Source organism: Sorex fumeus, unplaced genomic scaffold (assembly GCF_029834395.1).
Source record: "Sorex fumeus unplaced genomic scaffold, SorFum_2.1 ptg000106l, whole genome shotgun sequence".
NCBI classification, from domain to species: domain Eukaryota; kingdom Metazoa; phylum Chordata; class Mammalia; order Eulipotyphla; family Soricidae; genus Sorex; species Sorex fumeus.
The window spans coordinates 2,036,417-2,308,481 of NW_026606163.1; the positions used below are offsets into that span (position 1 = coordinate 2,036,417).

The 272,065-nt window shown below is 44.8% G+C and overlaps 1 non-coding gene and 1 pseudogene across 1 annotated transcript; both read left to right on the forward strand.

Moving 5' to 3' along the window:
• The first annotated feature begins 28,460 nt into the window (after window positions 1-28,460).
• On the forward strand, window positions 28,461-147,947 carry LOC130042605 (NUT family member 2G-like; annotated as a pseudogene).
• Window positions 147,948-212,908: 64,961 nt separating this feature from the next.
• On the forward strand, window positions 212,909-213,015 carry LOC130042621 (U6 spliceosomal RNA). Its single transcript, XR_008795274.1, has one exon. It is a non-coding gene; the product is annotated as a U6 spliceosomal RNA (small nuclear RNA).
• The last annotated feature ends 59,050 nt before the right edge of the window (window positions 213,016-272,065 follow it).

A 272,065-nucleotide genomic window follows, 5' to 3' on the forward strand; every position in this document is an offset into this window, starting at 1 on the left:
TTGCGGCCGCGCGCTTCCAGGAGCTGGGTTTTATAGTCTCTGCATCTTGGCCGTTGATGGGACCAACCTGGTGCTGGCAGCAGCTGATGGGTATGACGCCTACCTACTGGAAGATGGGGGGTCTGGTTGGAGAAGGCCCAGTCCCAATCCAAGTAGGCTTGGAGACCTCAGCCCCAGGACCTGCATGCCTGGGTTCCTCTGCCAGTTCCTTCATGCATGAGGCTTGTCCGGACATGTGGAGAGTGGTCTCAGCATGGCTTTGGCTGGCTCCAGAGGTCCTCAGCTGCTGGGGCTCTGCTCAGGGAAGGGGGGCAGAGAGACTCAACTATCACCCCTCCAAGGGGCCCGGTGAGGACAGCCAGGCATGGGGGCTGGAGACTCTGTATGAAATACTACTGTTAAAAAATATTGTAAAATTATCAAACAGTGGCTAAAATGAAATTTAACACTAAATATTTAAAATTTTTTTAATATTCAAATTGCTGTCTCCAATAATTGGTCATTTTACAACATGCCAACTTAACTATACCTAGTATTATTCCTTGTACTGAAATCCACTGTATCTATTTCAGTTTTTTTAGGAGGGTGGTGTTGGGTCCACTCCCACCTTGCTTTACTCCTGGCTTTGTGCTCGGGAGCACTCTCCAGGGAGCATATGTGGTGCCTGGGAATAAATTGCAGCTGGTGACAAACCAGACAAATGTCTAAACAATTGTGTGCCTTCCCTGCCTCTCTTCAGGAATTTGAAACACAGTGTTTGCTTTTTCCACCCCAAGTGCAGAGCTGTTCAGTCTTTATGGTGCTGGGGACAACCAGGCCATACAGAGAGTGCTCTAGTGCTCTTGGGGTCTCCAGTATCTAACCTTGAGGTGGTCAGGGGACTCTTAAGTCTATTTAGCTCCCAGTGTTGAGGGAGGGGCGATGTAGTGCCCATATCAAAGTCAGGTTCAGCACCTGCGAAATATGCACCACTGACTAATGAGCTATCATTGATTAAAAACCTAAAAATAAGGGTCATGCTAATCCAGTCAAGACCTATTGAAAATTAGGGTACTAAATAAATAAGGCCTCTAATAAAGTGTTTTCTGTCCAGTCCCAATCCTCAGAAGCAGTGGCCACCAGTTCTGTGCTAGCAGCAGGGCTAATGCAACAGCCAAAGTCAGTGTCAGCTCACTGCACAGAGGTAACCGACTTCGACCTCTGGTCAACGCGGCATTCCTCAGCTTCTGCACTGCTGGCCAGATAGTTCCCAGGATGTGACTGGGGTAGTGCTAGATCTTTTCGGTCCCTGGAAATCCTCAGGAGTAGCTTTCTCAACCTGAGTGGTGAGTCTGCTGGGGTTCCTTGAAGTAAACCTACTAAAACATACTCACACACTTGGTGAATGCAAGCTCTAAATAAGACAAAAGAGAATGGCTGACACATTGCTTTCTCTTCTCCTCTGCTAGTAATTCACGAAATAATCCACAAAGTAATGGGTTACGTTTACTTCTGATAAGTAGTGCCACTTATTTTGCATCAACACATTAAGAAATACACAAATTCCTTTCATCTAAAATGTAAAGAGTTTCTTTGGACTCAGCGTAAAAGTTTAGAGCAGGGTGATTTTTTCTGGGGACATCCGGTCATATTCCCATACTAGAGACCTTCAGGTCGGTTTTGTTTAAGCTTTTCCTATCCTATAATGTCTTGTCAGTTGTTTTCTCTGGGTCAGAATCTGTCCCATGATTGTGCTCTTCACAAATTATATTACTTTGGCTTCAAGTGTTCAGAAACAAGAGTTCTCATGACAGACAACAAAGCAGTAGTAGACAGAGAATCAATTCAATAATAGAGAGAGAATCAACTAATAGTTATCTGGGAATAAAAATAACTGAGTCACTTGGGAAGAAAAATATCTCCACTTTCATCAGCCCCTGCCAGATCGAAAGTCCGCTTCTCTCGAAAAGGAGCATAACTTGAGACCCCCATAACCATGCCACTGGACTCTGCACCAGGCTGTTTCACACGGAGCACTTCAGAGGGGGGCAGGTGAGAGCCCTCCCTGCCCCAAGAGACCCAGCTCTGACAGCCAAAATCTCCACAACCCTACCACCCTACCACCATGACTCTGTGGGGTCATTCCCCATGTGCTCAAGCAGAGTCTCACACGTTAGTGAACATATTCCTGGAAACAGCATAAAACACCCCCTGCCCAATCTCCATAATTACCACACCACATTTGATGTGGTTCAGATAGTAGCAACAAATCATAGAGGGAAATATATATGCATATATATATTTCTTCACAGTTTCCTATATGAATAATTTTTGTAAGCATGTTCAGCAGTACTACATAACAGACAATATGAAATATACTATTTCGGTTGTGTTTGGGACAGGGATTGGGGCTTGGGATGGAAAGATCCTGAATTTGGTGGTGGTAAGATGTAATGGTGGTGGGATGGGTGTTTGAATATTCACGATCACAATCATCCTGTTGATCATAGATTGCCTTGAGCAGGCACCAGTAACTTCTCCTTCGTCCTAGCCCTGAGATTCGAAAAAGTGCCACATTCAAGGCTCTTTCAGGTTTAGGGGAATGAGACCCATCATTGTTACTGGCATTTGGCATATTGGGTATGCAATGGGGAGTTTGCGAGTTTGAATATTAAATGTAATCAAATATTGTGAACTAACTTATAAAATAAAAAAAAATCTGCACTTTCTTACTGAATACATTTAGCAAGGGCTAAATTATGTACCATTGCATTTCTAACATAAAAGTTCTGCTTTAATTTTTTAATTTTTTTATCTCTGTAAATTGTTTTATCAAGTATAAAACTACAAGTGCCATAAGAATTATCTTTGCAGATATTTGTAAGAATCTATTTTGGCTCTGTAAAAATACTTGATGTTGCTGATGTTTCTTGTGCTCTACACTACATAGATGTTCTGCACTAGAACTTTGTAGAAAAAAATTTATTTCTTGTGGGTGAGGAGGCCATCTCATGTGGAAGACAGGGTAGCAGAATGCTTGCCACAGGACAATGTTGTGTCCCGTTCTACTCATGCAGTGCAACTCCTTCCACATGAGCGCATGCAATGCTGTTATGAAATAACATGAAAACCTGGTCATGTTATGACCAGGCACTTTAAGGTCTCTCATGCCATTTACCATATATTTGCAACATAGTTCTAATAGTAAAATAGTAAAGGTATTTAGAAACCTGCTTTAAAAACAACCTTTTCTCAAATTCTAACACACGCACAGACAAGACAACATTGTGGTAAAGCAAAAGAGACAAAACCAGGTTTCCAATGTGACAAATCTTAAATCTGAAACAGAGGTACAATAAATTTTGCAAAGGATCAACGATTTTACTTACAATTAAATATCTTATGATACAGAGTAAACTAGGCAGAAAGTCTGCTCTGTATTGCAAATTAACCGGGATACACTCTCCAGCCTTCAGAATTTAATTTCTAGGAAGACAAATGTTAAAGGGTTTAATAAAGCATTCACTTAGATGATTATGAACAAGGAAGACTTTTGGGCCGGAGCTATAGTACAGCAGCAGGACATTTGCCTTGCATGTGGCTGCCCGGGTTGGATCTTTGGCATCCCATATGATCCCGTGAGCAATGCCAGGAGTAATTCCTGAGTGCAGAGTCAGGAGTAACCGTGAGCAATGCCAGGTGATCCAAAAAGCTAGGAAAAACAAAACCAAAAACACATAAAAAAAAAAAACACAAAAGAAAACAAAGTAAAAAACCAAGACTAGTTTTGGACATGGTAACAAAGCTGACACATAATAAAATCATCTTCATATATTGCACTTTCAGGTACTTTGCAAAATAATTAGCAATATCATTTAACACTGATTACAATAGTTTCCCACAGTTCTTGCTCAATTATTTTAAAAAAATTTTATATTTATAAAGTTGTTCGCAATACTTTATTACATACATTCACTATTTCAACACCAATCCCACCACCATTACACATTCCCACCATCATTATTTTGAATTTTCCCACCCCCACCCAAGCCTGCCCCAAAGGCAGAGGCTAAATAATTGATTTTGTATTACTTATTATAAATAATAGACTTAAAATTATCCAAAAAGACTTCCTTAGAAGAAAGTGTGTGAAATTTGTTGTATCTCACCAGCAGCCATTAAGCCCCTCTATAGGAAATGACTAACATGTTGTTACAGGTTGAGCCTTGTGTATATATATATATATATATATATATATATATATATATATATATACAGATCAGTTGCCTTCTACCTTACATCTCATCAAATGTAAATCTCTGACTTCTTTATTTATTATGACGATAACTGATGCTACTTGGCTCAGTGTTCGGGTAACTCCCAGCATTATTTGGGGAACCATGTGTTGCTAAGGACAGAACCGAGGGCTCACATATGTAAAACATGCACAACAGTCCTCTTAGCCATCTCCCTGATGATCCTTCCTTATATTTATGGGAGGTGACTTGCACTAAATTTTGAGAATGGGGTGAGGTTAAGGTAAGCTTCCGAGTTTAGTGGGTTTTTTTGAGTATTAGAAATGATGCTTTCTGAAATGCTCTCATTCTTTTTCTTCTTATAGTTTGTTGTGGGACTTCTCTTTGTCTTTATTCCCCCCATCCTATTCAATTTTGTTTTTATCCTTAGGACTTTTACTTTGCATGTGGGCCCTGGTCTGGGAAGGGATCTTTGGTAGGTCACTTTCGACTGTTCATGAGGCTAGACTAGACCAACTCTTTCGAGTCTTTCTAATCCAGCCTATTTCTTATGTCATCATGACATGGGTACACTTTTTCTAGTGCCAATAACTATTCTCAAATTGGCTGGTTGTATTTTTCATTAAAGTTTCTTTTTTGAAAGAGGTGGCAGACCCTATCAGATGCAGCCTTTTATTCTCCCTGGCTTCTCCTTTATTGAGACCTCTATTTACATGCAGGTTTTGTGGCCATTTGTGATTTGCTAGTATTCATTTGTAGTTTGTGATTACTTTTGTTATGAACTTTGCCCGAGTTTTCTTATTTCTCTAGTTCCTTTAGATAGAATAAATCTTTTCTCTGAATGCACAAGGATATTAAACTACAAAGGGCAAAATATCGTTGTGAAAGATATAGATAGGGCTGGTGATAACCAATTTCTATATGGGAACAGTCCCTGGCATTGCCCAGGTACCTAGTGGTACTCAAGCCCTGTGCTGGAGGCCCCTGTTGTCCCTGCAGTGTGTCTTGTCAGGAAGTGTTGGGAATGAGCCCAGGCCTCCCATGTGCAAGGCATGTTCTCTACTACTGGATCCATTTCTCCAACGCAAGAACCCATTTTTTTTATTTTACCTGTTAGTCAACATTTTTTTTGACAGGGGTTGGGGTGGTATTTAGGTTTGGGGTTCATATCCAGTATTGATTAAGGTTTATTACTACGATTTTTAAATTAAATCACCATGAGATACACCGTTAGAAAGCTGTTCATGGTCCAGTTTCAGTCATACAATGTTCTGACCCCCATCCCTCCACCAGTGTAGATTTCCCACCACCAGTGTCCTCCAGTTTCTTACTGCCACCCTCAACTCCCAGCCTACCTCTATTGTAGACAGTTTTCCTCTATCTCTCTCTCTCACACACACTATATTTTGCAATATAAATATTGAAAGGTAATCGTATTTGTTCCTTTACCTACTTTTAGCACTCAGTTATTATCCGAGTAATCATTTACAACTATCCTTGTCATAGTGCATTCTTCTCTATCCCAACTCTAAGTACTTTCCTAAAGGGATCACTCCTAGCAGTGCTCACGATGTTGTGCTTCCATATATGGTGCTAGAGATCAAACTGGGGTTGGTTGTGTTCAAGGCCACTTTTTTTTAATATTTCTTGACCCTCAGCTTTTTAATTAAATATTTTTTGAGAGAAGGTGGGATTGCCAAGAATATAAATCATTACTTCATACATTGCAAGCATGTATATCATGCATATATACACATGTATATCACTGAGTAACAAGTAGGCTGGTAGTACAATATGAGGACCTGAGATAATTCAGCCCTGTTTTGTGGACCATGTGGTATCAGGGATTGAACTGGGGTTGGGCACATATAAGGCATGCACCTTAACATCTACTGTCCATCTGTCCCCCATCTAATCTTTTAAATTGCAATAAAATACAGCTCTAAAAACTTGCAGAATATACCTATTTCTTATATAGTAATTAAAAAATACAAATTAGTCAAATTCATATCACCCATAGTTTCAGGAATCACATATATACCACTGATATCTATTTATATCTCTATCTATCTATCTATCTATCTATCTATCTATTACTCTTCTTACACATTTCATCCCATCTAACTTATTTCCAGACATCTTGGAAAATTTTAATTATCAATAATAAAGTATATTTTGAAAAAGTTGGAAGACTGACCAAAAGTTTAAACGCTTCTATTCATGCCAGTAGTCAAAGGTAAGACTTCCGGGTCTTCTCTTAGTTGAGGGATGTTTTTGGTTTCAGGGAACCAGGGGAAGAAACGTAAGTGAATTTTGGGTAAGTGGATATCAGGTTGACTATACGGATTCTCCTGGTAAGAGAAGCAGAGAACTCCTGGAACTGGAGGAAGCATTCAGGGAACTAGGACTAGACCCAGACTCTGCACCTTTTTGTGAACTCAGTCCACAGTAATGTGTTTATTTTCTTCTTAAACGGACTTAATCTTTCTTTCCTAGTGACTCAAATCTTTTCTTCCTGATATTTCTGCTTACCCTTTTAGGTTCCCTATTAGAGAGCCTGGCAAGCTACGGAGAGTATCCTGACCACATGGAAGAGCCTAGGAAAATCCCCGAAGTGTATTTGATAAGCCAAAAACAGTAACAATAAGCCTCACAATGGAGACATTACTGGCGCCTGCTTGAGAAAATTCTCTGCTTGGGAGGACAGTGCTACAATGCTGTAGTAGATCAGTAACATGTTGTTACAGGTTGAGCATTGTGTGCTAATATATATATATATATACATATAATTATTTTTTTATCAAGATCGGTTGCCTTCTACCTTACATCCGTCAAATGTGGTGTGCTACTCTTGGTATATCAGTGGCACACAGTATGAAATGCCCAGGAATTCTAAAATTTTAAATATGGCGCTAGAGCTGAAGTTAAATTTTTAACTGGATGGTGGTTTGCAGTTCGGAAGCATCTCTGTATCATGTTGGCTCTCTTCCAAAATTTATTTGTGAGTCTCTGGATCATGGTCATTAATGAGCTTTAAAAGGTCACTACTTTTTTTCTATTTTAAGGAGCAAACAATGAATTCCTAAGCTGGAGACTTCCTCCAGTCAGGAAGTGAGAGAAGTACAGAACAGAGCTACTTCTAAATTTACTCAATAACACTAAAATTTAAACCACAAGAAAATCTCAAAAATAAACTATTCCTAAGTGTAGTCTATTTTGGTGTATAACTTTGCCTTTCAACTAAGTGAAAATGACTGAAATTAGTTAACACATAACTTTATTTTACAGCTATATAAGTCTAAACTCTCCTTCCCGCCACCCCCCCCTACCATTTTTTAAATGACAATGCCTCCCATGAAACTCCAAACAGGCTTGAATTTATAAATAGCAAATTTCATGGATTGTGCTAGAAGCTCTTCTCAGACTGTCATCCCCTTTTATTTTCTTCGAATTCAAGTTTTTCTTTAGAGTTTAGTTCTGGGAAGCCCTGTTTTCCAAAAGTTACCACAAAATAATATTTACTTATGTATTTCAACAGAGAATTCCTCAGAGTATATATTTTTCTCCATTAGAACACTAAACATCAAAATTGAGTCTCAATCCAGTAAAGCTGGAATCATTAAAGTTTCGTCGATTCGTCGATTGCCTCGAGCAGGCCCCAGTAACGTCTCCTTCATCCTGGCCCTGAGGTTATATTCAAGGCTCTTTAGGAGAATGAGACCCATCATTGTTACTGGTATTTGGCATATCGGGTGCGCCACGGGGAGTTTGCCAGACTCTGCCGTGTGGGCAGTCTACATTCGGTAGCCTGCCAGTTTGTCAAAGTAGGAATGAGATGTCATAATAAGATGTCGAGCGGCCGCGAATGAGGTCGTGCGGTTCCGGGAGCTGGTTTTTATAGTCTCAGAGTCTTGGCCGCTGATGGGATTACATGGCGCCAGGGGGCCAGTTGGTGGGTGTGACCCCCGCTTACTGGAATTTGGAGGATCTGGGTGGAGGATGCTCGACTCCAATCCGAGTAGGTTTGGAGATCTCGGCCCCGGAACCCACGTGGCTTTGTCCCTCTGCCGGTGTGTGGAGAGTGGTCTCAGCATGGTGGTGGCTGGTCCTGGAGGTCTTCGGCTGCCGGGGCCCTGGCCAGGGCGGGGAGAAAAGCTCAACCCGTTCCCCTCGAAGGGGCTCCGGCGAGGAATAGCCAGGCGCGGGGGCAGGAGACTGCGCTCTTCTCCTCCGGGAGCTGGTTTTTATAGTCTCAGAGTCTGATGGGATTACACGGCGCCAGGGGGCCAGTTGCTGGGTGTTGGTTTAAGTTGCCAAAAAAGTTTAAGTTGCCAAAAACCTGACGTGATTCTAAATATTTTAAACATTTTGGTCTACTTTCCTTTCTTCAATCTAAATTAGAAGCTACTGATATTCATGACTTCACAGTCTGAGCTTTATTAATGATGCAGCTTTCCTTGAGGGCTTCTACTTCTGCTTTCAATCTCGCTCTAACTTTCAAGCCTTTACACACAGAAAATTGGACAAACTGACTGCACACATGTGCAAACTCACATACACACACATGCATACTCACAGTCTGTTGATTGAGTTTGCTGCTTCTCTGATCCCTCCCCACTCCAAATGGCCAGAAGACTTCAAGGTAGACCAAGAAAGATAGGGTGTTCCCCAGGGCAAGTGGAGCCCTATTGGCCTACTGAGACCATCCAGTGTCCCTTCAGACTCCCACCCCCCCACCACCTTCAAATGCCCCTCTGCCCTGTCTGTCTCTTAGGGAAACAGGTCATGAAAGAGCTCTCTTGGCATCAAGTTGGCAAAGATAAATCATGAACAAGTAATTACTAAACCAAGACAGTGGTACATAAGCATTCTCAGCTTTTCTAGTTCTGAGCGAGGCATTTTCTCAGCAAACCAGGAGTCTCAAGGTGGCGGTCTTTCTGCAGCTTAAGTTGCAAAGGTGGAGGGGCTGCAGCCTGCTGAAGAGGAAGGAGGGCGGTGGGCACCACCGACAATAGGGAGGCAGGGAGAAGGTGGGAAGGGGGAGTATACCAGGGATATTGGTGCTTGGAAATGTGCACTGGTGGAGGGATGGGTGTTTGATCATTGTGTGATTCTAACCCAAACATGAAAGCTTATACCTATCTCATGGTGATTCAATAAAATTTAAAAAAGGACACCTCTCTCTTTAGAGAGAGAAAACCAAAAAGTATTTCTCCTATCTCATGTCTCAGATTAGCTCATTTTTACCCTATTTCTTGGGTCTAAATCAGTGTTTCAAAAAAAACAAACTCAAAATCTCAAAAGCCCAAGTGTTGGAATTTTCTGTATTAGCCCTTTAAGTCCATATATTTTGAGAATAAGAAGTGTAAAGTAAGAATTTCTCAATGTTCCTTGGGCAGGGAGGGCTTTCATCCGCCCCCCCCCCCCTTGGGGTGCCTGGAGTGAAACAGCTTGGCTCAGAGTCTGGTGGCATGGCTATGTCAGGTGTCATGTTACTCCCTTCCAGGAGAAAAAGCTGGGACAAAGCCCTGGTAATTGAAAGCCTCCAACCCAACTACCACCATACTCAAGGCTGCTCCCCACATGCTCAGGCTGACTAGTGAACATATTCCTGGACCACGCGACACATCATAAGACACTCCATACCCATTCTCCATAAGTACCACACCACATTTGATGGGTGCCTACAAATAGTAGGCAAAAAATCATTTTGGGAAATATATATATGCGTATATACATATTTTCTGATATATAAACGAAAGCTCATATCACTGAACCTTTAATAACATGTTAGTGATATCCTAATGTATGTTTTAATGGCCCCTGCCAAAATAGAACAATCTTCACACTGTTTCCTCTTTGGAGACATTCTTGTAGCATTTTCAGTGGTTTTTCAAAACAGACAATACAAAACATATTATTTCAGTTGTGTTTTGGGCTGGAGCAATAGCAAAGCAGGTAGGGCATTTGCCTTGCATACAACTGGCCCGGCCAAGCAGGGTTCGATTCCTTCGCCCCTCTCGGAGAGGCTGGCAAGTTACTGAGAGTATCTCATCCACAAGGGTGAGATTGAATATAATATATATCCAATATGCCAGACACAGTCACAACAAGTCTCATGATGGAGACGTTACTGGGCCTGCCGCTTGAGCAAATCCATGAACAACTGGAGGACTGTGACCCTGTTTTGGGACAGGAACTGGGGCTTGGGATGGAAACATCCCAAATTGGGTGGTGGGAAGGTGTAATGGTGCTAGAATTGGTGTTTGAATATTATATATAATCATTTATTGTGAACTACCTTATAAAATTTTAAAAAGTGATTGTTTTTTGCTTTTATTTTTTTTTCTTTTTGGGTCACACCTGGCGATGCTCAGGGATTACTCCTGGCTCATGCACTCTGGAATTACTCCTGGAGGTGCTCGGGGGACTATATGGGATGCTGGGAATCGAACCCGGGTAGGCTATGTTGGCTGCATACAAGACAAACACACTACCCGCTGTGCTATCGCTCCAGGCCCAAACATTTAAAAAAAAAAGAATTTCTCAGCGTTCCGTGTAGGAACCTGTCAGCTAACAAGTTTCAGAGAAATGACTAAAGCAACTTGGATGATGCCAACAGAGAGGAGGAGTTCTGGTTCTCTTGCCACTAAAAAACAAACTGTCAGGGACCCCTTATGCTCTCTTCCACGGAAGCTATTAACCCCTTGCTTCCTGGGGAATGGAAATCTTGGTAAAATAACGGTGAGTTTCTGAGGATAGGAAAGAAAGACGAGTAACTCCAAAATATTTCCTCCCAGCCGTCTAAGAGAGAAAAGTTGCTCACTCCTCCACACGCAGAGTAATACGAAAAGAAAGTCCCAGGTCACCAGATGAAGTGGGGTAACAGGAAAGAGAAAAAGATGGTGAGCAGGGAAATGAATACCAGATCCTTGGGAATTCCCCAAAAGAAAAAGACAAACACTACACATGGGTGACTCATTAACCCTTCCCCACACTGAGTAGGTAGGTGATCAGTCTCTCCCAGGCCCCTGAGTGAGAACCATTGTGAAAGCAATGTTCAGAACAGGCAGCACTCTGTGGGCCGCTTGGGGCCAGTCCTGGCATCTGAGAATCAACTCCATCCAGAAGGGAAACTCACTCCCCACATACTGAAAAGGACTCAGAATCCAAACCCTCCCTGGGAGAGGAGCTAGGGGCTTTCCTGGAAGTCTGTCCAGGTAAGAAGCTGTTAGGGAAGGTACCTGTTGTCAGTGAATCCCATTGATCCCTCGCCCGCCTGGCCAAATTCTCCTGGAGTCTGTGGGCTGCTAAGGAAAGCTGGTACCCTCAGGCACCTTCTATAAGGACCCAGGTCTCCTTTCACCGACCAAGCCAGGAATTCCAAGTTGTCTTAGCATCATACCAGGGCCTCCAAATGTAACAGTTCGATTAGTCCATCACACCAAAACAAACTTTAGGACATTAAGCAACGAGAGTGAATTATTTCATGTCAAGTCTGACCGCAACCAGGCAATCTGCTGAAACTGTAGCCAGACAGGGGCACTGAGCACTTGACATAGGAACATTCCTGAAACCACTCACTGGGGGCAAAGAGAAGAGGAGCAAATAAATGGGGCTTCTCAACTGGTTGTGTTGTGACAATACACTAAGTTACACTGAAGCAGGAGGGGTCTTAGTTGTGGTTCCTGTTGCTGGAAATCTTTGTTATGGACACATTCTTTTAGGTACCATAGAGACATATATGAATTGACTAATTGTATCTGTGACCCTTCCCTACTTCTCCATCTGGGTAACAGGTGGGTGTGGGTCCTTATGCTCCATTCTGAACCAAGACTTATTACTGATGACCTATTCTTCTCTGCTAGGTTCCTAGAATGAGCCACTCAGAGTTCCTGCCTCTGGCTGTCTCCTGGTTCCCTTTGCTTAGCTCCCCTTCACATTTCTAACTTTGCTGTCACTATAGCAATACACCATGAGAAGGTATTTCTTAATTCAAGAGGTACAGCAGAAGTAGAGCAAAAGTACAATTTAACCCTTACAATATCAAAGTAGCCTGATACACCAATGGGAACAGTACATCACTGCTCAGACCACCTTGTACCCAGGGTTAAACCCAAAACTCACATGAAGCACTAGTAATAATGAAAAAAATTAAGAAATTTCACCATTCTTTGGACAGGGACAGAAGCCCAGAACACTTCTCAAGTGTTTCATAAATTCTGACACTGACTGACATGACCTAAAGCAACAAAATGCTCTTCATAACCACTGAACTACTAAAGCATCACAAGTGTCAATGAACATATAAAAAGACTGAGGGGAGAAACAATAAGTAATTGAACAGAAGAGGTAAAGAATACAATAGTAGTACTCAGCATTAGAATGGAAGAAGCCAAAATTGAATCAGTGACACACGTGGCGGGGGGTGGGGGGAGTATGATACAGCCAGAAGTTCAACCTGTTTCTTCAGGGTGAGCGCATCAGCAGCCTGCTGGTGTCTTCAATGCTGCTGTGCCTTTGGTCGGACCCCAACAACTTGGGTCCAAGTTTACCAGGAAAGTAAACCGACAAAAGTTACATATGTGGGAGCCACACAGACAAACCCCCGCTGGCTCAGCTATACAGGCTCATTTATTGGCCTTATTTTCAGAGACCCATAAATTTCGAAAGAGAACAAAAACCATAGTTACGGGCGGTGGTGCACTGTTGGGTTGCAGGCGTGCCCTGCATGGCATATGCCAGTTTCTCTGGAAAAGATGGAACCAAGGGCCATGATCCAGAGACACAAAAGAGTCTCGAACAGAGCAGCTCACTGCAGAGATGCCTCCAGAATTCAAGCCAGACCAACTTCACTGACATGCCCAGATTTGGGGGGGGGGTTTGGCAGGAATTGTCCCTCCACCTTCCCCCTAAACCCCACTTCCCTGGCGGGTGCCAACTTTCAGAACCCAGAGAGAAGTGCAGGTAAGCGGGTTCAGAGACAACAAACTCCTGGCATCAAGGGATAGGGGATGGGCCGGTCCCTCTCTTACCCCATCCCCATGGGACCCTGGATGTCCTGCCCACAAATTGCCTCTGGCTGCTACTTAAGCTTCTTAATGGCCATGATCCAGAGACACACAAAAGAATCTCGAATTGAGCAGCTTGCTGCAGAGATTTCTACACACCCTACTTATCTAGAATGTTAGAATTCCAAGAGCACGCTAAGGCACTTGTGACCACGAGACATCTTATGTGAATCATAGCAAGAAATTCAAAAGGGAGCATAGGGGAGATTGTCTGCCATAGAGGCAGGGGGAGGGGTGAGAAGGTGGGGATACTGGGGACATTGGTGGTGGAAGATGTGCATTGGTGGAGGGATGGGTGTTTGATCCTTGTATGACTGAAACACAAACAGGGAAGCTTTGTAACTGTCTCACAGTGATTCAATAATTTTTTTTAAAAAGACAGTACACATGTCCTCATCAATAAGCAAGAGATAGAGGCCAGAAAGATAGCAAACGAGGTAGGGCACTTACTTGCACATGACTGATCTGTTTGATCCCTTGTTCCCCATGTGGTCTGCTTAGCCAGCCAGGATTGTTCTCTGCATGCAGAGCCAGGGTAAGCCCAGAGCACCAGTGGATGTGGCCCACAAACAAATAAAAAAGAGGTCTAGAAAAGAAAAATTTTAAATAAATAATGTAAGCTATTTAACTGACAATAGAAGAGAAAAATCACTGAATTATAGAATTTCTGGAAGGACAGTAAAGAAACAAATGCAATAGTGTAGTGGGTAAGGTACTTTCTTGCATGAGGCTGACTTGGATCCAATATTCAGTATCACCAAGGATCCTCCAAGTCCCACCAGGAGTGACCTCTGTGTACAGAGCCAGAGCACTTAATAGCCGTGAGCACTGCTAGTGTAGACCCCAAACAAAAATTAAAATGAAAAAAATCAATAAAAAACCTCCCCAAGCAATAGTACAGATCCAAAATGGATTTATTAACACAGAAGCAAGCCAAATTAGATCTTCAGCACCCACATGTTTTCCCAAGGCCCCTGGGTGTCACTCACAATCACTGAACCAGCAGTAAGATCTGAGCTCCTCTGGGACTGATGCAAAAAAAACAATAACCTAGAAATCAAACTAATATTCACAACAAATGCAAAAAACTACATGAGTCTTATCAGTAATTTTACAAAGGAAAAGGAAAGGAATCCCGGAAATGGGAAAATACTACATGTTTATGGGTATGAAAAATTAACATTGCCCAAATGATAATGCACAAATTATACATATTTAATGCAGTTGTTCAAGATTCTGATGACATTCATCAACAATTTAGAAAAACTTTCAGTGAAATTAATACAGAATCATAAAACTCCCTGAGAACTAAAAGCAATTCTAAGAAAAAAGGAGGGAAGTATTGCTTTTCCTGACTTAATATTGTACTATAGTAAATTTTCTCGTTATAGGATGTATGGTTGTTAGTGAGACCCCAGAAATACCCAAAGGGGCCATGGGTGAATATTAGTTAACTGGAGGTGGTGGTGGTGGGGATAGGCTAAGACTATAGGGTTAACCAATAAGATAGGAAGATATAGGAAGAATCAAGATTGAAAGGGGGCACATTAAAGATAAGGTCAGAAGCAACGTTGCAAAATATAGTAATCAAAATTGTGATCTATTGAAAAAAAAGCGAACTCTCCGGCCATGGGGTAGAATTGACAGCACACAGATATAACTCGCATATTTATTGAAAAATCTACGACAAAGTTGCTTGGTACATAAAGTCGGGCAGGCAAGTCCTCTTCAACTAACATGTGGGGAAAACTGGAAAATAAAATGTAAAAAAAGAAAAAGAAATACATATCTCGTATCCACCCAAACTTAACTCAAAGTGGATTATAGACTTTGAAATTGGACCATAATCCATACAATACATTTTTGAAAGCATATACAGACCTGTCTAGGAAAGGAACCTCATAGGTGTGTGCAATGGTTTGATTTTACTGGTAAAAGAAATAAAAATACAAAGGGGATTAAAACAAATGTACAAGTGATTACAGAACAAATGAAACTTGAGATAAAATTTTAAAACTGCCCTACTGAGTGGGAGAAAATATTTTCAAACATATAAAAAATAAAGCACCAATATCAAGATGTGTAAAGCATGCAAAAGCTCAACAAAACGCAAATCATCACATCAAATAGGAGAGAAGTGAGAACCATCCACAAAGAAGACATACAAATGATCAATAAGTGTATGAAAACATGTTCAGTATCAACTATTACCAGGATATTGCAAATCAAAACAATGAGATATTATCACCCACCAGTGAAAATGTCATATGTCACAAAGAGTAGAAACAACCACTGTAGGCAGGAATGTAAAAAAGGTTCCCTCACCTTACTGGGAAACTGAACTCGTTCAACTTCTAGTTAAAACACGCCAGAGATTTCACCAAAACAATAAAAATATAATTTCCATATGTTTCAGAGATTTCACTTTTTGGCATTGACCCACTAAAAACAAAAAATATTAATTTGAAAAAATATATGTATACCTGTGTTCATCGAAGCACTAATTAGAATAGCCAGGATATGGAGACAACCCAAACATCAATGAAGGATGAATAAAGAAGTTCGGACACATGTGCACACATGCAGATGTCCACAATAGAATTTTACTAAGCTATTACAAAATAATGAAATCTCTGACTGGAGCTGGAATAAGTCAGAGGGATTAAGACAAAAGCCTTAATTTCAATAAGTAAGTTAGTTGAAATAAGTAAGAGAGATTAAGACAAAACTCATACAATATCTCTCATGTGTGATATTGGGAGTCAAAAAACAAGGAAATAGAGAGTGCCAAATATGGCAACCCCTTAACCTTGAATTCCCAGCCTGAGATTACCATGCACTTGGGGGAGGAGTGGGATAAAACAAGAGGTGAAGCTGGAAGTAGCACATGGAGAGTGGTGGAATGTCTTGGGCATTTTGGTGAGATGAAATGCAATGACTGTAATAATAAATACCGTTCCCCCAACAAAGCAGTGGTTAGAACAGTTGGTTATTAATTATTTGTTAACAGGGAAGGCACACATGACCTGCAAAGATTAACCTTAGACCTGTCACTCATCATCCTCATTTAGGAGGACTTGAAATGCTACCGACTGAAGTAGTGATGGTTTGCAATGAGAAAAATTCTCTCTAGCTTTCACATGACTCAAACTATGCACACAGGCTTATTATTTTAACCATCTTAGACATCCATCCTAGCCAATCAGGGCGTACAAACTCAATACATCAGGATCCTTCATGAGCTCTATTGCGCATTCACTACCAAGATCTCACCACTCTACAAAGAAGTAATCATCCATAGCAAGAGAGGGGTACGGCCGGGTGATACCATTTCACCAAAACTTCTCAGTGCCACCCTCGAGAACATCATGCGACGACTGGAATGGGACAGCATGGGAGTGAAGATAGATGGTCGGCAACTACACCACCTCCGCTTTGCTGATGACATCGTTCTAATAACAACAAACATCAGCCAAGCGGCACAAATGCTGAACGACTTTGACCGTGAATGTGGAAAGATCGGACTACAGCTGAATCTTACGAAGACAATGTTTATGAGAAACAGCCTTGTTCCTGACGCTCCATTCGCTCTCAACGGAACCACCATCTCCGAATGCAACAGTTATATATACCTAGGTCGAGAAATCAACATGATGAATGACCTGGCACCTGAGTTACGCAGGAGGAAGAGAGCGGCTTGGAATGCCTTCAAGAGCATTGAAGAAATAACTAAAAGGACAAAGAACCTCCAGCTACGAGCACATCTCTTTGATTCCACTGTTCTTCTTGAATTAACACATGCCTCAGAGACCTGAACCCTACAAAAACAGGATGAGAACGCTATTCGGGTCTCTCAAAGAGGAATCGAAGGAGCTATGCTTGGAATATCACGATTCACTCAAATGAGAGATAGAATCCGGAATTCTGATCTTCGTCAACGCTCAAGAATCAGGGACGCTGTCTCATTTGCCAAGACATCAAAAATCAGATGGGCTGGACACGTAATGAGGTTTACAGACAACCGCTGGACTAGAGCCATTACTGATTGGATTCCACGGGACATCAAAAGATCACGCGGACGCCCACCTACAAGATGGTCAGACTTCTTCGTCAAGACCCTGAATGATCGGTTTGAGGCTCTGCATATTCCTAGAACGAACAGATACCATTGGGCTACGCTAGCACGCAACCGGGATGAATGGAGACGTTACTGGCACCCGCTCGAGTAAAGCGATGAATTACGGGGATTAAGTGATTAAGTGATTAAGTGATTAAGACATCCATAAACTCCTTTGATGTTCAACCCACTTGGGAGCTAGATAGCAGTGGGTGCTGGTCTCCTGGTGTATTTAGGGCTCATTCAAGCCCGGAATGGGTGGAAGGGAACACAACAATCTATCTGGGGTCTCCACCTATAGAGTCGGAGTGCAAATAACCCAGAGCACAACCAACACAGCAGAGCCAGAGAATCAGAAATGAAATTCAAAGCAATGAAGGAAAAATATACAGGCATACTTATTTACTATACATATATAAAGCAATCAATGCATCACAATCTTCCTAAGTGCACATGGGATATTTGCTAGGACTGATCATTTGTTAGACCACAAAAAATTTCTTAGCAATTTCAAGAAGATCTAAAACATGCCAAGTAACGAATGTGAACACAATTGCAAGAAAGTAAAAATGAATCATAAAGAAAAATTAGAACTACATATATGCATGGAAAATAAAAAAAACTCTGAACAGCCAATGGTACGAGAATGAAAGTTAAGTGGAAATTAGAGGGGGAAAAATGAGACAAATAAAAAAGGAAACACATCTTTCTAAAACACGTGACATGCTGCAGCGTTAAGAGAAATTTCACAGCACTTAAGGCCTACGTCAAGCCCTGGCAGCCAAAAACCTCCAGATTTCAACCGCTGCCATGGTCACAGCTGCTCTTCACATGTTCAGGCAGAGCCTCACCCATGTCTGAACCTATTCCTCGACTGTGCGGCTGCATTTCATACCGGACACAACCCATCTTCCAAGAGTGGCACACCACATTTGATGAAGGCAACCAATTCTCGAGGGATATATATCTTTACATATATATATATGTATATCACTGTTACTGTCCTCCCATTGTTCATGGATTTGCTCCAGCAGCCCAGTAACGTCTCCATTTTGTGACTTGTTGTTACTTTCTTTGGCATATTGAAGAAATCGGGGGTAGCTTGCCAGGCTTTGCCTTGTGGGCGAGATACTATTAGTAGCTTGCAGGGCCTTTGAGAGGGACGAAGGAATTGAACCCGGGTTGGCCACATGCAAGCAAACGCCCTACCGCTTTGCTATCGCACCAGCCCAATATCTATTCAGAAAGGACTGAACCTTTAACAACATGCTCATAATCTCTTATAGAAGGGTTTAGTTGTTCCTGCGTGAAATACAACAATCTTCACACATTTTTCTCTAAAGAAACATTTTGGAGCATTTTAGCATTTTATTCATAACAAATTCGTAATGCCCGCCTGTCCTTCACCAACTACAAAACCAAGATGACTGCCCTCCGACATCATGATGGATCTATCACATCTTCCAGAAGGGCAATGGAGAAGATTATTCATGACTTCTACTCAGATCTCTTTAATAGCCACATCCACTTGCCCACATACCACATACCACATGATGGATATGTCGTTCCCAATGTTCTCCCTTCCGAAATCCAACATACCATCTCGTCGATAAAGAAACAAACAGCACCTGGCCCAGACAAGATCAGACCTGAACACCTGAAGAACTTACCATCAGTACTCATCAATACATTGGCTCGACTCTTCACATGCTACCTGTCTGAATGCAAGGTTCCATCCCAGTGGAAAACCAGCAGAACTGTACAGCTATACAAGAAAGGAGACATCCATGACATTGGCAACTATCGCCCAATCTGCCTATTATCTGTCATCTACAAACTATTCACTCGAGTCATCCTGAATAGGATTAGCAGAACACTAGATGAAGGACAACAATGTGAAAAAGCTGGATTCCGAAAAGGATTCAGTACCATCGACCATATCCACACAATAAACAAGCTCATTGAGGTATCTCGGGAGTTCAAGATGCCACTCTGTCTAACGTTCATTGATTTAAAAAAGCCCTTTGATTCTGTTGAGACGGAAGCGGTCATGGAAGCCCTAGCCAATCAGGGCGTACAAACTCAATACATCAGGATCCTTCGTGAGCTCTATTGCGGATTCACTACCAAGATCTCACCATTTTACAAAGAAGTAATCATCCACATCAAGAGAGGGGTTCGGCAGGGTGATACCATTTCACCAAAACTCTTCAGTGCCACCCTCGAGAACATCATGCGACGACTGGAATGGGACAGCATGGGAGTGAAGATAGATGGTCGGCAACTACACCACCTCCGCTTTGCTGATGACATCGTTCTAATAACAACAAACATCAGCCAAGTGGCACAAATGCTGAACGACTTTGACCGTGAATGTGGAAAGATCGGACTACAGCTGAATCTTACGAAGACAATGTTTATGAGAAACAGCCTTGTTCCTGACGCTCCATTCGCTCTCAATGGAACCACCATCTCCGAATGCAATAGTTATATATACCTAGGTCGAGAAATCAACATGATGAATGACCTGGCACCTGAGTTGTGCAGGAGGAAGAGAGCGGCTTGGAATGCCTTCAAGAGCATTGAAGAAATAACTAAAAGGACAAAGAACCTCCAGCTACGAGCACATCTCTTTGATTCCACTATTCTTCCTGCATTAACATATGCCTCAGAGACCTGGACCCTACGAAAACAGGATGAGAACGCTATTCGGGTCTCTCAAAGAGGAATTGAAAGAACTATGCTTGGAATATCACGATTCACTCAAATGAGAGATAGAATCCGGAGTTCTGATCTTCGTCAACGCTCAAGAATCAGGGACGCTGTCTCATTTGCCAAGACATCAAAAATCAGATGGGCTGGACACGTAATGAGGTTTACAGACAACCGCTGGACTAGAGCCATTACTGATTGGATTCCATGGGACATCAAAAGATCACGTGAATGCCCACCTATAAGATGGTCAGACTTCTTCGTCAAGATCCTAAATGATTGGTTTGAGGCTCTGCATGTTCCTAGAACGAACAGATACCATTGGGCTACGCTAGCACGCAACCGGGATGAATGGAGATGTTACTGGCACCCGCTCAAATAAAGCGATGAATAACGGGGATTAAGTGATTAAGTGATTAAGTGATTCATAACAAATAATGCAAAATAAATTATTTTGGTTCTGCTATGGGGCAGGGGTTGGGGTTTGGGGTGAAAACATCCGAAATATGGTAGTGGGAATGTGTAATGGTGTTGGAATTGGCGATCAAATATAAAATCTAATCAAATATTGTGAACTAATTTTTAAAAATAAAATTAAAAATAAGAAATAAGAAAATTCTCAAATGAAAGGAAAAATTAGCCAATTCACCAGGTGGTTCTGGAAGAATAAACAAAATTGACAAGAAAAAAATATCCAAAGATGAATAGCCTAAGATGCAGTGTGGGCAGGATACTCTCAGTAGATTATCGGACTCTCTGAAATATATAAATATATGTAATATTTATATATTTATTTATGGGCTGGAGCGATAGCACAGCAGTAGGGTATTTGCCTTGCACGCAGCCAACATGGCCGACCCGAGTCCGATTCCTCCAACCCTCTCAGAGAGCCCGGCAAGCTACCGAGAGTATCTCGCCTGAATGGCAGAGCCTGGGAAGCTACCTTGTATTTGATGTGCCAAACACAGTAACAACAAAGTGTCCAATGGAGACGTTACTGGGCCCGCTCAAGCAAATCGATGAACAATGGGAGGACAGTGATAAAATATTTATATATTTATATATAAATATATATTTCCTCTATCATTTGTTGCCTACTGTCTGAAACCCATCAAATATGGTGTGGTAATAATGGAAAATGAGTAGGGATGTGACCAGGAATATCTTCACTCGTATGTGAGGCTCGGCCCAAGCATGTGGAAAGCGGCCTGGAGTGTGGTGGCAGTTGGGTAGTGGAGCAAGAATATAGGTTCCAAAAGACCTAGTGATTTCACATTTGCATGTTCCTACCAAAACCCCTTAATAGAAAAGTCAAAATGATATATGCACTCCTATATTCACTGCCGTGCTAAGTACAATACTCAGAAAAACCCCAAATGGACACATAAACGGATAAAGTTGTAGTATAAACACAAACAACAGAACCCTACTCAGCTACAAGAAAAGGTAAAATCTTGCAGACTCCTGCAATTTGGATGGATGGAGGGCATCCTGACAAGCAAAAGAATTCAGAGAAAGGACAAATATTGTAGGATCTCAGTGCTATATAAACAAAAGAAAGTAATTAAAAACTCCTGAATGAAAAGATGTCTTTACTTTTGATTACAAAAGAAAACCTCAGTCAAGGAAGAAGCAGACTGAAAGTGATCTGAGGACAATGGTGGGGAAAGGCACCCGGGTCGGGATTTACTGATGACAACATGTATGACCTTAGTTGTGTGATGCACATATAACATGCAGAAAACCACATCCCATGACCGCTACACAGGTGCCTAAGTTTTCAAACACACCAACACTGGACCTTCACAACTCAGGTTGAAGAACACCCCTCATTCTGTGCCCTGGGAAAGAATCCATAAGAGTTTCCATGACTCGCTACTCCCAGGAGAGATTGGACACACTCAATAAGCTTCTGCCTTGTCTGCCGAGTTCACCATCATCCTTCCCTCTGGAATTTCTCAAGATTCTTTCCAATTGCTCTTTGCTCTCCCCTTTCTACAGCATATATTTCTCATCCTAACAAATTCTTCGTGGGATGAAGGAAACTGAATTAGTGTAGCCATGATACCAGAACCACCACCACCACCACAGGTTCCTCATATTTGATGGATCATCAAGCTCAGCTTGATCTGCAGGACCCAAAATTTCACTAGCTGCTTCCTGAAGTAAACAATCTGAAATCCCTGTCTCTGTCATCTGGCCATACTACTGCTTTCTTGGAACTGGTAATCACCATACTTAAACTCAAACAGATCTGGGATTGCAGCATTACACCCATGTACTTGTGAGCTGACAATGGCTGGACACCTCTCCCTGGTCTCTATAAATGAAGTGTCTGTGTCCAAAAATAATACAGATGATGAACACACATTTAAGAGGTTTTTAAGGCATTACAATATACAAAAACATAGTTTCACTGTCAGTTTTGTAAGCTCAACTGAACCTTACACACCTCTGTCGATATTTGCTTAATTCTTGCATCTCCTGCCAACCAGGCTACCAATTGCACAACAATTGGATGTCAGATTATGATTGTTTCAATATTTTAAGTCACGAAAACTGTTTCATTTATTGATGAGGGAATAGTGATGGAACCTAATTATTGGTTTCTAAAACGCTTTGGGAAACAAAGGTGAAGCTTTTCTATGTATGTATTTTCTATGTATGTCAGAGCTTCCCATTTTCCCCATTTAGGAGTGATCTGACTTTTTTCATGTTCAAGGGCTAAAGTTATCAATAAGGAAAAACTTTGTGTTTGCTTTTGCATCCTACACAAAAGTTCCACATGTAGGGCTTTGTTTGCTCTTGCTGTTTTATTACTGTTGTATTTTGGGATTCTTTTGTTTTGGTTTGAAGCCACACTGGCTGTGCTGAGGAATTCCTTTGCACTCAGGAATTACTCTGGCGGTACTCAGGGTACCATCTGGGATGAAGAGGATGGAAGCCAGGTTGGCCATATGCAAGGTAATGGCCCTCCCCCGCTGCACATTCGCTCCGACCCCAAGTAGCAGTCTGAATGGTCCCAGGAGTCCTTTACCACCCTAGCTCTCAGCGTCCAGATCGGGAACCGATCTGGCGCAGGTGTGCGGCACTGCCACAGCCTGGGGGATACGCGCCCCCGAGACAGCTGGACAGTGCCACATACCCCTCTGTTGAGCCCGACATAGGCGTGGGTGCGACTATCCCAAAGAGGAATCATTACTCCCATAGCTTGTAGGACGTTGGCAGTTGCAGACCCCGCGAGAGATGCAGGTGCGCGTGCGTGTCCGTTATCTCTAACTGCTTAGAACTGAGCCACGACAGCCCCAGTGCGCGCGCACCTACAGGCTGCAGTGGTGCAAATGTCGGCCAGTCATGCACGAGATTGGTGGCTTTTCAGGCATAACAAGGATTCAGTTAGGGACTGCAGAAGTTCATGCTGTGTGGATGGAGTCTCCTGAACAAGAGAGAAGCCGTTTGACCAATATAAAGAAATCACTACACATGCCAGCTGGTAGAACGTACATGTACTTTTAACCAGAGTGGAAATCAGTTATGAGTTCATAAAAAGGAGATCCTTAGGGTTTTCAGTTCATAGTACATGTCTAGAAATATGTTAACAACAGAAAACCAGTTTGGTGTGGGAGAGAACATTGTACTTACAAGGCGAAGTTGAAGGGAACACCCAGCCATGCATTAAAAACACATCATTGAGCCTCTGGCAAAACTTAGCTTTGAACCACTAAAGATATTCCTCGACTCAACATTATATTTAGGAGGCAAATCATCCATAAAATGTATTGCAAATGCAAAGAAGTAAGTTTGAGCTTCGTAGCTGTTTTAACATGAAACTTCATGGCTATTCCAGGAGGGATAAGAGATTCCAGTAGAAAGAAACATTGAAAAAGCTAGTCAAACATGTTAGACAATTCTACATTATTTTCATTCCTAGGGATTGGACCCTAATGAAGGATTAGCAAAACAAACAAACAAAAAAGCAAAACCCACTGTGTTTGCTTGGGAAAACTCCTTTTAGTTTTTGACCTCCATGGGTTCACAAGTCACAAATGACTGAATATTGCAAACACAGAGTAGACCCTGTTGAAGGAGGTCAACAGGAAGAGAGGAAGGAGAGAGATTTGAGGGGCACACAACTAGACTGGTGGATAAAGTATTGAGATACAGCGAAGACCAAGCCAACCTGTGTGCTGAGAATCGGGAAACTTTGTCTTAGTGGCTGGAAGAGGCCATGTGAGCTGCTCTGCCATTGAGCAGTTTGAAGGAAAGTTATGGTTCTGGCCGTCCAATCAGAGCCCTTCATGGAATGTTTCCCCAGCCAGGCCCTCCTGGCCCTCTCCTCCCCCACTGCAGAATGTCTTGGGCCCAAGATTCTGAGGTTTGAATTCAAACTTCACCCTCAACCACTCGGATCCTGAGCGTCTGCGTGAGCAGTTCACTCTCTGATCCTGGTCCTGATTTTTGCCGTTGTGAAGGCTGATAAACTGCAGTGGCCTCTGGCCACGTCTATGGCGATGGCGTCAGGAGGAGGTAAGCCTGTGAGGGTGTCTGTGTATGTGAGAAAGTCTCTGTCACCCTGAAATCCATTGGGTTCATAGTCACCCTGACTGGGAACACCATATTTTGAGTGGGTGAAAGAGGAGAAAGACCTGGGCTCCATAGATATCTCACCTGTACAGCAAAGGGAGCCCAGGAGAACCTGAGGGGTCTGGGAGGGCATCGTTGGAGGTGTGTCAAATTACCTGGGGGTAGGTCATTGGTATGGACAGAGGGAGGCAGCAGGCATATGGCTGCTTTATATTTGAGTGTCCTGCTGGTGGATGGGGGAACAGGGCCATTTGTCATGTGTCTGGAGGGACTGTTTTGTGGTGGCACAGGAAAGACTCAGGCATGCTGAGTCCATGTCTCCTCCTGTGCTCTAGAATAAGTTTAGAAGTAATTAGACTTGGGCTGAGTTCAACCTGATTTGGACAGCTCAGCACAGATGGTCCAGCCTGAGCCTTGTTGAGTGAGGCTGTCTGTGTGTACTTCTGCCATGATGCGTCCTCCCCAGAGCTGGGCTGCAAGTGACTAACTGCCACAGTCAGAGCCTGACACTTCTGCAGACTTAAACTCTCTGCTGGCTGAGCCCAGCAGCTGCCTTGGGTCAGCAGGTTGGGAGACAGCGTAGTTACGACTCAGATTCCTGAGTTATTCTGGATTGTTCTCATTTTGGTGAAGTTTGTTCTTCCATGATCTGGCATCTCATGGTGCAGCCCCAGCAAGCATTTCAGCTCTGAGGTGAAGATTGATTGAGAATTGGATACTTCCCTCACAGACAAGGAATAAATGGATGTGTGAGTCTATGTGTGAGTTTGTGAGAATGAGTGTGTGTTTCTGTGTGTGTGTGTGTGTGTGTGTGTGATATGTGGGGTTTTCCTGAGAAAAGTCTGTGAAGGTCTGTTCCTTGAGGAGAGGTGGAGTGTACTGAGGCAGAAAGAGCATCGTCAGAGCAGTTGGAGACATCAGGGCCTCTGTCCTGAGCATGATGCACACAGGCTCTGGGTCGTCTCTAGTGCGAGTCTCTGTGAGAATTCCACCTGAGTAACGATGGTGGCAGACAATTTTCTTTCCTGGCACCTGGTTTGTGCCTGATGTTAATTATCCTGTATCTGTCTCTGGGATAAAGTCTTAGATTATTTAGAAGATGTTACCAATTTTCAATCTAACATGATCAGCAGCTCCAGAACTCTGGAAACATCCCCAAGTGTCTGACTGGTGAAATCTCTGGCCATTTCCACACCTGCTGCCATCCCTGATGGAACTCTCCCAGAACACAAGAACCCTAGCCTTAGGATCTCCACGAAATATAACCCAGCTGGAGGGGAGGTATGGCCTGTGCCCGGGACTCAGGGCTGAGACAGGGCACACCACCTCATTCCTTTCAAAGGGCCTGATCTAGAGATGGTTGGGCCAGTGAGGCCTTGCTTCCCCCCACGCCGTCTCCCTCTCACTCCCCTCCCTCCTCTCCACAGTGTCTCCTGTGCTGCTCCCAGAGATGACCATGAACCTTGGGGTCTCCGGCTCTGCTTTCCGGGTCTTGCCCTTTCTCAATCCAGGGCTCCCCCAGCCACCACCCTGGGAGCCCATCCAGATGCCCCCTCTGGTGACCTCGGCCATTGCTCCTGGCAACCCTCTGGTACTGTCACCTTTCCCCATGATGCCTGTGGTGGCAGGAGCTGCCAGCCATGGTCCCCGCGTTCCTGAACCTTGCAAGGTCATCATCCAGGTCAGCCCTGAGGTGGGGCTTGTGGAATCAGCCCAGAACCAGCCTGTCATCCTGACACAGGCTTCACTCAACTGGGGGGGCCCAGAAGTTCCATCTGCCGTGAATGGGCATCCTGCCCCCGTCTACTTGGTGTCATCTGTGCCGGAGACCGTTATGCCTACCCCAGCTACTACTGTCACCCAGGCTGGGACAGGAGACCATCCTCCTCAGGCTCCACTGCCAGTGGCCCAGGTGGTTCCCATCATCCTCCCATCCAGTGGTGGACCACTGCCCCAGTGGGTTTGTGGTGAGAGTGGTCCCGCCAACACCCGGAACCAGGCATCACCTGAAACCTCCAGCAGGCCCATTAGCGTCTACGAGAACTTTCGGCGCTGGCAGAACTTCAAGGCCCTGACCCGGAGGTACCTTCCTCAGACTCCGGACACTGAGGCCGTTTCCTGCTTCCTCATGTAAGCCCCTCGGGTGTCCTAGACCTAATGGGAGCTTCACAGGAAGGGACTGGGGTGACCCCCAGGGTAGGGTCCATGACAGCATGACCTCAGGAATGCCACCCCGGGGTTTCGGCTCAAATCCAATACTGACCAGTCATGCCCTAAAGCTTCAACTCAGTCTGCTCATCAGGGTTGGTCCTGACCTGTGGTCTGTAGGACAGACATTCTGTTCCTAATACCAGACACAGCACAGATGCACCAGGGTTCAGACTGCTCGGCCTTGGCATCTCATGACGTATCCCCAGAGCTGAGGGATCACACCAGCATGGCCACTGAGCTGGGGAGTGGGAGGCAGAGTCAACTCTGCGCGGGGAGACCAGGCCGCCATCGGTGGTCTAGGCATGGGTGTAGGGCAGCGGGGGCTCCCGGCAGATACAGACCCTGACCGAGCCTCTCCTTGCAGCCCGGTTCTGCGCACCCTGGCCCGCCTGAAGCCCACCATGAGCCTGGAGGAAGGCCTGCGCCGGGCCCTGCGGGAATGGGAGGGTACGAGCAATTTTGACCGCATGATCTACTACGACATGGCTGCCAAGTAAGTCAGTCCTGGGCAGAGAGTGGGGGTTGGGGCTGGCTGCGGGACTGGCCTTCAGGGGCTGCTCCCAGATGGCCAAGGCGTCCTTGGCATCCCCGGGAGGCCCTTTCCCTGTGAAACCTTGTCCCTCCTGGGGCCGGGACACTTCTCCCCACCCCACTCTGGGGCTCCTGACCACAGTCTGAGGGTCACAGTCCCTTATTTTCTGTGACCCTCAAAACGCTCCTTTGGGGAATAAATGGGGGCGCTGGGGTCTGTGCCCACCCATTCTCCACCCTCCTGAGCTCTTGGCCGTGAGTGTTCCCTGTCCCTGCCTCATCCAGTGTGGTCCAGACCAGCCCAACTCAATGGGGTCTGTGCTCCCCATACCAGGTTCATGGAGTTTGAGGCTGAGGAAGAGATGGAAGCGCAGAAGCTGCTGTGGATGAACGGAGTACAGGGCCTGCCAACCCCTGCCCCACCCAGGCCTGAGCCTCAGGGGGCTCCAGGCCCACCACTAGGCCAGCAGCCAGGTACCGACCCTGTTCCCCAGCTAATTTTCATAGGTCCAGGAAGGTGCTAGGGTTCCTGCCCTGCCAGGGAGCCTTCACTCTCCCGGGGACACCCAGGCCTATGCTCAGCGGCCCTCTGTTCCTGGGTTTCTCCCTCTCCCTGAACACAGCACACTGCCTGAGGGCTTCAGACTCACCTTTGAAGTGGGTTTGGAGACCCTGGCGACACGGTTGACCCCTCCTCCCTTTGAGGGTCCCCTCATCCCCCACGCAGTTATGGGATTCTATTACACACAGATGTGGACACACACTTGACCTGACACTTCCCACAGGTATCCGTCCCCATTTCTGTGCTCAGTGCTGTGTGTCTAAGGGCAATGGACGCGGGGTCCCCTCACGTCCCACTCCCCTTCTTCCTCCTCAGCCTGTGTCCCTAAGAAATCCAGACCCCGGGCTCGGGCAGCCTGCCCCAAGATGCACAAATCACAGCGGGCCCCCAAAACCAAGACCCCCAAGGAGATCCCCCCTGAGACCATGCAGGAGAACATGGATATCATGGACGAGCAGCTGAAGGCCCCCGATACAGTCTGCGGGGCGCCCCTTGGCCGAAGGGCAGCGGGCATGAAGGAGCAGCAGGAGGAGGCCGGGACCTGCCCTGACCCGGGGCTCCTGAGCTATGTGTACGAGCTGTGCTCCCAGGAGGCCTTTGTCACCAAGGTGGGTTTTGGGCGGTGCTGTAGGGTTTGGAGGGCGCAGGGTTGCTTCTGTCCAGGGCTTGGTAGTGACATATTTCTACTTGTGTTTGTGTGTATGTGTGCACATGTGTTTCCCTGTGTACAAACAACATTGGGCCTAGTTTGTGAATTTCTGGGTTTGGTGGATGTGTGAACATCTGTGTGTTTCCATCTGTGTACTGTGTGGGCTCTGCGCAGAAACGTGTGGATACATGTACATGTGCCTAGAGGTGGAAGAGTGTGTGTCTTTGTGTCATGTGTGTACATGACAGAGACTATGTGCAACCGTCCAAGACCCTGCACTGTGCTGAGAACGGGTGTGTTTGTATCTTAATTCCTTCCTAGTCCATATGAGAACCCTCACACCCGCTTCCCCCTCCCAGGTCGAGGCAGTCATTCATCCCAGCTTCCTGGCGCACCTGCTCTCTCCAGAATCCCAGCTGGATCTCCTGGACCTGGCTGAGGAGCTCGAGGAGGAGGAAGGACTCACCCCCACACAGGTGAGGCACATAGGTCTCTGGGATCCATGCAGGACCCAGGGGAATAATGTGAGGGTTTCCTGTAAGGCAATGGGTAGCTGCCCATGGCAAACAGGAGGCATTTTGCATGTGATTGCTGGAAAAGAGTCTCTGCAGGGGACACAGGGGACAGGTCCCAGGGCACTCAGAGCAGCAGGTGGGTCATGAGTCAGGGAAGGGCGCCTAGCACTGGGGCCTAGTCACTTGGTGCCCTCCCTGCCCAGGCCATGGCCAGAGGCCACCCTTTGAGTCCTCAGGGAAGATGAGGACGTGAATATGGGGTTAGGGAAAGGTTGGTGGGGGTGAGGGCCCTTAGTGGGACAGAGATCTGGGTTTTCTACTCTGGGAGGAGTCGCGGTCACTCTCTGTCCCTCCCTGCACCCCCACATGCCCACACTCTCCTTCCTCCCTTCAGATTGTGGAAAAGCGTCTACGGACTGCGCTGGACAAGGAGGTCCAGAAGGCTTGTCTCCAACACCAGCTGACTCCAAAGGACTCAAGTCCATCTGAGAGTACCGCAGGTCACTGCAACCCAACTCCTACCTGGGGCCATAAGCCAGGGGCCAGCACTGAATCCTGCCCCCCTGAGACTGACTTTGGACACGCCTCAAGGCCTGTGCAGGCTGAGGCCACTGGGATGGCACCTCGAGCCTCTGTCCTCTCTTTGGGGAGCCTGGAATCCCCATCCCTTCAGGCAGAACAGGCCCCCTGTCCCCGCCTCGCTGCCCCTACTCTGGACAGCAGGGTCTCCCTCATTCTGGGAGAGGCCCCTCCTGGCCAGGGTCCACATGGCGCTGCAGAGGGCTCCAGTGAGGAGGAGGAGGAACTGCCCTGCCTGGCCTTCCTCCAGGCCTCTCAACACAGCCTCCTGCCCTGGGGCTTCCCCATGAGCCCTGGCTCAGACACTGGCCCCCGCTGCCCGAGGGCCTGGGGGGTTTCTCAGACCCAACCCACTCAAAGAAGGGCCTGCAATCCTGCTGCCCCTGCTACTGCCCCTTCCAGGAAGCGTCCTCTGTGTGGGAGCGCAGGACTGGGCACTAGTGAGAAGAACCCCTTCCCTGGGGAGCACCCCAGGCTGTCTGGGGACTCAGCCTTGACTGTAGAGCTGGTGGGCCCTTCCCTGCCCCCAAAGAGAAGGTTCCAGCCTGCTGTAGCCCAGAGGAGTACAGTACAGGATGGGTACAGCATCCAGTAGGAGACCAGGGGGCTCCCTCCTGAGCCTGGCTGCCCCTAGCAGCCTTGTCTTCCACCTGATCTTCATCCAGCTAGGACTTCTCTGTATAATTTGGTGGGCCCAGTGGTGGGGTTGTGCTGGAGCAACCCCTTTGTGTCATTGTGTAAATAGTTAATAAATTTCATTTCATTGAAAACACTCTTGGTATCTCCTGTCGCTCATGCTCCTTGGACAATCCTGAGATGAAAACAGGTAAGGGCGTTACAGGGTTTGGGTCCTGTGAGACATTGTGCTCCCTGGAGCAGGGAGGAGTCCTCCCTACCCATTGGGAGATGTGCTCAGTTTCACCAGACCCACCCAATTCTGTGGACATAGCCGTGGCTCACGTTTGCTGCCTTTTCCTTGGAGTGCATCAAAAAGCACATCAAAGATTGAGGGCAACACGCTGGGAAAAATCACAGCATGGGAGAGAGCAACACAAAGGAGCTCTCACAGATGTGGGAGACAGACTCTTTCTATTTCTTCTCTGAGTTCGTGGGTCACACCCAACAGTGACTGCACTACAGAGCTCCTTGCTCTAGGACTCACTCCTGGTATAGCTCAGGGGACAACGTGGTGCTAGACATCAGTAGAACGAGGGCTGTGCACATGCAACACAAGCACCTTAATGTGTATACAATTTTCCCAATTCTTAACATTCAATTTGATTTGTTTTAGTGTCACACAAAATGGTTCCTGGAGCTTACTCTGGCTCTGCCCAGGAAGTACTCCTTTCTGGCCTCAGGGGACCATATGGAGTGCCAGGAATCAAATCCAGGTTGGCCATGTTCAAAGCAACTGCCCCATCATCTGTACTCCTTCTTCAGCTCCAAAATACCTTTTAAAACAATTTCACCACACTTTAAAATAGAGCTCGTATCCTCAGAAGGTGTCCATAACCTCCTCCACTCAGCCATCACCCTTTCTCTCCCCATTGATCCTTGAGTCTTGAACCCCATATTCCTTTCTTCCTCTAGATTCCCAGAACCTGGCCATCTAGCGTTCTGTGGCCTCTTTCACTGAGAACAGCTTTCCTGGACCACCTACATCAGCTCATGTCCACAGTTCAAACGTTAACTACAGAATCATATTCCATGTGCAGAAGGGCTACATCTGGCAATTCCTTCAATGGTTGATGAACAATGAGCTTCTTTCTACTCCCTTGTACTAGCTAACAGCAGATACGCAGATTTTAAGTGAGGTTCTCAAAGAATTTTATTGAGAACGCAAGCCTGGAAAAAACCCTCTCACTGCTGGCAGAGAACCCCAAATTTGGGATTGTGGAATAGAGATTTTATGCACTGTGTAATGCAACCCAAGCACGAAGGTTCTGATAACTGTATTAGGGATGCAACAACTTGTGTTATCCAGAGAACATGTGTCCTCTCTTGGTGTTTTATTTACACTAAGACAAACAGCAAGGTCCTTAACCTTTCCTTGTCTGTCCTGTCTCGACTTCTGGAACTGAGCATGGTGTCCTGAACCTGCAGTTTTCTTTATCCCTGATAGTTCAGGATCTATATAGCCTTTGGTGCTCTGTTACTTTCTGCCTATTTGGAGAGAGTTCAAAATCACAGGTAGTTCCCGTCAGGAATGGGGTGGTTTTTTTTGGTACGCAAAATAATTTTTTAAATTTTATTTGGTACGCAAAATAATTTTTTAAATTTTATTTTCATAAAGTTATTCACAATAATGGATTACATTCAATATTTCAATCCCACCACCATTACACCATCCCAACACCGTTATTTCTAAGCTTACCACCACCACCTCTCAAGCCTGCCTAACAGACTGATACTTTATTTTGTATAGCTTATTATGAATAGCATGAGAAGTCAAATGGCCACAAAAGTGGCTGCACGCCCTGGAATTCTAAAATTTTAAATAGTGTCTGAAGAAATCTCTGCAGCTAGCTGCTCGATTCTGAGATTCATTTTGGAGTCTCTGGATAATGGCCATTTCTGAGTTAAAATGGCACAAGGAGGAAGGCAGTTCATGGGCATGACATAGAGACGAGGAGATGGGAAGGAGCAGCTGTCCCTGATCCCTTGAGGACTAGAGTTAGCAGTCACTGGTCTCACATACCTGGGTTTTCCATTGGGCTCTGGATTCATCAGGGGCAGGTGGAGGGACAACACCTGCCCCTGTCTGGGGCACCCCGGTGAAATCGGCCTGCTGCAAGATCAGGAAACATCCCTTCAGCAAGCTTCCTGGTTCCGAGATTCATTTCTTGATGGGAATGTTTTAGGGGAAACTTGAGGCTCCTCCACAGCACCAGTAGCTTCTGGTTTGAAGTGGCTCAACATGCCTGATCATGCATTTGGTCCCTAGAAGCAAGAACAGTTCCTGGGCACCACACCAGTTTTGTTCTACTCTCTCTAAAACTGTGATCAGTGTGGTAGAAATGAAGTATGTCCAGACTCTATGGCACAGCTGAAACAAGGTGGTCAGACCTTTCTACTGTTCCTGCATGCTCCTTTATGGGCACACAAAGTCCAGCATCCAGACTTCAGAGCAGATCAGCTGCCCTGCAGGGAACCCAGATACAGCAGCGGGGCCTGTGCTCATTCCCATAGACTAGCCCATAACCTCCAGGTTGTTCCTGTTGGCGAGCTCCTTGCCACCTGGCCCCACCCCAGCAAGCGTTGGGAGTTTAAGCAACAATGACCTGTCTGGAGAAAGCTCTGCTCTCCACTGCGGAGCACTGAGGAAGCCCTCCAGTCACAGTCAGGGAGCTGAGGGGTCCCTAGGCTCTTCCTCCTCCATGGAGCAGACCCTAGAGGGGCAGCTGGGCTGTGGAGCTGGGTTGGATGGAGGAGACTCTGAGGTGGGGGTGCTGATAAAGTACCTGAAAAGTTGGATCAAGCATCTGGAAAGCCCTGGGGACCTGGCTTTTACCTGTTAGAGCAGGGATGGCAGCTTGCTGAGACCAGCTCTTCATTCCTCTGAAGTGGGAGGGGAGTGAGGGTGGAAAAGGATCTATCTGGGGCTTGGGAGGTATTAACACAGTTTGCTCCCAAGAAAATGCATATCTCAAAATCCCTGGAGAGGGGACCATGTTTTATGTGACCAGGATAAAGATTGAGGGGTGCATTTTCATGGGATAGGTGGAAAACAAAGGTCTCATTATCAGGCCTTGAGGATCCTGGAGCACCAGAAGAGTCTCGCTGTTTGTGTCAAGTTCTTGGGATTGGGTTGTGTCAGACTAAAGCCATCCCAGAGCACATGCAGGTACACCTGTGGCCGTGCCTGGAAAACACTTGCAGGTGTTCCTTGAATTGTTGTTGCTTCGACAGTCTTTGGTGCCCAGTTTTCCCAGGGCCTGTGCTCTCTGTATGTGTTGTATCCAAAAGGGGCCACCTCGGATAGGCTCTGGAAATGGCAGCAGCCTCTGCAGTGGCCAAAGGGCCATGTTCCAAACCCCACAGTTGGAACAGCTCTGGTGAGGGTCCAAACTGCACATCCAGTTGTGGGCTAGGTAAGGGCTCATGCACTGGATCATGGAAGGGAAAACAAAACCCGCACCAGAGCTAGGTGAGAAGAGTTTCTGCAAACCTGTGTAGGCAGGTTCAAGCTGTGCAGGAGCTAGGGACTTACATGAGTAGATGGTCCACAACTCTGGGCCAGAGGGGTCAGGACAGGGATAGCACAGGGGCAGGTCCAAAGTCAAGGAGGGCTCATGAGAGAGCTGTGTCCAATGGGGAGGATGGGATTAGAGAGGTCATATTTTAGGGGTCAGAGATCACAGGGATGCAGCCAGTGCTGAAACCACTCTGGCCATGGGCATGGAGACTCGAAGCCCCTTCAGGAAGTCCCAGCCCGGCAGCCCTCGGCTCAGCAGGTGCTTGGGGCACCCGGGGCTCAGGTGAGCAGATGGGCTGTGGGCGGGGAACAGCTGGTTTGGACTGGCCCATCAGTCTCCTCTTTTTTCCTCTCTGTGTTCCCCAGTCTTCGAGCGGGCAGCCGGCCACGGCGTCCACACAGTTGAGGCACCCGGCCCACCCTGTCCAGGTCACATGGCCCACTGCCTCCCGGAGACAGTGGGAAGGTGGAGGCAGGACACTAGTACAGCCCCGCACACAAAGCTAGTGTCTGGGCCGGGGGTGGGGGTGGGGGGTGCTGAGGGCATGGGGTCTCCGGGATGCAGCTGTGACCACCTGTGGCCACCACATCCCTTCCGCGGCTTCCCACGGGGCTTGCTAACTGTGCGCTCTGCTGTCCACATTCCTGTTGCCCAGGCAGCAGACAGGGATATCAGACACCAAGCTGCCCTGTCACTCTGGGACTGGTTGACCCCTGCTTCTGCTTTCCCACTGAGAAGTGGTCAAGGGTCTACCTGAGAAGAAACGGGGACCTCCTGTTTACCACATGGCATTGGGATGGTCATCACAGTGTGCGGGAAGCCCAGGGGGTATGGATGATCTCTGGTGGCCACGAGGCCATGGAAGGCCAGTGGCCATGGCAGGCCAGCCTGCAGTACCAGAGCATTCATCCCTGTGGAGCTGTGCTCATTCATTCCCACTGGGTGTTCTCTACTGCCCACTGCTAAACAAAGTGAGTTGTTTCTCAGGTCCTAGCAGCCAGGCTGGCAGTGGGAGACGGTTAAAATATTAGAGCCCCTGCATCTTCAAGGCTGTGTACTGGGACAATCTGTGTCCTTCTAGTCCAAGTCTTTCTGCCTGTGACCTGTCCTCTCCTGTATTGTCCTCTCTCGTCACCTGATTTTGCTCATCTTCTATCCTCATCCCTGTGCCTTTCCCCTACACAGGTCTGCCCCCTAGATGGCAGTGTTCATCCTGCCTCCCAGGAGCAATGTCAGATGGCTCTGTGTCACCTCACACCACGGCTTCTCTCAATGTCCCTGCAATCCTGGTTGTCAGAGGGAGGCTGGAACCTGGGATGCAGTGGCAGATGCTGTTGTTCTGAACGTCTCTGGCCTGGGGTCTCTGCTCACCACATGTCTATTGGTCAGCTGCATGGACACTAGATATGGAGTCCCTAACCTTAAAGAAGAACAGAGCTGCTCTCTGTCCTGGGTCTGGTTGGGTGTTCCCAGTGCTTTGGGGGGGCAGTAACCAGGATCTGGATCTTTGGTACGTACAGAGGCCCACAAGCACCTGCTCTGTGCTGTTTACCACTGGAGACCCACTGTGGATAAGGTTGGCTTGACCCACCTCACTGTGTCTCCATTTAGTCAGAGAAGAAGTTCCCCCTGTGGGTGAGCAGGGCTGACACCATTGGAGTGGAGAACTCAGATGGGCAGGCTCCAGTGGGCATGGGTCAGTTTGTGGATGCGAGTGTTTGGTCACCAGCTGTGTGGGAAGGAATTTCCAGGTGAGTGAGTGGGAAGGTGGAATGTTTCGTCCCTCATGGTCAGAACACAGGACATCCTGCACGCATGGTCTCCTTTGACCAATGATTTTGTGCAGTTTCAGAACAGGTTAGTACCAAGAAGGAGTGAGAGAAAGGAGTGGTGCGAGAGCAGTTTGGTCATAAGGCGGGTCAAGAGCCAAGATGGAGCCAGGGCGCTCTGCATGTGCCCAAGGAAGGTCAGGATTGTCCAGCCCCATGGAAACTGCAGCCCTCCGTGATCCTTTCCAATAGTGGGTGTGTGCTGACTTGTGATTAAAACCGCCCTGATTGCTAGAGAGAAGGTCTGACAGAAAGGGAGAGTTCTGTGCGGTGGTGCAAACAAGGCAGTGCTGTGGGTCAGATGATGGTGGAGAGGCACAAGCTGCCATATGCAGAAGATGATGACTGTCACCTTCCCTCCTGCAGGAAGTCTCATGCCCCTGAGGATTACTGGGTGTGTTGGGGAAGTACCCAGCTCTACCAGGACACCCAGTAGGCCAGGAGGGTGGCTGTGAGCTGCATTATCATTCATCCAGACTTTTAGAAGCTCCACCGTTTTGCAGCGGTTTTACAACTGCACCAACCTGTGAACTTCAGCTCCTATATCATCCCTGTCTGCATTCCAACCGCTGTCATGGAGCTGCTTCTTGGCACATCTTGTTGGATAAGTGCCTGGGGAAAGCTTACTGAGGACAGTGAGTGGTTATGGTGTGGGTGTGAATGGGAATAGGATTCTAGCTCATCAAAATCTCTAGTTAGCGTAGAGGCCTATGGACCTTGTGCCTCTGTGTCTTATTTCCTGAGAACTGGACTCTTCTCATTCCTCTTGTGAAAAATGTATCCTTTTGAAAGGAGGACAAGTTACTTCAAGTTACTCAGGTCGAAGACACTGAAATTCTGGGTCCTTTGCTTTTGGGAGTCAGGAATCTGGAAATCAAAGTTTCTCTGTCTTGGGTGTAAAAACTTAACTAATAAGTAAATTGATGTAGGGTTTCTCAAAAATGCTGTTTAGGTGGCCTGTGAACTCCTCTCAGTGATGTATGGCCCACCTTCTCAGTTTGAGGATACAGTGTTGTTAGGTTCTGCAGTGACAGGGTTAACCAGGCCACATCAGTGATGCTGGGGAAACCTCTAGGCCACATCTGGTTGTGCTCAAGGGCCTGTAGGGCTTTACCTTGATGCTGAAGGAACATGTCATGCAAGAGATATAACTAGCAACGATTTTGGGAGAAGCATGTATTTCACACTTCCGTTCTCTTCTAGCCCCTTGGTTCTAGTATTTCAATTTGATGTAGATCAGACATGACTTTGTCAACTCAATTTGTCTGAGTGTTCCTCTTTCTACTGTGAAATACCTTAATTTTTCCATGGCCATAGAAGGAACATGTAAAAGTAAGAAAAAAGCTCTTGGAGAACCTCGGGGAAGAACGATGACGACCTAAAATCATTTCAGTTCCATCACCTAAGTTTTGTTCTTCTCCTTACCTGTGTCTCCTATCTGCATCTTGGATTTGTCAGGTGAATGGAGTAATAGGGTGAATACAGGGCAAAACTTTGTGGAGGTTTTCAGTAAAATGAGAAGAAGTATAAAAATTTGCATAAACATGAACTTGTTCAGAGAAGTGTGTTTATACTTTAGTGAAATATTGATGCATAATGATTAGGGAAAAGGAAATATTTATTTATCTTTTCAATTTTTTATATTTATAAAGTTGTTCACAATAATTTATTACATTAAATATTTCAACACCAATCCCACCACCATGTACCTTCCCGCCACCATTATTTTGAATTATATCTTTAACTTTATATTTTTATATCTTTATATCTTTATGGGCTGGAGCGATAGCACAGTGGGTAGGGCGTTTGCCTTGCACACAGCCAATATGGCCGACCCGAGTTCGATTCCTCTGCCCCTCTCAGAGAGCCCGTTAAGCTACCGAAAGTATCTTGCCCATATGGCAAAGCCTGGCAAGCTTCCTGTGATGTATTCGATATGCCAAACACAGTAACAAGTTTCACAATGAAGGTGTTACTGGGCCCGCTCGAGCAAATCGATGAACAACCGGAGGACCGTGGACCGTGATATCTTTATATTTATCTTTCTTTTTTTCTGTCTGTCTGTCTTTTTCTTTCTCGGTCTCACCCAGCAATGCTCAGGGGGTTGCTACTGGCTCAGCACTCAGGAATTATTTCTGGGGATGCTCAGGGGACCATATGGGATGCTGTGAATCAAACGTGGGTCGGATGCATGCAAGACAAACGCTTTACCTGCTGAGCTATTGCTCCAGCTCCCCAACTGCCTTTATTTCTAAAGTCATTATTTGGTACACTGCTTCTCTTCAAAGGTGCTACAGGCATTTCAGACAGACCATATCATCCGGAAATGGCGTACAAAAGCATTCCAGATTCTTGCCTAAATCAGTGGCAGGAACACTTCCTTCCTCGTAACCAGCCCCCAACTATACATGCACATGCACGCACACACACACACACACACACACACACACACACAAACACACACACATGCTCGCAGACACACTCATACTCTCACTCAGTCATAGAAGCTTATGCTGCGTTTGTCTTGAGGTCCAGGACCATGCCACAGACTTATCATTAGTCAGCCTATAGAATTTCAGACAATCAGCTTCTGACTTTTATGGGCTTAGCTGTGACCAGGTGGCCTCACCTCCAGTGCTCCCATGCCAGCCCGCCATCATAAACATCCTTCTGCCCATTACTTCCTCTGCCCTTCTCCTTTCTCTCTAGAAACTTCTTTGTTTTCACTGGGTCTGCAAGTTAGAGTTGTCATTTCTTCGTGATTGCTTGCCTTAGGAAATCACTTTTACATTTGAGCAAAATCTGTTAATTGTCTTTGGATAACTAATTAGTAGTGGTACTTTAGAATCATATGGAGTTTCTGTATTAATTTTTTAAGGACTGCATATCATTATCCCTAGCAACTACACTAATTTCATTCCCAGTACCAGAGCCCTTTTCTCCACATCCCTGCCAATAATCATTTCTTCTTGAACCATTTTCCCAACCATGAGCCATTTCCCTAGTTATAAGTAATTTTGAATTTTTTAATGTGTCTGTGCGCCATCTTTGAGGAAGTGTCTGTTTATGTCTTTTGAATAATTTTTACTGTATTTTTTCTGTTTTTTGGTTATATGAGTTAATATATTCTGGGTATTAATCCTTCCTTAGGCATGATGTTCAAAGAGCTTTTGCCTATTGCTCAGTTGCTTTTATTTGTTTGTTTGTTTATTTGTTTCCATTGTAGTTTCCTTTTCTTTATAAATGCGTTTAGTTTTATGTTGTCCCATTCTATTAGATAACATTGGGTGTCCTTGCTCCTCCTGCAGAGAGATTAGGTTTTTTGAGCTGCTCCCACAACAGTGCCCCTGAGGCATACCCAATTCCATCAAGCACCAATAATCCTATATTACTTTTCTCTTTCCTTCATGCCATTTGCAAGGATTATTTAGCAATGTCCATTTTATATAGACACAGAAAGACAGTTGATGTATATGCTTTGTAACATGGAGGTTAATTGGCTCCAAAATAGTATTTACTCCTGGTCATCCATATTTACTTGACTTAAGCCTCAGTTTCACTTGGTTCCTAGCTCTCCAAAAGCAGGATCCTGACGAAGGGACTGGATGGGCCCAGGGTAAGCTGAAAACTACCCTGTCATTGGAAAGGGACAAGCTAAGTGTATGAAGTATAATAAGTTAAGAGCATCATCAGGGAAAAGACTCTGTTATGACCCAAGAAGAAGTTACTGAATAAGGACCCTGCTGAGGTTAGGATCAACTAGCCTGGCCTGAGGACTGTGGTTTGGAATATATAGCAAGATGTCCCAGGAAGATCCAACATTTAAGCTTAATATAGTTCTTACTGTGTTCATACAAAACTGACTAGAAATTTTATAAGAAGTTACTATGGTTGTTTAAATGGATTACTTACTAGCTGAGGAAAGGAGAAAGCAATACACCCTAAATGCAATCCCGCCCTTGTACAGATCTCCTAGTAACTGGAGTGCTCCTAGTTATCTGGAGTGCTGAACCCTCAGATGAGATTTTGTCCTTGAGTTAATCTCCTAGAACTTCCCCTGAATGACTAGCTTTATCTCTGTTTGATGTTCTGATATTGTTCAACCCCTCCTATGTGTACCCCCATCCTTCATGATTTCCATATTACTATACTGTAAGGTGAAAGAAGGGTCTAGGAGGATGACAAGGAATCCAAGGACGATGACTGGATGTAGAGGACTTTGAGATCTATGAGGAGACTAGGATGACAGAACTATGATGACTGGGACTACGAGCAAATGTACAACGATGGTTTTGCAGTAAGGAAAGAGATCAGACTACACTGGGGAGGAGAGAGAAATAAACTGGCTACTGACAAGTCTGGGGCCCAGTTCCCCTCTTCCCGCAATTCTTTGTCCATCTCTTGCTGTCATCTAGCCTGAAAGGTGGCTCTCGGCCACCAAACACTTGAGTCCCACATATGTGCCCACTCCTTTATTTGGAAACTCACACCATTCATGTATTCTTGATTGCTTTTCCCTCCCCACTGGAGATGTGTCTGAATGTATTCCTAATATTGAAATCCCAGAATATACCCCCTAACTTTTCTTCTGTGTGTTTTATGATTTTATAGACAACATTTCTCTGTATGTGTTTCTCTGTGTGTTTGGGCCATTGCTCAAAATTTCAGGGAAATTTCTGACTCTGGGGGTGAGAGTGTCATTCCTTTAGCTTTAAGGGGACCTGCAGTGTCGGATAGTGACCTTTACTCCTGCATGCAGAACATATGCTCAGCACTTTGACCCAACAGTCTCTCTGACCCAAGATCCTTATGTCCAGGCAATATCTCCAGACAGTTCTCCCTGCCCCATGCTCTATATGATTTAGTGTCCACACAACTTTATGAGGGTTTGCTGGAAGACTTCAATGCATCATGGTATGAAAAGTTAGTGGATACAATTTCTATCTTCCTGATTCTATTGAGGTGTGTTTTGGGACCCAGCACATAGTCTATCTTGGAAAATGTTCCATGTGCACATTTGCAGAAAAGAATGTGTATTTACATTTTGGGGGATGGAAAGGCCTGCATACATCTATTAGCCCTCTCTCTTCCATTTCTTCCTTCAAAGCCTTTCTTCAAAGCCATTCTTCCTCCAAAGGCATTCTTTCATGCCTTCCTTCTGAGTTTTAATCTTGTTGATCTACCCAGAGGTGATAAGATGGTGTTGAATTCTCTAGCTACTATTGTTTTGCTACCAATATCCTCCTTAAAGTTCCCAAGAAGTTGTTTTAAGTGTTTTGGTGGTCCCTCATTGGATGTGTATATGTTTAGGAGCATGATTTTCTTCCTGCCGTACATATTCCTTGATTATTTAAAAAAATGGCCTTTCCTGTCCCCTAAAATCTTTTTCAGCCTAAAATCTTTGTTGTTGGATATTAGTATGGCCACCCTGGATTCTTTGAGGGAGTTGTTTGCTTGAAGGATTGTTTTCTATCTTTTGACTTTGAGTCTGTGTTTGCGCTGGCTGTTCAGATACGTTTCCTGTAGGTAGCAGAATGTTTGGTTCAGTTTCTTAATTCATTTTGCCACTCTGTGTCTCTTAGTTGACATTGAGAAAGATTATTGTATGGGGTTTTGTGCCATCTTTCTATAGAGGTCTTTTGTGCTTGTAGGGATTTGTCTTGTCTTACAGTAGCCCCTTTAGTCCTTCTTTTAAGATTGGTTTTGAGTCTACGAAGTTCCTGAGTTGTTGTTTATTCATGAAATAGTGCATTATTCCTTTGAGTATCATTTTCCTCCTTTCCTGAGGGGCTTGAATTTTGGTGTCAGCTAAATAAATTCTCCCTATAATTTCATCTCCCTACTGAATTTTCTTCACATTATTTTCTAGGTTTAGCTCTAAAATAATTCTTTTTATTTTACTTACCTTTTTATCTCTGAACTAAATATATTCTCCTGTATTTTTGTTGTCTAAAGGTATTAATGCGATGGCAGATGAGTACTGGAAGCCAGGTGGGAGGGTAACAGGGAAGATGGTGGGTCTGTCACTGGATGGTGGAAAGGGAAGATATATTGGCTGATCGGGGATTTCTATGAGAATGATGGGAGAATGGATGGATAGATGGACAAAGGTGAATGAATAACCAGGGGATAGGAGGGTGTGTGAGTGAATGTACACGGGGAGAGAGAGGCCAACGGAAGGGTGACTGCTGATCTGGAAGGACGGGAGAAAACTGACTCATGGAGAAAGAATGGATCTTGAAAGGGGAGTTGTGCTGGTGATTGGTTCTGCTCTGTGTGTTGCATGCATTGGTGGGGGAATTTGACATTTTTTTGTGTTTAATAATAGGGTTGGGTATTTGTTTATGGGAGAGAGATGAACAAAGTAAGATAAGTTAGGAGGCATAGGGAATCAGGAGGAGGATTTTCTTGCTGGTGGGTAGGGGGCTGAGGCAGTGCTGAGGCTCAGCTGGGCTGAGAAATCTTGTTCTTTGGGAGTGCTAGAGAGTGGCAGAGTGAGGTGGGGGTAACTGAAATGCCGAAAGCCTCCTCTGTCCTTTGAGAGCCGGAGACTGGTAGTGAGTTGGAGGCTACAAGGACTCCTGGTGGGATTTTTAGGGAAAAGGATGATTGTCACATTCCCACTCTCCAAGATTAGCCCAGCTCTCAGGCACCAGGGAAACTGTGACAGCTCACCTCAAAGTAGGTGACTAACATAGTGGAACTGTGTTATGATTTTTGGGTCACACCCAGCGATGAACAGGGGTTACTCCTGGCTCATGCACTCAGGAATTACTCCTGGCAGTGTTCAGGGGACCATATGGGATGTGGGAATCAAACCCGGATTGGCCACATGCCAGGCAAATGCCCTACCCGCTATACTATCGCTCCGGCCCCTGGAAATGCATTATGATTTTGCTGGAAGTGAAAGTCTGAAATCGAGGTGCAGCCTCTGGTTCCTTTGGATGGTGTATGGCACATGGTCGCCTTGGCTATTCCAGCTTCCAGATGCTGGACCCATTCCTGGCCAAGTACCCCTTCTGGCATACTCAGGGAACAAATCTGAGTCTTCCTCTGTCACCACATCTGTTCTCTCACCTAAATCTCCTGCCTCCTTCAGCTGAAAGACGCTTACAGAGTGGAGTATCCTGAGTGGCAAGGGAAGAGAAACTGGGGGAGAGGAACTGGCTGGGGAGAGGGGACTGGAGTCATGGCTGGGGTGGGCAATGGACCCTCTGTTGCTGGTGTGGTGGAGGGACACTGTGTCCATGGACCGCTACCACTGTAGCAGTGGGCAGTGCTGAAAGGAGGTAAAGGGATACGCATGATACCCTTTCAGTAACAGTATTGCAAACCATACTGCCTAAAAGGGAAATGAGACGGGGTGGGGGGAGACAGACAGACAGACAGACAGGTGCTCTGGTCTGGTGTGTAGGACACTGTGTCCATGGTCCCCTATCACTGTAGCAGTGGACAGTGAGCAGTGGGCAGTGTGTGGTCTGGTGCTGGTGTGTAGGACTCTGTGTCTATGGGCCCCTATCACTATAGCAGAGGGCAGTGGGCACTCTGGTGCTGGTGTGCTAGAGGGACATTTTGTCCATGGAACCCTATTGCAATAGCATTAGAAATCATGGAACCAAATGTTTTAGAAATATAAAGAATTGCTCATGGCGCCCCCAGATCTCCTGAGCATCATATGGGTAGTCTCCCCAATCCCAAGAGAGGAATCAGTCCAGTGGTTTCACATGCATACTGAGGGGCGCAAAGGCCATGTGATGCACATGCACAGTTCAGCACCACTGCCAGGGTGTGTCCTGTCCTCTTGCAGGCCCAGCAGCCAACATAGCCTTCCTTGGGAACATAGCCAAGGTGCCCCGGGCCTCTGCCCAGGCGCAGCACCCACAGAGGGGGCAGTCCTGTATGGGGCAGCAGACAGGCACCTTCTGAGGCAATAAGGCCCCAGGAGGCCCCAGATGTCTCCCAGGGTTTAGCAGCAATGTAGGGTAAACTCACAGGGTTGGTCCCCGGCACAGTGTACGTTCACTGGAGCATTCAAGAGTGACTCCTCAGTACAGAGCCAAGAGGAGCCCAAGCACTTCTGGGTGTGACTCAACTGCCCCCAAATTGTTTTAATATTTCTTTGTTTTAATATTGCTTTGGGGGAATATGTTATTCACTTCCATCTCCACTAATGTGTCCAAACACCAACCGCCACTGATTTTTGTCATGTCTAGTCTGTCCCTTTCCTCTCTACAATGTAATTTTATATAAAAATTTATATAAATTATAAATTAGCTGTTGATATTTTTTCATACATGATTATATTAGGATTCTTTATTTCCTCAGAAGGTCTTTGCTGTCTCCTTGCCGAGAGCCCTTCCTCACCTAAGCACCCACCTTTAAACACTGATGATTCAGCCTGCTGGAGCATGCCTAAAGGGAATTTCCCCCTGGAAGCAGCCCCATTACCTGCCTGATTTGGAACACAGTTTCTCAAGAGACCCCAGAAGCAGTGGCTCGAGCCAGGCCCCACCAAGAATGAAAGCCTTGCCTTGAGTGCAGATTCAGCTTCTCACATAAATGGAGATTTGTTATTGTTTGTTTTGTTTTGGAGTCACACTCAGTTGTGCTCAGAGCTTAGTCCTGGCTCAGAGATAACTCCTGACAGTGCTCAGGGAGCCACATAGGATACCTGAAGTGGAGCCTGGGTTCAACATGTGCACAGTAAGTGTCCTACGTGCTATACTATTTCTTCAGGCCCCCACTTAGGTATTTAAAATAAACAGTTCCTTCTGTTTTTACTCCAGACAGCATCCTAATGCCTGTTGGCTCTCGAAGAGAGATGTGTGTGTACACAGGACAGGAGACGTCGCAGGGCAAGAGACTCAGGAAGAGGGTGTCCATCAAAATCCTAGTTTCAAGGTATCTTATCCACACCAATAATTCGGCATTGATTACAGTCAGGTGATCTATGCTTATTTAACAGTCTGTATCCAAAGGGGTTTTGCTGAGGGGATTTAATGTTCCTTTTTTATACATGTTTTTATCCTCCATTGTCAGATATAAATCAAGGGGCTAACTCAGATCTGGCTATTTCATGCTGAAGAAGATCACAATGAAAGAAGTGTGAACAGAATTAATTGATCTGGTGAGGAAAATATCCCTTCAACTGTAAACTACATTCTATCTTCAGAATCCCTGCCATGAAATTCACCTTCAGTCCAAGACATATTTTGCTTTTGCTCTTTCATTTTTGAGGGGCCACACTGGTTGATGTTCAGGGCTTACTCCTGGTGAGACCAGATGGGGTTATGGCGACTGAACCCAGATCAGTCTTTCTGCTCTAACATCTCTCCAGAAACTCCAAGACACAGTGGCAAGTTTTTATTTCTCTACTGTCATATCTTTCAAAATTCTTGAGAAGCTCCATAACTCAAAGCTGTTTCATCCAATTATTTTAGAAAATCCTTTTAACAACCCATGCCAAAGGTTTAATCTAATCTTACCTAATAGTCTCAACTGAATAATCGCCACCTACTTAACTTCAATTTTCAACATTAAACATAGCCAAACCTATACCTTCACTATAACAGAACACTAGTCATAAGCCTAACCAAAGGCTTGACCTAACCTTATCTATTAGCCTTAAGCGGACAATCTCCCTATACTTAACTCTCATCAAGTAATTGTGGGTGGAGTGATAGCAGAGTAGATAGGGCGTTTACCTTACATGTGGCTGACCCAGGTTCGATTCCTCCGTCCCTCTCAAAGAGCCCAGCAAGCTACTGAGAGTATCCTACCTGCATGGCAGAGCTTGGCAAGCTACCCATGGCATATTCTATTTTCCCAAAACAGTAACAAGTCTCACAATGGAAATGTTACATATGCCCTCTCGGGCGATAAACAACTGGAGGATAGTGCTACAGTGCTTGTATTTGTACAAGTAGCCCAGTCTATATCCTTACTCTAACAGAACCCAAACCCTAATAACAGTAAACCAAAAACAGCAAAGCCTCATTCTTATAATCCCCAACCTAAAGCCTGGGCATAAACTTACCTATTAGCCTCAACTGAACATCTCCCTAGACTTTACTTAATTTTCAGTTTTAAAAGCAGTCAAACACTTATCAAACAAAACTTTAATCCAAACCCAAACCTGAATGCAATCCACATTCTTTTAGTAACCCACACCAAAGGCTCTGCCTAATTAGCCTCAAATGAACCAACACTCTTTCTCTAATAACCCCAACCACGTCCTAATTCACATTGCTATAATATCCCATACCAAATACTTGGCCTAAATTTACCTGTTGTCCTCAGATGAACAATTGCCCTATGTATTATTTTCTCTTTTCAACTTTAAACATAGTCAAACCAATACTTACTTTACAGAACCCTACCCTACGCTAATTCACATTGTTTTATTCTTTTTTTTATTGGATCACCATTAGATATAGGTACAAAGCTGTTTATGATTTGGTTTTAGTCATACAATGTTCCACACCCATCCCTTCACCAGTGCACATTTCCGACAACCAATGTCCCCAATTTCTCTCCTGTAGGAGAACATTGGTTTGCCTTTCCTTCCCAGCCACAGGGAGCTTGGGGTTGTTGATTGCTCCCTTAACCTGTTGATTACCTTTGCCTCCTGATCAGACTCTGCTGACTTGTAAATATTGTTTTTCTCTCTTAATGTCCTTTGCATAGTTAGCTACCTCAGAGCAATGGCTTTTTTTATGGACACAGGAAGACAGTTAAAAAGACATGCTTTTGTAACTTGGGAGTTGATTGACTCCAGATAATATTACCTCCTAGACATCTGCTCTCTCAACTTAAGCCTCAGTTGCCCTTACAGCCTAGATCCCCCAAATCAGGGCCCCAATGAGGGACTGGATGGACCCAGGGCAAGCGGTGAGTTACCCTGGCATCAAAGTGTGCCTGGCCAAAGTTGCCTAACACTAAACTATAAGTTAAGAATATGGTCATGGACAAATTCTGTCATGATCCAAAAGTAATAACTAGATTTGGGTCCTGCTGGGGTTAGGAATGATTGATCCAGCCGGACCACTGTAGTATGAGTCTGTGATGAGATGTCCCCAGGGGAGTTGTCCTACAAGCCTAATTGTGTCTATTACTGTGTCCTTACAGAATGGCAATGATTAGGAAGTTTGATTAAGATTTTAATTAACTTTCTTGTCTAAGGGGAGGAGAAACACACCTTAATTGCTGTTTTCCCCTGGTGGGCTGCAGTGGTCAGAAAGGCATGACGAACCTGTTAATTGTACCTGGGGTGGGGGGAGGCACGGTTTGGGAGGATTGGTTGGAGAAGAGGTGGTAAAAATGGTGGCTGCAGAGAGTTGGTGAAAAAAGAAAGAGAGGTAGAGTCGGAGAGAGGCAGAGTTGGAGATGTGGGCAGAGCAAGAGACAGAGTTAGGAGCAAGGGTTGGAGAGAGAATTGTGGAGTGTGTTACAGAGAGGCTGGAGAGAGTTGTGGGCAAATTCGGGAGAGTCATGGACAGAGTGGTGCATAGAGTTTGGGAGAGACAAGAGATGGAATAAGGCAACTGATTATCAACCAGCTTGGCCCTCGTTTCTCCTATGTCGGCCTCAGTCAAAGGTCATCACAGGTGGGGAAACGGTTCAAGAGCACTGAAAGGCGAGAGAGAGCCACCAGGAGAGCCCATGAACATCCGCTAATCTGTGATCATTTGTAGAGACACCCGGGTAAAAGGAGTTTCAACAGTCAAGGAAAGAAGCTTAGGGAGGAGCCCTGGAGAGGAGAGTACAGGGAGGAGTCCAGGGCAGGAGAGCACATTGGAGCCCTGAGTGACAGCAGGGCAGGCCGCCCACCAGGTGCGGGGTAGCCTGGGAAGCAACCCACTGCTCTCTGCCTGCCTGAGGACGGGCAGCGGGGTCCGCACCAGTAACAGGCGTCTGCAAGGTGACCGGGATGTGCACTGTGTCTGGAGTCTACACTGGGCGACCGGGTCTGCACCGGGAGACACGCGGCTGGAGCCGGACAGGAGGGAGCCGTGCTGGGACCCCTGAGTTCTACGCCGCACAGCCTCCTCACTCAGGGAAGCACCCTCGGCTCCCCTCCTGCGACCGCCCGCGTGCCTGGGTCTTGCAGAGACCCCCGCAGGATGTGCGGACACCAGAGGCCGGTCACACTCAGACGGGAGCGAACACAGCCGGAGGGACACAGCCCGGCTCGCCCTGCACCAGCAGCAGGACTGAACTTGGCGCTGAGGGCGCTGTACATGCACTGCGCATGCGCACTCGGAACATCGCGGTCAGCACGTCAAGCCCAACACATGATCCCCAAAGCACCACCAGGGGGCGCGGCGGAGCCAGGAGTAATCCAGACCTCCACCAGGGATTTCCCAAAATGTCACCAATTTCCACTCATATTAAATTGCCTGTATTGGGGGGCTGTGGTTGGGGGGCCCAATTTCCCTTCTAGCACTACATTCTAAAGTCAGAATGTATTTTAATGACTTTTGCCACTATCGTCTAAAGCAACAGGGTTCAGGACTGGACAGATAATTCAATGGGTAGGGATCTTCCCTTGCACATGCGGACCCGAGGTCCATGTGGACCTGAGATCCATGCCTGGAATCCCATATGGTCGCTGAGTCCACCAAGAGTAATCCCTGAGCAAAGCCAGGTGTGAACCAAAATCCAAACTATAAAGAGCAGGAGGTAGGATGCTTGCCTTCATGCTGCAGATCCAGTTCAGATCCACAGCACCACCTGTGTTCCATGAGAGCCAGAAAAATAGGAGCACTGTTGGACGTGGTCAAATTGACCCCCCACCCAAATACTATTGATTCAGGTGCAGCAGAAGAGGCGGCAGTGGGTTTCTATGTTCATTCGCAAATCCGGGTTCTTCAATATTTTCAAGAATGAAAATATTAAATACTAAAGATTCTCTGGCTAGAGTGATAGCACAGTGGTAGGGCGTTTGCCTTGCACGCAGCCAACATGGCCGACCCGAGTTCGATTTCTCCGACCCTCTCGAGAGCCCAGTAAGCTACCGAGAGTATCTCCCGGCATGGCAGAGCCTGGCATGCTAACGGTGGCATATTCTATATGCCAAACACAGTAACAACAAGTCTCATGATGGAGACGTTACTGGGCCCGCTAGAGCAAATCAATGAACAACGGGAGGACAATGACCATGAAAGATTGTCAGAGTTAGATAGTAGAAATTTTATTGATAAGTAGAAGAGAAAGGAATAGGAGAGTCCCAAAGTGGGAGGGAACTTAGTGTGGGCCTATGTCTCTTTTTGTGAGACTTTTACAGAAAAACCAGGTCTTTGTGTGACAGAGAATGCAGGGAATCTACAGGGTGGTCATGCTGGTTTATCTTTCGGGTCATCTGCCTCAGGTATTGTTCATTATCTTAGCCTTGTGACTCCTAATTCTAGGACAGGAGAATATGGTCCTCGGGAGCTCCAGGAATGTTTAAGATTTGACCTTGCAGATGAGGTGGAGTAGATCAATGGGGGAAATGGAACTGCTGGTGAGGGGAAACAGTGGACACGCCTCTTGTTGGCAAGGGGAAACTGAGGCTTCCTCTTTTACTATCAAATGATGACATATTCATGAAGGTGTTTCTTGGTTACATGAAACACGTTATTAAGTTTTTCAACTTTGTTTATATCTAAGTTACAGGATATATCAGTTTGGACTCATTAATGAGTGAGAAGCAGACTGTCTCTATGTATTTGGTGAATGAAAGCTCAAATGAGTCACTTAACACTCTTCTATTCTGCTAGATTTTATCAGTTTTTCCTTTAACGTTTTCTCGTTTATTGGTTATTATTTATCTATACAACCTCTGAAATGTAATTAATCAAAGAAACATTATGGTAGGGCTGGAGCAATAGTACAATGGGCTGAGCACTTTTCTTATATGCAACCGAACCAGGTTCGATCCCTGGCACTACATATGGTCCCTTCAACCTGGCCAAGACTGATATGTGAGTACAGATCTGAGAGTAATTTCTGAGTACTTCCAGGTGTGGCCCCTGAAACAAACCAAACAAAAAGAATTTTTATGGATCAGTAATATAATGGACTGAGTGCATGCAAGAGTCTCAAGTTTAATCCCCGAACAGATCCCAGGCCCCCCAAGCACTACCAGGAATAATGTTGAAAAACAAAACAAAATAATTCCATCAAACTCAAAATTATTTATTATGATGTGGATTCTGTCTTATCTGGAATGAGAGGCTATGTGTTAGATTACATCCAGGGGAACTTCCACTGGGTGCAGTTATCACTGCACCATAGTAGAGCTCTAGCCAGAGACAGTAGAGATTTGCTTAAACAAAGGATTATTTTGTAGACATATGAAACGGTGATATTTCTGAACAATTTCTCAGAGTGGAGCTTAATTTATCTGAGTTAGATGACCAGATACGTAAAATTTAACACAGATCAAGGTGAAACTTACCATCTCCTTTCCAAGTTCACTGCCTTAGCAGTGGTAGGTTGGTGTGTGGGTTTGAAGTAGAGCATTAATCACCTTTTCGGTTACGAATTGTTTTTTTCCGTCTTTAGTGTTTTGCCTTTCTGACCCTGGCTAATTTGAATTGTATTTACTAATGTGATTGTGTAGTTTCCCCATCTTAGGGGAACATTTGCTTTTGTTTCAATATCTCAGCTGTGCTCCTGTTCTTTCCTCCACCTAAACATTTTCTAAGAAGTGTAACTTCACCATTGGAATGAAGCGTTAGTTAACTCTCTCATCCTTCTAAAGGCTGTTCAATTTCTCTGACTCCTTGTAATCCATAAGTAACCCTTTGCAGTGCATCCACATAAGATATAGTTCTGAACTCTGGAGTACTGTTTGTGGCTGACTTTACAGCCATATAGTTCTGCGTCAGGTGAACTTGATCTGGCACCATTTAATAATATCTAAGCCATTTTGGGAGTTTGATGGTGGTGGAAGGAAGTACAGTAACGTTCTACATGCTAAAAGTGAACATTAATAATTATAAAAAGCAATAATCAAATAATAACATGCATATTCGGGGTGTGTGTGTGTGTGTGTGTGTGTGTGTGTGTGTGTGTGTGTATGCTGATGCCCAGGCATTGTTTTAGCAGAAGAGAAGTGTTTCATTTCTGGCTGCATTTTCTCCCAGTAGCCAGAGTGAAAGTGAACAAAAAGCGGGAGTACAACTTAGCTTTCAGGATGATATGTTCATGGTTTTACCCTGTTTTAACTGTTTTAAAATGAGTCTCACTCAGTATTGTGAAAAAATCAAGTTTCTCTGATGAACTCATTCTAAGGATATTTCTTGGGGATATGGGGGCATGTATGTTGCTACTACCTCCCAATTGGTGCTCTGAAGATCTGGGACCCTTCTTGGCATTTTCTGCACAGCTGGGCATGGAGTTCATTTCAGGATGCTGTTTGGGCCCTGAGAGTTTGGCCAGGCAACACTGTTGGTTGTCAAGGGCCTCCGAGACCAGAATTTATAGGTCCCAGGGATGAAGCTGGAGATGGTTGGGGAACTTTGTGATGTCAGGGATCAAACCAAGTTTGCTTTCATGCAAGTCTTGCACCTTAATCCATATACTGTATCCTAAACCCTAATCTAAGAATCCTTAGATTTATTTATGTGATTTAAATCATAGTTTTAATTATTTAAAGTACCCTTCCCCCCATAACTTCTGAAAGTCTTATGTACTGATTGGAAAAGCTAGAACATACTGAAAATTATATGAAGGACAAAAAAGATCTATAAATCACCTAGATAATTGCTGTTAATTCAACTTTTATTTCTAACTAGTCTTCCATATTTTTGCACTTTGTATCTATAAAGTGTTTAAAGAGAGATGCCTGCAGAAAAGTAGCACTGAGATTCAGTCTTTCCCTCATCACCGCTCACACTGCACTGATCTGGTCCCAAACCCAGCAACATGAAGAAACAATGCAAATCCCCACCACATGGGGAGGACAACAAAAAGAATGCAGAAGAATCTGTCGATACTGTTCACCTAAGGGACCTCTCAGACAAAGAATTCAGATACGAAGTCATGAAAATTTTCAATCAAACCAATCCGACAGTTAGACAGATATCCAGTAACATGAAAGAAAAGATTGACAAATTACGCGAGGAAATGAGAACAGAAATGTCACGAATAAAAGATTCCGTAGGTGAAATGAAAAACTCAGTCTCTTCTCTCAACAATAGAATGACCGCAGCTGAAGAGAGAACCAGTGAGCTGGAAGATCAGCTGCACCAAGCCAACAGGCAACAACACATAGTGGCAAGGCACCTCAAATTAGCTCTACAGAGAATCAGAGTCCTAGGACATGATTCCAAGAGGAACAACATTAGAATCATTGGACTACCAGAAGCTCAGGGAAACAATCCCAATGAAAAAAACACGGTGAAACAAATCATTGCTGAAGTATTCCCAGAGCTCCACTATGCAGCCATTCAGGTTCAAGGAGCCCGAAGGGTACCAGATAAAAGAGACCCTAACAAAAACACTCCAAGACATATCATAGTTAGAATGATTGATGCTCCTGATAGAGATACAATACTGCAAACAGCAAGGTCAAAGAAGAAAATCACATAGAAAGGAGTACCCCTTAGATTCACAGCAGATCCATCCGAGGAGACCCTCCAAGCCCTAAGGCAGTGGCAAGATATAGTGAAAAAAAAAACTCACTGAAATGAATGCTTCACCAAGAATACTCTATGCAGCTAAACTCTCACTCAAAATTCAAGGAGTGGTACAGTATTTTCTTGACAACAACAGCTCAGGAACTTCAGAGACTCAAAACCAAATGTAAAATAAGGGCTAAAGGGGCTACTATAAGACAAGACAAACCCTACATCCACAACATACCCTTACAGAAAGATGACACAAAACTCCATAACAATAATCTCTCTCAATGTCAACGGTCTAAATTCACCACTTAAGAGACACAGAGTGGCAAAATGGATTCAGAGACAGAACCCAACATTCTGCTGCCTACAAGAAAGTCATCTCAACAGCCAGAGCAAACACAGACTCAATGTCAAAGGATGGAGAATAATCCTGCAAGCAAACAGCTCCCTCAGAAAAGCTGGGGTGGCCATACTAGTATCTGATAGCAATAATTTTGCATTGAAAAAGATTAGAAGAGACAACGAAGGCTATTTTCTCTTCATCAAGGGACAAGGGCAACAGGAAGAAATCACACTCTTAAATGCATATGCACCTAATGAGGGAGCAGCTAAATATTTTAAACAACTGCTAACAGATTTTAAGGAGGACATTTCTAGCAACACAATAGTAGCTGGAATTTCAACATCATCTTATCACCTCTGGATAGATCAACAAGAACAAAACTCAGCAAGGAAACGTTGACTTTGAAAGAAGAAATAGAAGAGAGAGGGCGTACAGACCTGCACAGGGCTTTGCACTCAAAAAAGAAAGAATACACATTCTTCTCCAGTGTGCATGGAACGTTTTCCAAAATAGACCATCTGCTAGGCCACAAAACTTACCTAAATAGAATTAGGAAGATAGAAATAGCATCAACAATCTTTTCAGACCAGGATGCACTGAGAATAGGAATGAATCACACGCAGATACGGAGAACCAAATCAAACACCTGGAAATTAAAAAACTGAATGCTTAAAAATGAGTGGATTAGGAGGGAAGTCAAGGATGAAATCAAAAGATACTTAGAAACAAATGAGAATGAAGACACGAGCTACCAAACTTATGGGATGCAGCAAAAACCATTTTAAGGGGAAAATTAATAGCTCTGCAAGCAAATCTCAGGACAGAAGAAAGGATGCACATACATAACCTGACTTCACAGCTGAAGATCTTAGAAAAGGATCAACAGGAGGAGCGCAAATTGTGCGGAAGGAGAGAGACTATAAAACTTGGAGCAGAAAACGACGTGGAAACCAAAAAAAAAAAAAAAAACCAATTTGAAAGATCAATGAAACCAAGAGCTGGTTATTCGAGAAAATAAATAAGATAGATAAACCACTAGCAACACTCACAAAAAAAAAACAGAGAGAGAACCCTAATAAATAGAATCAGAAATAAGAATGGGGATATCACAACAGAAACCAAAGAAATTCAAAAGATCATCAGAGACTACTTTGAAAGTCTGTATGCTGCAAAACAAGAGAACGTAGAAGAAATGGATAAATTCTTGGATTCCTATTATCCCCCAAGGCTGAATCAAGAAGATACAGTGTACCAGAATAGACCTATTCACATCAAGGAAATTGAAACTGTAATCAAAAGTTTTCCCAAAAACAAAAGCCCAGATCTAGATGGACTCACTAGCCAATTTTTCCAAACATTTAAAGAGGACCTATTGCAGGTTCTTCTAAAGATTTTCCAGGAAATTGTAAAAAGAGAAACTCTCCCAAACAGTTTCTATGAAACCCATATCTCTCTAATACCAAAAGGAAACAAAGACACCACAAGAAAAAGAAAATTCAGGCCGATATTCCTGATGAACACGGATACGAAGATTCTCAACAAAATAGTAGCAAATCGAATTCAACAATTCATCAAAAAGATCATACACCATGACCAAGTGGGATTCATCCCAGTGATGCAAGGATGTTCAACATTCGGAAATCCGTCAACATAATCCATCAAATCAATAAAAGAAAAGATGAAAATCATATGATCATACCAATAGATGCAGAGAAAGCATTTGACAAGATCCAGCAGCCGTTGATGACGAAAACCCTCACCAAAATGGGGATAGAGGGGACTTTTGTCAATATAGTTAAAGCCATCTACCACAAACCTACAGGAAACATCATCGTCAATGGGGAAAAACTGAGAACCTTCCCCCTAAGATCAGGGATGAGACAAAGATGCCCACTCTCTCCACTACTGTTCAATATAGTACTGGAACTACTTGCAACATCTATTAATCAAGAAAAGATATTAAGGGCACCCAGGTAGGGAAGGAAGAAATCAAGCTCTCACTATTCGCAGATGATGATACTATACTTAGAGAATCCTAAAACCTCTACCAAGAAACTCCTTGAAACAATTGACTTCTATAGTAAAGTTTGAGGCTATAAAATCAATACACAAAAATTCATGGCTTTCCTATACGCAAATAGTGAAAGAGAAGAAAGTGATATAAAGAAAACAATCGCATTCACAATTGTACCCCAGAAAATCAAGTACCTAGGAATCAGGATACTAGGGAAGTAAAGGACCTGTACAAAGAAAACTATAAAATGCTTCTTCAGGAAATAAGAGTGGACATGAGGAAATGGAAAAATATCCTCTGCTCCTCTTTACAATAGCCAGAAACTGGAAGAAACCTGAGTGCCCAAGAACAGATGACTGGTTAAAGAAACTTTGGTACATCTACACAATGGAGTACTATGTAGCTGTTAGAAAAGATGAAGTCATGAAATTTACATACGTGGTACAACATGGAAAGTATCATGCTAAGCGAAATGAGTCAGAAAGAGAGGGATAGACATAGAAAGATTGCATTCATCTGGGGGATATAAAGTAACAAAATATGAGATTAATAGCCATGAAAAACTGAGATCAGCACCAGGAGGATTACTCCATAGCTTAGAGGCCAGCTAGGTATTCCAGGGGAAAGGGCAGCTCAGATAGAGAAGGAAGCACCAAATAAAGGGTGTTTGGAGGATCCTAGCAGGAGGGGAGATGCATGTTGATAGTAGACTATGGACTGAACATGTTTGCCACTCAATGCCTCTTTTGCAGAACACAACACCCAAAAGGAGAGAGAGAACAAAAGGGAATGCCCTGCCACAGAGGCAGGGTGGGATGGGGGGGGTGGGGGGGGAGGGATATTATCCATGGTGGTGGAAAATGGGCACTGGTGGAGGGATGGGTATTTGATCATTGTATAATCGAAACCCAAGCACAAAAATTTGTAAATCTACAACTGTACCTCATGGCGTTTCACTAATAAAAATTAAAACAAAAAAAAACATCCCCTGCTCATGGATGGGGAGAATTAACATTGTCAAAATGGCAATACTTCCCAAAGCACTGTAAAAATTCAATGCAATCCCTATGAGGATATCCACGATATTCTTCAAAAAATGGAGCAAACACTCCGGATATTTATATGGAACAATAAGGCCCCACAAATAGCTAAAGCAATTCTTGGGCAAAAAAAATATGGGAGGAATCAACATCCCTAACTTCAAACTCTACTACAAAGCAGTAATATTTAAAACAGCATGTCACTGGAACAAAGGCAGAGCTGTAGACAAATGCAACAAAGTTGAATAGACTGACATCTTCCCCCAAGCATATGATGATCTAATTTTTAATAAGGGGACAAGAAATGTGAAGTGGAGCAGGGAAATCCTCTTTAACAAATTGTGGTGGCAAAACTGGATGGCTACATGCAAAAAAGTTGGCTCAGAACTCTACCTAACGCCATACACAAAAATAAGAACAAAATGGATTAATGACCTCAACATCAGACCGGAATCAATAAAGTTCATTGAAGACAAAGTTGGCAAAACTCTCCATTATATGGAAGCTAATGGTATCTTTAAAGATGTCACACCACTGGCCAAGCAAGTGAAAGCAGAGCTAGACAAATGGGACTATCTTAAACTGAGAAGCTTCTGCACCTCAAAAGAAACAGTGACCAAAATACAAAGACAGTCTACAGAATGGGAAAGGATATTTGCCAAATACACATCCTTCAAGGGTTTGATAACAAGGATATACAAGATACTGATTGAACAACACAAGAAAAAAACACCCAACCCCATCAAAAAATGGGGCGAGGAAATGAACAGAAACTTTGGCAAAGAAGAAATCTGAATGGCTAAAAGGCACATGAGAAAATGCTCTACATCATTAATCATCAGGGAGATGCAGATCAAAACCACAATGAGATATCATTTCACACCACAGAGACTGGCCCACATCTAAAAGAACAAAAGCAACTGATGTTGGCTCAGATGTGGCTAGAAAGGGACCGTCCTTCATTGTTGGTGGGAATGCTGAATGGTTCATCCCTTTTGGAAAACTGTATGGACGATTCTTCAAAAATTAGATTGAGCTCCCATTTGACCTAGCAATATCATTCCTGGGCATATATCCCAAAGAGGACAAAAGTATAGTCGAAGTGATGTCTGCACTTGTTTGTTCCTTCCAGCTACTGTTTACAATACTGGAATCTAGAAAAAACCTGAGTGCTGGCGAACATGACTGGGTAAAGAAACTTTGGTACAACTACATATGGGATAACTATGTAGCTGGTAGGAAAGATGAAGTCATGAAATTTACAGGAGACAAAAACACAAGAATAGCCGAGATTAGTCCCAGGAGGTTCACTCCATGGCTTGGAGGCCAGACGCACATGCTAGAGGAAAAGGCAGCTCAGATAGAGAAGGGAGCACCAAGTAAAGGGTGTTGGGAGGATCCTCCCAGGATGGGAGATGCATGCTGAAAATAGATTATAGACCCAATATGATTTTCACTCAATGCCGCTTTTGCAAACCACAGCACCCAAAAGGAGAGACAGAAGAAAAGGGAATGCCCTGCCAGACGCTGGGTGGGATGGGGGTATGGTGGGTGTGGTGAATACTGCGATCAGTGGTGTTGGAAAATGAGCACTGGTGGAGGTTTGGGTACTCGAACATTGTATAACTGAAATCCAAGTACAAAATTTTCTAAGTCTACAAATGTACCTCATGGTGTTTCACTAACAAATTTTAAAAAAATTAAACAAAAAAGCTACTCCAGCCTTATGTTCCCAATAAAAATACTGAATGCACTGAACAAACACTATGACCTCAGTACATGTATTGCAAACCATAATGCACAAAAGGAGAGGGAGAGAGAGAAGAAAAGTGTCTGCCAGAGAGGGATGCTGGAGGGCTGGAGGGTGTATATATTGGCAGATAGTGGGAGGAAAACAGGGCATATTGGTAGTGGAAATGTACAATGGTAGAGGGATGGGTGTTATGTCATTGTATGACTAAAATCCAATCATGAACAGCTTTGTAATGTCTGTCTCACTAATATTAAACAAAAAACTGAAAAATAAAAATGAAGAAGATGAGACACTATGTGGGGGGATGTGTTGATATGTGTTAGAATTTTCTATGTATGAAACATTGCTGTTGAAAAATATTGTAAAATTATCAAACAGTGGCTAAAATAAAATTTATCACTAAATATTTTTAAAAATTTTTAATATTGAATTTGCTGTCTAAAATAATTGGTCATTTTACAACATGCCAACTTAACTATACCTAGTATTATTCCTCGTATTGAATTCCTCTGTATCTAGTTCAGTTTTTTTTAGGTGGGTGGAGTTGCGTCCACTGCCACCTTGCTTAGGTGGTACTCCTGGCTCTGTGCTTGGGAGCAATCTCCAGGGAGCACATGTGGTGCCTGGGAATCAACTGTAGCTGGTGACATGCCAGGGAAATGTCTAAACCCTTGTGTGACATTCCAGCCTGCCTTCAGGGATTTGAAACAGTGTTTGCTTTTTCCAAGTCCAAGTGCAGAGCTGTTCAGTCTTTATGGTGCTGGGGAACACGAGGCCACCCAGAGAGTGCTCTAGTGCTCTTGGGGCCTCCAGCATCTCACCTTGACGTGGCCAGGGGACTCTTAAGTCTATTTAGCTCCCAGTGTTGAGGGAGGGGCGATGTAGGGCCCACATCAAAGTCAGGTTCAGCACCTGCGAAATATGCACCACTGACCAATGAGCTAGCATTGATTAAGAACCTAAGAAATAAGGGTCATGCTAATCCAGTCAAAACCTATTGAAAATTAGGGTACCAGATAAATAAGGCCTCTAATAAAGCATTTTCTGTCCAGTCCCAATGCTCAGGAGCAGTGGCCACGAGCTCTTTGCTAGCAGCAGGGCTAATGCAACAGCCAAAGTCAGTGTCAGCTCACTGCACAGAGGTAACAGACTTCGAACCCTAGTCAACGCATTCCTCAGCTTCTGCACTGCTGGCCAGATAGTTCCTAGGATCTGACTGGGGTAGTACTCAATCTTTTCGGTCACCTGAAAATCCTCAGGAGTATCTTTCTCAACCTGAGTGGTGAGTCTGCTGGTTTCCTTGAAGTAAACCTACTAAGACGCACTCACACACTTGGTGAATGCAAGCTCTAAATATGACAAAAAGGGAAATGACTGAAACATTGTTTTCTCTTCTCCTCTGCTAGTAATTCACGAAATAATCCACAAAGTAATGGGTTAAGTTTACTTCTGATAAGTAGTGCCACTTATTTGCATCAACACATTAAGAAATACACAAATTCCTTTCATCTAAAACTAAGTTTCTTTGGACTCAGCGTAAAAGTTTAGAGCAGGGTGATTTATTCTGGGGACATCCTGTCATATTCCCGTACAAGAGACCTTCAGGACAGTTTCGTTTAAGCTTTTTCTGTTCCTTAAAGTCTTGTCATTTGTTTCCTTTGGGTCAGAATCTGTTCCATGATTGTGCTCTTGACAAATTATATTACTTCGGCAGACAAGTGTTCAGAAGACAAGAGTTCTCATGACAGACAATGAAGCAGTAGTAGAGAGAGAATCAAAGCAGTAGTAGAGAGAGAATCAACCATTAGTTATCTGGGAATAAAAATAACTGAGCCACTTCGAAGAAAAATATCTCCACTTTCATCAGTCACTGCCAGATGGAAAGGCTGCTTCTCCCGAAAAAGAGCATAACTTGAGACCCCCATAACCATGCCACTGGACTCCGCACCAGGCTGTTTCACACGGAGCATTTCAGAGGGGGGCAGGTGAGAGCCCTCCCCGCACCAAGAGACCCAGCTCTGATAGCCAAATCTCCACAACCCTATCACCCGACCGCCACGATGCTGTGGGGTCATTCCCCACGTGCTCAAGCAGAGTCTCACACATGAGTGAACATATTCCTTGAAACAGCATAGAACAACCCCTGCCCAGTCTCCATAATTACCACACCATATTTGATGGGGTTCAGATAGTAGCAACAAATCATAGAGGGAAATATATATGCATATATATATATTTCTTCACAGTTTCCTATATGAATTATTTTTGTGAGCATGTTCAGCAGTGCTACATAACAGACAATATGAAATATATTATTTCGGTTGTATTTGGGACAGGGATTGGGGCTTGGGATGGAAACATCCTGAATTTGGTGGTGGTAAGATGTAATGGTGGTGGGATGGGTGTTTGCATATTCACCATCACGATCATCCTGTTGTTTATAGATTGCCTCGAGTAGGCACCAGTAACTTCTCCTATGTCCTAGCCCTGAGATTCGAAAAAGTGCCACATTCGAGGCCCTTTCAGGTTTAGGGGAATGAGACCCATCATTGTTACTGGTATTTGGCATATTGGGTATGCCATGTGGAGTTTGCCAGTTTGAATATTAAATGTAATCAAATATTGTGAACTAACTTATAAAATAAAAAAAATATCTCCACTTTCTTACTGATCGGAGAGCCCGGCAAGCTACCGAGAATATTCGATATGCCAGACACAGTAACAACAATGTCTCCAATGGAGACGTTACTGGGCCCGCTCGAGCAAATCGATGATCAACGGGAGGGCCTTTACTTTACTTTACTTTTCTTACTGAACACATTTAGCAAGGGCTAAATTATGTACCATTGTATTTCTAACATAAAAAGCTCTGCTTTAGTTTTTTAATTTTTTATCTGTTTAAACTGTTTTATCAGGTATAAAACTACAAGTACCATAAGAATGATCTTTGCAGATATTTGTAAGAATCTCTTTTGGCTCTGTAAAAATACTTGCTGTTGCTAAGGTTTCTTGTGCTCTACACTACATAGATGTGCTACACTAGAACTTTGTAGAAAAAAATTTATTTCTTGTGGGTGAGTAGGCCATCTCATGTCGAAGACAGGGTAGCAGAATGCTTGCCACAGGACAATGTTGTGTCCCCTTCTACTCATGCAGTGCAACTCCTTCCACATGAGCGCATGCAATGCTGTTATGAAATAACATGAAAACCTGGTCACAAGGTCTCTCATGCAATTTACCATATATTTGCAACATAGTTCTAATAGTAAAATAGTAAAGGTATTTAGAAACCTGCTTTAAAAACCACCTTTTCTCAAATTCTCACACATGCACAGACAAGACAACATTGTGGTAAAGCAAAAGAGACAAAACCAGGTTTCCAGTGTGACAAAGCTTAAATCTGAAACACGGGTACAATAAATTTTGCAAAGGATCAACGATTTACTTACAATTAAATATCTTATGATACAGAGTAAACTAGGCAGAAAGTCTGCTCTGTACTGCAAATTAACCGGGATACACTCTCCAGCTTTCAAAAGTTAATTTCTAGGAAGACAAATATTAAAGGGTTTAAGTAATCATTCACTTAGATGATTATAAACAAGCAAGACTTTGGGGCCAGAGCTATAGTACAGCAGCAGGACATTTGCCTTGCATGTGGCTGCCCCGGGTTGGATCTTTGGCACCCCATGTGGTCCCCTGAGCAATGCCAGCAGTAATTCCTGAGTGTAGAGTCAGGAGTAACCCTGATCAATGCCAGGTGATCCAAAAAGCTAGGAAAAACAAAACCAAAAGCACATTTAAAAAAAACCACAAAAGAAAACAAAATAAAAAACTAAGACTAGTTTGGGACATGGTAACAAAGCTGACACATAATAAAATCATCTTCATATATTGCACTTTCAGGTACTTTGCAAAATAATTAGCACTATCATCTTTAACACTGATTACAATATGTTCCCACAGTTCTTGCTCAATTATTTTTAAAAATTTTTATATATATAAAGTTGTTCACAATACTTTATTACATACATTCACTATTTCAACACCAATCCCACCACAATTATACCTTCCCAGCATCATTATTTCGAATTTTCCTACCCCTACCCAAGCCTGCCCCAAAGGCAGAGGCCAAATAATTGATTTTGTATTGCTTATTATAAATAATAGACTTAAAATGATCCAAAAAGACTTCCTTAGAGGAAAGTGTGTGAAATTTGTTGTATCTCACCAGCAGCCATTAAGCCCCTGTATAGGAAATCACTAACATGTTGTTACAGGTTGAGCCTTGTATATATATATATATATGTATATATATATATACAGATCAGTTGCATTCTACCTTACATCCCATCAAATGTAAATCTCTGACTTCTTTATTTATTTGCTCGAGCGGGCCCAGTAACGTCTCCATTGGAGACTTTGTTGTTACTGTGTCTGGCATATCGAATACTCTCGGTAGCTTGCCGGGCTCTCCGAGAGGGGCGGAGGAATCGAACTCGGGTCGGCCATGTTGGCCGCTTGTAAGGCGAACAAGGCGAACGTTCGCCTTACAAGCGGCCAACATGGCCGACCCGAGTTCGATTCCTCCGCCCCTCTCGGAGAGCCCGGCAAGCTACCGAGAGTATTCGATATGCCAGACACAGTAACAACAAAGTCTCCAATGGAGACGTTACTGGGCCCGCTCGAGCAAATCGACGATCAACGGGAGGGCCTTTACCTTTACCTTTACCTTTATTTATTGTGACGATAACTGATGCTACTTGGCTCAGTGTTTGGGTAACTCCCAGCAGTGGTTGTGGAATCATGTGTTGCTAAGGACAGAACTGAGGGTTCACATATGTAAAACATGCACAACAGTCCTCTTAGCCATCTCCCTGATGTTCCTTCTTTATATTTATGGGAGTTGACTTGTACTAAATTTTGAGATTGGGGCGAGGTTTAGGTAGGCTTCCCAGTTTAGTGGGTATTTTGAGTATTAGAAATGATGCTTTCTGAAATGCTCTCATTCTTTTTCTTCATATAGTTTGTTGTGGGCCTTTTCTTTGTCTTTATTTCCCCCATGCTATTCAATTTTTTTTATCCCTAGCACTTTTACTTTGCATGTGGGCTCTGGTCTGGGAAGGGATCTTTGGTAGGTCACTTTTGACTCTTCATGAGCTAGACTAGACCAACTCTTTCGAGTCTTTCTAATCCTGCCTATTTCTTATGTCATCATGAGATGGGTATACTTGTTCCAGTGCCAATAACTATTCTCTAATTTGCTGGTTGTATTTTTCATTAAAGTTTCTTTTTTGAAAGGGGTCGCAGACCCTATCAGATGCAGCCTTTTATTCTCTCTGGATTCTCCTTTATTGAGACCTCTATTTACATGCAGGTTTTGTGGCCATTGGTGATTTGCTAGTATTCATTTGTAGTTTGTTTTCCTTTTGTTATGAACATTGCCCCAGTTTCCTTATTTCTCTAGTTCCTTTAGATAGAATAAATGCTTTAATTTAAATTCACAAGGAAATTAATCTACAAAAGGCAAAATAACTTTGTGAAAGATATAGGTAGGACTGGTGATAACCAGTTTCTTTATGGGGACTGTCCCTGGCATTGCCCAGGTACCTAGTGGTACTCAAGTCCTGTGCTGGAGACACCTGTTGGCCCTGCAGTGTGTGGTGTCAGGAGGTGTTGGAATGAGCCTAGGCCCACCACCTGCAAGGCAAGTTCTCTACTACTAGATCCATTTCTCCAATGCAAGAACTCATTTTTGTATTTAACCTGTTAGTCAACATTTTTTTTGACAGTGGTTGGGGTGGTATTTGGGTTTGGGGATCATATCCAGTATTGATTAAGATTTTCTACTATGATTTTTAAATTTAATCACCATGAGATACACAGTTATAAAGCGGTTCATGATCCAATTTCAGTCATACAATGTTCTGAACCCCATCCCTCCACCAGTGCACATTTCCACCACCAGTGTCCCCCAGTTTCTTCCCGCCACCCACAACTACCAGCCTACCTCTATTGTAGACAGTTTTACTCTCTCTCTCTCTCTCTCTCTCTCTCTCTCTCTCACACACACACACACACACACACACACATAGTGGTTTGCAGTATACATATTGAGAGGTTATCGAGTTTGTTCCTTTTCCTACTTTTAGCACTCAGTTCTTATCCGAGTAATCATTTAAAACTATTGCTGTCATAGTGGATCCTTCTCTATCCCAACTCTAGGTACTTTCCTCAAGGGATCACTCCTAGCAGTGTGCACAATGTTGTGCTTCCATATATGGTGCTAGGGATCAAACTGGGGTTGGTTGTGTTCAAGGCAAGTGCCCTAACACTTTTTTTTTAAATATGTCTGGCCCCTCAACTTTTTAATTAATTATTTTTTGAGAGAAGGTGGGATTGTCAGTGATAGAATTCCGTACCTCTACACTGCAAGCATGTATATCATGCATATATCCTCATGTATATCATTGAGTAACAAGTAGGCTGGTAGTACAATATGAGGACCTGAGATAATTCAGCCTTGCTTTGGGGACCGTGTGGTATCAGGGATCGAACGGGGGTTGGGCACATATAAGGCATGCACCTTAATGTCTACTGTCCCTCTGGCCCCCATCTAATCTTTTAAATAGCAATAAAATATAGCTTTACAAAATTCCAGCATATACCTATTTCTTATATAACATTTAAAAACTACGAATTAGTCAAAGGCATATCGTGTTTTGTGTTTTTTTTCTTTTTGGGTAACTCCCGGTGATGCTCAGGGATTACTCCTGGCTCATGAACTCAGGAATTACTCCTGGCGGTGCTCAGGGGACCATATGGATTGCTGGGAATCGAACCCGGGTAGGCCATGTTCACTGCATACAACGCAAATGCCCTACCCGCTGTGCTATCGCTCCAGGTTCAAACATTTTTAAAAAGGAAAAGAATTTCTCAGTGTTCCATGTAGAAACCTGTCAGTTAACAAGTTTCAGAGAAATGACCAAAGCAACTTGGATGACACCAACAGAGAGGAGGAGTTCTGTTTCTCTTGCCACTAAAAAACAAACTGTCAGGGACCCCTTATGCTTTCTTCCAGGGAAGCTATTAACCCCTTGCTTCCTGGGGAATGGAAATCTTGGTAAAATAACAGTGAGTTTCTGAGGATAGGAAAGAAAGACGAGTAACTCCAAAATATTTCCTCCCAGCTGTCTAAGACAGAAAAGTTGCTCACTCTTCCACATGCAGAATAATACGAAAAGAAAGTCTCAGCTCACCAGATGAAGTGGGGTAACAGGAAAGAGAAAAAGATGGTAAGCAGGAAAATGAATACCAGATCCTTGGGGCCAAGTTTACCTGGAAAGTAAACCGACAAAAGTTACATATGTGGGAGCCACACAGACAAACCACCGCTGGCTCAGCTATCACTTCACTTATCACTTAACTTCCTGTTAGTCGTTGATTTGCTCGAGCGGGCGCTAGTAACGTCTCCATTTGTCCCTGTCGCGTGCTAGTGTAGCCCAATGGCATCTCTTCGCTCCGGGAACATGGAGGGCCTCAAACCGATCGTTCATGATCTTGACAAAGAAGTCTGACCATCTGGTAGGTGGGCGGCCACGCGGTCTCTTGACATCCCGTGGAATCCAATCAGTAACAGCTCTAGTCCAACGGTCGTCTTTAAATCTCATTACGTGACCAGCCCATCTGATTTTCGACACCTTGGCATATGAGACAGCGTCCCTGATCCTTGATCGTCGACGGATGTCAGAACTCCGGATTCGTTCTCTCATTTGAGTGAAACGTGATATTCCAAGCATAGCTCTTTCTATTCTTCTTTGGGAGACCTGAATGGCGTTCTCATCTTGTTTGCGTAGGGCCCAGGTCTCTGAGGCATATGTTAATGCAGGAAGAACAGTGGAATCAAAGAGATGTGCCCGGAGCCGGAGGTTCTTCGTCCTCTTAGCTATTTCTTCGACGTCCTTGAAGGCGTTCCAAGCCGCTCTCTTCCTCTTGCGCAGCTCGGGTGCCAGGTCATTTCTCATGTTGACCTCTCGAACTAGGTACACATAGCTGTTGCATTCGGAGATGGTCGTTCCATTGAGAGCGAATGGGGCGTCAGGAACAAGGCTGTTTCTCATAAACATTGTCTTCGTAAGATTCAGCTGTAGTCCTACCTTTCCACACTCACGGTCAAAGTCGGCCAGCATTTGTGCCACTTGGCTGATGTTTGGTGTTATTAAAACAATGTCATCAGCAAAGCGGAGGTGGTGTAGTTGCCGACCATCTATCTTCACTCCCATTCCTTCCCATTCCAGTCGTCGCATGATGTTCTCGAGGGTGGCACTGAAGAGTTTCGGTGAAATGGTATCACCCTGCCGTACCCCTCTCTTGACATCAACGATCACTTCTTTGTAGAATGGTGAGATCCTGGTAGTGAATCCGCAATACAGCTCACGGAGGATCCTGATGTATTGGGCTTGAATGCCCTGATTGGCTAGGGCTTCAATGACCGCTTCCGTCTCAACAGAATCAAAGGCCTTCTTTAAATCAATGAACGTTAAGCAGAGCGGCATCTTGAACTCCTGAGAAACCTCAATGAGCTTGGTTACCGTGTGGATATGGTCGATGGTGCTGAATCCTTTGCGGAACCCTGCTTGCTCGCATGGTTGTCCTTCATCTAGTGTTCTGCCAATCCTATTCAGGATGACTCGAGTGAACAGCTTGTAGATGACAGACAATAGGCAGATCGGGTGATAGTTGCCAATGTCATGGATGTCTCCCTTCTTGAACAGTAGTATGGTCCTGCTGCTTTTCCATTGGGACGGAACCTTGCATTCAGACAGGTAGCGAGTGAAGAGCCGAGCCAGTGTATTGATGAGTACTGACGGCAGGTTCTTCAGGTGTTCAGGTCTGACCTTGTCTGGGCCGGGTGCTGTTTGCTTCTTTACCAACGAAATGGCGTGTCGGATTTCGGAAGGGAGAACTTTAGGAACGACATACCCATCCTGTGGAATTTGGTATGTCGGCAAGTGGACATGGCTATCGAAGAGATTTGAGTAGAAGTCATGGATAATCTTCTCCATTGCCGTTCTGGAGGATGTGATGGATCCATCAGGACGTCGGAGGGCAGTCATCTTGGTCTTATAGTTGGCGAAGGACAGGCGGGCGTTACGAATACTTTTCCCGGCTTCTGCCGCATCTACCAGTACTTCTGCTCTTCTCTCTTTGAGGTGGACGATTCCACAATGAAATAGACCACATCATATTCAATCGACGGTTTTGCCTGACTGATGTCGCTATTGTCCCAAAATTTCGAACGGGATCGGACCACCGTCTCCTTCGTGCAAAATTCTACTTCACAGAGAGGGGAGAAAGGGCTGCAAAGTTCAAAAAGAGAACTCCCAGAATGACCACCAACTGGGAACTCTTTGGTACTATTGCGGCAACATGGGAAGATGCCATTCTTGACAACATTGACGAGGAATACGATCGACTGGTTCAGCACCTCCATGAATGTGCGAGGAACGCCAAGAGAGAGATAGCCACAAAAAGTCGCCTATCTTCGAAAACTCTTGAGCTAATTCGCCAGCGTGGATTGGCGCATGCCTCAGGCAACCGCAAGCTAACGTCCAAGCTTGCAAAGCAGTGCAGAGATGCGATCAAGGAGGGCTCAGCTATAAAGACTCATTTATTGGCCTTATTTTCAGAGACCCATAAATTTTGAAAGAGAACAAAAGCTATAGTTAAGGCCAGTGGTGCACTGTGGGAGAGCAGGCTTGCCCTGCATGGCATAAGCCAATTTCTCTGGAAAAGATGGAAAGAAGGGCCATGATCCAGAGACACAAAAGAGTCTCGAACAGAGCAGCTCACTGCAGAGATGCCTCCAGAATTCAAGCAGACCAACTTCACTGACATGCCCAGATTTGGTGGGGGCGGAAGGCATTGTCCCTCCACCTGCCTCCTAACCCCCACCTCCCTGGAGGTTGCCAACTTTCAGAACCCAGAGAGAAGTGCAGGTAAGCGGGTTCAGAGACAACAAACTCCTTTCGTCAAGGGATAGGGGATGGTAGGGTCCCTCTCTTCCCCCATCCCCATAGGACCCTGGATGTCATGCCCACAAACTGCCTCTGGCTGCTACATAAGCTTCTTAATGGCCATGATCCAGACACACAAAAGAATCTCAAATCGAGTAGCTTGCTGCAGAGATTTTACACACCCGACTTATCTAGAATGTTAGAATTCCAAGAGCACGCTAAGGCTCTTGTGACCAGGAGACATCTTATGTGAATCACAACAAGGAATTTAAAAAGAAGCATAGGGGAGACTGTCTGCCATAGAGGCAGGGAGAGGGGTGGGACGGTAGGGATACTGGGGACATTGGTGGTGGAAGATGTGCATTGGTGGAGGGATGGGTGTTTGATCCTTGTATGACTGAAACTCAAACAGGGAAGCTTTGTAACTGTCTCACAGTGATTCAATAATTTTTTTAAAAAAGACAGTACACATGTCCTCATCAATAAGCAAGAGATAGAGGCCAGAAAGATAGCAAACTAGGTAGGGCACTTCCTTGCACATGACTGATCTGTTAGATCCCTTGTTCCCCATGTGGTCTGCTTAGTCAGCCAGGATTTTTCTCTGCATGCAGAGCCAGGATAAGCCCAGAGCACCAGTGGATGTGGCCCACAAACAAATAAAAAAGAGGTCTAGAAAAGAAAATTTTTAAATAAATAATGTAAGCTATTTAACAGACAACAGAAGAGAAAAATCACTGAATTATAGAATTTCTAGAAGGGCAGTAAAGAAACAAATGCAATAGTGTAGTGGGTAACGTACTTTCTTGCATGACGCTGACTTGGATCCAATATTCAATATCACCCAGAATCCTCCAAGTCCCACCAGGAGTGATCTCTGTGTACAGAGCCAGGAGTAAGCCCTGAGCACTGCTGGTGTAGACCCCAAAGAAAAATGAAAATGAAAAAAAAAATCAGTAAAAAACCTACCCAAGCAAAAGTACAGATCCAAAATGGATTCACTAACACACAGCCAAGCCAAATTAGATCCTCAGCACCCACATGTTTTCCCAAGCCCCCTGGGTGTCACTCATAATCACTGAGCCAGCAGTAAGACCTGAGCTCTTCTGGGAGTGATGCAGAAAAACAATAACCTAGAAATCAAGCTAATATTCACAACAAATGTAAAAAACTACATGAGTTTTATCAGTCATTTTACAAAGGAAAAGGAAAGGAACCCCAGAAATGGGAAAATACTACATGTTTATGGGCATGAAAAATTAACATTGCCCAAATGATAATACCCAAATTATCCATATTTAATGCAGTTGTTCAAGATTCTGATGACATTCATCAACAATTTAGAAAAACTTTTAGTGAAATTAATACAGAATCATAAAACTCCCTGAGAACTAAAAACAATTTTAAAAACAAGGGAGGGAAGTATTGCATTTCCTGGCTTAATATTGTACTATAGTAAATTTTCTCGTTATAGGATGTATGGTTGTCAGTGAGACCCCAGAAATACCCAAAAGGGCCATGGGTGAAAACTAGTTAACTGGCGGTGGTGGTGGTGGGGATAGGTTAAGACTATAGGGTTAACCAATAAGATAGGAAGACATTGGAAGAATCAAGATTGGAAGGGGGCACATTAAAGATAAGGTCAGAAGCAATGTTGCACAATATAGAAATCAAAATTATGATCTATTGAAAAAAAGCAAACTCTCAGGGCCATGGGGTAGAATTGACAGCACACAGATATAACTCACATATTTATTGAAAAATCTATGACAAAGTTGCTAGGTACATAAAGTGGGGCAGGCAAGTCCTCTTCAACTAACATATGGGGAAAACTGGAAAATAAAATGTAAAAAAAGAGAAGGAAATACGTTTCTCATATCCACCCAAAGTTAATTCAAAGTGGATTCTAGACTTTGATATTGGACCATAATCCATACAATACATTTTTGAAAGCATATACAGACCTGTCTAGGAAAGGAACCTCATAGGTGTGTGCAATGGTTTGATTTCACTGGTAAAAGAAATAAAAATACAAAGGGGATTAAAACAAATGTACAAGTGAGTACAGAACAAATGAAACTTGAGATAAAATTTTAAAACTGCCCTACTGCGTGGGAGAAAATATTTTCAAACATATAACAAATAAAGGACCAATATCAAGATGTATAAAGCATGCAAAAGCTCAACACAACCCAAATCATCACATCAAATAGGAGAGAAGTGAGACCCCTCCACAAAGAGGACATACAAATGATCAATAAGTGTATGAAAACATGTTCAGTATCAACTATTACGAGGATATTGCAAATCAAAACAATGAGATATTATCACCCACCAGTGAAAATGGCACATGTCACAAAGAATAGAAACAACTACTGTTGGCAGGAATGTAAAAAAGGAAACCTCACTGGGAAACTGAACTTGTTCAACTTCTAGGGAAAACACTCCAGAGATTTCACCAAAACAATAAAAATATAATTTCCATATGTTTCAGAGATTTCACTTGTTGGCATTGCCCCACTGAAAACAGAAAATATTAATTTGAAAAAATATATGAATACCTGTGTTCATCGAAGCACTAATTAGAATAGCCAGGATATGGAGACAACCAAACATCAATGATGGATGAATAAAGAAGTTAGGACACATGTGCACACATGCAGATGTACACAATGGAATTTTACTAAGCTATTACAAAATAATGAAATCTCTGACTGGAGCTGGAATAAGTCAGAGGGATTAAGACAAAAGCCTTAATTTCAATAAGTAAGTTAGTTGAAATAAGTAAGAGAGATTAAGACAAAACTCACACATTCTCTCTCGTGTGTGATATTGGGAGTCAGAAAACAAGGAAAGAGAGAGTGTCAAATATGGCAACCCCTTGGTCTTGAATTCCAAACCTGAGATTACCATGCACTTGGGGGAGGAGTGGGATAAAACAAGACGTGAAGCTGGAAGTAGCACATGGATAGTGGTGGAAAGTCTTGTGCATTTTGGTGGGATGAACTGCAATAACTGTAATAATAAATACTGTTCCCCCAACAAAGCAGTGGTTAGAACTGTTGGTTATTAATTCTAAGTTAACAGGGAAGGCACACATGACTTGCAAAGATTAACGTTAGACCTGTCACTCATCATCCTCATTTAGGAGGACTTGAAATGCTACCAACTGAAGTAGTGATGGTTTGCAATGAGAAAAATTCTCTCTTGCATTCACATGACTCAAACTATGCACACAGGTTTATTATTTTAACCATCTTTGACATCCATAAAACCCTTTGGTGTTCAACCCACTTGGGAACTAGATGGCAGTGGGTGCTGGTCTCCTGGTGTGTTTAGGGCTCATTCAAGCCCGGAATGGGTGGAAGGGAACACAACAATCTATCTGGGGTCTCCACCTATAGAGTCAGAGTGCAAACAACCCAGAGCACAACCAACACAGCAGAGTCAGAGAATCAGAAGTCAAATTTAAAGCAATGAAGGAAAAATATACATGCATACTTATTTACTATACATATATAAAGCAATAAATGCATCAACATCTTCCTAAGTGCACATGGGATATTTGCTAGGACTGATCATTTGTTAGACCACAAAAATTTTCTTAGAAATTTCAAGAAGATCTAAAACATGTCAAGTAACAAATGTGAACACAATTGCAAGAAAGTAAAAATGAATCATAACGAAAAATTAGAACTACATATACGCATGAAAATAAAAAAAAACTCTGAACAGCCAATGGTAGGAAAATGAAAGTTAAGTGGAAATTAGAGGGGGAAAAATGAGACAAATAAAAAAGGAAACACATCTTTCTAAAACACGTGACATGCTGCAGAGTTAAGAGAAATTTCACAGCACTGAAGGCCTACGTCAAGGCCTGGCAGCCAAAACCCTCCAGAATCCAACCACTGCCATGGTCACGGCTGCTCTTCACATGTTCAGGCAGAGCCTCACCCATGACTGAACCTATTTCTCGACTGTCCGACTGCATTTCATACCTGACACAACGCATCTTCCAATAGTGGCACACCACATTTGATGAAGGCAACCAATTCTCGAGGGAAATATATATTTACATATATATATACATATATATATATATGTATATCACTGTTAATGTCCTCCCATTGTTCATGGATTTGCTTGAGCAGCCCAGTAACGTCTCCATTTTGTGACTTGTTGTTACTTTCTTTGGCATATCCAGGAAATCACGGGTAGCTTGCCAGGCTTTGCCTTGCAGGCGAGATACTCTCAGTAGCTTGCAGGGTCTTTGAGAGGGACGAAGGAATTGAACTCGGGTCAGCCGCATGCAAGGGAAACGCCCTAGGGCTGTGCTATTGCTCCAGCCCAATATCTATGCACAAAGGAATGAACCTTTAACAACATGCTCATAATCTCTTATAGAAGGGTTTAGTGGTTAATGCGTGAAATACAACAATCTTCACACACTTTTCTCTAAAGAAACATTTTGGAGCATTTTTAGCATTTTATTCATAACAAATAATGCAAAATAAATTATTTTCATTCTACTACAGGGCAGGGGTTGGGGTTTGGGATGAAAACATCCGAAATATGGTAGTGGGAATGTGTAATGGTGTTGGGATTGGCGATCAAATATAAAATGTAATCAAATATTGTGAACTACTATATAAAAATAAAATTAAAACTAAGAAATAAGAAAATTCTCAAATGAAAGGAAAAATTAGCCAATTCAGCACTTAGTTCTGGAAGAATAAACAAAATTGACAAAAAAAAAAATATCCAAAGATGAATAGCCTAAGTTGGAGTGTGGGCAGGATACTCTCAGTAGATTACCAGACTCTCTGAATTATATAAATATAATACATATTGGTATAATATATAAATGTAATATATGTAATATTTATATATTTACTTGTGGGCTGGAGCGATAGCACAGCGGTAGGGTATTTGACTTGCAGGCAGCCAACATGGCCGACCCCAGTTCGATTCCTCCACCCCTCTCGGAGAGCCCGGCAAGCTACCGAGAGTATCTCGCCTGCACGGCAGAGCCTGGCAAGTTACCCAGGATGTATTCGATATGCCAAACACAGTAACAACAAAGTGTCCAATGGAGACCTTACTGGGCCCGCTCGAGCAAATCGATGATCAACGGGAGGGCCTTTACTTACTTTACTTATTATTTGTTGCCTACTGTCTGAAACCCATCAAATATGGTGTGGGAATGATGGAAAATGGGTAGGGAGGTGGCCAGGAATATGTTCAATCATATGTGAGGCTCGGCCCAAGTGTGTGGAAAGCAGCATGGAGTGTGGCGGCAGTTGGGTAGTGGAGCAAGAATATAGGTTCCAAAAGACCTAGTGATTTAACATTTGCATGTTCCCACCAAAACCCCTTAATAGAAAAATCAAAATGATATATGCACTCCTATATTCACTGCCATGCTAAGTACAATACTCAGGAAAACCCCAAATGGACACATAAACAGATAAAGTTGTAGTATAAACATGCACAACAGAACACTACTCAGCTACAAGAAAAGGTAAAATCTTGCAGACTCCTGCAAATTGGGTGGATGGAGGGCATCCTGACAAGCAAAAGAATTCAGAGAAAGGACAAATATTGTAGGATCTCAGCGTGCTATATAAACAAAGGAAAGTAATTAAAAACTCCTGAATGAAAAGATGTCTTGACTTTTGATTACAAAACAAAACCTCAGTCAAGGAAGAAGCAGACTGAAAGTGATCTGAGGACAATGGTGGGGAAAGGCACCCAGGTGGAGAGTTACTGATGACAACATATATGACCCATATAACATGCAGAAAAACACATCCCATGACCACTACACATGTGCCTAACTTTGCAAACACATCAACACTGGACCTTCACAACTCAGGTTGAAGAACACCCCTCATTCTGTTCCCTGGGAAAGAATCCATAAGAGCTTCCATGACTCGCTACTCCCAGGAGAGATTGGACACACTCAATAAGCTGCTGCCTTGTCTGCCCAGTACACCATCCTCCTTCGCTCTGGAATTTCTTAAGATTCTTTCCAATTGCTCTTTGCTCTCCCTTTTCTAAAGCAGATATTTCTCATCCTAACAAATTCTTCGTGGGATGAAGGAAACTGAATTAGTGTAACCATGATACCAGAATCACCACCACCACCACCACCACCACAGGTTCCTCATATTTAATGGGTCATCAAGCTCAGCTTGCTCTGCTGGGCCCAAAATTTCACTAGCTGCTTCCTGAAGTAAACAATCTGAAATCCCTGTCTCTGTTATCTGGCCATCCTACTGCTTTCTTGGAACTGGTAATCACCATGGTTAAACTCAAACAGATCTGGGATTGCAGCATTACACCCATGTACTTGTGAGCTGACAATGGCTGGACACATCTGCCTGGTCTCTATAAATGAAGTGTCTTGTCCTAAAATACTACAGATGATGAACACACATTTAAGAGATTTTTAAGGCATTACAATATACAAAAACATTGTTTCACTGTCAATTTTGTAAGCTCAACTGAACCTTACATATGTCTGTCGATATTTGCTTAATTCTTGCATCTCCTGCCAACCAGGCTACCAATTGCACAACAATTGGATGTCAGATGATGATTGTTTCAATATTTTAAGTCAAGAAAACTTTTATTTATTGACGAGGGAATAGTGATGGAACCTAATTGTTGGTTTCTAAAACACTTAGGGAAACAAAGGTGAAGCTTTTCTATGTATGTATTTTCTATGTATGTCAGAGCTTCCCATTTTTCCCATTTAGGAATGACCTGACTTTTTTCATGTTCAAGGGCTAAAGTTATCAATAAGGAAAAACTTTGTGTTTGCTTTTGCATCCTACACAAAAGGTTCACATGTTAGTAGGGCTTTGTTTGCTCCTGCTGTTTTATTGCTGTTGTATTTTGGGATTCTTTTGTTTTGGTTTGAAGCCACACTGGCTGTGCTGAGGAATTCCTTTGCACTCAGGAATTACTCTGGCGGTACTCAGGGTACCATCTGGGATGAAGAGCATGGAAGCCAGGTTGGCCATATGCAAGGCAAGGGCCCTCCCCCGCTGCACATTCACTCCGACCTCAAGTAGCAGTCTGAATGGTCCCAGGAGTCCTTTACCACCCTAGCTCTCAGCGTCCAGATCCGGAACCGATCTGGCGCAGGTGTGCGGCGCTGCCACAGCCTGGAGGAGACGCGCCCCCAGACAGCTGGAAAGTGCCACATACCCCTCTGTTGAGCCTGACATAGGCATGGGTGCGACTATCCCAAAGAGGAGTCATTACACCCATAGCTTGTAGGACGTTGGCAGTTGCAGACCCCGCGAGAGATGCAGGTGCGCGTGCGTGTCCGTTACCTCTAACTGCTTAGAACTGAGCCAGGACAGCCCCAATGCGCGCGCACCTACAGGCTGCAGTGGTGCAAATGTCGGCCAGTCATGCACGAGATTGGTGGCTTTTCAGGCATAAGAAGGATTCAGTTAGAGACTGCAGAAGTTCATGCTGTGTGGATGGAGTCTCCTGAACAAGAGAGAAGCCGTCTGACCAATATAAAAAAATCAATACACATGCCAGCTGGTAGAACGTACATGTATTTTAACCAGAGTGGAAATCAGTTATGAGTTCATAAAAATGAGATCCTTAGGGGTTTCAGTTCATAGTACATGTCTAGAAATATATTAACAACAGAAAACCAGTTTGGTGTGGGAGAGAGCATTGTATTACAAGTCGAAGTTGAAGGGAACACCCAGCCATGCATTAAAAACACATCATTGAGCCTCTGGCAAAAATTAGCTTTGAACCACTAAAGATATTCCTCAATTCAACATTATATTTAGGAGGCAAATCATCCATAAAATGTATTGCAAATGCAAAGAAGTAAGTTGGAGATTCGTAGCTGTTTTAACATGAAACTTCATGGCTATTCCAGGAAGGATAAGAGCTTCCAGTAGAAAGAAACTTTGAAAAAGCTAGTCAAACATGTTAGACAATTCTACATTACTTTCATTCCTAGGGATTGGACCCTAATGAAGGATCAGCAAAACAAACAAACAGAAAAGCAAAACCCACTGTGTTTGCTTGGGAAAACTCCTTTTAATTTTTGACCTACATGGGTTCACAAGTCACAACTGACTGAATATTGCAAAGAAAGCGTAGACTCTGTTGAAGGAGGTCCACAGGAAGAGAGGAAGGAGAGAGATTTGAGGGGCACACAACTAGACTGGTGGATAAAGTATTGAGATACAGCGAAGACCAAGCCAACCTGTGTGCTGAGAATCGGGAAATTTTGTCTAAGTGGCTGAAAGAGACCATGTGAGCTGCTCTGCCATTGAGCAGTTTGAAGGAAAGTTCTGGTTCTGGCCGTCCAATCAGAGCCCTTCATGGAATGTTTCCCCAGCCAGGCCCTCCTGGCCCTCCCCTCCCCCACTGCAGAATGTCTTGAGCCCAAGATTCTGAGGTTTGAATTCAAACTTCACCCTCACCCACTCGGATCCTGAGCGTCTGCGTGAGCAGTTCACTCTTTGATCCTGGTCCTGAATTTTGCCGTTGTGAAGGCTGATAAACTGCAGTGGCCTCTGGCCTCGTCTATGGCGATGGCGTCAGGAGGAGGTAAGCCTGTGAGGGTGTTTGTGTATGTGATAAAGTCTCTGTCACACTGAAATCATTTGGGTTCATATTTACCATGACTGGGAACACCATGTTTTGAGTGGGTGAAAGAGGAGAAAGACCTGGGCTCGATAGATCGCTCACCTGTACAGCAAAGGGAGCCCAGGAGAACCTGAGGGGTCTGGGAGGGCATCCTTGGAAGTGTGTCAAATTACCTGGGGGAAGGTCATTGGTATGGACAGAGGGAGGCAGCAGACATATGGCTGCTTTATATGTGAGTGTCCTGCTGGTGGATGGGGGAACAGGGCCATTTGTCATGTGTCTGGAGGGACTGTTTTGTGGTGGCACAGGAAAGACCCAGGCATGCTTAATCCATGTCTCCTCCTGTGCTCTAGAATAAGTTTAGAAGTAATTAGACTTGGCTGAGCTCAACCTGATGTGGACAGCTTAGCACAGATGGTCCAGCCTGAACCTTGTTGAGTGAGGCTGTCTGTGTGTAATTCTGCCATGATGAGTCCTCCCCAGAGCTGGGCTGCAAGTGACTAACTGCCACAGTCAGAGCCTGACACTTCTGCAGACTTTAACTCTCTGCTGGCTGAGCCCAGCAGTTGTCTTGGGTCAGCAGGTTGGGAGACAGGGGACTTCAGCGTAGTTACGACTCAGATTCCTGAGTTATTCTGGATTGCTCTCATTTTGGTGAAGTTTGTTCTTCCATGGTCTGGCATCTCATGGTGCAGCCCCAGCAAGCATTTCAGCTCTGAGGTGAAGATTGATTGAGAATTGGATACTTCTCTCACAGACAAGGAATAAATGGATGTGTGAGTCTATGTGTGAGTTTGTGAGAATGAGTGTGTGTTTCTGTGTCTGTGTGTGTGTGTGTGTGTGTGTGTGTGTGTGTGTGTGTGTGATATGTGGGGTTTTCCTGAGAAAAGTCTGTGAAGGTCTGTTCCTTGAGGAGAGGTGGAGTGTACTGAGGCAGAAAGAGCATCGTCAGAGCAGTTGGAGACATCAGGGCCTCTGTCCTGAGAATGATGCACACAGGCTCTGGGTCGTCTCTAGTGCGAGTCTCTGTGTGAATTCCACCTGAGTAACGATGGTGGCAGACAATTTTCTTTCCTGGCACCTGGTTTATGCCTGATGTTAATTATCCTGTATCTGTCTCTGGGATAAAGTCTTAGATTATTTAGAAGATGTTACCAATTTTCAATCTAACATGATCAGCAGCTCCAGAACTCTGGAAACATCCCCAAGTGTCTGACTGGTGAAATCTCTGGCCATTTCCACACCTGCTGTGATCCCTGATGAAACTCTCCCAGAACACAAGAACCCTAGCCTTAGGATCTCCAAGAAGTATAACCCAGCTTGAGGGGAGGGATGGCCTGTGCCCGGGACTCAGGGCTGAGACAGGGCACACCACCTCATTCCTTTCAAAGGGCCTGATCTAGAGATGGTTGGGCCTGTGAGGTCTTGCTCCCCCCCCACACCGTCTCCCTCTCACTCCCCTCCCTCCATTCCACAGTGTCTCCTGTGCTGCTCCCAGAGATGACCATGAACCTTGGGGTCTCCGGCTCTGCTTTCCGGGTCTTGCCCTTTCTCAATCCAGGGCTCCCCCAGCCACCACCCTGGGAGCCCATCCAGATACCCCCTCTGGTGACCTCGGCCATTGCTCCTGGCAACCCTCTGGTACTGTCACCTTTCCCCATGGTGCCTGTGATGACAGGAGCTGCCAGCCATGGTCCCCACGATCCTGAACCTTGCAAGGTCATCATCCAGGTCAGCCCTGAGTTGGGGCTTGTGGAATCAGCCCAGAACCAGCCTGTCATCCTGACACAGGCTTCACTCAACTGGGGGGGCCCAGAAGTTCCATCTGTCGTGAATGGGCATCCTGCACCCATCTACTTGGTGTCATCTGTGCCGGAGACCGTTATGCCGACCCCAGCTACTACTGTCACCCAGGCTGGGACAGGAGACCATCCTCCTCAGGCTCCACTGCCAGTGGCCCAGGTGGTTCCCATCATCCTCCCATCCAGTGGTGGATCACTGCCCCAGTGGGTTTGTGGGGAGAGTGGTCCCGCCAACACCCGGAACCAGGCATCACCGGAAACCTCCAGCAGGCCCAGTAGCGTCTACGAGAACTTTCGGCGCTGGCAGAAATTCAAGGCCCTGACCCGGAGGTACCTTCCTCAGACTCCAGACACTGAGGCCGTTTCCTGCTTCCTCATGTAAGTCCCTCGGGTGTCCTAGACCTAATGGAAGCTTCACAGGAAGGGACTGGGGTGAACCCCAGGGTAGGGTCCGTGACAGCATGACCTCAGGAATGCCACCCCGGGGTTTCGGCTCAAATCCAATACTGACCAGTCATGCCCTAAAGCTTCAATTCAGCCCCCTCATCAGGGTTGGTCCCGACCTGTGGTCTGTAGGACAGGCATTCTGTTCCTAAGACCAGACACAGCACAGATGCACCAGGGTTCAGACAGGTCATGACTGCTCGGCCTTGGCATCTCATGACGTATCCCCAGAGCTGAGGGATCACACCAGCATGGCCACTGAGCAGGGGTGTGGGAGGCAGAGTCAACTCTACACGGGGAGACCAGGACACCATCGGGAGTCTAGGCATGAGTATAGGGCAGCGGGGGCTCCCGGCAGATACAGACCCTGACCAAGCCTGTCCTTGCAGCCCGGTTCTACGCACCCTGGCCCGCCGGAAGCCCACCATGAGCCTGGAGGAAGGCCTGCGCATGGCCCTGCGGGAATGGGAGGGCACGAGCAATTTTGACCGCATGATCTATTACGACATGGCTGCCAAGTAAGTCAGTCCTGGGCACAGAGTGGGGGTTGGGACTGGCTGCGGGACCGGGCTTCTGGGGCTGCTCCCAGATGGCCAAGGCGTCCTTGGCATCCCCGGGAGGCCCTTCCCCTGTGGAAGCTTGTCCCTCCTGGGGCCGGGACACTTCTCCCCACCCCACTCTGGGGCTCCTGACCACAGTCTGAGGGTCACAGTCCCTTATTTTCTGTGACCCTCAAAAGGCTGATATGGGGAATCACTGGGGGCACTGGGGTCTGTGCCCACCCATTCTCCACCCTCCTGAGGTCTTGGCCGTGAGTGTTCCCTGTCCCTGCCTCATCCAGTGTAGTCCAGGCCAGCCCACCTCAATGGGATCTGTGCTCCCCATACCAGGTTCATGGAGTTTGAGGCTGAGGAAGAGATGGAAGCGCAGAAGCTGCAGTGGATGAACGGAGTACAGGGCCTGCCAACCACTGCCCCACCCAGGCCTGAGCCTCAGGGGGCTTCAGGCCCACTGCTAGGCCAGCAGCCAGGTACCGACCCTGTTCCCCAGCTAATTTTCATAGGCCCAGGAAGGTGCTAGGGTTCCTGCCCTGCCAGGGGGCCTTCACTCTCCCGGGGACACCCAGGCCTATGCTCAGCGGCCCCCTGTTCCTGGGTTTCTCCCTCTCCCTGAACACAGCACGCTGCCTGAGGGCGTCAGACTCACCTTGGAAGTGGGTTTGGAGACCCTGGGGACACGGTTGACCCCTCCTCCCTTTGAGGGTCCCCTCATCCCTCACACAGTTATGGGATTCTAGTACACACAGATGTAGACACACACCTGACCTGACCCATCCCACAATATCCGTCCCCATTTCTGTGCTCAGTGCTGTGTGTCTAAAGGCAATGGACGGGGGTTCCCCTCACGTCCCTCTCCCCTTCTTCCTCCTCAGCCTGTGTACCTAAGAAATCCAGACCCCGGGCTCGGGCAGCCTGCCCCAAGACGCACAAACCACAGCGGGCCCCCAAAACCAAGGCCCCCAAGGAGATCCCCCCTGAGACCGTGCAGGAGAACATGGATATCATGGACGAGCAGCTAAAGGCCCCCGATACAGTCTGTGGGGCGCCCCTTGGCCGAAGGGCAGCGGGCAGAAAGGAGCAGCAGGAGGAGGCCGGGACCTGCCCTGACCCAGGGCTCCTGAGCTATGTGTACGAGCTGTGCTCCCAGGAGGCCTTTGTCACTAAGGTGGGTTTTGGGCGGTGCTGTAGGGTTTGGAGGGCGCAGGGTTGCTTCTGTCCAGGGCTTAGTAGTGACATATTTCTACTTGTGTTTGTGTGTATGTGTGCACATGTGTCTCCCTGTGTACAAACATTGGCCCTAGTTTGTGAATTTCTGGGTTTGGTGGATGTGTGAACATCTGTGTGTTTCCATCTGTGTACTGTGTGGGCTCTGCGCAGAAACATGTGGATACATGTACATGTGCCTAGAGGTGGAAGAGTGTGTGTCTTTGTGTCATGTGTGTACATGACAGAGACTATGTGCAACCGTCAAGACCCTGCACTGTGCTGAGAACGGGTGTGTTTGGATCTTAATTCCTTCCTAGTCCCTATGAGAACCCTCACACCCGCTTCCCCCTCCCAGGTCGAGGCAGTCATTCACCCCAGCTTCCTGGCGCACCTGCTCTGCCCAGAATCCCAGCTGGATCTCCTGGACCTGGCTGAGGAGCTCGAGGAGGAGGAAGGACTCACCCCCACACAGGTGAGGCACATAGGTCTCTGGGATCCATGCAGGACCCAGGGGAATAATGTGAGGGTTTCCTGGAAGGCAATGGGTAGCGGCCCACGGCAAACAGGAGGCATTTCGCATGTGATTGCTGGAAAAGAGTCCCTGCAGGGGACACAGGGGACAGTGTCCCAGGGCACTCAGAGCAGCAGGTGGGTCATGAGTCAGGGAGTGGCGCCCAGCACTGGGGCCTAGTCACTTGGTGCCCTCCCTGCACATGCCATGGTCAGAGGCGACCCTTTCAGTCCTCAGGGAAGATGAGGACGTGAATATGGGGTGAGGGAAGGGTTGGCGGGGGTGAGGGCCCTTAGTGGGACAGAGATCTGGGTTTTCTACTCTGGGAAGAGTCGCGGTCACTCTCTGTCCCTCCCTGCACCCCCACATGCCCACACTCTCCTTCCTCCCTTCAGATTGTGGAAAAGCGTCTACGGACTGCGCTGGACAAGGAGGTCCAGAAGGCTTGTCCCCAACACCAGCTGACTCCAAAGGACTCAAGTCCATCTGAGAGTGCAGGAGGTCACTGCAACCCAACCCCTACCTGGAGCCATAAGCCAGGGGCCAGCGCTGAATCCTGCCCCCCTGAGACTGACTTTGGACACGCCTCAAGGCCTGTGCAGGCTGAGGCCACTGGGATGACACCTCGAGCCTCTGTCATCTCTTTGGGGAGCCTGGAATCCCCATCCCTTCAGGCAGAACAGATCTTCTGTCCCGGCCTCGCTGCCCCTACTCTGGACAGCAGGGTCTCCCTCATGCTGGGAGAGGCCCCTCCTGGCCAGGGGCCACATGGGGCTACAGAGGGCTCCAGTGAGGAGGAGGAGGAGGAGCTGCCCTCCCTGACCTTCCTCCAGGCCTCTCAACACAGCTTTCTGCCCTGGGGCATCCCCATGAGCCCTGGCTCAGACACGGGCCCCCGCTGCCCGAGGTCCTGGGGGGTTTCTTGGACCCAACCCACTCAAAGAAGGGCCTGCAATCCTGCTGCCCCTGCTACTGCCCCTTCCAGGAAGCGTCCTCTGTGTGGGAGCGCAGGACTGGGTACTACTAAGAAGACCCCCTTCCCTGGGGAGCACCCCAGGTTGTCTGGGGACTCAGCCTTGACTGTGGAGCTGGTGGGCCCTTCCCTGCCCCCAAAGAGAAGGTTCCAGCCTGCTGTAGCCCAGAGGAGTACAGTACAGGATGGGTACAGCATCCAGTAGGACACCGGGGGGCTCCCTCCTGAGCCTGGCTGCCCCTAGCAGCCTTGTCTTCCACCTGATCTTCATCCAGCTAGGACTTCTCTGTATAATTTGGCGGGCCCAGTGGTGGGGTTGTGCTGGAGCAGCCCCTTTGTGTCATTGTGTAAATAGTTAATAAATTTCATTTCATTGAAAATGCTCTTGGTATCTCCTGTCGCTCATGCTCCTTGGACAATCCTGAGATGAAAACAGGTAAGGGTGTTACAGGGTTTGGGTCCTGTGAGACAATGTGCTCCCTGGAGCAGGGAGGAGTCCTCCCCACCCATTGGGAGATGTGCTCAGTTTCACCAGACCCACCCAATTCTGTGGACATTGGCGTGGCTCACGTTTGCTGCCTTTTCCTTGGAATGCATCAAAAAGCACATCAAAGATTGAGGGCAACACGCTGGGGAAAATCACAGCATGGGAGAGAGCAACACAAAGGAGCTCTCACAGATGTGGGAGACAGACTGTTTCTATTTCTTCCCTGAGTTCGTGGGTCACACCCAACAGTGACTGCTCTACAGAGCTCCTTGTTCTAGGACTCACTCCTGGTATAGCTCAGGGGACAACGTGGTGCTAGACATCAGTAGAACGAGGGCTGTGCACATGCAACACAAGCACCTTAATGTGTATACAATTTTCCCAATTCTTAACATTCAATTTGATTTGTTTTAGTGTCACACAAAATGGTTCCTGGAGCTTACTCTGGCTCTGCCCAGGAAGTACTCCTTTCTGGGCTCAGGGGACCATTTGGAGTGCCAGGAATCAAATCCAGGTTGGCCATGTTCAAAGCAACTGCCCCATCAGCTGTACTACTTCTTCAGCTCCAAAATACCTTTTAAAACAATTTCACCACACTTTAAAATAGAGCTCGTATCCTCAGAAGGTGTGCATAACCTCCTCCACTCAGCCATCACCCTTTCTCTCCCCATTGATCCTTGAGTCTTGAACCTCATATTCTTTTCTTTCTCTAGATTCCCACACTCTGGCCATCTAGCGTTCTGTGGCCTCTTTCACTGAGAATAGCTTTTCCAGGTCCACCTACATCAGCACATGTCCAAAGTTCAAACGTTAACTACAGAATCATATTCCATGTGCAGAAGGGCTACATCTGGCAATTCCTTCAATGGTTGATGAACAATGAGCTTCTTTCAACTCCCTTGTACTAGCTAACAGCAGATACGCAGATTTTTAAGTGAGGTTCTCAAAGAATTTTATTGAGAACGCAAGCCTGGGAAAAACCCTCTCACTGCTGGCAGAGACCCCCAAATTTGGGATTGTGGAGTAGAGATTTTATGCACTGTGTAATGCAACCCAAGCACGAACGTTCTGATAACTGTATTAGGGATGCAACGATTTGTGTTATCCAGAGAACATGTGTCCTCTCTTGGTGTTTTCTTTACACTAAGACAAAAAGCAAGGTACTTAATCTTTCCTTGCCTGTCCTGTCTCGACTTCTGGAACTGAGCATGGTGTCCTGAACCTGCAGTTTTCTTTATCCCTGATAGTTCAGGATCTATATTGCCTTTGGTACTCTGTTACTTTCTGCCTATTTGGAGAGAGTTCAAAATCACAGGTAGTTCCTGTCAGGAATGCGGTGTTTTTTTTTGGTACGCAAAATAATTTTTTAAATTTTATTTTCATAAACTTATTCACAATAATGGATTACATTCAATATTTCAATCCCACCACCATTACACCATCCCAACAGCATTATTTCTAAGCTTACCACCACCACCACTCAAGCCTGCCTAACAGACTGATACTTTATTTTGTATAGCTTATTATGAATAGCATGAGAAGTCAAATGGCCACAAAAGTGGCTGCACGCCCTGGAATTCTAAAATTTTAAATAATTAGTGTCTGAAGAAATCTCTGCAGCTAGCTGCTTGATTCTGTGATTCAGTTTTGAGTCTCTGGATTATGGCCATTACTGAGCTTAAATGGCACAAGCAGGAAGGCAGTTCATGGGCGTGACATAGAGGCGAGAAGATGGGAAGGAGCAGCTGTCCCTGATCCCTTGAGGACTAGAGTTAGCAGTCACTGGTCTCACATACCTGGGTTTTCCATTGGGCTCTGGATTCGTCAGGGGCAGGTGGAGGGACAACACCTGCCCCTGTCTGAGGCACCCCGGTGTAATCGGCCTGCTGCAAGATCAGGTGACATCTCTTCAGCAAGCTTCCTGGTTCCGAGATTCATTTCTTGTTGGGAATGTTTTAGGGTAAACTTGAGGGTCCTCCACAGCACCAGTAGCTTCTGATTTGAAGTGGCTCAACATGCCTGATCATGCATTTGGTCCCTAGAAGCAAGAACAGTTCCTGGGCACCACACCAGTTTTGTTCTACTCTCTCTAAAACTGTGATCACTGTGGAAGAAATGAAGTGTGTCCAGACTCTATGGCACAGCTGAAACAAGGTGGTCAGATCTTTCTCCTGTATCTGCATGCTCCCTTATGGGCACACAAAGTCCAGCATCCAGACTTCAGAGCAGATCAGCTGCCCTGCAGGGGACCCAGATACAGCAGCGGGGCCTGTGCTCATTCCCATAGACTAGACCATAACCTCCAGGTTGTTCCTATTGGCGAGCTCCTTGCCACCTGGCCCCAACCCAGCAAGCGCTGGGAGTTTAAACAACACTGACCTGTCTGGAGAAAGCTCTGCTCTCCACTGGGGAGCACTGAGCAAGCCCTGCAGTCACAGTCAGGGAGCTGAGGGGTCCCTGGGCTCTTCCTCCTCCATGGAGCAGACCCTAGAGGGGCAGCCGGGCTGTGGAGCTGGGTTGGATGAAGGAGACTCTGAGGTGCTGGTGCTGATAAAGTACCTGAAAAGTTGCATCAAGCATCTGGAAAGCCCTGGGGACCTGGCTTTTACCTGTTAGAGCAGGGATGGCAGCTTGCTGAGACCAGCTCTTCATTCCTCTGAAGTGGGAGGGGAATGAGGGTGGAAAAGTGTCTATGTGGGGCTTGGGAGGTATTAACACAGTCTGCTCCCAAGAAAATGCACATCTCAAAATCCCTGGAGAGGGGGCCATGTTTTATGTGACCAGGATAAAGACTGAGGGGTGCATTTTCATGGGATAGGTGGAAAACAAAGGTCTCATTATCAGGCCTTAAGGATCCTGGAGCCGCAGAAGACTCTCGCTGTTTGTGTCAAGTTCTTGGGATTGGGTTGTGTCAGATAAAGCCATCCCAGAGCACATGCAGGTACGCCTGTGGCTGTGACTGGAAAACACTTGCAGGTGTTCCTTGCATTGTTGGTGCTTTGGCAGGCTTTGGTGCCCTCTTTGCACAGGTCCTGTGCTCTCTGTATGTGTTGTTTCCAAAAGGGGCCACCTGGGATAGGCTCTGGAAATGGCAGCAGCCTCTGCAGTGGCCAAAGGGCCATGTTCCACACCCCACAGTTGGAACAGCTCTGGTGAGGGTCCAAATTTCACATACAGTTGTGGGCTCGGTAAGGGCTCAGGCACTGGATCATGGAAGGGAAAACAAAACCCGCACCAGAGCTAGGTGAGAAGAGTTTCTGCAAACCTGTGTAGGCAGGTTCAAGCTGTGCATGGGCTAGGGACTTACATGAGTAGATGGTCCTCAACTCTGTGCCAGAGGCGAGCTCCTTGCAAACCCTTACTTGATGGGGCTGGATCAAACCCAGGTTCTAGTAGAAACTTGGTATGTGGATGACTCTAGTTATGGCCTGCCAGATGGAGGCCAGTGTTAATCCAGCCTTCTACAGAGGGGATTGGGTGTGGTCCCAAGAGGAGGTAATGTGTGCCCTCTGGCGGGACATGCACTATTGGCCTCCCTGCGAGTTGCCAGTCTGGGCTCTGCTGAGGGACCTGTGACTCAATGCTGCCCAGGAGACACAGGGCCTGGATACATGCCACCCGGTGGCTGCCTGCCAGGCTGCTGCATGCTGGCTCCAGAGCTCTATGGGCGGTAAATCGGGCTTGGTTTGATAGCTCCACCCTGGAGAAGGAAGTAGTGCTATGGGCCTCAAAGGTGTTTCCAACGATCAGACCCATTGACAGGGACAGCTCAAACGAAAATACACAAATGGGACTTCATAAAATTAAAAAGCTTCTGCCTAGCTAACAACATGTTCTACAGCGAAAGGACAGCAGACTGAATTGGAGATAATATTCATGTGCAACACATCAGGTAAATATGAATATCCAAGATCTATAAAGTACTCAAGAGGACTCACCTCCCTCCAAAATTCACAAACCCTATTTAAAAATTGTGAGAGGAAAGAAATAGACGCATCTTCAAAGTAGACTGATGGTCATGAAATAACACATGAAAAAGGGTTCATTATTACGTGTTGCTGGTCTTCACTGGGCTGGAGCAATAGCACAAGAGGTAGAGCGTTTCCCTTGTACGTGGCTCACCTGGGTTTGATTCCTATGTCCCTGTCAGAGAGCCCAGCAAGCTATTGAGAGTATCCCGCCATCTTGGCAGAGCCTGGCACTCTACCGTGGCATATTCGATATGCCAAAACAGTACTAACAAGTCTCACAATGTACACGTTACTGTTGCCCACTCAAGCAAATTGATGAACAACGGGAGGACAGTTTTACAGTGCTATCACTTACTCTCAGTGAAATCCAAATCAAGATGATAATAAAGTATCATATCACACAAAGGAGAATGACAACTGTCAGGGAAAAAAAAGTGGGCACAATCTGTGGTGTTGTTGGGATGTGGTGGAAAACTAATCCTTACCTGCTGTTGTTGGGAATGTTGTCTGACTTAGCTCCTGTGGAAAACAGTTTGGAGGTTTCTCAGAAAAGTAAGAACAGAGCTGCCATATGATCCAGCAATGCTGCATTTTGATATTACCCCCAAGACACAAAAACATTCATTCAAACGAACAAATGCACACCATTATTCATTGCAATACTCAACACTATAGCTAGACATGGAACCAACTTAGGTATCCAACATCGGATAAACAATTCATGACAGTATGGTATGCAAACACAGTTCAGCTATAACGGAAGGTGAAGTCATACAGTTTGCCACAACCTGAATGGAACTGAGTGAGTCAGAAGGAGGACAAATACCACAGACAAATGTCACTTGTCTGTGGTATATAGAGTAACAGGGTACGGAATGCAAGGTAACAAATGGGATACCTATATGACCCTTGACCCCTGATTACAGAAGTAAGGAATAAAGGGAAGGAAAGAAACTGAAGGGAGTGAGAAGAAAACGATGGAGGGTAACTGGGGTAGGGGGCATGCACAGTAGTAGAGGGGAGAGTTTTATCTGTATATTATGTCTGAATAATACAGCTAACAACAGTCTAAGAATAAGACTCAAACTACATCAGCCAAATAAAAAAAATGTGCTTGTCCAGGGGTATGGTGCTGCCATGAGTCAACCTGCATCTGTGGGGAGAGTGCATCAGCAGCCAGACTTTCTCAGTGTCTGGATGGGCTACCTGCCTCCACCTCCCTGTACTTGTGCAAGCCTCAGCAGTTACATCCACACCGCAAAGCTGCCACACAGTTAAAAAGCTACTCCAGCCTTACCGAGTCAATAAAAATACTGAATTCTCTGAACAAACTCCATGACCTCTTAGCACCTGTATTGTAAACCATTATGCACAAAAGGAAAAGGAGAGAGAGAATAAGAAGAAAAGTGCCTCCCATAGAGGGAGGCTAGGGATGAGGGATGGGGCATTGGGGGATGGTGGTAAGGAAACAGGGGACACTGGTGGTGGCAAATGTACACTGGTAGAGAGTAGTCATGTGCTGGATCATGATATGACTAAAACCCAACTATGAAGAGCTTTGTATTGGTCCATCTCATGGACATTCAATTAAAAAAATTTTAAAAAGTAATGTGGAGTTCATGCCAATTCAATCAGCTTATTCAATGGCTGAATAAACAACAGTACTCCTACATTAAATATAATGGTAATAACAAAATATACCTGTCAAGGAGACAGGCTGGGGGTGGGAGGAAGCTTTGGGAAACTGGTGGAGAGAGGTTAACACAAGGGGTGAGATTGTATTGGAACATTGTATACCTCAAAGTCAGCTATGAATAACTATGTAAGTAACAACTCCTTAATGCTTAACAAACTTTTTCTACATTCAAAAAGGAAAGAATAACTGTAACACTGAGAGGAGCAAAGAACAAATATGATTTCATCATCATGGGGAATGAGCAGCTACCGCCAAATATCACCCTTAAAGTAGGGCCAGAAGGGTCCATGATTCTCTCACCATACTCAGTGGTTCATCATCTGAGGATGCCTGAGGACCACATACCTGTTTTTATGAAGAGGAGGAGGGAGAGGCACATGGAGTTGATGGAGCCCCGTGAGTGGAGCCATAGCTGTCAGCTGACCTGACTGGAGAGGTAGAGCTTCATCCCCCACCGCTAGTAAACTTCACAGAGAAAGGGTAGGTTTGGGCTAACTATCAAGACTGGACATTGTACACAGCCCCTTGGCTCTGGACACTTGGCTGTGACAGGTGTGTTCTTTCCCCCACTGCCCTCCCCTCTTCCCTGGGGATTCAGAGTCTTAGGTCAGAGGGAAACCCAGATGCTGTACTCCGACACCATAGAGAGCGGATGGGATGGGGAGAACTGTAAACTCTGTGCTCAGGTTTGCCCTCCCTGCCCAGGGCTGTGGGTGGCTAAGGAAGTTGTCTCTGGCCTGCCTTTCCCTCCTCCAAAATGGACCCCAACGAAACTCAGAAGTAAGGTCACAGCATCAGCTGCTGGTATTGGAAGAAGAGGCGATTGAGAAATCACAAGCTCTAAGGCTTTAAGAGAATGAACCTGTGAGGAAGCACTCACATTCTTCTCAGTGCATGTGGAACGTTGTCCAGTTCAAATCAATCATAGACCTCTACAAAAGTATCAATAATCATATAAATATTTCAATGAAATTATGCATATTTTCCCACTACAAAGTGACGAAGGAAAAAAAATCAACCAAAGCAAACAGTAAGAATCACACTATACAGACGCAGAACAAGATTCTTCTGAAAAACTCTTAAAACAATGAGGAAATAAATAAGATATATGAATATTAACAAGAGACACAGCAAACAAAACTAGGGTATGAGGCAACAAAAGTGATAGGAATGAGGAAAGGTCAAAGAAATATAAGCCTACCTTTCAAAAAAGAAAAGAACAAGTAAGAAAGCCTCAAATAATCAATTTGAGCTCACATGTGAAGACTATGGAGATGGATAGATAAAAAAATTAGCAGAAGGAAATGATAAAAACGTGATCATAAATAAACAAAAATTTAAATGACATAGGAGCCCATATTATTTGAATCTCCTTCCTACAGAGCCTGGTGGATGTGATGGCAGAAAGGAATTATTATCTCATGCATGCTTCTTTTTCTAGAAACTCAAATGACAAAGTAAGGGCCTTTGATTGTAGATTTCTGAGATATTCTCTCTTTATTTTTTAAATTTTTTTTCATGTTCCTTTTTTTTTTTGGAACATACCCAAAGGTGCTCAGGGCCTACTCTGGGTTCAGAAGTCATCCCTGGCATTGCTCAGAGGACCATCAATGTTTACTGCATCAAAGCAGGATTTAGTCACATGCAAGCAAGTGCCTTTACCCCAGTACCTAGCTCTGGCCTTTCTTTCCTTTTTTCTTTTTTTTCTTTTGGGGTCATACCCAGCGATGCACAGGGTTTACTCCTGGTTTATACACTGAGGAATTACTCCTGGTGGAGCTCAGGGAACCATATGGGATTCTGGGAATAGCATCCGGGTCAGCCAGGTGTGATGCAAATGCCCTTGCCACTGTGCTATTGCTCCAGCCCCACTTCTTTGCATTTTAACATAGGTTCCGGCACAGAAGATGAAAGAAAGGGTCTTCAGCTGCCTCTGATCTCACCTGTAGATTCGTCTGACAGAAGAGACATTTCACAGCAGAGGGAAATGTGAATTTCATTTTCTTGTGTCTTGTTCAGTAGTGTGATAATGGGTCTCAGGGATCTGAGAGCTCAGATGGACACAGGGAGGACATGAAGTAAAGAACTGAAACATCACTGACCACTCACGACAAGGAAGAAGCTTTGCGACAGAAAATCAAGAACAAATTGGAAAACTCTCCAAATCAGCATATATATTATTGTAGATTTCAAAAGGGGAGGAAAAAATTACTAAAGTAAGCCAAGAAAAGCAGGAGAAAGAATCTGATTTCCAGACTTAGCAATTCATAAGAAATTTCCACCAATCCCAGACACATAAAGAGAAATACAAAATTGGTTTTGACAAAGGTGCAAAAGTAAAATTCTTAGCTATGATAGAAAACATAAAATTAATCGCTTAAAAATGAATAAACTGAACTTCATCAACATTTAAAACTCATATTTGGAGCAAGATGGTTTTCATGGCAAGTGATCACCACGCCACAGTTTTCCATCTTTACAACTTCGTCTTATTGAAAATTATATTATCCAAACGTGACTATACATGCTATGAAAATGAAATGTTATAGAAATGACTACTCACTAAATGACTAAGCAAAATGCACTTGACATGTAGTTAGAATAGAAACAATGTTTCTTATATTGGATTTTAGTATTTGATACAATGGATTCTACTATTTTCCCTGATGATTCACTCCCTGAGGATCTTTGAGATTATTTCCAACAAAAGTCATTACTGAAAAATTCCAAATTATACTGAAAATTTTGGAATTGTCCCTTCTAATGGGTGAATTTTATGACATGAAATATATCTCTGTAACAAGCTAAGAAGCGTATCCCTTATCTAGCAACGTTGCTTGCCCTTCCTGTGTTTAAGCATGCCCAGTACAATCCTGCCTTCCTGAGTCCCTCCTCTCTGCTGGCTCCTTGGGTCTCCCGTTCTGCTCCAAAGTTCTCATCTAAGGACGAATTCACTCCCCCAGCTCCAGCTGCTCCTTGGGCCCTTACTCAACTCTGATGTAGACCTCTCCAGCCCAAATCACTTCCAAAAGTCAAGTGGAGTTCCTAGGTCCCTCTCTTGAGTGAGTTGAAGCACTCAGCTGCTCTGGCCTGCTCCAACTCTCCAAGGCCTGACCAGGTCAGAGTGCAGCCAAGGTAGGGTGTGAGAGCTGAGGTCAGAGGGGGTTAGGGCGGGGTCAGGGAGGGGTCAGGACAGGGATAGCACAGGGGCAGGTCCAAAGTCAAGGAGGGCTCAGGAGAGAGCTGTGTCCAATGGGGAGGATGGGATTAGAGAGGTCATATTTTAGGGGTCAGAGGTCAGAGGGGTGCAGCCAGGGCTGAACCACTCTGGCCATGGGCATGAAGACTGGAAGCCCCTGGCAGGAAGTCCCAGCCCAGCAGCCTTCGGCTCAGCAGGTGCTTGGGGCGCCCTGGGCTCAGGTGAGCAGATGGGCTGTGGGCGGGAAACAGCCTGGGTGGACTGGCCCATCAGTCTCCTCTTTTTTCCTCTCTGTGTTCCCCAGTCTTCGAGCGGGCAGCCGGCCACAGCGTCCACACGGTTGGGGCACCCGGCCCACCCTGTCCAGGTCACATGGCCCATTGCCCCTCCCGGAGACAGCGGGGAGGTGGAGGCAGGACACTAGTACAGCCCCGCACACAAAGCTAGTGTCTGGGCCGGGGGTGGGGGTGGGGGGTGCTGCGGGCAAGGGGTCTCCTGGATGCAGCTGTGACCATCTGTGGCCACCACATGCCTTCCGCGACTTTCCACGGGGCTTGCTCACTGTGCGCTCTGCTGATCACGTTCCTGCTGCCCAGGCAGCAGACAGGGATATCAGACACCAAGCTGCCCTGTCACTCTGGGCGTGGTTGACCCCTGCTTCTGCTTTCCCACTGAGAATTGGTCAAGGGTCTACCAGAGAAGAAACGGGGACCTCCTGTTTACCACATGGCATCGGGCTGGTCATCACACTGTGAGGGAAACCCAGGGGGTATGGATGATCTCTGGTGGCCACGAGGCCGTGGAAGGCCAGTGGCCATGGCAGGCCAGCCTGCAGTACTAGAGCATTCATCCCTGTGCAGCTGTGCTCATTCATTCCCACTGGGTGTTCTCTACCGCCCACTGCTTTACAAAGGGAGTTGTTTCTCAGGTCCTAGCAGCCAGGCTGGCAGGGGGAGAGGGTTAAAAGATTAGAGCCTCTGCGTCCTCAAGGCTGTGTGCTGGGACAATCTGTGTCCTTCTAGTCCAAGTTTTTTTGCCTGTGACCTGTCCTCTCCTGTATTGTCCTCTCTTCTCACCTGATTTTGCTCATCTTCTATCCTCATGCCTGTGCCTTTCCCCTACACAGGTCTGCCCCCTAGATGGCAGTGTTCATCCTGTCTCCCAGGTGCAATGCCAGCTGGCTCTGTGTCACCTCACACCACAGCTTCTCTCAATGTCCCTGCAATCCTGGTTGTCACAGGGAGGCTGGAACCTGGGATGCAGTGGCAGATGCTGGTGTTCTGTACGTCTCTGGCCTGGGGTCTGCTCAACACATGTCTATTGGTCAGCTGCGTGGACACTAGATATGGAGTCCCTGACCTTGAAGAAGAAAAGAGCTGCTCTCTGTCCTGGGTCTGGTTGGGTGTTCCCAGTGGTTTGGGAGGGGCAGTAACCAGGAGTTGGATCTTTGGTACATACAGAGGACCACAAGCATCTGCTTTGTGCTGTGTCCCACTGGAGACCCACTGTGGAATAGGTTGGCTTGACCCACCTCACTGTGTCTCCATTTAATCAGAGGAGAAATTCCCCCGGTGGGTGAGCAGGGATGACAGCAGTGGAGTGGAGAACTCAGATGGGCAGGCTCCAGTGGGCATGGGTCAGTTTGTGGATGCGAGAGTTTGGTCACCGGCTGTGTGGGGAGGAATTTCCAGGTGAGTGAGTGGGAAGGTGGAATGTTTCGTCCCTCATGGTCAGAACACAGGACATCCTGCATGCATGGTCTCCTTTGACCAATGATTTTGTGCAGTTTCAGAACAGGTGAGTACCAAGGAGTGAGAGAAAGGAGTGGTGCGAGAGTAGTTTGGTCATAAGGCGGGTCAAGAGCCAAGATGGAGCCAGGGCGCTCTGCATGTGCCCAAAGAAGGTCAGGATTGTCCAGCCCCATGGTACCTGCAGCCCTCCGTGATCCTTTCCAATAGTGGGTGTGTCCTGACTTGTGATTAAAACCGCCCTGATTGCTAGAGAGACGGTCTGACAGAAAGGGAGAGTTCTGTGCGGTGGTGCAGACAAGGCAGTGCTGGGGGTCAGATTATGGTGGAGAGGCACAAGCTACCATATGCAGAAGATGATGACTGTCACCTTCCCTCCTGCAGGAAGTCTCATGCCCCCGAGTATTACTGGGTGTGTTGGGGAATTACCCAGCTCTACCAGGACACCCAATAGGCCAGGAGGGTGGCTGTGAGCTGCATTATCATCCATCCAGACTTTTAGAAGCTCCACCATTTTGCAGCGGTGTTACAACTGCACCAACCTGTGAACTTCAGCTCATATATCATCCGTGTCTGCCTTCCAATCCTTGGCATGGAGCTTCCCCTTGGTACTTTGTTGGATAACTGGCTGGGGAAAGCTGCTGAGGACAGTGAGTGGTTATGGTGTGGGTGTGGATGGGAGACAGGGACTAGGATTCTAGCTCATCAAAGTCTCTAGTTAGCGTGGAGGCCTATGGACCTTGTGCCTCTGTGCCTTATTTCCTGAGAAATGGACTCTTCTCGTTCCTCTTGTGAAATATGTTTCCTTCTGAAAGCTTCAAGTTATTCAGGTCAAAGACAATGAAATTCTGGGTCCTTTGCTTTTGGGAGTCAGGAATCTGGAAATCAAAGTTTTTCTGTCTTGGGTGCAAAAATTTAACTAATAAGTGAATTTATGTAGGGTTTCTCAAAAATGCTGTTTAGGTGGCCTGAGAACTCCTCTCAGTGATGTATGGCCCACCTTCTCAGTTTGAGGATGCAGTGTTATTAGGTTCTGCAGTGACAGGGTTAACCAGGCCACCTCAGTGATGCTGGGGAAACCTCTAGGCCACATCTGCTTGTGCCCAAGGGCTGGTAGGACTTTATCTTGATGCTCAAGGAACATGTCATGCCAGAGATATAACTAGCAACGATTTTGGGAGAAGCATGTATTTCACACTTCTGTTCTCTTCTAGCCCCTTGGTTAGAATATTTCAATTTGATGTAGATCAGTCATGACTTTTTCAACTCAATTTGTCTGAGTGTTTCTCTTTCTACTGTGAAATACCTTAATTTTTCCATGGCCAAAGAAGGAACATGTAAAAGTAAGAAAAAAGCTCTTGGAGAACCTCGGGGAAGAACGATGACGACCTAAAATCACCTCAGTTCCATCACCTAAGTTTTGTTCTTCTTCTAACCTGTGTCTCCTATCTGCCTCTTGGATTTGTCAGGTGAATAGAGTAATAGGGTGAATACAGGGCAAAACTTGCTGGAGGTTTTGAGTAAAATGAGGAGAAGTATAAACATTGAGTATAAACATGAACTTGTTCAGAGAAGTGTGTTTGTAATTTAGTGAGATATTGATGCAGAATGATTAGGGAAAAGGAAATATTTATTTCTCTTTTCAATTTTTTATATTTATAAAGTTGTTCACAATAATTTATTACATTAAATATTTCAACACCAATCCCACCACCATGTACCTTCCCGCCACCATTATTTTGAATTATATCTTTAACTTTATATTTTTATATCTTTATATCTTTATGGGCTGGAGCGATAGCACAGTGGGTAGGGCGTTTGCCTTGTACGCAGCCAATATGACCGACCCGAATTCGATTCCTCTGCCCCTCTTGGAGAGCCCGGCAAGCTACCGAGTGTATCTTGCCCACATGGCAAAGCCTGGCAAGCTTCCTGTGACATATTCGAAATGCCATACACAGTAACAAGTTTCACAATGAAGGCATTACTGGGCCCGCTCAAGCAAATCGATGAACAACCGGAGGCCCGTGGACTGTGATATCTTTATATTTCTCTTTCTTTTTTTCTGTCTGTCTGTCTGTCTTTTTCTCTTTCGGTCTCACCCAGCAATGCTCAGGGGGTTGCTACTGGCTCAGCACTCAGGAATTATTTCTGGGGATGCTCGGGGGACCATATGGGATTCTGGGAATCGAACGTGGGTCGGCCGCATGCAAGACAAAAGCCTTACCTGCTGTGCTATTGCTCCAGCTCCCCAACTGCCTTTCTTTGGTACACTGCTTCTCTTCAAAGGTGCTACATGCATTTCAGACAGACCATATCTTACGGAAATGGGGTAAAAAAGCATTCCAGATTCTTGCCTGAATCAGTGGCAGGAACACTTCCTTCCTCGTAACCAGCCCCCAACTATACATGTATATGCACACACACACACACACACACACACACACAAACACACACACATGATTGCAGACACACTAATACTCTCACTCAGTCATACAAGCTTATACTGGCGTTTGCATTGAGGTCCAGGACCATGACACAGACTTATCATTAGTCAGCCTATAGAATTTCAGACAATCAGTTTCTGACATTTTTGGGCTTAGCGGTGACCAGGTGGCCTCACTTCCAGTGCTCCCATGCCAGTCTGCCATCACAAACATCCTTCTGCCCATTACTTCCTCTCCCCTTCTCCTTTCTCTCTAGAAGCTTCTTTTTTTTCTCTGGGTCTGCAAGTTAGAGTTGTCATTTCTTCGTGATTGCTTGCCTTAGGAAATCATCTTCTACATTTGAGCAAAATCTGTTAATTGTCTTTGGATAACTAATTTGTAATGGTACTTTAGAATCATATGGAATTTCTGTATTAATTTTTTAAGGACTGCATAGCGTTATCCCTAGCAACTACACTAATTTCATTCCCAGTACCAGAGCCCTTTTCTCCACATCCTTGCCAACAATCATTTCTTCTTGAACCATTTTCCCAACCATGAGCCATTTCCCTAGTTATAAGTAATTTTGAATTTTTTAATGTGTCTGTGCGCCATCTTTGAGGAAGTGTCTGTTTATGTCTTTTGCATAATTTTTATTGTATTTTTTCCTGTTTTTTGGTTATATGAGTTAATATATTCTGGGTATTAATCCTTCGTTAGGCATGATGATCAAATAGCTTTTGCCTATTGCTCAGTTGCTTTTATTTGTTTGTTTGTTTATTTGTTTCCATTGTAGTTTCTTTTTCTTTGTAAATGCGTTTTAGTTTTATTTTGTGCCATTATATTGGATAACATTGGGTGTCCTTGCTCCTTCTGCAGAGAGCTTAGGTTTTTTGAGCTGCTCCCACAACAGTGCCCCTGAGGCATACCCAGTTCCATCAAGCACCAATAATCCTATATTACTTTTCTCTTTCCTTCATGTCATTTGCAAGGATTATTTAGCAATGTCCATTTTGTATAGACACAGAAAGACAGTTGATGGATATGCTTTGTAACAAGGAAGTTAATTGGCTCCAAAATAATATTTACTCCTGGTCATCCATATTTACTTGACTTAAGCCTCAGTTTCACTTGGTTCCTAGCTCTCCAAAAGCAGGATCCTGACGAAGGGACTGGATGGGCCCAGGGTAAGCTGAAAACTACCCTGGCATTGGAAAGAGACAAGCTAAGTGTATGAAGTATAATAAGTTAAGACCATCATCATGGAACAGACTCTGTCATGACCCAAGAAGAAGTTACTGAATAAGGACCCTGCTGAGATTAGGATCAACTAGCCTGGCCTGAGGACTGTGGTTTGGAACATATAGCAAGATGTCCCAGGAAGATCCAACCTTTAAGCTTAATATAGTTCTTACTGTGTTCATACAAAACTGACTAGAAATTTTATAAGAAGTTACTATGGTTGTTTAAATGGATTACTTACTAGCTGAGGAAAGGAGAAAGCAATACACCCTGAATGCAATCCCGCCCTTGTACAGATCTCCTAGTAATCTGGAGTGCTGAACCCTCAGATGAGATTTTGTCCTTGAGTTAATCTCCTAGAACTTCCCTTGAATGACTAGCTTTATCTCTGTTTGATGTTCTGATATTGTTCAACCCCACCTATGTGTACCCCCACCCTTCATGATTTCTATATTACTATACTGTAAGGGGAAAGAAGGGTCTAGGAGGATGACAAGGAATCCAAGGACGATGTCTGGAAGAATAGGACATTGAGATCTATGAGGAGACTAGGATGATGGAACTATGATGACTGGGACTATGAGCAAAAGTACAATGATGGCTTTGCAGTAAGGAGAGAGATCAGACTACATTGGGGAAGAGAGAGAAATGAACTGGCTACTGACATGTCTGGGGCCCAGTTCCCCTGTTCCCGCAATCCTTTGTCCATATCTTGCTGTCATCTAGCCTGAAAGGTGGCTCTCGGCCACCAAACACTTGAGTCCCACATGTGTGCCCACTCCTTTATTTGGAATCTCACACCATTCATGTATTCTTGATTGCTTTTCCCTCCCCATTGGAGATGTGTCTGAATGTATCCCTAATGTTGAAAACCCAGAATATAACCCTGACTTTTCTTCTGTGTGTTTTATGATTTTATAGACAACATTTCTCTGTATGTGTTTCTCTGTCTGTTTGGGCCATTTCTGACTCTGGGGATGAGAGTGTTATTCCTTTAGCTTTAAGGGGACCTGCAGTGTCGGATAGTGACCTTTACTCCTGCATGCAGAACACATGCTCAGCACTTTGACCAAACAATCTCTCTGACCCAAGATCCATATGAACAGGCAATATCTCCAGACAGTTCTCCCAGCCCCATGCTCTATATGATTTAGTGTCCACACAACTTTATGAGGGTTTGCTGTAAGATATCAATGCATCAGTCTGAAAAGTTAGTGGATACAATTTCTATCTTCCTGATTCTATTGAGATATGTTTTGTGACCCAGTACATAGTCTATCTTGAAAAATGTTCCATGTGCCCATTTGCAGAAAAGAATGTGTATTCACATTTTTGGGGATGGGAAGGCCTGTATACATCTATTAGCTCTCTCTCTCTCTTCCATTTCTTCCTTCAAAGCCATTCTTCAAAGCCATTGTTCCTCCAAAGGCATACTTCCATATCTTCCTTCTGAGTTTTAATCTTGTTGATCTATCCAGAGGTGATAAGATGGTGTTCAATTCTCTAACTACTATTGTTTTTCTACCAATATCCTCCTTAAAGTTTCTTAGAAGTTGTTTTAAGTGTTTTGGTGGTCCCTCATTGGATGCGTATATGTTTAGGAGCATGATTTTCTTCCTGCTGAACATATTCCTTGATTATTAAAAAAATGGCCTTTGTTGTCCCCTATAATCTTTTTCAACCTAAAATCTTTGTTGTTGGATATTAGTATGGCCACCCTGGCTTCTTTGAGGGAGTTGTTTGCTTGAAGGATTCTTTTCTAACTTTTGACTTTGAGTCTGTGTTTGCTCTGGCTGTTCAGATATGTTTCGTGTAGGTAGCAGAATGTTTGGTTCAGGTTTTTAATTCATTTTGCCACTCTGTGTCTCTTAATTGACATTGAGAGAGATTATCGTATAGGGTTTTGTGCCATCTTTCTGTAGAGGTTTGTTGTGCTTGTAGGGATTTTTCTTGTCTTACAGTAGCCCCTTTAGTCCTTCTTTTAAGATTGGTTTTGAGTCTACGAAGTTCCTGAGTTGTAGTTTATTCATGAAATAGTGCATTTTTTCTTTGAGTTTATCATTTTCCTCCTTTCCTGAGGGGTTTGAATTTTGGTGTCAGCTAAATATATTCTCCCTATAATTTCATCTCCCTACTGAATTTTCTTCACATTACTTTCTAGGTTTAGCACTAAAATAATTCTTTTTATTTTACTTACCTTTTTATATCTGAACTAAATATATTCTCCTGTATTTTTGCTGTCTAAAGGTATTAATTCGATGGCAGATGAGTACTGGAAGCCATGTGGGAGGGTAACAGGAAAGATGGCTGAGTCTGTCATTGGATGGTGGCAGATAAATGGAAAGGGAAGATATATTGGCTGATTGGGGATTTCTATGAGAATGATGGGAGAATTGATGGATAGATGGACAAAGGTGAATGGATATCCAAGGGATAGGAGGGTGTGTGAGTGAATGTACACGAGGAGAGAGAGGCCAAAGTAAGGGTGACTGCTGATCTGGAAGGACGGGAGAAAACTGACTCATGAAGAATGAATGGATCTTGAAAGGGGAGATGTGCTGGTGATTGGTTCTGCTCTGTGTGTTGCATGCATTGGTGGGGGAATTTGACATTTTTTGTGTTTAATAACAGGGTTGGATACTTATTTATGGGAGGGAGATGAACAAAGTAAGATAAGTTAGGAGGCATAGGGAAACAGGAGGAGGCTTTTCTTGCTGGTGGGTAGGGGGCTGAGGCAGTGCTGAGGCTCAGCTGGGCTGAGAAATCTTGTTCTTTGGGAGTGCTAGAGAGTGGCAGAGTGAAGTGGGGGTAACTGAAATGCTGAAACTCTCCTCTGTCCTTTGAGAGCCGGAGACTGGTAGTGAGTTGGAGGCTATAAGGACTCCTGGTGGGATTTTTAGGGAAAAGGATGATTGGCAAATTCCCACTCTCCAAGATTAGCCCAGCTCTCAGGCACCAGGGAAGCTGTGACAGCTCACCTCAAAGTAGGTGACTAACATAGTGGAACTGTGTTATGATTTTTGGGTCACACCCAGCGATGCACAGGGGTTACTCCTGGCTCATGCACTCAGGAATTACTCCTGGCAGTGTTCAGGGAACCATATGGGATGTGGGAATCAAACCCGGATTGGCCACATGCCAGGCAAATGCCCTACCCGCGATACTATCGCTCCATCCCCTAGAAATGCATTATGATGTCGCTGGAAGTGAAAGTCTGAAATCGAGGTACAGCCTCTAGTTCCTTTGGATGGTGTATGGTACATGGTCGCTTTGGCTATTCCAGCTTCCATATACTGCCCCCATTCCTGGCCCAGTATCCCTTCTGGCATACTCAGGGAACAAATCTGAGTCTTCCTCTGTCACCGCATCTGTTCTCTCACCTAAGTCTCCTACCTCCTTCAGCTGAAGGACCCTGTGATGATACAGGACCCACTGACATGATCCAGGAACATCTCCAATTTCCCGGTTCCTCAATTCCATCATGGAGTCCCTTTGCCATGGTAAGTATGTGTCCCTTGGTGCAGGGATGGCGATGCTTACATTGTCACATTGTTTGCACCATCTTATTCAGGTTGTGTGCTCCGTCAAGTCTGACGCCCAAGGAGAGTAGACACAAGGGCCTGGAAGGATTGCTTCACAGTTGGAAACCTGCCTTGTGAGCTGGGGGAGAAGGCAATTGGAATAGAGGAGGGATCAGTAGGTCAATGATGGTTGGAGAGGTCGACCGGGATGCTGAAAGTAGATAAAGGACCGAATGCGATAGCCTCTCAGTATTTATATTTTAAACCATAATGCCCAGAACTAGAGAGAGAGTATGGGGGAAATTGTTTGCCAAAGAGGCAGGGGAAGGCTGGGCTCAGGGAATAATGGGGACATTGGTAGTGGAAAATGTGCACTGCTGGATGGATGGGTGTTCAATCATTGTATGACTGACACTCAAATATGAATGTTTTGTAACGGTATCTGATGGTGATTCCATTTAGAAAAGAGGCACATCCACTTCCTCCTCTCCCTTTAATCTGGAGAGCTTGCTGCCTCTTCTTGAGAACACGGAGAAGTGGGATGGCAGTCACTGATGTTCATGTCCTCATCTCTGCTCCCCTCACCCCTGCATCTTCATCTCTCCACGCCTCTATAGTGCCCCACTGCTGTGGTCTGTTCTGGGTGATCAAAGGCTCTCCACCTAAGTCTTCACAACACTCTTTCCTTGCCAAGAGCAGATGCGCAGGTACAGTGTCTGGTCTGCTGCCTCCCTCTCTCTGTCTACCTTTTTTGGGTCTCCTCCTCCTCACCCTTTGTTTCTTCAATCCCCACACCCAGTTGTGTCTCCATTCTGCCCCCATCACCCTGTGGTCAGTTCCTCAACAGCTGTAATCTTGCCACTGATGAAGTTTACATAGGTGTGCATAGATCTATCCCTCATATGTGGCATATAAAGAGACATAATAAGGAGATAATAAATGCCAGACACTATAAAAACTAAGAACTGACTTACAGAGTGGAGTTTCCTGAGTGGCTGGGGAAGAGAATCTGGGGGAGAGGAACTGGTTGGGGAGAGGGGACTGGAGCCATGGCTGGGGTGGGCAGTGGGCCCTCTGATGCTGGTGTGGTGGAGGGACACTGTGTCCATGGACCGCTAACACTGTAGCAGTGGCAGTGCTGAAAGGAGGTAAAGGGATATGCATGAAACCCTTTAAGTAACAGTATTGCAAACCATACTGCCTAAAAGGGAAATGAGAGGGGGTGGGGGGAGACAGACAGACAGACAGACAGGTGCTCTGGTCTGGTGTGTAGGACACTGTGTCCATGGTCCCCTATCACTGTAGCAGTGGACAGTGAGCAGTGGGCAGTGTGTGGTCTGGTGCTGGTGTGTAGGACTCTGTGTCTATGGGCCCCTATCACTATAGCAGAGGGCAGTGGGCACTCTGGTGCTGGTGTGCTAGAGGGACACTTTGTCCATGAAATCCTATCGCAATAGCATTAGAAATCATGGTACCAAATGTTTTAGAAATATAAAGAATTACTCATGGCACCCCCCAGATCTCCTGAGCATCATATGGGTAGTCTCCCCAACCCCAAGAGAGGAATCAGTCCAGTGGTTGCACATGCATACTGAGGGGCGCAAAGGCCATGTGATGCACATGCACAGTCCAGCACCACTGCCAGGGTGTGTCCTGTCCTCTTGCAGGCCCAGCAGGCAACATAGCCTTCCTGGGGAACATAGCCGAGGTGCCCCGGGCCTCTGCCCAGGCGCAGCACCCGCAGAGGGCCAGTCCTGTATGGGGCAACAGACAGGCACCTTCTGAGGCAATAAGGCCCCAGGAGGCCCCAGATGTCTCCCAGGGTTTAGCAGCACTGTAGGGTAAACTCACAGGCTTGGTCCCCGGCGCAGTGTATGTTCACTTGAGCATTCAAGAGTGACTCCTCAGTACAGAGCCAAGAGGAGCCCAAGCACTTCTGGGTGTGACTCAACTGCCCCCAAATTGTTTTAATATTTCTGCTTTGGGGGTATATGTTATTCACTTCCATCTCCACTAAAGTGTCCAAAGACCACCGCCACTGATTTTTGTCATGTCTAGTCTGTCCCTTCCCTCTCTACAATGTAATTTTATATAAATTTAAATTCACTAAATATTTTAAGAAACACATTTTATGCTTAACTTTTCATAAATAGTAGCACTAATAACACTGTCCTCCCGTTGTTCATAGATTTGCTTGAGCAGGCACTAGTAATGTCTCACAACAAATTGTGAGGCTTGTTGTTACTGTTTTTGGCATATTGTATACGTCATGGGTAGGTTGCCAGGCTTTTCCATGCGGGCGAGATACTCTCGGTAGCTTGCCGGGTTCTCCTAGAGGGGCAGAGGAATCGAACCTGGGTCGGGCGCATGCAAGGCAAACACACTACCCGCTGTGCTATGGCTCCAGCCCTCATTAATATTAATAAGTGCAAATAATTAAAATGTTTAACACTGAAGAGTTGTTTTCCTACTGTTTCTCAATTATTAGAGTTGTCAGTAGTTTTGAAAAACTATGTAGTAGTCTAATTCCCTGAGAATCTATAAGATCCTGAGTTTCAAATATCTTGTCACTGAAAATAAAGAATGGCTTTCAGACACCGATTCTACAGGTACCAGGACCATCATGATCACGATCACCATCAGCCTGTTGTTTGTCGATTGCCTTGAGAAGGCACCAGTAATGTCTCCTTTCTAGCCCTGAGATTTTAAAAGAGCCATCCATATTCAGTGCTCTTTCAGGGGTAGGAGAATGATACCTATCATTTTTTATGGCATTTGGCATATTGAGTATGACAAGGGAAGTTTGCCAGACTCTACCATGCGAGCAGGACACCCTCAGTAGCCTGCCCGGTTCTCCAAAGTAAGAACGAGATAATAAGATTAGTGGCCATGCGCTTCCGGGAGCTGGGTTTTTATAGTCTCTGGGTCTTAGCCGTTGATGTTTTTTCATACATGATTATATTAGGATTCTTTATTTCCTCAGAAAGTCTTTGCTGTCTCCTTGCAGAGAGTCCTTCCTCACCAAGCACACACCTCTAAACACTGATGATTCAGCCTGCTGGAGCATGCCTACTCAGAGCTGTTAGGAAACTTCCCCCTGGAAGCAGCCCCATCACCTGCCTGATTTAGAACAGTTTCTCAAGAGACCTCAGAAGCAGTGGCTCAAGCCAGACCCCACACAGAATGAAAGCTTTGCCTTGAGTGCAGTTTCAGCTTCTCACATAAATGGGAATTTCTTATTGTTTGTTTTGTTTTGGAGTCACACTCAGTTGTGCTCAGAGCTTAGTCTTCGCTCAGAGGTCACTCCAGACAGTGCTCAGGGAGCCACGTGGGATACCTGGAGTGGATCCTGGGTTGACCATGTGCACGGTAAGTGTCCTATGTGCTATACTATTTCTCCAGGCCTCCACTTAGGTATTTAAAACAAACAGTTCCTTCTGCTGTTCTATACTCCAGACAGCATCCTAAATCCTGTTGGCTCTCGAAGAGAAATGTGTGTGCACACAGGACAGGAGATGTCGCAGGGCTAGAGACTCAGGAAGAGGGCGTCCATCAAAATCCTAGTTTCAAGGTATCTTATCCACACCAATAATTCTGCATTGATTACAGTCAGGTGATCTATGCTTATTTAACAGTCTGTACCCAAAGGGGTTTTGCGGAGGGGGTTTAATGATCCTTTGTATACATGCTTTATCCTCCATTGTCAGATATAAATTAAGGGGCCAGATCTGGCTATTTCATGCTGAAGATCACAATGAAAAAAAGTGTGAACAGAATTATTTGATCTGGTGAGGAAAATATCCCTTCAACTGTAAACTACATTCTATCTTCAGAATCCCTGCCGTGAAATTCACCTTCAGTCCAAGACATATTTTGCTTTTGCTCTTTCATTTTGGAGGAGCCAAACTGGTTGATGTTCAGGGCTTACTCCTGGTGAGACCAGATGGGGTTCTGGCGACTGAACCCAGTTCAGTCTTTCTGCTTTACCATCTCTCCAGACACTCCAAGACTTAGTGGCAAGTTTTTGTTTCTCTACTGTCATATCTTGGAAAATTCTTGATAAGTTCCATAACTCAAAGTTGTTTCGTCCAATTATTTTAGAAAATCCTTTTAATAATCCATACAAACGGTTTAATCTAATCTTATCTAATAGTCTCAACTGAACAATCGCCACATACTTAACTTTAATTTCCAACATTAAACATAGCCAAATGTATACCTTCACTATAACAGAACACTCGTCGTAAGCCTAACCAAAGGTTTGACTTAACCTTATCTATTAGTCTTAAGTGAACACAATCTCCCTATACTTTACTCCCATCAAGTACTTGTGGGTGGAGTGATAGCACAGTGGATAGGGCGTTTGCCTTGCACGTGGCTGACCTGGGTTCGATTCCTCCATCCCTCTCAAAGAGCCCAGCAAGCTACTGAGAGTATCCTGCCCGCATGGCAGAGCTTGGCAAGCTACCCGTGGCATATTTGATTTTCCCAAAACAGTAACAACAAGTCCCACAATGGAGACTTTACTGGTGCCCTCTCGAGTGATGAACAATGGGAGGACAGTGCTACAGTGCTTTTACTTGTACAAGTAGCCCAGTCTATATCCTTACTCAAACAGAACCCAAACCCTAATAACAGTAAACCAAAACCAGCAAAGCCACATTCTTATAATACCCAACCTAATGGCTGGGCATAAACTTACCTATTACCCTCAACTGAACAATCTCCCTATACTTTACTTCATTTTCAGTTTTAAAAGCAGTCAAACCCTTATCAAACCAAACTTTAATCCAAACCCAAACCTGAATACAATCCATATCCTTTTAGTAAACCACACCAAAGGCTCTGGCTAATTAGCCTCAAATGAACCAACACTCTTTCTCTAAAAACCCCAACCACTTCCTAATTCACATCGTTATAATATCCCATACCGAATACTTGGCTGAACTTACCTGTTGTCCTCAGATGAACAATTGCCCTATGTATTATTTTCTCTTTTCACCTTTAAACATAGTCATACCAATACTTACTTTACAGAACCCTACCCCTACGCCAATTCACATTGTTTTATTCTTTTTTTTTATTGTATCACCATTAGATACAGGTACAAAGCTGTTTATGACTTGGTTTCTGTCATACAATGTTCCACACCCATCCCTTCAACAGTGCACATTTTCGACAAGCAATGTCCCCAATTTCTCTCCTGTAGGAGAACATTGGTTTGCCTTTCCTTTTCAGCCATAGGGAGCTTGGGGTTGTTGATTGCTCCCCCAACCTGTCAATTACCTTTGCCTCCTGATCAGACTCTTGCTGGCTTGTAAATACTGTTTTTCTCTTCTTAATGTCCTTTGCATAGTTAGTTACCTCAGAGCAATGGCTTTTTGTATGGACACAGGAAGACAGTTAAAAAGACATGCTTTTGTAACTTGGGAGTTGATTGACTCCAGATAATATTACCTCCTAGACATCTGCTCTCTCAACTTATGCCTCAGTTGCCCTTACTGCCTACATCCCCCAAATCAGGGCCCCGACGAGGGACTGGATGGACCCAGGGCAAGCGGTGAGATACCCTGGCATCAAAATGGGCCTGGCCAAAGTTGCCTAATACTAAACTATAAGTTAAGAACATGGTCATGGACAAATTCTGTCATGATCCAAAAGTAATAACTAGATTTGGGTCTTGTTGGGGTTAGGAATGATTGATCCAGCCTGAACACTGTAGTCTGAGTCTGTGGTGAGATGTCCCCAGGAGACTTGTCCTACAAGCCTAATTGTGTCTATTCCTGTGTCCATGCAGAATGGCACTTATTAGGAAGTTGAATTAAGATGTTAATTAACTTTCTGGTCTAAGGAGAGGAGAAACATGTCTTAAGTGCTGTTTTGGCCTGGTGGGCTGCAGGTGGTCAGAAAGGCGTGAAGAACATGTTGATTGTACCTAGGTGGGGTGAGGCACGGTTTGGGAGGCTTGGTTGGAGAAGAGGTGGTAAAAATGGTGGCTGCAGAGAGTTGATGCAAAAAGAAAGAGAGGTAGAGTTGGAGAGAGGCAGAGTTGGAGATGTGGGCAGAGCAAGAGACAGAGTTAGCGAGCAAGGGTTGGAGAGAGAATTGTGGAGTATGTTAAAGAGAGGTTGGAGACAGTAGGGGGCAAATTGGGCAGAGACTCATGGCCAGAGGGGGGGAGAGAGTGGTGGATAGAGTTTGGGAGGAACTAGAGATGGAATAAGGCAACTGATTAACAACCAGCTTGGCCCTCGTTTCTCCTCTGTCGGCCTCAGTCAAAGGTCATCCCAGGTGGGGAAGCGGTTCAAGAGCACTGAACAGCCAGAGACAGCCACCAGGAGAGCCCATGAACATCCGCTAATCTGTGATCATTTCTAGAGACACCAGGGTAAAAGGAGTTTCAACAGTCAGGGAAAGGAGCTTAGGGAGGAGCCCAGGAGAGGAGAGCACAGGGAGGAGTCCAGGGCAGGTGAGCACATTGGAGCCCTGAGTGAGAGCAGGGCAGGCCGCCCAGCAGGTGCGGGGTAGCCTGGGAAGCAAACCAATGCTCACTGCCTGCCTGAGGAGAGGCAGCGGGTCTGCACCAGTAACCGGCGTCTGCATGGTGACCGGGATCTGCACCGTGACTGGAGTCTACACTGGGTGACCATGGTCTGCACCGGGTGACCCTGGTCTACACGGTGACCTGGGTCTACACCGGGAGTACCGTGGCTGGAGCCGGACAGGAGGGAGCCGCTCTGGAACCCCTGAGTTCGACCCGGCAGGGCCTCCTCACTCAGGGAAGCACCCTCGGCTCCCCTCCTGCGACCGCCCGCGTGCCTGGGGTCTTGCAGAGATCCCCGCAGGATGTGCGGACACCAGAGGCCGGTCACACTCAGATGGGAGCGACCGGAGCCGGAGCGACACAGCCCGGCTCGCCCTGCGCCAGCAGCAGGACTGGACTTGGCGCTGAGGGTGCTGTATGTGCACTGCGCATGCGTACTCGGAACTCCGCGCTCACTGCGTCAAGCCCAACACATGATCCCCCAAGCACCACCAGGGGGCGCTGCGGAGCCAGGAGTAATCCAGACCTCCACCAGGGATTTCCCAAAATGTCACATATTTCCACTCATATTAAATTGCCTGTATTAGGGGGCAGCGGTTGGGGGGCCGAATTTCCCTTCTAGCACTACATTCTAAAGTCAGAATGTATTTTAATTAAATTTGCCACTATCGTCTAAAGCAACAGGGTTCAGGACTGGACAGATAGTTCAATGGGTAGGGATCTTCCCTTGAACATGCAGACCTGAGATCCATGTGGACCCGAGATCCATGCCTGGAATCCCATATTGTCGCTGAGTCCACCAAGAGTAATCCCTGAGCAAAGCCAGATGTGAACCAAAATCCGAGCTGTAAAGAGCAGGAGGTAGGATGCTTGCCTTCATGCTGCAGATCCAGTTCAGATCCACAGCACCACATGTGTTCCATGAGAGCCAGAAAAATAGGAGCACTGTTGGACGTGGTCAAATTGACCCCTCACCCAAATACTATTGATGCAGGTGCAGCAGAAGTGGCGGCTGTGGGTTTCTATGTTCATTCGAGAATCCAGGTTCTTCAATATTTTCAAGAATGAAAATATTAAATACTAAAGATTCTCAGGCTGGAGTGATAGCACAGTGGATAGGGTGTTTGCTTTACCCACAGCTAACATGGCTCACCGGAGTTCAATTCCTCCGTCCCTCTCCAGAGTCCGGCAAGCTACTAAGAGTATCTCGCCCGCCCGGCAGAGCCTGGCAAGCTAACCGTAGCATATTCAAAATGCCAAACACAGTAACAACAAGTCTCATGATGGAGATGTTACTGGGCCCACTAGAGCAAATCAATGAACAACTGGAGGACCATGACCGTGAAAGATTGTCAGAGTTAGAAAGTAGAAAAGTTTATTGATAAGTAGAAGAGAAAGGAATAGGAGATTCCCAAAGTGGGAGGGAACTTAGTGTGGGCCTATGGCTCTTTTTGTGAGGCTTTTACAGGAAAACCAGGTTTTTGTGTGACAGAGAATGCAGGGAATCTACAGGGTGGTCATGCTGGTTTATCTTTCAGGTCATCTGCCTCAGGTATTGCTCCTTATCTTAGCCTTGTGACTCCTAATTCTAGGACAGGAGAATATGGTCCTGGGGAGCTCCAGGAATGTTTAAGCTTTGGCCTTGCAGATGAGGTGGAGTAGATCAATGGGATAAATGGAACTGCTGGTGAGGGGAAACAGTGGACACGCCTCTTGTTGGCAAGGGGAAACTGAGGATTCCTCTTTTACTATCAAATGATGACATATTCAGGAAGGTGTTTCTTGGTTACATGAAACACGTTATTAAGTTTTTCAACTTTGTTTATATCTAAGTTACAGGACATATCAGTTTGGACTCATTAGTGAGTGAAAAGCAGACTGTCACTATGTATTTGGTGAATGAAAGCTCAATTGAGTCACTTAACACTCTTCTATTCTACTAGATTTTATCAGTTTTTCCTTTAACATTTTCTTGTTTATTGGTTATTATTTATCTATACAACCTCTGAAATGTAATTAATGAAAGAAACATTATGGTAGGGCTGGAGCAATAGTACAATGGGTTGAGCACTTGTCTTATATGCAACCGAATCAGGTTCGATCCCTGGCAGAACATATGGTCCCATCAACCTGGCCAAGTCTGATATGTGAGCACATATCTGAGAGTAATTCCTGAGTACTCCCAGGTGTGGCCCCTGAAACAAACCAAACAAAAAGAATTTTTATGGATCAGTAATATAATGGACTGAGTGCATGCAAGAGTCTCAAGTTTAATCCCTGAACAGATCCCAGGCCCCCCAAGCACTACCAGGAATAATTGTTGAAAAACAAAACAAAAAAATTCCATTAAACTCAAAATTATTTATTATGATGTGGATTCTGTCTTATCTGGAATGAGAGACTATGTGTTAGATGACATCCTAGGGATCTTCCACTGGGTGGAGTTATCACTGCACCATAGTAGAGCTCTAGCCAGAGGCAGTAGAGACTTGCTTAGACAAAGGATTATTTTGTAGACATGTGAAACGGTGATATTTCTGAACAATTTCTCAGAGTGGAGCTTAATTTATCTGAGTTAGATGACCAGATACGTAAAATTTAACACAGAGCAAAGTGAAACTTACCATCTCCTTTACAAGTTCACTGCGTTACCAGTGGAAGGTTGGTGAGTGGGTTTGAAGTAGAGCATTAATCACCTTTTGGGTTACTAATTGTTTTTTTCCATCGTTAGTGTTTTGTCATTCTGGCCCCAGCTAATTTGAGTTGTATTTGCTAATGTGATTGTGTAGTTTCCCCATCTTAGGAGAACATTTGCTTTTGTTTAAATATCTCAGCTGTGCTCCTGTTCTTGTCTCCACCTAAACATTTTCTAAGAAGTGTAACTTCACCATTGGAATGAAGCGTTAGTTAACTCTCTCATCCTTCTAGAGGCTTTTCAATTTTTCTGACTCATTCTAATCCATAAGTACCCCTTTGCAGTGCATCCAAATAAGATATAGTTCTGAACTCTGGAGTACTGTTTGTGGCTGACTTTACAGCCATATAGCTCTGTGTCAGGTGAACTTGATCTGGCACCATTTAATAATTTCTAAGCCATTTTGGGGGTTTGATGGTGGTGGAAGGAAGTACAGTAACTTTATACACGCTAAACATGAACATTAACAATTATAAAAAGCAATAATCAAGTAACAATAACCATATTTGGGGTGTGTGTGTCTCTGTGTGTGTGTGTGTGTGTGTGTGTGTGTGTGTGTGTGTGTGTGTGTGTGCTGATGACCAGGCATTGTTTTAGCAGAAGAGAAGTGTTTCATTTCTGGCTGCATTTTCTCCCAGTAGCCAGAGTGAAAGTGAACAAAAAGTGGGAATACAACTTAGCGTTCAGGATGATATGTTCATGGTTTTATCCTGTTTTAACTGTTATAAAATGAGTCTCACTCAGTATTGTGAAAAAATCAAGTTTCTCTGAGGAACTCATTTTAAGAATATTTCTTGGAGATATGGGGGCACGTATGTTGCTACTACCTCCCAAATGGGGCTCTGAAGATCTGGGACACTTCTTGGCAATTCCTGGACAGCTGAGCATGAAGTTCATTTCAGGATGCTGCTTGGGCCCTGAGAGTTTGGCCAGGCAACTCTGTTGGTTGTCAAGGGCCTCTGAGACCAGAATTTACAGGTCCCAGGGATGAAGCTGGAGATGGGTGGGTGACTTTGTGATGTCAGGAATCAAACCAAGTTTGCTTTCATGCAAGGCTTGCACTTTGATGTATGTACGGTACCTTAAACCCTATTCTAAGAATCCTTAGATTTATTTATATGATTTAAATCATAGTTTTAATTATTCAAAGTACCCATCCCCCCCAACTTCTGAAAGTCTTATATACTGATTGGAAAAGCTACAACATATTGAAAAATTATATGAAAGAAAAAAAAGATCTATAAATCACCTAGATAATTGCTGTTAATTGAACTTTTATTTCTAACAAGTCTTCCATATTTTTGCACTTTGTAACTTTAAAGTGTTTAAAGAGAGACGCCTGCAGAAAAGTAGCTCTGAGACTCAGTCTTTCTCTCTTCACCGCTCACACTGCACTGATCTAGTCCCAAACCCAGCAACATGAAGAAACAACGCAAATCCCCACCACATGGGGAGGACAACAAAAAGAATGCAGAAGAATCTGTCAATACTGTTCACCTAATGGACCTCTCAGACAAAGAATTCAGATATGAAATCTTGAAAATGTTCAATTAGATACAGCCCAAGAGAAGGACCACATGGAGGGCGGGAACCACAGATCCCGGAGGAAAAAAAAAAAAACAGGTTCCAAAAAGAGCCGAGATCACCGGGAAGCCCCAGATGGGGTAGGTACCGCATCCCGCCTCCCCCAGATGGAACCCCGGTGACCAGAAGCCTCTACAAGCACAGCTCGAGTATGCGGGAACTGGGACTTTTTCTCAAATCTGCCGGGACTACAGCTCCCAGGTAACCTCTGATTCCGGAAGTCACGCCCACAGCCCGCCCCCCAGCGCCATCTTTACAACATACAGCCCAAGAGAAGGACCACATGAAGGGCGGGAACCACAGATCCCGGAGGAAAAAAAAAACAGGTTCCAAAAAGAGCCGAGATCACCGGGAAGTCCCAGATGGGGTAGGTATCGCATCCTGCCTCCCCCAGATGGAACCCCGGTGACCAGAAGCCTCTACAAGCACAGCTCTAGTATGCGGGAACTAGGACTTTTTCTCAAAACCACGCAGCCGCTTATGCAGCCGGGCGACATCTCTCTATATACAAAGTGATCAATGGGAAGTAAACCACCTAACCTTTCTCCCTGAAAATCAGAGTTAAGTTTGGAGCACGGCCACAGCCCCAGAAACACAAGGACTTAATGTAGAACCCAACAGCTTGGAGCAGAAAAGTGAACGGACTATGCGTTAATCCAGGCCATCATGTCTGCCCGGAGGGGAAAGGTTGTTGCCCCATTCGCCCTCTCTTCTCTGGAAAGAAGGATGGCGGCCGCATGGGAGCCTTGTGGACAGCAGGTATGAGCCGGGGGTGTGGGGGCGACTAAAACCTCATGGGAAGGGGGGTGTTCCGGTCCGTCCTTCACGCCCTACCGAGGTCACCAGTGGCCCCCCGCGAGCGGCTCTCCAGCACAGCCATAGCCCCAGAAGCACAAGGACTTAATGCAGAAGCCGGCAGCTTGGAGCAGAAAAGTGAAAGGACTATGCATTAATCCAGGCCATCATGTCTGTCCGGAGGGGAAAGGGTGTTGCCCCATTCGCCCTCTCCTCTCTGGAAAGAAAGATGGCGGCCGCATGGGAGCCTTGTGGACAGCAAGTATGAGCCGGGGGTGTGGGGGCGACTAAAACCTCATGGGAAGGGGGGCGTTTCGGTCCGTCCTTCACACCCTACCGAGGCCACCATTTGCCCCCCACGAGCGGCTCTCCAGCACGGCCCCGACTCCAGAACACAGAAACCAATTTCTTAACTATCTGACTTTCAGTAGAAATACTTCCAGGGTCAATAGGTAAAATAGCAGAAATCCAAAACCAACATTTAATTCTTGAACCCAGCTGTAGAAAGCAAATCACTTCACAATACTTTTTCAGCATGTCTGATTTGGGGGGGGAGGTAAAATCTAAATAATAGTGGTGAATCTTTTATTGAAACAATGAATCTAATCAAAGCAGATAGAGTGTTAACTAGAATTCATCCGCCTCACAGGGACTGGGAGGGGGGGTGGGGTTTTATTGGGGTTCTTCATGGTAAAAAATAAGTATTGGTATAGGGAAATGTGTTTGATATTTGCATGACTGAGACCTAAATCTGAAAGCTTTGTAACTTTTCCCACAGTGATTCAATAAATAAATAAATAAATAAACTATCCTTGCATTGCTGGGATTAGCTCAAAAAAAAAAAGAAAAACGAAAATGTTCAATCAACTCAACCAGACAGATATCCATTAACATGACAGAAAAAAATGACAAATTACGCTAGGAAACGAGAGCAGAAATGTCAGGAATAAAAGATTCTGTAGATGAAGTGAAAAACTCAGTCTCTTCTCTCAACAATAGAATGACCGCAGCTGAAGAGAGAATCAGTGAGCTGGAAGATCAGCTGCACCAAGCCAACAGGCAACAACACACAGTGGCAAGGCACCTCAAATTAGCTCTACAGAGAATCAGAGTCCTAGGAGATGATTCCAAGAGGAACAACATTAGAATCATTGGACTACCAGAAGCTCAGGGAAACAATCCCAATGAAAAAACACGGTGAAACAAATCATTGCTGAACTATTCCCAGAGCTCCACAATGCAGCCATTCAGGTTCAAGGAGCCCGAAGGGTACCAGCTAAAAGAGACCCTAACAAAAACACTCCTAGACATATCATAGTTAGAATGATTGATGCTCCTGATAGAGATACAAAACTGCAAACAGCAAGGTCAAAGAAGAAAATCACATACAAAGGAGAACCCCTTAGATTTACAGCAGATCCATCAGAGGAGACCCTCCAAGCCCTAAGGCAGTGGCAAGATATAGTGAAAAAAATAACTCACTGAAATGAATGCTTCACCAAGAATACTCTATCTAGCTAAACTCTCACTCAAAATTCAAGGAGTGGTACAGTATTTTCTTGACAAACAGCAGCTCAGGAACTTCATAGACTCAAAACCAAACCTAAAATAAGGGCTAAAGGGGCTACTATAAGACAAGACAAACCCTACAACCACAAAACACTCTTACAGAAAGATGACACAAAACTCCATAAAAATAATCTCTCTCAATGTCAACGGTCTAAATTCACCACTTAAGAGACACAGAGTGGCAAAATGGATTCAGAGACAAAACCCAACATTCTGCTGCCTACAAGAAACTCATCTCAACAGCCAGAGCAAACACAGACTCAATGTCAAAGGATGGAAAACAATCCTGCAAGCAAACAGCTCCCTCAGAAAAGCTGGGGTGGCCATACTAGTATCTGATAGCATTACTTTTGCATTGAAAAAGATTAGAAGAGACAATGGAGGCTATTTTCTCTTCATCAAGGGACAAAGACAACAGGAAGAAATCACACTCTTAAATGCATATGCACCTAATGAGGGAACAGCTAAATATTTTAAACAACTGCTAACAGATTTTAAGGAGGACATTTCTAGCAACACAATAGTAGCTGGAGATTTCAACATCATCTTATCAGCTCTGGATAGATCAACAAGAACAAAACTCAGCAAAGAAACGTTGGCTTTGAATGAAGAAATAGAAGAGAGAGGGCGTATAGACCTGCACAGGGATTTCTACCCAAAAAAGAAAGAATACACATTCTTCTCCAGTGCGCATGGAACATTTTCAAAATAGACCATGTCCTAGGCCACAAAACATACCTAAATAGAATCAGGAAGATAGAAATAGTATCAACAATCTTTTCAGACCACGATGCACTGAGAATAGGAGTGAATCACACACAGATACGAAGAACCAACTCAAACACCCAGAAACTAAAAAACTCAATGCTTCAAAACGAGTGGATCAGGAGGGAAGTCAAGGATGAAATCAAAAGATACTTGGAAACAAATGAGAATGAAGACACGAGCTACCAACACTTATGGGATGCAGCAAAAACCGTTTGAAGGGGAAAATTTATAGCTCTGCAAGCATATCTCAGGACAGAAGAAAAGATGCACATAAACAACATGACTTCACAGCTCAAGATCTTAGAAAAGTTTCAACAGAAGGAGTGTAAATTGTGCAGAAGGAAAGAGACTATAAAACTTGGAGCAGAAATCAACGGCGTGGAAACAAACAAAAAAAAAAACAATTCGAAAGATCAATGAAACCAAGAGCTGGTTATTCGAGAAAATAAATAAGATAGAAAAACCACTAGCTACACTCACAAAGAAACAGAGAGAGAACCCTAATAAATCGAATCAGAAATAAGAATGGGGATATCACAACAGAAACCAAAGAAATTCAAAAGATCATCAGAGATTACTTTTAAAGTCTGTATGCCACGAAACAAGAGAACCTAGAAGAAATGGATAAATTCCTGGATTACTATTATCCCCCAAGACTGAATCAAGAAAATACAGTGTACCGGAATAGACCTACTCACATAAGGAAATTGAAACTGTAATCAAAAGTCTTCCCAAAAACAAAAGCCCAGGTCCAGATGGATTCACTAGCCAATTTTTCCAAACATTTAAAGAGGACCTATTGTAGGTTCTTCTCAAGATTTTCCAGGAAATTGAAAAAACAGAAACTCTCTCAAACAGTTTCTATGAAGCCCATATCTCTCTAATACCAAAAGGAAACAAAGACACCACAAGAAAAAGAAAACTCAGGCCGATATTCCTGATGAACACGGATACGAAGATACTCAACAAAATAGTAGCAAATAGCATTCAACAATTCATCAAAAAGATCATACACCATGACCAAGTGGGATTCATCCCAGGGATGCAAGAATGGGTCAACATTCGGAAATCCGTCAACATAATCCATCATATCAATAAAAGAAAAGATGAAAATCATATGATCATATCAATAGATACAGAGAAAGCATTTTACAATATCCAGCAACCGTTTATGACGAAAACCCGCACCAAAATGGGGATAGCCGGGACTTTCCTCAATATAGTTAAAGCCATCTACCACAAACCTACAGGAAACATCATCCTCAATGGGGAAAAACTGAGAACCTTCCCCCTAAGATCAGGGACGAGACAAAGATGCCCACTCTCTCCACTACTGTTCAATATAGTACTGGAACTACTTGCAATATCAATTAATCAAGAAAAAGATATGAAGGGCATCCAGGTAGGGAAGGAAGAAATCAAGCTCTCACTATTCACAGCTGATATGATACTATACATAGAGAATCCTAAAACCTCTACCAAGAAACTCCTTGAAACAATAGACTTGTATAGTAAAATTGGAGGCTATAAAATCAATACACAAAATTTCATGCTTTCCTATACGCAAATAGTGAAAGAGAAGAAAGTGACATAAAGAAAACAATCCCATTCACAATTATACCCCAGAAAATCAAGTACCTAGGAATCAGGTTAACTAGGGAAGTAAAGGACCTGTACAAAGAAAACTACAAAATGCTTCTTCAGGAAATAAAAGAGGACATGAGGAAATGGAAAAATATCCGCTGCTCCTCTTTACAATAGCCGGAAACTGGAAGAAACCTGAGTGCTCAAGAACAGATGACTGGTTAAAGAAACTTTGGTACATCTACACAATGGAGTACTATGTAGCTGTTAGAAAAGATGAAGTCATGAAATTTACATACGTGGTACAACATGGAAAGTATCATGCTAAGCGAAATGAGTCAGAAAGAGAGGGATAGACATAGAAAGATTGCATTCATCTGGGGGATATAAAGTAACAAAATATGAGATTAATACCCATGAATAGCTGAGATCAGCACCAGGAGGATTGCTCCATAGCTTAGAGGCCAGCCAGGTATTCTAGGGGAAAGGGCTGTTCAGCTAGAGAAGGGAGCACCAAATAAAGGGCATTTGGAGGATCCTCCCAGGAGGGGAGATGTATGTTGAAAGTAGACTATGGACTGAACATGTTTGCCACTCAATGCCTCTTCTGCAGACCACAACACCCAAAAGGAGAGAGAGAACAAAAGGGAATGCCCTGCCACAGAGGCAGTGTGGGATGGGGGGGATGGGGGTGGGAGGGATATTATCCATGGTGGTGGAAAATGGGCACTGGTGGAGGGATGGGTATTTGATCATTGTATAATCGAAACCCAAGCACAAAAGTTTGTAAATCTACAACTGTACCTCATGGCGTTTCACTAATAAAAATTTTTTAAAAATCCCCTGCTCATGGATGGGGAGAAATATCATTGTCAAAATGGCAATACTTACCAAAGGACTGTAAAAATTCAATGCGATCCCTATAAGGATATCCATCACATTCTTCAAAAAAATGGAGCAAACAATCCTGATATTTATATGGAACAATAAGGCCCCACGAATAGCTAAAGCATTTCTTGGGAAAAAGAAAATGGGAGGAATCAACATCCCTAACTTCAAACTCTACTACAAAGCAGTAATAATTAAGACAGCATGGTACTGGAACAAAGGCAGAGCTGTAGACCAATGGAACAAAGTTGAATAGACTGACATCTTCCCCTGTGTAAACACACAAAAAATAAAAAGGCCAGCGGTCAGACCGTTTCCCCACTCGTGGGAGGTCGATGGCGATGGTCAGGGGAAGGAAGGAAACGAGGGACAGGCTGGGTGGTCTTAGCAACCGTTTATTACATGGAAGAGATATATGTCATGGAGGTCCCAGGATCTCTCAAGCACGTGCGCCTTAGTTCTCTCAGCTTCTGTCCTCAGCCCCATCTTCCCAGGTTCTCTGATGCAGTGTCCCCCAGAGAGCCCTGAAATCTCCCTTATATAGATCATAGTACCTCTAATTTTTAGTATATTTGCTGCCGATAGCACAGCAGGTAGGGCGTCTGCCTTGCATGCAGACAACATGGCCGACCCGAGTTCGATTCCTCCGCCCCTCTCAGAGAGCCCGGCAAGCTACCAAGAGTATTTGATATGCCAGACACAGGAACAACAAAGTCTCCAAATGGAGACATTACTGGGCCTGCTGGAGCTTGAGTACCTCTAAAGGGCAAAATAGAGTGATGTCATCAAAAGGAGTTAGAAAAAGAACATTGAGGTAGCAAAACATACATTGTTTCTTTACATCTGCAGGCCAGTAAACCTGGCCTCACCTTTTACAAGCTACAAGCACTGGTATTAGCACATCAAAGAGGATTCTGCTAGAGCTTGGAATCTACATCTCCAAAATCAGCCAGCCTGGAGCCAGGCATCTACATCCCAAAGATCAGGCCTAGCTTAGCACCTGGGATCTGCATACCTAAGGCCAGCTAGGTTCCTGTGAGATAAGAGAAACTGCCTCAATATACTGAAATCATTTACTGAAGGCAGTTTGAAGGGGAGAAAGTTCAGTCTCATCCAAAGCTAGTCAGAACACAAAGGAAAGCTGCTTCTAGGGCAGATTCTCATTTAGCAGATCAACTCCCCTAGAACAGATTTCCCTGGATGTGTTTCTCCTCTCCTTGTCCGACCAACATATAAGCATACATGATATAAATCATTTTGTATGGACACAGTAAGAAATACTTTGAGCATATAGAATTGCTCTCCTAGGACCATCTCAATCTCAGACTGCAGTGCTCAGGCCAGGTAGCTATCCTATTCCTAGCAGCAGGGTCCTAGTCTCGTTGTTACTTTTGGATCATGATAGCATTTGCCTGTGATCAAACTCATACGTTATAGTTAAGAATCGTGGCACCTTGGCCTGGCCCATCTCGATGCCAGGGTAACACATAACTTACCGCCTTGCCCTTGGTTCCATCCAGTCCCACGTCGGGACCCTGCCCTTGGAGTGCTAGGAAGTGAGGGCAACTGAGGCTTAAGTTGAGAAGGCAGATGCCCAGGAGTGAATAATATTCAAGGCCAATTATCTCCTAAGTTACAAAGCATAATATTAACGATCTTCCTGTATCTATACGAAAAGGACATTATATTAAAGTAAACTATTCAAAAGCCATAAGGAGAGGAGAAAGGCAATATTAACTTACGGTACAAGTTCAGTGTCCTAGAAGGATGAGACCTTAAAAAGTGCTTGGGGGAGAGAGCATAGAAGTGATTACAGACAGACAAAGTAATGGGAGTGACTCAGGAGCACTGTGATGGGTGCAACCTGATAAATCTAAGCTCCTTATACTCCAACATTCCCCCAAGCATATTATGATCTAATTTTAATAAAGGGACAAGGAATGTGAAGTGGAGCAGGGAAAGCCTCTTTAACAAATTGTGGTGGCAAAACTGGATGGCTACATGCAAAACAGTGGGCTCAAAACTTACCTAACGCCATACACAAAAATAAGCTCAAAATGGATTAATGACCTCAACATCAGACCGTAATCAATAAAGTTCATTGAACACAAAGTTGGCAAAACCCTCCATTATATGGAAGCTAATGGTATCTTCAAAGATGTCACACCACTGGCCAAGCAAGTGAAAACAGAGATAGACAAATGGGACTGTCTTAAACTAAGAAGCTTCTGCACCTCAAAAAAAAAAAAAAACGGTGACCAAAATACAAAGACAGTCTACAGAATGGGAAAGGATATTTGCCAAATACACATCCTTCAAGGGTTTGATATCAAGAATATACAAGGTACTGATTGAACAACACAAGAAAAAAACACCCAACCCCATCAAAAAATGGGGCGAGGAAATGAACAGAAACTTTCGCAAAGAAGAAATCTGAATGGTTAAAAGGCACATGAGAAAATGCTCTACATCATTAATCATCAGGGAGATGCAGATCAAAACTACAATGAGATATCATTTCACACCACAGAGACTGGCCCACATCTAAAAGAACAAAAGCAACTGATGTTGGCTCAGATGCGTCTAGAAAGGGACCATCCTTCATTGTTGGTGGGAATGCTGAATGGTTCATCCCTTTTGGAAAACTGTATGGACGATTCTCCAAAAATTAGATTGAGCTCCCATTTGACACAGCAATACCATTCCTGGGCATATATCCCAGAGAGGACAAAAGTATAGTCGAAGTGATGTCTGCACTTGTTTGTTCATTCCAGCTACTGTTTACAATACTAGAATCTGGAAAAAACTTGAGTGCTGGAGAATATGACTGGTTAAAGATACTTTGGTAAATCTACATATGGGAGTACTATGTAGCTGTTAGAAAAGATGAAGTCATGAAATTTACAGGAGACTAAAACACAAGAATAGCCGAGATTGGTACCAGGAGGTTCACTCCATGGCTTGGAGGCCAGCCGCACATGCTAGAGGAAAAGGCAGCTCAGATATAGAAGGGAGCACCAAGTAAATGGTGTTGGGAGGATCCTCCCAGGATGGGAGATGCATGCTGAAAAGAGATTATAGACCCAATATGATTTCCACTCAATGCCTCTTTTGTTGCAAACCACAGCACCCAAAGGAGGCCCTCCCGTTGATCGTCGATTTGCTCGAGCGGGCCCAGTAACGTCTCCATTGGAGACTTTGTTGTTACTGTGTCTGGCATATCGGATACTCTCGGTAGCTTGCCGGGCTCTCCAAGAGGGGCGGAGGAATTGAACTTGGGTCGGCCATGTTGGCCGCTTGTAAGGCGAATGCCCTACCCGCTGTGCTATCGCTCCAGCCCTACCCGAAAGATGGTGAACTATGCCTGGACAGGGCGAAGCCAGAGGAAACTCTGGTGGAGGTCCGTAGCGGTCCTGACGTGCCAATCGGTCGTCCGACCTGGGTATAGGGGCGAAAGACTAATCGAACCATCTAGTAGCTGGTTCCCTCCGAAGTTTCCCTCAGGATAGCTGGCGCTCTCGCACGACCACCCACGCACCCAAAGGAGAGATAGAACAAAAGGGAATGCCCTGCCAGAGGCTGGGCGGAATGGGGGGATGGTGGGTGGGAGGAATACTGGGATCAGTGATGGTGGAAAATGAGCACTGGTAGAGGGATGGGTACTCAAACATTGTATAACTGAAACCCAAGTACAAAAGTTTGTAAGTCTACAACTGTACCTCATGGTGTTTCACTAACAAATTTTTTAAAAATTAAATAAAAAAGTTACTCCAGCCTTACCTACCCAATAAAAATACCAAATGCGCTGAAAGAACACGATGACCTCAGTACATGTATTGCTAACCATAGTGCACAAAAGGAGAGGGAGAGAGAGAAGAAAAGTGTCTGCCATAGAGGGAGGCTGGAGGGCTGGAGGGGGTATATATTGGCAGATAGTGGGAGGAAAACAGGGCACATTGGCGGTGGAAATGTAAAATGGTAGAGGGATGGGTGTTATATCATTGTATGACTAAAATCCAATCATGAACAGCTTTGTAATGTCTGTCTCACTAATATTAAACAAAAAACTGAAAAAAAGAAATGAAGAAAATGAGACATTATGGGGGGGAATGTGTTGATATGGGTTAGAATTTTCTATGTATGAAACATTGTTGAAAAATATTGTAAAATTATCAAACAGTGGCTAAAATAAAATTTAACACTAAAGATTTTTAAAAAATTTTAATATTGAATTTGCTGTCTGAAATAATTGGCCATTTTACAACATGCCAACTTAACTATACCTAGTATTATTCCTTGTATTGAATTCCACTGTATCTAGTTCATTTTTTTTAGGGAGGTGGTGTTGGGTCCACTCCCACCTTGCTTAGGTGGTGCTCCTAGCTCTGTGCTTGGGAGCAATCTCCAGGGAGCATATGTGGTTCCTGGGAATCAACTGCAGCTGGTGACATGCCAGGGAAATGTCTAAAACCTTGTGTGACATTCCAGCCTGCCTTCAGGGATTTGAAACACAGTGTTCGCTTTTTCCACGTCCAAGTGAAGGATTGTTCAGTCTTTATGGTGCTGCGGACCACCAGGCCACCCAGAGAGTGCTCTAGTGCTCTTGGAGCCTCCAGCATCTCACCTTGAGGTGGCCAGGGGACTCTTAAGTCTATTTAGCTCCCAGTGTTGAGGGAGGGGCGATGTAGTGCCCACATCAAAGTCAGGTTCAGCACCTGCGAAATTTGCACCACTGAACAATGAGCTGGCATTGATTAAGAACCTAAGAAATAAGGGTCCAGCTAATCTAGTCAACACCTATTGAAAATTAGGGTACAAAATAAATAAGGCCTCTAATAAAAAATTTTCTGTCCAGTCCCAGTCCTCAGGAGCAGTGGCCACCAGCTCTGTGCTAGCTGCAGGGCTAATGCAACAGCCAAAGTCAGTGTCAGCTCACTGCACAGAGGTAACAGACTTCGACCTCTGGTCAACACGGCATTCCTCGGCTTCGGCACTGCTGGCCAGATAGTTCCCAGGATGTGACTGGGGTAACGCTAGATCTTTTCGGTCCCTGGAAATCCTCAGGAGTAGTTTTGTCAATCTGAGTGGTGAGTCTGCTGGTTTCCTTGAAGTAAACCTACTAAGACACACTCACACACTTGGTGAATGCAAGCTCTAAATATGACAAAAGGGGGAATTACTGAAACATTGTTTTCTCCTCGCCTCTACTAGTAATTCATGAAATAATTCACAAAGTAATGGGTTACCTTTACTTCTGATAAATACTGCCACTTATTTGCATCAACACATTAAGAAATACACAAATTCCTTTCATCTAAAACTTAGTTTCTTTGGACTCAGCGTAAAAGTTTAGAGCAGGGTGATTTTTCCCGGGACATCCAGTCATATTCCCATACAAGAGACCTTCAGGACCGTTTAACTTAAGCTTTTCCTGTCCCTTAAAGTCTTGTCACTTGTTTCCTTTGGGTCAGAATCTGTTCCATGATTGTGCTCTTGACAAATTATATTACTTCGGCAGACAAGTGTTCAGAAGACAAGAGTTCTCATGACAGACAACGAAGCAGTAGTAGAGGGAGAATCAACTATTAGTTATCTGGGTATAAAAATAACTGAGTCACTTGGGAAGAAAAATATCTCCACTTTCATCAGCCACTGCCAGATTGAAAGGCTGCTTCTCCCGAAAAGAGCATAACTTGAGACCCCCATAACCATGCCACTGGACTCCGCACCAGGCTGTCTCACACAGAGCACTTCAGAGGGGGGCAGGTGAGAGCCCTCCCCACCCCAAAAGACCCAGCTCTGACAGCCAAAATCTCCACAACCCTACCACCCTACCGCCACGACGCTGTGGGTTCATTCCCCACGTGCTCAAGCTGAGTCTCACACATGACTGAACATATTCCTGGAAATAGCATAAAACACCCCCTGCCCAGTCTCCATAATTACCACACCACATTTGATGGGGTTCAGATAGTAGCAACAAATCATCGAGGGAAATATATATGCATATATATATTTCTTCACAGTTTCCTATATGAATAATATTTGTAAGCATTTTCAGCAGTACTACGTAACAGACAATATGAAATATATTATTTCTGTTGTGTTTGGGACAGGGATTGGGGCATGGAATGGAAATATCCTTAATTTGGTGGTGGTAAGATGTAATGGTGGTGGGATGGGTGTTTGAATATTCACAATCACAATCATCCTGTCGTTCATAGATTGCCTCGAGCAGGCACCAGAAACTTCTCCTTTGTCCTAGCCCTGAGATTCGAAAAAGTGCCACATTCAAGGCCCTTTCAGGTTTAGGGGAATGAGACCCATCATTCTTACTGGTATTTGGCATATTCGGTATGCCACCTGGAATTTGCCAGTTTGAATATTAAATGTAATCAAATATTGTGAACTAACATATAAAATAAAAAAAAAATCTCCACTTTCTTACTGAACACATTTAGGAAGGGCTAAATTATGTACCATTGTATTTCTAACATAAAAAGCTCTGCTTTAGTTTTTTAATTTTTTATCTGTTTAAACTGTTTTATCAAGTATAAAACTACAAGTACCATAAGAATGATCTTTGCAGATATTTGTAAGAATCTCTTTTGGCTCTGTAAAAATACTTGCCGTTGCTAAGGTTTCTTGTGCTCTACACTACATAGATGTTCTACACTAGAACTTTGTAGAAAAAAATTTATTTCTTGTGGGTGAGTAGGCCATCTCATGTCGAAGACAGGGTAGCAGAATGCTTGCCACAGGACAATGTTGTGTCCCCTTCTACTCATGCAGTGCAACTCCTTCCACATGAGCGCATGCAATGCTGTTATGAAATAACATGAAAACCTGGTCATGTTATGACCAGGCACTTTAAGGTCTCTCATGCCATTTACCATATATTTGCAACATAGTTCTAATAGTAAAATAGTAAAGGTATTTAGAAACCTGCTTTAAAAACCACCTTTTCTCAAATTCTAACACATGCACAGACAAGACAACATTGTGGTAAAGCAAAAGAGACAAAACCAGGTTTCCAGTGTGACAAAGCTTAAATCTGAAACACAGATACAATAAATTTTGCAAAGGATCAACGATTTTACTTACAATTAAATATCTTATGATACAGAGTAAACTAGGCAGAAAGTCTGCTCTGTATTGCAAATTAACCGGGATACACTCTTCAGCCTTCAAAATTTAATTTCTAGGAAGACAAATGTTAAAGGGTTTAATAAAGCATTCACTTAGATGATTATGAACAAGCAAGACTTTTGGGCCGGAGCTATAGTACAGCAGCAGGACATTTGCCTTGCATGTGGCTGCCCGGGTTGGATCTTTGGCATCCCATATGGTCCCCTGAGCAATGCCAGGAGTAATTGTTGAGTGCAGAGTCAGGAGTAACCCTGAGCAATGCCAGGTGATCCAAAAAGCTAGGAAAAGCAAAACCAAAAACACATAAAAAAAAAAAAACCACAAAAGAAAACAAAATAAAAAACCAAGACTAGTTTTGGACATGGTAACAAAGCTGACACATAATAAAATCATCTTCATATATTGCACTTTTAGGTACTTTGCAAAATAATTAGTAATACCATTTAACACTGATTACAATAGTTTCCCACAGTTCTTGCTCAATTATTTAAAAAAAATTATATTTATAAAGTTATTATCTATCCCAAAACAATGTTTACGAAGACAATGTTTATGAGAAACAGCCTTGTTCCTGACGCCCCATTCGCTCTCAATGGAACGACCATCTCCGAATGCAACAGCTATGTGTACCTAGGTCGAGAGGTCAACATGACAAATGACCTGGCACCCGAGCTGCGCAGGAGGAAGAGAGCGGCTTGGAACGCCTTCAAGAACGTCGAAGAAATAGCTAAGAGGACGAAGAACCTCTGGCTCCGGGCACATCTCTTTGATTCCACTGTTCTTCCTGCATTAACATATGCCTCAGAGACCTGGGCCCTACGCAAACAAGATGAGAACGCCATTCAGGTCTCCCAAAGAAGAATAGAAAGAGCTATGCTTGGAATATCACGTTTCACTCAAATGAGAGAACGAATCCGGAGTTCTGACATCCGTCGACAATCAAGGATCAGGGACGCTGTCTCATTTGCCAAGGTGTCGAAAATCAGATGGGCTGGTCACGTAATGAGATTTAAAGACGACCGTTGGACTAGAGCTGTTACTGATTGGATTCCACGGGATGTCAAGAGACCTCGTGGCTGCCCACCTACCAGATGGTCAGACTTCTTTGTGAAGGTCATGAACGATCGGTTTGAGGCCCTCCATGTTCCCGGAGCGAAGAGATGCCATTGGGCTACACTAGCACGCGACAGGGACAAATGGAGACGTTACTGGCGCCAGCTCGAGCAAATCGACGACTAACGGGAAGTTAAGTGATTAAGTGAAAGTTATTCACAATACTTTATTACATACATTCACTATTTCAACACCAATCCCACCACCATTACACCTTCCCACCATCATTATTTCGAATTTTCCCAACCCCACCCAAGCCTGCCCCAAAGGCAGAGGCTAAATAATTGATTTTATATTGCTTATTATAAATAATAGACTTAAAATTATCCAAAAAGACTTCCTTAGAGGAAAGTGTGTAAAATTTGTTGTTGTATCTCACCAGCAGCTACTAAGCCCCTGTGTAGGAAATCACTAACATGTTGTTACAGGTTGAGCCCTGTATATATATATATATATATATATATATATATATATATATATACACACACACACACACACACATCAGTTGCCTTCTACCTTGCATCCCATCAAATGTAAATTTCTGACTTCTTTATTTATTGGGACGATAACTGATGCTACTTGGCTCAGTGTTTGGGTAACTCCCAGCAGTGGTTGTGAAATCGTGTGTTGCTAAGGACAGAACTGAGGGCTCACATATGTAAAACATGCACAACAGTCCTCTGAGCCATCTCCCTGATGCTCCTTCCTTATATTTATTGGAGGTGACTTGCACTAAATTTTGAGAATGGGGTGAGGTTTTAGGTAAGCTTCCCAGTTTAGTGGGTTTTTTTTAGTATTGGAAATGATGCTTTCTGAAATGCTCTCATTATTTTTCTTCATATAGTTTGTTGTGGGCCTTCTCTTTGTCTTTATTCCCCCCATCCTATTCAATTTTGTTTTTATCCTCAGGACTTTTACTTTGCATGTGGGCCCTGACCCTGGATCTTTGGTAGGTCACTTTCGACTGTTCATGAGGCTAGACAAGACCAACTCTTTCGAGTCTTTCTAATCCTGCCTATTTCTTATGTCATCATGAGATGGGTACACTTGTTCCAGTGCCAATAACTATTCTCTAATTTGCTGGTTGTATTTTTCATTAAAGTTCCTTTTTTGAAGGGGTGGCAGACCCTATCAGATGCAGCCTTTTATTCTCTCTGGCTTCTCCTTTATTGAGACCTCTATTTACATGCAGGTTTTGTGGCCATTGGTGATTTGCTAGTATTCATTTGTAGTTTGTGGTTCCTTTTGTTATGAACTTTGGCCCGTTTCCTTATTTTTCTAGTTCCTTTAGATAGAATAAATGCTTTTCTTTAAATGCACAAAGAAATTAAACTACAAAAGGCAAAATAACTTTGTGAAAGATATAGGTAGGGCTGGTGATAGCCAGTTTCTTTATGGGGACCATCCCCTGCATTGCCCAAGTACCTATTGGTAATCAAGCCCTGTGCTGGAGGTACCTGTTGGCCCTGCAGTGTGTGGTGTCAGGAGGTGTTGGGAATGAGCCCAGGCCTCCCACGTGCAAGGCATGTTCTCTACTACTGGATCCATTTCTCCAACGCAAGAACTCATTTTTGTATTTTACCTGTTAGTCAACATTTTTTTTGACAGTGGTTGGGGTGGTATTTGGGTTTTGGGATCATATCGAGTAGTGCTTAAGATTTACTACTATGATTTTTAAATTCAATCACCATGAGATACAAAGTTACAAAGCAGTTCATGATCCAGTTTCAGTCATACAATGTTCTGACCCCCATCCCTCCACCAGTGTAAATTTCCCACCACCAGTGTCCCCCAGTTTTTTTACCACACCATTAACTCCCAGCCTATTGTAGACAGTCTCTCCCTCTCTCCCTCCCTCTCTCTCTCTCTCTCTCTCTCTCTCTCTCTCTCTCTCACACACACACACACACACACACACACATTATGGTTTGCAATATAAATATTGAGAGGTTATCGTATTTGTTCCTTTTCCTACTTTTAGCACTCAGTTCTTATCTGAGTAATCATTTACAAATATCGTTGTCATAGTGGATCCTCCTCTATCCCAACTCTAGGTACTTTCCTCAAGGGATCACTCCTGGCAGTGCTCACGATGTTGTGCTTCCATATATGGTGTTAGGGATCAAACTGGGGTTGGTTGTGTTCAATGCAAATGCCCTATCTACTTTTTTTAATATGCCTGACCGGCCCCTCAACTTCTTAATTAATTATTTTTTGAGAGAAGCTGGGATTGCCAACGATAGAACTCAGTACCTCAAACATTGCAAGCATGTATATCATTCATATACACTCATGTATATCACTGAGTAACAAGTAGGCTGGTAGTACAATATGAGGACCTGAGATAATTCAGCCCTGTTTTGGGGACCATGTGGTATTGGGGTTCGAACTGGGGTTGGGCACATATAAGGCATGCACCTTAACGTCTACTGTCCATCTGTCCCCCGTCTAATCTTTTAAATTGCAATAAAATACAGATTTAAAAACTTGAAGAATATACCTATTTCTTATATAGTAATTAAAAAATACAAATTAGTCAAATTCATATCACCCATAGTTTCAGGAATCACATATATACCACTGATATCTATTTATATCTCTATCTATCTATCTATCTATCTATTTCTCTTCTTGCACATTTCTTCCCAGCTAACTGATTTCCAGACATCTTGGAAAATTTTAATTATCAATAACAAAGTATATTTTGAAAAAGTTGGAAGACTGACCAAAAGTTTAAACGCTTCTATTCATGTCAGTAGTCAAAGGTAAGACTTCCGGGTCTTCTCTTAGTTGAGGGATGTTTTTGGTTTCAGGGAACCAGGGGAAGAAGCGTAAATGAATTTTGGGTAAGTGGATATCAGGTTGACTATACGGATTCTCCTGGTAAGAAAAGCAGAGAAGTCCTGGAACTGGAGGAAGCATTCAGGGAACTAGGACTAGACCCAGACTCTGCACCTTTTAGTGAACTCAGTCCACAGTAATGTGTTTATTTTCTTCTTAAACTGACTTAATCTTTCTTTCCTAGTGACTCAAATCTTTTCTTCCTGATATTTCTGCTTACCTTTCTAGGTTCCCTATTAGAGAGCCTGGCAAGCTACCGAGATTATCCTGACCACATGGAAGAGCCTAGGAAACTCCGCGAGGTGTATTTGATAAGCCAAAAACAGTAACAATAAGTCTCACAATGGAGACATTACTGGCGCCCGCTTGAGAAAATTCTCTGCTTGGGAGGACAGTGCTACAATGCTGTAGTAGATCAGTAACATGTTGTTACAGGTTGAGCATTGTGTGCTAATATATATATATATAATTATTTTTTTATGAAGATCGATTGTCTTCTACCTGAAATTCATCAAATGTGGTGTCCTACTCTTGGTATATCAATGGCATACAGTATGAAATGTCCAGGAATTCTAAAATTTTAAATATGGCACTAGAGCTGAAGTTAAATTTTTAACTGGATGGTGGTTTGCAGTTCGGAAGCATCTCTGTATCATGTTGGCTCTCTTCCAAAATTTATTTGTGAGTCTCTGGATCCTGGTCATTAATGAGCTAAAAAGGTCACTACATTTTTTCTGTTTTAATTAGCAAACAATGAATTCCTGAGCTGGAGACTTCCTCCAGTCAGAAGGGGAGAGAAGTACAGAACAGAACTACTTCTAAATTTACTCAATAACACTAAAATTTAAACAACAAGAAAATCTCAAAAAGAAACTATTCCTAAGTGTGGTCAATTTTGGTGTATACATTTGCCTTTCAACTAAGTAAAACTGACTGAAATTAGTTAACACATAACTATATTTTATAGCTATATAATTCTAACCTCTCCCCCAAAAGGCAATGCCTCCCATGAAACTCCAAACAGGTCTGAATTTATAAATAGCAAATGTCATGTATTGTGCTAGAAAATCTTCTCAGACTCTCACCCCCTTTTATTTTCTTCCAATTCAAATTTTTCTTCAGAGTTTAGTTCTGGAAGCCCTGTTTTCCAAGTTACCACAAAATAATAACTACTTATTTATTTCAACACAGAAGTCCTCAGAGTATATATTTTTCTCCATTAGAACACTAAACATCAAAGTTGAGTCTTAATCCAGTAAAACTGGAATCATTAAAGTTTAAGTTGCCAAAAACCTGACGTGATTCTAAATATTTTAAACATTTTGGTCTACTTTCCTTTCTTCAATCTAAATTAGAAGCTACTGATACTCATGTCTTCACAGGCTGAGCTTTATTAATGATGCAGCTTTCCTTGAGGGCTTCTACTTCTGCTTTCAATCTCGCTCTAACTTTCAAGCCTTTTACAAACAGACAGTTGGACAAACTGACTGCAAACATGTGCAAACTAACATGCACACACATGCATACTCACAGTCCATTGAATGAGTTTGCGATTTCTCTGATCCCTCCTCCCCCCCATCCCCAAATGGCCAGAGGACTTCAGGGTAGACCAAGAAAGACAGGGTGTTCCCCAGGGCAAATGGAGCCCTATTGGCCTACTGAGATCATCTAGTGTCTCTTCAGACACCCTCCACCTACAAATGCCCCTCTGCCCTGTCTGTCTCTTAGAGAAACAGTTCAGAAAAGAGCTCTCTTGGCATCAAATTGGCAAAGATAAATTATGAATAAGTGACGATCACTACAGTGGTACATATGCATTCTCAGCTTTTCTAGTTCTGAGAGAGGCATTTTCTCAGCAAACAAGGAGACTCCAGGTGGCTGTCTTTCTGCAGCTTAAGTGCAAAGGTGGAGGGGCTGCAGCCTGCTGAAAAGGAAGGAGGGCGGTGGGCACCACCGACACCATGGAGGCAGGGAGAGGGTGGGAAGGGGTGTATACCAGGGATATTGGTGCTGGGAAATGTGCACTGGTGGAGGGATGGGTGTTTGATCATTGTGTGATTGTAATCCAAACATGAAAGCTTGTACCTATCTCATGGTGATTCAATAAAATTTAAGAAAAAAGGCACCTCTCTCTTCAGAGAGAGAAAGCCAAAAAGTAGTTCTCTTATCTCATGTCTCAGATTAGCTCATTTTTACCCTATTTCTTGGGTCTGTATCAGTCTTTTAAACAAAACAAACTCAAAAGCTCAAGTGTTGGAATCTTCTGTTTTAGCCCTTTATGTCCATATATTTTGAGAATAAGAAGTATAAAGTAAGAATTTCTCAATGTTCCTTGGGCAGGGAGGGCTTTCACCTGCCCCTCTTGGGGCGCCTGGAGTGAAGCAGTTTGGCGCAGAGTCTGGTGGCTTGGCTATGTCAGGCGTCATGTTACTCCCTTCCGGGAGAAAAAGCTGGAACCAAGCCCCGGCGACCGAAAGCCTCCAACCCAACTGCCACCACACTCAAGGCTGATCCCCACATGCTCAGGCCGACTAGTGAATGTATTCCTGGACTGAGCGATACATCATAAGACATTCCCTACCTGTTCTCCATAAGTACCACACCACATCTGATGGGGTACAAATAGGAAACAAAATCATAGAGGGAAATAGATATGCATATATACATATTTTCAGATATATAAACGAAAGCTCATATCACTGAACCTTTAATAACATGTTAGTGATATCCTAAAGCATGTTTTAATGGCCCCTGACAAAATAGAACAATCTTCACACTGTTTCCTCTTTGGAGACTTTTTTTTTGTAGCATTTTCAGTGGTTTTTCAAAACAGACAATACAAAATATATTATTTCAGTTGTGTTTTGGGCTGGAGAGATAGCACAGCAGGTAGGGCGTTTGCCTTGCACACAGCCGGCCCAGCCAAACAGGGTTCGATTTCTCTGCCCCTCTTGGAGAGGCTGGCAAGCTACCCAGAGTATCTTGCCCACAGGGGTGAGATTGAATATAATATATATTCAATATTTCAGACACAGTAACAATAACTCTCACGATGGAGACGTTACTGGGCCCTCCGCTTGAGCAAATCAATGAACAATGGGAGGACCGTGACCCTGTTTTGGGACAGGGACTGGGGCTTGGGATGGAAACATCCCAAATTGGGTGGCGGGAAGGTGTAACGGTGGTAGAATTGGTGTTTGAATATTAAATATAATCATTTATTGTGAACTACCTTACAAAATTAAAAATAATTGTTTGTTTTTTGGTTTTTTTTTCTTTTTGGGTCACACCTGGCAATGCTCAGGGATTACTCCTGGCTCATGCACTCAGGAATTACTCCTGACGGTGCTCGGGGGACCATATGGGATGCTGGGAATCGAACCCGGGTAGGCCATGTTGGCTGCGTACAAGGCAAATGCCCTACCCGCTGTGCTATCGCTCCAGGCCCAAACATTTTTAAAAAGGAAAAGAATTTCTCAGTGTTCCGTGTAGGAACCTGTCAGCTAACAAGTTTCAGAGAAATGACCAAAGCAACTTGGATGATGCCAACAGAGAGGAGGAGTTCTGGTTCTCTTGCCACTGAAAAACAAACTGTCAGGGACCCCTTATGCTCTCTTCCAGGGAAGCTATTAACCCCTTGCTTCCTGGGGAATGGAAATCTTGGTAAAATAACGGTGAGTTTCTGAGGATAGATAAGAAAGACGAGTAACTCCAAAATATTTCCTCCCAGCCGTCTAAGACAGAAAAGTTGCTCACTCCTCCACACGCAGAGTAATATGAAAAGAAAGTCTCAGCTCACCAGATGAAGAGGGGTAACAGGAAAGAGAAAAAGATGGTAAGCAGGAAAATGAATACCAGATCCTTGGGAATTCCCCAAAAGAAAAAGACAAACACTACACATGGGTGACTCATTAACCCTTCCCCACACTGAGTAGGTAGGTGATCAGTGTCTCCCAGGCCCCTGAGTGAGAACCATTGTGAAAGCACTGTTCAGAACAGGCAGCACTCTGTGGGCCGTTTCGGGCCAGTCCTGGCACCTGAGAATCAAACTCCATCCAGAAGGGAAACTCACTCCCCACATTCTGAAAAGGACTCAGAATCCAAACTCTCCCTGGGAGAGGAGCTAAGGGCTTTCCTGGAAGTCTGTCCAGGTAAGAAGGTGTTAGGGAAGGTAACTGTTGTCAGTGAATCTCATTGATCCCTTGCCCGCCTGGCCAACTTCTGGAGTCTGTCGGTTGCTAAGGAAGGCTGGTACCCTTAGAGACCTTCTATTAGGATCCAGGTCTCATTTCAGCCACAAAGCCAGGAATTCCGAGTTGTCTTAGTATCATACCAGGGCCTTCAAATGTAACAGTTCGATTAATCCATCACAGCAAAACAAACTTTAGGACATTAAGCAATGAGAGTGAATTATTTCATGTCAAAACTGACCGCAACCAGACAATCTGCTGGAACTGTAGCCAGACAGGAGCACTGAGCACTTGACATAGGAACATTCCTGAAACCACTCACTGGGGGCAAAGAGAAGAGGAGCAAATAAATGGGGCTTCTCAACTGGTTGTGTTGTGACAATACACTAAGTTACACTGAAGCAGGAGGGATCTTATTTGTGGTTCCTGTTGCTCGAAATCTTTGTTATGGACACATTGTTTTAGGTTCCATAGAGACATCTATTGATTGACTAATTGTTTCTGTGACCCTTCCCTACTTCTTCACCCAGGTAACAGGTGGGTTTGGGTCCTTCTGCTCCATTCTGAACCAAGACTTATTACTGATGACCTATTCTTCTCTGCTAGGTTCCTAGAATGAGCCTCTCAGAGTTCCTGCCTCTGGCTGTCTCCTGGTTGCCTTTGCTTAGCTCCCGCTCACATTTCTAACTTTGCTGTCACCATAGCAATACACCATGAGAAGGTATTTCTTAATTCAAGAGGTACAGCAGAAGTAGAGCAAAAGTATAATTTAACCCTCACATATCAAAGTAGCCTGATACACCAATGGGAACAGTACATCACTGCTCAGACCACCTTGAACCCAGGGTTAAACCCAAAACTCATATGAAGCGCTAGTAATAATGAAAAAATTAAGAAATTTCACCATTCTTTGGACAGAGACAGAAGCCCAGAACACTTCTCAAGTGCTTCATAAATTCTGACACTGACTGACATGACCTAAAGCAACAAAATGTTCTACATAACCACTGAACTACTAAAGCATCACAAGAGTCAATGAACCTACAATAAGACCGAGGGGAGAAACAATAAGTAATTGAACAGAAGAGGTAAAGAATATAATAGTAGGACTCAGCATTAGAATGGAACAAGCCAAAATTGAATCAGTGACACACTTGGCGGTGGGTGGGGGGAGTATGATTCTGACAGCAGGTCAACCTGTTCCTTCAGGGCGAGCACATCAGCAGCCTACTGGTGTCTTCAATGCTGCTGTGCCTTTGGTTGGACCCCAACGACTTGGGTCCAAGTTTACCAGGAAAGTAAACCGACAAAAGTTACATATGTGGGAGCCACACAGACAAACCACCGCTGGCTCAGCTATACAGGCTCATTTCTTGGCCTTATTTTAAGAGACTCATAAATTTCTAAAGAGAACAAAAGCCATAGTTAAGGCCAGTGGTGCACTGTGGGAGAGCAGGCGTGCCCTGCATGGCATATGCCAATTTCTCTGGAAAAGATGGAAACAAGGGCCATGATCTAGCGACACAAAAGAGTCTCGAGCAGAGCAGCTCACTGCAGAGATGCCTCCAGAATTCAAGCCAGACCAACTTCACCGAGATGCCCAGATTTTCGGGGCGGGGAAGGCATTGTCCCTCCACCTGCCCCCTAAACCCCACCTCCCTGGCGGTTGTCAACTTTCAAAACCCAGAGAGAAGTGCAGGTAAGCGGGTTCAGAGACAACAAACTCCTGGCATCAATGGATAGGGGATGGGATGGTGCCTCTCTTCCCCTATCCCCAAGGGACCCTGGATGTCACGCCCAGAAACTGCCTCTGGCTGCTACTTAAGCTCCATAATGGCCATGATCCAGAGACACACAAAAGAATTTCTGAATCGAGCAACTTGCTGCAGAGATTTCTACACACCCCCACTTATGTAGAATTTTAGAATTCCAGGAGCATGCTGCCGCTCCTTGACCACGCGACATCTTATTCGAATCATAACAAGCAATACAAAAGAGAGTATAGGGGAGATTGTCTGCCATAGAGGCAGGGGGAGGGGTGGGACGGTAGGGATACTGGGGACATTGGTGGTGGAAGATGTGCAATGGTGGAGGGATGGGTGTTTGATCCTTGTATGACTGAAACACAAATAGGGTAGTTTTGTAATTATCTCACAGTGATTCAATAATTTTTTTTAAAAAGACAGTACACATGTCCTCATCAATAAGCAAGAGATGGAGGCCAGAAAGCTAGCAAACCAGGTAGGGTACTTACTTGCACATGACTGATCTGTTTGATCCCTTGTTCCCCATGTGGTCTGCTTAGCCAGCCAGGATTGTTCTCTGCATGCAGATCCAGGGTAAGCCCAGAGCACCAGTGGATGTGACCCACAAACAAATAAAAAAGAGGTCTAGAAAAGAAAATTTTTAAATAAATAATGTAAGCTATTTAACTGACATTAGAAGAGAAAAATCACTGAATTATAGAATTGAGAGAAAGGCAGTAAAGAAACAAATGCAATAGTGTAGTGGGTAAGGTACTTTCTTGCATGAGGCTTACTTGGATCCAATATTCAATATCACCCAGAATCCTCCAACTCCTGCCAGGGTTGACCTCTGTGTACAGAGCCAGGAGTAAGCCCTGAGCACTGCTAGTGTAGACTCCCAAAAAAATTAAAATGAAAAAAAAAATCAGTAAAAAAACCTCCCCAAGCAAAAGTACAGATCCAAAATGGATTCACTAACACTCAGCCAATCCAAATTAGATCCTCAGCACTCCTATGTTTTCCCAAGCCCCGTGGGTGTCACTCACGATCACTGAGGCAGCAGTAAGACCTGAGCTCCTATGGGAGTGATGCAAAAAAAACATTAACCTAAAAATCAAACTAATATTCACAACAAATGTAAAAAATTACATGAGTATTGTCAGTCATTTTAAAAAGGAAAATAAAAGGACTCTGGAAATGGGAAAACACTACATGTTTGTGGATAAAAATAACATTTCCCAAATGATAATACCCAAATTATACATATTTCATGCAGTTGTTCAAGATTCTGATGACATTCATCAACAATTTAGAAATTTTTTTAGTGAAATTAATACAGAATCATAAAACTCCCTGATAACTAAAAGCAATTGCAAGAAAAAGGAGGGAAGGAATGCATTTCCTGACTTAATATTGTGCTATAATAAATTTTCCCTTATAAGGATGTATGGTTCTCAGTGAGACCCCAGAAACACTCAAAGGGGGCATGGGTGAAAATTAGTCAACTGGAGGTGGTGGTGGTGGTGGGCATAGCATGAGAGTATATGGTTAACCAATAAGATAGGGAGATATAGGAAGAATCAAGATTGGAAGGGGGCACATTAAAGAAACGGTCAAAAACACTGTTGCAAAACATAGTATTCAAAATTATGATCTATTGAAAGAAAAGCAAACTCTCAGGGCCATGGGGTAGAATTGACAGCACACAGATATAACACAGATATATACACAGATATTTATTGAAAGTCTATGACAGAGTTTCTGGGTACATAAAGTGGGGCAGGCAAGTCCTCTTCAACTAACATGTTGGGAAAACTGGAAAATAAAATGTAAAAAAAGAGAAATATGTATCTCATATCCCCCCAAATGTAATTTAAAGTGGATTATAGACATTGAACTTGGTCCATAATCCATACAATACATTTATGAAAGCATATGCAGACCTGTCTAGGAAAGGAACCTCATAGGTGTGTGCAATGGTTTGACTTCTCTGGTAAAAGAAATAAAAATATAAAGAGGATTAAAGCAAATGTACAAGTGTTTACAGAACAAAAGAAATTTGGGATAAAATTATCAAACTGCCCTACTTAGTGGGAGAAAATATTTTCAAACATATAACAAATAAAGGACCAATATCAAGATGTATAAAGCATGCAAAAGCTCAAAAAAACACCAATCATCACATCAAAACAGGAGAGAAGTGAGACCCATCCACAAAGAGGACATACAAATTACCAATAAGTGTATGAAAACATGTTTAGTATCAACTATTACCAGGTAATTGCAAATCAAAACAATGAGATATTATCACACACCAGTGAGAATGGCATATGTCACAAAGAGTAGAAACAACCACTATTGGCAGGAATGTTAAAAAAGTTCCCTCACGGGGAAAACGATCTGGTTCAACTTCTAGGGAAAACACTCCAGAGATTTCACCAAAACAATAAAAATATACTTTCCATATGATTCAGAGATTTCACTTTTTGGCATTGTCCCCCTAAAAACAAAAAAAATATGAATTTGAAAAAATATATGTATACCTGTGTTCATGGAAGCACTGATTAGAATAGCCAAGATATGGAGACAACGCAAACATCAACGATGGGTGAATAAAGAAGTTAGGACACACGTGCACACATGCAGATGTACACAATGGAATTTTACTAAGCTATTACAAAATAATGATATCTCTGACTGGAGCTGGAATAAGTCAGAGGGATTAAGACAAAAGCCTTAATTTCAATAAGTAAGTTAGTTGAAATAAGTAAGATGTATTAAGACAAAACTCACAGGATCTCGCTCATCTGTGATAATTGGGAGTCAGAAAACAAGGAAAGAGAGAGTGTCAAATATGGCAACCCCTTGGCTTGAATTGCAAACCTGAGATTACCATGCACTTGAGGGTGGAGTGGGACATAACAAGAGGTAGCACATGGATAGAGGTGGAAAATCTTGGGCACTTGAGTGGGGTGAACTGCAATGACTGTAATAATAAACACTGTTCCCCAAGAAAGCAATGGTTAGAACTGCTGGTTATTAATTCTATGCTAACAGGGAAGGCACACATGACCTGCAAAGATTTAAGTTAGACCAGTCACTCATCATCCTCATTTAGGAGGACTTGAAATGTTGTTGACTGAAGCAGTGATGGTTTCCAATGAGAAAAATTCTCTCTTGCTTTCACATGACTCAAACTTTGCACACAGCCTTATTATTTTAACCATCTTAGACATCCATAAACTCCTTTGGTGTTCAACCCACTTGGGAGCTAGATGGCAGTGGGTGCTGGTCTCCTGGTGTATTTAGGGCTCATTCAAGCCCGGAATGGGTGGAAGGGAACACAACAATCTATCTGGGGTCTCCACCTATAGAGTTGGAGTGCAAATAACCCAGAGCACTATCAACACAGCAGAGCCAGAGAATGAGAAATCAAATTCAAAGCAATGAAGGAAAAATATACATGCATACATATTTACTACATATATATATATAGCATTCAATGCATCACAATCTTTTCAAGTACACATGGTTACATTTGCGAGGACTGATCATTTGTTAGACTACAAAAATGTTCTTAGCAATATCAAGAAGATCTAAAACATGCCAAGTAACTAATGTGAACACAATGGCAAGAAAGTAGAAATTAATCATAAAGAAAACTTAGAACTACATATATGCATGGAAATAAAACAACTCTAAACAACCAGTGGTACGAGAAAGAAAGTTAACTGGAAATTAGAGGAGAAAAAAATGAGACAAATGAAAATGGAAACAACTTTCCAAAACATGTGACATGCTGCAGAGAAATTTCACAGCATTGAAGGCGTCATTCCCTGGCAGCCAAAATCCTCCAGAACTCAACTGCTGCCATGTTCACGGCCGTTCTTCACATGTTCAGGCCGAGGCTCACCTATGAGTGAACGTATTCCTGGACCATGTGGCTGCGTCTCATACCTGACACCACCCATCTTCAAAGAGTGGCACACCACATTTGAAGGGGTTTAAGGTAGAAGGCAACCAATCCTATGCCTCCTGTTCCTTGATATCGACTTCGTCGAGCAGGCCCAATAACGACTCCATTTTGAGAATTGTTTTTACTGTGTTTGGCATATTAAAACGTCACGGGTAGCTTGCCAGGCTTTTCAGTGCAGGCGAGATACTCTAGGTAGCTTGTCGGGCTCCCTGAGAGGGACAGAGGAATTGAACCCAGGTTGGCCTTGTCGGCCACATGCAAGGCAAACGCCCTACCGCTGTGCTATCACTCCAGCCCAATATACATGCACACAAGGTTCAACCTTTTACAATATGCTCATAATCTCTTATAGAAGGGCTTAGTGGGTCCTGCGTGAAATGCAACAATCTTCACACACTTTTCTCTAAGGAAACATTTTCGAGCATTTTCATCATTTTATTCAGAGCAAACAATACAAAAGAAATCATTTTGGTTCTGCTTTGGGGCAGGGGTTGGGGTTTGGGGTGAAAATATCTGAAATATGGTAGTGGGAAGGTATTGGGATTGGTGATCAAATATTAAATGTAATCAAATATTGTGAACTACTTTATAAAAATAAAATTTAAAAAAAGAAATAAGAAAATTCTCAAATGAAAGGGAAAATTAGCAAATCCAACAATTGATTCTGGTATAGTAAATAAAATTGACAAAAAATTAAGTAGCCTACAATGCTACAACTTGAAAAGTAAACATTTAATCCAACATTAAAATACAAAGAAGAATACAGCTACTGTGAACAATGGTACACCAACAAATCTAAACAAGGTTGACACAGGATAAAAATACATAAAATAAAACCAGAAATAAACAAATGGGCCTACATCTGAAAGCTTATGCATGGCAAAAAAAATCAGACTTTTTAAAAATCCAAATCAGACTTTCTTAAAATTGAAACACTTCCTACGAACTGGGAGAAAACATTTGCAAACCATGCTTTTGGTAAAGGCTTAAATATTACATATGCATAAAGCTTTATAAAGCTCAACCAGAAAAACTCAACAATTACATAAAATTGGAGATGAGCATCCATTTTCCGAAAATGGCTAAGTAAAGCCAGCAGACATCTGAAAAGATATTACTAGTCACTTGTTATCTAAGAAATGCAAAACAAAAATTAAAAAGCAATGAATTTCAAGTCAGAAGAGTCAGAAAGATATATATATATATATATATCTTAGCTATATATATCTAAAAATAACTGATATATATACATATATGTGTGTGAGTGTATATATATATACGTATATGTATGTATATATATATATATATGTAACTGGAAACAACCAGTACTGAGAAGGGGTGGTGTAAAAGGGGTGCTATTTCATTCACAGTCTGTGGGAACAACATTTGGCTGAACCACTGTGGAAAAGTTTGGAAATTTCTCTAAAAGCAAGAATCACTCTATCACTGTCATCTTGTTGTTCAACAATTTATTTGATGAGCTCAATGAACTCAGGTGCCAGTAATGTCTCCGTTCATAACAGCCCTGAGATTTTAGCAGCCTTTCCTTACTCGTCTTTCCCAATGATTGGAAGCTCTTTCAGGGTCAGGGAAATAAGACTCATTATTTTAATAATTTTGGCATATCGAATACACCATGAGTAGTTTGCCAGGCTCTCCAGTGTGGGCAGAATACTCTCGGTAGATTGCTGGACTGTCTGATATATATATTTCCTCTATGATTTGTTACCTATTGTCTGAAACTATATTTTATAAATATATATATTATATATATATATATTTCCTCTATGATTTGTTACCTACTGTCTGAAACCCATCATGTTAGTGCTGTAATTATGGAAAATGGGTAGGGATGTGGCCAGGAATATGTTCACTCAGATGTGAGGCTCGGCCCAAGCGTGTGGAAAGCGGCCTGGAGTTTGGTAGTGGAGCAAGAATATAGGTTTCAAAAGACCTAGTGATTTCACATTTGCATGTTCCCACCAAAACCCCTTAATAGAAAACTCAAAATGATATATGCACTCCTGTATTCACTGCAGTGCTAAGTACAATACTCAGAAAAACCCCAAATGGACACATAAACGGATAAAGTTGCAGTATAAACACAAACAACAGAGCCCTACTCAGCTGCAAGAAAAGGTAAAATCTTGCAGACTCCTGCAATTTGGATGGATGGAGGGCATCCTGACGAGCAAAATAATTCAGAGCAAGGACAAATACTGTATGATCTCAGCGTGCTATTTAAACAAAAGAAGGTAATTTAAAAATCCTGAAAGAAGAGAAAGTCTTGACTTTTGATTACACTAAGAAATCCTCAGTCAAGGAAGAAGCAGACTGAAGGTGATCTGAGGACAATGGTGGGGAAAGGCACCCACGTCGAGAGTTACTGATGACAACATATATGACCTTAGTTGTGCGATGCACGTATAACATGCTGAAAACCACATGCCATGACCACTACATATGTGCCTATCTTTGCAAACACACCAACACTTGACCTTCACTCCTCAGGTACACAAAGCAACTTAAACTTCCGAAGCTGCTCATGGGGAAAATGAAGGACACCCCTCATTCTGTGTCCTTGGGAAAGAATTCATAAGAGCTTCCATGACTGGCTACTCCCAGGACAGAGTGGAAACACTCAGTGAGCTGCTGCCTTGTCTGCCCAGTACACCGTCTTCCTTCCCTCTGGGATTTCTCAAGATTCTTTCCATTTGCATTTGCCCTTTCTCCAGCAGATATTTATCATCCTAACAAATTCTTTGTGGGATGAAGGAAACTGAATTAGTGTTGCCGTAATACCAGAACCACCACCACCACAGGTTCCTCATATTTAATGGGTCACCAAGCCCAGCTTGCTCTGCTGGGCCCCAAATTTCCCTGACTGCTTACTGAAGTAAACAACCTGAAATCCATGTCTCTGCCATTTGGCCATCTGCTGGTTTCTTGGAACTGGTTATCAGGATGCTTCAACTCAAACAGATCTGGGATTGCAGCATTACACCCATGTACTTGTGAGCTGACAATGGCTGGAACACTTCTACCTGTTCTCTATAAATGAAATGTCTGTGTCCAAAAGTACTACAGATAATGAACACACATTTTAAATATTTTAAGGCATTAAAATGTACAAAAATATAGTTTCACTGTCAATTTTGTAAGCTAAACTGAACCTTACCTATCTTTGTTGATATTTGCTTAGTTCTTGCATCTCCTGCTAACCTGGCTATCAACTGCACAGCAATTGGGCACCATATTAATATTGATCCATTATTTTAAGTCAAGAAAAATGTTTGATTTATTAATGAGGGTACAGTGATGGAAACTAATTGCTCGTTCCTAAAACGTTTTGGGAAACAAAGGTGAAGCTATTCTATGTATGTATTTTCTATGTATGGTAGAGATTTTCCCCATTTTCGACTGACCTGACTTTCATCAAGTTCAAGGGATAATGTTTTCAATAAGGAAAAACTTTATGTTTGCTTTTGTATCATATAAAAAAGGTTCACAAAGTAATAGGGTTAGTTTGTTCCTGCTGTTTTATTGCTGTTGTGTTTTGGCATTCTTTTGTTTGGTTTTAAGCTACACTGGCTGTGCTCAGTAATTGCTCTGCACTCAGGAATCACTCTGGCAGTACTCAGGGTACCATCTGGGATTACGGGGATGGAAGCCATGTTGGTCATATGCAAGACAATGGCCCTACCCACTGCACTACCTCTCCAGCCCCAAGTAGCAGTTTGAATGGTCCCAGGAGTCCTTTACCTCCCTCGCGCTCAGCATCCAGATCCGGAAACGACATGGCGCAGGTGTGCGGTGGTGCCCATAGCCTGGGGGAGACGCGCCCCTGCAGACAGCTGGACAGGGCCACACACCTCTCTGTTGAATCTGATAGAGGCATGGGTGCAAATATCCCAAAGGGGAATCATTACACCCATAGCCTGTAGGACGTTGGCAGCTGCAGACCCCGCACGAGATGTAGGTGCGCGTGCGTGTCCGTTACCTCTAACTGCTTAGAACTGACCCAGGACAGCCCCAGTGCGCGCGCACCTACGGGCCGTGGTGGGTGCAAACGTCCGCCAGTCATGCACGAGAGCCTTCATAATTATTGGTGGCTTTTCAGAACACAGCAAGGAAGCAAACATAAATTCTTGCTTAATGCCTCAGGAAAAATTTCAATCTCAAAATCCATTTTATGAGAAATCCCTGGCTTAAAATCAAGCTTCTTTATGACCCAAGTAGAAATCCCAAGAAATGTCTCGAGTTCTCGTTTCCAGTGTCCAACATTGTTTGGGGAAGGATGTTCTTGATTTTGATAGAATTCTTATGAACTGGATATCGCTGTTGAACCAATGTAGAGTGACAGAGCAGCTGCTGGGTAACGTCCAGAGATTGATATCTGCAAAGGCAGCTTGCGCGCTGCAGAGAATGGAATGATCTGACGGCTATTGACTGAGCAGGTCATTCCCTCGATAGAGTCCAAACAGTGCAATGAATGTTTTATATAAATGCATACTCCCAAATCCTTTCAGACTGAGAGTTTGTGTAGATCTTATAAATAGTTCCAAAATTAGACTGTATTTTTTTCCTAATAAACACTGGAGAAAAGAATGTAAAGGAAAGCTAAATGAGGGTTTTCCAACAATGGATAAAAATATGCAGAAAGTAACTTTGTTGCTGATCTGAATAGTGAAGTCAGTGGCGCATCCATTCTGCTCCACTTTCTAATTTAGACCTCCCTATTCCATTGGACACTGAATTGCCAGGCATTGTAAGGATTCAGTTAGGGACTGCAGAATTTCATGCTGTGGGGATGGAGCCTCCTGAACAAGAGAGAAGCCATGTGACCGATATAAAGAAATCACTACACATGCCAGCTGGTAGAACATACATGTACTTTTAACCAGAGTAGAAATCAATTATGAGTTCATAAAAATGAGATCCTTAAGGGTTTCAGTTCATAGTACATGTCTAGAAATATGTTAACAACAGAAAACCAGTTTAGTGTGGGAGAGAGTATTGTACTGACCAGGGAAATGTGAAGGGAACACACAGCCCTGCATTAAGCATACATCATTGAGCCTTTGGCAAAACTTAGCTTTGAACCAATTAAGATATTCCTCGATTCAACATTATATTTAGGAGGCAAATCATCCATAAAATGTATTGCAAATGCAAAGAAGTAAGTTTGAAATTTGTAGCTGTTCCAACTTGAGGCTACATTGCTATTCCAGGAAGGATAAGAGCTTCCATTAGAAAGAAACTTTGAAAAAAAGCTAGTCAAACATGTTAGACAAATCTACATTACTTTCAGTCCTAGGGACTGGACCCTAATGAAGGATCAGCACAACAAACAAAAAAGCAAAACCCACTGCATTTGCTGGGGAAAACTCCTCTCAAATTGTGAGCTCCATGGATTCACAAGTCAATAATGACTGAATTTTGCAAAGAAAGAGTAGACTCTGTTGAAGGAGGTCAATAGGAAGAGAGGAAGGAGAGAGATTTGAGGGGCACACAACTAGACTGGTGGATAAAGTATTGAGATACAGCGAAGACCAAGCCAACCTGTGTGCTGAGAACTGGGAAACTTTGTCTAAGTGGCTGGAAGAGGCCATGTGAGCTGCTCTGCCACTGAGCAGTTTGAAGGAAATTTCTGGTTCTGGCCGTCCAATCAGAGCCCTTCACAGAATGTTTCCCCAGCCAGGCCCTCCTGGCCCACCCCCCCACCCCCCACTGTGGAATATCTTCGGCCCAAGATTCTGAAGTTTGAATTCAAACTCGGATCCTGAGCATCTGCGTGAGCAGTTCACTCTCTGATCCTGGTCCTGATTTTTGCCCTTGTGAAGGCTGGTAAACTGCAGTGGCCTCTGGCCTCGTCTATGAGGATGGCATCAGGAGGAGGTAAGCCTGTGAGGGTGTCTGTGTATGTGAGAAAGTCTCTGCCACCCTGAAATCCTTTGGGTTCAGAGTCACCCTGACTAGGAACACCATGTTTTGAGTGGGTGAAAGAGGAGAAAGACCTGGGCTCCATAGATAGCTCACCTGTACAGCAAAGAGAGCCCAGGAGAACCTGACGAGTCTGGGAGGGCATCCTTGGAGGTGTGTCAAATTACCTGGGGGAAGGTCATTGGTATGGACAGAGGGAGGCAGCAGGCATATGACTGTTTTGTGTGTGAGTGTCCCTGCTTGTGGATGGGAGAACAGGGCCATTTGTCATATGTCTGGAGGGACTGTTTTGTGGTGGCACAGGGAAGACCCAGGCATTCTGAGTCCATGTCTCCTCCTGTGCTCTAGAATAAGTTTAGAAGTAATTAGACTTGGGCTGAGCTCAACCTGATGTGGACAGCTCAGCACAGATGGTCCAGCCTGAACCTTGTTGAGTGAGGCTGTCTGTGTGTAATTCTGCCATGATGAGTCCTCCCCAGAGCTGGGCTGCAAGTGACTAACTGCCACAGTCAGAGTCTGACACTTCTGCAGACTTAAACTCTCTGCTGGCTGAGCCCAGCAGCTGTCTTGGGTCAGCAGGTTGGGAGACAGGTGACTTCAGCGTAGTTACGACTCAGCTTCCTGAGTTGTTCTGGATTGTTCTCCTTTTGGTGAAGTTTGTTCTTCCATGGTCTGGCATCTCATGGTGCAGCCCCAGCAAGGTTTTCAGCTCTGAGGTGAAGATTGATTGAGAATTGGATACTTCCCTCACAGACAAGGGATAAATGGATGTGTGAGTCTATGTGTGAGTTTGTGAGAATGAGTGTGTGTTTCTGTGTGTGTTTCTGTGTGTGTGTGTGTGTGTGTGTGTGTGTGTGTGATATGTGGGGTTTTCCTGAGAAAAGTCTGTGAAGGTCTGTTCCTTGAGGAGAGGTGGAGTGTACTGAGGCAGAAAGAGCATCGTCAGAGCAGTTGGAGACATCAGGGCCTCTGTCGTGAGCATGATGCGCACAGGCTCTGGGACGTCTCTAGGGCGAGTCTCTGCGTGAATTCCACCTGAGTAACGATGGTGGCAGACAATTTTCTTTCCTGGCACCTGGTTTATGCCTGATGTTAATTATCCTGTATCTGTCTCTGGAATAAAGTCTTATATTATTTAGAAGATGTTACCTATTTTCAATCTAACATGATCAGCAGCTCCAGAACTCTGGAAACATCCCCAAGTGTCTGACTGGTGAAATCTCTGGCCATTTCCACATCTGCTGCCATCCCTGATGGAACTCTCCCAGAACACAAGAACCCTAGCCTTAGGATCTCCAGGAAGTATAACCCAGCTGGAGGGGAGGGATGGACTGTGCCAGGGACTCAGGGATGAGACAGGGCACACCACCTCATTCCTTTCAAAGGGCCTGATCTAGAGATGCTTGAGTGAGGCCTTGCTCCCCCCCCCCACACACACACACCATCTCCCTCTCACTCCCCTCCCTCCTCTCCACAGTGTCTCCTGTGCTGCTCCCAGAGATGACCATGAACCTTGGGGTCTCCGGCTCTGCTTTCCGGGTCTTGCCCTTTCTCAATCCAGGGCTCCCCCAGCCACCACCCTGGGAGCCGATCCAGATATCCCCTCTGGTGACCTCGGCCATTGCTCCTGGCAACCCTCTGGTGCTGTCACCTTTCCCCATGATGCCTGTGGTGGCAGGAGCTGCTAGCCATGGTCCCCGAGTGCCTGAACCTTGCAAGGTCATCATCCAGGTTAGCCCTGAGGTGGGGCTTGTGGAATCAGCCCAGAACCAGCCTGTCATCCTGACACAGGCTTCACTCAACTGGGGGGGCCCAGAAGTTCCATCTGCCATGAATGGGCATCCTGCACCAGTCTACTTGGTGTCATCTGTGCCGGAGACCGTTATGCCTACCCCAGCTACTACTGTCACCCAGGCTGGGACAGGAGACCATCCTCCTCAGGCTCCACTGCCAGTGGCACAGGTGGTTCCCATCATCCTCCCATCGAGTGGTGGACCACTGCCCCAGTGGGTTTGTGGGGAGAGTGGTCCCGCCAACACCCGGAACCAGGCATCACCTGAAACCTCCAGCAGGCCCAGTAGGGTCTACGAGAACTTTCGGCGCTGGCAGCGCTTCAAGGCCCTGACCCGGAGGTACCTTCCTCAGACTCCGGACACTGAGGCCGTTTCCTGCTTCCTCATGTAAGTCCCTCGGGTGTCCTAGATCTAATGGGAGCTTCACAGGAAGGGACTGGGGTGACCCCCCAGGATAGGGTCCATGAACAGCATGACTTCAGGAATGCCATCCCGGGGTTCCGGCTCAAATCCCATAGTGACCAGTCTTACCCTAAAGCCTCACCTAAGTTCCCTCATCAGGGTTGGTCTCGACCTGTGGTCTTAAGGACAGACATTCTGTTCCTAAGACTAGACACAGCACAGATGCACCAGGGTTCAGACAGGCCATGACTGCTCGTCCTTGGCATCTCCTGACCTATTCCCAGAGCTGAGGGTTCACACCAGCATGGACATTGAGCTGGGGTGTGGGAGGCAGAGTCAACTGTGGGCGGAGACCAGGCCGACATCGGGGGTCTAGGCACGGGTGTAGGGCAGTGGGGGCTCCCGGCAGACACAGACCCTGACCGAGCCTGTCCTTGCAGCCCGGTGCTGCGCACCCTGGCCTGCCTGAAGCCCACCATGAGCCTGGAGGAAGGCCTGCGCCGGGCCCTGCGGGAATGGGAGGGCATGAGCAATTTTGAGCGCATGATCTACTACGACATGGCTGCCAAGTAAGTCAGTCCTGGGCAGAGAGTCGGGGTTGTGCTGGCTGCGGCACCGGGCTTCAGGGGCTGCTCCCAGATGGCCAAGGGGTCCTTGGTATCCCCGGGAGGTCTTTCCCCTGAGGATGCTTGTCCCTCCTGGGGCCGGGACACTTCTCCCCACCCTACTCTGGGGCTCCTGACCACAGTCTGAGGGTCACAGTCCCTTATTTTCTGTGACCCTCAAAAGGCTGATATGGGGAATCATTGGGGGCACTGGAGTCTATGCCCACCCATTCTCCACCCTCCTGAGTGCTTGCCATGAGTGTCCCCTGTCCCTGCCTCATCCTGTGTGGTCCCAGCCAACCCGACTCAGTAAGGCCTGTGCTCCCTACACCAGGTTCATGGAGTTTGAGGCCGAGGAAGAGATGGAGACACAGAAGCTACAGTGGAAGAATGGAGTACAGGGCCTGCCACCCCCTGCCCCCCCCAGGCCTGAACCTCAGGGGGCTCCAGGCCCACCACTAGGCCAGCAACCAGGTACAAACCCTGTTCCCCAGCTAATTTTCATAGGCCCAGGAAGGCGCTAGGATTCCTGCCCTGTCAGGGAGCCTCCATTCTCCCGGGGACACCCAGGCCTATGCTCAGCGGCCCCCTGTTCCTGGGTTTCTCCCTCTCCCTGAACACACCACGCTGCCTGAGGGCGTCAGACTCACCTTTGAAGTGGGGTTGGAGACGCTGGGGACATGGTGGGCCCCTCCTCCCGTTGAGGGCCTCCTCATTCCTCACCCAGTTACGGGATTCTAGTACACACAGATGTAGACACATACCTGACCTGACCCAACCCACAGGTATCCATCCCCGTTTCTGTTCACAGTGCTGATTGTCTGAGGGCAATGGACGTGAGGTCCCCTCACGTTCCTCTCTTCTTCTTCCTCCTCAGCCTGTGTCCCTAAGAAGTCCAGACCCCGGGCTTGGGCAGCCTGCCCCAAGACGCACAAACCACAGCGCGCCCCCCAAACCAAGGCCCCCAAGGAGATCCCCCCTGAGGCCATGCAGGAGTACATGGACATCATGAGCTGCTAAAGGCCCCCGACACAGTCTGTGGGGCGCACCTCGGCCAAAGGGCAGCGGGCAGGAAGGAGCAGCAGGAGGAGGCCGGGACCTTCCCTGAGCCGGGGCTCCTGAGCTACGTGGACGAGCTGTACTCCCAGGAGGCCTTTGTCACCAAGGTGGGTTTTTTGCGCTGCTGTGGGTGGGGAGGGTGCAGAGTTGCTTCTGTCCAGGGCTTGGTAGTGACATATTTCTACTTGTGTTTGTGTGCATGTGTGCACATGTGCCTCTCTGTGTACAAACATTGGCCCTAGTTTGTGAATTTCTGGGTTTGGTCGATGTGTGAACATCTTTGTGTGTCTCCATCTGTGTGTACTCTGTGGGCTCTGCGCAGAAATGTGTGGATACATGTACATGTGCCTAGAGGTGGAAGAGTGTGTGTCTTTGTGTCATGTGTACATGCATCCATGTGTGTTCACATGTGCTTCTCCGTGAGAGTAGGTGAATAGTTCGTGTGCTTTGTGGGTGCGGGTGAGTCTGCGTCTGTGTGTATGTGTGTGAGTGTGAGCACTCTCGGCGTGGGTCTATGTGAGACCAGACCCAGAACTGTGCTGAGAACGGGTGTGTTTGCGTCTTCATTCCTTCCTAGTCCCTTCGAGAACCCTCAGACCCGCTTCCTTCTTCCAGGTTGAGGCGGTCATTCACCCCAGCTTCCTGGCACACCTGCTCTCCCCAGAATCCCAGCTGGAACTCCTGGCCCTGGCTGAGAAGCTGGAGGAGGAAGAAGGACTCACCCCCACACAGGTGAGGCAGATGGGTGTCTGGGGTCCACGCAGGGCCCAGGGGAATAATGTGAGGGTTTCCTTTAAGGCAGTGGGTAGCGACCCAGGGGAAAAAGGAGACATTTTGCATGTGATTCATGGGAAAGAGTCCCTGCAGGGGACACAGGGGACAGGTCCCAGGGCATTCAGAGCAGCAGGTGGGTCCTGAGTCAGGGAGGGGCGCCCAGCACTGGGGCCTAGTCACTTGGTGCCCTCCCTGCCCAGGCCATGGCCAGGGGCCTCCCTCTGAGTCCTCAGTGGAGATGAGGACATGAATATGGGGTGAGGGAAGGGTTGGCGGGGGTGAGGGCCCTTAGTGGGTCAGAGATCTGGGTTTTCTACTCTGGGAGGAGTAGGGGACACTCTCTGTCCCACCCTGCACCCCCACATGCCCACACTGTCCTTCCTCCCTTCAGATTGTGGAAAAGCGTCTGCGAACTGCACAGGACAAGGAGGTCATGAAGGCTTGTCCCCAACACCAGCTGATTCCAAAGGACTCAAGTCCATCTGAGAGTGCAGCAGGTCACTGCAACCCAACACCTAACTGGGGCCATAAGCCAGGGGCCAGCACTGAATCCTGCCCCCCTGAGACTGACTTTGGACACGCCTCAAGGCCTGAGCAGGCTGAGGCCAATGTGATGGCACCTGGAGCCCCTGTCCTTTCTTTGGGGAGCCTGGAGTACCCATCCCTGCAGGCGGAACAGGACCCCTGTCCTGGTCTCACTGCCCCCCCTCTGGACAGCACGGTCCCCCGCATGTTAGAAGAGGCACCTCCTGGCCGGGGGCCACATGGGGCAGCAGAGGGCTCCAGTGAGGAGGAGGAAGAGCTGCCCAGTCTGGCCTTCCTCCAGGCTTCTCACCACAGCCTGCTGCCCTGGAGCTTCCCCGAAAGCCCTGGCTCAGACACTGGTCCCCGCTGCCCGAAGGCCTTGGGTGCTTCTCGGCCCCCACCCACTCAAAGAAGGGCCTGCAAGCCTGCTGCCCCTGCCACTAACCCTTCCAGGAAGCGTCCTCTATGTGGGGGCCCAGGGCTGGTCATTGCAGAGAAAGCTTCCTTCCCCTGGGGGCACCCTAGGGTGTCTGGGAGCTCACCCTTGACTGTGGAGCTGGTGGGCCCCTCCCTTCCCCCAAAACGAAGGTTCCAGCCTGCTGTGGCCAAGAGGAGAAGAGCAGGGCACAGCATCCAGTAGGACACCGGAGGGTTTCCTCCTGAGCCTGGCTGCCCCCAGCAGCTTTGTCTTCCCCCTGATCCTCATCCAGCTAGGACTGCTCTCGAACGGGGGGCGGGCCCTGTGGTGGAGTTGGGCTGGAGCAGCCCCTTTGTTTAATTGTGTAAATAGTCAATAAAGTTCATTTCATTGAAAATACTCTCGGTATCTCATGTCTCTCATGCTCCTTGGGCAATCCTGAGATGAAGACCGGTAAGGGTGTTACAGGGGTTGGGTCCTGTGAGACATTGTGCTCCCTGGAGCAGGGAGGAGTCCTCCCCACCCATAGAGAGATGTGCTCAGTTTCAGCAGACCCACCCAATTCTGTGGACATAGGCGAGGCTTACATTTGCTGCCTTTTCCTTGGAATGCATCAAAAAGCACATCAAAGATTGAGGGCATCACGCTGGGAAAAATCACAGCATGGGAGAGAGCAACACAAAGGAGCTCTCACAGATGTGGGAGACAGACTCTTTCTATTTCTTCCCTGAGTTCGTGGGTCACACCCAACAGTGCCTGCTCTACAGAGCTCCTTGTTCTAGGACTCACTCCTGGTATAGCTCAGGGGACACCGTGGTGCTGGAGATCAGTAGAACGAGGGCTGTGCACATGCAACACAAACACCTTAATGTGTATACAATTTTCCCAATTCTCAACATTCAATTTCATTTGTTGTAGGGTCACACAAAGTGGTTCCTGGAGCTGACTCTGGCTCTGCCCAGGAGTACTCCTTTCTGGGGTCAGGGGGTCATATGGAGTGCCAGGAATAAAATCCACGTTGGCCATGTTCAAGGCAACTGTCCCATCAGTTGTACTACCTCTTCAGCTCCAAAATACATTTTAAAACATTTTCACCACACTTTAAAATAGAGCTTGTATCCTCAGAAGGTTTCCATAACCTCCTGCCCTCAGCCATCACCCTTTGTCTCCTTATTGATCCTTGAGTCTTGAACCCCCCCCATTCCTCTTTCTTTCTCTAGATTCCCACACTCTGGCCATCTGCGGCCTTGTAGCTATCTGTGGCCTCTTTCACTGAGAACAGCTTTTACTAATCCACCTACATCAGTTTATATCAACAGCTCAAACTTTCACTACAGAATCATATTCCATGTGCAGAAGGGCTACATCTGGCAATTCCTTCAATGGTTGATGAGCACTGAGCTTCTTTCTACTCCCTGGTACTAGCTAACAGCAGATACGCAGGTGTTAAGTGAGGTTCTCAAATAACTTTTTTGAGAATGCAAGCCTGGGAAAAACCCTCTCACTACTGGCAGAGAACCCCAAATTTGGGATTCTGGAGTAGAGATTTTATGCACTGTGTAATGCAACCCGAGCATGAAGGTTCTGAAAACTGTATTAGGGATGCAAGGAGTTGTGTTATCCAGAGAACATGTGTCCTGTCTTGGTGTTTTATTTACACTAAGATAAACAGCAAGGTCCTTAATCTTTCCTTGTCTGTCCCGTCTCATCTTCTGTAACTGAGCATGGGTGTCCTCAACCTGCAGTTTTCTTTATCCCTGATAGTTGAGAATCTACAGTGCCTTTGGTGGTCCCTTATTTTCTGCCTATTTGAAAAGAGTTCAAAATCACAAGCAGTTCCTGTCAGGAATGAGTTTTATTTTGGTACCCAAAATTATTTTTTAAATCTTATTCATAAAGTTGTTCACAATAATGGATTACATTCACTATTTCAATCCCACCACTATTACTATCCCACCACCATTATTTCTAAGCTTACAACCAACACCACTCAAGCCTGCCTAACAGACAGATACTTTATTTTGTATAGCTTATTATGAATAGCATGAGAAGTCACATGGCCACAAAAGTGGCTGCATGCTCCTTGAATTCTAAAATTTTAAATAATTAGTTTCCAAAGAAATATATGCAGCTTGCTGTTCGATTCTGAGATTCATTTTTGAGTCTCTGGATCATGGCCATTACTGAGCTTACATGGCACCTGGAGGAAGGCAGTTTATGATTGTGACATAGAGGCGAGGAGATGGGAAAGAGCAGCTGTCCCTGATCCCTTGAGGTCTAGAGTTAGCAGTCATTGGTCTCACATACCTGGGTTTTCCATTGGGCTCTGGAATTCATAAGGGGCAGGTGGAGGGACAACACATGCCCCTGTCTGAGGCACCCCGATGAAATCGGCCTGGTGTGAGATCAGGAGACTTCTCTTCAGCGAAATTCCTGGTTCCGAGATTCATTTTTTGTTGGGAATGTTTTAGGGTAACCTTGAGGCTCTTCCCCAGTACCAGTAGCTTCTGGTGTGAAGTGGCTCAACATGCCTGATCATGTATTTCTTCCCTAGAAGCAAGAGCAGTGCCCTGGGCACCATACCAGCTTTGTTCTACTCTCTCTACGACTGTGATCAGTGTGGTAGAAATGAAGTATGTCCACACTCTATGTCACAATTGAAATAAGGCGGTCAGACCTTTCTACTGCTCCTGCATGCTCCCTTATGGGCACACAAAGTCCAGCATCCAGACTTCAGAGCAGACCAGCTGCCCTGCAGAGGACCCAGACACAGGAGCGGGGCCTCTGCTCATTCCCATATACTAGCCCATAACCTCCGGGTTGTTCCTTTTGGCGAGTCTCCTTGTCACCTGACCCCACCCCAGCAAGCGCTGGGAGTTTAAACAACACTGGCCTGTCTGGAGATAGCTCTACTCTCCACTGGGGAGCACTGAGGAAGCCCTGCAGTCACAGTCAGGGAGCTGAGGGATCCCTGGGCTCTTCCTCCTCCATGGAGCAGACCCTAGAGGAACAGCCAGGCTGTGGAGCTGGGTTGGATGGAGGAGACTCTGAGGTGGTGGTGCTGATAAAGGACCTGAAAAGTTGGATCAAGCATCTGGAAAGCTCTGGGGGCCTGGCTTTTACCTGTTAGAGCAGGGATGGCAGCTTGCTGAGACCAGCTCTTCATTCCTTTGAAGAGGGAGGGGAGTGAGGGTAGAAAAGGGTCTATCTGGGGCTTGGGAGGTATTAACACAGTCTGCTCCCAAGAAAATGCCCATCTCAAAATCCCTGGAGAGGGAGCAATGTTTTATGTGACCAGGATAAAGATTGAGGGGTGCATTTTCATGAGATAGGTAGAAAATAAAGGTCTCATTATCAGGCCTTGAGGATCCTGGAGCCACAGAGGGGTCTCACTGTTTGTGTCAAGTTCTTGGGATTGGGTTGTGTCAGACTAAAGCCATCCCAGAGCACATGCAGGCACACCTGTGGCCGTGCCTGGAAAACACTTGCAGGTGTTTCTTGCATTGTTGATGCTTCGGCAGGGTTTGGTGCCCAGTTTGCCCAGGTCCTGTGCTCTCTGTATGTGTTGTCTCCAAAAGGGGCAACCTGGGATAGGCCCCGGAAATGGCAACAGAATCTGCAGAGGCCATAGGGCCATGTTCCACACCACACAGTTGGAACAGCTCTGATGAGGGTCCAAACTGCATGTCCAGTTGTGGGCTGGGTAAGGGCTCCGCACTAGATCATGGAAGGGAAAACAAAACCCGCACCAGAGCTAGGAGAGAAGAGTTTCTGCAAACCTGTGTAGGCAGGTTCAAGCTGTGCAGGGGTTAGGGACTTACATGAGTAGATGGTCCTCAACTCTGTGCCAGAGGCGAGCTCCTTGCGAACCCTTACTTGATGGGGCTGGATCAAACCCAGGTTCTAGTAGAAACTTGGTATGTGGATGACTCTAGTTATGACCAGCCAGATGGAGGCCAGTGTTAATCCAGCCTTCTACAGAGGGGATTTGGTGTGATCCCAAGAGGAGGTAATGCGTGCCCTCTGGCGGGACATGCACTCTTGGCCTCCCTGCGAGTTGCCAGGCTGGGCTCTGCTGAGGGACCTGTGACTCAATGCTGCCCAGGAGACACAGGGACTGGATACGTGCCACCTGGTGGCTGCCTGCCAGGGTGCTGCATGCTGGCTCCAGAGCTCTATGGGTGGTTAATCGGGCTTGGTTTTACACCTCCACCCTGGAGAAGGAAGTAGTGCTATGGGCCTCAAAGGTGTTTCCAACGATCAGACCCATTGACAAGGACAGCTCAAACAAAAATACACAAATGGGACTTCATAAAATTAAAAAGCTTCTGCCTAGCTAACAACATGGTCTACAACTAAAGGATACCAGACTGAATCGGAGATAATATTCATGTGCAACACAGCAGGTAAATATGAATATCCAAGATCTATAAAGTACTGAAGAGGACTCACCCCTCCCCCAAATTCACAAACCCTATTTAAAAATTGTGAGAGGAAAGAAATAGACGCATCTTCAATGTAGACTGATGGCCATGAAATAACACATGGAAAAGGGTTCATTATCACGTGTTGCTGGCCTCTACTGAGCTAGAGTGATCGCACAAGAGGTAGGGTGCTTGCCTTGCACGTGACTGACCCGGGTTTGATTCCTCTGTCCCTCTCAGAGAGCCTGGCAAGCTATTGAGAGTATCCCGCCCTCATGGCAGAGCCTGGCAAGCTACCCATGGCATATTCGATAGGCCAAAAATAGTAATAACAAGTCTCACAATGGAACCGTTACTGGTGCCCACTCGATCAAATTGATGAACAATGGGAGGACAGTTTTACTGTGCTATCACTTACTCTCAGTGAAATCCAAATCAAGATGATAATGAAATATCATATCATACAAAGGAGAATGGCACCTGTCAGGGAAAAAAAAAACTGGGCACATTCTGTGGTGCTGTTGGGATGTGGTGGAAAAGGAGTCCTTACTTGCTGTTGTTGGGAATGTTGTCTGGCTTAGCTCCTGTGGAAAACAGTTTGGAGGTTTCTCAGTAAAGTAAGAACAGAGCTGCCATATGATCCAGCAATGCTGCATTTTGATATTACACCCAAGACACAAAAACATTCATTCAACGAACAAATGCACACCATTATTCATTGCAATACTCAACACAATAGCTAGACATGGAATCAACTTAGGTATCTAACACCAGATAAACAATTCATGAGAGTACGATATGCAAACACAGTGCAGCTGTAACGGAAGGTGAAGTCATACAGTTTGCCACAACTTGAATGGAACTGAGTGAGTCAGAAGGAGGAAAAATGCCACAGACAAATATCACATGTCTGTGGTATATAGAAGAACAGGGTAAGGAATGCAAGGTAACAAAGGGGATACCTAGATGACCCTTGACCCCTGATTACAAAAATAAGGAATAAAGGGAAGGAAAGAAACTGAGGGGAGTCAGAAGAAAAGGATGGGGGGTAACAGGGGTAGGGGTCATGCACAGTAGTTTGGAGGTCAGGTTTATTTGTATATTGTATCTGAATAATACAGCTGTATATAACAACACTCTAAGCATAAGACTCACACTACAACAGCCAAGTTAAAAAAATAAGCCTGTCCAGGGGTATGGTGCTGCCATCAGTCAACCTGCATCTGCGGGAAGAGTGCATCAGCAGCCTGATGATGACTTTAGGTTTTCTGATACCCCCAAGTTGCCACTGTGCCTTTGGCTGGACCCCAAATATTTGGGACCAAGTTTACCAAAAAATTAAACGACCAAAAGTTAGTTATGTGGGAGCCATGCCCACAAACCACCTCCAGCTCAGCTATCAAGCTCATTAGCCTTACTTCAGAGCCCCATAAATAAATCTCGAAAGAGATCAAAAGCCACAATTCATCTCAGACCCACTCATGGATGAACAGATGGGGGTAAATCATGTCAGCCTGAAGCATGACCAAGCAGAGCCCCCAGCACCTGCTTGCCTGAAAGTCAAAATCACCACCATACCCCTAACCTGACTTCACCATCTCAGGATGGACCTCACAAAGATCAAATCTGCTGAAAATTCTGGTATGTGGGTTTTCTGATGGAAATCTCTAGACTTTCCCAGAGTTGGGATGGGTTACCTTCCCCCATTTCCCAATATACATGGAAGCACTAGCAGTCACCCTCATGAACCAACTCCAGTGCCACCGTGTCAGCTCTACTACAGACTTTGCTTAAGTGACCCATAAATACATCTCGAAAGAGATCAAAATCTGCAGTTAATCCTGTTGCTGAACAGACCAGGGTAAATCAGAGGGAGGCGGGTAATCCTGGTATCTACCCAAGCAGAACCCCTCGAAGGTACTTGCTTGCACAATCCAAAATCGCCACCATACCCCTGACTTGAATAAAATATCTCAAGATGGCTTACCAAGACAGAATCTGCTGAAAATTTTTGGGTTTTGTAACTGAAATTATCAGACGTTCTCTGTGTCTGGATGGGCTATCTGCCTCCACCTCCCTGTAATTCTGTAAGGAAGTACACAGCACTCACATCCACACCCCAAAGCTGTCACACAGTTAAAAAGCTACTCCAACCTTACCGAGTCAATAAAAATGCTGAATTCCCTGAAGAAACACCATGACCTCTTAGCACCTGTATTGCAAAGCATTACGCACAAAAGGAAAAGGAGAGAGCGAACAAGAAGAAAAGTGCCTCCCATAGAGAGTTGGGGCATTGGGAGATGGTGAGAAGGAAGCAGGGGACACTGGTGGTGGGAAATGTACACTGGTAGAGAATAGTCATGTGCTGGATCATTATATGACTGAAACCAAATTATGTACAGCTCTGTAATAGTCTATCTCATGGACATTCAATTAAAAAATTTTTAAAAGAAAGTAATGTGGATTTCATGCCAATTCAATCAGCTTAATCAATAGTTGAATAAATAACAGGACTCCTACATTAAAAAATAATGATAATAATTAAATGTACCTGTCTAGAAGACAGGCTGGGGGGGTGTGGGAGGAATCTTAGGGAAACAGGTGGAGGGAAGTCAACACCAGTGGTGAGATTGTATTGGAACATTGTATACCTCAAAGTCAGCTATGAATAACTATGTAGGTAACAACTCCTTAATGCTGAACAAACTTTTTCTAAATTTAAAAAGGAAAGAATAACTGTAACACTGAGAGGATCAAAGAACAAATATGATTTCATCATCATGGGGAATGAGCAGCTACCGTCAAATATCACCCTTAAAGTAGTGCTAGAGGAGTCCACAATTCTCTCACCACACTCAATGGTTCATCATCTGAGGATGCCTGAGGACCACATACCTGTTTTTCTGAAGGGGAGGAGGGAGAGGCACATGGAGTTGATGGAGCCCCGTGAGTGGAGTCATAGCTGTCAGCTGACCTGGCTGGGGAAGGTAGAGCTTCACCCCCCCCCCCCACCCCAGGTGAACACAGAGAAAGGGTAGGTTTGTGCCAACTATAAAGACTGGCTATTGGACACAGACACTTGGCTCTGGACACTTGGCTGTGACAGGTGTGTTCTTTCCCCCACTGCCCTCCCCTCTTCCCTGGGATTCAGAGTCTGAGGTCAGAGGGAAACCCAAATGCTGTCCACCAACACCATAGACAGGGGCTGAGATTGGGAGAACTGTGAACTCTGTGCTCAGGTTTGCCCTGCCTGCCCAGGGCTGTGGGTGGCTAAGGGAAGTTGTCTCTGGCTTGCCTTTCCCCTCCTCCAAAAAGGACCCAAAAGAAACTCAGAAGTAAGGTCACAGTGTCACTTTCTGGTATTGGAAGAAGAGGAGAATTAGAAATCACAAGCTCGCAAGACTTCAAGAGAATGAACCGATGAGGAAGCACTCACTTTCTTCTCAGTGCATGTGGAATGTTGTCCAGTTCAAATCAATCATACATCTCTATAAAAGTATCAATAATCATATAAGTATTGAAATAAAATTAAGCATCTTTTCCCATTACAAAGCTATGAATTTAAAAAAATCAACCCAAAAGCAAACATCAAGAATCACATTATACAGAAGTAGAACAAGATTATTCTGAATAACTCTGAATAATAAACAATGAGGAAATAAATAAGATATATGAATATTAACAAGAGACAAAGTAAAATAAATTAGGGCATGCAGCAAAGAATGTGATGGGAATGAGGGAAGAACAAAGCAATAAAGGCCTACCTTTAAAAAAGGAAAAGAAAAACTAAGAAAGTCTGAAATAATCAATTTGAGCTCACGTGTGAAGAATATAGAGATGGAAAGAACAAAAAATTAGCAGAAGAAAATGATAAGAACTTGATCATAAATAAACAAAAATTGTAATGACATAGGAGCCCAAATTATTTGAATCTCATTCCTAAAGAGTCTGGTGGATGTCATGGCAGAAAGAAATTTTATCTCATGCATGCTTCTTTTTCTAGAAACTCATGAATGACAAAGTAAGGGCCTTTGATTGTAGATTTCTGAGATATTCTCTCTTTATTTTATTCATTATTTTTTCTTTTCCCTTTTGGTTTTTGGAACACACCCAATGGTGCTCAGGGCCTACACTGGATTCTATGTTCAGAAGTCATTCCTGGCAGTGCTCAGAGGACTATAAATGTTTTCTGTATCAAAGCAGGCTTTAGTCACATGCAAGCAAGTGCCTTTACTCCTGTCCCTAGCTCTGGCCCGTCTTTGCTTTTTTATTTTTTTTCTTTTGGGGTCACACCCAGCGATGCACAGGGTTTACTCCTGGCTCATGCACTAAGGAATTCCTCCTGGTGGTTTACAGGGAACCATGTGGGATGCTGGGAATAGAACCAAGGTCAGACACGTGTAAGGCAAATACCCTAGCTGCTGTGCTCAAGCCCCACTTCTTTGAGTTTTAACATAAGTTTCAGCACAGAAGATGAAAGACAGGGTCTTTCTGATATCAGCTGCCTCTGATCTCGCCTGTAGATTCATCTGACAGAACAGACATTTCACAGCAGTGGAAAATGTGAATTTCATTTTTTTGTGTCTTGTCCACTAGTGTTATAATGGGTCTCAGGGAGCTGAGAGTTCAGATGGACACAGGGAGGACACAAAGTAAAGAACAGAAATATCACTGGCCACACACAAGGAATAAGCTTTGCGACAGAAAATCAACAACAAATTGGAAAACTCTCCAAATCAGCATATATATTATTGTAGATTTCAAAAGGGGAGGATAAAAGTACTACAGTAAGCCAAGAAAAGCAGGAGGAAGAATCTAATTTCCAGACTTAGCAATTTATAAGAAATTTCCACCAATCCCAGACACATAAACAGAAAAACAAAATTGGTTTTGACAAAGGTGCAAAAGCAAAATTCTTAGCGATGATAGAAAACACAAAATTAATCAGCTTAAAAATGAATAAACTGAACTTCATCAAAATTTAAAACTCATATTTGGATCAAGATGGTTTTCATGGCAAGTGATCACCATGCCATAGTTTTCCATCTTTACAATTTCGTCTTATTGAGAATGATATTATCCAAATGGGACCATACATGCTATGAAAATGAAATGTTATAGAAATGACTACTCACTAAATGGCTAAGCAAAATCCACTTAACATTCAGTTATAGAATCAATGTTTCTTACATTGGATTTTAGTATTTGATACAATGGATTCTACTATTTTCCCTGATGATTCACTCCCTGAGGATCTTTCAGATTATTTCCAATGAAAGTCGTTACTGAAACATTCCAAATTATACTGAAAATTATGGAATTGTCCCTTCTAATGGGTGAATTTCATGACATGAATTATATCTCTGTAACAAGCTAAGAAGCGTATCCCTTATCTAGCGGCGTGGCTTGCCCTTCCTGGGTTTAAGCATGCCCCGTACAATCCTGCCTTCCTGGGTCCCTCCTCTCTGCTGGCTCCTTGGGTATCCCGTTCTGTTCCAACGTTCTCATCTAAGGACTAATCCACTCCCCCAGCTCCAGCTGCGCCTTCGGCCCTTCCTTAACTCTGATGTAGACCTCTCCAGCCCAAATCTCTTCCCAAAGACAAGTGGAGTTCCTAGGTCCCTCCCTTGAGTGAGTAGAAGGACTCAGCTGCTCTGTGGACCCTGCTCCAACTCTCCAAGGCCTGACCAGGTCAGAGTGAGGCCAAGGTGGGGTGTGAGAGCTGGGGTCAGAGGGGGTTAGGGCGGGGTCAGGGAGGGGTCAGGACAGGGATAGCACAGGGGCAGGTCCAAAGTCAAGGAGGGCTCAGGAGAGAGCTGTGTCCAATGGGGAGGATGGGATTAGAGAGGTCATGTCTTAGGGGTCAGAGGTCAGAGGGATGCGGCCAGGGCTGAAGCCACTCTGGCCCTGGGCAAGGAGAATGGAAGCCCCTGGCAGGAAGTCCCAGCCCCACAGCCCTTGGCCCAGCTGGTGATTGGGGCGCCTTGGGCTCAGGTGAGCAGATGGGCTGTGGGCGGGGAACAGCCAGGGGTGGACTGGCCCATCAGTCTCCTCTTTTTTCCTCTCGGTGTTCCCCAGTTTTCGAGCAGGCAGCCGGCCACGGCGTCAACGCGGTTGGGGCACCTGTCCCACCCTGTCCAGGCCACATGGCCCACCGCCCCTTCCGGAGACAGCAGGGAGGTGGAGGCGGGACACTAATACAGCCCCACACACAAGGCTCCTGTCTGGGCAGGGGGTGGGGGTGGGAGGCGCCGCAGGCATGAGGTTGCCGGGATGCAGCTGTGACCAGCTGTGGCCACCACATCCTTTCCGCGTCTTCCCACGGGGCTTGCTCAGAGTGTGCTCTGCTGTCCAGGTTTCTGCTGCCCAGGCAGCAGACAGAGATATTAGACACCAAGCTGCCCTTTTACTCTGGGCTGGTTGGCCCCTGCTCCTGACTTTCCCAGGAGAAGTGGTCAAGGGTCTACCGGAGAGGAAACGGGAACCTCCTCTTTACCACATGGCATTGGGCTGGTCTTCACAGTGTGCGGGAAGCCCAGGGGTGTAGGGATGATCTCTGGTGGCCAGGAGGCTGTGGAAGGCCAGTGGCCATGGCAGGCCAGCCTGCAGTACCAGAGCATTTATCTCTGTGGAGCTGTGCTCATTCATTTCCACTGGGTGTTCTGTACGGCCCACTGCTTTACAAAGTGAGTTGTTTCTCAGGTCCTAGCAGCCGGGCTGACAGGGGGAGAGGGTTAAAAGATTAGAGCCTCTGCGTCCTCAAGGCTGTGTGCTGGGACAATCTGTGTCCTTCTAGTCCAAGTCTTTCTGCCTGTGACCTGTCCTCTCCTGTATTGTCCTCTCTCCTCACCTGACTTTGCTCATCTTCCATCCTCATCCCTGTGCCTTTCCCCGACACAGGTATGCCACCGAGATGGCAGTGTTCATCCTGCCTCCCAGGTGCAATGTCAGCTGGCTCTGTGTCACCTCACAGCAGGGCTTTTCTCAATGTCCCTGCAATCCTGGTTGTCAGAGAGAGGTTGGAACCTGGGGTGCAGGGGCAGATGCTGGTGTTCTGCACATCTCAGGCCTGGGGTCTCTGCTCACCACATGTCTATTGGTCAGCTGCATGGACACTAAATATGGAGTCGCTAGAGAGAAGGGCTGACAGAAAGGGAGAGTTCTGTGCGGTGGTGCAGACAAGGCAGTGCTGGGGGTCAGATTATGGTGGAGAGGCACAAGCTGCCATATGCAGAAGATGATGACTGTCACCTTCCCTCCTGCAGGAAGTCTCATGCCCCTGAGGATTATTGGGTGTATTGGGGAATTACCAGCTCTACCAGGACACAAATAGGCCAGGAGGGTGACTGTGAGCTGCATTATCATCCATCCAGACTTTTAGAAGCTCCACCATTTTGCAGCGGTGTTACAACTGCACCAACCTGTGAACTTCAGCTCATATATCATCCGTGTCTGCCTTCCAATCCTTGGCATGGAGCTTCCCCTTGGTACTTTGTTGGATAACTGGCTGGGGAAAGCTGCTGAGGACAGTGAGTGGATATGGTGTGGGTGTAGATGGGAGACAGGGAATAGGATTCTAGCTCATCAAAGTCTCTAGTTAGCGTGGAGGCCTGTGGACCTTGTACCTCTGTGCCTTATTTCCTGAGAACTGGACTCTTCTCGTTCCTCTTGTGAAAAATGTGTCCTTCTAAAAGCTTCAAGTTACTCAAGTCGAAGACACTGAAATTCTGGGGTCCTTTGATTTGGGGAGTAAAGAATCTGGAAATCAAAGTTTCTCTGGCTTGGGTGTAAAAATTTAACTAATAAGTGAATTGATGTAGGGTTTCTCAAAAATGCCGTTTAGGTGGCCTGAGAACTCCTCTCAGTAATGTATGGCCCACCTGCTCAGTTTGAAGATGCAGTGTTGTTAGGTCCTGCATAAACAGGGTTAACCAGACCACCCCAGTGAAGCTGGGGAAACCTTTAGAACACATCTGGTTTGCTCAAGGGCTTTATCTTGATGCTCATGGAACATGTCATGCCAGACATATAACTGGCAACGATTTTGTGAGAAACATATATTTCACACTTCTGTTCTCTTCTAGCCCCTTGGTCCTAATATTTCAATTTGATGTAGATCAAACATGACTTTGTCAACTCAATTTGCCTGAGTGTTCCTCTTTCTACTGTGAAATACCTTAATTTTTCCATGGCCATAGAAGGAACATGTAAAAGTAAGAAAAAAGCTCTTGGAGAACCTTGGGGAAGAACGATCATGGCCTGAAATTATCTCAGCTCCATCACCTAAGTTTTGTTCTTCTCCTAACCTGTGTCTCCTATCTGCCTCTTGGATTTGTCAGGTGAATGGAGTAATACGGTGAGTACAGGACAAAACTTTGTGCAAGTTTTCAGTAAAATGAGGAGAAGTATAAACATTGAGTATAAACATGAACTTGTTCAGAGAAGTGTGTTTAGACTTTAGTGAAATATTGATGGTATAATGATTAGGGAAAAGGAAATATTTATTTGCCTTTTAAATTTTTATTTTATTAACTATATTTTTATAAAGTTGTTCACAATAATTTATTACATTAAATAGTCCAACACCCATCCCACCACCATACACCTTCCCGCCACCATTATTTTGAATTTTATCTTTAACTTTATATTTTTATATCTTTATAAATTTATATTTATCTTTCTTTCTTTCTGTCTGTCTGTATGTCTGTCTGTCTTTTTCTCTTTAGGACTCACCCAGTAATGCCCAGGGGGTTGCTCCTGATCTGCATTCAGGAATTATTTCTGGCGATGCTTGTGGGACCATATGGGTTGCTGGGAATCGAACATGGGTCAGCCGCATGCAAGACAAATGCCTTACCTGCTGTGCTACTGCTCCAGGTCCCCAACTGCCTTTATTTTTAAGGTCATTATTTGGTACACTGCTTCTCTTTAAAGGTGCTACAGGCATTTCAGACAGACCATATCATCTGGAAATGGAGTAGAACAGCATTCCAGATTCTTGCCTGACTCAGTGGCAGGAACACTTCCTTCCTCATAACAAGCCCCCAAATATACATGCACATGCACATACACACACACACACAAACACACACACACACACGCGTGCGCATGCAGACACACTCATACTCTCACTCAGTCATACAAGCTTATACTGCGTTTGTCTTGAGGTCCAGGAGCATGCCACAGACTTATCATTAGTCAGTCTATAGAATTTCAGACAATCACCTTCTGACTTTTATGGGCTTAGCTGTGACCAGGTGGCCTCACCTCCAGTGCTCTCATGCCAGCCTGCCATCACAGAAATCCTTCTGCCCATTACTTCCTCTCCCCTTCTCCTTTCTGTCTAGAAGCTTCTTTGTTTTCACTGAGTCTGCAAGTTAGTGTTGTCATTTCTTGGTGATTGCTTGCCTTTGTAAATCATCTTCTACATTTGAGCAAAATCTGTTAATTGTCTTTGGATAACTAATTAGTAGTGCTACTTTAGAATCATATGGAATTTCCATATTAATTTTTAAGGACTGCATATCATTATCCCTAGCAACTACAATAACTTCATTCCCAGTACCAGAGCCCTTTTCTCCATATCCTTGCCAACACTCATTTCTTCTTGAATCATTTTCCCAACTATGAGCTATTTCCCTAGTTATATGTAATTTTGAATTTTTTAATGTGTCTGTGCGCCATCTTTGAGGAAGTGTCTGTTTATATCTTTTGAATAATTTTTATTGTTTTTTTTTTGTTTTTTGGTTATATGAGTTAATATATTCTGGGTATTATTCCTTCGTTAGGTATGATGATCAAACAGCTTTTGCCTATTGCTCAGTTGCTTTTATTTGTTTGTTTGTTTGTTTCCATTGTAGTTTCCTTTTCTTTGTAAATGTGTTTTAGTTTTATGTTGTCCCATTCTATTGGATAACATTGGGTGTCCTTGTTCCTCCTGCAGAGAGCTTAGGTTTTTTGAGCTCCTCCCACAACAGTGCCCCTGAGGCACACCCAATTCCATCAAGCACCAATAATCCTATATTACTTTTCTCTTTCCTTCATGCCATTTGCAAGGATTATTTAGCAATGTCCATTTTGTAAAGACACAGAAAGACAGTTGATGGCTATGCTTTGTAACATGGAAGTTAATTGGCTCCAAAATAATATTTACTCCTGGCCATCCATATTTACTTGATTTCAGCCTCAGTTTCGCTTGGTTCCTAGCTCTCCAAAAGCAGGATCCTGACGAAGGGACTGGATGGGCCCAGGGTAAGCTGAAAAGTACCGTGGCATTGGAAAGGGACAAGCTAAGTGTATGAAGTATAACAAGTTAAGAGCATCATCGTGGAACAGACTCTGTCATGACCCAAGAAGAAGTTACTGAATAAGGACCCTGCTGAGGTTAGGGTCAACTAACCTGGCCTGAGAACTTTGGTTTGGAATATATAGCAAGGTGTCCCAGGAAAAGCCAACCTTTAAGCTTAATATACATCTTACTGTGTTCATAGAAAAATCACTAGAAATTTAATAAGAAGTAAGTTACTGTGATTGTTTAAAAGGACTAATAGCTGAGGAAAGGAGAAAGCAATACACAGTTGATGCAATCCCACCCTTGAATGGATCTTCTAGTAATCTGGAGTGCTGAACCCTCAAATGAGATTTTGTGTTTGAGTTAATCTCCTAGAAGTTCCCCTGAATGACTAGCTTTATCTCTGTTTGTTGTTCTGATAATGTTCAACCCCACCTATGTGTACCCCTACCCTTGATGATTTCTATATTACTATACTGTAAGGAGAAAGAGGGGACTAGGAGGATGACAAGGAATCCAAGGACGATGACTGGAAGTAGAGGACTTTGAGATCTATGAGGAGAATAGGATGATTGAACTATGATGACCTGGACTACGACCAAAAGTACAACTACGGTTGTGCAGTAAGGAGAAAGATCTGACCATGTTGGGGAGGAGAGACAAATAAACCGACTACCGAGAAGTCTGGGGCCCAGTTCCCCTGTTCCCCCGATCTTTTGTTCATCTCTTTCTGTCGTCTAGTCTGGCAAGTGGCTCCAGGCCACAAAACACTTGAGTCCCATATGTGTGCCCATTCTTTTATTTGGAAACTCACACCATTCATGTATTCTTGATTACTTTTCCCTGCCCATTGGAGTTGAGTCTGAATGTATCCCTAATGTTGAAATCCCAGAATATACCCCCTAAGTTTTCTTCCGTGTGTTTTATGATTTTATAGACCACCATTTCTCTGTATGTGTTTCTCTGTGTGTTTGGGCCACACCAAGTGGTGTTTAGGGAAGCTTCTGACTGTGGGGGTGAGGATGTCAATCCTTCAGCACTAAGGGAAAATGCAGTGTTGGATAGTGACCTTTTACTTTTGCATGCAGACCATGTGCTCAGCTCTTTGTCCCAACAATCTCTCTGACCCAAGATCCTTATGTCCAGGCAATATCTCCAGACAGTTCTCCCAGCCCCATGCTGTGTATGATTTAGTGTCCACACAACTTTCTGAGGGTTTGCTGTAAGACTTCAGTGCATCGAGGTGTGAAAAGATAGTGGATACAATTTCTATCTTCCTGATTCTATTGACGTATGTTTTGTGACCCAGCACCTGGTCTATCTTGGAAAATGTTCCATGTGCACTGGAAAACAATGTGTATTCACATTTTGGGGGATGGAAAGGCCTGTATACATCTATTAGCCCTCTCTCTTCCATTTCTTCCTTCAAAGTCATTCTTCCTTCAAAGCCATTCTTCCATTTCTTCCTTCTGAGTTTTAATCTTGTTGAACAGAGGTGATAAGATGGTGTTGAAGTCTCTAACTACTATTGAGTTGCTACCAATATCCTCCTTGAAGTTTCTTAGAGTTGTCTTAATTTTAAGTGTTTTGGTGGTCCCTCATTAGGTATGTATATGTTTAGGATTGTGATTTCTTCCTGCTGTACATATGCCTAAATTATTTTTTTTAAAAGGGCCATTGTTGTCCCCCAAGATATTTTTCCGATTGAAATCTATGTTGTCAGATATGAGTATGGCCACCCTGGCTTTTTTGAGGGAGTTATTTGCTTGAAGGATTGTTTTCCATGATTTGACTCTGAGTTTGTGTTTTCTCTGGTTGTTCAGATATGTTTCCTGTAGGCATCAGAAATTTGAGTTCAGTTTTTTATATTCATTTTATCACTCTGTCTCTTAATTGACATTGAGAGAGATTATTGTATTGGGTTTTGTGCCATCTTTCTGTAGAGGTTTTTTGTGCATGTAGGGATATGTCTTGTCTTACAGTAGCCACTTTAATCCTTCTTTTAAGATTGGTTTTTTTTTTTTTTTGAAGTAAATAGATTTTATTTGGAGGATTTTTAGGTATGGAGGGAGGGAGAGAGAGTGAGAGAGTAAAGTTAGACACGAAAGCATGAAAGTACACATCTCAAGAGGGGAGATGCGGGCGACACATGTGCTCGGGAACCATATGTGCTTGGCCACGTGGGCGCAAGCAGCACATGGGCTCAGCAGCATATGCACGCCCTTCCTTTGTTCAAGGTGGCCTTTATAGGGTTTCTCCAACCTGCCCCCACGTGGGGCTTCTTCCCAGGTAAATGTCCGTTGCTAAGGAGGTTGCCAGGGAGGATGGGTGTGGTGATGGTCTTCTTTGAAATTCCTTTCCTGGCCTTTTGTTCCTGCAGGAGCTTCTTTGGGTCTGTTGCTGGAGCCAGGTGAAGGTCTTATCAAGCCTTAGTTCCTGTTTTCCCATTTTCTGCAGGGCTGGCTTTTGTCGTTGCCTCGGGAGGGGGCCCTCCCTGTCTACCTGCCTACATCATATCCCCCCTAGAGATTTCACCACCTTAATTCTTTAAGCGGAAATTGGTTGGTGGTCTATCTTCTGAAGCTGCTTCATGCTGACAAGGGGCGCAGACCCTGCCTGTGAAAGGGGGGAAATCTCAAACTACCTTAGTTTATAATGGGCCCCAGGTAATGAATTGGTTGGGTTCCTAAAGTTATCTGAAAGAAAAGATCAGATGGATTAGACTGAGGGATATCACTTTGAAATGGTTAGACACTGGAGGATTAGAAGTTCCTTTCTGACCCAGTGAGGACAATGTTGTTTGCTGTCTTAAAAAACAAGAGTTAAAGCAACAGAAACCAAAGCAACATAAAGCCATACCCATCTCTATCATTAAAACAATGAAAAGGATTAACTCTACAAACAGATTTGGTTGATTGAAAAATGACTTCCTGTGTCCAGATTTTTCTACTGGACACAGAAACACCAAGCCATTCTCTGGCGTTCTCAGTACAGATTGGAAAAACTTCTGCCCATACACTGAAGCTATATCAATAAGAACTAACAGATATTTATACCTTGAACATATGAGCATTTGATCATTTGCATGAGGTCAAGCTGCCGATCCACCTATAAGTTCCTTGATGCTGAACAGGTGTTAGGAGGAGGATCAAGATTTCCTCTAGGTTCATTAATGGCACAGAAAGCACAGTTCCGAGTTACTTCTACCTTACTTGCTATTCGGTCCCTTCCCATGGAAGATGGTTTTCACTAGTGTTAAAGCATGACCCTTTAATAATATTCCACTGCATTGGTCCAGGAGTTAGCAATCACCTCTGTAGAATTAGAATCTGATTCTTACAAAAAGCAAGTTACCGAAACAGGGTTTTCTCTCTGTTGGGATCGGGAGTTCCCTAGCCCTGGGAGGCGCGGAGAGACCAAATAGACACAATTCCTGCAGGAGTAAAAACGGGGTTTATTTAGACCAGCATGCTGGGGCTCCGCAGCATACCCCAAAATCGGGCAGTGGCTGAGAGCCCCGAGCTTCTTCAAAGGGGGTCTTATATAGGCTCTCATCAACCGTTACAACAAAACCTGCGCATTCCAAGGATCATAGATTCAAAAGTCAGTAGTTACATACATCAATTGTCAGTGGTGCAAGCAAGGTTATAGCCGGAATCATTAAGCCTTTAGTGAGACAATACGTTCCAGGAATGGGCAATTTTCCCCAACCACCCGCATCCTGCATCCTGAGCTATCCTTTACCCAAGTCTGCGGGGTGCTTTAGTGAGACAATCCATTCCAGGATCGGGCAACTTCCCCCAACCACCGGCATCCTGAGTTGTCCTTTACCCAAGTCTGCAGGGTGCTTTAGTGAGACAATACATTCCAGGAACAGTAAATACACCTGAATCCTGTCAGAGAGGAGCCAAGCAGTTTTACAGAAAACAATGTTACAAGTTAGCTGAAGCACAAGCAGTTTTACAGAAAGCAATGTTGCAAGTTAGCTGAAGCACAAGCAGTTTTGCAGAAAGCAATGTTGCAAGTTAGCTGAAGCACACAAAAATTTGATGCCCTAGCATGGATTCTTTCATTCCCCACTTCTTTCAATGAGCATCTCTAATCCTAGAGATTGAGGGGAGTTTGGGGCCTTATTCAAGGACCTATGGTTGAGAGTGGCTTTCCTCAGTGGGTGACAGAGCTTGATACTGCTGCCTCAGAACCAGGAGGTGAACAGAATTGATGCGTTCTCTAACAAAATTCACCAGCCGATTCAAGATGTAGGGCCCCAGGGTCATCATGATTAAAAGGATCAGGAGGGGGCCAGCCAAGGCCGAGAGGAGAGTGGCTAGCCATGGGGACTGATTGAACCATGACTCAAACCAGCCTTCCCTAGCTTCCCTTTCCCTTCTACGCTGTTGGAGGCCTTCACGAAGTTTTGCCATGGAGTCCCTAACCACCCCCGTGTGGTCTGCGTAAAAACAACATTCTTCCCCCAGGGCCGCACAGAGCCCACCATTCTTGAGGAGTAACAAATCTAGCCCTCTCAGGTTTTGGAGAACTACCTCTGACAAAGAGGTTAGGGATTTCTCTAGGTGGCTAATAGATTTTTCTATGCGATCTAGGTCCTCATCTATGGCTGCTCTGAGGGAGGAGAGACCCGAGTGCTGGGTGGCCAGGGAGGCAATTCCCGTGCCAGCCCCTGCCAGACCTACCCCGACCAGGGTGGCGATAGTAAAGGTGGAGATAGGCTCCCTTCGAGTCCGGAGTGGTCTTTCAGGTGGGCTGAACCAATAATCAATGGGGGTCTCAGCGGTGTGGTATATGATCCTGGGTACCACAATTACCATGAGGCAGAATTATAGGGCAGCATTGAAAACTGATCCTGCCAGGTGTGGGGTGAGCCCGGAAAGAGAACACGCCCACCAGGCCCCGGTGACTGGCGATATCCACACAGAGCTATTCCATCCCGGGCTGGCTATGATCTGAGCACACAGCATCTGTTTTCCTCGTGGGACTGTGCCTACACAAGTCCCTTGACCGCTGATCTGGGTTATAGTTAAACCTTGGCGGGCGCGGGGAACCCAGCCAGAAGGTGCTGTGCAGCTGATGTTGTATGAGGCATTAACACCAATAGCCTCATAAAAGGGTGGGGCAGGGCTGTAACAGAGCCAGCAGGCCTCGGTCAGGTTAGGGGCTGTGGTATTTAAGGCCCGATAAGCGGCTAGTATGAGATCTCTGAGAGGGTTATGGGATGGACTGGGGGTATAGGTAGGCGGAACCTGAGTTTGGGGAGGACTGGGGACAGCTGCATGAGGTGAAATAGCAGGGGCTCCGTAGTCTACTGCGGGCTGGCGGGTCTCGAGGGCCCGGTTAGGCCCGATTGTTTCTTGTACAGGCTCTATCCTAAGGAGGATTTGGAGGATGATGCCGTGCCACGGTCTAGTATATAGCATCAAACCCCAATTAAGGCCATTTACCCAGCGCCCCTCTCTTTTCCCTTGGTCGGTAAAAGAAATCTTGACCTGGATCATATTATTATGATATTGGGCACCCTGCGGAGTGTAGCGCACGGGCACTGCAAGGTAAAGGTAAAGGCCCTCCCGTTGATCGTCAATTTGCTCGAGCGGGCCCAGTAACGTCTCCATTGGAGACTTTGTTGTTACTGTGTTTGGCATATCGAATACTCTCGGTAGCTTGCTGGGCTCTCGGTAGCTTGCTGGGCTCTCCGAGAGGGGCGGAGGAATCGAACTCGGGTCGGCCATGTTGGCCGCTTGTAAGGCGAACGCCCTACCCGCTGTGCTATCGCTCCAGCAACACTGCAAAATGGACCTTAATGAGGTCAGGAGTCACCGCCCACTTCCAGGAGCCATCATTAGAGTCTACACAATCCCAGCTAGCACAGTAATAAGATTCTGGCCCACCACATGTGTTCCTCCATTCCCTGGGTCTGAACCCTGGGCATGTAAAGAACCCGTTGCACCTTATAGAGACTCTAGCCTGTGGTTTGTTTCTCGCATCCTTAAAATACGGCAACACATCTTCTAATGAGAAATACAGATCAGGAAAACATTGATTAAGGGGCGTAGCATTACAGACCGTGGTGTTCCAAATTTCATAGTTTTCTCCGCTTCGGATGACCCAAGTCTGCTTGAACGGTTGGTGAGGGTTGTCCGCGGGCTGTGCCTGGGGGGTGATGGCGAGCAGGATCATCAGGAACTGGAGGAATGATTGAGTGCGCCGCTCCCGTGTCCAGAAGCACCTCGCGCCAACCAGAGCTTGAGGGGATCCGAAGGGTGACGCCGCACGATCCATTGGTCAGCGGGACTTGGATGGGCTGAAGATCTGGCATCAAGGGCAGGGGCAGGCTTGAGATGGCTGCTGTGGATCCACGTAGAAATCCCGTCAACCTTGACTGCGGTAGGGGTGGTGACGAGGACAAGATAGGGTCCTTTCCACCTGGGTTCAAGATTCCGGGCTTGATGCCTTCTCACGTACACCCAATCACCTACAGAATAGGGGTGGGGGGAGACAGAGCCTGGGCGATACTGATCAGAAAGTCCCTTCCATATGTGGCGCTGAATAGCCTCTAGCGCTTTAAGCCTGGCATTAGCTGAGCCGAGGTTTCAGTTAACACTCCCAGTCCGTGCTCAGTCATGGTTTTAAGAGGTGGGGGCCCCCCGTAGAGTATCTCATAAGGGGTGAGATTGTTACGAGAAAGGGAAGGTGTATTTCGAGCGCGGAAGAGAGCGTAGGGTAAGAGCATCGTCCAATCTTTAACGCCAGTCTCTAATGCTAATTTTGTTAAGGTCTCCTTAATTGTTCTATTCATTCTCTCTACCTGTCCTGAGCTCTGGGGCCTATAGGCACAATGTAATTTCCAATCAAACCCCAAAGTCCTGGCCAGTCCCTGACTTACCTGGGCCACGAAAGCGGGACCGTTGTCGGAACCTATTACCTTAGGAAGTCCGAAGCGGGGAAAGATTTCTTCGAGGAGCTTTTTGGCCACCACCAGGGCGGTTTCCTTCTTCGTGGGGAAGGCTTCAGGCCACCCTGAAAAGGTATCTATGAAAACTAGCAGATACTTATTTCCATACCTGGCAGGAGATACTTCAGTAAAGTCCACTTCCCAGTATGTGCCAGGGCGGTCTCCTCGCAGACTTTCGCCCTGCGTTCCCTCAGTCCTTCGGGCATTCACCAACGCACAGGCTTCACAGGAAGCGACAATGTCTCGAGCTAGTTCTTTTGCCCGCCCTGGGGCAAGGGTGGGTAGCTCTTGATCCTTTAATAGTTCCAGTAGCACTCTGGTTCCTAAGTGGGTCAGGCGATGGGTGAATAGAAGGAACTCAGTTACCTTACTTTCGGCCTCATCATGTTCTCCAGCTTGCGGCAGGGTAGTTGTCAGGATATCTGCTGCTGGGATCTCCTGGAGAGCGGCCGCCCGCGCTTCTTCATCTGCCAGCCGGGTCCCGACCGCTATGGGATCGTCCCCCTTCTGGTGTCCAGGACAGTGTATGAGAGCCAGGGCCCGCGGTAAATGGACAGCTTCAAGGAGATTAAGGATCTCGGCTTTGTTCTTGATGTCCTTGCCGGCGGAGGTCAGAAGGCCTCGCTGCCGGTAGATGGCGCCATGCACATGGGCCGTAGCAAAAGCATAGCGACTGTCCGTGTAAATGTTCACCCTTTTACCTTTCGCGAGCTCCAGTGCCTTGGTCAGGGCTATGAGTTCTGCTTTTTGCGCTGATGTTCCTGGTGGGAGAGGTGCTGTCCAGATCTTCCCTGTGGTTCCCACCACGGCTGCCCCGGCTCTCCTCTCCCCTTGCTGGAGAAAACTGCTGCCATCGGTAAAGAAAGTGTAATCCGCCTGCGGCAGGGGCGAGTCTTTTAGGTCAGACCGGACCCCAGTCTCCTCAGCCAAGATTTCTTGGCATGAGTGAAGAACATCTTGCCCATCCTCCACGGGGAGTAGAGTGGCAGGGTTAAGAGTAGCCGGATTGCCGAAGAAGACCCGTTCCTTATCTAGCAGGAGGCTTTGATAGTGAGTGATGCGAGCATTAGAGAGCCATCGGTCAGGGGGCTGCCTAATCACACTCTCGAGGGTGTGTGGAGCAACCAGAGTCACTTTTTGCCCTAGCGTGAGCTTGTCAGCATCTTTGAGCAGGAGAGCCGCCGCGGCAATAACCTTGAGGCATCGTGGCCATCCCGCGGCTACCGCATCTAGTCTCTTAGATAGATAGGCAACAGGGCGTTTCCATGGTCCCAAGGTTTGGGTCAGCACTCCTCTTGCCACTCCGCCTTTCTCTTCTATATACAGAGTAAAGGGCTTGCTAACATCAGGTAAGGCGAGCGCCGGAGCAGTGAGAAGGGCCTGCTTGAGTTTATCAAAGGCCTCTTGTTGTTCTCTCCCCCACTCATAAGGAGTGTCTTTTTTAGTCAGGGGATATAGGGGAGCTGCCAAGTTGGCAAAGCCGGGGATCCAGAGACGACAGAACCCGGCCGTTCCCAGGAACTCCCTCAATTCCTTCCGTGTTTGTGGCGGGGGTATCTGGGTCACAGTCCTTTTCCGGGCCTCCGTGAGCCAACGCTTCCTGCCCTTAATCTTGTAGCCCAGGAATATTACCTCATTCCTGCAGAGCTGCGCTTTCTTTGCTGAGGCTCAGTATCCCAGGGAGGCAAGGGTCTTCAGGAGGGCCTTGGTTCCTTTTTCGCACTCGCCTTGGGTTTCAGCTGCTAGTAAAAGATCATCCACATACTGGAGCAATGTTAAAGTCTTATGAGTGGCACGGAAAGACTGTAGGTCCTTGTGCAGGGCCTCATCAAACAGTGTAGGGGAGTTCCGGAAGCCCTGTGGAAGCCTGGTCCAAGTCAGCTGCCCCGAGATTCCCATATCAGGGTCGCTCCATTCAAAGGCAAACAGGGGCTGGCTATCTGGGTGTAGTCGTAGACAAAAGAAGGCATCCTTAAGGTCCAATACAGAATACCAAGTCCTGGTGGGGCTGAGGGTGCTTAGTAAATTATAGGGGTTGGGCACCGTGGGATGAACAATCTCTACTCGGGCATTTACTTCCCGCAGGTCTTGGACTGGGCGATAGTCATTGGTGCCAGGTTTCCGAACAGGAAGCAGTGGCGTGTTCCATGGGGACCTACAAGGCTTCAACACCCCTAGTTGCAGTAATTTGATTATGTGGGGCTTTATGCCTTCCTTGGCTTCTAAGCTCATAGGATACTGTTTAACCTGAACAGGCGTGGCCGAAGTTTTTAATGAGACTACTATGGGTGGTTGGGCTGTGGCCAGCCCTAACCCCGCTGTTTCTGCCCAGGCCTCCGGAAACTCTTGTATCCAGTCCTCGACACCTTGGGTCTTTTCTAAAGGTTCCTCAAAAAGTTTATATTCGTCATCTAAGCTTAGAGTCAGGGTCTTTAGTACCGGTGGGGTGGTTCCTTCTGCAGCCCTCACAATTGGATTGAGGAACTCGACCAGAGGGCCTGATTCAGTAAAGGTAATTCTTGCCCGTAATTTAGTTAACAGGTCCCGTCCCAATAGTGGGGCAGGACAGTCGGGTAAGACCAAGAATGAATGGTGGACCCTTCCATTTCCCAAGTCCACTGTTCTCTGAGTAGTCCATGGTCGGAATCGGCTCCCGTTTGCTCCCCTCACTAGGGCGCGCTTGTGTGAAAGAGGTCCCAGTGGTTGTTGGAGAACAGAATGGACCGCGCCAGTGTCTATCTCAAAGTTTATAGGAGTCCCCTCCACCTTAAAGTTTACCCTGAGCTCGGGGAGAGGGTCCGAGCCCCGTCCCCCCTAGTCCTCATCCAGTGCCAGCACCTCAGTGGGAAGAGGGCCCAGGCGCGTACCTCTGTTCTTCTTCTTCTTGGGGCAATCCTTGGCCCAGTGACCTCTCTCTCTACAAAAGGCGCATTGGTCGGAGGCCAGTTTAGGCTTATTTCCCGTGCGCGGGCCCAGGTTTCCTCTACTATCTCCCTGAAATGCCCTATCCTGTACTACCACAGCGGCCAGGACCTTAGTCATTTCCCTGCTCCTTCTTCTGTCTCGTTCTTTCTCCTCTTCCTCTCTCTCTCTCTCTCTCTCTCTTCTTTCCTCCTTCTCCTCTTGCGTTTCCCTTTTATTAAAGACCTTGTTAGCCTCTGTCACTAAGTCCCGAAGAGACATATCCTGTAATCCCTCCATTCTTTGCAACTTTCTTCTGATATCAGTAGCAGACTGACCTATAAAGGCCATGGCTACTGAGGCCTGATGCTCCTCTGACGTAGGGTCAAAGGGATTATACTGTCGGTAAGCTTCAAACAGCCTTTCTAGAAATAAGGAGGGGCTCTCGTCTGGTCCCTGTATCACTCCTCTTACCTTGGCCAAATTGGTAGGCTTTCGCCCTGCTTCCCGGAGACCCGCAGCTAGAGTCTGGCGATAAATTTGGAGATGTCTCCTACCTTCCGGTGAATTAGGGTTCCACTCAGGTCGTTTCAAGGGGGAGTATTCGTCAATGAGGTTCTGCAGTATGGTGGGTTGCCCGTCGGGTCCCGGCACATGTTTGCGAAGGACGGCTTCCTTCTCTGCTGTAGTTAGCAGAGCAGTGAGGAGCTGCTGACAATCGTCCCAAGTGGGGCTATGTGAATTCATGACAGAGATGATGAGGTCAGTCAATCGGGTGGGGTCTTCCGAAAAAGGAGGGTTAAAGTTCTTCCAATTAAAGAGATCGGAAGTGGAGAAAGGCCAATACTGAAGGTAAGGCATCCGACCTCCCTGCCCATCGGGGATTTCTGTGCCGTAGGCTCGTAAGGGGAGGATAACTGCCTCGGCCTCAGTGGGGGGCCCTTCTCCCGCCCGGGCCTCCCGCCTTCTGGTTCTGAATGCTGGCCCGGGGGAGGCATTAGAGAACTCAGGGTTCAGGGGCGGAGCAGAGGTGTCAGGGGAACTTAGAGTGGGAGGCAGAGGTATAGGGGGAAGAGAAGACTGAGTAGCAGGTGCTGGCAATTGCAGGTAGGGCGGCGGTTCATCAAAAAGAAGGAGGTCCTGGGACTCTGGGAGGAGAGGTTTAGAGTTGTCAACATGGGCCGGAAGGGTGAGAGCTGGGGGTGGAGTGGTAGGGAGAGGGGTCAGTGCCGCCAGAGGAACCTAAAAGGACTTGACCCAGGGAGGGGGATGTTCGCATAGATCTTGCCAGACCAAAATGTAAGGCTCCTGGTCCGGGTGTCCTCGAGGGGCTGGCTGGTAGATGGCTCCCTTGACCTGGAGAACTGTTGGTAGGTGAAAGGATCCCTCAGAGGGCCAGCCAACCTGGAATGTTGGCCACTCTGCGGAACAAAAGGTCTGCCATTTGGCCTTTTTAATAATCAGAGAAAGATTCCGAGCACGAGAGTGGACCTCTGACCAGTGGAAGAGGGTGAGTGAGAGGGGAGTAGACGGAGATTGTCCCATGGTTCCAAAGACGGTGTCTCGGTAGAGAAAAAGGACAAGCGTGATCCAACCTACGAAAAAGAATGACGCAAGCGCAAGGCCTTTTGGAGAGGAAAGAAGAATAGAGAAGTAATAGAGCGGCCGATGATTTCTTCTTTGGCACACCAGATGCAGCCTCTCTGGGGCTACCACAAAAGAGGCCTCCAGGCGTCCCTGGCCCTCATCCACCTCCGGGGCGTCCCCCAGGGCTGCGGCCCGTGTCTATTCCCGACACGTCTGTCAGACACAAGGCTCGCACACACAACAGTGTGCTGCACACCACTGTCACTGTGCTGCACACCACTGTGCTTGTGCCACCGATCGGTTAAAATGGTACCGGAGAAACAAAGAGAAAGAAAGAGGCGCCTTAACTTACCCCGCAGCTCAATCCGGCGTCCCTGGGGCAGGGTCCTCGGTGATCTCGGTGGAACCTCCAAATGTTGGGATCAGGAGTTCCCTAGCCCTGGGAGGCGCGGAGAGACCAGATAGACACAATTCCTGCAGGAGTAAAAACGGGGTTTATTTAGACCAGCATGCTGGGGCTCCGCAGCATACCCCAAAATCGGGCAGTGGCTGAGAGCCCCGAGCTTCTTCAAAGGGGGTCTTATATAGGCTCTCATCAACCATTACAACAAAACCTGCGCATTCCAAGGATCATAGATTCAAAAGTCAGTAGTTACATACATTGATTGTCAGTGGCGCAAGCAAGGTTATAGCCGGAATCATTAAGCCTTTAGTGAGAATTGCCAGGAATGGGCAATTTCCCCCAACCACCCGCATCCTGAGCTATCCTTTACCCAAGTCTGCGGGGTGCTTTAGTGAGACAATCCATTCCAGGAACAGTAAATACACCTGAATCCTGTCACAAGAGTAGCCAAGCAGTTTTACAGAAAACAATGTTGCAAGTTAGCTGAAGCACAAGCAGGTTTAGAGAAAGCAATGTTGCAAGTTAGCTGAAGCACAAGCAGTTTTACAGAAAGCAATGTTGCAAGTTAGCTGAGGCACACAAAAATTTGATGCCCTAGCATGGATTCTTTCAATAGGAATCCAGGAATTTATCCATTTCTTCTAGGTTCTCTTGTTTCGTGGCATACAGACTTTCAAAGTAGTCTCTGATGATCTTTTGAATTTCTTTGGTTCTTTGTTTGTGATATCCCCATACTTATTTCTGATTCGATTTATTAGGGTTCTCTCTCTGTTTCTTTGTGAGTGTTGCTAGTGGTTTATCTATCTTATTTATTTTCTCGAATAACCAGCTCTTGGTTTCATTGATCTTTCGAATTGGTATTTTTTTTGGGGGGGGTTTCCACGTCTTTGATTTCTGCTCCAAGTTTTATAGTCTCTTTCCTTCTACACAATTTGTGCTCCTTCTGTTGACCCTTTCTAAGATCTTGAGCTGTGAAGTCAGGTTGTTTAAGTGCATCCTTTCTTCTATCCTGAGATATGCTTACAGAGCTATAAATTTTCCCCTTCAAACGGTTTTTGCTGCATCCCATAATTTTTGGTAGCTCGTGTCTTCATTCTCATTTGTTTCCAAGTATCTTTTGATTTCATCCTTGACTTCCCTCCTGATCCACTCGTTTTTAAGCATTGAGTTTTTTAATTTCCAGGTGTTTGATTTGTTTCTCCATATCTGTGTGTGATTCACTCCTATTCTCAGAGCATCTTGGTCTGAAAAGATTGTTGATACTATTTCTATCTTCCTGATTCTATTTAGGTATGTTTTGTGGCCTAGGACATGGTCTATTTTGGAAAATGTTCCATGCGCACTGGAGAAGAATGAGTATTTCTCTTATTTGGGTGGAAAGCTCTGTGCAGGTCTATACACCCTCTCTCTTCTATTTCTTCTTTCAAAGCCAAAGTTTCCTTGCTGAGTTTTGTTCTTGTTGATCTATCCAGAGGTGATAAGATGATGTTGAAATTCCAGCTACTATTGTGTTGCTAGAAATGTCCTCCTTAAAATCTGTTAGCAGTTGTTTTAAATATTTAGCTGTTCCCTCATTAGGTGCATATACATTTAAGAGTGTGATTTCTTCCTATTGTCCGTGTCCCTTCATGAAGAGAAAATAACCTTCATTGTCTCTTCTAATCTTTTTCAATGCAAAATTAATGCTATTGGATACTAGTATGGCCACCCCAGCTTTTCTGAGGTAGCTGTTTGCTTGTAGGATTGTTTTCCATCCTTTGACTTTGAGTCTGTGTTTGCTCTTGCTGTTGAGATGAGTTTCTTGTAGGCAGCAGAATGTTGGGTTCTGTCTCTGAATCCATTTTGCCACTCTGTGTCTCTTAAGTGGTGAATTTAGACCGTTGACATTGAGAGAGATTATTGTTATGGACTTTTGTGTCATCTTTCTGTAAGGGTGTGTTGTGGTTGTAGGGTTTGTTTTGTATTATAGTACCCCCTTTAGCCCTTATTTTAGGTTTGGTTTTGAGTCTATGAAGATCCTGAGCTGCTGTTTGTCTAGAATATACTGTACCACTCCTTGAATTTTGAGTGAGAGTTTAGCTGGATAGAGTATTCTTGGTGAAGCATTCATTTCAGTGAGTTATTTTTTTCACTATATCTTGCCACTGCCTTAGGGCTTGGGGGGTTTCCTCTTATGGATCTGCTGTGAATCTAAGGGGTACTCCATTGTATGTGATTTTCTTCTTTGACCTTGCTGTTTGCAGTATTGTATCTCTATCAGGAGCATCAATCATTCTAACTATGATGTGTCTTGGAGTGTTTTTGTTAGGGTCTCTTTTAGCTGGTACTCTTTGGGCTCCTTGAACCTGAATGGCTGCATTGTGGAGCTCTGGGAATAGTTCAGCAATGATTTGTTTCACCGTGTTTTTTTCATTGGGATTGTTTCTCTGAGCTTCTGGTAGTCCAATGATTCTAATGTTGTTCCTCTTGGAATCATGTCCTAGGACTCTGATTCTCTGTAGAGCTAATTTGAGGTGCCTTGCAACTATGTGTTGTTGCCTGTTGGCTTGGTGCAGCTGATCTTCCAGCTCACTGATTCTCTCTTCAGCTGCGGTCATTCTATTGTTGAGAGAAGAGACTGAGTTTTTCATTTCATCTACAGAATCTTTTATTCGTGACATTTCTGCTCTCATTTCCTCGCGTAATTTGTCAATTTTTTCTGTCATGTTACTGGATATCTGTATAACTGTCTGATTGAGTTGATTGAACATTTTCATGACTTCGTATCTGAAATTTTTGTCTGAGAGGTCCATTAGGTAAACAGTATCAACAGATTCTTCTGCATTCTTTTTGTTGTCCTCCCCATGTGGTGGGGATTTGCGTTGTTTCTTCATGTTGCTGGGTTTGGGACCAGATCAGTGCTGTGTGAGTGGTGAATAGGGAAAGACTGAGTCTCAGAGCTACTTTCCTGCAGGCGTCTCTCTTTAAACACTTTAAAGATACAAAGTGCAAAAATATGGAAGACTAGTTAGAAATAAAAGTTCCGTTAACAGCAATTATCTAGGTGATTTATAGATCTTTTTTGTCTTTCATATAATTTTCAATATGTTCTAGCTTTACCAATCAGTATATAAGACTTTCAGAAGTTAGGGGGGAAGGGTACTTTGAATAATTAAAACTATGATTTAAATCATATAAATAAATCTAAGGATTCTTAGAATAGGGTTTAGGGTACAGTACCTGGATTAAGGTGCAAGCCTGCATGAAAGCAAACTTGGTTTGATCCCTGACATCACAAAGTCTCCCAACCATTTCCAGCTTCATCCCTGGGACCTGTAAATTCTGGTCTCGAGGCCCTTGACAACCAACAGAGTTGCCTGGCCAAACTCTCAGGGCCCAAGCAGCATCCTGAAATGAACTTCATGTCCAGCTGTCCAGGAAATGCCAAGAAGGGTCTCAGAACTTCAGAGCACCATTTGGGATGTAGTAGCAACATACATGCCCCCATATCCCCAAGAAATATCCTTAGAATGAGTTCAACAGAGAAACTTGGATTTTTTCACAATACTGAGTGAGACTCATTTTAAAACAATTAAAACAGGATAAAACCATGAACATATCATCCTGAAAGCTAAGTTGTACTCCCACATTTGTTTACTTTCACTCTGGCTACTGGGAGAAAATGCAGCCAGAAATGAAACACTTCTCTTCTGCTAAAACAATGCCTGGGCATCAGCATACACACACACACCAAATATGGGTATTATTATTTGATTATTGCTTTTTATAATTGTTAATGTTCATGTTTAGCATGTATAAAGTTACTGTACTTCCTTCCACCACCATCAAACCCCCAAAATGGCTTAGAAATTATTAAATGGTGCCAGATCAAGTTCACCTGACACAGAGCTACATGGCTGTAAAGTCAGCCACAAACAGTACTCCAGAGTTCAGAACTATATCTTATGTGGATGCACTGCAAAGGGGTACTTATGGATTACAAGGAGTCAAAGAAATTGAAAAGCCTCTAGAAGGATGAGAGAGTTAACTAACGCTTCATTCCTATGGTGAAGTTACACTTCTTAGAAAATGTATAGATGGAGGAAAGAATAGGAGCACAGCTGAGATATTGAAACAAAAGCAAATGTTCCCCTAAGATGGGGAAACTACACAATCACATTAGTAAATACAACTCAAATTAGCCAGGGTCAGAAAGGCAAAACACTAAAGATGGAAAAAAACAATTGGTAACCCAAAAGGTGATTAATGCTCTACTTCAAACCCACACACCAACCTACCACTGCTAAGGCAGTGAACTTGAAAAGGAGATGGTAAGTTTCACCTTGCTCTGTGTTAAATTTTACGTATCTGGTCATATAACTCAGATAAATTAAGCTCCACTCTGAGAAATTGTTCAGAAATATCACCGTTTCACATGTCTACAAAATAATCCTTTGTTTAAACTCTCCTGTCACTGGCTAGAGCTCTACTATGGTGCAGTGATTACTCCACCCAGTGGGAGATCCCTAGGATATCATCTAGGGATATAGCCTCTCATTCCAGATAAGACAGAATCCACATCATATTAAATAATTCTGAGTTCCATGAGGTTTTTTGGTTTTGTTTTTCAACATTATTCCTGGTAGTGCTTGTGGGGCATGGGATCTGTTCAGGGATTAAACTTGAGACTCTTGCATGCACTCAGTCCATTATATTACTGATCCATAAAAGTACTTTTTGCTTGGTTTGTTTTGGGGGCCACATCTGGGAGTACTCAGGAATTAATCTCAGATCTGTGCTCACAAATCAGTCTTGGCCAGGTTGAAGGGACCATATGTTCTGCCAGGGATTGAACATGATTCGGTTGCATATAAGACAAGTGCTCAACCCATTGTACTATTGCTCCAGCCCTCCCATAATGTTTCTTTCATTAATTACATTACAGAGGTTGTATAGATAAATAATAACCAATAAACGAGAAAATGTTAAAGGAAAAACTGATAAAATCTAGTAGAATAGAAGAATGTTAAGTGACTCAATTGAGCTTTCATTCACCAAATACATAGTGAGAATCTGCTTCTCACTCACTCACTCATGAGTCCAAACGATATGTCCTGTAACTTAGGTAAAGGTAAAAAGGTAAAGGCCCTCCCGTTGATCGTCGATTTGCTCTAGCGGGCCCAGTAACGTCTCCTTTGGAGACTTTGTTGTTACTGTGTCTGGCATATGGAATACTCTCGGTAGCTTGCCGGGCTTTCCGAGAGGGGCGGAGGAATCGAACTCGGGTCGACCATGTTGGCCGCTTGTAAGGCAAACGCCCTACCCACTGTGCTATTGCTCCAGACCTTATTAAAACACAGATATAAACAAAATTGATAAACTTAATAAAGTGTTTTATGTAACCAAGTAACACCTTCAGGAATATACCATCATTTGATAGTGAAAGAGGAAACCTCAGTTTCCCCTCTCCAACAAGAGGGGTGTCCACTCTTCCCCCTCACAAGCAGTTCCATTTTCCCCATTGATCTACTACAACTCATGTTCAAGGCCAAATCTTAAACATTCCCGAAGTTCCCCAGGACCATATTCTCCTGTCCTAGAATTGGGAGTCACAAGGCTAAGATAATGAACAATACCTGAGGCAGACGACCAGAAAGATAAACCAGCATGACCACCCTGTAGATTCCCTGCATTCTCTGTCACACAAAGACCTGGTTTTCCTGTCAAAGTCTCGCAAAAAGAGCCATAGGCCCACACTAAGTTCCTTCCCATTTTGGGAATCTCCTATTTTTTCTCTTCTACTTATCAGTAAACTTTTCTACTTTCTAACTCTGAGAATCTTTATTAATTAATATTTTCATTCTTGAAAATATTGAAGAGCCTGGGATTCGCGATTGAACATAGAAACCCTCTGCCCCCACTTCTCCTGCACCTGCATCAATAGTATTCGGGGGGCGGGGTCCAATTTGACCACGTCCAGCGGTGCTCTGATTTTTCTGCCTCTCATGGAACACATGTGGTGTTGTGGACCTGAACTGGACCTGCAGCATGAAGGCAAGCCTCCTACTTCCTGCTCTTTATATTTTGGATTTTGGTTCACACCTCGCTTTGCTCAAGGATTACTCTTGGTGGACTCAAGCGACCATATGGGATTCCAGGCATGGATCTCCGATCCCTATGTGCAAGGGAAGCGCCCTACCCATTGAACTATCTGTCCAGTACTAAATCCTGTTGCTTTAGAGGATAGTGGCAAAAGTAATTAAAATACATTCTCTGACTTTAGAATGTAGTGCTGGAAGGGAAATTCTGGCCCCCAACCGCCGCCACCCAATACAGGCAACTTTAATATGAGTTGAAATAAGTGACTTTCGGGGTCATCCCTGGTGGATGTCTCGGTTACTCCTGGCTCAGCACCGCCACCTGGTGGTATTTGGGGGGATCGTGTGTTTTGCTTGACGCGCTGAGGGCGATTTTCCGAGTGCGCAGGCGCAGTGCAGGTACCGCCCCCTCAACGCATCTTCCTGTCCTGCAGCTGGTGCAGGGCAAGCCGGGCTCTGTCGCTCTGGCTACACTCGCTCCCGACTGAGTGTGACCGGCCTCCGGTGTCCGCACATCCTGCGGGGATCTCCGCGAGACCCCAGGCACGCGGGCGCTCGCAGGAGGGGAGCCGAGGGTGCGCCCCTGAGTGAGGAGGCGGTGCCTAGAGCGAACTCCAGGGTCCGAGCGCGGCTCCCTCCTGTCTGGCTCCAGCCGCGGGTCTCCCTGTGCAGACCCCGGTCACCCAGTGTAGACTCCAGTCACGGTGCAGATCCCAGTCACCGTCCAGACCCCCGTCACTGGTGCAGACCCCGCTGTCCATCCTCCGGCAGGCAGTGCGCGCCTGGTGGGCGGCCTGCCCTGCTGTCACTCAGGGCTCCAATATGCTCTCCTGCCCTGGACTCCTCCCTGGGCTCTCCTGGGCTCCTCTCTGTGCTCTCCTCTCCCTGGCTCCTCCCTAAGCTCCTTTCCCTGACTGTAAAAACTCCTTTTACCCAGGTGTCGCTAGGAATGATCACAGATTAACGGATGTTCATGGGCTCTCCTCGTGGCTCTCTCTCACTGTTCAGTGCTCTTGAACCCTTCCCCACCTGGGATGACCATTGCCTGAGGCCGACAGAGGAGAAACTAGGGCCAAGCTGGTTGATAATCAGTTGCCTTATTCCATCTCTTGTCTCTCCCAAACTCTATCCACCACTCTCTCCCCCTCTAGTCATGACTCCCCAATGTGCCCCCAACTCTCTCCAACTCTCTCCAACTCTCTCCAACCTCTCTTTAACACACTCCACAATTCTCTCTCCAACCCTCACTCGCTAACTCTGTCTCTTGCTCTGCCCACATCTCCAACTCTGCCTCTCTCCAACTCTACCTTTCTTTTTTCACCAACTCTCTGCAGCCACCTTTTTTACCCTCTCTTCTCCAACGAAGCCTCCCAAACCGTGCCTCCCCCCACCCCAGGTACAATAAACAAGTTCTTCACGCCTTTCTGACCACCTGCAGCCCACCAGGGCAAAACAGCACTTAAGGTGTGTTTCTCCCCTCCTTAGACCAGAAAGTTAATTAACATCTTAATTCAACTTCCTAATAATTGCCATTCTGTATGGACACAGGAATAGACACAATTAGACTTGTAGGACAACTCTCCTGGGGACATCTCACCACAGACTCAGACTACAGTGCTCAGGCCGGATCGATCATTCCTAACCACAGTAGGGCTCAAATGTAGTTATTACTTTGGGTCATGACGGAATATATCCACGACCTTGCTCTTAACTTAAAGTTCAGTATTAGGGGACTTTGGCCAGGCCCATTTTGATGCCAGGGTAGTTCACCGCTTGCCCTGGGTCTATCCAGTCCATCATCAGGGCCCTGATTTGGGGGATGTAGGCAGTAAGGGCAACTGAGGCTTAATTTGAGAGAGCAGATGTCTAGGAGGTAATATTATCTGGAGTCAATCATCTCCCAAGTTACAAAAGCATGTCTTTTTAACTGTCTTCCTGTGTCCATACAAAAAGCAATTGCTCTGAGGTAGCTAATTATGCAAAGGACAGTAAGAAGAGAAAAACAATATTTACAAGCCAGCAAGAGTCTGATCAGGAGGCAAAGGTAATTGACAGGTTGGGGGACAAATCAACAAACCCAAGCTCCCTGTGGCTGGCAAGGAAAAGCAAACCAATGTTCTCCTACAGGAGAGAAATTGGGGACATTGGTTGTCGAAATGTGCACTGGGGAAGGGATGGGTGTGGAACATTGTATGACTGAAACCAAATCATGAACAGCTTTGTACCTAGATCTAATGGTGATCCAATAAAAAAAAATAATAAAACAATGTGAATTGGGGTAGGGTCCGGTTCTGTAAAGTAAGTATTGATTTGACTATGTTTAAAGTTGAAAAGAGAAAATAATACATAGGGCAATTGTTCATCTGAGGACAACAGGTAAGTTTAGGCCAAGTATTTGGTATAGGATATCATAACAATGTGAATTAGGACGTGGTTGGGGTTATTAGAGAAAGAGTGTTGGTTCATTTGAGGCTAATTAGGCAGAGCCTTTGGTGTGGGTTACTAAAAGAATGTGAATTGCATTCAGGTTTGGGTTTGGATTAAAGTTTTGTTTGATAAGGGTTTGACTGCTTTTAAAACTGAAAATGAAGGAAAGTCTAGGGAGATTGTTTGGTTGAGGCTAATAGGTAAGTTTATGCCCAGTCTTTAGGTTGGGGATTATAAGAATGTGGCTTTGCTGTTTTTGGTTTACTGTTATTAGGGTTTGGGTTCTGTTAGAGTAAGGATATAGACTGGGCTACTTGTACAAGTACAAGCACTGTAGCACTATCCTCCAGTTGTTCATCGCTTGAGAGGACACCAGTAACGTCTCCATTATGAGACTTGTTACTGTTTTGGGAAAATCGAATATGCCATGGGTAGCTTGCCAAGCTCTTCCATGCGGGCAGGATACTCTCGGTACTTGCTGGGCTCTCCTAGAGGGACGGAGGAATCGAACCCAGGTCAGCCACGTGCAAGGCAAATGCCCTACCCACTGTGCTATCACTCCACCCACAAGTACAAGATGCAAGTAAAGTATAGGGAGATTGTTCGCTAAAGGCTAATAGATAAGGTTAGGTCAAGCCTTCGGTTAGGGTTACTCAAGGATAATTTTTGCTTAGGACTAGTGTTCTGTTATAGTAAAGGTATAGTTTGGGCTATGTTTAAAGGTAAAGGTAAAGGTAAAGTCCCTCCCGTTGTTCATTGATTTGCTCGAGCAGGCCCAGTAACGTCTCCATTGGAGATTTTGTTGTTACTGTGTTTGGCATATCGAACACATCACGGGTGGCTTGCCAGGCTCTGCTGTGCAGGCGAGATACTCTCGGTAGCTTGCCGGGCTCTCCGAGAGGGGTGGAGGAATCGAACTCGGGTCAGCCATGTTGGCTGCGTGCAAGGCAAATGCCCTACCGCTGTGCTATCACTATGTTTAATGTTGAAAATTAAAGTGAAGTATGTGGTGATTGTTCAGTTGAGACTATCAAGTAAGATTAGACTAAACCTTTGGCATGGGTTGTTAAAAGGATTTTCTAAAATAATTGAACAAAACAACTTTTGAGTTATGGAGCTTCTCAAGAATATTCAAAGATATGACTGTAGAGATTCAAAAACTTGCCACCCCAAATTATGTCTTGGAGTGTCTGGAGAGTTGGTAGAGCAGAAAGACTGATCTGGGTTGAGTCCCCAGAACCTTATCTGGTCTCACAAGGAGTAAGCCCTGAACATAAACCAGTGTGGCCCCTCCAAAATGAAAAAGCAAAAGCAAAATATGTCTTGGACTGAAGGTGAACTTCATGGCAGGGATATGAAGATACAATGTAGTTTACAGCTGAAGGGATATTTTCCTCACCAGATCAAATAATTCTGTTCACACTTCTTTCATGGTGATCTTCAGCATGAAATAAGCCAGATCTAAGTCAGCGCCTTAATTCATATCTGACAATGGAGGACAAAAACATGCATAAAAAAAGAAATATTAAAAACCCCCACCCCAGCAAAACTCCTATGGATGCAGACTGTTAAATAAGCATAGATCACCTGACTGCAATGAATGCAGAATTATTGGTGTGGATAACATACCTTGAAACTAGGATTTTGATGGACGCCCTCTTCCTGAGTCTCTAGCCCTGCGGCGTCTCCTGTGCTGTGGGCACACACATTTCTCTTCGAGAGCCAACAGGCATTAGGATGCTGTCTGGAGTATAAAACAGCAGAAGGAACTGTTTATTTTTAATACCTAAGTGGGGGCCTGAAGAAATAGTATAGCACGTAGGACACTTACCGTGCACATGGTCAACCCAGGCTCCACTCTAGGTATCCCATGTGGCTCCCTGAGCACTGTCAGGAGTGACCTCTGAGCCAGGACTAAGCTCTGAGCACAACTGAGTGTGACTCCAAAACAAAACAACCAGTAACATATCTCCATTTCTGTGAGAAGCTGAAACTGCACTAAAGGCAAGTCTTTCAATCTTGGTGGGGCCTGGCTTGAGCCAGTTCTTCTGGGGTCTCTTGAGAAACTGTGTTCTAAATCAGGCAGGTGATGGGGCTGCTTCCAGGGGGAAATTCCCTAACAGCCCTGAGTAGGCATGCTCCAGCAGGCTGAATCATCAGTGTTTAAAGGTGTGTGCTTGGTGAGGAAGGGCTCCCTGCAAGGAGGCAGCAAAGACCTTCTGAGGAAATAAAGAATCCTAATATAATCATGTATGAAAAAACATCAACGGCTAAGACCCAGAGACTATAAAAACCCAGCTCCTGGAAGCAGGTGACACTAGTCTTATTATCTCGTTCTTACTTTGGAGAACCCGGCAGGCTACTGAGGGTGTCCTGCTCGCATGGCAGAGTCTGGCAAACTTCCCGTGTCATATTCAATATGCCAAATATCAGTAACAATGATAGGTCTCATTCTCCTAACACTAAAAGAGCATTGAATATGGCTCTTTTAAAATCTCAGGGCAAGAAAGAAGGAGACATTACTGGTGCCTGCTTGAGGCAATCGACGAACAACAGGTAGATCATTATCATGATCGTGATGGTCCTGGTACCTGTAGAACCGGTGTCTGAAAGCCATTCTTTATTTTCAGTGACAAGATATTTGAAACTCAGGATCTTATAGATTCTCAGGGAATTAGACTACTACATCACTGTATCACTATCCTCCTGTTGTTCATCGATTTGCTCAAGCGGGCCCAGTAACGTCTCCATTGGAGACTTTGTTGTTACTGTGTTTGGCATATCAGTACGTCACGGGTAGCTTGCCAGGCTCTGCGTGCGGGCGAGATGCACTCGGTAGCTTGCCGGGCTCTCGGAGAGGGGCAGAGGAATCGAACTCGGGTCGGCCATGTTGGCTGCGTGCAAGGCAAATGCCCTACCGCTGTGCTATCGCTCCAGCCCAGACTACTACATAGTTTTTCAAAACTACTTACAACTCTAATAATTGAGAAACAGTAGGAAAACAACTCTTCAGTGTTAAACATTTTAATTATTTGCATTTATTACTATTAATGAGGGCTGGAGTGATAGCACAGCGGGTAGGGTGTTTGCCTTTCATGTGGCCGACCCAGGTTTGATTGCTCTGCCCCTCTAGGAGAGCCCAACAAGCCACCGAGTATATCTCGCCCTCACAGCAAAGCCTCTAAAGCTGCCCGTGATGTATTCAATATGCCAAAAACAGTAACAACAAGCCTCACAATTTGTTACGAGACATTACTGGTGCCCACTCGAGCAAATCAATGAACAACGGGAGGACAGTGCTATAGTGCTACTATTTATGAAAAGTTAAGCATAAAATGTGTTTCTTAAAATATTTAGTGAATTTAAATTTATCTAAAATTACATTGCAGAGAGGGAAGGGACAGATGAGACAGGACAAAAATCAGTGGCGGAGGTGTTTGGACACATTAGTGGAGATGCAAGTGAATAACATATACCCCTAAAGCAGAAATATTAAAACAATTTGGGGGCAGTTGAGTCACACCCAGAAGTGCTTGGGCTCCTCATGGCTCTGTACTGAGGAGTTACTCTTGACTGCTCCAGTGAATGTACACTGTGCCGGGGACCAAGCCTGTGAGTTTACCCTACACTGCTGCTAAACCCTGGGAGACATCTGAAGCCTCCTGTCGCCTTATTGCCTCAGAAAGTGCCTGTCTGCTGCCCGATACAGGACTGCCCCTCTGTGGGTGCTGCACCTGGGCAGAGGCCCGGGGCACCTCGACTATGTTCCCCAGGAAGGCTATGTTGGCTGCTGGGCCTGCAAGAGGACAGGACACCCCCTGGCAGTGGTGCTGGGCTGGGCGTGTGTCTGGCAGCACATGGCCTTTGCGCCCCTCAGTACGCATGTGCGACCACTGGGCTGGTTCCAGGGTCTCTCTTGAGGTTGGGGAGACTCCCCCATGGGATGTTCAGGAGATCTTGGGGCGCCATGAGTGATTCTTTATATTTCTAAAACATTTGGTACCATGATTTCTAATGCTATTACGATAGGTTTCCATGGACAGAATGTCCCTCTAGCACACCAGCACCAGAGTATCCACTGCCCTCTGCTGTAGTGATAGGGGCCCATAGACACAGAGTCCTACACACCAGTACCAGGGCACCCACTTCCCACAACTCACTGTCCACTGCTACAGTGATAGGGGACCATGGACACAGTGTCCTACACATCAGACCAGAGCACCTGTATGTCTGTCTGTCTGTCTGTCTATCTGTCTACCCCACCCCCTCTCATTTCTCTTGTAGGTAGTGTTCTTTGCAATACTGTTACTGAAAGGGTATCATACGTATCCCTTTACCTCCTTTCAGCACTGCCCACTGCTACAGTGGTAGCGGTCCATGGACACAGTGTCCCTCCACCACACCAGCACCAGAGGGCCCACTGCCCACCCCAGCCATGGCTCCAGTACCCTCTCCCCAGCCAGTTCCTCTCCCCCATATTCTCTTCCCCTGCCACCCAGGAAACTCCACTCTGTAGGTCAGTTCTTACTTTTTATAGTGTCTGGCATTTATTATTTCCTTATTATGTCTATTTATATGTCACATTAAAACAATGTCATCAGCAAAGCGGAGGTGGTGTAGTTCCCGACCATCTATCTTCACTCCCATTCCTTCCCATTCCAGTCGTCGCATGATGTTCTCGAGGGTGACACTGAAGAGTTTCGGTGAAATGGTATCACCCTGCCGCACCCCTCTCTTGACATCAACGATCACTTCTTTGTAGAATGGTGAGATCCTGGTAGTGAATCCGCAATACAGCTCATGGAGGATCCTGATGTATTGGGTTTGAATGCCCTGATTGGCTAGGGCTTCAATGACCGCTTCCATCTCAACAGAATCAAAGGCCTTCTTTAAATCAATGAACGTTAAGCAGAGCGGCATCTTGAACTCCCGAGAAACCTCAATGAGCTTGGTTATCGTGTGGATATGTTCGATGGTGCTGAATCCTTTGCGGAACCCTGCTTGCTCGCATGGTTGTCCTTCATCTAGTGTTCTGCCAATCCTATTCAGGATGACTCGAGTGAACAACTTGTAGATGACAGACAATAGGCAGATCGGGTGATAGTTGCCAATGTCATGGATGTCTCCCTTCTTGAACAGTAGTACGGTCCTGCTGGTTTTCCATTGGGACGGAACCTTGCATTCAGACAGGTAGCGAGTGAAGAGCGGAGCCAGTGTACTGATGAGTACTGACGGCAGGTTCTTCAGGTGTTCAGGTCTGACCTTATCTGGGCCGGGTGCTGTTTGTTTCTTTACCGACGAAATGGCGTGTCGAATTTCGGAAGGGAGAACGTTGGGAACGACATACCCATCCTGTGGAATTTGGTATGTTGGCAAGTGGACATGGCTATCGAAGAGATTTGAGTAGAAGTCATGGATAATCTTCTCCATTGCCGTTCTGGAAGATGTGATGGATCCATCAGGATGTCGGAGGGCAGTCATCTTGGTCTTATAGTTGGCGAAGGACAGGCGGGCGTTACGAATACTTTTCCCGGCTTCTGCGGCATCTACCAGTACTTCTGCTCTTCTCTCTTTGAGGTCTTCCTTGATCGCATCTCTGCACTGCTTTGCAAGCTCGGATGTTAGCTTGCGGTTGCCTGAGGCATGCGCCAAACCACGCTGGCGAATTAGCTCAAGAGTTTTCGAAGATAGGCGACTTTTTGTGGCTATCTCTCTCTTGGCATTCCTCGCACATTCATGGAGGTGCTGAACCAGTCGATCGTATTCCTCGTCAATGTTGTCAACAATGGCATCTTCCCATGTTGCCGCAATAGTACCAAAGAGTTCCCAGTTGGTGGTCATTCTGGGAGTTCTCTTTTTGAACTTTGCAGCCCTTTCTCCCCGCTCTGTGAAGTAGAATTTTGCACGAAGGAGAGGGTGGTCCAATCCTGTTCGAAATTTTGGGACAACAGCGACATCAGTCAGGCAAAACCATCGATTGAATATGATGTGGTCTATTTCGTTGTGGAATCGTCCACCGGGAGACTCCCATGTCCATTGTTTAGATTCTGCCTTCTGGAACTGTGAGTTACCATGAATGGTCTTGGTCGACATGATGAACTCAGACAGTCTCTCACCCTGTTCGTTCCATTCTAGGCCATGGGTCCCGATATGAAGTTCTTCAGCTGATCTTCTCGGTCCTATCTTGGCATTAAAATCACCCACAATGATCTTGTAGAAGGTGTGATCTTCTTTATAGAACTTCTCTAGCTCCATGTAGAACTTCTCAATTTCTCTTTCATCATAATGAGATGTTGGTGCGTAGACAACGAAGATAGAAACTGCAGGCAGTGAGCCACATCTATTCAAATGTAAACGTCCGATTCGGGTTGTTAGGAATTCCAATGAATCAATGCTCTTGGCCAAGTTTGTATTGACAAGGACACCGACGCCTCCAACACCTCTTTTATCACATGTTCCGAGGAACAATTCTTCTCCAGTGTCGAAAACGGCATGGTGAGATTCGTGCCTTCTTGTCTCGGTCAGACCAATGAAGTCGTACTTGATCATTCGCGCTTGTACCATCAGGTCCTCGATGGATGCATCTGATGCTAGCGTACGTGCATTGAAAGTACAGATGATCATTTTTGTCTTCCTTCATTGTGGCAGCCTAGGTCGGCCTTGAGATTTTGTCGGCCTCTCCTTTCTCATCCTTCTCAGTGCTGCCATGTCGGTGAAGCCTTCAGGGTCAGGTGAATGAGACCAGTTGTAGTTACTGGTTTTGTCATATCGAATACACAGCGGATAGCTTGCCAGGCTCTTCCGTGCGGGCGGAATACTCTCGGTAGCTTGCCAGACATTCCGAGAGGGATAGAGGCTTTTGGGGTGACCTCTAATCACCCTTGTAGGTGCTACCATATTTGAACCCTATCAAATATGGTACGACAATTCCAGAAGATGGGTATTTGGTGTATTATGATGTGTCTTATGACCCGCAAAGTGGCCGCAAATCAGCCAAGCGGCACAAATGCTGGCCGACTTTGACCGTGAGTGTGGAAAGGTAGGACTACAGCTGAATCTTACGAAGACAATGTTTATGAGAAACAGCCTTGTTCCTGATGCCCCATTCGCTCTCAATGGAACGACCATCTCCGAATGTAACAGCTATGTGTACCTAGGTCGAGAGGTCAACATGACAAATGACCTGGCACCCGAGCTGCGCAGGAGGAAGAGAGCGGCTTGGAACGCCTTCAAGAACGTCGAAGCAATAGTTAAGAGGACGAACATCCTCCGGCTCCGGCCACATCTCTTTGATTCCACTGTTCTTCCTGCATTAACATATGCCTCAGAGACCTGGGCCCTACGTAAACAAAATGAGAATGCCATTCAGGTCTCCCAAAGAAGAATAGAAAGAGCTATGCTTGGAATATCACGTTTCACTCAAATGAGAGAACGAGTCCGGAGTTCTGATATCCGTCAACGATCAAGGATCAGGGACGCTGTCTCATTTGCCAAGGTGTCGAAAATCAGATGGGCTGGTCATTTAATGAGATTTAAAGACGACCGTTGGACTAGAGCTGTTACTGATTGGATTCCACGGGATGTCAAGAGACCGCATGGCCGCCCACCTACCAGATGGTCAGACTTCTTCGTCAAGATCATGAACGATCGGTTTGAGGCTCTTCATGATCCCAGAGCGAACAGATGCCATTGGGCTACACTAGCACGCGACAGGGACAAATGGAGACGTCACTGGCGCCCGCTCGAGCAAATTGACGACTAACGGGAAGTTAAGTGATTAAGTGATATGTCACATAGGAGGGATAGATCTATGCACACCTATGTAAACTTCATCAGTGGCAAGATTACAGCTGTCGAGGAACCGACCACAGGGTGATGGGGGCAGAATGGAGACACAATTGGGTGTGGGGATCGAAGAAACAACAGGTGAGGAGGAGGAGACCTAAAAAAGGTAGACAGAGAGAAGGCGGCAGCAGACCAGACACTGTACCTGTGCATCTGCTCTTGGCAAGGAAAGAGTGTAGTGAAGACTGAGGTGGAGAGCCTTTGTGCACCCAGATCAGAACACAACAATGGGGCACTGTAGGGCCGTGGAGAGATGAAGATGCAGGGGTGAGGGGAGTGGAGATGAGGACATGAACATCAGTGACTGCCATCCCACTGCTCTGTGTTCTCAAGAAGAGGCAGCGAGCTCTCCAGATGAAAGGGAGAGGAGGAAGTGGATGTGCCTCTTTTCTAAATGGAATCATCATGAGATACAGTTACAAAACTTTCATGTTTGAGTTTCAGTCATACAATGATTGAACAACCATCCCTCCAGCAGTGCACATTTTCCTCCACCAATGTCCCCATTATTCCCCGAGCCAAGCCTCCCCCTGCCTCTTTGGCAGACAATTTCCCCCATACTCTCTCTCTAGTTTTGGGCATTATGGTTTAAAATATAAATACTGAGAGGCTATCACATTCGGTCCTTTATCTACTTTCAGCATCCCGGTCGACCTCTCCACCCATCATTGACCTACTGATCCCTCCTCTATTCCAATTGCCTTCTCCCCCAGCTCACAAGGCAGGTTTCCAACTGTGGAGCAATCCTTACTGGCCCTTGTGTCTACTATCCTTGGGTGTCAGTCTTGACGGAGCACAGAACCTGAATAAGATGGTGCAAACAATGTGACAAATTAAGCATCCCCATCCCTGCAACAAGGGACACATACTTATCATGGCAAAGGGACTCCATGATGGAATTGAGGACCGGGAATTTGGAGATGTTCCTGGATCATGTCAGTGGGTCCTATGTCATCAGAGGGTCCTTCAACTGGAAGGAGGCTGGGGACTTAGGTGAGAGAACAGATGTGGTGAGAGGAAGACTCAGATATGTTCCCTGAGTGTGCCAGAAGGGGTACTGGGACAGGAATGGGGGCAGCATCTGGAAGCTGGAATAACCAAAGCGACCATGTGCCATACACCATCCAAAGGAAGCAGAGGGTGCACCTCGATTTCAGACTTTCACTTCCAGCGACATCATAATGCATTTTCAGGGGCTGGAGCGAGAGTACAGCAGGTAGGGATTTTGCTTTGCATGTGGCCAATCCGGATTCGATTCCCCACATCCCATATGGTCCCCTGAACACTGCCAGGAGTAATTCCTGAGTGCATGAGCCAAGAGTTTCCCCAGTGCATCACTGGGTGTGACCCAAAAAACATAATGAATTTCCACTATGTTAGTCACCTTATTTGAGGTGAGCTGTCACAGCTTCCCAGGTGCCTGAGTGTTGGGCTAATCTTGGAGAGTGGGAATGTGCCAATCATCCTTTTCCCTAAAAATCCCACCAGGAGTCCTTGTAACCTCCAACTCACTACCAGTGTCCGGCTCTCAAAGGACAGAGGAGGTTTTTGGCATTTCAGTTACCCCCCACCTCACTCTGCCACTCTCTAGCACTCCCAAAGAACAAAGTTTTTCAGCCCAGCTGAGCCTCAGCACTGCCTCAGCCCCCTACCCACCAGCAAGAAAAGCTTCCTCCTATTTCCCTATGCCTCCTAACTTATCTTACTTTGTCTATCTCTCTCCCATAAATAAATATTCAACCCTCTTATTACACACACAAAAAGGCAAATTCCCCCACCAACGCATTCAACTCACAGGGCAGAACCACTCACCAGCAGATATCCCCTTTCAGGATCCATTCATTCTCCAAGAGTCAGTTTTCTCCCATTCTTCCAGATCAGCAGTCACCCTTCCATTGGCCTCTCTCTCCTCGTGTACATTCACTCACACACCCTCCTATCCCTTGGTTATCCATTCACCTTTGTCCATCTATCCATCCATTCTCCCATCATTCTCATAGAAATCCCCGATCAGCCAATATATCTTCCCGTTCCACCATCCAATGACAGACCCACCATCTTTCCTGTTACCCTCCCACCTGGCTTCCAGTACTCATCTGCCATCGCATTAATACATTTAGACAACAAAAATTCAGGAGAATATTTTTAGTTCAGAGATAAAAACGTAAGTAAAATAAAAAGAATTATTTTAGAGCTAGACCTTGTAAGTAATGTGAAGAAAACTCAGTAGGGAGATGCAATTATAGGGGGAATATATTTAGCTGATATGAAAATTCAAGCTTCTTAGGAAAGGAGGAAAAGGACAAACTCGAAGGAATGATGCACTATTTCTTGAATAAACAACAACTCAGGAACTTCGTAGACTCAAAACCAATCTTAAAAGGACTAAAGGGGCTACTGTAAGACAAGACAAATCCCTACAAGCACAACAAACCTCTACAGAAAGATGGCACAAAACCCCATACGATAATCTCTCTCAATGTCAATTAAGAGACACAGAGTGGCAAAATGAATTAAAAACCTGAACCAAACATTCTGCTACCTACAGGAAACATATCTGAACAACCAGAGGAAACACAGACTCAAAGTCTAAAGATAGAAAAGAATCCTTCAAGCAAACAAATCCCTCAAAGAAGCCAGGGTGGCCATAATAATATCCAACAACAAATATTTTAGGCTGAAAAAGATTATAGGGGCCAACAAAGGACATTTTTTAAATAATCAAGGGATATGTACAGCAGGAAGAAAATCACACTCCTAAACATATACGCACCCAATGAGGGACCACCAAAACACTTAAAACAAATTTTAAGAAACTTTGAGGAGTATATTGGTAGCAAAACAATAGTAGTTAGAGAATTCAACACCATCTTATCACCTCTGGATAGATCAACAAGATTAAAACTTAGAAGGAAGTCATCGAATAATTCCTTTGGAGGAAGAATGGCTTTGAAGAATGGCTTTGAAGGAAGAAATGGAAGAGAGAGAACTAATAGATGTATAAAGGAGCACTCCAGATTACTAGGAGATCTGTACAAGGGTGGGATTGCATCTAGGGTGTATTGCTTTCTCCTTTCCTTAGCTAGTAAGTAATCCATTTGAACAATCATAGTAACTTCTTATACAATTTCTAGTCATTTTTGTATGAACACAGTAAGAACTATATTAAGCTTAAAGCCTCAGGCCAGGCTAGTTGATCCTAACCTCAGCAGGGTCCTTATTCAGTAACTTCTTCTTGGGTCATGACAGAGTCTGTTCCATGATGATGCTCTTAACTTCTTATACTTCATACACTTAGCTTGTCCCTTTCCAATACTAGGGTAGTTTTCAGCTTACCCTGGGCCCATCCAGTCCCTTCGTCAGGATCCTGCTTTTGCAGAGCTAGGAACCAAGCGAAACTGAGGCTTAAGTCAAGTAAATATGGATGGCCAGGAGTAAATATTATTTTGGAGCCAATTAACTTCCATGTTACAAAGCATAGCCATCAACTGTCTTTCTGTGTCTATACAAAATGGACATTGCTAAATAATCCTTGCAAATGGCATGAAGGAAAGAGAAAAGTAATATAGGATTATTGGTGCTTGATGGAATTGGGTGTGCCTCAGGGGCACTGTTGTGGGAGCAGCTCAAAAAACCTAAGCTCTCTGCGGGAAGAGCAAGGACACCCAATGTTATCCAATAGAATGGGACAACATAAAACTAAAACGCATTTACAAAGAAAAGGAAACCACCATGGAAGCAAACAAACAAACGCAACTGAGTAACAGGCAAAAGCAATTTGATCATCATTCAAAACGAAGGATTAATATCCAGAATATATTAACTCATAAAACAAAAAAAGAAAAAACAACACAATAAAAATTATTCAAAAGACATAAAAAGACACTTCCTCAAAGATGGCGCACAGACACATTAAAAAAGTCAAAATTACTTATAATTAGGGAAATGGCTCATAGTTGGGAAAATGGTTCAAGAAGAAATGAGTGTTGGCAAGGATGTGGAGAAAAGGGCTCTGTTACTGGGAATGAAATTAGTGTAGTTGCTAGGGATAATGATATGCAGTCCTTAAAAAATTTTACGGAAATTCCGTATGATTCAAAAGTACCACTACTAATTAGTTATCCAAAGACAATTAACAAATTTTGCTCAGATGTACGAGATGATTTATTAAGGCAAGCAATCACCAAGAAATGACAACACTAACTTGTAGACCCAGTGAAAACAAGGAAGCTTCTAGAGAGAAAGGAGAAGGGGAGAGGAAGTAATGGGCAGAAGGATGTTTGTGGAGGCAAGCTGGCATGGGAGCACTGGTCACATTTAAGCCCATAAAAGTCAGAAGATGATTGTCTGAAATTCTATAGGGTGACTAATGATAAGTCTGCTCCTGGACCTCAAGACAAACACAGTATAAGCTTGTATGAATGAGAGTATGAGTGTGTCTGTGCGTGTGTGTTTGTGTGTGTGTATGTGTGCATGTGCATGTATAGTTGGGGGCTGGTTATGAGGAAGGTAGTGTTCCTGCCACTGAGTCAGGCAAGAATATGGAATGCTGCTGTACCCCATTTCCAGAAGATATGGTGTCTCTGAAATGCCTGTAGCACCTTTGAAGAGAAACAGTGTACCAAATAATGACCTTAGAAATAAAGGCAATTGGGGCGCTGGAGCAATAGCACAGCAGGTAAGGCGTTTGTCTTCCATGTGGCCAACCCACGTTCGATTCCCAGCATTCCATATGGTCCCCCGAGCATCGCCAGGAATAATTCCTGAGTGCAGAGCCAGGAGCAGCCCCCTGAGAATTGCTGGGTGTGACTCAAAAAGCAAAAACCAAAAAAAGTAAGAAAGTAAGAGAAAAAGACAGAAAGACAGGAAGGAAGGAAGGAAGGAAGGAAGGAAGGAAGGAAGGAAGGAAGGGGGGAAAATTCAAAATAATGGTAGTGGAAAGGTTTATGGTGGTGGGATTGGTGTTGGAATCACTATCACTATCACCCTGTTGTTCATCGATTCGCTCGAGTGGGCCCAGTAACATCTCCGTTTGTCCCTGCCACGTGCTAGTGTAGCCCGATGACATATTGGGGACTCTTTCCAGATCAGGGGAATGAGGACAATTCATTGTTACTGTTTTTGACATATTGAGTACACCACAGTTAGCTTGTCAGGCTCTGCCGTGCGGGCGGGATACTCTCAGTAGCTTGCCGGGCTCTCCAAGAGGGTGGAAGCTTTGGGGGCAGCCTCTAATCACTTTTACAGGTGTTCCTAGTCAGGCATATAGGCAGGTATGATATTCTCAGTAGCCTGCCGGGTTCTCTGAGAGTGAGAACTAGAGAATAAGAGGTCGTGCAGCTGGGAGCTTGGTTTGAGAGTCTCTGGATCCTGGCCATTGATGGGGTTACATGGCAGTTGGTGGCTGTCAACTGTCTAGCTACTGGAAGGTGGGGGAGCTGGGTGTAGGAAGCCCAGTTCCGAACTGAGCAGGCTTGGAGATCTCAGCCCCGGGTCCCGCATACCTGGGTTTCTCTGCCGGTTCCTCATCCAAGCATGTGGAGAGTGGTCTCAGCATGGCTTTGGCTGGGTCCCGGAGGTCTTCAGCTGTCGGGACTCTGCTCAGGGTGGAGAGAAAAACACAATCTGCCACCCTCCAAGGGGCCCCGGTGAGGACGGTCAGGCACGGGGGCAGGAGACTCAAGTGTTGGAATACTTAATGTAATAAATTATTGTGAACAACTTTATAAAAATAAAAAAAAGTAAAGGAAAATAAATACTTTCTTTTCCCTAATCATTATGCCATCAACATTTCACTAAAGTATAAACACACTTCTCTGAACAAGTTCATGTTTATACTCAATGTTTATACTTCTCCTCATTTTACTGAAAACATCCACCAAGTTTTGCCCTGTATTCACCCTATTACTCCATTCACTTAACAAATCCAAGAGGTAGATAGGAGATACAGGTTAGGAGAAAAACAAAACTTAGGTGATGGAGCTGAGATCATTTCAGGCCATGATTGTTCTTCCCCAGGGTTCTCCAAGAGCGTTTTTCTTTCTTTTACATGTTCCTTCTATGGCCATGGAAAAATCAAGGTATTTCAAAGTAGAAAGAGAAACACTCAGACGAATTGAGTTGACAAAGTCATGTCTCATCTGCATCAAATTGAAATATTAGAACCAAGGGGCTAGAAGAGAACAGAAGTGTGAAATACATGCTTCTCACAAAATTGTTGCCAGTTATATCTCTGGCATGACATGTTCCCTGAGCATCAAGATAAAGACCTACAGGCCCTTGAGCACAACCAGATGTGGCCTAGAGGTTTCCCCAGCATCACTGGGGTGGCATGGTCAACCCTGTCACTGCAGGACCTAACACTGTATCCTCAAACTGAGCAGGTGAGCCATACTTCACTGAGAGGAGTTCTCAGGCCACCTAAACAGCATTTTTGAGAAACCCTATATCAATTCACTTATTAGTTAAATTTTTACACCCAAGACAGAGAAACTTTGAGATCCAGATTCCTGACTCCAAAAAGCAAACGACCCCAGAATTTCAGTGTCTTTGACTTGAGTTACTTTGAAGCTTTCAGAAGGACACATTTTTTCACAAGAGAAACTAGAAGAGTCCAGTTCTCTGGAAATAAGGCACAGAGGCACAAGGTCCATAGGCCTCCACGCTAATTAGAGATTTTGATGAGCTAGAATCCCATTCCCCGTCTCCCACCCACACCCACACCATAGCCACTCGCTGTCCTCAATGAGCTTTCGCCAGCCAGTTATCCAACAAGATGTGCCAAGGGGAAGCTCCATGCCAGGGGTTGGAAAGTAGATAGGGATGATATAGGAGCTGAAGTTCACAGGTTGGTGCAGTTGTAACACCGCTGCAAAACGGTGGAGCTTCTTAAAGTCTGGATGGATGATAATGCAGCTCACAGCCACCCTCCTGGCCTATTGGGTGTCCTGGTAGAGCTGGGTACTTCCCCCAAACACCCAGTAATCCTCAGGGGCATGAGACTTCCTGCAGGAGGGAAGGTGACAGTCATCATCCATCTTCTGCATATGGCAGCTTGCACCTCTCCACCATCATCTGACCCCCAGCACTGCCTTGTCTGCACCACCGCACAGAACTCTCCCTTTCTGTCATCCCTTCTCTCTGGAGACCAGGGGCAGTTTTAGTCACAGCTCAGCACACACCCACTATTAAAGGAAAGGATCACGGAGGGCTGGAGGCCCCTTGGGGCTGGACAATCCTGACCCTACTTCGGCACATGCAGAGAGCTCTGGCTCCATCTTTGCTCTTGACAAGCCTTATGACCAAACTGCTCTCGCACCACTCCTTTCTCTCACTCCTTCTTGGTACTCACCTGTTCTAAAACTGCACAAAATCATTGGTCAAAAGAGACCATGCGGGCAAAATGTCCTGTGTTCTGACCATGAGGGATGAAACATCCCACTTTCCCACTCACTCACCTGGAAATTCCTCCCCACACAGCTGGTGACCAAAATCTTGCTTTCACAAGCTGACCCATGCCCATGGGAGCCTGCCCATCTGACTTCCCCAATCCAATGGTGTCAGCCCTGCTCACCCACAGGGGAAACTTCTGCTCTGACTTAATGGAGACACAGTGAGGTGGGTCAAGCCAACCTAATCTACAGTGGGTCTCCAGTGGGACACAGCACAGAGCAGGTGCTTGTGGTCCTCTGTATGTACCAAAGATCCAGCTCCTGGTTACTGCCCCCAAAAACCTCTCGGAACACTCAACCAGACCCAGGAGAGTGAGCAGCTATGTTCTTCTTCAAGGTCAGGGACTCCATATCTAGTGTCCATGCAGCTGACCAATAGACATGTGGTGAGCAGAGACCCCAGGCCAGAGATGTGCAGAACACCAGCATCTGCCACTGCATCCCAGGTTCCAGCCTCTCTCTGACAACCAGGATTTCAGGGACATTGAGAGAATCCCTGGTGTGTGGTGACACAGAACCAGCTGACATTGCACCTGGGAGGCAGGATGAACACTGCCATCTCGGGTGCATACCTGTGTCTGGGAAATGCATAGGGATGAGGATGGAAGATGAGCAAAATCAGGTGAGGAGAGAGGACAATACAGGAGAGGACAGGTCACAGGCAGAAAGACCTGGACTAGAAGGACACAGATTGTCCCAGCACACAGCCCTGAGGACGCAGGGGCTCTAATCTTTTAACCCTCTCCCCCTGCCAGCCCAGCTGCTAGGACCTGAGAAACAACTCACTTTGTAAAGCAGTGGGCGGTAGAGAGCACCCAGTGGGAATGAATGAGCACAGCTCCACAGGGATGAATGCTCTGGTTCTGCAGGCTGGCTTGCCATGGCCACTGGCCTTCCATGGCCTCCTGGCCCCCAGAGATCATCCCTACGCCCCTGGGCTTCCCGCACACTGTGATGACCAGCCCGATGCCATGTGGTAAACAGGAGATCCCCGTTTCCTCTCCGGTAGACCCTGGAGCACTTCTCAGTGGAAAAGCAGAAGCAGGGGTCAACCAGTCCCAGAGTGACAGGGCAGCTTGGTGTCTGATGTCCCTGTCTGCTGCCGAGGCAGCAAGAACCTGGACAGCAGAGAGAATGTGAGCAAGACCCGTGGGGTGACGTGGAAGTGATATGATTGCCACAGTTGGTCACAGCTGCATCCCGGCAACCCCATGACCGCAGCGCGCCCCACCACCACCCCTGGCCCAGAAACCAGCTTTGTGTGCAGGGCTGTACTATTATCCTGTCTCCACCTCCCCTCTGTCTCCAGGAGGGGCGGTAGGTCATGTGGCCTGGACAGGGTGGGCCAGGTGCCCCAACTGTGTGTGTGGACGCTGTGACCCTGTGACCGGCTGCCAGCATGAATACTGGGGAACACAGAGAGGAAATAAGGGAAGATGGCTGGGCCAGTCCACTCCAGGCTGTTCCCCGCCCACACCCCATCTGCTCCTCTGTGCCTAGGATGCCCCAGGCACCTGCTGGGCACGAGGGCTCCGGGGGCGGGATTTCCTGCCAGGGGCTCTCAGGCTCATTGGCCAGGGCCAGAGTGTTATCAGCCCTGGCCCCGCCCCTCTGACCTCTGACCCCACCCTGTCACTGCCCCCTGACCCTAATACATGACCTCTCTAATCCCATCCTCCCCATGGGACACAGCTCTCTCCTGAGCCCTCCTTGACCTAGGGCCTGCCCCTGTGCTGTGCCTGCCCTGACCCTGCCCTGACCCTGCACTGACCCCCTCTGACCCCAGCTCTCATACACCACGTTGGCCACACTCTGACCTGGTCAGGCCTTGGAGAGTTGGAGCAGGGTCCACAGAGCAGCTGAGTGCTTCTACTCACTCAAGGGAGGGACCTAGGAACTCCACTTGGCTTTTGGAAGAGATTTGGGCTGGAGAGGTCTACATCAGAGTTAAGTAAGGGCCGAAGGCGCAGCTGGAGCTGGGGGAGTGGATCTGTCCTTAGATGAGAACGTTGGAGCAGAACGGGAGACCCAGGAGTCAGCCGAGAGGAGGGACCCAGGGAGGCAGGATAGTACCGGGGATGCTTAAACCCAGAGGCCTTACCCAGTTTAGGGAAGACAGATTGTAGAGTTGGTATATCTGCAGTGGCTCCTTGCAGCTCTGTCTTATTTCATTTCATTTCATTTATTTTGAGTTTGGGGTCACATGGTAGGGCTCAGGAACTACTCCCAGGGATCCATATGGTGCCATGATCAATCAGATCCTCACGGATGCAAAACTGAAGTATGAGCACCAGCGCTGTGAGCCAACTCCAATCTCCTGTAGCCCTCTTTTATGGGGGAGCAGGTGTTCTATCAAGTGCTACTGAAGAGGCCCTCGTGGTCCTCTTGGCAATTCTCCACCAACCATGCAGGACATCCAATGTAAGGGACCGTGGATGTGGTGCTTGCTGCTGGCTAGGGTGTGGGATGACCTAGGCCCCTGCACTTGCACTTGGGCCCTCCAGAGCTCCACGTCGAGAGTCTCGGGGCCACTTGGTGCCTGGGATCAAGCTGGGATCAACTATCTAAACCCTATACTAGATCTTTGACTTCTACTGCCCTGTTTTAAAATGATTCCAGTTATATTACTCGTCACATCTCCCAGGTACTACGGAAAGGTAGGGGGATATCTGTACAAGCAAAGGAAATCCCTTCACTAGCGCTGAACAAAGCCAAACACAAGTTGTCATTTCTTTTGTGTTTCTTTGGTTTTGGAGCTCTTCCTGGGGTACTCCTTGAAGTAAGCTCAGGGGTTGCTCCTGGTGGTTCTGAGGATCAAACTGGGGTCAGCCCTTGTGAGGAAAGAGTCTTATTATCTTCTCTGGCTAGCTGACATTTCTTTCAATGTTCATATTATAGACACACATATGTATATATATGGTCATTTCCTGAAGCTGCCTGGTCCCCAGGGAAAGGATAATTTTTATTTCTAGATTTCATGGTCGTTACTCCTGTCTCCAATATACTCTTACCCACAGTTAACTGACTGAAACAACTGAGGAGCATGAGATGAACTTTAGAGTCAGGAGTAAACCCTGAGCACTTCCAGGTGTGGTGAGAAAGAGAAAGTAGAGAGAGCAAAAGGAGAGATGATGCTAACTCAAGAATAGAGAGAAGAGAAGGGTGTGAGTGAGAGAGGAATAGGGAGGGAGAGAGAGGAGGGAGGAAGAGGGAAAGAAAAGAAAGAGGATGGGGGAGAGACTGTGAGAGCGAGAGAGAAGTATAAAAGGTTAACTCCATGTGAAAGTGCTTCCACCTCTGCTTGACTCACCTTGGTCACCAGTGCTCATGGAAATGCCTGGTCTAGGTCAGGTCAGTTCTATTATCAGCATGGAAGTTCTGGGTCCATCACTTTTCTCTCACAGAAAAGAATTTCATGAGGAGGTGAAATGTGAAGCATGATAGTTTTTATTGAAACTTATCTAGAAAGATGTGAGGATAAAGATAGAGAGAAGAACATGCTCTAAAGAAAATGGGCTTCTCCAGAGTGGAAATAAACAGAGACAACTTAGTCAGGTATGTGCTCTAGGGCTTGAAGTATAAGCTCCCGTTGACTTTTAAACTTTTAAGTTTGTTCCCTTAAATGCCACCATTAGTGCTCTCCCATCTCCTAAGCACTCCCATATTGTTTGCACATTATTTACAGTAGACAAGATAAGAAAACAACTGTGTCTATAACAGAGGAATGACTTTTGAACAATATAGATGAAGATCTAGGGTCTCATGTGAGGTAAAATAAGCCAGATAGAAAGAGACAAATACTGTTTGATGCCACTTACAAATGGAATCAGAAACAGTCAATCTCATAGAAATGGAACCTACAATGGTGGTTTCTAAGGGGTTGAAAATTGGGGAGACTTTTTTAGGGGTACACACTCACTTGCAACTCATAGCTAAGTTTATTCTAGAGATCTAGTGCATAGTTTAGTGATTAAAGACAATATTGTTTTATAAAGATCAAAGTTATGAAGAGTTAATAGTTCTCAACACAAAAATGATACTTTTGTAGAGGGATAGAGCTATGTTGGCAGTCACATTAATAATATTTCAATGTATTAAGCCAGGGTGCTGTAAACCTAAATGTACACAGTCTTACATGTCAAGCACATTAAATTTTGTTTGTTTGTTTTTGAACCACACCAGACTTGTGATGAGGGATCACTCTTGGTGAGATCAGGGGACCATATGTCGTGCTGGCGATCAAACTCGGGTTGGCTGCCTGCAAGATAAGCACCCTGCCCACTCTACAGTCTCTCTAGCTCCACAATTTTTGTAAAGTCAATTTTAATAAAAACACTGTGATTTGCAAGGTTATCCATTATACCAAGTCCTGTTCCTTTGTCACTCTGCTTGCTGATGGCAGGGAATTTCTTGGACCTTGAGCACTTGATAAAGAAACAAAGAGAACTGAGGAGGAAACCGTCGTGTTCCTCTTCTAGAAGCTGTGGGGGTGCATCTCCAGGGCAGGCGTGGCATTTCTGCTTCGCCTGGCATAGAAGGCGAGCTGGAGGAGGTGGGTACAGAGGACAGGCAATGCACTGTGCCTCAGAAGAGCCTTCACTCAACTGTTTTCAGGTGCAGCATAAGGATGTGATGTGGGGTAAAAGTGAAGTGGAGTATGAAAGTGCCCGTGTCACCTGAAGTGACACACACTGCAACTTGAGCTTCACCCAGTGTTGATAAAGACATGCTGATCGAAAAAAGCCAAAACCTAACTCTAGTGCATTTGCAAAAAAAAGCCAAGTGAGAGCCATGAATTAAACTGATCTTTCCTTCTCTCTTCACCAACCTCAGGTTAGAAGTATCCATAGAAAGGATTATAGCAGCAGAAACTTTTTCCTTTTTGTTGTAGGCAGACTGGTAAGAGAATTTGGGAATGTTTTTTGGGCAAATAATACATTTTAAAATGAAAAGATTATCTAGCCCTGAAGGAACCCAAGGACAGGAAGACCTCTTTGAAATACAAACCCTGAGCTTTTTGAAGAGGAGAAACTGAGACACTATAGGAGATGGAGAAATCCAAGGTTCCATCCAGAGAAGGGTGGAGCCCTCAGAAAAGGGGCAGCTGCAGAGGAATCTGTGAGATTAAAAAGACACTGTCAGCAGTTCAAAGGCCGCAATTTCCAGATGATTAACAGTGCAAGGCTTTTCTGTGACAGCACTGAGGTTGGCCGCCTGCAAGATAAGCAACCTACTCATTGTATTATTGCTCTAGCTCCAAAATTTTTTAAAAATAAATTTTTATTAAATGCACCGTGATCTACAAAGTTGTTCATTATACAGTTGTTTCAAATATTTAGTGTTTCATCACCACCAGTGTGATCTTCCTCCACAAATATCCGTAGTTTCTCTCCCAATCTTTCCCCTTAGGCAAATAACTAATTCACATTATGTTGTTTATTCCAAATAAAAAAACTTAAGAGATGACAAATAGAATGATCAGAAAATAAAACAGTAAGAGCTAACTTGTGATTACTGTATGAATTTGTCCTATGTAAATACAAGAATTAAAACCATTTAATACAATGTAATAAAATGCCTATTCTCATTTCCATGTGTCTGTTTCCAACTATGGAATCTACAGTATCACTGTATCACTATAGTACTGTCCTCCCGTTGTTTATTGATTTGCTCAAGCAGGTGCCAGTAATGTCTCCATTCGTCTCTGACATGTGCTAGTGTAGCCCGATGGCATACTGGGGCTCTTTCAGGGTCAGGGGTATGAGGACCATCATTGCTACTGTTTTTGTCATATGGAGTATGCCACGGGTAGCTTGCCAGTCTCTGCCATGGGGGTAGGATACTCTCAGTAGCTTGCCGGGCTCTCTGAGAGGGATGGAGACTTTTGGGGTAGCCTCTAATCACCTTTACAAGTGTTCCCAGTCAGGCATGTATGTGGGAAGGATACTTTCAGTAGCTCACTGGGTTCTCTGAGAGCGAAAACTAAACAATAAAAGGTCTAGCATCCGTGGCTGCACGCATCTGGGAGCTTGGTTTTATAGTCTCTGGATCTTGGCCGTTGGTGGGATTACACGGCAGTTGGTGGGCACAACTGTCTAGCTACTGGAAGATGGGGGATCTCGGTGGACGAGGCCCAGTTCTGATCTGAGCAGGCTTGGAGATTGCAGCCCCGGGTCCTATACACCTGGGTTCCTCTGCCAGTTCCTTCATCCATGAGGCTCAACCGAGCATGTGGAGAGTGGTCTCAGCATGGCTGTGGCTTGGCCCTGGAGGTCTTCAGTTGCCAGGGCTGTGCTCGGGCCGGTAGGGAAACTCAACCCGCCCCACTCCAAAGGGCCCCGGTGATGATAGCCAGGTGCGGGGGCAGGAGAGTCTGCATTGTTCTCTTCCAGAAGCTTGGTTTTATAGTCTCTGGATCTTAACCGTTGGTGGGATTACAGGGCAGTTGGTGAGCGCAACTGTCTAGCTACTGGAATCTAAAGTATATTACATTAAATTTTACTTTTTACATGGATCTCACTATGGTAATAATCATCTCTCACCTGTCATTAATAAAACCTTTCATGTAATTCTGTGTTAATATATTTTGGAGTTCGCATGGAATATGTAAAGCCTACATATGTAAATTTTCCCCTACACTTTATGTAAACACTGTAGTTTACAAAGTTGTTCATGTTGGTTCGTTACAGGCATTGAACATTCCAACACAATACCATCACCATTATACTTTTCCTCCACCACTGTCTCCAATTTTCCCAACCACCCCTTAAGCCTGTCCCCATAGCAGGCCCTCAACGATTTATTTTATATTGCTTTTTATCAATAATTTGCTAACAATGATAACAAATATTTCTTTAGCAGAAAATTAGTATAAATTGTTGTATCTTACCATGGAGACATTAAGTCCTTGTATGAGAGATTATTAAGATGTTATTTCAGCTTAAGTCTTTTATGTTTATGTTTTATTAATTGAGATTGATTGCCTTCTATGTTACATCCCATCCAATCTGGTGGGCTACTACTGGTTAATCTGTGTTGTGGAGTTTGAGATGTCATTTGCATTCAAGGCTGTTCACTCCAGGAAGTTCGGAATTTTTAATAGGGTGGTGCGACTGGAGTTAAATTTTTAACTGGGTGGTGGCTTTAGGGTGTGTAAGTGACTTCTGGGGCTTATGGAAGTACAGGAAGCGGGGCAGAAGTAGCCCATCCCTACTCTGAGAAAGCCTGGAAGATCTCAGTCACAAAACCTGCAGGCCTGAGTTTTTCAGCAGATTAATTTCTCTATGAGGTTGAGTCCCAAGACAATGGAGTCCCGTAGGGAGCAATGTGGCTATTTTGAAGTGTGGGAGCAAGCGCGGGCTAGGGTTTTGTTTGGGTGGGTCAGCCCAGGACCCACCCCCCCTTCCAGGGTACCACGGATATCTCAATCATGTGTGAGTGTCTGGAAAAAATATCTTTTGTGTCTTGTTGTTCTCTTGAGATTTACTTATGAATCTCTGGAGCATGGTCTTACACGAGCTTACCTCTTGTTTTAGCTAATTGTTTTACCTACTTATTTTAGTTTTACCATTTACATTTACATTTGTCACATAGGTAAGCTATGATTATTGTTTGAATTTATTGCTTTCAAAATATGCACCCAGAATAATATGCGTGGAATCTGTTACAAATTTTAATGTTACTGAGAATTAATTGGACACACTTGTGTGATTTCCTTTAAATAAAGCTGAGTTGTATAACTTAGAAATGCTGTGTGGTCCAAATATTCTCTGTTAAAAAGTCTGTGAAATTATACAGCTTATTAGGGGTTGAAAGGTACTTGAGAGCACAAATGTTATCTCTCAGTTTCTTAAGTTTCTGACCAGTTTTTTTTTTTTTAATTGAATCACTGTGAGCTACAGTTACAAAGCTTTCACGTTTGAGTTCCGGTCATACAATGATCAAATACCCATCTCTCCACAAGTGCACATTTTCCACCACCAATGTCCCCTGTATCCCCCACGTGCCTCTATGGCAATTTCTCCCACACTCCCTACTTTTCAGCATTATGGTTTTCTTGAATTTTTCCACCACCATTAAAGCCTGCCTGCCAGCGGCAGATGCTAGATACTTTATTTTCTATTGCTTATTATGAATAACATGAGCGGTCACATGACCACAAAAGCAACCACACACTTCTGGAATTCTAAAATTGTAAATGGTTGGGTCCAGAGACATCTCTGTAGGGAGCTAATACATTTTGAGTTTCATTTGGGAGTCTCTGAATCAAGACTGTCGATGCACTGAGATGGCACCTGGAGGCAGATCGTGGGCATGACAGCCAGGATCCCAAGCAGGCAGAGAGACTGGGAGGGACAGCCCATCTCAGCTACTGCCATGTGGCCTGGAGTCTTAGTCCTGGAATCCGCATACCTGGGTTTTGATTCTGGAAACTCGTGGCCGTAGGGGTTTCATCTGGAGCGGGCAGAGAGGGCAAGTCTGTTCTGTCTGAAGTGCCCCAGTAGAATTGGCTCAATAAGAGGTCCGGAAAGATCTCCGGTGACCTGTTGCCTGACCAGTTCTTTCTGTAGTCTAGGAGACCATGTCATGTAAAGAAGTAGGGTTTGGTCAGTCCAGGCTAGGGACCTATAAAAGGAAATAGATATCTCTTAAAAGAAAAATACAGAGAAATTAGAAGTATAGAAACAAAACAAAAATTAAGCTGACAAAGGTATAAAAAGAATTAAGAATAATAAGAGAAATATAGGAGATCTAAATATCACAGTCAAATACTATTTTCCTTTGGAAGCATCAAGATTACACAAAAATACTGTAGGCTATATATCTCAGCACACAAGTCTCAACCTTTAACAACATGCTACTAATCTCTAATAGAAGGGCTTAATGGCTCCTGGGTGAAATACAAAAATCTTCACACATTTTTCTCTAAGAAAACTTTTTTGGATCATTTTTAGTGGATTATTCATAACAAGAAATACAAAATAAATTACTTAGGTTCTTCTTTGGGGGCAGGGTTTGGGGTTTGGGATGGAAACACTTGAAATATGGCTATGGGAAGGTGTAATGGTGGTGAAATTCATGTTCAAATATTATATTCACAGTATATATATCACGGTACTCCTGTTGTTCATCAATTTTGCTCGAGCGGGCCCAGTAACATCTCCATCATGAGACTTGTTGTTACTGTGTTTGGCATATCGAGTACGTCACGGGTAGCTTGCCAGGCTCTGCCGTGCACGGTTCAAATATTAAATGTAATCAATTATTGTGAACAACTTTATAAAAATAAAATTAAAAATACTGTAGGACCTCAATATATGGATTACGTTTTTATGCTAATAATTTTCTTAGGTAATTAATTTTAAGTAAAATAGTAAATATAGAGAATAAGGTTCAGGATACTGTCATTTATTATTTTTTTGTTTTTGTCTTTTGTTCTTATCTTTTCCATTCACATTTTAACTCATTTACAACACCAATATAATAATATAGAGTTCCTAAGTTTAAAAATTACAAAGACAATAGTGGAAAAGAAAAATTACATCTCGTTCCTTTGAATTTACATTTCAAACCATCTCTATATAAATCAAGACAAAGTGAATCTTCTAGCAAAGTGAAGTTTCTGTCTGCACAGTTCATTTTGACAAGTCAGTTTTATGTTCACAGTTTCTATGCAGAAAGACCATTCAACATAGTAATATCCATTCACTAAACAAACTTAGCAGTTTACAAAGAAACAATCTTTAATCTGATAAGCAACTATAAAAAGCAGTGAGACAGTATCATGAAAATAATATTCAGTGATATAATTTGAGGAAAAGGGTACCAATGTAAAGTCAAAATGTCCACCATTCAGGAAAAAAATCTGTACTCAGAAGCTAATATAATGTACAAAATAATCTAGTACAAGTAAGTAATTCAACTAGATATGGGGCCCAAGAACTCAATATAGTAATTACTTTTTAAATTATTCTAATATTGTTGCTATATTTAAACTTGTAATCATATGCTTTCTATGTATTCTAGCCTCTGACTTAACAGTTTGCGTAGACAAATGTATTCACCCATGTCTGTTTGTGAATATAGAACAGATTTCTTTTAGCTTGCATCAGACAGAAATGTTTATCTCAGAGGACTGAACTCACCTTGCTGGTGAAATCGGCCAGGTCCGCATTCAGACTCCTTCACCAGACAACTGAACGGCAGCTGTCGTTTGAGAAAATTATGGTTTTCTCAAATATTCAAATTTAGTGGGGTGACACAAAAGCAGACTTCTGAGTAGCTGGTTACTATTTTTTACTGTTTTTGGACCATTCCTGGTGGTAGTTTATGATAACAGTAATGAATTCATCAGGAATGTCTTCTTACCGTTCAATCTTTTCTAATTTTCTTTCTTTTCTATTTGGAGATATTCAATCCTGTATTATCTATTATATGTGCCATAAATACATATTTATGCATTTTACTTTTGTCTTTAATAATTTTATTCATCCCTGGATTCACATGTTTTTCTACACAGAATAAGCCAATTAGTCCTCCACTCCGCCTCTTTATTTTGTCTCCGGAAGAGATCCCTGCAGAATTTAATTCCTTTTCACTAGATCACTGATCTACTTCCCAAGCTTTAAAAAGGTTTGTATTGTGACATATATAAAAGATAAAATTGACATCTTCAGGGGCTGGAGCGATAGCACAGTGGGTACAGCATTTGCCTTGCACGCAACCGACCCGGGTTGAATTCCCAGCATCCCATATGGTCCCCTGGAGCACCACCAGGAGTAATTCCTGAGTGTAAATCCAGGAATAACCCCTGAGTATCACCAGATGTGATCCAAAAAACCGAAAAAAAAAATTGGCATCTTTGTGTGCAGCAATGTTAACTACAGTGATGATGTCGTGCAACCAACTGCCTTTCATCTTCCTCTCCCCTTCCTTCTGCAGGGTAGAGACTGCTCTGTAAATAATGCACATGCTTTTCCCCCTTCTCTCCAGGAACCTGCAACCACAACTCTGTTCTGTTTCTAAGATTCCAGCTACTTATTAGAGTTCCTGTCTAAGCTGATTCAATATGTGTTTCTCTGTTTCTCACTGATTTGTTCACTTAGCAGCATGTCTTTAGTGTTCACCATGTGTCAGATTTTTCTGAGAAGCTCAGTAGTGATCTGTTTTATGTCTATACAGCATTCTGCTACTTCCTCTTCTACCACTAGACACTTTTGCGTTGCTTCTTCTATGCTTGTGCTATTGTGAATAATGCTGTGTGTTTGGTTGTAATATCTCTTTTTGACTCTTTTCAGTCTTTTGGGCATCTACCCTGAAGTCAAACAGCTGTACTATATGGGAATCTTATTCTAATTTTTGTATTTAGAATTTTATTTTAAATTACTACTACTATTATTATTATCATCATTATTTTCTATTTGGGGAGATATGGGTCCTGGAAGTAAGCCAGACCAAAAGGGTCCGTATTTAGAGAAGATGCTGAAACACTGACAGATATGGTTTCAGAGTATGTAGCCGGTCTGGTATGTTTTCTACGGAATAAACCTTCCTTACGTGGGAGTCAACAGGGTCAGTGCTTAATGGTGTATCTGGACATCAAGTCCTGGACATGTGTCAGGAAGGAGGTGCCTGCAATTCTCTGTCACGCCGTGACCTGGAAGTACTCTGTCACCTGCTCCCAGGCTGCTGTCTTTCCCATCGGCTTCGTGAGGGTCCAGCTCTGACTCCAGGCTTTCTGTTTGTTCCCATTTGACTTACTTGTGCTTTATTGAATTCTCCACCTAGGAGCCCTTGGGTCTAATATTTTTCCCTCTCTCTTTGTTTATGAGCACTGAGGCTAGTATGTGTATGGATTTGGGTTTTATACATAATTAGGTGGTGATGGCAGGAGTGGAAAGGGGGGTTGGACTACACCCGGTGGTGCTTAGGGCTTACTGCTGGCTCTGTGCTCAAGGATCACTCCAGGAAGTATTCTGGGGGACCATATGTGAAGCTGGAGAACAAACTGGGGTCAGCTACACAGTCTTATCCAGGTTCTGTTTCTCTGATCGTTCAAAATTAGGTTTAAGATAACTGCTATTTAGTCATTGTATGACCATTAACAAACGAACTTTTCTTGGGTCCATTTATTTAAAACTGTAAATTATTTCTTAAGAGGTAAGTAAAAGGGATGCTGCTGGAACATAGTGTGTGTGTGTGTGTGTGTGTGTGTGTGTGTGTGTGTGTGTGTGTGTGTTTTATGATTAAAATCAGTTCTTTTATTGAGGGAGAGAAGTTATTCCAGTGTTCCCTGGTGGAGAGAAAGGGGGAAAGTGGGAAGTCAAGTTTGCTGGTGAGAACTTAAGAGTCTGCCAACATTGTCAGAATCCAGGCTTTTCCGGATCTTTCCATGCCTTGTGTCTACGGATCGGCAAAGGGTTCCGGAGAACCAATTGAGAGGCTTCTTTCAGCTGTCAACCAAGAGGCTTTAGGTCTTCTCTCAGCCAAGGCATCCAGTGAAAATACAATTTATTTTTCAGAATCCTCTGGGGAATTAAACAGTCTCTTTCGCATCGCATTATCATGCTCCCTGCTCTTGATCCTCTTTTCCGTGCACTCTTTCTTCAAGCATTTTTCTCATCTCTCAATCAAGATCATTGCAATGACCAAACATTTCAGAGAGCCGTGATTTTTGTGACATTCCTCAAGCAAGTGTATCAAGATGTTGCACTCTTCAGTTGTGCAAGTGCGGAGATAAATCGGGATGCATCCTTAGGAGGAGGTGACGGACCCCAGCAGAACAACCGGGACAGCGGCCCGCCCAGGAGCCTGCAGCAGAGTCTGGGCGACCCGCCGAGCCCGGCCGAGACGAGGCTCAGGGCGCATGCGCGGGCGTGCCCAAGTACGGCGGCCGCGAGGGCCCGCGGCGGCTCCGCTGGAACATAGTTTTGAGAAAATTAAATGTGGGGAACGTTAGCCAATTAAAATTATTATGATAATTAAGGTTATATGCTTATAATACTGTAAATAGCATTTATGTTTTTAATGGATAGTCAGAACAGTTCCCTGAAAGCCATTGCCAGTCCCCACCTCATATGATACGTCTAGTCTGTCACTTCATTCCCCTCTACATCCCTTGCTTGGTGATTGCAGTATAATACTTATAAACATGTATATGTATATGCGTATATGTATATGTATATGTATATGTATATGTATATGTATATGTATATGTATATGTATATGTATATTCCACGATTGTTAAGTAGATTGAGTAGATGATAGAACTTTGTAGACCAGCATTACTCAACAAGGGATCAAATAACTCCTAGGGGCCCACCAGGTTGTTACAAGGGGAACACAGGTTAAAATCAAATAAATGGGTGATTTTTACCTCTAGTCTTGTGACAAGGTTGGAATACCAACTAATAGAACAGGGTGCCACAAGAAGAAACAAGGCCCAAAGGGAGTTGTAGTCATTGAAAGGGTGAGAAACAACGGTTTGGGCCACTAGTTTTGTTCACTGGTTCTGGAGATTATAAGGTGATTCAAGTGTCAGCTCTGGATATCAAAGCATTTTTCTCTTCCATAAAATTTTACTCATGATTTGCTCACTTCGGCAGCACATATACTAAAATTGGAACGATACAGAGAAGATTAGCATGGCCCCTGCGCAAGGATGACACGCAAATTCGTGAAGCGTTCCATAAAAAAAAAAATTTACTCATGTTGAGATAATATATTTGTGGTTATATATATACATATGTATATATATGTTGCATTTTGGTGATCAGTGCTTTGTGATAATTAATGGTTTTCTCTCACCTTGGTGATTCTTCTTATTCTGAAGTTCATCCTAGTAGCATTCTAAAGTTCATCCTAGTAGCATTCTAACTAATTTAGATTTCATTTTTGGGGGGTCACACATGGAGATGCACAGGGGTTATTCCTGTCTCTGCACTCAGGAATTTCTCCTCGCAGTGCTTGGGGTACCATATGGGATTCTGTGACTCGAACCCAGGTTGGCAGGGTAGGGACTGTAGATGAAATAAGACAGAGCTGCAAGAAGCCACTGCAGATATACCAAATCTACAGTCTGTCTTCCCTAAACTGGGTAAGGCCTCTGGCCACCAACATTCCAAGAAGAAACAAGAGCAAGAATATCCTCTTTGAAAGGACTGATAAAAAGTGAACTTTAATCTACTTTTACCTCTTGACCATGCTGAGGCTTTCACCTGATCAGCATATCATTTATGACCTCATCTTTCTCTTTCCCTTATAAAAACTCACTTTTGTGCCTTCTGCAGACTCTCTCTGAATATGAGCTTTACAACTCTTTCATTTATTTATTTTTGTTTTGAGGTCACACCCAGGGGTGCTCCAGGTTTACTCTTGGCTTTGCACTCAGGAATCACTCCTGGCGGTGCTTGGGGGACCATATAGGGACCATATAGGATGTGGGGATCCAAGTTGGGTCAGTTACATGCAAGGCAAATTCCCTACCCGCTATATTATCACTCCTGCCCCTCTACAACTCTTTTTTTCTTATTTTTAATTTTTATAAGGTTGTTTGCAATAATTTATTGTATTCAATATTCTAACACCAAACCAATTCCACCACCATTACACCTTATCATCACCATTATTTTCAATTTTACCACTACTACCCAAGCCTGCCCCAAAGGCAGATCCTCAATAATTTATTTTTATTGTTTGTTAAGAGTAATTCACTAAAAATGATCCAAAGAGGGCTTTTTAGAGGAAAATGTATGAAGATTGTTGTATCTCATCTTGGAGCTGTTAAGCCTTGTATAAGAAATTACTGACATGTTGTTACATGTTGAGCCTTGTGAACACATATATATGTGTACATATGTATGTATGTATATATATATGTATATAGATAGATAGATCAAGATCAGTTGCCTTCTACTTTGTGTGCTACTGTTGGTACACCAGTGGCATAGAGTATGAGATGTAACTCCAGAAATTCCAAAATTTTAAATAGAATGATACAGCTTGAGTTAAATGCATCTCTGCCACTTGTTGCTCTTTTTCGAGATTTTTTGTGAGTCTCTGGATCAGGGTCGTTAATGAGTTCATATGGTGCCCTTTTAATGCCCAAATAAACACTCTGATTGTCTCCCAATTCGACTTTTTATTCGGTTGTTAAGGGTCATCAATTTTAATTTTTGGAGGGGTTTTTGTTTTGCTTTGTTTGGGGCCACACACCCACCTGTGCTCAGGGATTACTCCTGGGCAGTGTCTGGGGCCTATATGTGGTGCCAAGATCAAATCCAGATGGGCTATGTGCAAGGAAAGTACCTGAAGTGCTGTGCTATCTTTCTGGTCTCAATTTTAGACTTTTGAGAATGGTAGATAGTCAAGAGAATTTTGTTTTGATTTTACTTTAGGCACAGTGGTTTACTATGCTGTTAATAGTAGCATTTCGTGCACGACACGGTTTAGCACCAAACCCCTCACCTGAATATCTACTTTTCTGATCATTGTCCCAGTGTCTCTCCTCTTCACTCCCCAAGGTAGCTTACTACTAAGACCAGTTCTCAATTTCTGTGACCTTTGGGTATTTGCATGTCTTTATATTCCATCATGTCTACTACATGTCTTTATATTCCATCAGGTGAGAGATCATTCTGTGTGTGTCTCTCTCTCTGTGAGTGAGGGCACTCACCACTTGCGTTTGGTGGTCAAGAGTCGCCTCCCCATCCCAATCAGCCTCTGCATACCAACACATGAGGGAGGAAACAGGACCGCCAAAATGGTTGGTGATTAATTGCCATATATTACAGTCTATGTTCCTCCATGCATTCCATTCTCCCTATGTGTCTATTCCAGTCTCGCCCCATGCCCCATTCCAGTTTCACCCTGTCCCTCATTCCAGTCTCACTCTGCCCTCATTCCCATTCCCTCATGCCCCATCTCACAGACTTCATTATTCACCCAGCCCCCCAGAGTTGGGGGTAGCAATACACCTTGTAGTGATTGCACACTCAATATATGTAAGGCCCTTCCCTCAGGTGAACCTTCTTCTAGGACAAAATCTCATCTTGCAAGAAGATACACCCAAGGGCAGAAAACCATCTAGGGGCATATTTCTCCTTTCCTTGGTCTATTTCCATTTGAATGGACATCTTAAATTTACTTCTTAATATTTCTAGTCATTTTGTATGAACACCGTAGCACTGTAGCACTGTACTCCTGTTGTTCATCTGTTTGCTCAAGTGGGCACCAGTAATGTCTCACTACAAATTGTGAGACATGTTGTTACTATTTTTGGCATATTGAATACGTTATGGGTAGCTTCCCAGGCTTTGCCATGCAGGCGAGATACTCTCAGTAGTTTTCCCGGCTCTCCGAGAGGGGCGGAGGAATAGAACCCGGGTCAGCCATGTCGGCCGCATGCAAGGCAAACGCCTTACCCACTGTGCTATCACTATTAAGGTTTGTATTATTGGAAAATTGCTATGTTGATCAAAGGGATGGTTCTTCCTATTCCCATTTTGTTTTATACAGAATTTTCTTAATGATAAACTTATATCCTATAATTTGATTAATTAAATATTTCTGAATTGAAAGAAAGAGAAACTTAACACCGTAAGATATATTAAGTTTAAAGGATGGGGTGGCTCTCCTGGAGACATCTCTCTTATATCCCAGACTACAGTCCTCAGCCCAAGTTAGTCTTCCTAACCTTAGCAGGGTCCTTATTCAGATCCTTCTTTTTGGGTGATGACAAAGTTTGTCCATGACCATACTCATAACTTACTATATTTTAAGGTGGTTGGCCTGTCCCTTTTAGATCCCAGGATAACTTATGGCCTGTCCCTTTTAGATCCCAGGATAACTTATGGCTTGTCCCTTTTCAATGCTTGGGTAGCTTACGGCTTGCCCTGAGTCCATCCAAGACCCTCACTGGAACCCTCCTTTTGGGGTGCTAGGAACTAAGGACAACTGAGGCTTAAGTCAAGTAAATATGACAGATGCCCAGGAATAAATATTGTTCTGAGTCAATTAACTCCCAGAAGCACAGCATTCACTATTTTCCTGTGTCGATACAAAAAGGACACTGCTCTAGAGTAAACTGTGAAAAGGACATAAGGGAAAGAAAAAAGCAAATATTTCAGTTGCATATACAAAATACAGAGTCCTGAGAAGAATCTGATTTTACAAATCACAGAGTCTGATTTTGGGATATAGTGATTAACAGAGAGGGGAAGCAGAACAAAGAATAAGTTAAAGATTAATAAAGAGGAATGGGAGTGCCACTGGGGCTGTGTGATGAGGGTAACTCAATAACCTAAACTCCCCGAGGCAAGGGAGGAAGGACAAACCAATCCAACATCTCTCCTAATTTCACTCAGCATGATACTCTCCAGATCCTGCCAGGTAGCAGCTAATTGTATGATTTATCATTTTTTACAGTAGAGTAGTATTCTATGTGTGTATGTACCACAGCTTCTTTATCCTGCCATCTATTCAGTCAAGACATGTTATAAATAACATAAAATATCACTCATTCATGAATAAAAAAAAGTATTTTACAGAATGAAAGTTTAGGGCTGTGGAAGAGAAAGATGCTAACAGAAATCTGCTTCACTGATGGGGACCCCATCCCTGAGAGCAAATTGGGGTTTATATACTCTGCAGTGGACCATTCTCAAGGAAGGAAAAACTTACATTGAAATAATAGTTAAAAGGAGACAAAGTATGAGTTTTTAACTGCCCTATGGTAATTTCCAACATCCTCACTGAGTAAGAGATAATAAATGCATTTTGAATTTTGAAAAGATACCTTACCTTACACAGGAGCCATTTAACATATAAAAGTTAATGCAAATCAAGAGATTCCAATCTCTTATTATAAATTTCTTATTTTGGTTAGGTGAAAAAGGAACTCTCATCCACTGGTGGTAGGAATGTTCAACCAATGTGGAAAGTATGAAGAATTCTCAGTAAATTGAGCTGCAATATGACCCAGCTATTTCACTTTTGGGAATCTACCATCAGGACACACAAACATTCATCTAAGATGACATCATCACACCATTATTCATTGCAGCACCTAAAACAAATAGCTATAATATGGAATCAACTTAGGCGTCCAATAAAAATGAATGTATTATGAAGATGTGGTACATATACACAATGGAACGCTATACACAATGGAATATTATGCAGCTATAAAGAATGAAGCAATCATTCAATTTGCTGCAACCTCAATGGAACTGGATTATATCATGTGAGTGAAGTAAGCCAGAAAAAGAAAGAAAATCATAGGATGATCTCACTTATCTGTGATATATAAATTAACTGGAAGAATAAGGAATGAAATATGGTAAAGAGTGGATATCTAGATTGCCCTTGATTATAGAGTACAGGGAAGAGAACAGAGAAGGTAAGAAAGAGAGGTGGGGGTGGGGGGAAGAGAGAAAGAAGATGAAGACAGGAAGTAATGGGTAAGCAGGGGTCAATGGCCTGAGATACATCAGTAATATGGAGGGGTGGGTAGCTACAGACACAAAACAGAGTAAACAACACTAAAAACATGAGACACAAATGACAACAACCAAACATTCTGATGTGCCTGTAAGGTGGCAGCTTGTGGGGGTGGGAGGGAACTTGGGGTCACTGGTGATGAGAAATTGATGCTAGAACATTAGACGTTTCAATAACTTTGTAAATCACGGTTCTTTAATGAAATAAAAATTGTTTTTTAAAAAGATATTTTGGTCTGATGACTGTTTGACCTGGTCTTTCTTACATCTCGTTTCAGCAGGAGGCTGGCGTGGAGATATGAGATATGGTGCAGGGCTTCTACACACACTGACTACAAAGGCCTCTGTAGAAGTTACCTTTGCCCTGGTCTAGCCATAACTGACCTGTAACTTTAGCCAAGTGACCTTAGCTGCCAGCCATGACTTCTTTGTCAGTACCTGACAGAGGAAAGCTAAAGTCTTGCCACCATATTGGGAAAAAACAAAGTCACTGCAGTGGTAACCTAAATGTTCATTAAAGACCCTGGGTTAGCCTTCTTGTTTTCCAGGATAGATAGGAAAATAAATTCGGGTAACACTGGAGGTTGAAAGTGTTATTTCTTCACTCGACTTAGTTTTAGGGCTATTTCCCGTCCTCGGCCTAGCAATTCTCAATGGACTGTGTTGAGGAGAAAATCAGAAGACCTAGGCAATCAAAGGCAAAGCTTGGAGCATGCCAGCCTATCTCCCCCCAGGAATGTGAAGGGGGGCTTCAACTATAATAATTCACATGTAGTTATGGTGCTGTTTTCTAGCACATGGGTATATTAAAGGTATGTCCCTTCCCCTTCAGTGATACCAAACAGCCACAGTACATGTAAGAGGAATAGGGAAGCATATTTAGGGCAATAGAAACTTGACCTCAAGTGCTGACACTAGATACTGATTGAAAATCCTACCGTTAAAGATTATTGTTAGAGAAAATTTAGCTTGATTTTAAAATGCTGTCTTTAGTCCTGGAACCCAAGAAGGAGGAACTATAAATTGTAAGTTACAAATTTTATAAATTTGGTAGCTACATCTGTAATGAAACATGGTTATCCCTAGAACATGGGCCTGATAGTATCTAATAAATGGGAGAAAGGACCAGGAACTAACATTGGGTTAGAACCGCTGCCCATGTTTGCTGAGTTTGCCTACTTGGCAACCACCCAATCTTGAAAGACCATAATCAATAGTTGACAAACTACTCTAGGCACCATATAATCTCATCAATGGCCAAGATCCAGAGACTATGAAATAAAGCTCTCAGGAGAGTGCAACATAGAACATCCTGATCCTGCTCCAGGCTGTCTTCACCCTGGCCACTCGAGGGGGACAGGCTGAGTTTCCCTCCCCACCCCTGCAGAGTCCAGGCAGTCAGAAACCTCCTGAATCCAACCATATCCATGCTCAAGGCCTCTCTGCACAGGTTCGGAAGAGCCTCAACTATGAGGGAACTTGCAGAAAAATCCAGTATTCTGGACCCGTGACTGATATCTCCAAGCCTGCTTGGAACGGGTCTGGGCCTCCTCCCCCCAGCTCCCCAGTTTTCCAGTGTCTTGGTAGTCACACAACAAACTGCCTCTGGTGCCATATAATCTCATCAATGGTCAAAACCCAGAGATTATGAAATAAAGCTCATGGAAGAGTGTGACATAGAACAACCTGGAGCATGAGGCCGAATTCACGGCTGCAGGACCTCTTATGCTCTAGCCCACTGATGTACCAAAAAGTAGCACACATTTGTTTGGGTATAACTGTACATGCTTGCAATCTTTTATACAAGGACTTACTTAAATGGATTCAGGATGAAATATAACAATCTTCACAAACTTTCCTCTTATGGTGGTGAGAAGGTGCACAATGTTGGGATTGGTGTTTGAATATTAATTGTAGTCTGTTAGGGTCCGAGCTCAGGACAGCCTCACCTGTCAAGGAAAACTCTGAGAGACCAAGTCCATGCAAAAGCAAGAGGTTTATTCAAGCATGCTCGGGCTCACAGTATGACCACAAACCGTCAGTGACTGAGAGCCCCGAGCCTCTTCAAAGGGGCCTTTTTATAGGGCATCTTCCCGAGCATTTCAGAAAAGCCCGCGCACAAGTCACCCAATACATTTGAATTATCACATTAGATGCTGCATGCAGGCAGCCAGTCATTTTGCAACAAGCCATCAGCACCAGCCACTCTCTTCTGTACCTGTCACCAGGCCCTCCCAACGGGCAGTCAATTAGGCCTTTTCATTAGGCCTTCTCCAACCTTGTGGCCTTATCTGGCAAATTCCAGGTGCAAGGAGGAGATGGGAGTACTTGGTGTTGGGCCTTGTTAGGCCGATTCCAGGACAAAGAGATGCCTCATTAGGCCTTCTCAGGCCTTGTGGCCTTATCTGGCGAATTCCAGGTGCAAGGAGGAGTTGGGGGTACTTGGTGTTGCTAGCCTGCTGCAGCTGCAGGATGGGATATGGGCTGGGACTTGCTTTGCTAGGGCCCAATTGTCATGGGGCTATCTTTCATAGTCAACTATTGTTGAACAGCTTTTTTAAAATAAAATAAAAATAAAAACAAATTGAAAAAAATCAATAGTTGCTATTAAAGCCTCCTTTTTCTCCTGTCTTTGAGGCTCTAAATCTATGCATTTTAGACAGGCGGGATATTTCTCACAGTACATGCTGGATATCAACTGGAATGCCCACCTCGAGGCAAAACGCTTGGTTACATAAAAAAACACAATGGCATGAGCACGCTTCATAAATATTCATACCCAGGGGCTGCAGCGATAGCACATCCGTGTAGGGCATTTGCCTTGCACGTGACCATCCTGGGTTAGATTCCCAGCATCCTATATGGTCCCCCAAGCACCGCCATGAGTAATTCCTGAGTTCATAAGCCAGGAATAACCCCTGTGCAATGCTGGGTGTGACCCAAAAAGAAAGAAAAAGAAAAAATAAATATTCATATCCAGCTATAAGGGGACAGGAAGCCTGGCAATGGGAGAGGTGGGGCGGGGCGAGTGGGAGGCGGGGCGAGCGGGAGGCGGGGCGAGTGGGGGGCGGGGCGAGCGGGAGGCGGGGCGGGGGCAGCGAACAGGAGGCGGGGCTAAGGGGCGGGACGAGCGGGAGGCGGGGCGAGAGGGGGCGGGGCGAGCGGGAGGCGGGGCGGGGCGAGCGGGAGGCGGGGCGAAGGGGCGGGGCGAGCGGGAGGCGGGGCGAGCGGGAGGCGGGGCGGCGGGCCGGAAGCCGGCGGCTGGAGCGAGCCGGGCGACTTGACGACCCCGAGCGCGCTGCTGGTGATGGCCGTGAGCGGCTCCGGGAAGTACGTCCGGGCGGCGGGCACACGGGAGGAGGACAGGCCGCGGGGACGCGGGGCCCCTGGGGAGTCCCCTTCCCCTTCGCGGGGATGGGAGCGGGGCGACGCGAGCCGGAGCGGCCGGAGCGCGTTCCCGGCGCGGGCGGGCGGCGCGGGCCAGTCCGGGCGGGCCACAGCAGCGGCAGCTCGGGGGTCCTGGCATCCCCGCTTCGGGGCCCCTGCGCGCCGCCCGCACCTCCTCCTGCACCTGCGCCAGTCAGTCCCGGCGAGCGCTTGCACCTCCCGGTCTCGAGAAGTGAACTTGGCCTTCCGTTGTTTTTTTTTTTCCCGTCCTTAAATGACGAGTTATTAGCGTAAACGGCAGTGGTCGTGTTCACTTGAACCGTATTTTCTTTTTTTTTAGTTGGGAGGCTATGTGACAGGCAGCATAAAGCATCTCACAATCTTGATTGCCCACACCAAGACCTTTGTTCCCTGATAAGAGCCAACTATTAACTCTACCCAGTTACTGGTAGTTTCTGGTAAAACAGTTACTGAAGCAAAAAAGAAAAAAAATCCAGAACTAAACTATCCGGGGGGTGGGGCTTCCTCCTGGCCGGAGCTCAGGCATCACTCTTGGTGGTGCTCAGGGAACTTTATGGGGCACTGGAGGTCGAGCACAGACCGGCTGCGTGCAAGACCAGCACCCTGCCCACTGTGCTAAAGTATCTTGACCTTCAGATGCTCTAGACTCTCCTTAGTCAGGAACCACCCATGTGGGTTGTACCCATTTAAAAAGCTTGCATCGGGTAAATAGATATATCTTTAGAAGAATTGGGGGGGGGGGGGCGGGCATGTTTACCCTCAAAGACAGGGAATCTGGGATGACATTAAAAGTCAGCACCTGCAGTTTCCTAGCTACCTGCTTTAAAAGTGGTGTCCTGAGGCTGGAGTGATAGCTCAGCGGGTAGGGTGTTTGCCTTGCACGCGGCGGACCCAGGTTCGATTCCCAGCATCCCATATGGTCCACTGAGCACCGCCAGGAGTAATTCCTGAGTGCATGAGCCAGGAGTAACCCCTGTGCATTGCCGGGTGTGACCCAAAAAGGAAAAAAAAAAAGTGTAAAACTGCTCCTGTGCTTGGTGTAAGGGACTTAGTAACCGCAGGACTTGGTTCCACCATGGCCTGCTGAGCTAGCTTGAGCAGTTAGTCACATTTCCATCAGGTGAGAGGGAAGATATCCTATACAATTCAGATGGTTAGTTTCATGCATTCAGAAAAATATTGGACTCAGTCATTCATGGTTGTCACTGATAATGGGACAAAAATCCCTACCTTCAGGGAGTTTATATGCCACTATGGGGGATGGCAGTGAATACATACACATCAACCAAAAGTGCAGGTGGTGGCCACCTCCAGGTGAGAGACTGGGGAGGAAGTGGGCAGAGCACCAGGCAGGAGGGTCAAGGAATGACCCTCTGAAGAAATGTGGGAGTTAGGAGAGAGGAGGGGACAAGCCTGGAGAACAGTGGGAAAGCATTATGGCAGAGGGACTAGAACATGTCAAGGCCCTGAGGCCTGACTGCCTTATGGATTATCAGGGAACCCCAGCAAGGCAAGACGGGTGGTCTGAAGTTAGAGATTCGGTTATGGAATATAAATAAGAGAGTTGTGGATGGACTACGAATGAGAAGTAAAGAGGGGTTTTAAGACTTGCACCTGGGCAGCTTGGAGAAGGGAGAAGTAGACCAGTGTTTCCCAAAGAAGAAGATGCCGCTCCAGGATTTCTGGAAGAATCCAGAAATGCAGTATTAGCCTCTGATGAAATTAGGGGTTGTTGAGTAATGTCATGGTTTGTTTGGGGTCATACCAAGCACTCCTTGAGGGCCTCTTTTGGTAGTGCACAGGGGACCATGTGGCAGGAATTCAGCTGGGATGAGCCACGAACAAGGCAAGCCTCAAAACTCGTGGACTACCTCTCCAGCCTGGAGTAATAATTTTTCTGAATAGGGAATCTCAGGACAAAGAAATTCGGGAACCTCTGTTATAGGCTGACATGGAGAAGCAGGAGACACATGTGGAAGGAAAATATCTGGAGCTCAGTGTGGGACTGAGTCTATTTCAAATAAATTTGTCAAATGGGGGATTGATTTTCCAAGTCAGAAGTTTGCAGATGTACTACCTCTGTGACCCCCAAATTTTTTAAAAAATATATTTGATTTCAGAAAGTGAAGCAGTCATATAAATATATCAAGTAGGGGCTAGAGCAGTAGCACAGTGGGTAAGGGTGTTTGTCTTGCACGTGGCTGACATGGGATCCATTCCTGGCACCTCATGTGGTCCCCTGAGCCCCAGCAGAAATAATACCTGAATGTAGAGCCAGGAGTAAGTCCTGATCACTGTCAGCTGTGGACCCCGAGAAACAAGTAAACACTTTGGAATTGGTAAATGTTTACCAACAAATTGGACTTTGATTACAAAGTTGAGGTCACCAGATGGAAAGGGGAGGGGTTGAGGAATGAGGAAAAAGAGAGACTAGAAGCGACATAAGGGCAGTGGTGGAGAGATTTTGGTACTGGCGGTACAATAACTTTATATACCAAAAGTATAATTGTAACCATGTTATCTTAAACACAGTTTGTAAAAATTGTGGAGTTGGTATATAAAGGGCTGGAGCAATAGCATAGCGGTAGGGTGTTTCTCTTACAAGGGCCAACATGGCCGACCCGAGTTCGATTCCTCCACTCCTCTTGGAGAGCCCGGAAAGCTACCGGGAGTATCTCACCCGCACGGCAAAGCCTGGCAAGCTCCCTGTGACATGTTCTATATGCCAAACACAGTAACAAGTCTCACAATGTTACTGGGCCCGCTTGAGCAAATCGATGAACAATGGGAGGACTGTGACTGTGACTGTGACTGGTATATAAAATTTGGGAGACCAGGTCTGATAAATAGTAAGCGGATATGTAAATTGTGATGGTGGTAAATGGTATTTGTGCAACACCTTAGAAATTGAAAGCAAGAAAGGATTTCATTTCTCATTGGCTGCCTTCTCTGTCCATCTTCCGTGGCACAGACCAAGCCTCTGGCGGCCAGCTGGTAGCTCAGTCAGTGCTGGCTAAATGAAATGAGCGGATGGAGAACTGTGGCTCAGTTCTCTCATTTTGCTGGTGAGAAAATAGTTTCACCTTACACTGGAGCCTAGTACTGTAATGACAGAATAGAGAACCTGCCAGATGTCAGATTCAGAGCCCCGAGGCCTTCCCACCACCTGCACTGCCTTTTAGGGGGAACAGATCCTTATCAGATACTCGGAGCAGAGATCCCTGGACATCCAGTCTGAAGGGCTGGCCTGTCTCTTGTATCCATTAAGAGTGCGTCTCATCTATTTACTTCTTCATTTTTGTCTTGGGAGGCCCCCCCAACTGTGCCTAGAGCTTACTCCTGGCTCTGTGCTCAGGGATCACTCCTGGCAGGAACCAGATGGGTTGCTGGGGGTTGAACCTGCAGGGCCTTACTGTTGTCCTGTCTCTCTGCTCAAGCATGTCGCCCTGAGCCCTGAGGCAGTGATGTGATTTGCACCTTGTAGGAATTAGAGGAGGTTAATCCCCTTCACATCCCTCCTAGCATCCTCAGGAGAGTTTTGAGCACTTCAGGAATTCAGTTTTTTTTTCCCTTAGAAAATAAACACCTAGGGGCTGGAGCTGGGACAGTAGTCAGGGTGCATGCCCAGTACTCTGTACTGCAGTGCCTCGTGGTCTCCTGTGCACCATCTGGTGCAGCCCTGGAGGTTTCTGAGCAACTCTGTGGCCTGGGTGAGCCCAAGTTTGGCAGGGCTGAGCAGTACCACAGTCTCAGGCTTTTGCACAAGACCCCTGGCCATGTGGGCCAAGAACCACCAGAAGGGCTCTCAGGTCTTCTGAGCACCACTTGGGAGGCATCTATTAAGCAGGGGCCAAAACACTTAAGGAGTTTAATGAGATTTGATGGTATGTTTCGGGGAAGAGGTTAGCGGCACGTGGTTAATGATGTCTTTCTTTAAACTCCTGGAGAAAACTAAAACCATACTCTAGATTCCATGATCAAGAGCATCACTTTTGGGGTAGGAGCAATAATGCCGTGGGCTGAAGTACATGCCTTGCATGCCGGAAACCTAGGGTCAGGCTCCTGAACCCCATGGTTTCCCAAGCATCTGCTGGGAGCAGCCCCTGAGCACAGAGCCAGGAGTGACCTTAGAGCACCTCCGGGAAACACCCAAAACCCAAAACCAACAAGGCATCACAACCACTTGCAGAGTGTCATCAGTATACTTTGATCTGAGTTCTGGGGGCACCCTCAGATGGGCTGGTTGGGAGGGCGTGGTCATTTGAACATCTGCAGCCTCTCAACAGATCAAGCGTGGGTGCCCTGCTGGCATCCGAGTAACCCGCCTTTCTGTCCCTCAGTCGCACACCCTACTGGTCTCCTACTGTTCTCTCCCTTCCCCGACCCGAAGGCAGGCTGATCTGTAAGCACAAACAAGTACAGAGTGCCACTCACTGCTGCAGTTTGGTTTCCCATCGGGTGATTACAGATAATGATGGGTGAGCCCCACAGCACACTGCTGAGCTTCAAACCCCTTTTCTTTCCTGTGGGCGGTTGGGGGGGGGGGCGGCCGGGGATGCTCTTCTGCAACTCGGGGGAAGCACGGAGCTGCTGTGTGGGCCCTCGTGGCGGCAGTCGCCTGAGACGCCCTGCCCGCTACATACTCCTTTCGTTTTGTTTCCAAGCTAGGGTGGAAATTCTATGATGCAGATGACTATCACCCGGAGGGAAATCGAGTGAAGATGAGCAGCGGGATCCCCGTGATTGACCAGGTAATGGCTGCTGTCTGTTTCCAGCCCACGCCTTGCCCTCACAGACACCCCTGCAGCATCCCTTGGACAGAGTTCCTGGGTCCCCGAAGTGATTCGGAGGAAGGTGCTCCCAAAGCCAGCTCAGTTCCCAAGAGCTCCTCTACATTCATTGGCAGTGGCCCTCGCCTTTTCTCCAAAACCATGACCCCCACGTGGGCAGAGGCAGAAGCTCCTGTGCCTTGTGTGTGAGCGAGTTTGCCTCCTCTTCTTGGTCCCTTCCTCCTGCCACCACCACACTGTAGCACCCACCGCAAAGCCAGGAAGAGATTTGAGGGGCTGGAGAGGCAGCACAGTGAGAAGGCACTTGCCTTGCATACAGCCAGCCCAGGTTTGATCGCCAGCTCCCTTTATGGTCCCTTGAGCCCACCAGGTGTGAGCCCTGATGACTGAGCCAGAGACAGCTAGGTGTAGCCCAAAGGCAGAAACAAGCACAACAAAACAAAACAAGAAAGATCTTTGAAATTCAAGTATGGAACCCCATATAGTTCTGCAAGTCCCACCAGGAATGATTCTTGTGTGCAAGAGCCAGGAGAAAGCTCAGAGCACAGCCAACTGTGCAGCCCCCCTCAAAAAAATAGCCCCACCTGGAGCGATAAGGCACCTGCCTTATATGCAGCTGGTCTGGATTCAATCTCCAGCATCCCTTCTGGTCTCCTGAGCACCGCCAGGAGTGATTCCTGATTGCAAACCAGGAGCAACCTCTGAGCATCACCAGGTGTGGCCCAAAACCAAACAAAACTGGCCCTATGGAGTGCAAGTGTGGCTGTAAGGGGAGTGAGAGGGACAGTGGATGTGGTGGATACGCAGAGCACAGAGTGGCCAGGGACAGGAGTGGCCATGGGGTTGTTTGGTCTTGACCCGAAACCAGTGGGAAGTTTCAAGAGCCAGACCCTCTGTGTTCTCTCTCCACCTACCCTCACCCTCAGTCAGGTTTATTGTTCTTATCAGTGGCCAGATGTCTCCTTCCCTTTCCCACAGAGTTAACCCTGTTCATCCTTCACATGTTAGCGCCCCTGCTACTTCCTCAGGAAGCCCTCCTTGACTGATTTAGGAGAAAGCTCCTGTTATAGATTCTTAGAGCACCATCACTTATTTCCCTTGTGCCGAGTGTAACATGACATTAAATAGGATGATAATTTGAATAGAACTTAGATACTGCTACTTAAAAAAAAAATTGGAGGGTGGAGGGTTTGGGCACACCTGGTGGTACTCGGGGTTCACCTCTGGCTCTGTACTCAAGGGTCACTCCTGGAAATCTTGGAAGCCATAGGCCTTCCTGGGGGTTGGATTGGGGTCAGCTGTGCACAGGCAAGTGCCTCTGTCCCAGTACTCTCTCTCCAGCCCTGCAAGATTTTACCTCTGAAGAGCAGGATCCTGGCCGTGTATGTAGCCATTGTACACCCATAGGACCTGACAGTGTCGGGAAGTACTGGTGACTCCCTGTGCTGTGTGTGGGTGAGAGGGACGAATGACCAAGGCCTCATTCCTGCCTGCTGCCGAGGCACGTCCTGGATGCTCCCTCAAGCCAAGGCACCGGCAGGAGTCTTTGCAGTATGGTTCCTCAGTCGGGAGCCAGGCCCACAGAGCAGCTTAGTGTGGACCTCATTCAGGTGCACATGCTGAGTGTCCAGAGCTGTGAATGGAACTGACCGGACAGAGGTCAGTACTGGTGTCTGCACTTCCAAAGACCGGCCTGTGCCCCTATGGTCCATTGATCTGCCTCGAATGGCCTTTCACTAAACCATTAATAGTTCTGATTCTAGAGCAGTTTGGGTACACTGCGCTGTCTCTCTGCTCTCTCTTCTCACATTCTCTCTCTCTCTCCCCTGTCTTCTCTCTCCTCCTCCTCTCTCCCCCTCCTCTCTTGTCCTTTTATCTCTTTTCTCTCTACCCCCTCTTCTCTCTCTCTCTCTCCTCTCTTTCTCACTTTTTCTCTCTCTTTCTCCCCCTGACTTTTGTCCCACACCTGGAGATACTCAGTTACCACAGGCTCTGTACTCTGGAGTTGCTGGTGGTATTGCTCAGGGGACCCTGAAGCTTTGGCCTGCATGCACAGCATGCACTCAATCCATCGAGCTCACTCCAACCCCTGGCACACTTGTCTTTGTTTTAGAGAAGACAGGAGACATAGTGCAGCAGGTATGGTGCCTGTCTTGCCTGTGGCCTACCTGGGTTTGATCCCTGACACTCCATATGGTCCCCTGCGCAAACCAGGAGTGATCGAGTGATCCCTGGGCATGGAACCAGGAGTAAGCCTGGAGCACCATTGGATGTGGCCTCAAATATGTGTGTGTATGTGTGTTAAATAATTTTTATATTAATTGAATCATCATGAGATAGTTACAAAATTGTTCATGACTGGGTTTCAGTCATGCAATGTTCCAACACCCATTCCTTCACCAGTGCGTATTTCCCACTACTAGTATCCCCAGTTTCCCTCAAATCACGCCCAGCCTCTCTCTATGGCAAGCACTTTCCTTTTTTCTCTCCTTTTGGCACTATGGTTTGTAGTACAGATACTGAGAGGTCATCATGCTTGTTCCTTTACTTACTTTCAGCAGTTCTTATTTAGTTCTTATTCAGAGTGATCACTTCCAACTGTCTTTGTCATAGTGGTTCCTTTTTTATCCAAACTGCCTCTCCCCAGCACTTGAAGCCAACTTGCAACCATAACCCGGAAGGTTTGATCAGAATGTCCTCTCCACCACTTTGTCATAGTTCTTTTACAGCCCTCATTTCTGCCCTTGAGTAATTTAATTGCACATATATCTTCCATTAGGTTGTAAACCCTTGGAAGACAGGGATGTTGCCATCCATTATGATTTCCCCAGTACTTGATATGGTGCTTTTTGCTTGTGTGGTAGTGTGCAGGGGCTGGCAGCTCCAGGCTCTGTGCTTGGAATTGCTCCTGGGGGTGCTTGAGGGAACTTAAGGTGCCAAGGATCCAACCCAATCCAGAGTCTTCACCATAACAAAGCATGCGCTCAGTCTCATTGAGCTGTCTCTGATATGGTACTTTGAATGCCTTTAGTATTCATGGTTAGTGGAGTTAAAACTCAGTGTACTTGTGAATCAAGGTTTGTTTTTAATAAATTCAAAGTTTAAATTGTTATATTAGCAAATAGTATTGTTTAAAATGGAACTTACTCATTTTTTAAAATCTCTATCCCAAAGCAACTCAATGAATTCTACATTATCCTCCATTTTATAGAGGTACAAAACAGCAAGTATCTTGCAAAAAATTCCAGAGTGAGGGGAATCTGTGGCTTAGAAGATCTTGTTTTTCTAACTGAAAAAGGCCCTCATAATTCTCAAAAAAAAAATCCTGAGAAGTCAACCAAGGTTGGTTAAATGAAGAGAAAGGATGAAAGTGGGAAAGAGTTACAGCTCTCCATATGCAAATCCATCCTGTCTGTCTGTCTGTCTCCATTTCTCTCACTCCCTCCCTCTTCCAAATCTTGGTTCAGCCTTGGGAGAGTATCGGAGTCCAGGAATTTATCCATTTCTTTAAAGTTCTCTTATTTCGCGGCATAAAGATTCTCAAAGTAATCTCTGATTTGAATTTCCATAGTTTCTGTTGTGATGTTACCTCTTTCATTTCTGATTCAGTTTATTAGGGTTCTCCCTCTCTCTCTTTGAGAGTCCTGTCAATGGTTTATTGATCTAGTTCATTTTTTCAAAGAACCAGCACTTGATTTCATTGATCATTTGGATTGTTTTGGGGATTCCAGCTCTTTTTATAAAATTGAATCACCTTGAGATGCACGGTTACAAAGTTTTCATGATCTGGTTTCAGTCATAAAATGTTCAAACACCTGTGCCTCCACCAGTGTACATTTCCCACCAGTGCACCAGTGTCCCCAGTCCTCTCTCCTTCCCTCCCTCCCTCCCTCCCTCTCTCTCTCTCTCTCCCCTCTATCCCCTCTCTCTTTCCCTCTCTCTCTCTTTTACCTCCCCTATCTCTCTCTCCTTCCCCTTTTGAGTGTTATGTTTTGCAGTATAGATACTGAGAGGCCATCATATTTGATCCTTTACCCACTTTAAGCACACATCTTCCTAGACTATAGACCAAACATTATGGCTACTTAATACCAGGATTGCAGACCACAACACCCTAAAGGAGAGAGAGTAAAAGGTACTCTCCACCTGCCACAGAGGCAGGAGTGGGGGGGTGGGGTGGGGATTATGGGGGGGATGCTGGGAACATTGTTGGTGGAGAATGGGCACTGGTGGAAGGATCAGTTGATAAGATAACTCTGGAATTAATTCAAGAGGAACAACATAAAAATAATCATTGTCCCAGAGGGACAGGAAGGCAACTCTTGTGAAGATGCAACAGTCAGAAACATCAGAAACATCACTGCTGAGAAGTTCCCAGAGCTGGCGGGGGCAAGTACCCAGATCCAAGAGACTTGAAGGGTACCAGATAAAAGAAATCCAACTAACAATACTCAAAATACAAACTACTCAGAATGATGAATGTCTTAGATAGGTATAGAGCACTTAAAGATTAAAGAAAAAAATAACATGCAAAGGAGTGTTGGTACAAATGACAGAAGATTTCTTACATGAGGCCCCAAGACAATGGTGGGAGATAATTAAACTCAATGAACAACTTTACCCAGCCAGACTCTCATTCAGATTTGAAGGAACTATACACAACTTCAGGATAAGAAACAGTTCAGGAACTTTATGACTCAAAACTGCTGTAAAAAGAGAATGAAAAGGGTTACCAGAGATGAGAGAAATCTCACAACTAGACCAAATTTCTACAAAAAGACGGTACAAACTCCACGGCAATAATCACACTCAATGTCAGAGGCCTAAATGTACCAATTAAGAAACATCAAGTGTCAGGATGGATTAAAAAATTGAGTCCAACCTTCTACTGCTTGCAAGAATTAAATTTAAGCAGTAAGGGCAAATAGATTCAAAGTCAAAGATTGGAAGACAATATTTCAAGCACACAAGCCCCCAAAAAGGCTGGGTGGCCATACTGATATCAGACAACATTGACTATAGTATTGAAAGGTTTTAAGAGACCGAGAAGGCCATTTCTCAGTGATGAAGGGATATGAACATCAGAAAGAACTCACATACTCCTAAACACATTTAAAATTCATAAAATGACCAATAGACTTGAAGGACATTGATGACAGCACAATAATAGTTAGAGATTTCAACACCACTCTGTCTCCACTTGATAAATCAGCTAGGCTAAAACTAAAAGAGGAAATACTGGAATTGACTGGAATTGAAGAGAGAAACAGAAGAGAGGAACTTAGTATATATACATATATTATACAAATATATACACACACATATATATGTATGTGTGTATACATATTCTTCTCCAATGCACATAGGGCATGCTCCATGATAGACCACACGTAAAATCACAAAACATAACTCCAAAAATTATTTAACATTCTCAAGTTAATCAATGCAATGCTCTACATCAACACAAAAAAATTAAAAATCATATCAATAGATGCCAAGAAAATATTAGATAAGAGGATGAAGAGGAAGGAGAAAAGTAGCTTGTAGAAGAGAGCTCAGAACTTTCCCAGTCTCTGAAGGGAAGCTCCAGAAGAGAGATAATGCAAGGTATCAAAGGAGGAACACCTAGATTACTCTGGATTATAGACCTGAGAAGGAAGGGAAGGAAAAGAACCTGAGAAGGACAGGGAAGGAAAGGAAGAAGAGGCAGATAGGAGGTAACATGGGCAAAAGGACTCAGACACATTGGTAGTGTTACTGTTTACATATTTTATTTAGGAATGCAAAAAAAAATGTCAAAATTATAATGAGTAATTCAGAGGGTATTAATCACTAACAATTTAATGATTTAATTAAAAATATTCAAAGCTCTTTTTAACTGCTTACCTCCCAAAGAGTTGAGGATTTCAGCAGATGGCTTCTTCTAGGAGTTTTTTTTTTTTTTGTAGAATCTTTAGAATTTTCTAAATGTGGTATCCTATTTTCTGCAAATAGTTCAATCTTGACTTCTTTCTTTCATATCTAGATGCCCTTGAATTTTTTTTTGTTTTTTGCCTAACTGCTATGTGCAGTACTTCCAGTAGTATATTGAATAGGAGTGGTGAGATTGGGCAATCTTGTCTTGTAACTAATCTTAGAGGTTTTTAGTTTTTTGCCATCTATAATACTTGCTGTGGGCTTATGTGAGATGACTGATTATATTGAGAAAATTTCTTTCAACTTCCATTTTGTTGAGGGTTTTTATCATGAATGGGTACTGGATCTTGTCAAATGCTTTCTCTGCGTCGATTGATGTCATTATATGATTGTCGTCTTTTCTTTTATTGATATGGTGTATTATGTTGATTGAATCGCAAATGTTATATCAGTTTTGCATCCTTGGGAGGAGTCCTACTTGGTCACGGTGTATGATCTTTTTGATGACCTGCTAGATTTGATTTGTTAGTATTTTGTTAAGGATCTTTGCAGTTATGTTCATCAGGGATATTAGACTATAATTTTCTCTTTCTCTCTCTCTCTCTCTCTCTTTCTGACTTTTTTTTAATATCTGTGCTTTTGTTATGAGGGTGATATTTTTCTCATAGAAATTGTTTGGGAGTGTTTCTATTTCTTCAAATTTCTGGAGGAACTTTATAAAGATTGACAGTAGGTCCTCTTTAAAATTTTGAAAGTATTCACCAGTGAATGCATCTTGGCCTGGGCTTTTGTTTCTGGAAAGAATTTGATTACCATTTCAATTTCTTCAATAGTAATAGGTTTGTTCAGGCATTCCAAATTTGGTATAGGCTTGGGAGTTTATAGGAATACAAGAATTTATCTGGTTGTTCAAGTTTCTCTTGTTTTGTTGCATGAAGATTCTCAAAACAATCTCTGATGATTCTTTGAATTTCTGTGGTTTCTGTTGTGATGTCCCCCCTTCATTTCTCAGTTTATTGGGGTTCTCTCTCTTTCTTTGTAAGTCTTGATAGCAGTTTATTGTCTTTTTTTTTCAAGAACAAGTTCTTGGTTTCATTGATTTTTTTTGATTATCTTTTGTGATTCCAGCTCGTTCATTTTTACTGTTTTTTTTTATTTCCTCCCTGCCACCTGGTTTAAGCTCCTTTTGATGGTCATTTATCAAGATCTTAAAGTGAGAAGTTAAGCTGAATATGTGGGTCTTCATTCCTGATGAATTCTTAGAGAATTCTTACTAAACATTCCTCTTATAACTGTTTTAGCTGCATCCCACAATTTCTGGTAACTTGGTCTTTATTCTCATGTCCAACGTTTAGATTCAGCCTTCTGGAACTGTGAGTTACCCTGGATAGTCTTTGTCTTGGTCGACACAATAAAGTCAGACAGTCTCTCACCCTGTTCGTTCCATTCTAGGCCATGGGTCCCAATGTGGAGTTCTTCAGCTGAACTTCTCGGTCCTATCTTGGCATTAAAATCACAAACAATGTTCTTGTAGAAGGTGTGGTCTTCTTTATAGAACTTCTCCAACTGCATGTAGGACTTCTCAATTACTCCTTCATCATAATTGGATGTTGATGCATTTACAACGAAGATAGAAACTGCCGGCAGTGAGCCGCATCTGTTCAAGTGTAATTGTCCTATTCAGGTTGTAAGGCATTCGAAAGAATCAATACTGTGTCCAAGTTCGTGTTGACAAGGACACTGACACTTCCGATGCCTCTTTTGTCGCATGTTCTGCCCTATTGTCTGTCATCTACAAGCTGTTCACTTGAGTCATCCTGAATAGGATTGACAGAACACTAGATGAAGGACAACCATGCGAGCAAGCCAAGTTCCGCAAAGGATTCAGCACAATTGACCACATCCACACGATAACCAAGCTCATTGAGGTTTCTCGGGAGTTCAAGATGCCGCTCTGCCTAACGTTTATTGATTTAAAGAAGGCCTTTGATTCTATTGAGACCGAAGCAGTCATTGAAGCCCTAGCCAATCAGGGCATTCAAACTCAATACATCAATCAGGGTCCTCTGTGAGCTGTAGTACGGATTCACTACCAGGATCTCACAGTTCTACAAAGAAGTGATCATCTATGTCAAGAGAGGGGTTCAGCAGGGTGATACCATTTCACCGAAACTCTTCAGTGCCACCCCCAGAAATGCCATGCTATGACTGGAATGGGAAAGATTGGGAGTGAAGATAGATGGTCGGCAAGTACATCACCTCTGCTTTGCTGATGACATCATTCTAAATAACACCAAACATTAGCCAAGTGGCACAAATGCTGGCCGACTTTGACCATGAGTGTGGAAAGGTCGGTCTACAGCTGAATCTCACGAAGACAGTGTTGTGAAAAACAGTCTTGTTCCTGATGTTCCAATCGCTCTCAACTGAACGACCATCTCCAAATGCAACAGTTATGTGTACCTATGTCGAGAAGTCAACATGACGAATGACCTGGCACCTGAGTTGCTCAGGAGGAAGAGAGCGGCTTAGAACGCCTTCAAGATCATCAAAGAAATAACTAAGAGGACAAAGAATTTCCAGCTCTGGGCACATCTCTTCAATTCCACTGTTCTTCCTGCATTAACATATGCCTCAGAGACCTGGGCCCTACGAAAACAGGATGAGAATGCTATTCGGGACTTCCAAAGAGGAATCAAAAGAGCTATGCTTGGAGTGTCACTTTTCACTCAAATGAGAGAAAGAATTTGGAGTTCCGACCTCCTTCGAGGGTCAAGAATCAGGGATGCTGTTTTGTTTGCCAAGGCGTCGAAAATCAGATGGGTGGACATGTAATGAGATTTGGAGACTGCCACTGGACTAGAGCCATTACCGACTGGATTCCACGGGACGTCAAAAGATTGCGTGGCCGCCCACCTACAAGATGGTCAGACTTCTTCATCAAGACCCTGAATGATCTGTTTGAGGCTCTTCATGTTCCTAGAATGAACAGATGCCATTGGGCTACACCAGCACATGACAGGGACAAATGGAGATGTTACTGGTGTCCACTCAAGCAAATCGATGAGTAACAGGAAGTCAAGTGATCAAGTGATATCCTTAACAATTGTTTTCTAGCCTTTGACTTTGAGTCTATGTTTGCTGTTTAAATATGTTTCTTGCAGACAACAGAGTGTTGGTTTCAATTTTTTAATCCATCCTACCATTCTGTTTCTCTTAATTGGTATATTTAGCCCACTGACTTTGAGAGAGATTTTTGTTGGGGGGGGGGTTGTGCCATCTTTTTGTAAGAATTTGCTATGTCTGTGGGGGTTGTCTTATCTTAAAGTGACCCATCTAAATGGCTTTAAGTCTATGAAGTTTAGCTGTGAAGTTGTGTTTTGTTCCTTCAAAATCTGAATGAGAATCTGGCGGGTAAAGTATTCTTGGTGAGGCATTTGTTTCATTGAATTTTATTCACTGTATTTCACCACTATCTTCAAGCATGGAAGATTTAATCCAATAAGTTGGTTGTACATATTAAGGATGCTCCTTTGTAAGTGATGTCCTTTTGTGATGTTTTCTTTCAGTATTCTATCTCTATCATTTTCAGCATTCTGATTAAGATGCATCTCATGGTATTTTCATTTTTATTTCTTTTAGCTGGCACCCGTTGGGCCCCCTGGATCTGGGTGCATGTGCTGTTCAGCTATGGGAACTCATAAATGATGGCCTTGACAGTTGCTTCTACATAGGGTTTTTTCCCCTGTCCCTCTGGGAACTCAAGGATTCTTACATTGTTGTTGAATTCATCCCAAAGTTCTCCTGTCATCTATTGGTTTATTTTGAGGCTATTTTCTATCTTCTGGTGTCTTCTGGAGATTTCCTGCACCTCATCTTGGAGTTCACTGATTCTGTGTTCATAAGCTGTTACTCTGTTAATGAGGAGGTTTCCCAGTAAGTTTTTCATTTCATCTTCCAGGTTTTAGATCTGGCATTTATGCTTGTGTTTTCATTTGTATTTTCCTTGTTTCTGCTCTCATATCCTCTTATGTTTCATTGGTAGTGCACTCCATTGTTTCTTTGAGTTTCCTATGGATCTTCATCAATCTCATTCTAAATTCTTTATCAGAGAGGTTATATAGCTCATTGCTACTGGTTGGTTCATCTGGGCTAGAATCTGCTCTAAGTTTAGTGGGTTTCTGCATTGCTTTACCATTGTGACTGTTGTAATTTGAAGTTGTTTCTTGTGCATTGTCGTAGTTAGAATGTCTGTGTATGTCTATGATTATGGAGAGGTGAAGAAATACATGGCTGTTCCTCTTCATTCCACGACGTCGCTCTTCATAGGTGGGGTTCAATCCTGACCTGGGGAGCAAAATGGCGCCCCTGAATTCAAACCAGAGTCCCGGATGCCTTCCTGGCCTTTATAGTTTTCAGGGACTACAATTTGGCAGAGAAGATGGCTTCTTTACTGTTAGTTTATTATTTGTTTTTAACATAGTTCTTTTTATTGCTTCATTTTTAGCCTATATCTTCCAATATGCTTCCATGATTACATCTGTAACTTGGAGAGCAAAATTTCCTTCAAGAATTGTTCTACCAGCAGAATTCCCATATTCAAATAAAAAAAACCCATATATTTAATATGCTCAAACCAATAGCATTAAATATTTTTATATTATTTTTTCTCTAAATATACAATGCCAACTGAACATTACCTATACATTTACTTATATTCAACCCTTTTTGAATTAATACAATAATTTTATCATTCTCTTTGGAAAATAAGCAAAGGAATGAGTTTTATTAGAATAAACATAGCATAGCTCTATGAAATCATTGAAATATTTTTGGTAACGTTTTGGGTAATATTTAAATTACCCAGGGCTGGAGTGGTAGCACAGCGGGTGGGGCGTTTGCCTTGCACGCAGCCAACATGGCTGACCCGAGTTCGATTCCTCTGCCCCTCTCAGAGAGCCTTGCAAGCTACCGAGAGTATTTCGCCCGCACAGCAAAGCCTGGCAAGCTACCCGTGACATATTCGATATGTCAAACACAGTAACAACAAAGTCTCACAATGGAGACGTTACTGGGCCTGGTTGAGCAAATTGATGAACAACTGGAGGACAATGACAATGACAATTTAAATGACCAAATAGTAATTTAAATCCAATTAGTAATTTAAATCCTAAATAGTAGTTTTAATAAGTCAACTGTCAGCTCTAGAAATAAGGAAAAAATTTAGAGGAGTAACTATAGGCTTGGATTTTCTAAAGGGATTGCAACATATAGACTTCCTTGACATTTTTAGGTTTTCAAAAACAAGTTTGATAATGCAGTTTTAATGTGTCTGATATTATCTTATGTTGATAATGCTATATAACAAAATGTGATATAGAATTGAGCAATTCAAAGGGCTGGAGCGATAGCACAGCGGGTAGGGCGTCTGCCTTACACGCGGCCAACATGGCCGACCCGAGTTTGATTCCTCCGCCCCTCTCGGAGAGCCCAGCAAGCTACCGAGAGTATTCGATATGCCAGACACAGTAACAACAAAGTCTCCAATGGGGACGTTACTGGGCCCGCTCAAGCAAATCGATGGTCAACGGGAGGGCCTTTACCTTACCTTATAAGTAAATGATACTTCAGTAATACTAATTGTAAATTAGAATTAACTTACCACAAGTCAATTTTTTTGGTTTTGTCTTGTTTTGTTTTGGTCCCACAGCTAGCTGTGCTCATGGCTTCTTCCTGGCTCTGTGCTCAGGGATCACTTCTGAGGGTTCAAGGGACCATAGATGGACCCATGTCAGAAGCCTGCAAAGCAAGCTCCCTTTCTGCTGTACTGTCTCTCTGGCCCTGTCAATTTAAAATTTTTTTAAAGAAAAGTAAGTCACTCTATTTCCAGCTATATATCAAATTATAACTTACAGCAGGTCTTTAATTCAAAAAATCATTAAGTGCCAAGAAATTTATTTGTATTCTTAAAAATTAAAGAAAAATTAAGGAAGCTTACTATTTTCTTGTGTTGTTGTAAAAACATCCATCAGGTTTGAATTTGCTATCTTTCAGATTTTATTTCATCATATGAACTCATTCAAGAAGATCCATAGCACTGAAGTACTATAAAATTTTTAAAAAAGCTCTTTAATTGTTCACATTTTTACTTGTTCAATTCTAAATATTACTATATAGATGAATTTCTTAAAATACATTTAAACTGAGTTGTGGGGGGAGGGGTGAAGCAGCTGAACGATGAAGAATCTGCTCCTCATGTACATGGGCCTGGGCTCTATCACCAGCACAGAAACAGCACCACCAATACAATGAAACTCTTAGAAATCTTGCTGAACAGTTCCCAAAGTTAAAGAATGCAGACATCCAGATCCAAGGAGCCAGAAGAGTGCCAGCTAAAAGAGACCCGAATAAAAACACTCCAAGGCTAAGCGAAATGAGTCAAAAAGAGAGGGACAGACATAGAAAGATTGCGTTTATCTGGGAATATAAAGTAAAAAAATAAGAGACTAACAACCAAGAATAGCCGAGATAAGTACCAGGAGGTTCACTCCATGACTTGGAGGCCAGCCGCACATGCTGGGGGAAAATGGAAAAGGCAGCTCAGATAGAGAAGGGAGCACCAAATAATGGGTGTTGGGAGGATCCTCCCAGGATGGGAGAAGCATGCTGAAAGTAGACTCTAGACCAAAAATGATTGCCACTCGATGCCTCTTTTGCAAACCACAATACCCCAAAGGAGAGAGAAAACAAAAGGGAATGCCACAGGGGTGGTATGGGATGGGGGGATGGGGTGGTGGGAGGGATACTGGGAGTACTGGAGGTGGAGAATGGGCACTGATGGAGAGATGGGTACTCAATCATTGTATAACTGAAATCCAAGCACAAAAATTTGTACTTCTACAACTGTACCTCATGGTGTTTCACTAATAAAAATTAAAAAACAAGTAAAAAAATAAATATTTAAACTTTAAATTATTATGCCATGTAACTCAATTTTCAGGTTTATTTTAGGGGCAGAAAAATCAGAATCAAGTTTGTCATCATCAGATATAGTACAAAATAATAGGAAAAAATTTAATTTTTTTTTTGACTTACAAATTTTTTTCCCTTTATTTTATTTTATTTTATTTTAAAGTTGTAGATTTACAATTTTTTGTGCTTTGGTTTCAATTATACAATGATCAGATACCCATCCCTCCACCAGTGTCCATTTTCCACCACCATGGATAATATCCCTCCCACCCCCATCCCCCCATCCCCCCTGTCTCTGTGGCAGGGCAATCCCCTGTGTTCTCTCTCTCCTTTTGGGTGTTGTGGTCTACAAAAGAGGCATTGAGTGGGAAACATGTTCAGTCCATAGTCTACTTTCGACATGCATCTCCCCTCCTGGGAGGATCCTCCAAACATCCTTTATTTGGTGCTCCCTTCTCTATCTGAATAGCCCTTTCCTCTAGGATACCCGGCTGGCCTCTAAGTTATGGAGTAATCCTCCTGGTGCTGATCTCAGCTATTCTTGGGTATTAATCTCATACTTTGTTACTTTATATCCCCCAGATGAATGCAATCTTTCTATGTCTATCCCTCTCTTTCTGACTCATTTCGCTTAGCATGATACTTTCCATATTGTACCACTTGTATGTAAATTTCATGACTTCATCTTTTCTAACAGCTACATAGTACTCCATCGTGTAGATGTACCAAAGTTTCTTTAACCAGTCATCTGTTCTTGGGCATTCAGGTTTCTTCCAGTTTCTGGCTATTGTAAACAGTGTTGCAATGAACAAACAATTGCAGATGTCACTTCGACTATACATATTTGCCTCTCTGGGATATATTCCCAGGAGTGGTATTGCTGGGTCAAATGGGAGCTCAATTTCTAATTTTTTGAGAATCGTCCATACTGTTTTCCAGAAGGGCTGAACCAGTGGACATTCCCACCAACAGTGAAGGAGTGTCCCTTTCTCGCCACATCCACGCCAGCATCGGTTGCTTTTGTTCTTTTGAATGTGGGCCAGTCTCTGAGGTGTGAGATGGTATCTCATTGTGGTTTTGATCTGCATCTCCCTGATGATTAATGATGTAGAGCATTTTCTCATGTGCTTTTTTGCCATTCGGATTTCTTCTTTGAGAAAGTTTCTGTTCATTTCAATGCCCCATTTTTGGATGGGGTTGGATGTTTTCTTCTTGTGGAGTTTAACCAGTATTTTGTATATCCTGGATATCAACCCCTTGTCAGATGTGAATTCGGTGAATATCCTTTCCCATTCTGTAGACTGTCTTTGTATTTTGGTCACTGTTTCTTTGGAGGTGCAGAAGCTTCTTAGTTTAAGATAGTCCCATTTATCTATCTCTGTTTTCACTTGCTCGGCCAGTGGCGTGGCATCTTTGAAGATACCATTAGCTTCAATGTCATGGAGGGTTTTGCCAACTTTATCTTCAATGTACCTTATGATTTATGGTCTGATGTTGAGGTCTTTCATCCATTTTGATCTTACTTTTGTACATGGTGTTAGGCAGAGTTCTGAGCCTATTTTTTTGCATGTAGCCGTCCAGTGATGCCAACACAATTTATTAAAGAGGCTTTCCTTACTCCACTTCACATTACTTGCACCTTTATCGAAGATTAGATGAGCATATGATTGAGGGGAGATGTCAGTGTATTCAACCCTGTTCCATTGGTCTGCAGTTCTGCCTTTGTTCCAGTACCATGCTGTTTTAATTATTACTGCTTTGTAGTACAGTTTGAAGTTCGGGAGGTTGATTCCTCCCATTTTCTTTTTCCCAAGAATTGCTTTAGCTATTCGTGGGGGCTTATTGTTCCATATAAATTTCAGGAGTGTTTGCTCCATTTCTTTGAAGAATGTCATGGGTATCCTTATAGGGATTGCATTGAATTTATACAATGCTTTCGGTAGTATTGCCATTTTGACAATGTTAAGTCTCCTGACCCATGAGCAGGGGATATCTTTCCATTGCCTCATGTCCTCTTTTATTTCCTGAAGTAGCGTTTTGTAGTTTTCTTTGTACAGGTCCTTTACTTCCTTAGTTAAGCTGATTCCTAGGTACTTGATTTTCTGGGGCACAATTGTGAACGGGATTGTTTTTTTATGTTGCTTTCTTCTCTCTCACTGTTTGCGTATAGGAAAGCCATGGACTTTTGGGTATTGATTTTATAACCTGCAACTTTACTATATGAGTCTATTGTTTCTAGGAGTTTTTTGGTGGAAGTTATTGGGTTCTCTAAGTAGAGTATCATATCATCTGCGAATAGTGAGAGCTTGATTTCTTCCTTTCCTACCTGAATGCCCTTAATATCTTTTTCCTGCCTAATCGCTATTGCAAGTACTTCCAGTACTATATTGAACAGCAGTGGAGAGAGTGGGCATCCCTGTCTCGTCCCTGATCTTAGAGGGAAGGCTCTCAGTTTTTCCCCATTGAGGATGATGCTTGCTGTAGGCTTGTGGTAGATGGCTTTAATTATGTTGAGGAAGGTCCCCTCTATACCCATTTTGGCTAGGGTTTTCATCATAAAGGGGTGCTGGATCTTATCAAATGCTTTCTCTGCATCTATTGATATGATCATATGCTTTTTATCTTTTCTTTTGTTGATATGGTGGATTATCTTGATTGATTTCCGAATGTTAAACCATCCTTGCATCCCTGGGATGAATCCTACTTGGTCATGGTGTATGATCTTTTTGATGAGTAGTTGGATTCTATTTGCTAGTAGTTTGTTGAGGATCTTTGCATCTGTGTTCATCAGGGATATCGGCCTGTAATTCTCTTTCTTTGTGGTATCTCTGTCTGCTTTTGGTATCAGTGTGATATTTGCTTCGTAGAAACTGTTCGGAAGTGTTTTTGATATTTCAATTTCGTGGAAAAGCTTAAAGAGCATCGGGAGTAAGTCCTCTTTAAAGATTTGGAAGAATTCACTAGTGAATCCATCCGGGCCAGGACTTTTGTGCTTGGGGAGACTTTTTATTACCATTTCAATTTCCTTGATGGTGATAGGTCTGTTCAGGTATTCCAGGTCTTCTTGGTTCAGCCTTGAGAATCTGTAGGAGTCTAGGAATTTATCCATTTCCTCGAGCTTTTGATGTTCCGTGGCATAAAGCTTCTCAAAGTACTCCCTGAGGATCCTCTGAATTTCTGTGGTTTCTGTTGTAATGACCCCCTTTTCATTTCTGATTCGGTTTATTAGGGTTTTCTCTCTCCCTTTCTTTGTGAGTTTTGCTAGAGGCTTATCGATCTTGTTAATTTTCTCAAAGAACCAGCTTTTGGTTTCATTAATCTTTCAGATTGTTTTTTGGGTTTCCATCTCGTTAATCTCTGCTCTGAGTTTTATTATTTCCTTTCTCCTGTTCGGGTTGTGCTCCTTTTTTTGGTCCTTCTCCAAGCTCTTAAGCTGTGAGGTTAGGTTACTTATGTCTGCTCGCTCCTCCTTCCTGAGGAATGCGTGTAGAGCTATAAACTTTCCTCTTAACACAGCCTTTGGTGTGTCCCATAAGTTTTGGTAACTCGTGTTCTCATTTTCATTCGTTTCTAGGAATCTTTTGATTTCCTCTTTGATTTCCTGTCTAATCCACTCGTTGTTCAATAGTGCACTGTTTAATTTCCAGGTGTTTGATTTAGTTTTCTGTTTTTGTGTGTGATTTACTTCTAATTTCAGCGCATTATGGTCTGAGAAGATTGTTGATAAAATCTCTACCTTCTTAATTTTATGGAGGCATGTTTTGTGGCTCAGCATGTGGTCTATCTTGGAGAATGTTCCATGTATGCTTGAGAAGAATGTGTATTCAGCTTTTTGTGGATGAAGTGTCCTGTATATATCTACTAAGTCCCTTTCTTCTATTGTTTCCCTCAAATGAAGTATGTCCTTGCTAAGCTTGAGTCTGGTTGATCTATCAAGAGGTGACAAAGCAGTGTTGAAGTCTCCCACTAGTATTGTGTTGCTATTGATGTCTTTTTCCAAATCTATGAGTAGTTGTTTCAAGTACTTTGCTGGTCTCTCATTAGGTGCATATACATTTATTATTGTAAGTTCTTCCTGTTATACAGATCCTTTGATCAATAAAAAATCGCCTTCACTGTCTCTTATGACCTTCCTCACTCTGAAATCGATGTGGTCTGATATAAGGATGGCTACCCCAGCTTTTTTATGGGAGCTGTTTGCCTGTAGGATTGTTTTCCAGCCTTTGACTCTGAGTCTGTGTTTGCTTTGACTATTGAGATGCGTTTCTTGCAGGCAGCAGAATGTTGGGTTCAATTTTCTAATCCATCCTGCCACTCTATGTCTTTTAATTGGTGCGTTTAGCCCATTGACATTGAGAGAGATTATTGTTATGGGATTTTGTCCCATTGTTCTGTTGAAATTTGGTGTATTTGAAGGGCCTTTCTTGCCTTAAAGTAGCCCATTTAGTTGTTCTCGTAACCATGGTTTTGAGTCTATGAAGTTCCTGAGCTGTTGTTTTTCTGTGAAACTGTGTGTTGTTCCTTCTATTATGAATGAGAGTCTTGCTGGGAAAAGTATTTTTGGGGAGGCATTTATTTCATTGAGTTTTTTTACTATGTCCCACCACTGTTTTCGGGCCATGAGGGTTTCATCAGAAAAATCGGCTGTGAATTTTAAGGATGCTCCTTTGTAAGAGATTTCTTTCTTCGATCTTGCTGCTTTCAGAATTTTGTCTCTGTCTAAGGTTTTGGTCATTTTGATCAGAATGTGTCTTGGGGTATTTTTTTTTTCGGATTTCTTCTAGCTGGTACCCTTCGGGCCTCCTGAATGTGGTCACAAGTTTTCTTCAGCTCTGGAAATGTTGTAGCAATGATGTCTTTGACAGTTTCTTCTTCATCGAGGTTTTCTTCCTGTCCCTCTGGGACTCCAATAATTCTTATGTTACCCCTCTTGGCTTCATCACGATCTTCTCTTGCCATCTGTTCCCGAATTGTGAGTCTCTTTTCCATTTTCTGCTCTTTTCGGGAGAGTCTCTGAACTTCATCTTCGAGCTCACTGATTCTGTTCTCAGCCGCTGTTACTCTGCTGCTGAGGCCTTCCACTGAGCTTTTCAATTCGCCTACGAGATTTTTCAGGTCTGACATTTCTGATTGCATTTTCCTCATTTCTGCCTTCAGATCCTCTTGTCTTCTATTGGCATTGGTTTCCATTGTTTCTTTTAATTCCCTAAGCATCCTAAGTAGCTCCCTTCTGAATTCCTTGTCAGAGAGGTTGTCTAACACTACAGTACTGTTGATGTCATCTGGGCTAGACTCTTCAATATGAAAGTTTGGTGGGCTTTTGCGTTGCTTTACCATTGTGAGAGGTGTGGTTTAGTCCTTCATGTTCAGTGTTACTATTCTGCTTGATAAGCAGTGTGAGTTAAGATAGGCTTATGAGTTATTGGCTACTGTATTTCTAGTGGCTGAGCTAAAATAGAGAAGTTTCCACCTAAGAAGGTAGCTTATGGTTCCTATGGCATACGTAGTGGGAAAATATTTCGCGGCCGCGTCAGCGGCCTCGGCTCCGGAAAGAGTCCCTGGCACTGGGCGAGGAGTTGGGAACATCTCCTGTTTGGAATTGGAGCCGTTCAGCTTTGTTGCCCAGAGCTGGGCCTCTGTGCCCGTCCCACGCAGATCAGGGGTTGAAAACTGGCTTTCTAGGGGCTGGTTCTAGCTGCGCGTGCCCAGAGAGGGACCCAAGCCCTTGGGAGCGGGCTGTACCTGTTGGAATTGGAGCCGTTCAGCTTTGTTGCCCAGAGCTGGGCCTCTGTGCCTGTCCCACGCAGATCAGGGGTTGAAAACCGGCTTTCTAGGGGCTGGTTGTTGCTGCTCGTGCCCAGAGAGGGACCCAAGCCCTTGGGAGCGGGCTGTACCTGTTGGAATTGGAGCCGTTCAGCTTTGTTGCCCAGAGCTGGGCCTCTGTGCCCGTCCCACGCAGATCAGGGGTTGAAAACCGGCTTTCTAGGGGCTGGTTCTAGCTGCGCGTGCCCAGAGAGGGACCCAAGCCCTTGGGAGCGGGCTGTACCTGTTGGAATTGGAGCCGTTCAGCTTTGCTGCCCAGAGCTGGGCCTCTGTGCCCGTCCCACGCAGATCAGGGGTTGAAAACCGGCTTTCTAGGGGCTGGTTCTAGCTGCGCGTGCCCAGAGAGGGACCCAAGCCCTTGGGAGCGGGCTGTACCTGTTGGAATTGGAGCAGTTCAGCTTTGCTGCCCGGAGCTGGGCCTCTGTGCCCGTCCCACGCAGATCAGGGGTTGAAAACCGGCTTTCTAGGGGCTGGTTCTAGCTGCGCGTGCCCAGAGAGGGACCCAGGCCCTTGGGAGCGGGAGGTACCTGTTGGAATTGGAGCCGTTCCAAAAATTTAATTTTATAAACTGAGCTATATTTTAAGTGATTCACAGTACTAAGGGGATCAAGTGTAAACTATTGTTTTATTTACTTTCAATAATTCCTAGGTTCTCAAAGATTTGCTCAAATGAAATGTTCACTCCTAAATAATACTAAATAATACTATTTATCTTTGTTCTCGGAGAGCCTGGCTAGCTACCGAGAGCATCTCGCCCACATGGCAAAGTTTGGCAAGCTACCCGTGGCCTATTTGATATGCCAAACACAGTAACAAGAAGTGTCACAATAGAGACATTACTGGGCCCGCTTGAGCAAATCGATGGACAACTGGTGGACGTTGCTACAGTTTCTCTAAGAAAACTTTTTTGGATCATTTTAGTGGATTATTCATAACAAGAAATACAAAATAAATTACTTAGGTTCTGCTTTGGGGGCAGGGTTTGGGGTTTGGGATGGAAACACTTGAAATATGGCTATGGGAAGGTGTAATGGTGGTGAAATTGATGTTCAAATATTAATGTAATCAATTATTGTGAACAACTTTATAAATACTGTAGGACCTCAATATGTGGATTACGGTTTTATGCGAATAATTTTCTTAGATAATTAATTTTAAGTAAAATAGTAAATGTAGACCATAAAGTTCAGGATACTGTCATTTATTATTTTTTTGTTCTCGTCTTTTGTTCTTATCTTTTCCATTCACATTTTAACACATTTACGACACCAATATAATAATATAGAGTTTCTAAGTTTAAAAATTACAAAGACAGTAGAGGAAAAGAAAAATTACATCTCATTCCTTTGAATTTACATTTCAAACCATCTCTATATAAATCAAGACAAAGTGAATCTTCTAGCAAAGTGAAGTTTCTGTCTACACAGTTCATTTTGACAAGTCAGTTTTATGTTCACAGTTTCTATGCAGAAAGAGCATCCAACATAGCATTCAACATATCCATTCACTAAACAAACTTAGCAGTTTACAAAGAAACAATATTTTTTCCTTTTTTAAAAATTTATATATATATTTTATTACTGAAATACCATGAGGTACAGTTGTAGGTTTACAAATCTTTGTGCTTGGGTTTTGGTCATACAATGATCAAATACCCATCCCTACACCAGTGCCAATTTTCCACCACCATGGATAATATCCCCCCCCCCACCCTTCCTCTGTGGCAGGGCATTCCCTTTTGTTCTCTCTCTCCTTTTGGGTGTTCTGGTCTGCAAAATAGGCATTGAGTGGCAAACATGTTCAGTCCATAGTCTACTTTTAACATGCATCTCCCCTCCTGGGAGGATCCTCCAAACACCCTTTATTTGGTGCTCCCTTTTCTATCTGAACTGCCCTTTCGCCTAGAATACCTGGCTGTCCTCTAAGCTATGGAATAATCCTCCTGGTGCTGATCTCAGCTATTCATGGGTATTAATCTCATATTTTGTTACTTTATATCCCCCAGATGAATGCAATCTTTCTATATCTATCCCTCTCTTTCTGACTCATTTCGCTTAGCATGATACTTTCCATGTTGTACCACGTATGTAAATTTCATGACTTCATCTTTTCTAATAGCTACATAGAACTCCATTGTGTAGATGTACCAAAGTTTCTTTAACCAGTCATCTGTTCTTGAGCACTCAGGTTTCTTCCAGTTTCTGGCTATTGTAAAGAGGAGCAGGGGATATTTTTCCATTTCCTCATGCCCTCTTTTATTTCCTGAAGAAGCATTTTGTAGTTTTCTTTGTACAGGTCCTTTAATTCCCTAGTTAACCTGATTCCTAGGTACTTGATTTCCTGGGGTACAATTGTGAATGGGATTGTTTTCTTTATGTCACTTTCTTCTCTTTTCACTATTTGCATATAGGAAAGCCATGAATTTTTGTGTATTGATTTTATAGCCTCCAACTTTACTATACAAGTCTGTTGTTTCAAGGAGTTTCTTGGTAGAGGTTTTAGGATTCTCTAAGTATAGTGTCATACCATCTGCGAATAGTGAGAGCTTGATTTCTTCCTTCCCTACCTGGATGCCCTTCATATCTTTTTCTTGATTAATTGATATTGCAAGTAGTTCCAGTACTATATTGAACAGTAGTGGAGAGAGTGGGCATCTTTGTCTCGTCCCTGATCTTAGGGGGAAGGTTCTCAGTTTTTCCCCATTGAGGACGATGTTTCCTGTAGTTTTGTGGTAGATGGCTTTAACTATATTGAGAAAAGTCCCCTCTGTCCCAATTTTGGTGAGGGTTTTCATCATAAACGGTTGCTGGATCTTGTCAAATGCTTTCTCTGCATCTATTGATATGATCATATGATTTTCATCTTTTCTTTTATTGATATGATGGATTATGTTGACAGATTTCCGAATGTTGAACCATCCTTGCATCACCGGGATGAATCCCACTTGGTCATGGTGTATGATCTTTCTGATGAGTTGTTGAATTCTATTTGCTACTATTTTGTTGAGAATCTTCGTATCCGTGTTCATCAGGAATATCGGCCTGAGTTTTATTTTTCTTGTCGTGTCTTTGTTTCCTTTTGGTATTAGAGAGATATGGGCTTCATAGAAACTGTTTGGGAGAGTTTCTGTTTTTTCAATTTCCTGGAAAGTCTTGAGAATAACCTACAATTGGTCCTCTTTAAATGTTTGGAAAAATTAGCTAGGGAATCCATCTGGACCTGGGCTATTGTTTTTGGGAAGACTTTTGATTACAGTTTCAATTTCCTTGATGTGAATAGGTCTATTCTGGTACACCATATCTTCTTGATTCAGCCTTGGGGGATAATAGGAATCCAGGAATTTATCCATTTCTTCTAGGTTCTCTTTTTTCGTGGCATAAAGACATTCAAAGAAGTCTCTGATGATCTTTTGAATTTCTTTGGTTTCTGTTGTGATATCCCCATTCTTATTTCTGATTCGATTTATTAGGGTTCTCTCTCTGTTTCTTTGTGAGTGTTGCTAGTGGTTTATCTGTCTTATTTATTTTCTTGAATAACCAGCTCTTGGTTTCATTGATCTTTTGAATTGCTTTTTTTTGGGGGGGGTTTCCACGTCTTTGATTTCTGCTCCAAGTTTTATAGTGTATTTCCTTCTGCACAATTTGTGCTCCTTCTGTTGATCCTCTTCTAAGAGCTTGAGCTGTGAAGTCAGGTTGTTTATGTGCATCCTTTCTTCTGTCCTAAGATATGCTTGCAGAGCTATAAATTTTCCCCTTCAAACGGTTTTTGCAGCTTCCCATAAGTTTTGGTAGCTCGTGTCTTCATTCTCAATTGTTTCCAAGTATCCTTTGATTTCATCCTTGACTTCCCTCCTGATCAACTCGTTTTGAAGCATTGAGTTTTTTAATTTCCAAGTGTTTGATTTGGTTCTCCCTATCTGTGTGTGATTCACTCCTATTCTCAGTGCATCGTGATCTGAAAAGATTGTTGATACTATTTCTATCTTCCTGATTTTATTTAGGTATGTTTTGTGGCCTCGGACATGGTCTATTTTGGAAAATGTTTCATGCGCACTGGAGAAGAATGTGTACTCTTTCTTTTTGGGGTGCAAAGCCCGGTGCAGGTCTATACGCCCTCTCTCTTCTATTTCTTCTTTCAAAGCCAACGTTTCCTTGCTGAGTTTTGTTCTTGTTGATCTATCAGAGGTGATAAGATGATGTTGAAATCTCCAGCTACTATTGTGTTGCTAGAAATGTCCTCCTTAAAATCTGTTAGCAGTTGTTTTAAATATTTAGCTGCTCCCTCATTAGGTGCATATGCATTTAAGAGTGTGATTTCTTCCTGTTGTCCATGTCCCTTGATGAAGAGAAAATAGCCTTAGTTGTCTCTTCTAATCTTTTTCAATGCAAAATTAATGCTATCAGATACTAGTATGGCCACCCCAGCTTTTCTGAGGGAGCTGTTTGCTTGCAGGATTGTTTTCCATCCTTTGACATTGAGTCTGTGTTTGCTCTGGCTGTTGAGATGAGTTTCTTGTAGGAAGCAGAATGTTGGGTTCTGTCTCTGAATCCATTTTGCCACTCTGTGTCTCTTAATTGGTGAATTTAGACCGTTGACATTGAGAGGGATTATTGTTATGGAGTTTTGTGTCATCTTTCTGTAAGGGTGTGTTGTGGTTGTAGGGTTTGTCTTGTCTTATAGTAGCCCCTTTAGCCCTTACTTTAGATTTGCTTTTGAGTCTGTGAAGTTCCTGAGCTGCTGTTTGTCTAGAAAATACTGTACCACTCCTGGAATTTTGAGTGAGAGTTTAGCTGGATAGAGTATTCTTGGTGAAGCATTCATTTCAGTGAGTTTTTTTCACTATATCTTGCCACTGCCTTCGGGCTTGCAGGGTTTCCTCTGATGCATCTGCTGTGAATCTAAGGGGTGCTCCTTTGTATGTGATTTTCTTCTTTGACCTTGCTGTTTGCAGTATTGTATCTCTATCAGGAGCATCAATCATTCTAACTATGATATGTATTGGAGTGTTTTTGTTAGGGTCTCTTTTAGCTGGTATCCTCTGGACTCCTTGAACCTGAATGACTGCATTGTGGAGCTCTGTGAATAGATCAGCAATGATTTGTTTCACCGTGTTTTTTTCATTGGGATTGTTTCCCTGAGCTTCTGTTAGTCCAATGATTCTAATGTTGTTCCTCTTGGAATCATCTCCTAGGACTCTGATTCTCTGTAGAGCTAATTTGAGGTGCCTTGCCACTGTGTGTTGTTGCCTGTTCGCTTGGTGAAGCTGATCTTCCAGCTCACTGATTCTCTCTTCTCCTGCGGTCATTCTATTGTTGAGAGAAGAGACTGAGTTTTTCATTTCATCTACGGAATCTTTTATTCGTGACATTTCTGCTCTCATTTCCTAGCGTAATTTGTCAATTTTTTCTGTCATGTTACAGGATATCTGTCTAACTGTCTGATTGAGTTGATCGAACATTTTCATGACTTCGTATCTGAATTCTTTGTCTGAGAGGTCCCTTAGGTGAACAGTATCGACAGATTCTTCTGCATTCTTTTTGTTGTCCTCCCCATGTGGTGGGGATTTGCGTTGTTTCTTCATGTTGCTGGGTTTGGGACGAGATCAGTGCAGTGTGAGCGGTGAAGAGGGAAAGGCAGGGTGGCAGAGCCAATTTTCTGCAGGCGTCTCTCTTTAAACACTTTAAAGATACAAAGCGCAAAAATATGGAAGACTAGTTAGAAATAAAAGTTCAATTAACAGCAATTATCTAGGTCATTTATAGATCTTTTTTGTCTTTTATATAATTTTCAGTATATTCTAGCTTTTCCAATCAGTATATAAGAATTTGGGGGGGGGGAGGTTGGTAAAGGTAAGGTAAAGGCCCTCCCGTTGATCATCTATTTGCTCGAGCGGGCCCAGTAACTTCTCCATTGGATACTTTGTTGTTACTGTGTTTGCCATATCGAATATGTCACAGGGAGCTTGCTAGGCTCTGCTGTGCGGGGGAGATACTCTCAGTAAATTGCCAGGCTCTCTGAGAGGGGCGGAGGAATCGAACTCGTGTCAGCCATGTTGGCTGCCTGCAAGGCAAACGCCCTACCCGCTTTGCTATCGCTCCGGGGGTGGGGGGGGTTATTTTGAATAATTAAAACTATGATTTAAATCATATAAATAAATCTAAGGATTCTTAGAATAGGGTTTAGGGTACAGTACATGGATTAAGGTGCAAGCCTTGCATGAAAGCAAACTTGGTTTGATTCCTGACATCACAAAGTCCCCCAACCATCTCCAGCTTCATCCCTGGGACCTGTAAATTCTGGTCTCGGAGGCCCTTGACAACCAACAGGGTTGCCTGGCCAAACTCTCAGGGCCCAAGCAGCATCCTGAAATGAACTTCATGCCCAGCTGTCCAGGAAATGCCAAGAAGGGTCCCAGATCTTCAGAGCCCCATTTGGGAGGTAGTAGCAACATACATGCCCCCATATCCCCACGAAATATCCTTAGAATGAGTTCATCAGAGAAACTTGATTGTTTCACAGTACTGAGTGAGACTCATTTTAAAACAGTTAAAACAGGATAAAACCATGAACATATCATCCTGAAACCTAAGTTGTACTCCCACATTTGTTCACTTTCACTCTGGCTACTGGGAGAAAATGCAGCCAGAAATGAAACACTTCTCTTCTGCTAAAACAATGCCTGGTCATCAGCACACACACACACACACACACACACACACACACACACACACACAGAGACACACACACCCCAAATATGGTTATTGTTACTTGATTATTGCTTTTTATAATTGTTAATGTTCATGTTTAGCGTGTATAAAGTTACTGTACTTCCTTCCACCACCATCAAACCCCCAAAATGGCTTAGAAATTATTAAATGGTACCAGATCAAGTTCACGTGACACAGAGCTATATGGCTGTAAAGCCAGCCACAAACAGTACTCCAGAGTTCAGAACTATATCTTATGTGGATCCACTGCAAAGGGGTACTTATGGATTACAAGGAGTCAGAGAAATTGGAAAGCCTCCAGAAGGATGAGAGAGTTAACTAACACTTCATTCCAATGGTGAAGTTACACTTCTTAGAAAATGTTTAGGTGAAGGAAAGAACAGGAGCACAACTGAGATATTGAAACAAAAGCAAATGTTCCCCTAAGATGGGGAAACTACACAATCACATTAGTAAATACAGTTCAAATTAGCCAGGGTCAGAAAGGCAAAACACTAAAGACGGAAAGAAACAATTAGTAACCCAAAAGGTGATTAATGTTCTACTTCAAACTCACTCAGCAACCTACCACTGCTAATGCAGTGAACTTGAAAAGGAGATGGTAAGTTTCACCTTGCTCTGTGTTAAATTTTACGTATCTGGTCATCTAACTCAGATAAATTAAGCTCCACTCTGAGAAATTGTTCAGAAATATCACCGTTTCACATGTCTACAAAATAATCCTTTGTTTAAGCAAGTCTCTACTGTCTCTGGCTAGAGGTCTACTATGGTGCAGTGATAACTCCACCCAGTGAAGATCCCAAGGATGTAATCTAACACACAGCCTCTCATTCCAGATAAGACAGAATCCACATCATAATAAATAATTTCAAGTTTGATGGAATTTTTTGTTTTGTTTTTCAACATTATTCCTGGTAGTGCTTTCGGGGCCTGGGATCTCTTCAGGGATTAAACTTGAGACTCTTGCATGCACTCAGTCCATTATATTACTGATCCATAAAAATTCTTTTTGTTTGGTTTGTTTTGGGGGCCACACCTGGGAGTACTCAGGAATTACTCTCAGATATGTGCTCACATATCAGTCTTGGACAGGTTGATGGGACCATATGTTCTGCCAGGGATCGAACCTGATTCGGTTGCATATAAGACAAGTGCTCAACCCATTGTACTATTGCTCCAGCCCTACCATAATGTTTCTTTCATTAATTACATTTCAGAGGTTGTATAGATAAATAATAACCAATAAACGAGAAAACGTTAAAGGAAAAACTGATAAAATCTAGTAGAATAGAAGAGTGTTAAGTGACTCAATTGAGCTTTCATTCACCAAATACATAGTGACAGTCTGCTTCTCACTCACTAATGAGTCCAAACTGATATATCCTGTAACTTAGATATAAAGAAAGTTGAAAAACTTAATAACGTGTTTCATGTAACCAAGTAACGCCTTCATGAATCTAACATCATTTGATAGTGAAAGAGGAAGCCTCAGTTTCCCCTTGCCAACAAGTGGCGTCTCCACTGTTTCCCCTCACCAGCAGTTCCATTTCCCCCATTGATCTACTCCACCTCATCTGCAAGGCCAAATCTTAAACATTCCTGGAGCTCCCCAGGACCATATTCTCCTGTCCTAGAATTAGGAATCACAATGCTAAGATAAGGAACAATACCTGAGGCAGATGACCCGAAAAGATAAACCAGCATGACCACCCTGTAGATTCCCTGCATTCTGTGTTACACAAAGACCTGTTTTTTCTGTAAAAGTCTCACAAAAAGAGCCATAGGCCCACACTAAGTTCTCTCCCACTCTGGGAATCACCTATTCCTCTCTCTTCTATTTATCAATAAACTTTTCTACTTTCTAACTCTGACAATCTTTCACGGTCATGGTCTTCCCGTTGTTCATTGATTTGCTCTAGCGGGCCCAATAACGTCTCCATCATGAGACTTGTTGTTACTGTGTTTGGCATATTAAATATGCCACGGTTAGCTTGCCAGGCTCTGTCGGGCGGGCGAGATACTCTTAGTAGCTTTCCGGGCTCTGGAGAGGGGCAGAGGAATCGAACTCTGGTGAGCCATGCTAGCTGTGGGTAAAACAAACGCCCTACCCACTGTGCTATCACTCCAGCCTGAGAATCTTTAGTACTTAATATTTTCATTCTTAAAAATATTGAAGAACCTGGATTCGCGAATGAACATAGAAACCTACTGCCGCCACTTCTGCTGCACCTGCATCAATAGTATTTGGGTGGGGGGTCAATTTGACCACGTCCAACAGACTTCCTATTTTTCTGCCTCTCTTGGAACACATGTGTTGCTGTGGCTCTGAACTGGATCTGCAGCATGAAGGCAAGCATCCTACCTCCTGCTCTTTATAATTTGGATTTTGGTTCACACCTGGCTTTGCTCAGGGATTACTCTTGGTGGACTCAGCGACCATATGGGATTCCAGGCATATATCTCGGGTCCACATGGATCTCGGGTCCGCATGTGCAAGGGAAGATCCCTACCCATTGAACTATTTGTCCAGTCCTGAACCCTGTTGCTTTAGACCATAGTGGCAAAAGTAATTAAAATACATTCTGACTTTAGAATGTAGTGCTAGAAGGGAAATTCGGCCCCGCAACCGCCGCCCCCCAGTACAGGCAATTTAATATGAGTGGAAATATGTGACATTTTGGGAAATCCCTAGTGGAGGTCTGGATTATCCTGGCTCCGCATCGCCCCCTGGTGCTGCTTGGGGGATCATGTGTTGGGCTTGACGCGGTGAGCGCGGTGTTCCGAGTGCGCAGGCGCAGTGCACGTACAGCACCCTCAGCGCCAAGTCCAGTCCCCTTGCTGGTGCAGGGCGAGCCGGGCTTTGTCGCTCCGGCTCCGGTCGCTCCCGTCTGAGTGTGACCGGCCTCAGGTGTCTGCACATCCTGAGGGGGTCTCTGCAAGACCCCAGACACGCGGGGGGTCGCAGGAGGGGAGCCGAGGGTGCGGCCCTGAGTGAGGAGGCGGTGCCGGGTCGAACTCAGGGGTCCCAGCGTGGCTCCCTCCTGTCCGGCTCCAGCCGCGGGTCTCCCGGTGCAGACCCCTGTCGCCCAGTGTAAACTCCAGTCAAGGTGCAGATCCCAGTCACCGTGCAGACGCCGGTTATTGGTGCAGACCCGCTGCCCGTCCTCAGGCAGGCAGTGAGCAGTGGGTTGCTTCCCAGGCTACCCCGCACCTGGTGGGCGGCCTGCCCTGCTGTCACTCAGGGCTCCAATGTGCTCTCCTGCCCTGGACTCCTCCCTGTGCTCTCCTCTCCTGGGCTCCTCCCTAAGCTCCTTTCCCTGATTGTTGAAACTCCTTTTACCCTTGTGTCTCTAGGAATGATCACAGATTAGGGGATGTTCATGGGCTCTCCTGGTGGCTCTCTCTGGCTGTTCAGTGCTCTTGAACCGCTTCCCCACCTGGGATGACCTTTGACTGAGGCCGACAGAGGAGAAACGAGGGCCAAGCTGGTTGATAATCAGTTGCCTTATTCCATCTCTTGTCTCGCCCAAACTCTATCCGCCACTCCCCCCCGCGCCATGACTCTCTGCCCAATTTGCCCCCAAATCTCTCTAGCCTCTCTTTAACACACTCCACAATTCTCTCTCCAACCCTTGCTCGCTAACTCTGTCTCTTGCTCTGCCCACATCTCCAACTCTGCCTCTCTCCGACTCTACCTCTCTTTCTTTTTTCACCAACTCTCTGCAACCACATTTTTTACCACCTCTTCTCAAACCAAGCCTCCCAAACTGTTCCTCCCCCCACCCAGGTACAATTAACATGTTCTTCACACCTTTCTGACCGCCTGCAGTCCACCAGGGCAAAACAGCACTTAAGGTGTGTTTCTCCCCTCCGTAGACCAGAAAGTTAATTAACATCTTATTTCAACTTCCTAATAATTGCCATTCTGTATGGACACAGGAATAGACACAATTAGACTTGTAGGACAACTCTCTTTGGGGACATCTCACCACAGACTCAGACTACAGTGCTCAGGCCCGATCGATCATTCCTAACCACATTAGGGCCCAAATCTAGTTATTACTTTTGGGTCATGACGGAATTTATCCATGACCTTGCTCTTAACTTATAGTTCAGTATTAGGGGACTTTGGCCAGGCCCATTTTGAAGCCAGGGTAGTTCACCGCTTGCCCTGGGTCCATCCAGTCCATCATCGGGGCCCTGATTTGGGGGATCTAGGCAGTAAGGGCAACTGAGGCTTAAGTTGAGAGAGCAGATGTCTACGAGGTAATATTATCTGGAGTCAATCAACTCCCAAGTTACAAAAGCATGTCTTATTAACTGTCTTCCTGTGTCCATACAAAAAGCCATTGCTCTGAGGTAGCTAACTATGCAAAGGACATTAAGAGAGAAGAACAATATTTACAAGTCAGCAGAGTCTGATCAGGAGGCAAAGGTAATTGACAGGTTGGGGGAGCAATCAACAACCCCAAACTCCCTGTGGCTGAAAAGGAAAGGCAAACCAATGTTCTCCTACAGGAGAGAAATTGGGGACATTGGTTGTCGGAAATGTGCACTGGTGAAGGGATGGGTGTGGAACATTGTATGACTGAAACCAAATCATGAACAGCTTTGTACCTTTATCTAATGGTGATCCAAAAAAAAAAAAAAGAATAAAACAATGTGAATTGGGGTAGGGTAGGGTTCTGTAAAGTAAGTATTTGTTTGACTATGTTTAAAGTTGAATAGAGAAAACAATACATAGGGCAATTGTTCATCTGAGGACAACAGGTAAATTTAGGCCAAGTATTTGATATGGGATATTATAACAATGTGAATTAGGACGTGGTTGGGGTTATTAGAGAAAGAGTGTTGGTTCATTTGAGGCTAATTAGGCAGAGCCTTTGGTGTGGGTTGCTAAAAGAATGTGGATTGCATTCAGGTATGGGTTTGGATTAAAGTTTTGTTTGATAAGGGTTTGACTGCTTTTAAAACTGAAAATGAAGTAAAGTCTAGGAAGATTGTTCAGTTGAGGATAATAGGTAAATCAATGCCCAGCCTTTAGGTTGGGTATTATAAGAGCGTGGCTTTGCTGTTTTTGGTTTATTGTTATTAGGGTTGGGTTCTGTTTGAGTAAGGATAAGGACTCGGCTACTTGTACATGTACAAGCACTGTAGCACTGTCCTCCCGTTATTCATCGATCAAGACGGCACAAATAACCTCTCCATTGTGAGACTTGTTACTGTTTTGGGAAAATAGAATATGCCATGGGTAGCTTGCCAAGCTCTGCCAAGTGGGTAGGATACTCTCAGTACCTTGCTGGGCTTTTGTGAGGGACGGAGGTATCGAACCTGGGTCAGCCATGTGCAAGGCAAACGCCCTATCAACTGTGCTATCACTCCACCCACAATTACTTGATGAGAGTAAAGTATGGAGAGATTGTTCGCTTAAGACTAATAGATAAGGTTAGGTCAAGCCTTTGGTTAGGCTTATGACTAGTGTTCTGTTATAGTGAAGGTATAGGTTTGGCTATGTTTCATGTTGAAAATTGAAGTTAAGTAGGTGGCGATTGTTCAGTTGAGACTATTAGGAAAGATTAGATTAAACCGTTGGTATGGGCTGTTAAAAGGATTTTCTAAAAATAATTGGACGAAACAGCTTTGAGTTATGGAGCTTCTCAAGAATTTACAAAGATATGACAGTAGAGAAACAAAAACTTGCCACTATGTCTTGGAGTTTCTGAAGAGATGGTAGAGCTGATCTGGGCTCAGTCGCCAGAATCCCATCTGGTCTCACCAGGAGTAAGCCCGGAACATAAGCCAGTGTGGCACCTCCAAAATGAAAGAGTAAAAGCAAAATATGTCTTAGACTGAAGGTTAATTTCATGGCAGGGATTCTGAAGATAGAATGTAGTTTACAGTTGAAGGGATATTTTCCTCACCAGATCAATTAATTCTGTTCACACTTCTTTCATTGTGATCTTCTTCAAGCATGAAATAGCCAGATCTGAGTCAGCCCCTTAATTTATATCTGACAATGGAGGATAAAAACATGTATAAAAAAGGAACATTAAACCCCGTCAGCAAAACCCCTTTGGATACAGACTGTTAAATAAGCATAGATCACCTGACTGTAATCAATGCAGAATAATTGGTGTGGATAAGATACTTTGAAACTAGGATTTTGATGGACGCTCTCTTCCTGAGTCTCTAGCCCTGCGGCATCTCCTGTCCTGTGTGCACACACATTTCTCTTCGAGAGCCAACAGGCATTAGGATGCTGTCTGGAGTATAAAACAGCAGAAGGACCTGTTTATTTTAAATACCTAAGTGGGGGCCTGAAGAAATAGTATAGCACGTAGGACACTTACCGTGCACATGGTCAACCCAGGCTCCATTCCAGGTTTCCCATGTGGTTGCCTGAGCACTGTCAGGAGTGACTTCTGAGCCAGAAGTGTGCTCTGAGCACAACTGAGTGTGACTCCAAAACAAAACAAACAGTAAGAAATCGCCATTTATGTGAGAGGCTGAATCTGCACTCAGGGCAATGCTTTCATTCTTGGTGGGGCCTGGCTCGAGCCACTGCTTCTGTGGTCTCTTGAGAAACTGTGTTCTAAATCAGGCAGGTGATGGGGCTGCTTCCAGGGGGAAGTTCCCTAACAGCTCTGAGTAGGCATGCTCCAGCAGGCTGAATCATCAGTGTTTAAAGGTGTGTGCTTGGTGAGGAAGGGCTCTCTGCAAGGAGGCAGCAAAGACCTTCTGAGGAAATAAAGAATCCTAATATAATCATGTATGAAAAAACATCAATGGCTAAGACCCAGAGACTATAAAAACCCAACTCCCAGAAGCGCGTGGCCACTAATCTTATTATCTCGTTCTTACTTTGGAGAACCGAGCAGGCAACTGAGGGTTTCCTGCTCGCATGGTAGAGTCTGGCAATCTTCCCGTGTCATACTCAATATGCAAAATACCAGAAAAAATGATAGGTCTCATTCTCCTACCCCTGAAAGAGCACTGAATATGGCTCTTTTAAGATCTCAGGGCTAGAAAGGAGACATTACTGCTGCCTGCTCAAGGCAATCGACAAACAACAGGCTGATGGTGATTCTGATCGTGATGGTCCAGGTACGTGTAGAACCGGTGTCTGAAAGCCATTCTTTATTTTCAGTGACAAGATATTTGAAACTCAGGATCTTATAGATTCTCAGGGAATTAGACTACTACATAGTTTTTCAAAACTATTTACAACTCTAATAATTGAGAAACGTAGGAAAACAACTCTTCAGTGTTAAACATTTTAATTATTTGCGCTTATTACTACTAATGAGTGCTGGAGCGATAGCACAGCGGGTAGAGTGTTTGCCTTGCATGTGGCCGTCCCAGGTTTGATTCCTCTGCCCCTCTAGGAGAGCCTGGCAAGGTACCGAGAGTATCTCGCCTGCATGGCATAGCCTGTCAAGCTACTCGTGATGTATTCAATATGCTAAAAACAGTAACAACATGCCTCACAATTTGTTGTGAGACATTACCAGTGCCCGCTCAAGCCAATCGATGAACAACGGGAGGACAGTGCTATAGTGCTACTATTTATGAAAAGTTAGGCATAAAATGTGTTTCTTAAAATATTTAGTGAATTTAAATTTATATAAAATTACATTGTAGAGAGGGAAGGGACAGCCTAGACATGATAAAAATCAGTGGCGGTTGGTGTTTGGACACATTAGTGGAGATGGAAGTGAATAACATATACCCCCAAAGCAATATTAAAACAAAGAAATATTAAAACAATTTGGGGGCAGTTGAGTCACACCCAGAACTGCTTGGGCTCCTCTTGGCTCTGTACTGAGGAGTCACTCTTGAATGCTCCAGTGAATGTACACTGTGCCGGGTACTAACCCTGTGAGTTTACCCTACACTGCTGCTAAACCCTGGGAGACATCTGGGGCCTCCTGGGGCCTTATTGCCTCAGAAGGTGCCTGTCTGCTGCCCCATACAGTACTGCCCCTCTGTGGGTGCTGTGCCTGGGCAGAGGCCCGGGGCACCTTGGCTATGTTCCCCAGGAAGGCTATGTTGGCTGCTGGGCCTGCAAGAGGACAGGATACACCCTGGCAGTGGTGCTGGGCTGGGCGTGTGTCTGGCAGCACATGGCCTTTGCGCCCCTCAGTATGCATGTGCAACCACTGGACTGGTTCCTCTCCTGGGGTTGGGGAGACTACCCATATGATGCTCAGGAGATCTGGGGGCGCCATGAGCAATTCTTTATATTTCTAAAATATTTGGTACCATGATTTCTAATGCTATTGCGATAGGGTTCCATGGACAAAGTGTCCCTCTAGCACACCAGCACCAGAGTGCCCACTGCCCTCTGCTATAGTGATAGGGGCCCATAGACACAGAGTCCTACACACCAGCACCAGAGCACCCACTGCCCACTGCTCACTGTCCACTGCTACAGTGATAGGGGACCATGGACACAGTGTCCTACACAGCAGACCAGAGCGCATGTCTGTCTGTCTGTCTGCCTGTCTCCCCCCACCCTCTTTCGTTTCCTTTTTAGGCAGTATGGTTTGCAATACTGTTACTGAAAGGGTATCATGCATATCCCTTTACCTCCTTTCAGCACTGCCCACTGCTACAGTGGTAGCGGTCCATGGACACAGTGTCCCTCCACCACACCAGCACCAGAGGGTCCATTGCCCACCCCAGCCATGGCTCCAGTCCCCTCTCCCCAGCCAGTTCCTCTCCCCAGATTCTCTTCCCTTGCCACTCAGGATACTCCACTCTGTAAGCGTCCTTCAGCTGAAGGAGGCAGGAGATTTAGGTGAGAGAACAGATGTGGTGACAGAGGAAGACTCAGATTTGTTCCCTGAGTATGCCAGATGGGGTACTGGGCCAGGAATGGGTCCAGCATCTGGAAGCTGGAATAGCCAAGGCGACCATGTGCCATACACCATCCAAAGGAACCAGAGGCTGTACCTCGATTTCAGACTTTCACTTCCAGCGACATCATAATGCATTTCTAGGGGCTGGAGCGATAGTATAGCAGGTAGGGCATTTGCCTGGCATGTGGCCAACCTGGGTTTGATTCCCACATCCCATATGGTCCCTTGAACACTGCCAGGAGTAATTCCTGAGTGCATGAGCCAGGAGTAACCCCTGTTCATCGCTGGGTGTGACCCAAAAATCATAACACAGTTCCACTATGTTAGTCACCTACTTTGAGGTGAGCTGTCACAGCTTCCCTGGTGCCTGAGAGCTGGGCTAATCTTGGAGAGTGGGAATGTGCAAATCATCCTTTTCCCTAAAAATCCCACCAGGAGTCCTTGTAGCCTCCAACTCACTACCAGTCTCCGGCTCTCAAAGGACAGAGGAGGCTTTCGGCATTTCAGTTACACCCACCTCACTCTGCCACTCTCTAGCACTCCCAAAGAACAAGATTTCTCAGCCCAGCTGAGCCTCAGCACTGCCTCAGCCCCCTACCCACCAGCAAGAAAAGCCTCCTCCTGTTTCCCTATGCCTCCTAACTTATCTTACTTTGTTCATCTCAATCCCATAAATAAATACCCAACCCTGTTATTAAACAAAAAATGTCAATTTCCCCCACCAATGCATGCAACACATAGAGCAGAACCAATCACCAGCACAACTCCCCTTTCAAGATCCATTGATTCTCCATGAGTCAGTTTTCTCCCGACCTTCCAGATCAGCAGTCACCCTTCCGTTGGCCTCTCTCTCCTCATGTACATTCACTCACACACCCTCCTATTCCTTGGTTATCCATTCACCTTTGTCCATCTATCCATCCATTCTCCCATCATTCTCATAGAAATTCCCGATCAGCCAATATATCTTCCCTTTCCACCATCCAATGACAGACCCACCATCTTCCCTGTTACCCTCCCACTTGGCTTCCAGTACTCATCTGCCATCGCATTAATATCTTTAGACAACAAAAATATAGGAGAATATATTTAGTTCAGAGATAAAAAGGTAAGTAAAATAAAAAGAATTATTTTAGAGCTAAACCTAGAAAATAATGTGAAGAAAATTCACAGGGAGATGAAATTATAGGGAGAATTTATTTAGCTGACACCAAAATTCAAGCCCCTCAGGAAAGGAGGAAAATGATACTCAAAGGAATAATGCACTATTTCATGAATAAACAACAACTCAGGAACTTCGTAGACTCAAAACCAATCTTAAAAGAAGGACTAAAGGGGCTACTGTAAGACAAGACAAATCCCTACAAGCACAACAGACCTCTACAGAAAGATGGCACAAAACCCCATACAATAATCTTTCTCAATGTCAACTAAGAGACACAGAGTGGCAAAATGAATTAAGAAACTGAACCAAACATTCTGCTACCTACAGGAAACGTATCTGAACAGCCAGAGCAAACACAGACTCAAAGTCAAAAGAAAGAAAACAATCCTTCAAGCAAACAACTCCCTCAAAGAATCCAGGGTGGCCATACTAATATCCAACAACAAAGATTTTAGGCTGAAAAAGATTTTAGGGGACAACAAAGGCCATTTTTTTAATAATCAAGGAATATGTACAGCAAGAAGAAAATCATGCTCCTAAACATATATGCATCCAATGAGGGACCACCAAAACACTTAAAACAACTTCTTGGAAACTTAAAGGAGGATATTGGTAGCAAAACAATAGTAGCTAGAGAATTCAACACCATCTTATCACCTCTGGATAGATCAACAAGATTAAAACTCAGAAGGAAGACATGGAAGAATGCCTTTGGAGGAAGAATGGCTTTGAAGAAAGGCTTTGAAGGAAGAAATGGAAGAGAGAGATCTAATAGATGTATACAGGCCTTTCCATCCCCCAAAATGTAAATACACATTCTTTTCTGCAAATGTGCACATGGAACATTTTCCAAGATAGACTATGTGCTGGGTCCCAAAACACACCTCAATAGAATCAGGAAGATAGAAATTGTATCCACTAACTTTTCATACCTTGATGCATTGAAGTCTTCCAGCAAACCCTCATAAAGTTATGTGGACACTAAATCATATACAGCATGGGGCTGGGAAAACTGTCTGGAGATATTGCCTGGACATAAGGATCTTGAGTCAGAGAGATTGTTGGGTCAAAGTGCTGAGCATATGTTCTGCATGCAGGAGTAAAGGTCACTATCCAACACTGCAGGTCCCCTTAAAGCTAAAGGAGTGAAACCCTCACCCCCAGAGTCAGAAATTTCCCTGAAATTTCTGAGAAATGGCCCAAACACACAGAGAAACACATACAGAGAAATGTTGTCTATAAAATCATAAAACACACAGAAGAAAATTTAGGGGGTATATTCTGGGATTTCAACATTAGGGATACATTCAGACACATCTCAAGTGGGGAGGGAAAAGCAATCAAGAATACATGAATAGTGTGAGTTTCCAAATAAAGGTGTGGGCACACATGTGGGACTCAAGTGTTTGGTGGCCGAGAGCCACCTTTCAGGCTAGGTGACAGCAAGAGATGGACAAAGGATTGCGGGAACAGGGGAACTGGGCCCCAGACTTGTCAGTAGCCAGTTTATTTCTCTCTCCTCCCCAGTGTAGTCTGATCTCTTTCCTTACTGCAAAACCATCGTTGTACTTTTGCCCGTAGTCCCAGTCATCATAGTTCTGTCATCCTAGTCTCCTCATAGATCTCAAAGTCCTCTACATACAGTCATCGTCCTTGGATTCCTTCTCATCCTCCTAGACCCCTCTTTCCCCTTACAGTATAGTAATATAGAAATCATGAAGGATGGGGGTACACATAGGAGGGGTTGAACAATATCAGAACATCAAACAGAGATAAAGCTAGTCATTCAGGGGATGTTCTAGGAGATTAACTCAAGGACAAAATCTCATCTGAGGGTTCAGCACTCCAGATAACTAGGAGCACTCCAGTTACTAGGAGTGCTGTACAAGGGCGGGATTGCATTTAGGGTATATTGCTTTCTCCTTTCCTCAGCTAGTAAGTAATCCATTTAAACAACCATAGTAACTTTTTATAAAATTTCTAGTCAGTTTTGTATGAACACAGTAAGAACTATATTAAGCTTAAAGGTTGGATCTTCCTTGGACATCTTGCTATATATTCCAAACCACAGTCCTCAGGCTAGGCTAGTTGACCCTAACCTCAGCAGGGTCCTTATTCAGTAACTTCTTCTTGGGTCATGACAGAGTCTTTTACCTGATGATGCTCTTAACTTATTATACTTCATACACTTAGCCTGTCTCTTTCCAATGCCAGGGTAGTTTTCAGCTTACCCTGGGCCCGTCCAATCCCTTCGTCAGGATCCTGCTTTTGGAGAGCTAGGAACCAAGTGAAACTGAGGCTTAAGTCAAGTAAATATGGCTGACCAGGAGTAAATATTATTTTGGAGCCAATTAACTTCCTTGTTACAAAGCATAGCCATCAACTATCTTTCTGTATCTATACAAAATGGACATTGCTAAATAATCCTTGCAAATGGCATGAAGGAAAGAGAAAAGTAATACAGGATTATTGGTGCTTGATGGAATTGGGTATGCCTCAGGGGCACTGTTGTGGGAGCAGCTCAAAAAACCTAAGCTCTCTGCAGGAGGAGCAAGGACACCCAATGTTATCCAATAGTATGGGACAACATAAAACTAAACGCATTTATAAAGAAAAGGAAACTACAATGGAAACAAATAAACAAACAAACAAATAAAAGCAACTCAGCAATAGGCAGAAGCTCTTTGATCATCATGCCTAAGGAAGGATTAATACCCAGAATATATTAACTCATATAACCAAAAAACAGAAAAAAATACAGTAAAAATTATTCAAAAGACATAAACAGACACTTCCTCAAAGATGGCGCACAGTCACATTAAAAAAATCAAAATTTTTTTTGAACTAGGGAAATGGCTCATAGTTGGGAAAATGGTTCAAGAAGAAATGATTGTTGGCAAGGATGTGGAGAAAAGGGCTCAGGTACTGGGAATGAAATTAGTGTAGTTGCTAGGGATAACAATATGCAGTACTTAAAAAATTAATACAGAAACTCCATATGATTCTAAAGTACCACTACTAATTATTTATCCAAAGACAATTAACAGATTTTGCTCAAATGTGAAAGTGATTTCCTAAGGCAAGCAATAACGAAGAAATGACAACTCTACCTTGCAGACCCAGTGAAAACAAAGAAGTTTCTAGAGAGAAAGGAGAAGGGGAGAGGAAGTAATGGGCAGAAGGATGTTTGTGATGGTGGGCTGGCATGGGAGCACTGGAGGTGAGGCCACCTGGTCACAGCTAAGCCCATAAAAGTCAGAAGCTGATTGTCTGAAATTCTATAGGCTAACTAATGATAAGTCTGTGGCATGGTCCTGGACCTCAAGACAAACGCAGCATAAGCTTCTATGACTGAGTGAGAGTATGAGTGTGTCTGCGAGCATGTGTGTGTGTTTGTGTGTGTGTGTGTGTGTGTGTGCGTGCATGTGCATGTATAGTTGGGGGCTGGTTACGAGGAAGGAAGTGTTCCTGCCACTGATTCAGGCAAGAATCTGGAATGCTTTTGTACCCCATTTCCGGATGATATGGTCTGTCTGAAATGCCTGTAGCACCTTTGAAGAGAAGCAGTGTACCAAATAATGACTTTAGAAATTAAGGCAGTTGGGGAGCTGGAGCAATAGCACAGCAGGTAAGGCGTTTGTCTTTCACGCGGCCGACCCACGTTCGATTCCCAGCATCCCATATGGTCCCCCGAGCATCCCAAGAAATAATTCCTGAGTGCAGAGCCAGTAGCAACCCCCTGAGCATTGCTGGGTGAGACAGAAAGAGAAAAAGACAGACAGACAGAAAAAAAGGAAGATAAATATAAAGATATCACGGTCCACGTTCCTCCAGTTGTTCATCGATTTGCTTGAGCGGGCCCAGTAACGCCTTCATTGTGAAACTTGTTACTGTGTTTGGCATATCGAAAACATCACAAGAAGCTTGCCAGGCTTTGCCATGTGGGCAAGATACTTTCGGTAGCTTACCGGGCTCTCTGAGAGGGGCAGAGGAATCGAACTCGGGTCGCACATATTGGCTGTGTGCAAGGCAAACGCCCTACCCGCTGTGCTATTGCTTCAGCCCATAAAGATATAAAGATATAAAAATATAAAGTTAAAAATATAATTCAAAATAATGGTGGCGGGAAGGTACATGGTGGTGGGATTGGTGTTGAAATATTTAATGTAATAAATTATTGTGAACAACTTTATAAATATAAAAAATTGAAAAGATAAATCAATATTTCCTTTTCCCTAATCATTATGCATCAATATTTCACTAAAGTATAAACACACTTCTCTGAACAAGTTCAAGTTTATGCAAATTTTTATACTTCTCCTCATTTTACTGAAAACCTCCACAAAGTTTTGCCCTGTATTCACCCTATTACTCCATTCACCTGACAAATCCAAGATGCAGATAGGAGACACAGGTTAGGAGAAGAACAAAACTTAGGTGATGGAACTGAGATGATTTTAGGTCGTGACCGTTCTTCCCCGAGGTTCTCCAAGAGCTTTTTTCTTACTTTTACATGTTCCTTCTATGGCCATGGAAAAATTAAGGTATTTCACAGTAGAAAGAGGAACACTCAGACAAATTGAGTTGATAAAGTCATGTCTGATCTACATCAAATTGAAATACTAGAACCAAGGGGCTAGAAGAGAACGGAAGTGTGAAATACATGCTTCTCCCAAAATCGTTGCTAGTTATATCTCTGGCATGACATGTTCCTTGAGCATCAAGATAAAGCCCTACAGGCCCTTGAGCACAACCAGATGTGGCCTACAGGTTTCGCCCAGTTTTCACTGAGGTGGCCTGGTTAACCCTGTCACTGCGGAACCTAAAAACACTGTATCCTCAAACTGAGAAGGTGGGCCGTACATCACTGAGAGGAGTTCTCAGGCCACCTAAACAGCATTTTTGAGAAACCCTACATCAATTCACTTATTAGTTAAGATTTTACACCCAAGACAGAGAAACTTTGATTTCCAGATTCCTGACTCCCAAAAGCAAAGGACCCAGAACTTCAGTGTCTTCGACCTGAGTAACTTGAAGTAACTTGTCCTCCTTTCAGAAGGATAAATTTTTCACAAGAGGAATGAGAAGAGTCCAGTTCTCAGGAAATAAGGCACAGAGGCACAAGGTCCATAGGCCTCCATGCTAACTAGAGATTTTGATGAGCTAGAATCCTAGTCCCATTCACACCCACACCATAACCACTCACTGTCCTCAGTAAGCTTTCCCCAGGAATTTATCCAACAAGATGTGCCAAGAAGCAGCTCCATGCCAGGGGGTGGAAGGCAGACAGGGATGATATAGGAGCTGAAGTTCACAGGTTGGTGCAGTTGTAAAATGCAAAATGGTGGCGCTTCTAAAATCTGGATGGATGATAATGCAGCTCACAGCCACCCTCCTGGCCTATTGGGTGTCCTGGTAGAGCTGGGTACTTCCCCAACACACCCAGTAATCCTCAGGGGCATGAGACTTCCTGCAGGAGGGAAGGTGACAGTCATCATCTTCTGCATATGGCAGCTTGTGCCTCTCCACCATGATCTGACCCCCAGCACTGCCTTGTCTGCACCACCGCACAGAACTGTCCCTTTCTGTCAGACCTTCTCTCTAGCAATCAGGGCGGTTTTAATCACAAGTCAGCACACACCCACTATTGGAAAGGATCACGGAGGGCTGCAGGTTCCATGGGGCTGGACAATCCTGACCTTCCTTGGGCACATGCAGAGCGCCCTGGCTCCATCTTGGCTCTTGACCCGCCTTATGACCAAACTGCTCTCGCACCACTCCTTTCTCTCACTCCTTCTTGGTACTAACCTGTTCTGAAACTGCACAAAATCATTGGTCAAAGGAGACCATGCGTGCAGGATGTCCTGTGTTCTGACCATGAGGGACAAAACATTCCACCTTCGCACTCACTCACCTGGAAATTCCTTCCCACACAGCTGGTGACCAAACACTCGCATCCACAAACTGACCCATGCCCACTGGAGCCTGCCCATCTGAGTTCTCCACTCCAATGATGTCAGCCGTGCTCACCCACAGGGGGAACTTCTTCTCTGACTAAATGGAGACACAGTGAGGTGGGTTAAGCCAACCTTATCCACAGTGGGTCTCCAGTGGTAAACAGCACAGAGCAGGTGCTTGTGGGCCTCTGTACGTACCAAAGATCCAGCTCCTGGTTACTGCCCCCCCAAAGCACTGGGAACACCCAACCAGACCCAGGACAGAGAGCAGCTCTGTTCTTCTTTAAGGTTAGGGACTCCATATCTAGTGTCCATGCAGCTGACCAATAGACATGTGGTGAGCAGAGACCCCAGGCCAGAGACGTTCAGAACAACAGCATCTGCCACTGCATCCCAGGTTCCAGCCTCCCTCTGACAACCAGGATTGCAGGGACATTGAGATAAGCCTTGGTGTGAGGTGACACAGAGCCATCTGACATTGCTCCTGGGAGGCAGGATGAACACTGCCATCTAGGGGGCAGACCTGTGTAGGGGAAAGGCACAGGGATGAGGATAGAAGATGAGCAAAATCAGGTGAGGAGAGAGGACAATACAGGAGAGGACAGGTCACAGGCAGAAAGACTTGGACTAGAAGGACACAGATTGTCCCAGTACACAGCCTTGAAGATGCAGGGGCTCTAATATTTTAACCCTCTCCCACTGCCAGCCTGGCTGCTAGGACCTGAGAAACAACTCACTTTGTAAAGCAGTGGGCGGTAGAGAACACCCAGTGGGAATGAATGAGCACAGCTCCACAGGGATGAATGCTCTGGTACTGCAGGCTGGCCTGCCATGGCCACTGGCCTTCCACAGCCTCGTGGCCACCAGAGATCATCCATACCCCCTGGGCTTCCCGCACACTGTGATGACCATCCTAATTCCATGTGGTAAACAGGAGGTCCCCATTTCCTCTCCGGTAGACCCTTGACCACTTCTCAGTGGGAAAGCAGAAGCAGGGGTCAACCAGTCCCAGAGTGACAGGGCAGCTTGGTGTCTGATATCCCTGTCTGCTGCCTGGGCAACAGGAATGTGGACAGCAGAGCACACAGTGAGCAAGCCCCGTGGGAAGCCGCGGAAGGGATGTGGTAGCCACAGATGGTCACAGCTGCATCCCGGAGACCCCATGCCCTCAGCACCCCCCACCCCCACCCCCGGCCCAGACATTAGCTTTGTGTGCGGGGCTGTACTAGTGTCCTGCCTCCTCCTTCCCACTGTCTCCGGGAGGGGCAGTGGGCCATGTGACCTGGACAGGGTGGGCCGGGTGCCCCAACTGTGTGGACGCCGTGGCCGGCTGCCCGCTCGAAGACTGGGGAACACAGAGAGGAAAAAAGAGGATACTGATGGGTCAGTCCAAACTAGCTGTTCCCCGCCCACAGCCCATCTGCTCACCTGAGCCCCGGGTGCCCCAAGCACCTGCTGAGCCGAGGGTGGCGGGGCTGGGACTTCCTGCCAGGGGCTTCCAGTCTCCATGCCCATGGCCAGAGTGGCTTCAGCCCTGACTGCACCCCTCTGACCTCTGACCCCTAAAATATGACCTCTCTAATCCCATCCTCCCCATTGGACACAGCTCTCTCATGAGCCCTCCTTGACTTTGGAACTGCCCCTGTGCTATCCCTGTCCTGACCCTTCTGGCCCAGAGTTGTGGACCATCTACTCATGTAAGTCCCTAGCTCCTGCACAGCTTGAACCTGCCTACACAGGTTTGCAGAAACTCTTCTCACCTAGCTGTGGTGCGGGTTTTGTTTTCCCTTCCATGATCCAGTGCATGAGCCCTTACCTAGCCCACAAATGGATGTGCAGTTTGGACCCTCACCAGAGCTGTTCCAACTGTGGGGTTTGGAACATGGCCCTTTGGCCACTGCAGAGGCTGCTGCCATTTCCAGAGCCTATCCCAGGTGGCCCCTTTTGGAGACAACACATACAGAGAGCACAGGACCTGGGAAAACAGGGCACCAAAGCCTGTCGAAGCAACAACAATTCAAGGAACACCTGCAAGTGTTTTCCAGGCACGGCCACAGGTGTACCTGCATGTGCTCTGGGATGGCTTTAGTCTGACACAACCCAATCCCAAGAACTTGACACAAACAGCGAGACTCTTCTGGGGCTCCAGGATCCTCAAGATCTGATAATGAGACCTTTGTTTTCCACCTATCCCATGAAAATGCACCCCTCAATCTTTATCCTGGTCACATAAAACATGGTCCCCTCTCCAGGGATTTTGAGATGTGCATTTTCTTGGGAGCAGACTGTGTTAATACCTCCCAAGCCCCAGATAGACCCTTTTCCACCCTCACTCCCCTCCCACTTCAGAGGAATGAAGAGCTGGTCTCAGCAAGCTGCCATCCCTGCTCTAACACTTAAAAGCCAGGTCCCCAGGGCTTTCCAGATGCTTGATCCAACTTTTCAGGTACTTTATCAGCACCCCCACCTCAGAGTCTCCTCCATCCAACCCAGCTCCACAGCCCGGCTGCCCCTCTAGGGTCTGCTCCAAGGAGGAGGAAGAGCCTAGGGACCCCTCAGCTCCCTGACTGTGACTGCATGGCTTCCTCAGTGCTCCCCAGTGGAGAGCAGAGCTTTCTCCTGACAGGTCAGTGTTGTTTAAACTCCCAGCGCTTGCTGGGGTGGGGCCAGGTGGCAAGGAGCTCGCCAAAAGGAACAACATGGAGGTTATGGGCTAGTCTATGGGAATGAGCACAGGCCCCGCTGCTGTATCTGGGTTCCCTGCAGGGCAGCTGATCTGCCCTGAAGTCTGGATGCTAGACTTTGTGTGTCCATAAAGGAGCATGCAGGAACAGTAGAAAGGTCAGACCACCTTGTTTCAGCTGTGCCATAGAGTCTGGACATACTTCATTTCTACCACAATGATCACAGTTTTAAAGAGAGTAGAACAAAACTGGTGTGGTGCCCAGGAACTGTTCTTGCTTCTGGGGACCAAATGCATGATCAGGCATGTTGAGCCACTTCACACCAGAAGCTACTGGTGCTGTGGAGGAGCCTCAAGTTTCCCCTAAAACATTCCCAACAAGAAATGAATCTCGGAACCAGGAAGCTTGCTGAAGGGATGTCTCCTGATCTTGCAGCAGGCCGATTTCACCGGGGTTCCCCAGACAGGAGCAGGTGTTGTCCCTCCACCTGCCCCTGATGAATCCAGAGCCCAATGGAAAACCCAGGTATGTGAGACCAGTGACTGCTAACTCTAGTCCTCAAGGTATCAGGGACAGCTGCTCCTTCCCATCTCCTCGCCTCTATGTCACGCCCATGAACTGCCTTTCTCCTTGTGCCATTTAAGCTCAGTAATGGCCATGATCCAGAGACTCAAAAATGAATCTCAGAATCGAGCAGCTAGCTGCAGAGATTACTTCAGACACTATTTAAAATTTTAGAATTCCAGGGCGTGCAGCCACTTTTGTGGCCATGTGACTTCTCATGCTATTCATAATAAGCTATACAAAATAAAGTATCAGTCTGTTAGGCAGGCTTGAGCGGTGGTGGTGGTAAGCTTAGAAATAATGGTGTTGGGATGGTGTAATGGTGGTGGGATTGAAATATTGAATGTAATCCATTATTGTGAATAACTTTATGAAAATAAAATTTAAAAAATTATTTTGCGTACCAAATAAAATTTAAAAAATTATTTTGCGTACCAAATAAAATTTAAAAAATTATTTTGCGTACCAAAAAAAACCACCCCATTCCTGACAGGAACTACCTGTGATTTTGAACTCTCTCCAAATAGGCAGAAAGTAACAGAGCACCAAAGGCTATATAGATCCTGAACTATCAGGGATAAAGAAAACTGCAGGTTCAGGACACCATGCTCAGTTCCAGAAGTCGAGACAGGACAGACAAGGAAAGGTTAAGGACCTTGCTGTTTGTCTTAGTGTAAAGAAAACACCAAGAGAGGACACATGTTCTCTGGATAACACAAATCGTTGCATCCCTAATACAGTTATCAGAACCTTCGTGCTTGGGTTGCATTACACAGTGCATCAAATCTCTACTCCACAATCCCAAATTTGGGGTTCTCTGCCAGCAGTGAGAGGTTTTTTTCCAGGCTTGCGTTCTCAATAAAATTCTTTGAGAACCTCACTTAAAATCTGCGTATCTGCTGTTAGCTAGTACAAGGGAGTAGAAAGAAGCTCATTGTTCATCAACCATTGAAGGAATTGCCAGATGTAGCCCTTCTGCACATGGAATATGATTCTGTAGTTAACGTTTGAACTGTGGACATGAGCTGATGTAGGTGGACCAGGAAAAGCTGTTCTCAGTGAAAGAGGCCACAGAACGCTAGATGGCCAGGTTCTGGGAATCTAGAGGAAGAAAGGAATATGGGGTTCAAGACTCAAGGATCAATGGGGAGAGAAAGGGTGATGGCTGAGTGGAGGAGGTTATGGACACCTTCTGAGGATACGAGCTCTATTTTAAAGTGTGGTGAAATTGTTTTAAAAGGTATTTTGGAGCTGAAGGAGTACAGATGATGGGGCAGTTGCTTTGAACATGGCCAACCTGGATTTGATTCCTGGCACTCCATATGGTCCCCTGAGCCCAGAAAGGAATACTTCCTGGGCAGAGCCAGAGTAAGCTCCAGC